This window comes from Poecilia reticulata, chromosome 21, assembly GCF_904066995.2.
Source record: "Poecilia reticulata chromosome 21, P_reticulata-male-v2, whole genome shotgun sequence".
Lineage (NCBI taxonomy): Eukaryota > Metazoa > Chordata > Actinopteri > Cyprinodontiformes > Poeciliidae > Poecilia > Poecilia reticulata.
This window is the reverse complement of record NC_088850.1, coordinates 13,019,697-13,278,384: the sequence shown is the minus strand read 5'-3', so window position 1 is coordinate 13,278,384 and position 258,688 is coordinate 13,019,697. Positions and strand designations below refer to the sequence as shown.

General features: G+C 38.7%; 9 protein-coding genes and 5 long non-coding RNA genes across 24 annotated transcripts; 6 read left to right on the top strand and 8 right to left on the bottom strand.

Annotated features, from left to right (window-relative positions):
* Positions 1-9,742: 9,742 nt before the first annotated feature.
* fndc4a (fibronectin type III domain containing 4a) lies at positions 9,743-29,308 on the top strand. The gene is made up of 6 exons (XM_008397914.3): positions 9,743-10,581; positions 17,313-17,428; positions 18,790-18,994; positions 25,531-25,620; positions 27,866-27,999; positions 28,340-29,308. Exons 1-6 carry the CDS (start codon positions 10,506-10,508, stop codon positions 28,379-28,381), a joined length of 663 nt encoding a protein of 220 aa, XP_008396136.1. The 5' UTR covers positions 9,743-10,505; the 3' UTR covers positions 28,382-29,308.
* LOC103457622 (uncharacterized) lies at positions 22,080-27,867 on the bottom strand. The gene is made up of 2 exons (XR_532456.2): positions 25,505-27,867; positions 22,080-22,996 (listed from the first exon to the last, which is right to left on the bottom strand). It is a non-coding gene; the product is annotated as an uncharacterized LOC103457622 (long non-coding RNA).
* Positions 29,309-35,731: 6,423 nt separating the features above from the next.
* LOC103457621 (low density lipoprotein receptor adapter protein 1) lies at positions 35,732-75,436 on the bottom strand. The gene is made up of 10 exons (XM_008397912.3): positions 75,013-75,436; positions 54,078-54,220; positions 51,051-51,163; positions 44,109-44,223; positions 43,277-43,349; positions 43,031-43,117; positions 42,076-42,233; positions 41,208-41,242; positions 40,091-40,119; positions 35,732-38,664 (listed from the first exon to the last, which is right to left on the bottom strand). Exons 1-10 carry the CDS (start codon positions 75,419-75,421, stop codon positions 38,618-38,620), a joined length of 1,209 nt encoding a protein of 402 aa, XP_008396134.2. The 5' UTR covers positions 75,422-75,436; the 3' UTR covers positions 35,732-38,617.
* Positions 75,437-76,791: 1,355 nt separating this feature from the next.
* LOC103457620 (E3 ubiquitin-protein ligase RNF19A) lies at positions 76,792-103,745 on the bottom strand. 3 transcript variants are annotated; one of them, XM_008397909.3, is made up of 10 exons: positions 103,555-103,745; positions 97,402-97,955; positions 95,944-96,434; positions 92,942-93,147; positions 92,027-92,174; positions 81,216-81,378; positions 80,836-80,950; positions 78,832-78,963; positions 78,404-78,674; positions 76,792-78,313 (listed from the first exon to the last, which is right to left on the bottom strand). In XM_008397909.3, exons 2-10 carry the CDS (start codon positions 97,552-97,554, stop codon positions 78,046-78,048), a joined length of 1,947 nt encoding a protein of 648 aa, XP_008396131.1. In that variant the 5' UTR covers positions 97,555-97,955; positions 103,555-103,745; the 3' UTR covers positions 76,792-78,045. The 3 variants fall into 3 exon arrangements, with proteins under 3 accessions (XP_008396131.1, XP_008396132.1, XP_008396129.1); XM_008397910.3 differs by having other exon boundaries at positions 76,792-78,316; positions 78,404-78,653; positions 103,555-103,744; XM_008397907.3 differs by having other exon boundaries at positions 76,792-78,316; positions 103,555-103,743.
* Positions 103,746-107,047: 3,302 nt separating this feature from the next.
* On the top strand, positions 107,048-123,122 carry znf513a (zinc finger protein 513a). 2 transcript variants are annotated; one of them, XM_008397906.2, is made up of 5 exons: positions 107,164-107,286; positions 111,890-111,999; positions 113,593-113,724; positions 118,264-119,061; positions 119,788-123,122. In XM_008397906.2, exons 2-5 carry the CDS (start codon positions 111,960-111,962, stop codon positions 120,735-120,737), a joined length of 1,920 nt encoding a protein of 639 aa, XP_008396128.1. In that variant the 5' UTR covers positions 107,164-107,286; positions 111,890-111,959; the 3' UTR covers positions 120,738-123,122. The 2 variants fall into 2 exon arrangements, with proteins under 2 accessions (XP_008396125.1, XP_008396128.1); XM_008397903.3 differs by lacking the exon at positions 111,890-111,999 and having other exon boundaries at positions 107,048-107,286.
* Positions 123,123-125,999: 2,877 nt separating this feature from the next.
* snx17 (sorting nexin 17) lies at positions 126,000-148,596 on the bottom strand. The gene is made up of 15 exons (XM_008397902.2): positions 147,776-148,596; positions 143,389-143,463; positions 141,768-141,885; positions 139,740-139,804; positions 136,876-136,986; positions 136,072-136,162; positions 135,429-135,516; positions 133,136-133,205; positions 131,911-132,003; positions 131,513-131,716; positions 128,936-129,064; positions 128,494-128,571; positions 128,057-128,131; positions 127,923-127,964; positions 126,000-127,805 (listed from the first exon to the last, which is right to left on the bottom strand). Exons 1-15 carry the CDS (start codon positions 147,833-147,835, stop codon positions 127,686-127,688), a joined length of 1,419 nt encoding a protein of 472 aa, XP_008396124.1. The 5' UTR covers positions 147,836-148,596; the 3' UTR covers positions 126,000-127,685.
* An 898-nt stretch (positions 148,597-149,494) lies between these two features.
* atraid (all-trans retinoic acid-induced differentiation factor) lies at positions 149,495-153,615 on the top strand. 2 transcript variants are annotated; one of them, XM_081602241.1, is made up of 7 exons: positions 149,495-149,980; positions 150,122-150,255; positions 150,494-150,562; positions 151,085-151,174; positions 151,267-151,388; positions 151,496-151,596; positions 151,709-153,615. In XM_081602241.1, exons 1-7 carry the CDS (start codon positions 149,888-149,890, stop codon positions 151,811-151,813), a joined length of 714 nt encoding a protein of 237 aa, XP_081458367.1. In that variant the 5' UTR covers positions 149,495-149,887; the 3' UTR covers positions 151,814-153,615. The 2 variants fall into 2 exon arrangements, with proteins under 2 accessions (XP_081458367.1, XP_008396123.2); XM_008397901.3 differs by having other exon boundaries at positions 149,521-149,980; positions 151,103-151,174.
* Positions 153,616-154,931: 1,316 nt separating this feature from the next.
* On the bottom strand, positions 154,932-159,383 carry eif2b4 (eukaryotic translation initiation factor 2B, subunit 4 delta). Of its 3 annotated transcripts, none has more exons than XM_008397899.3 (14): positions 159,264-159,383; positions 158,780-158,817; positions 158,507-158,687; positions 158,199-158,408; positions 157,994-158,076; positions 157,748-157,774; positions 157,337-157,428; positions 157,107-157,221; positions 156,653-156,729; positions 156,436-156,538; positions 155,957-156,084; positions 155,559-155,736; positions 155,296-155,476; positions 154,932-155,217 (listed from the first exon to the last, which is right to left on the bottom strand). In XM_008397899.3, the coding sequence occupies exons 1-14, from the start codon at positions 159,283-159,285 to the stop codon at positions 155,018-155,020; spliced, it is 1,635 nt and encodes a 544-aa protein (XP_008396121.2). In that variant the 5' UTR covers positions 159,286-159,383; the 3' UTR covers positions 154,932-155,017. The 3 variants fall into 3 exon arrangements, with proteins under 3 accessions (XP_008396121.2, XP_017157839.2, XP_081458366.1); XM_017302350.2 differs by lacking the exon at positions 159,264-159,383 and adding an exon at positions 159,188-159,260; XM_081602240.1 differs by lacking the exons at positions 157,748-157,774; positions 159,264-159,383 and adding an exon at positions 159,188-159,260.
* A 1,142-nt stretch (positions 159,384-160,525) lies between these two features.
* LOC103457614 (uncharacterized) lies at positions 160,526-163,186 on the bottom strand. The gene is made up of 2 exons (XR_532455.3): positions 162,787-163,186; positions 160,526-161,235 (listed from the first exon to the last, which is right to left on the bottom strand). It is a non-coding gene; the product is annotated as an uncharacterized LOC103457614 (long non-coding RNA).
* A 6,928-nt stretch (positions 163,187-170,114) lies between these two features.
* nme6 (NME/NM23 nucleoside diphosphate kinase 6) lies at positions 170,115-172,579 on the top strand. Its single transcript, XM_008397897.3, has 6 exons — positions 170,115-170,397; positions 170,475-170,587; positions 171,547-171,649; positions 171,894-171,933; positions 172,022-172,182; positions 172,287-172,579. Exons 2-6 carry the CDS (start codon positions 170,495-170,497, stop codon positions 172,436-172,438), a joined length of 549 nt encoding a protein of 182 aa, XP_008396119.1. The 5' UTR covers positions 170,115-170,397; positions 170,475-170,494; the 3' UTR covers positions 172,439-172,579.
* An 8,186-nt stretch (positions 172,580-180,765) lies between these two features.
* On the bottom strand, positions 180,766-185,379 carry baalcb (BAALC binder of MAP3K1 and KLF4 b). 4 transcript variants are annotated; one of them, XM_008397893.3, is made up of 5 exons: positions 185,093-185,379; positions 183,824-184,008; positions 183,442-183,664; positions 181,580-181,779; positions 180,766-181,430 (listed from the first exon to the last, which is right to left on the bottom strand). In XM_008397893.3, the coding sequence occupies exons 3-5, from the start codon at positions 183,620-183,622 to the stop codon at positions 181,275-181,277; spliced, it is 537 nt and encodes a 178-aa protein (XP_008396115.1). In that variant the 5' UTR covers positions 183,623-183,664; positions 183,824-184,008; positions 185,093-185,379; the 3' UTR covers positions 180,766-181,274. The 4 variants fall into 4 exon arrangements, with proteins under 4 accessions (XP_008396115.1, XP_008396118.1, XP_008396114.1 ...); XM_008397896.3 differs by having other exon boundaries at positions 183,824-184,004; XM_008397892.3 differs by having other exon boundaries at positions 185,114-185,379.
* LOC103457611 (uncharacterized) lies at positions 185,196-239,805 on the top strand. 2 transcript variants are annotated; one of them, XR_014085529.1, is made up of 5 exons: positions 185,196-185,314; positions 195,071-195,218; positions 218,292-218,342; positions 233,700-233,777; positions 233,920-239,805. It is a non-coding gene; the product is annotated as an uncharacterized LOC103457611 (long non-coding RNA). The 2 variants fall into 2 exon arrangements; XR_014085528.1 differs by having other exon boundaries at positions 233,700-239,805.
* LOC145549680 (uncharacterized) lies at positions 198,255-199,607 on the bottom strand. The gene is made up of 2 exons (XR_014085527.1): positions 199,440-199,607; positions 198,255-198,638 (listed from the first exon to the last, which is right to left on the bottom strand). It is a non-coding gene; the product is annotated as an uncharacterized LOC145549680 (long non-coding RNA).
* LOC145549679 (uncharacterized) lies at positions 225,526-227,914 on the top strand. Its single transcript, XR_014085526.1, has 2 exons — positions 225,526-226,038; positions 227,547-227,914. It is a non-coding gene; the product is annotated as an uncharacterized LOC145549679 (long non-coding RNA).
* Positions 239,806-258,688: the final 18,883 nt, after the last annotated feature.

Here is a 258,688-nt window from a genome sequence, read left to right as displayed (position 1 = left end):
TAGAGTCTGGGTTCGCAGCACAGAATGCTCTGTTTCTTTTTTGTCTTTAGCAGCAAGCTTTTTTCACTGGACATCATGGACCTACACGGGATAGAAGGACTTAGTAAAAGCACTTGAGTTTAGGAGGAAGCTTGTCCAGAGAAAAGATGAGAATTTCAGTTTTCTTTTCATTTACTTGTTGAAAGTTTCCAGCCGTTTTAAAGGGAACTTACAATGCAAAAGTCACTTTTTGCAAAATTTGTTCAGATGGTTTGCACTGCAAGACGTCTGCTGGAAAACAAAAGTGTTTTGCTGCTGACTTACCATACTTAAGGGTTGTGCAGGACGCTGTACTTCTTCTTCTTTGAAGTCTGACAGGATCAAAGATACCTCTGTCCAATTGTAAATCTGTTTGTAGCCATTTTCACGTGCAGAAAGTCCGGGTGTAAACGTTGAGTTGGTGGGGGCGTGGCCTTCAGCAACTTATTTGCATTTAAAGTGACAGGAGGCTCTAAATCAGCTTATTCTGACAGGAGCTCAAAACGGAGAACTAAGCAGGTGAAATATCATAATTTAAGAATTATTTTTGTTCAAAAATTGTAATCAATATGTTCTGTGTAGCCCGTAGACCCAACTAAGCTTAAATTTAGTAATCTATAAATTTCTGTTTTCCTGGGTGGTAAAAAATATTAAATTTTGTCTAGTTTTCAAATTTGGAAAGATGACAGAACATGAGCTCAAGTGAGGGAAGTGGTATTGATTATTTTATGCTTTTAATTTCCTGAAAGCATATTGGTTGCATATTTTACAATTTGTAAGTTGTAATTTTCTGCTGTGGGTTGAGAAATGGACGAGGATGGGCAGACTGGGATATTATGCATGATTTACTACTGATCCTTAGGGGATGTAATCACTGTATTCATTATTTCTGAAACCTAAAACCAGACTTGATCTGCTGTCAGTAGTGCTTGATGTAGTGTGATAAGGACTTTCACTATCCCTCTGTTTTACTTCTCAACTGAAATGAGCTGCAGGACTTATAGTGGTGGCATGAAATTTAATTAAAGCACATATTTTTTATTTATTTCTCATCTGTTTATAACCAATGGAAAATAATCCACTATATTATTATTATTATTATTATTATTATTATTATTATTATTATTATTATTAGCAGGCATAATCAGTTTTTCTCTGAGGAACAGCGAACAGAAAAATGTTCAAGCTTTGCAGGAACGCTGCCAGAAATAAGGTGGATAAGATACAATTATTATACTTCACTGTGTCTGTCTGTGTCATAGTTTGTTTGATTTGATTGATTTTATTTTGAACTAAACTCAATTTAACTGAAATAAACAAAACCAGTTGATTTAACATTCCATGTCAAAGAATAACAAAATGTGAACGTCTCTGAATCAGAGGAGGGAACTGAGTGAAAGTCCGTATTTCATGCAGTTTCGTCAGGCCGATGTGATTCGGTGCTTGTCCTCATTAAATAAACATGAATCTTTCAAAGTCGATACTTCTTTAAATATGACTTCATATTTAACTTTAATGGATAGTTGCTGATGCTGGAAATAAGTAATTCAGGCGGACAGGGAAACACTGAGGTCAGTTTTATTATTAAACATTTTAAGTTTCAGCGTAAAATAATTTTGAGTACAACACATGCACACTATAAAGGGACATGTCGGGTTAATTGAGGACCAGAGTTGGGAACCACTGGTTTAACAGGGTACTTTAACAAAAACATGAACTTACTGTCATGTATGAAGGATTTCACTCTATTTGCATAAAATATGTAAGTTTATATTAGGGTATAATTTACTATGTTTAGAATGGTAATTTTGTCTACATAGATGTGACATAAAGCAGCATAGGGCATCAGTTCACAAGCAAATAACCCAACTCAATGTCCTGCCACACTTCTGGCTTGAAAAACTTGGTTAATAGGCTTTAGCCGCACTAAATGGCTGCAGAGGAGGTCATGCAATCATTTGAATTAGATGTGGAATAGAGACACATCTAAATCAAATAGGAAAGGGGGCCATGGGAACCACCGTGTTAAACCACGGTAACTCTGAACTTTGGTTCTTTTCTAACATGACACAAAAAGCAAAAGATGAATCCGGTTCAAAGTTTTTCAGTCACGTTTGACAAAGAAGCAAGAGAAATGGAACTCTGTGCACAAATGAAAAAAAGAAAACAAATCAGAACAAAATGAGAAACAACTTAATAATGAAAGATTATACTTTTCATTCCTCTGACATCTACAGAAGAAAATGGCTCAACTTTCAAAGTTGCTGTCAAGCTTGATTTCAGAGACGAACACCATTCAGTGTTAGCTAGAGGTAGACAGCGGTCATGGCAAATCTAGCTCACATCTTTTTTCTTTCTTTTTATTTTCAAATCTGCCTGTGTCAGGCGCATCAAGAGCAAATAAACATCCAGCAGTCATCTAAAACCTCGAATGGTTAAGGGTAGCAATAATTTCTCGACCAATACGCAGCTGAGTGATTACGCTGATAGACATGTGACCTGATTTTACCAAGTTTATAATGACACTTCCTTTGTGGCATAAAACGTAAAGCTTATATATATATATATATATATATATATATATATATATAATTCCCTTCTCACCCTCCGCGGGTGGTCTGTTTCATCCTCTGAGCTCGGGTCCTCTACCAGAGGCCTGGGAGCTTGAGGGTTCTGCGCAGTATCTTGGCTATATATATATATATATATATATATATATATATATATATATATATATATATATATATATATATATATTAGAGATGTGCCAATCAGGTTTTTTCCTGCCGATCACCGATACGGATCACATTTTTTTTTTTTTATCATAAACACTACTGGTTACATTATGTGGAAAAAGGAACCATGAATTTACCTTAACTTAGACAAAAACCTGTTTTTAATAACTTTTTCCAAGAAGAAAACTAAACAAAACAGGCATTCTGCAAATTGTACTGCTATCAATAATACTATCTTTAACAGACTGATAACATATGAAGGCTCTGAAGAGGCTAAATAATGCAAAGAGCCAAAATAAAACCTCTCAACATTGCCAAAGAAATTCAAGTATAAAACTTAACATTCAAAGGCAAATACAGGTTCCATTACAATAAACAATCCTGAGTTACTGAATGAAAACTTACTGATAGCATGGCGGCTAGCTGGTAACTGTTAGTTCTGAGTGGCTGTTTCTGACTGAGCGGAGTAATTATGCAGAACAGGGAGGAGATCGATTATTTTTTAGAGATTATCTCTATCATGTTAGGACAGCGAAAGTTTTAATACGTATGTAAAATGTATTTTTTAAGTTAGATGCTGCAGCTTTAAGCAGAGGTTCGGTGTGAGAGTCACTACCAGGTGGAGCAGAAGCGGTGCTTCGTCTGTGAAATATTACTACCTGTAGCGCGTAGCAGCGGTTCAACACCGAGAGCAGAACCAGTGTCTTAGACTTAAATAAGTCTTCGCAGCTCGAAGAGTTAAATAATTTTGCGGGTTATTTGTTTTTCTTTCTGACCGCCATGCTAATCCGGGTGAGTGTTTGTAGCTTTGCACTGCTTTACCTGCTATTTGATCCTCCGTATGTCTTTTTGACTGAAGTGAGCCTCGATGAAGCCAAACTCCATCAAGTATGGCATTGTTTTTGTGCCATATTAGATCCGTCGTGTTGATGCATTTTGACCTGCTTCAATTTTCCGCCGCAACACGCAAACTTCCCCATTCACTCAGTGCGTTATAGTTCAACATCGCTTAGGATTTGTTGCTGCGCGTTTGCGTAGTGTGAAGGAAAGAGGAGTTCAGCTGCACAGGCAGGCTGCGAAATGAGATGCAGGTGATCAGTATCGACAACAAGAGTCAATGATCACCGATCATGTACTTTTTCATGAAAAACGGCCCAATTATGATCAGTGGCCGATCGATCAGCACACCTCTATTAAATACAGTTAGTGTGTGCAGTTTAGTGAGATTTAGTGAACAGCCAGCGACTCAGGAACAGCCAGCTGTTCAGAACCAGCCAGCCGTTCAGGACCAGCCAGCGACTCAGGACCAGCCAGCCATTCAGAACCAGCCAGCCGTTCAAGACCAGCCAGCCATTAAGGACCAGCCAGCGACTCAAGAACAACCAGCGGCTCACGATCAGCCAGTCATTCAGGAACAGCCAGTCATTCAGGAACAGCCAGCCACTCAGGAACAGCCAGCGACTCAGGAACAGCCAACCATTCAGGAACAGCCAGCCATTCAGGACTAGCGTGCAACTCAGGACGAGCCAGATCCTGAGGAACAGCCAGCGACTTAAGACGAACCAGCCATTCAGAACCAGCCAGACATTCAGGAACAGCCAGCGACTTAAGACGAACCAGTCATTCAGAACCAGCCAGACATTCAGGAACACCCAGCCATTCAGGACAAGCCAGCGACTCAGGAACAGCCAGCGACTCAGGAACAGCCAGTGACTCAGGACGAGCCAGCCATTCAGAACCAGTCAGCCATTCAGGAACAGCCAGCCATTCAGGAACAGCCAGCCATTCAAGACAAGCCTGCAACTCAGGATGAGCCAGATCCTGAGGAACAGCCAGCGACTCAGGAACAGCCAGCGACTCAGGTCAAGACAGCCATTCAGAACCAGCCAGACATTCAGGAACACCCAGCCATTCAGGACGAGCCTGCGACTCAGGAACAGCAAGCAACTCAGGAACAGCCAGCGACTCAGGACAAGCCAGCCATTCAGAACCAGCCTTACATTCAGGAACACCCAGCCATTCAGGACATGCCAGCAACTCAGGAACAGCCAGCGACTCAGGAACAGCCAGTGACTCAGGACGAGCCAGCCATTCAGAACCAGCCAGCCATTCAGGAACAGCCAGCCATTCAGGACGAGCCTGCGACTCAGGATGAGCCAGCGACTCAGGAACAGCAAGCGACTCAGGAACAGCCAGCGACTCAGGACAAGCCAGCCATTCAGAACCAGCCAGCCATTCAGGAACACCCAGCCATTCAGGACGTGCCAGCAACTCAGGAACAGCCAGTGACTCAGGACGAGCAAGCCATTCAGAACCAGCCAGCCATTCAGGAACAGCCAGCCATTCAGGAACAGCCAGCGACTTAAGACGAGCCAGCCATTCAGAACCAGCCAGATATTCAGGAACAGCCAGCCATTCAGGACGAGCCTGCGACTCAGGAACAGCAAGCAACTCAGGAACAGCCAGCGACTCAGGACAAGCCAGCCATTCAGAACCAGCCATACATTCAGGAACACCCAGCCATTCAGGACATGCCAGCAACTCAGGAACAGCCAGCGACTCAGGAACAGCCAGTGACTCAGGACGAGCCAGCCATTCAGAACCAGCCAGCCATTCAGGAACAGCCAGCCATTCAGGACGAGCCTGCGACTCAGGATGAGCCAGCGACTCAGGAACAGCAAGCGACTCAGGAACAGCCAGCGACTCAGGACAAGCCAGCCATTCAGAACCAGCCAGCCATTCAGGAACAGCCAGCCATTCAGGACGAGCCTGCAACTCAGGACGAGCCAGATCCTGAGGAACAGCCAGCGACTCAGGAACAGCCAGCCATTCAGGACGAGCCAGCGACTCAGGAACAACCAGCAACTTAAGACGAGCCAGCTATTCAGAACCAGCCAGACATTCAGGAACACCCAGCCATTCAGGACGAGCCTGCGACTCAGGACGAGCCAGATCCTGAGGAACAGCCAGCGACATAAGACGAGCCAGCCATTCAGGAACAGCCAGACATTCAGGAACAGCCAGCCATTCAGAATGAGCCTGTGACTCAGGATGAGCCAGTGACTCAGGAACAGCAAGCAACTCAGGAACAGCCAGCGACTCAGGACAAGCCAGCCATTCAGAACCAGCCAGACATTCAGGAACAGCCAGCCATTCAGGACGAGCCTGCAACTCAGGACGAGCCAGATCCTGAGGAACAGCCAGCCATTAAGGAACAGCCAGCCATTCAGGACGAGCCTGCAACTCAGGACGAGCCAGATCCTGAGGAACAGCCAGCCATTCAGGAACAGCCAGCCATTCAGGACGAGCCTGCGACTCAGGATGAGCCAGCGACTCAGGAACAGCAAGCGACTCAGGAACAGCCAGCGACTCAGGACAAGCCAGCCATTTAGAACCAGCCAGACATTCAGGAACAGCCAGCCATTCAGGACAAGCCTGCGACTCAGGACGAGCCAGTGATTCAGGAACAGCCAGCAACTCAAGACGAGCCAGCCATTCAGAACCAGCCAGGCATTCAGGAACAGCCAGCCATTCAGGACGAGCCTGCGACTCAGGACGAGCCAGCGACTCAGGAACAGCCAGCAACTCAGGAACAGCCAGCGACAAAGGACGAGCCAGCCATTCAGAACCAGCCAGATATTCAGGAACAGCCAGCCATTCAGGACGAGCCTGCGACTCAGGAACAGCAAGCAACTCAGGAACAGCCAGCGACTCAGGACAAGCCAGCCATTCAGAACCAGCCATACATTCAGGAACACCCAGCCATTCAGGACATGCCAGCAACTCAGGAACAGCCAGCGACTCAGGAACAGCCAGTGACTCAGGACGAGCCAGCCATTCAGAACCAGCCAGCCATTCAGGAACAGCCAGCCATTCAGGACGAGCCTGCGACTCAGGATGAGCCAGCGACTCAGGAACAGCAAGCGACTCAGGAACAGCCAGCGACTCAGGACAAGCCAGCCATTCAGAACCAGCCAGCCATTCAGGAACAGCCAGCCATTCAGGACGAGCCTGCAACTCAGGACGAGCCAGATCCTGAGGAACAGCCAGCGACTCAGGAACAGCCAGCCATTCAGGACGAGCCAGCGACTCAGGAACAACCAGCAACTTAAGACGAGCCAGCTATTCAGAACCAGCCAGACATTCAGGAACACCCAGCCATTCAGGACGAGCCTGCGACTCAGGACGAGCCAGATCCTGAGGAACAGCCAGCGACATAAGACGAGCCAGCCATTCAGGAACAGCCAGACATTCAGGAACAGCCAGCCATTCAGAATGAGCCTGTGACTCAGGATGAGCCAGTGACTCAGGAACAGCAAGCAACTCAGGAACAGCCAGCGACTCAGGACAAGCCAGCCATTCAGAACCAGCCAGACATTCAGGAACAGCCAGCCATTCAGGACGAGCCTGCAACTCAGGACGAGCCAGATCCTGAGGAACAGCCAGCCATTAAGGAACAGCCAGCCATTCAGGACGAGCCTGCAACTCAGGACGAGCCAGATCCTGAGGAACAGCCAGCCATTCAGGAACAGCCAGCCATTCAGGACGAGCCTGCGACTCAGGATGAGCCAGCGACTCAGGAACAGCAAGCGACTCAGGAACAGCCAGCGACTCAGGACAAGCCAGCCATTTAGAACCAGCCAGACATTCAGGAACAGCCAGCCATTCAGGACAAGCCTGCGACTCAGGACGAGCCAGTGATTCAGGAACAGCCAGCAACTCAAGACGAGCCAGCCATTCAGAACCAGCCAGGCATTCAGGAACAGCCAGCCATTCAGGACGAGCCTGCGACTCAGGACGAGCCAGCGACTCAGGAACAGCCAGCAACTCAGGAACAGCCAGCGACAAAGGACGAGCCAGCCATTCAGAACCAGCCAGCCATTCAGAACCAGCCAGCCATTCAGGAACAGCCAGTGACTCAAGAAAAACCAGTAAGATCAAGGCAGCAGTTTTCCAGACTAACCAGAGGAATTATACAAGCCACGGTGGGACCCAGTACCTCAGTGTTCCCGACTGGTACATAGTCTTTAAAGTGATATATGCCCAGTTACCTACTTTTCTCAGAACTGAACCTCGTCCCTGGTTGCTGTCCTCTCCTGGTTCTCTTATCTTCGACTTAAGCAGAGCATTTTTCTGCCACAAAATCATGTTCTGCCTGTTTAACATCTCGAGATCTTCACTACAAAAGGCATTCAGGCTCCAGAGAACGTTCAGTTCTTCACGAAGATTTTCCTGCTCTCCAGATTTCTCATCCATGATCCTCTGTGCCGTCTTCAAATCTGCCAGAATCTCCTTGAGTTTTCTTTTGAGAGATTGTTGAGCGGTTTCTAAAAGACGCCCCTCATCTCTCGTATTTTCATATTCGCGCTCCATGTTATCAAGTTCTACACAAACCGACTCGTACTCCGCACGGAGTTCTCTGTTTCGACTTGCTGCCATATCATATTTTACTTGCAGGTTTCTTTCCCAGCAAGCATTTTCACTCGACCTGGAGCGCTCGAGCTTACATCGAAGACATTCCACAATATGTTTTAATTCGCTATTTTCCTTCTCCAGTCTGTCCATGCTGTCATCAACTAATGTTTCTTTAAAAATGCTGGCAAGTTCACCCATCACATCTTCCTCTCTACCTTCGCCTCTAGACATTTTTTTGGTTTGTTGCTCTAAAGTCCAAGGATGTGAAATTGATTTTTGGTCTTCTGACATGTAAATCAAATGACTTGCTCTGTGGAACTTGGTATTAAAGGGTGATGTATCACAGTCATCAGTGATGTCATAGTGCATGAGTGACATCACTGGTTCATCAAAGCCACCAAAAGCCTGTTGTGTGTGGGTGTGTGTAGGAGTGTATTCTGTATTTGATGCATTGTGGGAACCATTTTCCTGGCACATACTACATTGTGGGAACTCACTGCTCCCAAAGAAGAAATGCTGTTTTGGGGTTAGGGGTAAGGTTTCGGTCCAAGGTGTGAATTAAGTTTTGTTTGGGGTTAGGTTGTAGAAATGAATGGAAGTCAATGGAAAGTCTCCACAAAGACAGCGAAACAAACGTGTGTGTGTGTGTGTGTGTGTGTGTGTGTGTGTGTGTGTGTGTGTGTGTGTGTGTGTGTGTGTGTGTGTGTGTGTGTGTGTGTGTGTATCCTGTTGTGAAATTTGTGGAGATGTTTAAAGCATCTGGAAACACTGTAATATGACCAAAACACTGTAATATGACTGGCCACCTAAACTGACTACACGTGGGTATGAATGCATTAGGAAGATGCTGTATGTCTGTAATTCACATATTAAATACTAGAGATGTGCCAATCAGGATTTTTCCTGCCGATTCCGATCACATAATTACTTTTTTTTTTTTCATCATAATCACTACTGGCTACATTATATGGAAAAAGAAACCATAAATTCACCTAGACAAAAACTTTTTAAGTTAAAAAGTTAAGAGATGCGGGTGATCGGTATCGGCAACAAGAGCCAATGATCGCCGATCACCAATCATGCACTTTTTCACGGAAATCGGCCGATTATGATTGGTGACCGATCGATCGGCACACCTCATATATATATATATATATATATATATATATATATATATATATATATATATATATAACACGCAGGGATTTGATAGCCATTTCTTTAGACGAGCAATTTGCTTTCAAACGATGCTCCCACGAGGCAATGCACTCAGCTTATCAGTATGATTCATCTTCCTGATTACATGGCGTGTCTTAGGGCCCTGCGCAGTGCACGAAGGGTGAGAGGCGCATCGACCTGCTGCTGCTTGTGCACAAGGAGAATAATGTTATTTTTATTTTTAACCCTTGGGTTTAGTAAATGTAGAAGTGCATTGCTTGTGTTTAAACTGGATACAGTTTTAATTCAGTGAGAATTTGTTCTACGTTAGTTGTCTAGCAACATGTCAATGTACGTAGTGCTGTTAAATGTCGTCTCCCCACATTGCGCAATAGTAAAAAAAAAAAAAAAAAAAAAAAAAAAGCAGCCGGACATGTGCAACGCGGCCGCAGTGGCAGCGGCAAGCGAATCGATGCGAACAATCTCCGCTTGTAACACGTGGATGATAAATCGGTGCGTCCTGCGTGTGCGCTGGAGTTGGGTACCTGTGACGTTACTGGGCTTGTTAGGGTTCAACAGAAAAAGTACCGCAGAAGGACCAATGCCGTGAATGAACACGTTCAGACGCGAAGAGACAGAGACGGTGAGAGGAAAGGAGGGTGGACGTTCTGCAAACTTATAGGCGCTGTCCGTGGTTCTGGATCACGCCTCTCAATCTGCGAGCCAGGTCCATTTTTCCTCTTGTCCATCTGTTGTTTTTTTTTTTTTTTTGTTTGTTTTTTTTTTTGCTCGCACCTGTGCGCACCGATGATCGATGACCTCAAGGATGATGGAGCTCCGCAGTCTCTGCCGCCGGATTTAGACGAACGAACCCTCCCACGTTGTTCACTGTTTGAGATCATGGAAGAAGGAGCCGCTGGACTGTTAAAGGCTGAGTGAGAGAGGAGGGGGGGAAAAAAATGTTTCTGAAGGCATCGTGCGTTACGTTGTTTCACAGGTTATCCACCGACTGACCAGCTCCAGCCAGATTCACCCGGGGACCGTTCAGACCCCCTGAGGAATTTCAACACCTTTACGTGTTTAAAAACAAAATGAACACTTGATGTTTTGTTGCACTTTAAAGATAGGTGCTTCATCCTCTTTTGTTATCTAAGAAGAGCAACCACCTCTTACCGAGGCATGGGTCGTCTGACTGTTTTGGTCAACTCGGTGCTCCTGTTGCTTTTTGGCAGCGACATCTTCTTGGTAGGAGCTAGTAAGTATTACAAACCCTCTGCGTTTGCGTGCACCTTATTATATAAAAATACAACCCCGTCATAATTGTAAGTTATGACTTATATGTCAAAGATGAGGTTTTGTACTCCTTATTGGCACCTGAATATCGGAAACATTCTGCAAAAATCCTTGTCTTTGTATTGGTTACTTTAAATAAAACTAACATGAATTCAAGCTTTATTTCATGTTGCATTAAAATGAGTAGATATCTTTGAACAAAATCACTTGTGACACAATTAGTGAGGTTTCTGCTTTGTCTTAAATGATCTCTTTTACCATTTCACTCTGCTCATGCTGACAGAGAGAAGGGCGTTTGACCTCTTTGCACAATCTCACAGTCCAAAGGCTTCCCATATGCTCTCATCTTTTCAACTCAGCGCCATAAATTTTCTACGCAATTTCCATCTGGACAATGAGGTGGCCATGAAAGAATATTTGTTTTGTGCCTTACAAGTAATTTATGTGTTCTAGACAGTTATTTTACTGAAAGCCCCAAGCATGACCCTCATCTTCCCAGTTGAAAAACCAGATAAAACCAGATAATTATCTAAATTGTCCTGATATTTCAAACAGATTCAACACGTCACAAATTCTCCACCAAGTTCAACAATGATGTGGTTTCCCACATACTCATCTGCTGTTTCGGAACAAACCTAAAATGTTTCTTTTAGGTTTGAACTTAGTATATTTTATATATGAAGCATGATGCCCACCTTTAAGTTGTTCAAGTATATAGCATAAATGTTATGATAAAAATAACACAAATGTCTGTCCTTCTGTTGCATCAAATTAAACATTTAAGCAACTGCATAAAAACTATTCAGTCATTTTTCTTTGGACAATATTAAAGGCAACATATTGGACTAAAAATACACACATGCACACATAAAGCTAATTTTGAGAAGCCTGTTTACATGAAAGATTAGAAATGCCACACAAACAAGAGCAGGAGAGGGGGAAAAAAATCCCAAACCTTATCTATTTGGTTGTTCATTTGGAAAGTTTAGAATGACAAACTGCACATTTTCACCTTTTCTCAGCTATCTCTGAATTGTATTTTTGAGCTGTTTCCTGTGACTACGTTTGCATGCCCACAACAGCATATTTGCCTTTGTATACCTCCGTCTACCTTTATGTCATCCTTCTTTGCCTCTCGGTGGAACCGTGTGCAACCTATGAAAGAATCAGCCTTGGCACGTCACTGTTTCTGTGCGGGGGTGTTTGCTGTCATCCTTTAAAAAAAAACAAAATTTTTTCTAATATTCTGCTCTGACACATGAGGTTAGAAACATCTCTGATCAGTTTCCTACGCTGCTGTCAAGAGCAGGGAAAGCAGCTCTTTAAATCGCAAACATGACATTCAGAAGCGTATTCACTTAGCGTTCAAAGGTAAGCTTTGAAAGCAAATCAATTGAATTTTTACATACATGTCCAGAAACTTATGGATTCATAGTGACATGTTATGCATGATGAGATCTGGATTAATTAAAAATATTTAGTTAAAAGCAACAGAGAAAGAAAAAAAATGACGGGGAGGTTTTAGAGAGCTTATGTAATTATCTGGAAAGTTTTTTAAAAAATTACATAATTACTGCAAAATTTTTTACCATGCTTTTCAGCCATCGTCACATAATCACTGACATGCTAAAGATCTTTAAAATTGCATTATGTAAAACTACATGTCGATTACACATACATACAAAACTGAAAACGATTGCAAATAATGAATCAAAATCTAGAATTCACATTTTCTACAACAGATGCCAGCGAGCAATAAATATTTTCAATGTGCATTCAAACAAAACTCTTCAGTTGCACACGAGTCCCAGGCAGAGCCTCAGGCCTGATACAAACGTTATTTAAAATGTATTGCATTTATCGGATAGCCAGGCTCAAATCAAATTGGCAATCTGTTGTTCCTAAACCTGCCGACACGTTCTTGACAAATATAGCGGCACTGGATGCGAGCCGAATCAATTCAAATGAAAGGCAGCGTTTGTTGACATTGCCATCATTTTATTTCCCATCGCACGAGATACATTTTAAACACTTGTAAACACATGTTGTGGCTGATGGTCGCAATGAGGTTACAGAACCCCGATTGTACGAAACCTGCTCATAAATCTGCGACGCTACTGCAAGCTGCATGCTCCACGTTGCCGTTCCAGGCTGAGTGAGATGTTGACTTTCAGCTGAGGAAGCTGAAAGAGTTGGATTGGGGAGAAAATGCACACAGACAAGCACTTAAATCCAGCTGGTTGTACTGCTGTTTTGACAGCGTCTGGATCGGAGAGGAGAAAGTTTGGCTCCTCAAACATAAATGACAGTAAGCACACCTATTCCTGTCAGGATTATAAACACAGCAAAAAATAAATAAATAAAATCTTAGCAATTAGTAATGCCATATAGAGAAAATATAACCACCTATTGCTTAATGTTGCTTCGGTTTCTTCTCCCTGGACTAGAGTAAAGCTATTTACAAAACGATCCCATTAGTTCACCTTGTTTCGCATACAAAGTCTGGAAGTGCAAAGGATTTAGAGAAGCAGCGTTCAAAGGTAACACTTGGGGAGGCATCGCTGCGGATGAGATTAAACCAGCGTGATATTACCTGAGCCCGACTGCCAGGTGATTTGCAGCAGCAGGGCTTGCGAGCAGCTGCGAGGCAACCTCCAGCAGAGGAGAGTGGAACATTTTGACTTTCCACCACAGAATATGGGAAATCAGTTAACACACGAGCTACCTTATAATACTGGAAAAGGATTGCTTTTTAAACAGCCCTTTAAACCATCTCAGAAGTAATTGGAATCAGATTTGTTTTATGCACTGACATAAGGTCCTTCTGCAACATGAGTTATGCAACTGTGAGAGTTTTATTGTGTTGTTACTGAACTCATTTTTCAGATGGTCCCTTTATGGGCACTGAATAACGAGCAGAGTATTAATTCATGTCAGATTTGGTTTTCAGTTTGAAGCAGGAGCAGTTTCACCCTGTTCAAAAACATGTTAGATTTAAGCTTTTTCCAGACGCTTACAGTTAAAAGTTTTAAAGTTAAACACTTTTCTTTGCCTATTAAAGTCATTGTGTTGGTTTGCAGGGGTGCCAACGATTGGCACCACTGGCTAAGATGAATTTAAAATGCTTACATTTTTGTTTTGAAGACTTAATGGCCCCAAAATTCCCCTCCCTCCATGCATGTGTGCATTCTGGCTTGATTGCCCCAAGTCTAGTTTTTTTTTTTTTTTTTAAATAATTGATTATGTAGAGCTTGGAGTAATTTAAAGCCTTTCTTGTAGAGTACCAGTGATTGTGATAGAAGCAACTATTTTGTGACGTTTTCAACAATTATTAAAGGTTTTTATATTAAAAGGTTGGAATCTTCATTACATTTCAGATTGAGAAGATGCTATTTGATATTTGCATACATCTTTACTCAGGCTATTAATGCTTTTAATGACTAGTATTAATTTGAAATTTCTTAATACTTCTCCATCCAGTGTATCTGGTTTGGCTACATGACTAAATTAAAGTCCTCCAACTTAAAACAGATGTAGCACACAAACACACATTTTGGTTGTTGTAAAACTCGATACACATAGGCCGATTTTAGACATGTACTCTTGTTTTTCCTGTTGTGAAGAGTGGTAAATTAAAATGTGAATTTTACACCACCTTATATTCATATCCCTGTGGAAGAGGAAATCATGGATTATTAATAGTTTAAAGTTCCTAGAATTCTTTACAAAAAGTGCTATTAATTTTATTTTATTATTTTAGTGTTAGTTCATTTTATTGGAAATGTTTTGGGTGCCAATAGTTATCCACTGGACTTGTACATTTTCCACAGATTTTAAAATATCAATTTACTTTTATTAAATACAACATGATCTGCGGGGTTTTTAATATTTTTACCCCATTGTCTCAGTCGTCCATCATCGAAAATCTGCCAAAGCTGTCCCTTTGCTATAAATGAAAGCTTCCATTATCTGACCATAAAAAACACATCCTGTCAGTCTCGATGTGAACGTATATGCAGTCGATAAACTAACAGTCCACTGTGCTTTGCAAGCAAACGTAGAGGTCAGAAATATAAGATGACACAGCTTTATATTTTACTCCAACAAATTCCTCCCGGGCTCCCTTCCACGGGGCTCTGCGGCCGTCCAAAGATCCAGCAGCACTTTCACAATTTCTCCATGTGCACTCTAGTTAATGCACTGGGCTTTCGCTATACGCTGTGATTCATCCTGGCAGCGCTCCCACATCCCTGGTGGGTCGTACCATTTATTTCGCACCGACACAGACCGTGTCCTCTGTGACATATTGCTCTTTAATTTCAGATCTTACATAACGCGGTGTGCGTTGAGGGGCTTAGTCGGTGCCAGAAAAACATCAGGATCCCGCTAACATAGGTGTCTACCGTGACAAGTTTCTCTGCTCCAAGATTAAATGGGATGGAGTGAAGTGGAGGAAACTGTTGACACGCAGACCGAAAATTCATGAAATGTTTTGGCTTTATAAACCTCTTTACAAACAATTTACGCTTTGAAAAATACTATGAATGCATCCAAGTGTGCCAACAAACCTTAAATTTGTAGAAGAATTCTTGCGTATTTGCTCTGGAACAAACTAATATGAGAAACGGTGAGGTTATAGGAAAGGCGTTAAGTCTTCACCTTTATTTTACTGAGCAATTACTTCCTTCATCACCACCGAATGACCAGCAGGCAATGCATCACGGATAGTAGCTGCGTTTGCACGCATGTCTGGCTGACTGCAACTCTCATTATCTAAAGGACAGCGACCTAAAAGATAAATGAACGTATCTTCCTCTTAATAAATGTTACACCTGTTCCTGCTGAGGGCTCGCTTTAAGACAAGTACTGATGGCAATTAGGGAGTGATGGTGTTTGTTTGTTCACAAAAGAAAAAAAAACAACAAAAAAACAGCAGCATTACCAAAGAAAGGAAGGTGCTCATAGCGTTTAGCTGGAACACCGCATGAAAAATGTAACCACCTATGAGGAAGAAAGTTGACGTACTGCTTCACATTCAGAACTCGTTATTGTTCCTGTAGTTCTCTTCGCAGTCTGTCTTGATGAGCAGAACTCTAGCATGTAAATATGCCGCCATATTTGCAGGTCTGCCTCATTAGAAGCAAAAGAAAATGTGATCATAAAAGTAAACTGGCGCCTCAAAGACTCAAATCCCGACAGTTCTCCTTCTTTTACATGATCAAAAGCTTTTGCACTCAATTGAATATTTTGTACATTACACATCTGTGATGCATAGCATAACATACTGATGATTTTTATTTCTTTATTAACCATTTATTGCTGTTGCTGCCATAGATTCACTAAATTAACTGTTTTCTGTCTGGATTTAGTTGCTAAACAAATGTGTTCATAGATTCCACTACAATTCAGTGAAAAATAAATAAATAAATATATATATATATATATATAATAATTATTTCTGCATTTGTGTCCAATGCCCTTGAGTAGATTATAATAAAAATATTAAACCTTGGCCATGACTCTAACACCACTGTGCCTCATAGATGGCATTACGTTTTTGGGTAGCAATGCTGCTTGCAGGTAATTCAAAAATACAACTAATTTCCAAACTTTTATTTTAAGTTACCCATACGTTTACTACAGCTGTGGGCAACATGTTGTATTTAGCAAAAGTGCGGTCTTTGTCCCCGGATCCCTGGCACTAACAGCCTGGTATTACACTGTGAGGGAAATATATTTAGATCCGTAGAAGACACTGTGGCCTGACCTGACCTGAGTAGATTCAAATTAGCATCGATTCCGTCTTGTGGCCTGAATACCATGATTATTTCCAAGGTAAAATCGACAAAAGCACAACAACCAAAAAGAGAAATAGGATGAATAGTTTTATTGCCAAGTTATTTTTTTTTACCTTTTATTCACACAATTGCCTGGACAAAATATTCTCTGTTCACAAAAAGTGACAACATTTAAAATGCATCTACCATTCGATTCAATATGGTCATTCATATTTGGCTTCTTGTCATTTCTTTCCATTTGTAGCATTTCCACAGGCCTAAGCCTCTAAATAGCATTCCCCAGCTTAATTTGACAGCTCACAAACTTGATAAGACACACAGTGAACACAAAAGCCCTGACGGAAACCTCTGGTGGTTACAGCCAATCCCATCTTTCCTGTCCATCTGACCTGTGCGATCGCTCAGAGACAACGTTGCTGCACAGACTCCTCTGTTAAAACTGTCACCCCTTTTACCTTTGGCTCTTTTCTTCCCAGGCTTTTGTTCCCCTCTTTGCAGCATGCATGTTTGCTGCCAACCAAACTGTGACAGATGACGACAAAGTGATAAAGGGGAAAGGAAAAATCATCCTCTATGAGGCATACAGACTTGACGTAAACCGTTAGTTGTGAGCCAGGTTAAAACTGAAGGCTAAACAGATATTTGCTTAATTTATCAATGACTTCTGTAGTTCTTTCACACATTTTAGCACACTCAGATTGGAATGCCCCAAGTGCCTGAAACACACTTTCAGAAATAGATGTACCTCCTCAATTCAGTGTAGCTTCTTAGATTTGATGGCTAAGGTAATGTCTACTGATGTTTCTAGATTATTTTAAGTGATAGATCTACGTCTTTGCATTGTTTCTAACTGTTTACCATTAAGATTCTTTCTTCCTGTCCTGTTTTCCTGCAGACCGGCCCCCTGCCCCGGTCAACGTGTCCGTCATGCACTTACGAGCCGACTCAGCAACCGTGTCCTGGGAGGTTCCAGAGGGGGATATAATCATAGGATTCTCCATATCTCAACAGGTGATGACTCCAATTTAATTATTAACCAGATTCTCCTTAAAAACTATATATTGATAACCCTTAAACCTTTTCACTTTTTTGTCATGTCACTTCATTGTATTTAATTGGGATTTTATGTGATAGACCAAAAACAGATTTGTACATCATTGTGAAATAAAATAAAAATGGTTTTTAAATTATTTTTTATGAATAAATATCTGAAAGGAGCGTTATTGTATTCAGCCCCATCTCCTCTGATACCCCCAAATAAACTTCAGTGCAACCAACTATCATCAGAAGTCACCAACCTTGTGCAATTTCTCTTCAGTATAAATTAGAGCTTGTTTAGAGCACATTAGGAAAGTTAAATACATATAATATTATATATGATATTGGTAAATGTCAAATGAAGAAATTGATTATTTATTGACATGGCTACAGTTAGAGCAATATTTAGTCTAGACGCTTATAGACTGCATGAAAAAAACCAATTTGGAATCAATGTAATGCTGCATGGAAAATCTTTAATCTAAGAAGAATACCTCCGAGTCAGATGAGTTATTTCATATATACGTTTATGCCTTGAATGCACATACATCTGTAAAACTGACAAGCTTAATTTTTTAAAAGATGAACGCATTTTAAAATCTTAAAAATAAGAAAACTGATTACTCTCGCCACTGACTGATGCAATCCAACATGACTTCCTGCAACCGTGAATACGTGCCATGCAACTCAGAACATAATGCAGTAATTTGAGTTAACTTTCCATTGAAGTGACCGAAAAGCCTCTCTCCTCTGGGGTTTTTTTTTTATATAATTTTTTTGGCAGCAGGGTCTGAACACCTCTCATAATTGCCTTAAGCATACGTAAGAGTTTAAGCATTGCATTCTTCTTTTTTTTTTTTACACGTGCACATTTTCTCAACACCACACATCCTGCCCAAAGGCAAGAACAGAAGCTTGACTAGCAGAAAAAGTTTAATATTCTTAAAAGCTTTTTCTCATGAAATGCATGCAATCTTATTCCTAATTTTTGCCTCTCACAGTGAAATAGTTTGCATGTTGTTCTCCAAACTATTTTTAATTGGACAGTTTTGTTGCAGATCGGTGTGCACTCTGAGAAAGGTCTGTGATTGTTCCCATGCCTTTGCAGTGTGACACTTTATTGATTCTAACATTATCTCATCAAATTTAATGAAGCGAAGCGATGACACTTCCAAGAGAAGACAATGGCCTCTCCGAGAGACTCGTTTTGCGGGGCTGTGTGTGGTCACCCTCATCACCTAATTTTCCTCATTATCGATCATCGTTGGAATTGCACAATAGCTTCATCTATTTGGCTGCCCTCTACATTTTTTTTTTTTTTTTTTTACTTTCAGAGACAGGATGGACACATGCAGCGATTCATTCGAGAGGTCAACACCACCAGTCGTTCTTGTGTTCTTTGGGACCTGGAGGAGGAGACGGACTACATCATCCAAGTCCAGTCCATTGGGCTTTATGGGGAAAGCCAAGCCAGCAAGAAAGTCCATTTTCGCACGCTCAAGAAAACTGACCGGTTCTCTTCTAACAGCTCTAACCAAGGTATGCTGCTTAAGCATCCTGTAGTTCTGTAGACAATAAACTCACTACGTTGATCTCTTCATTTTTATGTCAGTTTTTTATGTGTTTGTATTTAGAAAGTGTTCACTGGGCTTAGAGTGGAACCAAAGTCAAATTCCTGCTTTGAGTGGGCAAACGTGATGAATAAAACTGATTCTGATTCTGCTGTAAATATTTAACTAACTAACTGACTGAATAGTTAATTTATGCTTAGATATATGCCAACACTGGTTAATGGAGAACCTCTGATCAAATTAAACAGGAAGTTCTTAAATGTTTGAAGGAACTGGCACAGCCTGTAGCTATGCTAGCTTAATAACAAGAGTGTAAGATGTTGGAAGAAAGTTTGATTAATTTTGTTCTGAAACAAAGTGACATCTCGCAATGGACATGCTGTTATTCATCCTTAATAATCCACTGTCCCTGAACAGAGAACCCAAAGCACGCATGACATTGTTATGACAACCAGGTATTTATGTTTTCAGAGAAGATAGTTAATGATTCATTCAAATGATCTTCTAGAGCGTCAAACTCTTAGACTTGTGTTTTTAGTGCACCAGTCTGTCACATCAATGCATTCCAGGCTTTTATAGAAGCAGCTGAAATGAGTTTCCTCTGCATGGGAGCTGGGCTTAGCGTCAAGAGATTGAGTGTGAGTGAGGACTGCTGAGAACACAGGTGCAGCATGACACTCCAATTCCTCCGAATCATAAGGATTCAGCAGAGGTTCAGGTGTCGGATCTCCTCATGGAGACTTTCTGGGTGCTTCCCACCCAGAAAGTGGGAAGCAGCACTATTTGGCTGCCCTCTATTCCATGTTCAGCCAAACCCACTATTTGGCTGAACATGGAAAGGACAAGCTTTCCATGTTCCTGCTAAAAAAAAAATGAAAGAAAAAAAAGCATCCTCATAAAGTGCCGACTCAGCTTTCACAAGGTGCATTTCTGCTCGACGAAGGCAAACATTTTCTTGCGATGCAAAAGCGAGCTGTTGCTTTTCTATCTTAGAGTGAGATTCTTAAACTTTTTTGATGTTTGCATCAAAAACAGAAAGAGCTAAACCAGATATTCCAGAAATTGTGAGCTGAGCTGCTGCCTGACACCTCCTGCCTATTTCACCATGAATCCCAACTCACAGACAGACGCGGCCCATTGCCAACACATCTCCCACTGTTGTGCTGAAGTCTCTTTTTTTGTTTTCCTCAGCTGAATCCTTTTAAAGCAAGCTGACATTGAAAATGAGACAAAGTGAAGGCAAGTGTTGTCGAGTGTAACTACATGAAGGCTTCCTGTCAGAACCTCACAGTGGGATCTGGGGTGGTGATGAAGGGAGAATGCTTTCCTCTCAGACACTGATACATTATTGACAGACTCTTCAGGCACGGCAAGCTGCTCTGAATTTATGCAACGTTACATAACACCGTGGTGATTCTCTACAGACTCCAAAACATTTTAAATTCAGTAGACGGGCTCAGCTCACGAAACGGTGGAAAGAAGAAGACCGTGACCAATGGAGAGTATATTATGCAGCTTTCTTTTTTTTCAGCTTGGAGTAAAAAAAAAAAAAAAAAAAAAAAAAAAGATTATTTAAACCCCTGAGCATTAACTCAGGCATGACTATATGATGAGCCAAATGTATTCAATCTCGAAATAATGAAGCCTCGACTTGACACTTGTTTGTGAGCAGGTCTGACACACTCAGCTGATTTTTCCTAATGATATCACACACACAGGTTGGAGGTTGTGAAAACTGGAAACGCTGATTCAAGGGAATCATAAATGTTCCACTTTAGCTGACTCAGAATCGGTTTAATTTGTTAAGCAAGCAAGACTGTCCACGGAGGGAAAAAAAAAAGTAACAAAAAGCAGCTAATCGGAAGAGCCTGTGCACTATAAATCAAGATAACAAGGGCGGTGATGTACCGAGTTACAATGCAACAAATCCATTGCATTGCTTTTTTTGTTCACGTTTATTTGAGTTCCAATAATTTTATACAATTACACTACAATAAACATATCTCAATAAACTGCTGCGCATACACAGGTTTACTGCCAGTGCCGTAAACCTGTGTAGCCATCAAGCAGAGAGCTTTATAGTGAAGCATTAATCAAGGTTTGTAGCCTCTCCGGGTCTTCCAACTGGGTCAGAAAAACAGCCTGTTCAGTAAAATGAGATAAAATTTTTTAGGAGCTTGTTTTGGCATCTTAAAGCAATCGCTGTCTGCGTTTCATAAATCCAACGCCAGCAGTGCTGACTCCGTCCTCACACCCCATGTTTAAAGTCCAGTGACATCGTTTTTAATTATGCAGCTTTTCTGAAGTTAGCAACTCAATGTTTTTCCATCACGCTTTTTGATTACGTTTAATGCTGTTTTTGTTTGCCGTTTACTTTGGAATAAACTCTCGTAATCGTATTACAGTTTTGTGTTTTAAATACTTGAGTAGTTTCTAAAGATATAGTGTTAGGGTTCTGAATCCTACATAAGACACTGTTATTTGTTTTTTTTTGTGTGTGGGTGAAAGAAAATAAGTAAGAGTAAATACAGTATATCTCTAAATCAATCTTTGTTCTAAAAATTGACCCATGTTCACCAATAGCATTTATAGAATGCTGCCCCTAACTATTATGTAAAGTGATTACTTATTCAGAATCAAAATATTTTATAAAAGCCAGAAGATTGAGAATGTTAGTTACTCTGGCTAAAACATATTCTGTTTAATTACACAGGAGAAAGAGTTCCAAAGATACAATTTTAAATAAATATAATAAATAAAAAATGTAACGTTGGATGAGGCCTCTCAGTAATGAGTGGTTGGGACATTGCGCAGTGCATTTGCACAAGTCCATTTCACACTGCTATGACCAGGAGGTTATGTAATAATGGGTGTGTGAGACACATTCAATATAAAGACTCAAGAGGCCATGTTATCATGGTTCTTCTGTACTAGTACCAAATAAAATAAGGAGATTTTTGACTTTTTTTTAATGCTTTGAAGATTATTAGTTTCAAGTAATTTTATTTGTTGGGGGTCTTTTAGTCGTTTCCTTTGGTTATTATTTTAAAAGCCTTTTTGATCAAGCTCACTCTGACATGAGAGAGCAGATCAGAGCTCCTTTGTTATGGTTAAGTGCTTCCTACTAAAGCCATATCGATTTCTGCTACACACAGTCGAGAGTTAGGAATATGATCCTCAGCAATTAATGAAGTTCTTTAAAATAACATGAATGAATACTAAGCATAGACAAACCTTAACAGAATCTGTGTAATAAATAAATAAATAAATAAATAAATAAATAAATAAAAATTATATATAGTATGTTTTCTGTGTTGATATGAGTTATCAAATTTCTGCACCTTCTTTGAAATAAAATATCAGCCTTGAGCCAGTTTGGGTGAATTTCTATAAATGGGTAAATTAGCATTGTTAGCATGAACTGAGGATCGATAGCAGGTGTAAAAATGTTTTATTGGTGTAATAAAAATCGCCCCCAAAAGATAGCCCTATTAACTCCTGAAAAATCTACTTTACAGCTTAAATTAAAAGATAATTTTTTTGACATGGTTCTTTGAGCACAGACTAACCAAGGAGGTGGTCCCCATAGGCATAATTACTGTGCAGTACTTCAAAGAGATGCTCAGCCGCCTCCTGCGAGGCAGCAGTTTCACTTAGACTCATCAAAAGCACTGACACAGAGACTTGCTTCACTTAGTCAGATATATGTGGAATTTTCCAACCATATACAATATTTTATATACTGATGAGCCTGTGGATAAGTGTAAAACAGGGATAGGCTACAAAAATAACATCCAAAACTCTCAGCATCACATGAGGCACTGTTTAGAGTATTGCACAAACACAAACCTATGAAGACATGGCTGTAAACCTGAACCAACAGGTGAAATGAGGAGCATGAAAGATGCAGCCAAGAGCCCTACGGTATCTCTGGAAGAAGTGCAGAGGTCATCCGCTCAGGTGGTGGGATCTGTTGGCAGAAAATCTATTAGTTTTCACAAATTTGGCCTTACTAGAGGCATTTCACAAAACGGCTTTGTTGAAATCAAATCTGGTTTTTAGTTTGCCACAAGCCATGCAGGCAACACAGCAAACATGTGGAAGAAGGTTCAGATGAAATGAGTCCAAATTTGAGCTTCTTGGTCTATTTGCAAAATGCCACAAAGCAAAAAAGTGACATTGAACAAATATAAATATAAAACATGGTGGTGTGGAGAGATTGATATTCTTCATCAGGGCTAGGCAACATGGGGAACTTTGCTGAAGCAAAACCTGTTAGAGGTTGACTGGAGAAGAGACTCATCCAGTTGGACAACAATCTTGTACAAATATCCAGAGATAAAAAAATGCTTTGAATCACTGTGCAGACCTTAAGTCAACCTTGAACACTTGAAAATCTATTTCAACCTATGCTCTCCCCCAGCTTGCAAAAAACCAAAAGGACAACAGCTTTTGTCTCTAGATGTTCAAAGCTGGCAGAGCAATTTCCCCCAAACATTTGCAACTATAATTGCAGGATAAGATGCTCTACAACGCAATAAGTTGAGGAAACTTTTTGCATCGTTTTATTTTGACAATTACGCAGCACTTTGGATTTCGGTGTTGATGTAGCACCGAAATCCAAATAATCAGTAGAAACATAGTTGTGACTCCTGTATTAAATCCGTAGTGGGTTGCTGCACATCTTCCCGTCACAGTTCTGAGCTACAATCGGCATTGTGGGATTACGGGCGAGCAGAAGGAATTTCAAGTAATCATCTCAGCACAGACTGTTCTGTGTATCAAAGGCTCAGAAGTCCTCTTGTTCTGCGTTAGCAAAGAATCACACAACAATACGAGAGTGGTGCAAACAGCACTGCAATGTTATTTAGGTCATCCAGAAATGTGCTTTCTGTGTCTGTTGAATAAAACCTGCTGCCTCTCAAATCCACGTCTATCTTTATGATGTATGAAACAAATCTAAAACAACATCACTGCTCTAATGAAGGGAAAAGAGCAAACGTGTGCAAAATTAAACCATTTCTTTTAAGTGAGTCAGAACCTCTTTAGAGTTTTGTAGTCTTCCGGTAATCAATGGAGAGTCCCTTTTAAAAACCAGCACAAGATAAGCGATAGAAAAACATGAGCGACTGTCAGGACGTCGGGGGATGTGATGGAATAACCGATCCAGCGGAGCTTTAGAGGCTCCAGAGACTAAAAGGCCGTGCTGCTAATGTCTCAGTGTGGGCTTTTGGTAAAAATGCACACACTTCTTCCCATGCTGGAAAGATGGAAATTAATTAGAAAGAACCAATTGCTGAGTGGGTTCAGGTAGCTTGAGGACATGTGGGAGTAATAAACTGGATAACAGCTCTCTGAGAAAGCCATCAAGCAGCGACCTCAGTCCTGACCTGGCATTTTAAAGTAATGTTCCTTCTGACTTCTATGCAGAGCTTAATGCACAACATCTACATGGGGAGAAAAAAAAACCTGTAAATTGTTCCGTAAAAAAGATTCAAAAAATACTATTAATATTACATATATACATATTAAAAAAACACATTAAAAAAAGGGTCAAACATTTGATCATTTTTTGACAAATGAAGAACAGACTAAGAGACAAGCAGGAAAGCCAACTCTTTTATTCTTGCACTTCTTAGTTTACCATTAATAAATCTTCACTTAGCTTTTTTAATCCCCTTCCCAAATGTTGAAACTTGTTGAACAGCTTGTTGGATAATTGACTATAAGCTTCTTATTTGCAAAGACCTTCGATTTAATTTCCTTCAGCAGGACAAAGTTGTCAAATGGCTTCATTGAAAACACTCCTACCTCATTGGTTCCCGCTGTCAGGGTAATTTAGTCAGTCTGCTCTTAGAGATTATAAGGGAGACTAAAAAGACATTCCAACATATGCATTCATCTTGTTTATCTAGATTAATCTAGATTACACATGACAATATGTTTGCAAGCTATCATAATACTTTGTACTCCTTTTTTTGGTGAACTCTGGCTCCCTTCCTCTGTCCACTTACAAAGCCATCCCATAATATATCTAAAGAGATTTGGAGTCACAACTGAGCACTCACTGAAGCTACTATAATGTGAAAAGAGCTGACAGACCGTCACTTTTGGGGCAGCTCCCTGACAAGTTGATTCACTAAAGGAGCCAATTAGGAAGAGTGGTGCGCTGGAACACGTCCATCCAGCCACGTTAGGAGACAGGACAAGGTCTAGTTGATACAGTTGGAGTAGGATTAATTTTGTAGACTGGTTTGTTGTTCTTTCACTGAAAGCTAATGCTAATAACAGTGATGAGCCACAGAAAAAGATAAAAGCTTTTCACAATCAACGCAGACACAGTGTGCGTAAATCGAAAATTGTGTCAAGATATTTCATTTTACTCGGCTGGATTCTTAAACACTCAAGGATCAAATTGTCAGAATCGGTATTCATGGACTCAAAACTTGCAGTGGGTTCATAAATGTGTCATATTTACCTTCTGAACTGTGTGCTTTATCCTAGATGATCCCACAGTGCAGGGCCTGGACAAGTCTCGGCATCTTCAAACAGGGGAGATGATCATCATTGTTGTCGTCTTGGTCATGTGGGCAGGTACGTTTGTGAAAATGTGACAAGTGTAAGTTTTAGATTTGAAAAAAAAAAAAAAAGTAGGAATAAAACATGTATAGTAGTTTCTTGTGTTTGTATTTTACTGGTTGAAAGTAAAAGAAAAAAAGATGCATATTGAGTCATTTGGAAAATAATTTATTTCAGAATTGTGATCTTTCAAGGACCCCGTCAGTAAAGTTATTATCTAATGAAATCAAAAGCACCAGTTTATTTCTATTAGTACAATTTACACAATTTCTACTTCAGAATTATTACAATTATGATAACAAACTTACCCAAAATGTATTGACAGTATGTGGGATGTCCATTATCAAAAATAATGAAGGTTTCTGTCTTATGGCTACATCATCATTCTGACAGAGTAATTAATAAAGAAGCCAGTGGAAAAAGATCAGTGGGATCCCCAGAGAGTCCATCTAAACATAAAATAACAAAAACAGAAAACAGACAGCCAGGAAAATAAAAGATTTTTTTACTTTACACCGCTTCACAATAGTGACTCATCTTTCTCTTTCGGAGTCTCCATCCATCTCAGGGTTTCCACGACTGGTTAGAAGTGCGCCGATTAATGATCGTGCTGAGGCACAATAACACATTATACATCTGTCAGACTGCTCGAGTGAAATGTTAGAAAACCCTAATGAGAGAAAACAAGCCGACACAGAGGCTTTAAAGAGTGAGAAAACGGGGCTGTTTTACATTTGAAGATGATCCTCACAATCACCACAATGTTGAATTTGGTTTGATTTGATAAAACTGTGTACTTTTAGCACAGTTTGTCTGAATTGTAAAAAATAAAATTAAAAATAAGCTAATTATAAAGCATGAGAATTGTTCTCATCTTTGATATGAGAGTTTTAATAAATAACTATTTTTTATCATTTGACAAGTCTTGCATAGCATTTACAATTAATGACCTTGCTTCAATGTTCATGTTACTTCTGCAAAATGCACTTGTGAAATTAATATTTTTTTCTGCAGAACTTTGCATTGTTATGTATGAACAGTGGTGTATAACAAGAACAAGAAATATATAGATACGAAGGAGTTTACCCATCATACGGTCACTTAAACAATATTCTTAATGAATTACTTCTTAAATTATACTTTTTTTTTTTCAAATTCCAAGACCAAAATCTTCTTTTAATTTCAAACTAACTTTCATTCGTAGCTTATGGCTCAAATTCACCCCATAAACATTTAACCTCAACACAGAACTGAACTGACTATCTCTGCCTCAGCACAGTTCATGTTAATAGAAAAAAAAAAGACACATTCAGGGCTGCACAGGGGAGCAGTTGGTAGAGCTGTTGCCTTGCAGCAAGAAAGTTCTGGGTTCGATTCCCGTCACCGGTCTTTCTGCATGTTCTCCCTGCTTCTTGGGATTTCTCCGGGTACTCCGGTTTCCTCCCACAGTTCAAAAACATGACTGTCAGGTTAATTGGCTTCTCCAAATTGCCCCTAGGTGTGAGTGTGTGTGTGTGTGTGTGTGTGTGTGTGTGTGTGTGTGTGTGTGTGTGTGTGTGTGTGTGTGTGTGTGTGCATGGTTGTTTGTCCTGTTTGTCTCTGTGTTCCCCTGCGACAGACTGGCGACCTGCCCAGGGTGACCCCGCCTCTCACCCGGAACGCTAGCTGGAGATAGGCACCAGCACCTCCCGACCCCACTAAGGGACAAGGGTGTAAAGAAAATGGATGGACATTCAGGGCTCACACATTAATCTTATGTAATGTAACCATGACGTACATCAATGCGGTGAGCATTATCGACAACATCAACGTCTCTTTGCTAATTAGTCAGCAGCTGCACCACTGTAAAAGGCATTGATATTAATGTCAGGCCAATGAAAGAGTGTCATGAAGATGTCATTACCAGACATCTCCTTATTCATTTCTGAAAATGTGGCGGCAGCACCCTTGTAGAAATTCCCTGCCTCAGTGTTTTCAGGAAGTTAACTCTGAATTCACAATACTGTTCAGACAGGAAGCACAGCTGCATCGAAAAGGCTGCTAAACACACAAAAAAAGCAAGCCGCATCATCTTTCCATCTTTAAAAATGAAAGCGCAGCTATCAAAACTCCCCGGGGAGCCAAGTTCCATTATCCACAAGGCATTTTAGTGCGCAGGGGTGCAGGAAGTGTGAATGACAGTGGCTTCCTTGTGACTGAGTTCCTGTTTGTTGTGTGAGTGCATTTTTTCAACGTGTGGCCTTCTCTGTCCTCTTGGCAGCTGTTATAGCCCTGTTCTGCCGGCAGTATGACATCATAAAGGACAACGATTCCAGCAACAATAAGGAAAAGGTCAAGCCGTTGTCGGAGAGGAGCACGCCGGAGCACCACAGCGGAGGACTACTAAGAAGCAAGGTGAACATGAAGAAGTGTTATAGCTTAGAGTTTTTGGCAAATTGAATTTAAAACTATGACTTTAAAACATTACCTCCAGTATCTCTGTTGGACTTGCCGTATGTAAAAGTTACTGTGTGGATTTTTCCACCCGTCACTGTGGCGTCCTCCATGATTCATGTAGGAGGGAAGACATCTAGAGTTCAGGGAGCCCTGGTACAAATAAGCAATAATGTACTTTTAGCCATGTTTGCAAAGGAGGACAGTCACACACCACATTACAATACATGAAATTTAACAGCAAATTCTACTTACATTCCCATATTTACACTACCAATGTTTTCTTTCTTGCCTTTTGCAGTTTCATCCCTCTGTGCCATCTATAAACATCATTGAAGTCTGATGAGAAGATGTCCAAACTTGAACTATTGCGTCTTCAACTGCTAATGGTTTTTGTTTTTATTGTTTCTCTCCAAGTTGGGAAAAAAAAAACATTCAGAGAAAAGCAGAAATGATGCGAGTTACTTAAAAAGCATTGATTGATGAAAGAGTTAACAGAAGACTGATATGCATTAGTGCTTGTTTCGGGGAGAAAGGGGAGAAAACACATACTCTTGTGTTCTGACACAGGAACTCCTTGCAATTGCTGAAAAACTATTCCCCCGCAGATTCGTAGGACTTGATTTAATGTTAATTCACGGTGCAGAAAACACTGATGTCTTTGCTGGGTGCTTGCTTTAAAGCTGCAATATGAAACAGTAATTTATCATCTCTGGGAGGCGTATCTTTGTGACGCTAAACACGCGGCGTATTTTTGATATTGGCATGTGCAGTTATTATACTCTGTTCACCTCTTCTAGACAAGTGCGAGTAGTGTTCATATGCTGCCTGAACATTATACTGCTATGTGATTACTGTGAGTAGGATCTGAATAGGATCGAAGAAAGTTTGTGTGAAAAACTTCTCTCCGAAAATAACGTCAATATAAAATTTTTTCTTTTTTTTTGGTCCCAACTAAACTGCCAATTTTTGGATAACACTGTGTTTTCATATTTCACATATAAGAAATAAAGTTGCATGCAGGGCGTGTAGAGAACCATTCAAACTTAGAAACTCAAAATGGAGTAATGAATGCATTTACATGTGCCAAGAAGCTTTCTTGCATATTTAGTTAGTCTGCTTTTAGAGAAGGTTGCTACATCTAAACATGCAGTGCATATTTATTGTAATTTCCTGAACTTTTTTTTTTTCTGACATGTATAATAAAACTTGTTTGGAAATGTCTCATTAATAAAATAAAGCTGATATAATAAAGGTAATTGAACTGGAAGCTACAAAGTACTTCAATTGTTTGCAAAAATACTTGTACATTAAATATATTCAAGGTTGTTAATTGCTAGCGAGGGTTTAAGAGAATTGCATTTTAGTAAGAAAGTTCCTGTGAAGACTCATATGAATATGCTCTTTAATAGATCAGTCCTTAGTTGGAAAATAAATCTGAATTACAAGTAAAATTGTGAGTAAATGTTCTTATATTGAAGGACAAAATGCCAGACTGCTTTAAATCAGACGTCCTACACTTCTTAACATACAACATTTTCGTCCTATCCTGCACCACCATTCATTGTTTTAATGGATAATTTTGAGACAAAAACAGAGTTTCATGATGATACTTAAAAAAAAAAAAAAAAAGATTTGACAGCACTGGTTGTTATTCACAAAAATCAGACAAAAGACGGAGATGCTACTCCATTCATAGCACTGCAGATTTTAGCAAATGTCTAAAAATACTTTAACTTGAGCGACACCACTTAGGGACGGTTCACTACAGGCCAATATTTTAAGCAAAAGACCAAAGCAGTCAAAACATAGAAGCAACTTCAAAGTCTTTCTTAAAAGACTATTTGAATTCTAGCGAGTTTGGTGTATTTAAAGGCAGGACCAATAAGTCCTTTGCCACCCAATCAAGTAACTTATTAGGTGTCATTCTGATCATGATACAATTGAACTCAACTTTGCAATTTTTCTTAAGTATCAAGTTATTGACCAGAGATTGGATATGGATACTATGCACATCACTGCATAGCCAAGGTATTTCTCCAAGGCTCCTAAAAGAAGATTTTGCAGAAGAAGTTAAAGGTCCAAAAAGCCTCTTTGTTTTTCTTGTTTGAGCTACAGAAAATGTTCTAGCCATCTAGTTTTTAAGTCTTGACAGTTAAGAAAGATATTGAGCTTAGGAACGTAATGGCGTAAAAATACGTAAAACTGAATGTAATATGCGTAGCAGTGATAAATGTATTTAAATACGATCCAAATCTGCAACAAAAAGCACAAGGGCCCCAATACAGAACTGTGAGGTAAATCATAAAAGAGCAGAAGACCGTCAGTTTGAATCGCTTGCAGAAAATAATCATGCACATATATAAACTTTTTCAAAAGTGATTCCAATACCTTCACCCAATTCCTCAGTCTATTGACGGTGATCCGATGGTCAGAGTCAACACAGGCAGGAGAGGAAATTCTGCCTGCATCATTCAACTAATGCATCTAATTCCTCATAGGCAAAGATGATTCAATCTTTGCTTATTTACTTTTCTGTAAAAAAAATAAAATAAATCCCTCAAGTCATTGCCAGCCAACACCAGTTAATTAACTCACCAACAGGTGTTACATTTATCCTCCAGGAGCCAGGACTGTCTGCTGCAGCTCCAAACAAGACAAATTCACCGAAGCATTTTATTCAGCCTTTTAAACTGGAACGTTCCTGATCCGAAATGTAATTACAGTGAAGTACCTTAAAAATAGAAAGAGATTACATTACAATATAAATTACTAGGTGTCCAGCTAACTCTGTCGCAGTGCAGTGCGAGCGGCCAACTTCCATTAGTTCAGATGATTTATAGCTCAGATGAGTCTCGATTACATTGTGATTCAGAGATTAAAGTATGAAGTGTTTCTATATATAAATGCACTTCACTTTCTTTTAATAGGATTTGGACCAGTGCATATTTTCCTCTGTTGCAGAATTGTCCCCTTGTCTTCAGATCGGGCAGTTTTTTTTTCTAAAAACCTGTGAGCGAATGGGATATGTGTTTTACACTTTTACCAATACCCTTTAAAACTGAAAACAAACTGAAATCCAAAGTAATATTTTTTCAGACTATTAAATTAGATTTTTCACTAGTAAAAGATGGGACGTAACCTCTGAATTTCCATACTGGCTCACCTTTAATACTTAAACTCTTCACTGGGAGGCTCTTTAGTAAAGACTATGTATGAAGAAGAGCTATTGTTTTGTAAACACTGACGTGTCTGACACAATGTTCTCGGTAGTTAACACTTTAGTACATCTGACCTCTAAAAGTCAGGAACAATAGGTTGTCGGAGTCAAATAGTACAACCATTATCAGCACAGTATTAATTCATTAGGGCATTTGGAACACCTTATCAGTCTTTAATTAGCCGTTTCAAAATGTGTTGGATAGCCTATTATCCAACCAATTACATGCTCATGAATACTAAACGAGCTGTTCATCTGCAGATTGTGATATGGAGGGTATCGCAGATTTTGGTCGAGACTAAAATACTCTTAGTTTAGTGAATAATTATAAGTGCTGTGGTATCTTTGCGTTTTTAGGAAGAAATGCCATCTTGTTGAGATTTTGCGTTTTTCTCTCCATGATATCTGCGCTAACAAATGATGGCTTCGAATCATTGATCAAGAAGCAAAACCGTGAGAAACGATTCAGGAAGAATTTATTTAATGCCACTTGTCATCAATTATTGCTTATTCATCATGTTACAAAGTAATTTTTATAAATTATATTTTTTTTAACTTTAACAAATATGCAGCTGCAGGCTGCTTTCATGTCGTGCAGGTGGCATCTCGGTTGTCAAGTCAAAGAAGTGCAAAGTGGGCTGAGAGTATCTGAAGTAAGGAGAAGTTTGCATATTCATTTAAATCGGTTTTGATCAAAAGAAATAGAGGCCGCATTCAGTGCAAACTGTTGAATGGTTCCAACCAGAAGTAATAACCCCGCAGTTATTTATGCAGCACAGAATATAATTGAAAGGTTGCAGCGAGTCTCAAGAGGGGTTCTCTGAAAATACGAAAGTATTTTAAGCTTAAAGCTGGATAGCCTTCTTTGAAGGCGAGCCAAACGCTCCGCAGAGGCTTTGGTCTTCAACAGTTAGTGGTTTTGGAAAGAAGCTGGCATATTTATTTTTTATGGCGTTCGGCTTGAACTTTTAATTCTCCATTATACTCCGCCCTGGTAAATTAAAGTAGACGGCAAGTCATATTATACGTTATAAATTTACTGATTGTTCTGCATTTACTTCCACATTTTGGAAGCATTTATAGCGAGTGTCAGAAATCACAGTTTTAGCACTGAAAGAAGAGAAACTTTGATTAGCTTTTTTGAAATTGACTTTCTGATACAGCTGTGTGTGTATTTCCTGTTTCTACAGCATTTCATATGAATCGCTAGGAGCTTATTTATATGTGGCAAATTACACTTCCACATGTCTGCATACCTCTCATAGCTATCAGTCATAGCAATCACTACAGAAACATTCAGAATCAGCAAAAGCAGAGAAAGAAAAAAAAAACATTTAACTAATTATGAGCTAGAATCAGAGGGGAAAGTTTCAGAAAAGTTTTTGGAACCTAAATTACTTGAGCTGCACTAATCAAATCAGAAACATAATGCTCATTCTGAGTAGTCCTCTCACCCTAATGTGTTTATTCACAAAGAAAACATGCGTTCCAAACTGAGGACATGTATTGCACATTTCTGCATTTCTCTGTCGTCACAGCTGTTATTCAGTTCACTTTACCTCAGAGCTCCTGGCCGATTAGAACCAACTTCACAGCCAATAGTTAAAGATCAAAATGTTCTAATGAGTATGTTTTTTGTTTTTTTTTTGTTGGCACTTTTCTCAGGCAATTATGCTCATGAGCCCCAGTTTCAATTTGCTGATCAGAATGCACCTGTTTATCATCATCATCATCATCATCATCATCATCAGCTCTTCTGTTCATATTCCAACAGGTTCTCTTTGTTTACTGGACCATTGTGTTGCCTCTTCTCCTGTTTCCTTACCCATCTGCTACTATCTGTCAATAATTGTGCTTTAGCTAAAAACAAATAATTCTTAATGTGCTCAAGGTGGAGTATCCACCGCTGAATAAATCACCTCACATAAAAAGGGATTTTGCTAAATAGTTAAGGGGGGAATTTTACCTCAGCAATGTTGTTTTGCAAAGCTGAAGTGCCACTTTATGCTGCTGGCACTATAAATAGCCATCACTGGATGGATATGTGTTATCTAATATTTGATTCAGCAGGGAGCTGAATGAAAAGTCTTATTGATTTGACTTTCAGTCGGAAAGCCAATCGGCGACACGTCCTTGCTTTTGATTGCCCACACAGAGCTGTAAAAATATTTGAGAGCAAAACAGCATGGGCTGAAGTGCAGGTCTGAATTGACATTTTTGCCCGGGTTATTGGGAGGGGGAAATAAAGAGAAACATTTCCAGTTAAACATGTGATATTTTGTTTGTCTGCACATTCAGCAGCTCAGGGCTAAAAATTTGTCTATGACTACCACACATAAAGTACTGAAAAATAAAGCATAAACATATATTTGGCCTTTTCTGATATATCTACTTTTTCTTGTTTTTTGGGGTTTTTTTAGAAAGTAAGAAACAATAGAATATTTGTACAAAGTTATTTACTGTGAATAAATATGTAGCAAAGCATAGGTTTCCAAATTCTGTACACGTTTTACACAGATTACACAATATTTTTGCAGTCTACACACAAACTGCTTTTATTGTAACATCACAACATTGTTTAAAACAACTCTAGTTGCATAGATTGAAAATGGGTAAGCACCTTTTTTTTTTATCATTTTGGTTTTTTATATTAAATAAAAACAATCCTGCAAACTTGTTCGGGGAAATAAAATCTTAGCTCAAACGAAAGAAAACGGGTTTCATTATTACAACCTTCAAAAGTCTCCTGGACTCAAATCCTCATGGGCTGTTTTGTATTCAGGGCACCTCCTGGTTCAGTTTGGAGTGTTATATACCTCAAAAGTCCCCCAGTCTTCCCACCTCCTCCTTCACATGAAACAGAGCTGTGCCAAAGGACCGGTTGCATTCAAGCTACACAGCAAGTCTGCCTATATTGATGTGTTGCATGAACTCCACTGGCAATGTGAAATTCACTTTATTAGATTAGTACAGATCCATAATCCATCCAATAGCTTCTTTGTTTCTAAATGTTCCTGCAAAATGATCTAATATTGGTTGTGTTACAAAATTTGGTTATATCAAAATGTTATATTCCTCTCAAACTCAATTAAAAAGGGACTGAGTGGTTGAAAACGAGTCCATTATGGACTCGTTTTCAACACAGAATGCGCTGCGTTACTTTGCTGGATCCTAGTTCTGACTCACTGATAAAAACCTGTCATATTTTGCTCTCAAAAGTCATCACACCACTGTTAAAATACCGGATTTTTGTATTGTAGAAAAAGATGTACACATTAAATGTTTTACTTTATTATCACATACATCTTGTGTAATTTAACTCCAAAACATCCAAATTAAAGATGGAAATACATAAATAACTTAGAAAACTGGCTGGATGGTTGCATACGTTTGCATTCCCTTAAAAGTAAAACTAACCCTAAACTTTACCTAAGATATACCATAAAATACGAAAGGATCCCACAGCATGATGCTGCTACCACCATGTTTCACCAAAGTGTGTTGTGTTAATTTTAAAGATTTTGGAATTGTGGCTCAGAAATTAAGCCAGATTTGGTTTCATCAGGCCACAGCACATTCACCCAACGTGTTTAAGAAATGTTTACCTCTCAGTGGACGTTCCATGAAGTTCCATCATCTTACTTCTTAGTCCATACATGCAACAATTACAGCTGACCATCGTCACTTACAGAAACACAACCTGGACTAATCTGAAAGTCCTGAAGGTGCTTCAGTGTTGCTGTTTTTTTTTTTTTTTTACATTTTGACTTTTCATAAATTTTGAGGAACTTATCAATTTCTGTAATGTCATGGTTACCCAGTCCGTCCATTGTCCATCCAACTTGTCCTTCTCAATTTTTGTTAAGTTTAATGAGATTCAATACAATCGAGGTAAGACGTCAACCTATGAAGACTAAATGTTGAAATTGTATATAAATTTGATCAAATTAGAATTGTGTATTTATGCAATCAAGTAGTTGCATCTATATTGCTACTTATATTTTCATCAGACATATTTGCTTTCAGTTGTGTATTTGATGTTTAAATTATTCATCTTAATTTCAGATTTTGCATCGCAAAACTATGGATTTACACTTTTGAGATCAACTGGCCTTTTGACATCAATAAAATCTTGCACACACCAAGACATCAGTCCAGCGACTAGCCAATAGTGACCAAATGCAGTAAACACTGGCAGGTGTTTGAGCAAGTAATAAATACATACAATTGTACATTTTGACATTGCGTGTCCTTGAACTTCACAGTTCAAATTTCATGTACCAACGCTCTGGATGATGTATCGGTATCTGAAATACGCAGTTTTCTTTCGAGAGGCAGTCAAGCTCGTATTTCTGTCAGTCAGGAATATAACAATGCAATTAAGCTCCATGGCGTAACCTGATAAGCCATCCAATTATTCTGCAGCGGGTGTCATGACAACAACACAAGAAACCCCCCCCGCCCCCCCCCGCCCGCCCCTGCGTCACAATTATTCTCATTCTCAGCCAGGGTGCCATGAATACAGAGAGAAGAGACCTCTTCAGTAACACTCCGGGACAAAATAATACCCTTCTTACAATGAGCGTCATCTAAGAAACGAATAAAAATAAAGTGCTCAGTCTAAATCTGTAATGAGATTTCGGGCAAATCGTTTCCACTCACGGGGACAGATCCTGGGGATGAACTGTGTTTTCTAGAGTTACACAAAAAGGTTTGAAAAGGCATACATGAGTTTAACCTGCGACTACTGATGTGCATGTGACTGAGTAAAAGCAGATTCCTGCAGCTGTAAAGGTATCATACGTTAAAATTTGTACAAACCACACATATACATCTCAGGAATGATAAATAGCTTTAAAAAAAAAAAAAGAAAAAACTTGCATAAAACCCTGATTCTACACCATTTACAGCAATACAATATGCTCACCACAATGAAAAATACAACATTAGGAAATAGGTACCTTTACTCAAAGACGTAGGAGGTGAAATTACAGTTTTACTGCAGCATCATCACTTTTCTTTAACACTGACACCATCTTTATGTACAGTGACGGCTGAATAAATGAGATGATGATAAATGTGGGCGATTAAAAAGCACACCAGTGAAACAGCTGAAAGTAATGTTGCTGTAATGCCAACCTGTTCCTGCCAGAGAGAGGAGCCGCTGCTGGATTTAATGATGAGTTGGTGAAATAAGACATTAAAAGTAAAAAATATATAAATAAATGTAAGTAGATTGCTTTAATGTTTTAAGCCTGATTCAAGCCTCAATTCATTAATTATATATGTTAACTATTAGAACTATTAAAAATTAATTATGCTTGAAACTATGCGTGTGCCTCTTGTGCACATCATTATTTATAAATACTGACGAGAAGTTGGGAATTTCAGTTAGTATAACATTATATTTATAATTTAAGCCATAAATATAAGTTAACAAGACAAATAAGCTTGATTGTGTAGAGAATTAATTTATTCATATTCCCTTTTTTATACAAGTGAGTCCCATTGAAAGATGAGGTTTCATTTTCAAAACAGTCCCAGGTAAGCTGTTATAAAATAGAGTGATAAAGTAAATTAGTTGAAAAAAAAATGTTCAAATGTTATAGAATACTAATTTGTAAATGACTTAAAAAAAACAGGCAGATTAAAGCAACATAACAATCAGCTGACCCAGGTGCAGTAAGTTTAAAAGCAATGTTCCTGAGAGAACATTTTAAAAACATGTAGAGGTTTTTGGAGTTTTTAAAAACCACTTGAAAAATGTTTAGAGAACAACAATGAAGTTAAACTTGACAGTGACAGATTCTGCTGCAAAATGTTCCAGACAGATGGAGCCAAACACGACAATGTCTCTTTCCAAAGCTCTTTATGTGCCGAACCAACATGGCAGGTAGTAAAAACCTTTATTTTGAAGATCATAATAATTAATGAGACACATTTCCCTTTCCTTTTTGTTTAAAGATCGTATTCTGGCACAGTCCCAGTTGTTTTTATTACTGGGAAATTTTTATCTAATGACCATCCATAATGTACATTTTCTATCGCCCAACTTTATGATCTGGTGACAATGGAGGCAATTGGGATACATCAACTTGATGGGCATTTTTATGTTTTGTAATTGCATTTTCCTGCTTAAAGTAACCACTAAGGGATGGATAGTCATAAAGTCGTGGTTATCAACAATGCTGGAACTTTTAAACCAAAACTCATTAGGTCCTAAAGAGTCAAAAGTGTGGCAAAAACATAATCACCATACCATTGTACCACGACCAAAAGCCAAAAACAAGGCAAGATGGAACCATGCTTCATGATGTCACACCAAATTCTGACCCCACCATCTGAACATTAGGCCGTCATCACGTTTTGATGAGCCTTTACTGAAGCAGGAGTGAACTCCTGGTTTTCCATCTTGCGTCCTGCTCTAATATTTGTCATGTTGTGGATTCAGAGATTGTATCCCACACACTTTGGTTGTAACAACTGAGCTACTGCTTCTCTTTTTATGTCCTCAAATCAGTCTGCCAATTCTCCTCCGGCTTCAGACATCAACAATACCTTTTTTTTTGTCCACTCAACCAAATATTTTCACTTTTTGGACTGTTGTTTGGCTCCGCAAGAAAAGTCCCAAGTTGTCTTCGCCACATAGTTGCCTAAGTGTTTGACTTGCTTCCAGGTTCCTGGTTGATTTGCCATATATTTAAACTTCCATTTAGTACTTGATGCGATTTGTTGATATAGTCAGAACAGTAACAATGGATGGTTTGAAGGTTTGAATCTGGCACGGTGAGAAAAACATGATCTAGGCGACACTTGTACAGTGTAATTTATTCCGTATTAGGCCAGCATCTGATGATTCAAACATTGGATTCCTTTCAGAGAAGTTGGCAGCCAAAAAAAAGATTAAAGGGCTTTCCCATTTCCACAAGCAAGTGAGTAAAAACACATTTCTGGATTGTGATGAATAGACTTTTTAGGCAGCTTTTACTGTGATCAGAATTTCACTGTGTAGATACTTTGTTCTTTCTTGACATTTATGCACTGTTCACTGAGTGAGTCATATTTCACTGGGTAGTTTGTACGAATCTGAATGCAAGTCATGATGTACTGCTTATAGCAAGCAGACTGCAAGATGGAGATCCTTTTATAATGTCAGCTCATTTTGGCTCCTCTGCACAAAAATATCACTGCGTCCCTGACTGGGACTGTGTAGAATATGTTGTTTGTTTTCTGCCCGTCTTGGGCACCAGTGTGTGCTTTCTGTTAAGTTTCTATGACGGGCAGCTATTGCCAGCTGGTGCTATTGAAAATAATTGTTGCCGAACGGCAGCAGATTCTCTGCAGAGACCTCCCAGGGACTCAGAGCTGCATTGTCAGAGACGGGTTCGGAGTGGGGCTCGGCCAGTCTGTCAGAGAGAAGACGGGGAAAAGAAAGAAGAGAAAACGTTGCTGTAAGAAGTCGGAAACGTGAAACTTTAATTCAGAAAAAGGAGATCAGAGGATTCTCAAAGGATAACAATCTGAGAGCAGTGGGAAGATAAAATGCGGTTAAGGCCGTACAGGAGATGTCCATTTGAATGATTGAAATGACAGTAAATGGGCAGAAATCAACCTGAGAGGCTTCTCTGACAGACAGGCAGAAAATATTAAATTTCTCTCACATTGTCAGTTGTCACAATGGGAAAGTTTTAAACTGACTGAACTTATATACTTCTTTTCCATCCGTAGTGACCACTCACGATGCTTTTCACTACACACACATTCGCCCGTTCCCTCTCAAACTCACATGTTTAAGCACCAACATGCAGATCGGTAGGCCACTTGTGGTCAAGTGCCTTGCTCAGGGGCTCATCGACATGCAATAGGAGGAAGCTGGAATCAAAACTACAACTCCCGGCTGTAAAACGTTTCCTCTTTTCTTTCAGCTTTTAAATTTACTCTCATAGTATTCTCTTTTTTTAGAAGGCCAACAAATAAGGCTGATGAGGACATTTGTCTTGCTGAAAACTAACATTAATTACAAAAAAAATTTTAGTGGGTTTAATGATGCACGCCATTAAATGCATCATTTGAAACAGTAATGATTTGAGATGTTAATGAATCTCTCTTTTAAAAGTCCAATTTATCCCACATGGTAATTAACAATGTTTTCTAAAACTGTAATTTTATTAAGCTATTTTAAATACATCCATGTCTAAAAACAAAAATCTTATATTTTACGTTAGACCAGGTGCCTTCAAATCCAGTCCCTGAGTTCTGGCATCCTGCAACTTTTAGATGTCTTTCTGCATAAACACACCTGAGTCAAATAATCAGGTCATTAGCAGAACCCGACTGATTAGATGTGTAAATATTTATAACGTTGGGCATAATTGGAATCTACATTGTAGACTGTAATACACAATTCACATGCTGGATGAGTCAATTATGAGTAGGACTTAAGTAATGACGCCTTCCAACTCCTTTTTCCACTGAATATAAATAGAAGGTTTTTTTTGTTTGTTTAATGTTCCTATTTTTTATTTTCTTATTTTTTTTCCTTCATGACATTTGTTTCATTTCAAGTTATATCTTTATATGACCATAATTTACATACTATGTGTATATATTTCTTATTTATTGTCTTTTTCCGTTTTTTTTTTTTTTCTTTCTGTTCTTAGCCAAACCTTGAAAATACTTCCATCATATTTCAGATTTTTCCTGGCTAACCCAGGAGGTGTAGGGATCATTTTTGTTACATATTTTGCTCACTGATGCACAGAGAGAATAATTACAAAGACATTATAGTCAATATACACACAAAGTATTCAGTACAGGATCATCATCCCTTACCAGTGTCTGCTTCTTCTACCTCCATGTTGCTGCATGCCAAAAAAGAGACAAAACAAATCATAGCAATCTGAGCCGGAGGTAACTGATAACTCAGGTGATCAAAAGTGATTTCATAAAGAGGAAGAAAAGATAATACTCAGTAAACATGAACACGTGTTGCTTTTATTCCAGCAACAATATATTCAAGACTCAGACGAAGCATAAATTACTGTCTTTAAAAGATAACTCGCAACATTTCAATAAGTTTTAATTATAGACGCAAGTCTCCGCTGAGCCAGCAGCTATATGAGGTCGACATTCATTTAAAAACTCCCAAACCCAAACTGAATTGTTTAATTAAACCTACGAGAGCAGAATCCGAAGTCATTAATTGTGGGATCCACTTGCCTTAGCTGTAAGCACAGAGGCTCCACCTGAATGACTTTCAGAATATTATGCCAAGAGGTGTTTTACACAGGACTGATTCTCGACCTGCGTGGACACTGATCATTAAAATTACTTTTGAGCATCATCAAATGCAGCAGAAGCTGGAAACTACAAAACTTTGGGAAACCGTAAGTGTTTGTGCTGCTGCTTTCATGCAATTAATAATATTTTACCACTGTCATAGTAAAATTACATGTTCAGACTCTATAACCGGTGGTGGGCACTAGCAAGTCTAACAGGTGATGAGATCCAAATTTTACCAACCTAAACTAGATTAATCAAAAATCACTTCATATGAAAACATTTTCCCAGTGTAGTTTGTCCCATATTGATATCATTGTGCCATCTTTTCTTTAAAAGAAATGTTCATATTACTTAATTTATTAAACCTATGCTTATTTCTATGCGTCTTAAAGGCAAACTCATTAATCTTATCTAATCAGCGCCTGCAGCATTAAACAGAAATAAAACGACATCTCAATGTGATTCAGGTTTTTAGTCTTTCAGAAGAGATGTTTGAACCATGTTGAGGTTTTTATTTGCTGCAACTCGTCAGTGTCCTTTGACGCTTTCCCATAAATGACAGATTTAGGTGTTGGACTTTTTGTTGGAATGTCTAAATATCTTGTTAATCCTACAAATGAACAGATTTAACAGCTGCAAAATCTGCAGTCGTAAAAGGAAACGTTACCTCGAGAAAACATCATCGAATCCGTCCTCCACATCCTGTTGAGGCACAACAATGTAGATCAATACAGACATAAAGTCCTGAAAGTCATAATTCAGCATCTCCACTAAGTCAGCTTTTTCCTCAGACCATTTGTTGTTCAAAAGACACATCTACTTATTTCTAAGCAAAGGTTGCAGAAATCAAACTCCAGAATTTGTCTTTCCTTTAGTTTCGTATCTTTAGGCACCATTTCTGCACCCAAATCATTATTCGCACACATCAGTCTGAAAATACAATATGAGGCGGATGTGGAAGAAGGGTAAACATACAAAAGCAGCATAGATAATAAACTAACATTCATCCATACTAGGTAAAAATGTTCCAAGAGGAAGCGCAGATATTTTTAATAAACACAGCGACATCTAGTGTTAAACATTTGCAACTGAATGAAGAAATTAAATCCCCTCTACATCCAAAGGCCAAGATTGCAGTTTTCTCTGCTTTAATCTCCACTTTTACCGATTTCCAGCACACGTTCCCTACAGTAAAATGTACAGCCGTGCTTAGGATAATTAAAACTTTGGCTCAGATAAAACAATCAGCAGTTTTCTCAAGTCAGAAACTTGAATACAAAACAGATGACATCTAAACACCAACTCCAAGCCCAAACCTACATTTGCTTCAGAGGGTATGATTTTGCTATGCAGACTGGAAAATCCTATTCAAATTGTTAGACATGTAAACAAACATTTTGGATAACTACTATAAGTCTTTGGGATTCAATCGTAACAGTAAAACACGTTTCCTTGTGTTCTGACAGTGAAAAAAAAAAAAAGTTTCAGGCATCGCTTGTTGCTTCACTTTTAGGGGAGTTAAGCTGGTTACCTACCCACGAGTCATGTTTAATCGGACGTCTCCGGGTGGGGTTACTGCGAGGCGACGGCGAGCTAAGAGAAGCGGAGAAGAAGGGCCTCCGGGGGTTCTCCTCCATCGCGGTGGGCTTATGCACCGATGAATGCGACGGGGACTGCAGGTGCGAATGGGAGGCTGACGGAGATCCAGAGAGGACAGTTAGAATCAGACGAGGGAATAAATGGACAGAAAACATCCAGGCAAAACTGAGAAGAGAAGTCAGACTTTGAATCGGTGCTGTGAAAACATTTACTCCCATGCTGATTTCTTCAGTTTTTGTTGTTAAATGTTTCACATCATCACATAAATTTTAACATTCAGGCTTGAGCTAAAAAAAAAAAGAAAAAAAAAAAAAAGAACAATTTAGTGGTAAAGATTTTTCGACCCTCTGAGGAGCCAAGAACATTTTGACCTATAAATGTCAAGGCCAGCACAAATTTAGAAACTGCTGCTAGCCTTTAAGACTAATGGTTATTCATAATTAGGGGGATTTGTTTTTCCGAATGTGAGGAGTGACAGTTAAATTTGTGTAGGTCGGCAGGTACATATTCACAGGCCTCATTATGGTAGCCACATAATAAACTGTAAAGGTCAGTGAAGGAAGTATAACTCACTGCAAAGAAGCAAGAAATCTTCCAATATGTGGAAATGTCTGGATATCTTTTTTTACTACTGCTGCCTTCGGCTCAAATAGCAAGAGAGTAGGAAGGTCTCTGTGCAAACTGGTTACTTGTTATCCAAGGAACCAGCTTACCCAAGTTAAAGTTCCAATAAAAAGTTTCTCAAATGATAAGAAGTAATGTGTCCTTGCAACAGGAATCTCCTAAACCTTCTGATAGTATCTTGTCTCTGACTGTTACTGCAGAGCCCAATTTGTTGCGCAGGAACACATGTAAGGGGACGCATAAAAAAAAATAAATAAATTATCTCACCTGTCGGAACACACTGCATCTCTGTCGTTACCATCTGTCCATCATTGGCTGCGCAGGAGCAGCAGCTCCTTGCCTTCTTGCTTTTGTCTGCGCACAGAAAGGCTATTCTCAGAATCCTAAAACGGAGAGCTACAATTTTATCATAATTTTATTTGAAATGTCCCAAAGACCAAGCAGGGTTTTTTTTTTATTTAAATAATGTTTAAGCATAACAATTAGGATGCATTTACATCGACACTGACTTACCTTCCTGAGCAATTTCCCAAAGATCTAATGCTACTTTAAATGCCTGAGCTACTGTTAAGGTCACAGCCTGAGCCTGGAGGAGAGAGAGAAAGGCAGGAAAGCAATGAAAAACGGCGGGTGTTCCTTCTCTTTGACATTAGTAGAAAACAATTCTTGGCTATTGAAAAGAAACAGATGCATTTGTTGTGGATTTAAAGGATACAACAGCAGCCCTAGGACAAGAATCCGAGCATATTAAGTTGTGATACGTTTCTGTAACAGATGTTACTATAAATACATTTGACAACCAGATGGAACTGTCCAGTTGGAAGATAATTTGGCAGCAGAGGCTTTGCAAAGGATTTGGAAGGAGCTGGCATCAAAGTCTGGAGTTATCAGCCACATGAAAGTCTGTTTAAGTGGTGAGGAGGCATAGAAGATGTTCCATAGATGTATTAGGCAGCATATTTCTAACTTGATCAAATGTGAAAGCGGTCACAATTTGGGTTTGTATGAGGCTGGGTAGTAGAGCATAAAAATGCAAAAAATAAATAAATAAAACCATCTATAAAAAAGTTACATTTTTACTGCAATGAAAAAAATATTTAACATAAGATGTTTTGAATAAATGAGCCAATATTGACTATAAAAACTCATCAAAATTCAAAATGCCATTAACAGGACTGCCACAAGATGGCGCCACACAACAACCAGAGTCCTGTTCCTTCGTTCTTGAGGGTCTTCATCAAAAACTAAATCTCCAGACTAAGATTAAAATCCAGTAGCCTGCTGGTGAAAACCATCTACATAACTGTTGGCATATACACGTGGTTGGAGGATTTTGCACACTTACAACTTTTCTTTTTTGGCAGAGGAATGCATGACACTCGAGAGTCTCGTTGAACTGGCTTTGGGAAATGTAAGCGAAGACCTTGTCCTGAGTTTTATCTGCGGTGCAGTATGAGATTCTGGAAGACAGGACAGGAAAATGAAAGAGGAAAAATATGTGACCTAATCTTTAAATGTTCTGTCTTTAACAGATAATCAGCCCAAATATGTAAATTAATCACAGATCAACCCAACAATGAGCAAACTGATCCCTAAAAAAAAGGCGTTTCTACGCAAAAGGAAATCTTCAATGTTAACCAACAACAGCAATACACATGTGCTTTTAAAATTATTTTATAAGTAATATCAGGACATTTAAATAACCAACTGAATAATTAACTGTGCAAAAGTGACGTTACTGAAAATCACATTTTTATTTGCCTGTTTTTATTTGAAATTTGTTCCCACCAAGAAATTGCAGTTTAAATTAGTTTTAATTATACAGATTTTTTTTAATGCAAGTTACATTTCTATTCTAGATACTGAATACCCATTTCTACTGGGTTGGATAATAACAGCAGTTTCTCCGTCAGATGTCATATAAAAGTGTTTATTACATGCTTTTCGAACACAAATTATTGAATAAAAAAATTTATATAGTAAAGATAGAATGAGGTTGTAGTGTGAGAAAATTAATGTATTAAAAACTTAGCATGACAAGCAATGTAGTCCAACCTATTATTAATCTTATTAACCACAAAATAAGTTTCTCAAATGAAGAATATAAACTTTGGTTCAACTGTCCCGAAGTTTCAGTCCCAAACAAAAATGGTCTCTGGTGTCACCGCCTCCACACTGGAAAAAACAAATATGTCAACCTGTTTTACTCTATTTGGAATCTAACAGAGTTTTTACATTTAAGTTGATTGTCACAAATTATTGGAAAGGAATCAAAATAAATTTCATTCAGCCGTTTTAACCTCATACTGAAGCATCTGTGGCTTCACTTAGACAAATGACCGCCAAATTTGCTGTGTCAGATTTTAATCAGAAGCAGTATTGATCTTGAGTCACCATATGTTTCTATATAAGGGAATCAGGACATGCAGCATGCTTCATGCCTGCTCCTTTAAACAGCTGCGAACATGAGCCGCAGCCAGCGATGCTCCTGACCTTTGTCACCAAGCAGCCTTTTCTTGAAAGCAGCACAAGGACAAGGAGGTGTTCTTCCTTCTCTCTCAAAGTCTGATCTGGAACCCAAATGTCTAATCTTACATCAATCAAGTCAGCGAGCAGGATCTGTAAGAGCATCACTGCTGACGGCTGACACCGGATGACTGTCTGATCTGTCGTCATTACAGTAACTTGTAAACTGTGTGCAAGATGGATATCTGGATGGCCGGCACTCATTTGCAGCCGAACTTCAAAGAAGAGAGGGAGGGCAGAAAAAAAGCAACAAAAAAAAAACGAAGTAATTTTAAGATCAACTAACGAGCATGAAATCAGCAGTGCTCGCATCACTCCCTCTTATTTTGTTTGCCGGCTTGCAACACTGCTGCATGACCCACATTGCAATGCCCAGGACACACGGCTCTCCCCACGCTCTAACTTATATTTGGGCTGTAATTGCGTAAAAAATGCATAGAGAAAATACTGAGAGGTTTGACCTATTTAAGGCTGAAAAATAAGCCTGATAGCAGCAACTGCTGCGACTGCTCAACAGAAATGTGACTATTATAATAGTTAAACATTAACCTGTGCTCTGTTAAATTGCTATTAGGATTTTTTTTTTTTTTTTTTTGGGTTCACCCAATCGGGGAATGCAGCCGAGGGGCAGACAAGGCAACATGCGCAACATTTTATTATAAGTTTATTGTTCTATGAACAGTTAAAACAGAATGATGTAATAACCCAGCCTTAATAGAGAGAGAAGACAAATATGTACATGTTGATTCAAATTTTGTGTTTGGAAGAAATTACTTGCTAAAAATGATTAACAATCAAATTATTAAGAATATTGTATCCAATATGAGTACTCGTGAACTATCAGTAATATTTATGGTACGATGTTTTAGCTTTCAAGCTGTCCGAAAATAAATACGCAAAGTCTATTTCATATCTGCTACTCATTTGATCTTGGTGTTTTATGACTAAAGTTCTCTTAAGAATATTTTTTGACCTATTTTAGCATTTAATTACCTAAACTATGTTATACTCATCTATATATAAATGTATATATTTTTATATCTTTCCACTTCCTGTTTGAAACTATTAAAAATTAGCTTCTATTATACATTTTGATGACAGAAGCTCAGGTGTTGTGTCAAACCAGGCAAATAATATCAGACCAGAATAAATCATGTTGCTTAATTTTATTGCTAGTTCAAGAATATACTAACAAAAAACAAACAAATCTACTGCATGTTCAACTAATTGGCATGCAATAAGGGAATGTGCCTACAATAAAATTAAGCTCTTTTTTATTGCTTTAGTTTTTTTATATGAACGTAAAAACTAATAATAGTAATAGAAGGTGGTAGAAATAGGAAGTAGGTTAAATGTTTTTTTTTAATATGCCGCTTTGCCAGAATGATGTTCTAACACAAAAATATGTTCTAATTTACTCATGGTTTAGAAAAGTTAGTTACAACAGCACAGAAAGCGCTTATTTTTTTTTTTTACACTCCTATTATAATATAAACACAAACCTTGTGCCTTTTTTGGTAGAGTTGGCAGGCTTTTTCTGTTCCTCTGTGGATATTATCAACAGGCTTGAGCAGGTTGACACTGTAAACCGCGCACATACATGCCTGTCAGGCTAACTGCTCCGAGCTCAGATCAAAAAGTGTTTGAGTGGTTGTTGCAGATTTTTTCCTTTTAAAAACACAGTTTTGAAGGGAAGCACTTGTAACGCAGTGAAGGCGACAAAACATATTTGCTGTTCCTGTGCCTTGATTTCTTAAGCTGCCGTGGCGTGGCTTCTTATCTTACCACGCATGTTGGTGCATCTAAAATAGTATTTTACCTGGATCTAAGCATGAAGGGAAAAAAAAAAGGTGATTTTGTCAAACATTATGCCGTTCCATTTGCAGCAATGGGATGCATGGCAAAAGAAATGCAGCCTGTTCAAATGCACTTTTCCAAAACGATTTAGCTGTCTTTTCTGATCATCTAAATGTATTCTTGAAATGGAGGTGGAACAATTCAAAGTGCTTATATTTTATAGTGTTGTCCAAGCTTAGTCACACAATCCTCTCTTAAGTATCTGACCATCATGGCCAATTTGGAATGTAAACAATATTTGCTTAAACATGCATATTTTTATGCCCCTGAAATGCAAGACAGACTCATAATTGTCTTTTCATACTGAATAAAAACTTGAGCATCTTGGATACAAGTTGATATGTATCAACTTGTATCTTTTATCTTTTGCTTTTGTTCCTGGTGTTACACAGATTTCATTGTGTGTGGCAAGCATCATAAGTTTGATAACTTGTGAATGTGCAAAACATTAATCCTTACCGGAACATCTAATCCCATCCGGCAGACAAATCAGTCATCAGAAACAGCTTACATAAATACACATTTAGGATCCTTTCGTAAAAATAATAAGTAACTGGCACTGTTGTGACAACATAAAAAGCATCAGTGTCCTTCAGCTTGAAATAACAATCTAAAATAAATAAATAAATAATTGTCAGCATCACACTGGGTCTGAACAACAGAAGCCGAGCCGTCAGTCTGCATCATATCTCTGACAGGCCCCTCTGGACCGCAAGCCTTTGATCTTTTCTCAGTGTAGAGCACCGGTGTGTGTGAGGCAGAAAGTGAATATCATTGAAAATATTAAAATATTTACAGAACAAAGCCTCAATAGAAAACCAGACATCAAAGCCAAAAACATCCACCCAAAACACCTGCTGCGAACGCAGAAATTAACTACTTCTCTTCTAGCTTCAAGTCAACGTGGAAACATTTTTTTAGACAATTGTAAAAAGACAACAGTCTACGAAACAAAAGCAAAATAATAATAATAGTTTCTGAGAATGTTCCTAAGCACTGTCGTATCCTGTAGCTCCAGTGCAGATATCTGACAGACAATGAGTCAGAGCAATGTGCATCATTAAAAGGTGGGCTGTCAATCAGCATTTCAGCTGGGTTGCGTTTTTCTTTTTTTCCCTGAGGCCCGCCCGTTTCACTGATTGATATGCTGGTTGGTCACTGAGCGCTCTCATGGGAATATGAATGATTAACACACAACCAGATGGAGGCTGCAAACACCCTCACAATGTTCCTCTCACTGGGAGGATCAGTGTCGGCTTTTAGATGAAGGATGTTTTTATTTGAAGCAGGACCACTGAGGACTGTATTAGCTTTCAATATCTGGATGTAGATCAGGCTCCTCACAGTAAATAAAAGCCTCACAAAGTGGTCAATACTCAGAATCAAACCAGGCAGTCTTTAGCTGATCCAGCAGGCTGCCGCATTGATCAAACTCCCACATCTCCACTTGGGAAAAAAGGAGATCAAATCTTTGCAAGCTCTGGTAATATTTATCACTGCTTCCATTTCACAGAGCAAAAGGTGTCTTTTCTTTTACACCCATTTAACTTCAGACATTTTAAAAATATGTATTTTCATCCCAATATTAAAACCCTTCACACAACAATAATGATACAAATTATTATTTCTTGTATATTATCATTTATATATATATATATATATATATATATATATATATATATATATATATATATATATATATATATATATATATATATATACACACACACTTGTTCACAATTGCTGCTATTTTAACCTAGGTTTAATGACACAGTTGTGCATCTGTTCTTATCGTTGCTGACGATAAGCAAAGTTTTATGGTTTCGTGCCTGTTTCGTCATATGCTCGACTAAATAGCCGGTTACCTCAGTTACAGTCCACAGGGGTTCCCGAGGTTCCCCTGCGATTATCAGAGTGCAGATCAGATTTTAATGACTGAGCAGACTGCATGTGCGACACCGCATGTGCAACGACAGAACTTGTTTAAAAGACGGCACAGAGACACATTAAAGATAAAGATCCACTGTGACATGTGTTTCAAATCAACGAATAAAAGGTTAATATCAGAGAAAGATTAGTTTTTAAATGAGGCTCAACCAGGATATAAAGTGCACTGCTAGTACATGCCGTCAAGAACAAATACAAAGGTTGCAACATTTAACAAATGTATTTAAGGGACACTAAGTGGGGATGTGTGCAGTGGATGGAGGTGTGTTGGGTGTGGGGGTCTTGTTTCCAGTGCAGTGCACAACGCATTGACGTCTGTTTTCTACTCTACTGCTAAGCCGCTCCCCGCAAGGGAAACAGCTCAAATTACAGAAAATATCAAACACAACAAATACAAATATACCAAATGTTTAAGTTGTCTACTCACAGGTACAAATATAACAGTGCTATCTAGAAACTAAACACACACACACAGCTTGTGTATCCAAGTCTTTCCCTTTCGAGTTGCTATGCACTGTAAACAGTCTTGATTTGATCCTCTCTTATCTCTACACTCGCCCCTTTCACCCTCCGCTGGCTGTCTTCCCACGAGCGGTTTATGTGCAAAAAATAAAGATACAAGGCGGAGGAGTAAGGGGGGCTTTCAGGGCGATGGGGGTGGGGTTTCATAAATGAGGATAAATCCATCCTCTGTAGGCCAAGGCGTTGTGTGTGTGTGTGTGTGTGTGTGGCCCGTTTCCTTGTTTCAGAGTGTGGGCAAAGACTACGTGTCACGTTCAAATTGAGCAATATGCTATCTGTTTGCTTGCGTTCGGAACCATTATGATATAAGAAAATTGGAAAAAGGGAGATAAGGAGCCAAGCCATTACACCTGGACAAGGTTCTGGTACACCTGATATGGTCGATCTGAAAAGGATTTAGAGCGATACGCATATACACACCGACTGTATCCATTTACATGCACACACATTATCTGTCTTCATCTCAAAGTGGTTTAGCTGAGAACGACTCGAGGCCAGGCTAAACGGGCAGAGCACCAATCAGTGAGAATTCAGTTAAACAGAGTCCAAATATACTTTGCGTCAATCTTGTTTTCAAATGTTGCTTTGTTCAGGTCTTGGGTAAACTTCATCTTACTCTACACACATTTAGAAGAAACTGAACCTGAATTTGAAATGATTCAAACCTTGGGAACCATTTCTGTAATGAATATAGTAGTAACTCTGAAGCAAAAGAAAATATATGAAGTTTTACATTTTTATGAATGAAACTAACAACTGTGGCATGCACTTGTATCTACCTCGTCTTTCTAAGTACGTTTGCCAGGTTTTGTTATCTAGAGATCAGCGTCTTCTGTCCTCTGTTCTTTGCAAAAATTGTTCATATTCAGTCAGCCTGGACGGAAAATCTCAGATCTTCAACAGGATTTAGGTCAATGTTTTAACTAAATATGGATATGCTGTCACATAAATAAAATCCAGCATAGCTCTGGTTGTATGACATGGTTGATATCTACAGGAAGGCATATCTCTGCCCCACTTTAAAGTATTTCACAACTTCTGATAGTTTTGTTCTTTCTTTTAGGTTTGCCATGTATTTAGTTTACTTCATTTCAACATCAATTTTCACAGGTTTTCCTGCCCCACTTAATAAATTTAGCCCCTCAGAATGATGCTGCTACCACATTGATCTATTAAGGGTGTGATACACAGTGTATACAGATTCCTTCTCAGTCAAAAAGTAAAATTTCAAAAATTACATTTAATTATCTTTCTACTTCACAGTTATGTACTTATTTTTATTACCAAGACCCTATAAAACCTGGAGAACATACATTAAAGTCTGCAGTTGAAAAATGGCAGATGGTGAAAACACTTAAAGTGAGAACGCATTTCTAAAGCCCTTTAACTATTTGTTAATCTGCTTTGTCATGTTTATTCTGTGACTGAAATGTACCTGTATATAGAGACATTCTCTATTAGATCTGCAGTCTCTGTGTCTGTGATGACAATGCCCTTTGGAGACACTGTCAGGGTTACTTTCCGAAACTTCTTGGCACCGGCTCTGGCCTGTGGGTGTGAGAGACAACACAACACACACAAAGATCAGAATGGGAAACCCCGACTTCGATTACACAAAGAACAAATCTGTCAGACTGACTGAAATCAAAAGTGATCAGAACTTGAGAATAAACACAGACAAACGCCAAATTGTGACGATTTGCTTCTGAGCAAAGGCCAGCAAGCGACTCGCTGCGCTCCAGAAACATGCAGTGGAATTTATAAAAGGCGACAGAATGGGGGGAGGAATGGTGCAATGTGAAGCCCAGAGTGAGCTCTCCAGGTCGGGCTGGCAGCCACCGACTCCCCCTGCTGCTCTGCACCATCTGGGCTTTCAGCAAAATCAGTGGTAGTGCTGAGCTTGTAGACTCAGAGAGCGCCTGTTGACACAGACAGTGACCAACCTCTTTACCGCACAATTAAAACACAAACAAGAGCAGTTTAGAGCCTCACTTAAACAATGACAGCTGCAGAGTCACAGGAAGGACTGAGGAGGAAAACAGCTATGAGAAACCAAAAAAAGAAAATGGAACAAGAAATAAGGAGGAAAATAACATTTTAATCAACCGGTTTTAAATCTATCAACCATGTGAGGGGTTTGTGTAGTGGTATCTTTACTCGAGCAGAAACTAGGTCTCCTCAAGGACAATTAATAGTGTCATGGCAAGCTGAAAGGGATCAAAAATCTCTTGAGATGATACATTGAAGAGCAGTTTCTGTTTAAGCCTTTATAATTTTAATTATATATATATATATATATATAATCAAAACGAGGGTAGGGCTGCATTAGCTGACTGTGCTGCTGGAGCTCGTTCATGTAGAAACATGGACAATTTCTGCTGCCGCGTTACAAGTGTCATGCCACCAGGCAAAAACCAATCTGTCAGCCCGAGATATGCCAAGTTCAGACTCTTTCTGTACGTTTGGTCCCGCCGCCTTGTCTCATCACGTCTGAATGAAGCGCGGAGCAAATGGAAACGTCCCAAATGTTTTCTGCTCTCCAGCTCAGGTGGACCGGTTTCCAAGGGAACGGACAAAGACAAAACCGACTTTTTTTTTTTTTTTGTTTTGGTGCAAAATCATCTGAATTTTAATCCTGCCATTAGGTTTGATGCAGGCTCTACTTGAGAAGCAGAGGAGGTGTGATTAGACTGCCTGAGCAGAGCTGTCCGTTCTGAAAAAAATAAATAAATAAAACCTTTGACAAAATAGCAGCAATTTATTCTAGGCGATATGAAATGAATATTGTGGTCGGGATTGTGTCTATGGTCATAAAGGAATTGGCAGGTGGAAATATGAATACAATTTAAATGCTTGTTCGCATAAAACGTGCAGGTGGCTGAAACCTTTAGATGTTTTGAAGGGGTTTAAATTCAGTAGAGTGCTTGTGATTTTGAAAGCAGTTCTTTGAAAACTGATAGCATTTTGAATTGGTAAAGGAAAGCATGGATGGGAATCTAAAGCCGTTTCCTGTTGGTAATGCGTCAGATTTTTTGACTCGTTCCAAATTAGAATCTGAAGTGTTGAATCCGACGTTCCTTCCATTTTTTATTTGAGGGTACCACAATATTAGGTGTTGTTTGCATGTTATTTCCGGGCTTACTCTACAGTAGACATGGACATCATGTGGCTTAAAGGCCAGTAGCAATGCATGGACCATCTGTGTCCGCCCCCTCTGTGACCTCAAATAAAATAATTAAAAATGAATCCTAAGAAAAACGGCAATCTATTCATGAATCCTGTGATGGGAAATAAAATATTGTGAATGTTAAAACTTCCAGCAAAATAATGCTTCTGCAATACACCATTTTGTATTGCAGAAGCATTATTCTGCAATACAAAATGCAGAATAATGCATTTTGTATTATTCTGCAATAATACAAAATGCATTTTGTATTACTGCATTTGCAGTTTGCCTTGAGGGAACAGCAAGTAGATACCTGGATCCATGCATCTACTGGATCTATGTATCTGGATCCATGTATCTACTGGATCCAGTAGATACATGAATACATGTATCTACTGGATACATGTAGTATCTACTGGATCTACATGTATCCAGTAGATACATGGATACATGTATCTACTGGATACATGGATCCAGTAGATAGAATCCATGTATTTTATTTGGCTTGTTTAAACGAATAGAATCCATCAACTAAGCTGATGAATTATTTTATACCCGTGACAAATGAATACCTAAGTAGCCTTAAAACAGGGACAAAATACCACAGCATTTGTTACAAATTATATCTTGAATTCAACTGAATAGTTAGAATTTCTCAATGTTCATATGAAGCCTATATCAACTCTGGTTCAAGTTAAATCTCATTGATGAGCTTCAGCACTGAAAAGAGGATTGGAGAGTGCTGTGGGCATAGCCACCATGGCTGTGAGCTAATCTTTCATGGTAGTGTGATTATGTCCATGCACTGAGATTTTGTATTTTATTTAACTTTTACATCTGCTTCTTATCTTGTATTGTTGCCCCACAGATGATACAGTTAAGCCCATAGCATAAAATTATCAAACTACAGTGATAAGAAATCGCCCTGGAGCATCGCAATGAGCAGCACACATTTTAAATGTAACCATTATCCTTATTTTTTTTAAGTCCATTATAATCCTCATGTACTGCCCTACCTCTGTTAGTGCTGCATTTTTTGTGTTACTTTTAATATTCAAATTAGGTTACACAGAGGAGCCTTTGGTTCTTGTAAATTCCTGCTATATCAAACTGCTAAAGCCACAATCTGCTTTGCCTGATTTGACTAGTGTCCCAGTTCTATGGCTTAATCCAGAGTCCCAGCTCCAAAACATTCCTACTTTAAAAGTCATTGAAATTTGAGTTACATGAGAAACTGAGTCTAAAAAAAATAAAGCAGTGCAGTCATTAGTTTTCATGTTTGAAATTCAAACTCACCGTTGCAACAATTCTTCGAATAGCAGCTGACGCCATTTCCTCTCCTTTTGGTTGTCCCACCAGAGTCATACCAAGGTACTTCACATTGAACACCATCCCCTCCAGCAGGGTCTCCTTTGTGTCCGTCCAGTTTTCTGGCAACTCTGATTGGACAAAATGACAGATCACCCGGAAATTAATCAGTCTTCTTGCAGAGCTTCGTAAGGGTTTTGATTGTAACCAAATAATGAAAGACGGTTAAGAAAATGTTGTCATCCATCTACAGTCAGACGTGTATTCATATCTTACAATACATAGGATTACATTGCATTTTTTTAAAACACAGAAAAGTCCAGTGGAAATGTATTTATCGAGTGCACACGATAATCAAACTACTCTCAAGGAGTTTATAAATAATCTATAATTATGCTATTAGATGGGCATAATTGTCTGATGAACCTGTCTAATATATTAGACAATTTTTTAACAATTCCTTTCAATTTAAGTGACTCTTTCAATCCCTTGCATTGAAACAATTTATCCCCCACCTCACAAAGCACTCCAATTTCCATTATTGGTTTAGTTAGTGTGTACAGCTGCATTTTAAACAAGTTTAGGAACTATTTATTACTTGTTTACAAAGTTAGTCTTTTTAATCAAAGTCCTGGACAATGGAATAGCATTATGACAAAACGGTTAATCAACAGGCCACTTCCAGACAGGAGACAGACCAAGCTATGTAGCATGTAGCCGTTTAAAATACAACAGGTCGAGGCTTTCAGTTAAGAACTTTTGTTTTTCTTTCCATATCTATGAATTCATTTTCATAGCACCCAAGAAAAAGAGGGAAAAGTGGCCTCACCACTATAACGCTGGACACAGTGTCCAGCGTTATAGTGGAGGATGTTGGCATCAAATTCTCCATGTGGTTTGAGCCATCTGTCACTGGCAGACCCCATGCAGCTGTGAAGGCGACTAAAATCCTCGCTGTGCTCCTTCCAAATTCACTGAATTATTAACCATTCTTCAATCACACTGCGGAGGCTGGTTCAGAAGCAGGGGGCACATTTGGTGGTAATAAATGCAAATGCTCTGGGAACATAGTGGACGGCAGAAGCACCACAGATCATTTGGCTGCAGTGGGCGATAGGATAACAATGACTTTCAGTGTAGTACATGTTCCGTTTTAGCTCTTGGGGTGAATTTGTTTTGATACCTAATTAACCCACAAGGGAGAAACTGTCTCATCTCAGTAGGTAATAGGTCACACACACACACAGCAGCTATAAAAACAAAAGTGCGGATGCCATTTCCAGTGAACATGTCAGCTGATGAAGGCAAAACAGTAATCCATGTTCTACAAACGCACAGGGTGGCCATTCCTTGGATTGCCTTTATTCCTGAATTGTTCGTCTTGAATTTACAGGGTTTGTGCATTTTCTATGAACAATATAACATAATCTAAAGTTTGCTGTGAGAATTAATATATTTATTCAGATTTTAGCAACATTAAATAAAATTACATTTGTTTCTAAAAAAAAAAAATAAGAGTTCAACTATTTTGGCCCCTAAGAAATATCTCTGAATTGAATAAAAACCATAATGTAGAAGCTAAAATGACCTCCACTTATCTATTTTTATTAAAACAATGCCATTTTAAAACCACACCAGTAAATCTATAAGTTGTTTGATTTGCAGCTGACTGCAGCTTGTCTACTCGAAAAATTTGCTCGACTAATTGACTAATTTCAGCGTCAGTTTGTTATAATTCTACATCAAAGTGTATAATATTCTGCCAAATAAATATTTAAACTATATGAAATAAACATAATTAGGACATGTTACAGATTTTTGTTTTAAATTCCTATGCAAATATCACAAATCAATGAAATCTTATTTTTAACTGAGGGCCATCATACCATGGGAATCTCATATAGCCCTAGGCCATCCCATCTGTGCAAGTGTTGTGACTTGCCAAAAAAAAAAAAGTCAATTTCAGACAGTCAAACTTTAATTTTCCCATTAAAACTTTCAGGCCTTTGGTCACATCCAAACTTCAACCCCAGGTCAAAACATTTACGGCACTGCAAGTTTTATCAAAACATCACAGCACTACAGGCTTAAGTGCTACAGTTCATGTTGTATCTTCACTAGGAAACACCCATGAATTATTTAAGAGCTTTATGTTGATGCTGCAGGGTTTCCAATATATCACAAGCACCTCCCCATTACCCCCACCCAAAGGAGAGCGCTTAAATTTTTAATACATTCAGTGCAAGTGGGACTGGGAGTGATAAGAGTGACAGGAAAAAAAAAGGGGTGGCTAATTGGATTTTTACATGTTGAAGAAAATCCTAAAGGAGAAATATATTTGTGCTATTTGAACAGTTAGAGGGAAAGCATGCGTCGACTTGACCTGAGTGCAAGTCTGTTGAAGCTTGTGCTCATCAAGATGATTCAATTTAGAGATTAGGGAGGAGTCGATGCCTTAGTGGAGCACTCATGACATTTCTGCGTTTAATAAAGTGGAGCCTGGAAATAATTTAATACCAAGCATATGGCAGCTAAGGTTTTATGTGTATACACACACACACACGCACACACACACACACACACACACAAAACAAAAAAGAAAACACTGTATTGTTATGACACACTGCATAAAATCAATGCGCAACAACAGAGCAGGGCAAACCGATGACATTTTACCGCATGGAAACCCCAAGCGCAATCACGCAAAAGTTACAAATCCACTTGTGTGTGTGAAAAGACGTCGCGCTGAATGAACCGAGGCGTGTGCAGCGCAGCGTTGGGGAACTGTTGCTCCATAATAAGGGGCCATGTGCTCTGCACGCCTTCAGCTACATGCAGCTGTTTCATTGAGTGCCACGCTCGTAATTTAATTTGCTCTGAGAAGTCAAAATTGTACCCGGGTGAATTCTCCTTTGGCTCGACACCTATGCTGCCGGTTAATTAATAACGCAAACAGAAGCACGCAGACAAATACACACAGGAATAACAACGCAAGAGGGGGGGAAAAAAAGCATCTGCGCAGGCAAGCAGTCCTCAAGTGATGAGCTTGAAATTTGTTTGAGTGAGCTGGTGCTCTAGGGTCAAAATAATAACACTATTTCCCCACAAGTCATTAAGGAGGACAGTACTTAATAGGAGAAATGAACACGACTCTACAGTATTAGTGAAGAAGAAGTCGGCTGACTTTGAGGACCCCAGTGACACCCCCATTCTCTTCATCCTCCTTGATGCAATCTCTGCCTCGCCGTTTCACTCGTCTGCTTGAAGTTTGAATCTGGGACGCCACCTTGACGGGGAAAATAGGCCGCACATTCAGGGAAGGTGGCGGGCTGGGATGGCACGGGCGTCTGGGAGGGGCGCGTTGGGGCTTTGTGGATGAAACTGGTTTCCTGAGTTTGCCTTGAGGGAACAGCCAAGTAAAGTGTTTCTGTTCAAGCTCTTACTTTTTTCACTGCTTGCTTAAATCCGTCCCCTATATTACCTTTTGGATCCTTGCTTCCTCCGACTTTCACTGCAAGCAAAGTATGAAAGAAAACCCCATGCTTTCATGTAGTTTTTGAGAGAATAGCTAAGTAGAACCACTCCAGGGTGCTGGTTGCCTCTCAGTCAATCCAGAATCAGTCAAGAGTGAGTAAATTTTCATGTATATGTACACACACACAAGTATTCGGTTTTATCATCATTTGTTATTCTCGTTCAATAGAACACCAAAATCATTGTCATTTATTCAAAGCCTCTTAAGACTTCAGTATCCTGATCCTTTCTGGGATGCCTTTTTTTTTTTTTTTTTTAGAATATTTGATAAAGATCTAAATTATTACCAGAAATAAGCTTAGTAAATCAAAATTTCCTTTTCCTTATCTTGAACATTTTGAAGACCCTCCAAGTCTCTAAAGATAAGATGTTTACATACCATGCTTTCATTTACGGGATAGTTGTCACAAGCTTTGTCAGAATGAGACGTTGCTCTAATTGACACAGTCACCCAAGCCATCTTTTTATTAATTTTAAAAAACACTATTATTAGAATTCCATTAGAATTTATGGATTAATTTTGGCTCTTTAAATGAGCAGGTTGTATATTTTGTTTTTATCCAAAAATTTCTTGATACGACTTGGACTGATTGGTCTTCAAACTGCCCAGGTATTCATTCAATTTGTTTTGAATTAGTTCTAATTTAATAAACTGAATAAATATTGCACAGAAAATGCCTAGGATGATGCAGCCTGTGTAAATAAAGTCAAAGAAACAGATTATGTTGCCAGGCAACCCAGGGCTCCATTGCTGAGAGGCCAGCAGTAACTAGGAGGTGGAACCTGAAAACTGCCTGACTGAACAACTTGGCTCGGCATCAAGAGAAGAGAACAAGCCACAGAAAGATGAAGCAGTGTCCCACAATCCAAAACATTTAGTCAAACAGCAGCAAACCTTTTTTTGTTGTGGTAATTAATCACCATCTCTCCAATTTTTGGGGGAAGCATAAGAAGTTTATACACCAATGGCACCAGACTAGCACTTTATGCAGAGGATAAAGTGCAGAGTTTTTGTAGAGGACATTTAGTTTAAAATATTTCACTCTTTTTTTTATTTTCATTATATCAGCCCAGTTTGAAATCATCCCAGCTTTATTTAAGTCATGGATTCGTCGATCTTCTGTAAGTTACATTGTTGATTTTATAGAAATTTGTTCAATAGCACAAAATAACCTTTGGTATCGTCATTGTTGTAGTATCTGGATGATACATTTTACATTTTTTAAGACCTACTTTCTAAAATCAGGACACTTTCTTCAAGCCGTTGACATAAAATGCTTTTTGTACCTATAAAAGCTATTTTGACTGAAAAGACAATATTGAAAAAAGGTCCAGTTTTAATTCGTCATAAAATTTAAAAATGGCACCAGAACACAATTTAATTTCCCAATATTGTGACATCTTGCAAGTAGTTCAAGATGGTAAAAAGACTAAAAATTCAGAGTGAAAATAAAAAGTACATAAGAAATGGGTGAAATACCTTTCACTTCCCAGACACTACAATGTAAAAACACACAAACAAGTGATACGATTACAACAAAGCAAAAGAGAAATCCAGTTTTTTCTTCTTGACATCCATTTTTACTCTTCATTCATTAAATTTCAATGCAGAAAGCTATTTTATTTTCAGTGACGGCGATCAAAAGGTTTAAAGGAGCAGCATAATTCAATCAAAAATTCCCTGGAGCTCCTCCAATAAATGAGAACACATATGTCTCATTCAACTTAATTTCATTTTCAGCATAACTCTCATTGAAGGCTTTCACTTCCATCTGCATATCCATTGTTCATCATAATGATCCTGGGAATTCTTTTGAATGAGCAAATTGGGCCAATGCAAATTAGGATCTTTTAAAGACTGACGTTAAATATAAAAGAGGCAGGGGAAAGTGATATGCTTGGGTTTTGTATCAAGTCAGACAAGTCAGGGAAAAGCGGCAGATAACAGTAAATTCAGCTTTGAATGTTTCACTCTCAACTGTTTAGCCTCAAAACATAGCGTGCCATCCATTCTCAGACTGGTACCAACAGTATTTCCTTTAATTCAAATTTGCACTTTCATGAAGATATTTTTTAAGACAGAAGAGACTTTTTTTTTTTTTTTAAACCGAAAGATATTTTTATTTTTCCCAAACTATATCTTGAATATAAATTACATTCCTCTGCATCTATTATGCAAAACACAACCCTCAACTCTCAAACCGTCCTCTGGAAGCCTCTGTGAATCATTAATTAGAAACTGATGTTTACACATCCAGCAGTAAAAGAGCTTTATTTTCCCCCACTTCAGGTTGGAGAAGAGTCCAGAGTGAAATTGGATTAGAACGGCAGGTTATTTTACTGCCCTGCGTTATTATGGGCATCAAATTAAAAGCCAACACAGACATGCAGGGTCTGGTCCTGGATAATTTCCTGCATTTCTATACATAGCTGGTATCCCAGTGTGAAAATTGGGCTAATATTTACTCTGCTGGCGCTAACAGTTGGTGTGTGGCTAGCGTTGGAAGGTGGAGGATACCGAGACAGATTAGCAGACAGTGATTTTATCTTATGTTGGCGTTTAATCCAATCCACAGAGCTCCGATTCCCAGATACAGGATTGTTCATGACAATTACAGTGTCACCACTCTCCACTGTTACCCCAGGGTGTTCATATCCTTCAGTTCAATTTTCTGTTTTTAAGCAGCGGAGCTTGTGCATCGCAAACAGAACTGAGTAAAAAAAAATAATAATAATAAATTATAAATATAAAAGCATTAACCAGAAATTGCAAAGCTATTAAAACTTATTTAATAACTGCACAAAGATATTTCACTGTAAATCTGGGGATGATAGCAGATGGTAGAAACAAATCAGTAAGGGTCCACATGTTATTTCAAAGTAGGGGAGCAAATGTACATTTTTAGTTACCCATTTTTTGGCCCAAAGAAGCTTGATCATTCGCTGCAATGAGAAATGTGTTAGCAATGTTAGCAATTTCTTCTTATTACGATAAACTATTAGAAGTAATTGCTAAAGTTTACCCATACGCTCCCTCAGGTCTGAGTTAGTTCGATTGAGCATGCACCGAGTGCCACAATCGGATTTGGAAATGAACGAGTCATAAACTTTGGGAATCTAGTTTTGTGGCATTTATCTGATGCTCCCTTGTTGCTTCGGTGTTTTCCGTCAACCATTCCTCCCATTTCCAGTTCCTCAACTTTACTCGTCTTCCCTCACCCCTGCTCCCATTTCCTAATCAACCATCTGCTACTTGTTCAGTAATCAACCCTTAAATGTCTCAGTTTGTCAGATCCTACTGTTGTCTTCTAACTTGAAAGACTCAGAGCTCATCACCCAGCATGAACTCTTAAAATAGTAGCAGAAACATAAAAGCTGGCCAACAATTATAAGGACTTGATTACTAAAGTGACAAAAATCAGTTTTCCAGTGATTATTAAAAACGGTATACAAGACCATTTTTTAAATAAAGTTATACAAACGGACTTCCCCCCCCCCCGCCCCCCTTATTGATACTCAATTTTTATTGTTTTACCTTTTGAGAAATCCATCTCTCATTTTCTACCAGGTTGGTTGAATGAAAATAAATCATAATCTACCAGGGTTGCGAATATTTTGGTGGTAATCCAAAAATAAGAAGGAATTTACTTGTACTTTTCCAAGTATTTATTGTGCATTTTTATATATTTTTGATGTTACAATCCTTATGGAGTAAAACTTATAATGCTTGATTAGTTGGGGTGTCTAAATCGGGTAGTCAGGCAACACATGGCTCTGGTCCATATAACAGTAATGTATTAGACCGCCTGCATTAATCACTGGGTGATTGCTTTAATGTCAGACATCAGACTTGCCAAACTGAAGAGTAAAAAAATCCAGTGTCACAATGTTGCAATGTAGCACAACTCCTAAAAGTAATTCACAAACTGAAAAGCAGTCATTAATAAAAACATAATGCATTGCGGTGCTCAGCTACAAGGGCTAATGTTGTTTGTTAAATGCAGGTGCTATTTAAAAAGACAGAGTAGCCCCATTAAGACGGTGGCTATTATCTGCTTTTATATGAACGAATAAATAAAAAACATCACAGCAAGGAGGAGCGAGCAAGAAGAGCGTTTGTCACACGGGATGTTTACAGCCTTCAGACAGCAGAGATCAATAAATACAGCAGCGATTTGCCCTGTAACCGTCCTTTAAAAGTACCTTAAATCAATTTTATAGATCTACGCTCTAAAACTTCGACTTGAATGAACACAGCAACGTGAGCTCATACGGAAAAGCATTTTTTATGCCGTTTCAGTCTTTATTAAAAATCGGCACCGACATGGTATAAAAATAAAGTATGATGGGATGACATCCATGTTATTTGGGGCCTGACAGTTTGCTAGGGAAAGAGTCTCCAGACCTAAAGTAAATAAATGTAGTCATGACATTTCCAAACAGCAGGGTGCTGCATTAGGCCATTGTTCAAAGTTAGCAAGTCATAAACCAAGTATTCAAAACAGTGTGGTAGTCTTTTTGCTGACAGATGTTTTCCTCAGCAGTCTCCAACAACATTTTCATCAACTATGAACAGCTCTCTAAAGAGACATCTGTTCATGCAACAATATTTGACAGTTATGATTTTGCTTCCCTCCCCCCATTCAAATAAAAGCTTATAAAACAATTTCTGGAAAACAAGGAATTACTTTGGGAATTGGGAACTTCCCCATCCATTATTAAAGAAAAAGAAAAAAAAGTCACCTTTGAGAGCTGCAAATTGCAGTCGAGACCAAATATCTCTGCAACACTTTAATATGTGAGGCTATCCCAGAGGAGCCTTTCCTAATGCAATAAAGCACTTCCGACCCATCCAGCTGTGTGATGGATGGTTGTGGTACACAGCCAGATAACTCACCTTCTCGGGTGTCCCGTCTCTGGAGTACAAAGGTATCGGGATAATCAAAGTAAGTGCTTCAGCTATCGATCAGGAAATTAAAAAAATGAGGTCCATATATTGGATCAAAAAAAAATTCAATCATTAAAAAATGCTGAATTAACACAAAAATAAGAAACAGAGGAGTAACATGTTACTCAGAAGGAAAAAGGAAAACTTGGTTTGGTTAGTTTTAGAACTTGAAGTGACCAAAAGAAAATCTGACATCTTTTTTATTTTTTATTGTCTTTTGGACGATAGAAACAGCTCCCCTGCTCACCTGGTAAAGATGTGCAAAACTCTTCAATAAAATTTCACACCAATTATTCTTTTGATTACAGCATCTAGTTTGGAATCATTTATTTAACATGGAGGGAATGAAATCCCACTTTATAAGAAACTGCTGTTGTTGTTTTTAAAGCAACTACGTTGCTGGCACCCCTTTGATTCCCATTTCAGCCTTTTATTAAAAAGTTTTTGTAATACATATGATGTGGCATGATGACCATTTTATTTAAGTAAGGGCATCTTCATGCCTCCCAGCCTGTTCTGTCTCTTATAGCACAGTAGAACTTTTTTCTAAGGGAAAACAGGTATGAATCAAGAACCGGTGATGAAGTAATTCTGTTAAAAGAAACAAAACGTTTAGTATGGAGACATCCTGGACAACCGAGGTTTTGGCTCGTCTTCAAAAGCTGGAAGAAATTTAATAAGCTCAGGAAGATGAAGCGCAACAGAACGATCCTTTGAGACTTCAAGCAGTCGTACCAAGCATGTCGTCAATGTGCAACTGGCAAAGCTTTACAAAGATATTATATACGAAGTAACAAATTGAATGGTGAACTTTATTACTGCCTTTCTCCTCAAGAAGTAATAATTTGCTCAGTCATGTAAAATAGGTTTTATTGAGATGCATTGCTGTTTTTAAGCCAGTTTTAAAGTTCATGTAGGATTATTATACAATGCATTTTACCCATTACTGTTTATTTAATGACGTTTCTCCTTAAATTGAGCACAATTTCTATGTATCCTGAAAAAGTAACCTGTACTGAATTCCTGGTGTGACACCACTTAGCATGTTTTACCATTCAGCTGCCGAATACTCACTGAACAGAATTTGCCAGATCATAATTTTATAATCCGGTCACAGTTTAGCATCTACATGGTCCGAGTACTGGTAAGATGGATTTTGTGTTTTCCTAAAATCATTAGTCACATCATACATTTGACAGTCTTCTGCTCTCAAAATAAGCTGCAGCTTCACTCTTGTTTTGGAACTGAACTGGTTAAAAAAAATCCCTTCCACTGTTGGATCATGTGAAAAGACGGCTACAGATTGAGGTGCTTTGGTTCCGTTGTTGGAAAGAGCGTCAAAGACCGAGTCACTGTTCACTTGCTGAACTCTCTCCTATCTACCCTCATTGATGTGCATGTGCAGCAGCAGCAACTGGAACTGTGACAAACAAGGATGAGGACCCATGTTTATCTTGCCACCATGCACAGTAAAGCGGATACTAGATAAAAATAAATAAATTAATTAAATCTTCAAAGTTCTCTGCTGGAGACCTGCAGCAATTTTTCAGTTTAAGATTATGCTACCGTCATGAAAGATTCATTTATTTTAAAAAGTTTTGACACATCTTTCACCACGGGTGTCAGTAATTGTAGAGGGTGCTGCAAATGAAACATTCAGGAGAGAGGGAATAATTCATCCTTAACATCATTCATTTATTCAACCATTTCTCCTTTTCATCAAAGACTGTGAATACACTCAAATGACTGGCAAGAGAAAAAGTGAAAAGTGAAAGAAATAAACAGTCAGCCATCAGTGGTGTAAAAGCAAAACATTTCTAACATCTTGCTAACATAAGGGACATAAATTAATTAATTAATTAATTAGTTTATTTATTTTTTTATTTATTTATTTCAAATAGACAAAATGTAAAAACGAAAAAAGACTCAAACAAATTATCATGCCCAGTATGAAATTCTTGGGACAGTTTCCTGAAGATCTGGAATTGAAGTCTATAGGTTCTTTTTGTCGTATTTGCATTAAAGATGTTGTTTAATGCATGCAATTTTATATTATCTGTTCGAAAAGAAGCAGGTAGAAGATATAGCTCATGATTTCTTGCCCCTCTACTACTTAACCTACAAACATTTAAATCCAAATACCAGATAAACTTAAATTACGTCCACATTGTATGACACTTAAATCTCACATTCTCATCCTTAAATGTGCAATTACTTATACATTTTTAATATCAATAACATTTTTGGTCTTTGAGACACCCACTGAATAAGCTCCTTTTTAAAGAGTTTTTTTTAAGCTAGTTTATATTTGTACTTTTTTTTTTAACTCACCATTCAATCCATTCCATAAATCTACTCCACACACTGATAAACAAAACCCCCCCACAAGATGCCACCCTGGGTGGTTGTCCATGTAACTAATATCAGAAGCTGCCACTGGGGAACTGCATCATGTTGTTAGAGTACAGCAAGATTAATGCAAAAAAAAAAAGAAGCATGAAAATAAATCAATAAATATTAAGATGTTCAGCTTGTTTCATTAAAAAGAAACAAATGAACAGCTAATTAATTTATCTCAGCTGGGTTCTCATCCAGCAGCGCTTTCCAAAGCACAAAAAACATTTCTCGACAGCACCGAGCTACACGGGTGCTCCACCGTCAGCTTGATGGGATGAGGCTATTTTTAGGCGTAGGTGTGTTTGCTCTTAGTGCTGATCTCAGAAAAGGGACATCGTGTCTCTGCAATGGTGTGGGGAGTTGAATTTTTTAAAAGCGCAAAAATAGAAACGGGATTTGTCTCTGTGGGACAGGAGGGCTGAGCCGATAGGCAAACACTCGCCTGAACAAAACATATTTGCAGTGTTTAAAATTTCTCTCCCACACACAAGACATCCACAGCGCAGCAGAAAAATCCTCATTAAGGCTCTTGCACCAGAGTTACACCCTAACCTTGAGCCACATGTTGCCCTGGACTTTCAGCAGACAGAGCCTTCATCTGTAGGGGATTCAGCGCCTGGACGCACAGGAAGCTGGGCTGTGTTTGTGTTGCTGCAGCTGACTGAACCTGCACCCCTCCTACGATAGGATCTATGTTTCTCTCCATTACATAATTCACTTCACTTCAGGCCAGGGAAACGGTGCTAAAAACAGTCCAGGGAGAGACTGCGGGAAAACCGCGTAATGATGACGTTGGTGGAACCCAGCGGCGATTACTTAAAGTTTAATTATGCTGGCAGATGGGTTAACAGACAGGAGGACATATTTTTACCCTTGGAAGTTTTGGAGAGATTTTGCAGATGCTTTTCAACCAGGACCCACAAGACAGTGTTATACATCGTCCACGACACAATTCTCAACAGCCGGAGAATGAAAATCAATATGAAATATGATGTGGAGCGTGGTTTAGTAATATGAAGCCGTGCTTTTAAAAATCAATATTCTACAGCAGGACAGTGGGAATAAACGCACCCAGAAGATCTGATGCAGACATAGGACAGTGCACGGAAATAAAATGAAACATCAGGATGAAGAAAAATGCTATTTGAAACTGAAAGCATGACAATATTAAGTGGACCTTGAAATAAATTTATAGCTGACCGATTATTTTAAGCTCATGCTTTATGCAGCCCAGACGGCTGCACTTTGCAAAAGTTATAAAAGTTTCTTGATGAACAGATCTTTTTCTAATCTTTTAAAAAGAGTGCCTGCTCAAAAGCTCCCGCATTTTTAGACTCTCTTTAAAACACTGTCTGCTCTTTAAAACAATTTCTGGTTAATAAGCTCAACTAATTCTGATTGAAGAATAAGGGAAGAAAAAAGCCTCTAAATTATTACATAGATCTTCAGCAAATACGTTTCTATTTCTTTGAATCTACACAAATATTAAAGATGACTCAGGTTGAAGTCATCGCAGAGAGACTTTTCCATTTCTTTAAGATATTCCTGTCAGATATTATTCATCTAATAAAGATGGTATGACAGACTTTACAAAAACCTAGACTGCAACTGATCGAGACTACTTTCAAAGATTAGAAGAATGAATGCTTGGAAGATATAAGAAAGAAAAAATACAGTAGCTAATACTAACCGACCATGACAATGTGGATGTTATTTTACCTCGATTAAAGAGCCATTTCAATCCTTTTAAGAAGCAGCTAAGGTTCAAAATGTCCTTTAAATGCTTTTTGGGAACTGTCCAATCTTTGCAGAACTTCTTAGAGTTTGAAAAGTTATTATTTCATAATATTTGTGTGCTTCTATTTTTCGTGTGGAATGATTCAGTCTACTTTTGATCAGTCTAAGTATTTTAGATTATGAACTCCAGATTTCTGACTTCAGTTTGGAAAATAATTGAAAACCAAAGACATCATTAAACAAATTTCAGATCATGAGAGCATTTAGTTCTTATAGGCAAAACATCTTAGCATTTTGTATTCTGCAGCTGGAAAATTAACTTGAGAATTAAAATGTTGTTTTAATTTACTAGAACAACAACAACAAAAAAAAACATAAAAATATCCAAGTCCCAAAAAGGCAACCCAGGATGCAGCTTCGCCGTATATGCTGATACTCATCCTGTACCTAATCTAAACACTGCCTAGTTGAGGTTTTAGGAAACATTTGTTCTAACCATCTTTGCAAAATGGTAACATGCACACACTTTGATTTTTCAGATATCTTGTAATCCTCTCAGTGTCTTAAAATTAACAATGTTCTTTTTTTTTCCCAAGCAAGATGTTCTGAACCACAATATCTAACATTATCCGTAACCTAAGAGATAGAATCAAAGTTATTCTTGGGAGCAGATCAGATTTTAAGGCAACGGATTTGACTGAAGTGAGCTTTGATTGAACTCGGAGGGAAAAAGGGAAGAAGACACTTCAAAATAACCCCAGAAACAAAGGAATAAAAAAAAATAGTGCTTCCCATTTAACGTACCTTCTCCTGAAGCAGTTTTGCATCTGATGCAAAGAAGATTGTTTAAAACCAAAGCCTTTAGCATTTCTTTCTCAGAAGAGAAAGAGCTGCAAAAATAAACTGAGTGAGGCAGCAGAAATGCCTGAACTCTGGATATTGATCAGTTGCTGAACACAACAAATCTGGCACTTTAAAAACAGAACAGACTCAACCGCTTCATCCCTCATCTTATAAAAGAGGCACGCAGAGCTGCTCCCAGTGGACAGAAAGTCATGACTCCTGCGTGGCGACCACTTTGTTTTTCTCAATTTGAAGCATATTGTTTGAAACAGGCGGCACAACGCTTGCTTCTGTGAGCATCCATCAGTTGACTTTACTAGCAGATATTTGTAACAACATTCATTTTTGACATATGCGTTTTGATCTCAACCTTCTATTAACATAAGTAAAGAAAGATTTACCAGAATAAATTGAATCCAGTTTAGCTCTTTCGCATTATGCAACAAAGAAGTTTAAATAATCCGTGTCAACTGCTATCACAGAGATGCAAATGTGCAGACTGCCAGACCAATGAACTGATGCATGCATTCACTGGAAAATGCAACCTAGAAATGCACATTTACATCTGGCATCAAAAAAAAAGAAGAAAGAAAACACAAACTTATTTAAAAAGCAGCACAACACGGACATTAGCTTTGAAATATACACAAACATTAATGCTGACCTTTTTCCTGAAAGCAAATAAGCAAAGGTTTGGTACAATACTGCAGTAACAATAGTTGTGGAGGGAGAAGCATGTTTAAGTCCAGAAGTTTTCATGTTGCGGGTTTGTCTCCAAAACTGCAGGACATTCTAACCCCCCATACTTTGCATAACTACGTGTTAAACAGTTAATTCTGCCATTCTAGCACCTCTCTAATTTTGGGAAAATATTAAAAACATACTCAAGTCAGAAGGTCTGTTCAATAAACAAAGCTTGCTCCATAGTCAACACTAAAAAACTCAATAAAAATTTTCACCCAAAAACCAGCTCTGGTTCAAAATGTACGTTTTTGTGAATCGTTTCTTCTAAGTGCTTCGTAAAGACACATTTTGATGGTCAGACCAGAATTGAGCCATTTGGCCACAATGACAAGAAGTCTCTACGGAGGAGCTAAGAGAAGTCATCAAACTTTGACCACAACTATATCAACTAACAAGACTGGAAAAGCATTGAACTTAATTTTATCAATTGCAATTATATATTCTGCAAGAAGCTTATCGATACCTGCAAAAAGCATGACGTTTTGCAATGATCCTCTTGTTACACACTATGCAGTTTCTTTAGCAGTGTGCCGTCATCTCTCTGCATGGGTACATTTGAGCCATTAAGACACATATTTGGTCTCCAAGATGCACTAAGTGAAGCAAAAATGTCAAAAGTTGCATCACTGCGAGCCTTTGCCCTCCAGTTGTTCTCAGTGGTTTCTGTGATCCATAACGTTTGAGCCTCAAGTCGTAGGGCAGCTCATGCAGGAAATGTTTGGATATCAAAAGAAGAGTACGAATGGATGAACAAACAGTGACACTCCTACAGCTTCACTACACTTGAAAAGGACATTAGTCACACACACAGTTGTTGAAGCTTCAACAAAAGCAAAAAAAAAAAAAAAAAAAAAAAAAAGGGCTTTAGAAACTGTCATGTTTCATTTTGTATCGAACCCAAGTGGAATAATAAGTCTTGCAAAAATGAGACAAAAAGAAAAGCTATGCAGAGCTGTCAGTGGAGAGATTTTGCTTTTGACGATAATCTAACTAATAAGATTGTTGGGGTGAGAGGAGAGATTTGTCTCATGGGTAACAGAGCTCCTCCGAAGTGGAAAAAGTTAAAAGGTCAAAGTCCTGCAGTGTGTCACAAGACTGTATTATTGTCCATTAAGCAGGAAAAATGTTCATTGTTTTTTTTTATTAGTATTAATTATTATTTATTATTATTATTATTATTATAAGTTTAAAAATACACTAGTTGGTTAGTGTAACAAACTAAAGATATGAATCAAATAGAGGAGGGGAAAAAGCCAAAAGACCCAAAGAGCTTTCTAAATCATCCTGCTGATATGCAAAGTCTTCTAATGACTTTAATTCATCAGGTCAAAGCAAGTCATTAATACCAGACAATATTGATAACTTCTGATCACTGTAATAAGGAAGACAAGTTTCATTTTTTAAAGTCTCCTACTTGAAAGCTCATTAGCAACTCTTGATCATCTAATATGGCGACAGAACATTATTAGAGATACTGATGAGCAAGTCAGCATGAATAATGTAGACAAGAGAGAAAAACCTACGGAATTAAATCAGCATGGGCCATGCCAAAGAAGGTCAGCAAAGGTAAATGAATATGATTTATGAAATGATCCAATAGAAACAACTTATGTGTCATGTAGCATCTGAAATCATAAACAAACAAAGAAAGCTTATAAGAAGTTGATATGAAAGCAAGAGACACCTCAGACTGAAATGTTGTGCTTTAGAGTACGATGTTCAAATTACCTGGGACCTAATTTGCATTGATATTATGCTGGAAAAAGGGAGTACTAGGAACAAACGTCATTTATTTTGTTACCCATACAAGAATGGCTAGGGAATACAAAGTAGCCCTCATCATATTCCATGTTAAAGGGAAAGTTTGGGTTTTCTAAGAGATTCCTTACCTGGAGTATCATTGCTTTGAGTTTATAGACTAGCAGCTAGTCAAGACCACATTTTAGATGGTTATAGAAACATAAAACAAACCAAACTGGAAAAGTACATATTTTTCTCATGAAATGCTGTGAAAACTAACAGTAGTGAATATGAACTCCAGTCTTCAGGAGTTGGTGCTTGAGGTCCAGCATGCAGCTGATTCAAATTCATTAAGACCTGCAGAGGCTTGACAAAAGTGTAAGAAAGTTTGGGATTGTGCATCTGGGTGTCAATTGTGCAAAGGTGGTATGTTCCAGTACCTTTTCACCTCCCAAGTACTAGATGGGTATTTGAAAGAAATCTCCCAAAGTCTTCAGCATTTATAGACGACATTTTAGTTACATTTCGCAACTTCAGTAAGCAAGCTGAGGCTATGCGTGTAAAAAGCAACAAGTGGTGAAGTTTGGGTGTCGTCAATAGGTATTCCTCTTTTAATTTAATATTTTAGCCACAAACTGATCTGTCTTCAATTTAAGGACAGAGGCAAAACTTAAAATGTAGCATTTTGGGTCTCACTAGAAAACTGGACACTGTGCAGCTAGTCACAGTTAATAATGATCATAAAATGTCTGTTCTTGGATAATAAACATTTTTTTGTGTTACCGGCTGATGTTGGAATATTTTCCCTGAGCTAAAAGGCATAATTTGTAAAAAAAAAAAATATATATATATATATTTCACTAGGTCAGAGTTCAAATTTTTCCCCTAATCCAACCACACTCAGTCAGCACTTAGCAGATTTTACCAAGTATTACTGATGATGCCTTTTAAGTTCTCTTCGTCTTCCGTCAAAGAATTTCCAGTGCACATTTGTTAGCATTTTTTTGACAGCTGTTTTTGCTCTATAATTACTTCCTATGCCATAGTTAGAGGAACCATGAAGACTCCAGTGCACACATCATGTCACAATGACATGAGCCTCGTTGACTCAGTGGTTCTTCAGACTTAATGAGCTATTGAGAGATAATTGCTCCTTCAGGGCAGCCGTAGTCGACACCAGTGACTCCAGCATGTCATTCAGTCAAACCACTGATGGTTCCAGTCCCACTGCAGGCTCTATTTAATGTCAGAGATCACAAACAGTCAAATATAATCCCTGGTCGATCCACTTACTTCAACTCGTTCTTTTTTCCTAAGCTACAAAGCACAGCAAGAAATTTTTTTTTTTTTAAAAAGCATACTCTGAGTTTTTATACATGCGTTATGGGTCAGAGCGAACGAAACATAATATACTTTGACAACTACAAGACTATTTACAAAAAAACAACACTAAACCTGAAGGACAAAGTCTTATTGGATTAAACCCAAAAGCGAGCGCATTTTGGATTGATGTTGACAGCGCAGGGACACGCTTTAGTTGCCGAGGGCACCCGATGTCTGAGACTCGGAAAAGGCCCTCAATGCTGTAGCATAAAGTGATCCAAGGGATGGTTGGACTCGCAAGTACAAGCCGTGTCCTTGTCCACCCCGACTTGGGTTTTGACCTCAGCAGACAACAGACGGCAGCAAAGGGCCGTGACGCAGTCATGCGCCGAGCGTTTCGAGTTTTTCTGAAGAAAATAAGCCAGGAATGTGAAAGTTGTCTGAAATTGTTGGCAAGGAAGAAGAAGAAAAATTATTTCCTTTTTGTGCATTTGTGCACACAAATTTCTTTTATTATTATCCATTTAATCATTCTACACCTGGAAACGAATGTTTCATATTCACGATTAAAAGTAAAAACAAATATGGAGTACATATAACTTCCGACAAGAGTTGTTTTTCTTTTTTTTTTTCCTTGGTAAATTGCAGGACATAAATATTTGACCAATTTCTAAACTTTAATCCACCTACTGGATGGGACTGCGCCTGACAGATGCACCGTTACCTTATTTGCATTCTGACAGCCAGCTTTGACACATCGCTGCAAGCTGGCACACAAACTCCTGTCCTCTCAGTAAATTGCCTGCTAAGTAGCTTCGGGACGTCAGCAGTCACCCGTGTTGTCTGTGAACGAAGTGTTCATGTTTTTCCAGCCTGGTTCCTCCAGTGGTTCACAGATACAAACTGCCTCTGCTGTCAGGTGCTGAAATCCAGCTGGCTTTTGCTCTGACCCTGTCAATCTATTTTTTTTACTTCAATGTCTCTGGCAAAAAAAAACAACAATAAAACAAAAGCACAATTCAGATCGTTCTGCTGACAATGTGACACACTGGCTTTTTCATGATGGGAAGTTGATGCCTCGCCTGCGAGCTTTTGTCATCACGCAGCAAACATTGTTTTCCTACCGCTTTGGAAGCGGGGCGGAGGGGCGCTTCGATTCAAAATGCATCCAGAATTTTCAGATGACTCAGTACAAACCGTAAATAAATGAGAAAACTTTTTGTTTTGTTCAGAATTGAATAATTCATGTAGTATTTTTTTTTTTTTTTTTACAAAGCCATAAGACGCCAAGGACGTCTTTGTGGATTTGAAATTAATTAGTTGTGTTTAATGACAGCTGACATGGGCAGCGGATTAGTCATAAAGCAGCATGCTAGCATTTAGAGGCTTACAGGCAGTGCGGCTGCAGGAAGGAAGCTTTAGAGATCACATTTGACACAGTGGTGAGATAGCAGGACTGCAGGCGGTGAAACAATCTGTCAGCAAAGGTGGGATGAGGTTTGTTTCAAGGACTCTTCACTCAGGCACTCGCTACTTCCTCTTATTTGTCAGCCAACCCGAATCCACCTGAGATGCAGAACGTTTTGTTTTTTCCAGCCCCCTTCCAGCAGTCAGATGTTTTGTTTTTTTGTTTTTTTGATCTCACTATGAGCATAAAGCAAATGCAGGTGCATGATAATTAGCATTTCTACCCAGAAGGCTGCAGAAATCCGTATCCTCTCAAATGTACCTCCCATGTTCATTAAATAACATTGACATGGACTTTTACTACCCACTTCTACTTGAACCCTTTTCATACCAACTCAAAAGTAGGAATGCAAGAAAAGGCTAAACAGCATTATACAATATTTTTCTTAAATATTGAGCTAAAAATAAAAGACATCCATATTTTCATCACTCCTTTCTTTCTCCTGCACTTATGTCAATTCCAAACACTTTCTAATACCTTTATCATCTGGGTCACTCCCATTTAAGTAATTTAGGGGAATCTCCTGCAATGAAGCTGAAAATATTACTGGCACGCAAAATGTACATTTCCGATACTTTCTAATATGTCAGCTAGCAACTGTCGCATTTCCTTTGAGCCATTAATAGTTTTCACCCTAATATTGTCATGAAAATATTTTTGCCATGTAATGTTGAGGTTTAATTCAACACACAAGACAAAATAAGAAATGCAAGCTCGACGGACACGATAAAAAAATTTTAAAAAAGCAACATGTTGAATGCAAAAACCACTGTGAGCCATGAATGAGGTGCATTCAATGTAATTCAGAAGTCTGACTTATTGCTAAGGCATTTTAAAACTAATCACCCTTGATGAAGAGTGGGAAATTAAGATTTAATTTTACTTTGCAGCCAAGTACGAAGTGGAGAAAAAAAAACTTTAAAGTAATGATATATAGAACTGTAGCTACTGTGTTAGTTTTACTTAATACTTCCTGGTTAAAGAATAACTAAAATATCATACTTATTTCATGCAACTTATTATATAAATGCTAAATATTAGAAAGTGAAAGTAAAATTACTGGCAAAGACCTTATTTGGGTTGAAATCCTCCAAAGCATCATTACTTTGTGCAAAATAATAATTTTGCTCATTAAAAGTTGGAAAGCTAACCATCTCCTATTGGTCTTTGCCTCAAATAAACAAATGAAACTATTTAGATTTCTACACATGCTAATGACTGGCTGTTTCTTTTTGCTTGCTACTGTGTGGCATCATAAAACATTCAAAACAGAAGTTTACATTCACAATAATAACTTATGATTCTTTATTGGACAGGATTAATTTGCATTTGTAATAACAGAAAAAGACCAAGGAACTTTGTGAAGATCCAAGAAGAATAATTGTAGATCCACACAAGTTGGAAAAGTATTTGGAGTCTTAGAAAGCCCCAGAACAGAGACCTTTTAGCCTAATTGAAACGAGCAGCTGCTCACCTGCCAGTTCCACCAGGACAAGACCAAATGGCTTCTGGGGAAAAGTTTTATTTTCTCCACAAGATTGAGGAAAAAGATTAAGACATTTAGCCACGGTGACAAAAAGTATATTAGAAGGAATCAAAGTATCGCTTCAATAGCCGTCAAGCACGCGGATGTGTGACTGTCCACTTGACACAGACAATTAATCTCAGCAGCTGGATGATTGTATTTGGTCACAACTGGATCCTTCAGTACAGTAATAATCCCAAAAACACACCAAAACTGGTTTTGGAGGATAAAACATGCTAACATTAAGCCCTGGTCTAACTAAGTGGTTTCCATGGTAAACAGCTAAATGGTTTTAAAGTAACTTTGAATTTGTAAGTTCAAAGTTCACAAATGTCCAGTTGTGTCCAATCATGTTTTCAGGAAATTAAATAAAAAAACAAATACTGATCACTTTACTTAAAACACTCTGAGGCCAGTTTCATTGGTCAGCTGTGTCGCTGTCATCTTGTCTCATTCTAGTTAATGTCGTGGTCGCTTTTCTGTAGGAAGCAAGAAATTCATTGCCAAATAAAACAACACAATAATGCAAACACATCTTTACAACAATAAAGGACAGCAGTCCACATCCTCGTGCTTTCTCTCTCTCTCTCTCTCTTTCTGTGTGACAGACATTTCCTTCATTATATATTTGCAATATGTCCAAACACATTATAGTCTCACTCACTTTCATGCTTCGAAGCTCCCCAGGTGTGTCGCGGGACGCCGGGGCTCTTAATGATCGCTCTGCCGGCAGATTTCAGGGCATCCATCCCGAGGTGTGTCCGCTCTCCGGCAGGTGGATTTCCCTCTGTCTCCGCACCACAGGGAGCTAAACGCGGCAGGCTGCGCTCCACTCGACGGCTAAACTCACCAAAGCGGAAAAGGACGAGGGAAGGGAGAAAGAGGCTTCGGGACACAGAAGCGGTTCTCTGTTCTCTTCCCGGTGAAATGTGCAGCTGAGGGGAAAGAAACCCACGAATCCACTGCACCGTTTCCAAACTTGAGGGCGTGTCCTCAACCTTCAGGAGCCACAGAGCTCCTGAAGGCTCCTCATTAGACGGATTGGCCCTCCGTCTAATGAGGAATGAGGGCATGATTACGTTTGAAATGTTTTTTTTTATATATATATAACTTTATGTTTGGAAATAAGTTTTGTACCATCGGATTTTGTTGTTGTTTTTAGTTTGGTGTTTATTTTGTGATGTGTGTTCAGAATTGTTTCATGTATTGGCTGGTTTTAGACATTTGAAACAGTATTTTGTTTTCGTTATCCAGATTAGTGAATATTAATATACACATTACACTAAACGTAAAGTTTGTTCTTTTTTTGTGGCTAATCCGTTCGATGTTTCTAGTTGTTTTGTTTTGGCGCCATCTAGTGACGGTAATATTTTTCTGCATTATGAACAAAAATATTTCCTATTAGACTTTATAGGTTTTATTATTTTAAAATCATTTTATTTCCACGGAAAATGTAGAAATAAACTTTACGTTTCAGTAAACTGCGTTAACCGCTTGCAACGATAAAAACGTCCAACTGGCAGTTATCCAGCAAACTAACTGAAAAGAAAAAAGAAATTCAGTTTACTCTTACTTTACAGTTTAAAAAATTAAAATACTGGGGAAATGATTAGTTGAAAATAAGTGTTTATGTTTGGAAATTAAAAGCTAAAAGAGCCTTTTTTTCTTTGATGCTATTTTTATGAAATGCCTTAGAAATGCCCCAAAACAGAAAATGTTAGATTTTTTTCTGAAAAGTATTTAAAAGCAAAAAAACAAAAAAAAAACAGACAGAAATAAGGATGCAATCATTAAAATAGTTGCACCTACTGTTCTAATGACTGGATTCTTGTTGTCCACCATCAGCTCAAATTATTTATTGACAGGTAAATCCTTTTATCTACATTTAAATCACACATAAGCCGGTTCACTTAGATGTAATAGTCAGATGCTCAGGCTTCGTACATTGGCATTTCAGCATTGGTGCTTTTCTAATGTGTTTTAATATTTAAAAATTAAAGTGAGAAAATTGTGCAACATTTCTCCCTGAACAGGTCTCCACTCTATTTCACAGAAACTCAAATGTACACCCTACACCTAAAAGTGATCCGTTTCCCCAACACACGTTTTAAATGGGGGAGATGAGAGCAGGATGATTGTAAAAGTCACATTTGTGTGGGAAAAACAAACAAGCTCCACACAAAAAAGATGCAGACATAAATCCAAACCCAAGACCTTCTTTCTGTGAGGTCAAAGTGCTAACAACTGCACCACCGTGCTGTTCTCATTTCAGCCATATGACGCCAAATTCCCACTATGTTTTAAATAAATGTTAACCAGGATTGCCAGTCATCAAAACCTGCCACCTGGTTGGTGTGTAAAAGACCCAATAAGGAAACACAAAGCAGCCCAACTCCACCAAAGAAACATAAAAAAACATTGTAAGAAACACACACATACAGCATTTATCCTTCAAGGTGAGATCTTTATTCGGTTTCTGTCGACAACCCCGAAGAGGCTTTTATGTCAAGACCACTTTCAGAATTATTTCACACCCTGGAAGTTAAGCAGTGCATTTAAGTCAGGTGGTCCTCACAAATCATCTGGAGGGGATGGTTCCAGTTTCGACATGCCGCTGTTGTAGTTCTGGTGACCTCTGAGGGTGACTGGAGTATATTGTTTTCGGCAGCGCACTACTGCAGCTATGCTAACTGGTGCGTATCAGAGAATCTGTGTAAGTTATTGTGGAAACGCTGCCGCTTCTACAGCCACGAAGCTGCAAAAAGTTAAGACTGTGGTGTTTCTGCTGCGTGGCTTTGCATTAAAGTGAGCATTTTTAAAGACTACAAACACGTCTCTCTCTCCCTCTCGCTGTCTTCTAAAGCTTGAACTTCTCAAAGGCTTACCGCGGCACTAAAAGAATGCAAAATGTCAATGCGCTCAGCTGCTTCCCTGGAAGACGGTGGATGTCTTAGAGTTGTGAGTCCTGGTTTTTGTGGCATCCCGTGTTCTGCACTAACGTCGCAGAACATGTCCGATTCCAGTAATGAACTGTAAGCACAGAGAGTGTTTCAATAATTGCAGCATGCATCTGTTAAAGGCCGTCCATTTCATCTGTGAGCCGTGTCTTAACTGCGACCGAGGACTTGATCGGATTGAAAAAAAGTTCTTCCTTTCCTGCAACATGGCTTGTCAAACATATAAATTAGATTTCTGAGACAATAGCTGTCGGATTCCCCCCCTCTTGTAAAATAAATCATGCCATTCGTGGTATAATTAGTTGTAAAGGGCGAGGAAGTAGTGAGGTAAGGTCTAAAAGTGAACAGCCAAATAAAGTGAGGACTTTAAGAAAAGGTTTTAAAATAGTGAATGAAAGGTAGTTTGTTTATAGTAAGGATAAAAAAGGGAAAAAAACAGTCTGAACTCTGAACTAAGTCAGCTGTCATGCGTTCCTTGTCTTCTTTATAGTTCGTAGCACTACTTCCTATGTCACAGTCTCATGCTTATATAAACTTGAACACATTCATCTTTTAAATTTGCTCTGTTTGAACCCACAACTTCCTCGGGGGGCGTGGAGCGTGAAGGCATCTGGTGGGAGGGACGGCTTTAAAAAGCAGGAGATGGCCCCGGCTGTGGATTCTTAGTTCATCCAAACACGGGTCAGCTCACAGATTTGTCTGTTTTCATTAAACCTTCTTACATCTCCATGTGAGGGACCTCATACATCGACTGCTTCAATAACTTGGAAGGACGTCTCTTCGATTCCTCGTGCTTTCCTTCCGAGTTTTTCTCGTCTGTGAAGGTCCTCTCCGTGTCCTGCTGCTTCCCGCCTTTCGTCCAGTCCTGAGGCACAAGGATAATCTTGGGAGTGTCCCACAGACTCAGCCGACAGGCTTCGGCTTGACAGCATGCTACTTAAGCTGGACTGGCGGCCTCCTCTTGGATGGGTTTCAATTTCTACGCACACTTCGATATTTGTTCCTTCCCTGCTGTAAATCCATATTTTAAAAAAGTAAAATAAAAAATTTTTAGTTTGCAGATGCATTGAAAAATACCAGAAGATGCTCAATACTTACCTAAAAGTAGGCAATTGTGTTTCATCTAGTCTGCTGTCAGGCACACTTGCGACCTCGCAGTCAGACTGGCTGTCCTGCTGGGTGTATCCATGGCGTTTTGTGGCTTCATCCAATCCCACATATCTATCTAAGTCTGGGAGTAGAGTGCTCGTACTCGGTAGGACGCCCACTTCCTGTACACTGACTCTGACTTCCTGGACACTGGTGTCACTGAGGGCTGGGTTGTTCTGGCCCGTCCAGTGATCAGTGACTACATGAGAGAATAGAAGATCTATAAGAGAAGTTGAAACTAAATCAGGTGGGGCAGGAATTAGGAATTATGTGCTACTTTGTGTTGGTCTTCCACATAAAATTCTAGCAGAATTTACTCTTTTTTTTTTTTTACAATTCATGAATATACTATGCACTATGAAACATTGTGCACTCACAGCTTGCCAAGTCCTCCAGCTGTATCTTGTTGGTTTCAGGAGGGTCAGTCTGGGGTCGGCACCAGCCGTTCCTACAGAGCGACATGGGAACGACCCCATAGACATACGTCAGCATTAGCGGCACTCCCACACCTGAAAGACAACAAAGTAGGCGCCATTGAATTTGTGAAGCATTATCAAAGTAGGTTTATCAATCAAGTCAGAAAATCTGAACATCGTGCAACACATTGGCAGCATGGTTTTCCCATTTACGCTTCCTAAATTCCCACACTTTTTCATAATGGATAACTTGTTTGATTCTGTATGTTTTGTCCAGTGTTTTCCAAATAATTCTAATAAAAAGTAATTTTGTGGTTTACTCATACAAAAAGCAGGTCTCTGCATATCTACCAAGTGATTTTACAGAAGAGACAGTTCTGTCTTGCTTGTGTCATCGAGGTTATTCTGTATAAATAAGAAGTGAAATAAAGTAGTTTTTGTTTACAGAATCATAATTTTATAAAATGTAGAAGTGTAAAACAGGTTTATTTTTTTATTCTAGAGCAAACCAGCTTCCATCAAGGACAACGTGACAATGCAAAGTAAGATAAATTGGAAGTTAACATTCTTCAGGATAAATTGATTTTAGATTTGATAATAAACTTTGACTTGAACATTGCCTAGTGTAAGATGAAAAAAAAAGCGTAATATCTTTTTTTTTTATTGTTTTGATCATTTTCAACAATTAAAACAGCTACACAAAACTAACACAAGAGGGAGCCATTCCTTTCTAATCCTAAACTGGAAGCTTAAAGGAGATTTATTTTTTTGTTTCTTTATCCTTTATGCAGTTTTATGAAACTGCAGCTAATAGATTACCAGAAAATACTAACACAGCTTTGACACAGCAATAAAAGACGGGTGGAACGCCAGGCGAATCACACCGTAAATGTCAAATTACTTTTTGCATGTTTGATTTGTGCCCACTTGTTTTCAGAACCTTCAACAAAGTGCTTTCAGCAGGGGCCCCCCAATGCGATGATCAGCAACTTCACCATGCTGCCTGATTATGCAACTCAGTGCCGTGTGCGATAGGAATTTGGGAACACAAAGCTGAGCTCCAAATAAACAAAGGGACATCATTAACGCAGCCAGAACACTGGGTCGCTATTGACTCAGCAAGAGTGTGAGAGCAGGGTAGGAGAACAAACGAGCCAACCAAACAATCCAGAGACAGAGAGAGGAGAGAAAGAAGTGAACGTGTTGGATTTTAAGTGCGTCTCAGTCACAAAGTAAAAACAACAACACATTTTGTGAGCAAAATAAAAGTTGATCAGCAGCAACAACCCAAAATGCAAGAGGTGTTAATGGAAAAACATAAGGAGTCAGAAGCTGGGATGCAGAAAGAGGATCAGAAGTAGGAGTAGAAAGCTGGTGCAGCTTCATTTTTTTTTTAAGTATGTGTTGCAATGGAAGATCACTCATTGTAATGCAAAGACTATTATGAAGATATGAAAATAATTTAAACATCAGCTTGTGAGAATTTATACAGCTCACATAGTCGTAGTCATGTGATTTATTTGTGATTGCAAATAAATCCAGGTATGAACCACTTTATTATGCTGTTGATTTTGAAGTTGGGGTATGGATTAAAAATGGTTTAGTTTACATCGACCCCACCTCTCGCCCGGAACGTTAGCTGGAGATAGGCACCAGCACCCCTCCTGACCCTACTAAGGGACAAGGGTGTATAGAAAATGGATGGATGGATGGATGGATGGATGGATGGATGGATGGATGGATGGATGGATGGATGGATGGATGGTTTACATCGACTACATTCTGATGATGACTACTGTTTAATTTATAGTTGATGTGGAAAAACCAAACAAACAGAAAAAATAGTATTTTGTTTAAGCTTATCAGATTTAGGGTTTAATACAGTATTTTTTAACAGAATATACAACTGGCCCATTTCAATAACACCAAAAAATGTAATACTTATCTTTAAGCATTTTTACTTACCCACTGTGACAGCTGCTATGACCGGCGACACAAACACGGACATCATCACCCCACTTGCCACAGTTAAGTAGTGCTTACTTCCTGAGATATTGTTTTTCTTGCAACGACCATGGACCTGGAAGGCAATAAATTAGAAACAAATTGCCTCATGGAAATTTAATTTGTTCCTTCTTGTTGTTCTCCATCTGGGCAACCACTTATCCAAATCCACTAACAAACTCCAGCAGAATACAAAAGAGGACAAACGGAAAAGCAGTCTGAGCTTGTCTTCAACTACCACTGTTATGTAGTAAGTGTATGATAAGTTGTTAAGCAACTGCTTAAATTCTTATTTTTCCAAAATAGCCTCTCAACAAATAGCCTTTGCCATTATTGCTTACCTTACGGCCCATGTAGATTGGTATACCCACTATGATGACTGGGATGGCGATGCCTGCTATAAGGGAGATGACCACAGGTGCTCCGAGCAACATGCCCACCTGCCATAGCACTTTTCGAGTTTGAGACCATGGCTTCTTCCCCCAAAATGTACATCCTGAGGGACTGAAACACACAAGACACACACAATTCAGCTCAATTCAAACATATTCTATTAATCCCCAAGGGAAATGAAATGTTGTAACTCAAGCCATCTAAGATCTTTTATTATCGATGGCAACTGCAGTGTATCTCCTGTAGAGGTCTGTCCTTCAGCAGATCTGAAGGAGCCTCTGACTGAGGACACTCTTGTTGTATTACTCTCTTGTGATCAGGATGTTCAGACCTTCCGATTATGTTCTTCTTGTTATGAAGCATCCCTGTTTGCTCAATCCTATCTAGAGGCTCCAGAGTAGTTCCCAGAAAAATCAGTGACCCTTAATCTGTCAAATAGTGAATGGTAAAGGTCCTGCGTTTGTACAGCGCTTTATCAGGTCCGAAGACTTCAGAGCACTCTAATAGTCACATCAGCAGTGACCTATTGATGCCAATGTGAACCTCTCAGCTGGCAAATCTATGGTCCAGAAATAAACAATGAATATATTAAAAACTGTTAAGATTAGCCCAGAAAGTGCAGCGTTTCACAATATTTTGAATCACAGTCACCATTACAATATTGGTGTGTGCAATATGGCAATCGTAAGGGACAGCTTGGACATAACATGGTAGGACGCTCTTGTTAAAGTGTTTAGACATTCACGCATTGGATATCAATAATATATATGGCCAGTTTGATGGTTTCTAACTGCCTTTACTGCTCACAAAGCATCCAAAACTGTAGAGACTTAGATGCTGGCATTCATGAAGAGTGGTGCAATGACAAAGAAATGCAGGTGGCAGCAAAATGGAGGTTAACCATAATTAGTATAACCATCCCAATCTGCAGAAATTTGCAGATTTTTTTGTTTCCTTATATCCCGCAGCCCTACAAAGGTCAACAAAATCCCTAGACTGTTTTTGCTGTTGTTTTTTTCCCCCAATATATTAGTTTTGTTCAACAATAAATAAAAAAAAAAACATACATTCACAAAACTATGTTGATTAGTTCATTTTCCATAAAATAGACAACCAGGATGTGCACAATCATACGGACACGTATTAAATCAATCAATTTACTGAAAATATCACAAACACGCCCTATTGAAGTTTTATTCTTGCGAAAACAAGTACAATAAATCACAGCAAATAACAAATTAATAATATCTTAGACGGCATGTCTCATTCTTTTCAATACTCCATTACTCATTCACTGTGTTTATATAGCCATTAATCATTTTTTATATCTATTTGTCTTCCAGAATTATCAACGGTGGGAGCAAATCTCAACATGTGATATAACTTTTGGTTAAAGTGTTTTTATTAGAGAAAAGACTAGGTTATTTTTAACACAGTTCTTTTGAAGGTGAGATCCCAACACTGGCCTAAATCGTGCTAATGCCTAATATCCAGCTTTAGTTTTGTGCTCTAATCATACATGGAGAAATTGTTAACTGACTAATCCTTTTCTGCGTAATTAAAGCAATAATTGGCTTGGAGGTTCAGGGGTGGCAACATAAAGGGCACAAACTGCACCTCAGGGCTATTTCTTGCAGTGTCTAATTGTTTCTCAGCAGCAAAAGTCACTTTGGGGAATTATAGTGAGCTATTATTATTGTTCTCTGTTGCACTGAACTAGCAGATTCACTGTGCGGTCCTTAAGACTGCACCCTTCAGCAAAACATTTACTGTAATTTGTTGCACACTCGAACAAAAGTGGTGTCGAGACATGCGGTGGTTGTAAATTTCTTTTACTTCCTTTTTCTGAACATACAAACACGTTCATCGATCCGTGCGTTACACTATAACGGTTACATTCGCCATCTTTTTCTTCTTCTTCTTCGAAACTTGGGACCCTTCTGACCCGAGGCTGCCCTAAGCGCCTGTTAGAAACTGATCACTGTCCAAACTTGTTTCACTCTCAGTCCGAATAGCTACCAACATACACGTGAATATTCCGCTAAACATGGACAATGAAACAGTGCTTTTTAATAAAACAAAACATTCATAAGAACAGATAATAGACTCATATTTTACTGGAAGAGGGGGGGTTCCTTGATCCAAAGTCCTCAGCAACTGATCCCCCACACTCTCCCCCTCAAAATAAATGTCGTCCCGACATAATGACATTTCTGGAGAACTGAGTCTTCAGCCGGTATGGAGTCAGGTTTGGAAGACAGTCTCTTGTTACACTTTCCTGTATGATACAGTTTTTAACATGGCATCTATCCCCTCTTCATGTCATGTTGAAGCAATAGACATTACTGGCCAGGTAATATCTGTAAAGTCACTCTGCCATCTCTGCAGGTTGTGTGTATCAGACTGTAAAGTTTGACTTTCAGTTCCTGCCCCATAACCCTTCATTTAGACCCACTTATGCTATTATGTGCTAAACATATGTATCAGTCTAAATCAACTTAACATAGCGGTCCAAATTCCAAATGTGCACTAATCAGCTATCAATATGCTTAAAGCTTATGATTCTAATCCCCTCTGTCCTGTGTAGTTACCTAACCTGAACATATAACTGAACAATGTGACCTAACCACAATATGAACTTAACATTACTTGTGCCTAACCATAAATGTTGGTTGACCTAGCTTGTTGTATGCGAGTGTTTTGGGTGGATGTCGTTGTCTAGAAGGATACTGTCTTGAAACAGGTTCCAGCCCTCTCTCGTCTGCTTCATCAGATGACACTGCCTCGGCGGAGTCTTGCTCGTCTGCTTCATCAGATGACGCTGCTTCCACAGGATCTTGTCCCTCTGCTTTATCAGATGTGTGCTCCTCTGCCGCCATTTCTTCTTCCTCTCTGTCCACTTCTCCTTCCCACTCCACCTCTGGTTCTGCACCCGCTTGAGCATCCTCTGCACCTCTCCTCAGCTGATCTTCAACTTGTTCCAGTTGTACTTTTGGGTGGGTGATGAACCTCCAGTTGTCTTCATCATCAGAGCTGCTGTCACCATTCTTGTCAACACATTCTTTCTGCTTCCTTCTGTTTCTACTCTGCTGTTGACTTTTCTTGTCCACCATGTTTTTCATATCTTTCTCTGTTTCAGCTGTCAGAAAATCACAAGGCAATAGTAAGTTTCGGTGCAAAACTCTGACCTTCCCTGTGCCTTTCTCTGGATGTACTGCATAAACAGGACTGTCCTTGTGTTTCCTTTCAGTGACTACATAGACCTTGTCTTCCCAGTATGACCTGAGTTTTCCTGGTCCTCCTCGCTCCTTGAAATTTCGCACTAAGACCCTAGATCCTGGCTGCAGTTCCACTCCATGAATTTTCCGGTCGTACTCCATCTTTGCTCTGTTCCGCTCCTTATGTGCTGTCTCAGACGCCAACTTGTAAGCTTCTTGCATCCTTTTTCTCCACTTACTGGCATAATCACTGTGGGAGGTGCTCTGATCAGTTGGAGTTAACCCAAACATCATGTCCACTGGCAGCCGAGGACTCCTGCCATAAAGAAGATAGTAAGGTGCATATCCTGTTGCTTTGCTACGCGTACAATTATACGCATGCACCACTTTGGGCAGGGAACTCTTCCAATCTGACTTTTCTTTCTCTGTCAGGTTTCTGAGCATTGAAAGAAGAGTTCGATTAAATCTTTCTGCTTGCCCGTTTCCAGCTGCATGGTAGGGAGTTGTACGGGAGCCTTGGATGCCACAATACTTTTCCAGCTTAGAAAACAACTTGTTTTCAAATTCTTTGCCCTGATCATGATGAAGTTTAGCTGGAAATCCAAACTTCATGGCAAAGTCTCCGAAGATCTTTTCTGCAGCAGTTTTTGCTGACTTGTTTGTGCATGCATACGCTTGAGCAAAGCGTGTGAAGTGGTCTATGACAACAAGGATGTATTCATATCCTCCTTTACAACGCTCCAAATGAAGGAAGTCAATGGAGACCATCTCGAATGGGTGAGTGGTAACAATATTGACCAGTGGTGCTCTTGTTATCCTGTTTGGATGCTTCCGCTTCAGGCAACTACAAACCTTTGTCACATAGTGTTCCACATCCCCTTTCATATATGGCCAGTAAAATCGGTCACGGATTAAGTTCAATGTTCTCTCCACACCAAGGTGTCCCATTTCCTCATGCAGTTCTTTATATATAAGCTGGTGAAACACCTTGGGCAGCACCAGTTGAACTCGACTGGAGGACTTCCTAAGAAGGATGCCATCTTTATTGACACACAGTTTGTTTCTTTCTCTAGCGAATACAGAGATGCCATCACGCCAATTTCTTTTGGCATGCCGGGGCCATTGTTTTCTCATCACAAACTCACGCACCTTTCCAATAATCGAATCCTCTTCCTGTGCTTTTCTGAGGTCCTCTGGTGATATTTTGGCCACTGTTGGTGTTATGTGTTCCTGTTCTTCATCATTGCAGGCTGACATTATGACTGCAGGACACAACCATGGCTCTTGATCATGAGATGTTAACTGGACAGACTGTGTGACAGAGGAAATTACCTCTGGCTCCATCTCCTGGACGCATGTCCGCATGTACTCCTCCATGTCCAGGGGCATCCTTGACAGTCCGTCTGCGTCCCCATTCACTTTTCCCGGTCGATACTTGATGGAGAAGTTAAAGTCTGCTAATTCGGCTATCCAACGGTGTGTGGTGGCATTTAGCTTGGCTGATGTTAAAACATAGGTTAACGGGTTATTGTCCGTATAGACGACAAAAGAGGGTGCATAATAAAGGTACTCTCTGAATCTTTCACAGATCGCCCACTTCATTGCTAAGAACTCTAACTTCCCAGAATGGAGGTGGTAGTTCTTTTCTGGTGAAGTTAGTGTTCTTGACCCATAACCTATGACCACAAGTTTGCCTTGTTGTCTCTGGTACAACACTGCACCGAGGCCTTCTTGAGAAGCATCACAGTGCAATACAAATGGTTTCTCAAAGTCGGGGTAACCTAATAGTGGAGGAGACAGCAAATACTCCAACAACTGGCAGAGAACATCCTTATGATGCTTTGTCCATTCGATTGGATGGCTTGAGGGAAGCTGGTCTGAGCTTTTGTGCCTTCCCTTGTTTGTTTTTGACCCTCCTCCTTTCACTACCTTTCCAGTTTTCTTTTCTGTGCACAACAGGCTGTACAGGGGCTTAGCAGTGCATGAGAAGTTGGGAATATATGGACGATAGTATGATAGGAAGCCCAACATTTTCCTCAAATCACCCACCGTTTTTGGTATGCGGTCCTTGAGTGCCTGTACTGGTGCAATCTCAGCAGGATCCATGCAGTAGCCATCCTTGGACACAATCTTTCCCAGAAACTTCACCTTGTCTTTGAAGATTTCACATTTTCTTGGCGTTAATTTCACTCCATGAGTCTGATAACGACGCAGCACCTCTCTCATGTCGCGTAGATGATTCTCAAATGACTGGCTGTGGACCAGGTTGTCATCCAAATATGGCTGAGATGTTTCATCCCTAACACCTGCGAGGCACTCCTCCATACTGCGCTGGAACTCTGCTGGAGCTGAGGACAGGCCAAAGGGAATCCTGATCCACTCATATAACCCCCAAGGTGTTATGAATGCGGTCAGTGGTCTGCTACTCTCCTCCAGGAAACCCTGATGGTATGCCTTGCCCTGGTCCAAGACAGAGAACCATGCACTTCCACTCAGGTTATTAAGCATATCCTGCACTCGAGGGATGGGATGACGATCCGGAATGGATTTCCGGTTCAGGTCACGATAATCCACGCACAAGCGGAGGCTTCCATCTTTCTTGCGTACACAAACTATGGGCGATGAATATGGAGATCTGGACTTTTGAATCCAACCTCTGTTCAGCAAGTCTTCCAGATATTCCTTCACCTCCTTAAGGAGCGGTTTGGGGACAGATGTATAAGTCCGTCTTACTGGTGTTGTGTCGTTCAGCCTGATTTTTAGCTGCAGGGATGGGATGCACCCCACATCATGCTCATCCTTAGAAAATGCATTACACTCCTCCTGAAGCATCCTCTTTACATCTTCTTGCTGCTCAGGAGTCAGGTGGTCAATGGGCACTGGCGGGTCCCACAGATCATGTTTGGATGCCTCAGGCTCTCCGTGTTCTCCATGTGGTTCATCAGAAGCTGGACAGTTGCGGTCGCTGGCAGGTGAGATTATCTCCGTTTTCTTTTCACTTGCACCGACAGGTCTGGCTTCTACTGGATAAACTGCTTTAATCTGCTGCAAGTATCCCACTACAGTGCGGGGTATCAGCGTAATATCTGAATGACTGTCGTTTGTGACTGGGATTGATACTGCTGACCGGTTTCCTGTTTTCAGGCAGACCACTGTTTTTAAGATGTTCAAACCCTCAGGCCATTTTGGGACCACCTCCGGCTCAAACAGTACTTCCTGTCTTTTTGAGAGAGGACCCATCCTCACACTACACTTCACCTCTTTGGTCTGACCCGCAGGAATCACTGTTTTTAGACGTCCAATTTTCACCATTGCTTCCTCATTATTTTGGTGAGCTGTTTTTACTAGGTGAATTAACACATCTGCCTTTTTGCAGTCAAATGAGAAAGCCTCTTTTACTGCTATGGACGTGACACCAGGGTGGTGCTCCATGCCATTCTTTACTAAATGTTCAATGACATTGTATCCAATGATTGGTGGCTCAGCCACTCCAGGCTCATTAGAGACGAGTACGGGCACCAGCAGTTCTGAATTCAGACCTCCCTTTGATCCTAGTTTGAATTTTACTTCCACCCAACCTGCAAAGGGAATGGGGGTCTGATTTGCTGCTTTCCCAACCAAAGTCTCTCCCTCCTCTAGGAGCTCACCTGTGCTGCGTAACTTGACGTGGGGAAGCTGGGATCTCCTCAGGCTTTCATTTATGATGGTGACCTGTGAGCCGGTATCCCACAACGCCTTGGTTGGAACATCCTCGAAGAAACAGTCCACCATACACTTATTTCCTATTAGAGCTCTCAGCTTGGTGTGATGATGTATGGAGAGGTGACTGGCATAAGTGGAACCTACGATTTTTTTTGCTTTCTCATCCATTTCCACTTGCGCCTCCAGCTGTCTAATCCGTTCACAGAGCCGCTCATACATCTTTTCCTCAGCTTCTCCTTGCAGCACAGTGTGTTGTTGTGAGTGTGTGGAGGTCTGCATGTTCACATTCATGCCATCAGGTTTCACTGTCAACCTTTTTGGTCCCCTGCAACCCCTAGAGAAGTGTCCCAGTTGTCCACACTTAAAACAATGTTCACATTGATCACTTCTGTTGTGCTCTTCACATCCTTTGCATCCCCTTTTAACATTCCTTTTTGCTGGGTGAGTAGATTGAGAGCTGGTCATGCTTTTCTTAATTTCAGCTATTTCTTCTCGGAGCAGCCTTACTGTTTCACATAGCTCTGACTCCCTTGAACTGATGGGTGCTGATGTTTTACGGTTTTTTTGCTTCACCACTTCAGCTGACTGTTCTTGGATTGCCAAACTGGCATTAGATGCAGCCTGGTTTTGCTGTCTGAACTGCATTTCTGTTTGTAGCTCGTTGACTTTTGGAATTTTTGTGTTGTAGCTTTTCCTCTGTTTGGACTGTCGTTCTGAATCCACACTTGCAGCCTCATTCATCTTTTCAATAAGAGTCTCATCTGTCACCGCTTGATCATCAAGGTAAAGCTTCAGCTGAAACTTTATGTTGTCACTCAACAATCCAGTACTGACTGACCTCAGGAATTTCCTCTGAATGAAGTCGGCACTGTACTGCTCATCTGCATCTACTTCTCTTGAAGCGAGCAGCAGCCTCTCTTTCAGTTCAATTGCCCTGAAAAGGAAGTTTTGGGGGGATTCCCGACTGTCCTGGGTGACATTTATCAGTCTTTGGTAGATATCCATGGAACTATCCTCTTTAAAATGTCCCTTTAGAATTGCTTTCAGCTGGGGTAGAGTCAGATCACGTTTAATTTCAAGCATGTCACGAATGCTCAAACCGGGGCTGATTGATTTGATTACAGCTTCTATAATTTCAACATCACTATGTCCTTTACTCAGGCCTTTCTCAATCTGATGCATTAAGTTCGTGTATGAGAGCCTGTCTTTCTGACCTTTCTCCCCTATCTGACCACATATTTTAAATTCCCTCCGTATGGTCACTTCTGGAAGCCTATTTGCTGTGGTTGGCATCACATTTTCACCCACTGTTCTCTGAGGCTTACCCTTTATATGTTCATTTAGCCTCCGTACTTCCTCCTGCAACGCTTGGTTGTTAAGGTGGAGCTGTGAGTATTTTTCGGCCAAGTCCATTTGTTCCGTTACAGCCTTGGTGCTTTGTGGTGTGTTGCACGTTGCCTCCTCCTCAGCAGAAACTTCTGAATTTTGTGATATCTGTTGAATTGATTTTAACATTCTCTGCAGATAGCACCGCACCACCTCCTCCTCTTCATCATTAACCGTAGCATCAATGGACTCTGTTATTAATCGTATTAACGCTCGCCTCGTTACAGAATGTCCACTTTGTATTTTAGCTTCTGCACAGACCTCTTTGAGCTGATCCAACTGCAAGAGCCATAGCTGTTGAGAAACGGTCTCTGCCAACTCCTCCATGTCGGTCGCGCGCGGTGTCAGCGTGCTCCCGCCGCTACTTGCTCCAGTTAGCATCCCTCCACGAGAGTCCCGCGACGAAGCGTTAATAAATCTCGGTGGAACCTCCAATATTTTGTTGCACACTCGAACAAAAGTGGTGTCGAGACATGCGGTGGTTGTAAATTTCTTTTACTTCCTTTTTTCTGAACATACAAACACGTTCATCGATCCGTGCGTTACACTCTAACGGTTACATTCGCCATCTTTCTTCTTCCTCTTCGAAACTTAGGACCCTTCAGACCCGAGGCTGCCCTAAGCGCCTGTTAGAAACTGATCACTGTCCAAACTTGTTTCACTCTCAGTCCGAATAGCTTCCAACATACACGTGAATATTCCGCTAAACATGGACAATGAAACAGTGCTTTTTAATAAAACAAAACATTCATAAGAACAGATAATAGACTCATATTTTACTGGAAGAGGGGGGGGGGTTCCTTGATCCAAAGTCCTCAGCAACTGATCCCCCACAAATTGCAATGCAAGAGACAAACAAGTAAGGAGGAGAAGGACAAGGGCAAGAGGATATCTGGAAGTGTTTCACGTCTAAAAGAGCTGACACATGCAGCCACCCTAAGTCAAAGAATTGAACACCGATGAAAAGATTACACAGCACCCACACATGTTTTCTCAGTAACGCTAAAATCGACCCCACCACAACGGAAATATGGTGGTGCATTAAGCAGGCTGAGTGATGGGAAGCTAGCAGCAGCTTCTTTCCAGGACTGAAAAATCAATGGAAAATTCAGTTTAAACCAATGCACCTTTTCTTTTTTTTTTTTTTGAAACAATGTTGCTGACAGGCTTAATTTTTCAGCATAAACTGGATGTTTCCAAACACATCTGTTTGTTGTGATGATGATGATGGTCTACATAAATTATTCTTCAAGAAAAGAATACAATCACATCATGTTCTGCTAGAGTTTGAGTTGCACTTAACAAGCGAAGGAGAGAGATTCTATAATTACTAGAAGGGATGTTTTTGATGAATAAGTGGACTACTATACGAAACAAATTCAATAGCCTCATAATGTTGCTGTGACAGAAACTGTGAGGTATTTAATGTAATTACTCTTCCCAATGTTATAGTAGAGTACCTTACAATGGCAAATTGATACAGTCTGAAAGCCCTGTCCCTATAATGCACACTACATAGCACTGAAGAGCTTCATTTAATGCAGCACTTGTAGTAAATCAAAGGATTTGTACAATGTGAAACATTATAAAAGAGCGGAAGCCATATTTCAGCTATGAACTTCACTGAGCTCTCTCCGTGCATTAGATCATCTTAAACAGATTCAAACATAGTGTAAATTAGTCAGATAATAATTGTTTCGGATGGTTTGGGAGAAAATTGGGAAATAAATAAAACATAACGTTGGATTATATCTGTCAAAAAAAAAAAAGTGGATGCAGCATTGCCCATGAAGACTCGCAAATGTGTGAAGCTACCATCAAAGCAGATAAAACGTAGCAGTGATAAAAGCAGCCATCGGGTCGGTGTATTTTCCTGGGACATTTCCATTAAATTGATTCTGCCTGGTGTACTTTGCAAAAGAACTCAGACCCCTTGAACTTGTACATGTTTTTGATGCGCTACAACCACAAATCTTAATGCATTTTATGTGGATTTTATGTGACAGACCGACAGAAAGCAGTGCATAACTAAGAAAGATAAATCCAGTACAGGTATTGTACAAATGACCTTAGTGCAACCACCTGGCTTCAGATGTCCTCTAAAAAAACATAGTGAGTCAATATAGAGTTCATCTGAACACCAGAGCAAAATGAGGTCTTCTATCCACTTGGTGGGCGGGGGGGAGTTTTTAACATTTCAACTGATCAGATATTCTGTATATGCACAGTAAATTATGGACAGGTAACACAAATTCTTACATTTGTTTCTCGGACTGCAGAAGCTGGTGCAACTCTCAAGCGCTGTTAGGAATGGTGTGATGTAAATATCCTCACCAGAGGGGGGGATGTGTTAAAGACCCGTTGAAATCAGCTGCACACGTGATAATTTGTTGCTGCGCTAGACCTACGATGTGCTGCATGTGGTTCCCCGTACTGAGACGACGCGGAAATACCTGAGGTAGTGCACATCAGTGATCTCCTGCATACACAGCCAGCAGAACTGACAGGCACACACAGTGCAGTTCATGCGGTTACAGCTGCCATCATTAGTCTTCATGATGTAGGCGCCACAGCGAGGACATGCCTTTATCTCCTCTGCATCTGTAACAGAATAAATGCGGACAACAAGAACTTGACACGGCTACTTTCTGACCGCAAACAGATTCACTTTGTATCTTAATCTATCAATGAAGCAACTAGCAAATTTAAGAAAAAGCCATTTATGTAATTGCCTGTGCTACAGTGCGTATTTATTTTGCAGCGGAAACAAGCCTGTTAATTAAAGTGCCGTTCAACTTTATGACACTACAAGTGTATAACATTTAGAAATAAATTATATTTTACAAGCTGTTTGTTATCTATTTATATCAAGCAGGTTAAAAAAAATGTGCCCCTTTTTTAATATAAATATTTTTTAATATAAATATTCTTTAATGGTTTCCAGAGAGATTTTCAATCACCCCACATTACTGGAATAGGTTTTTATTTATTTACTTTAAGGTTTTTTGAATAGTGATGCATCAAAAACTTCTGTCTTGGTTTTACTGAATTTTAGAGCTGACACATATGAGGATGACGTACGACTTTTATATTACTGTGACACCACCTGAACGTAATCTACCACAGTAGGTGCCAAATAAGTGTGTCTAAACAAGTTGGTCCATGGGTCTGATTTTGTTTTCAATCTAAAGTCAGAAATGTGGAAAAAGAACCACAGTGATTTTTTTTGGGGGGGGGTCAGCATTTGAAGCTTTTCACTCATCATTGCCAGAGCAACCGATAATTGAAGAGGGCACATCCTAACTTTAAATTCTTACCACCCTTTCCAAACCAAGGACTCAACAGTCAAAATCTGCTTCCAAGCTTACCTCCTCCAGGTTCTTCATTGAAGACATACATTGCAGAGGCATCATTTCCACCTGAAGCGTGGCGGGCACGCTGACGCCGCGCCTGGTCGCACGTCTGGTTGGGGTGCCACAGCTGTCGACAGTGGTAGCAGAACTCCGTGTCGCATCCCTCACGGCCGCAACTCAGCTTGGGACACTCTGCGCAGCCGTAAGCTATGACCGCGTAGCTGTAATTCAGAAAAGGGACGCAATTTAATGCCAGCTCTACGTGTCTCATTTTGTTGCCCTAACGTTGTTGATGTTAAGCTCAAAGGCTCAAAGAAGTTGTGGAGGAATTTGATGTTTTATGAGAAGATAAGTAAGAGTGTTTAAAAGAGTATGTGATCATGGATCAAATGCTGGGGAATGTGAGCAATTTGAAAGCCAAACGTTTTTTTTTTGTTTTTTTTTTATCCTGCTGGCATTTTCAGCTCTGTGATGTTTTCCAGTTTGACTGGATCAAACAGTTGGAGGCCACACACACACAAAAGAGGATAATTGCACTCCTGCAATAATCCTACTTTGGTATCAAACTCAGTCTGAATGGATTTTAAGTCTTAGCTGCATGCATAAAATGTATCCAGATATCACCGTCATCAAACAAACCAGCAGTTTCTGGATTACCTGGATCTAAGAGCAATCTTTTATGCGTTGCCATGCAAGCTGACGCCGCTTGCATGGTTGAATAAAGTGAAAATCAATCAACTAGCTCATGCTCTAAATGAAATCAGTATATTTAAGAAAACACAGAATTCATCTAAATTAAGCATAACACACCTTGTAATAGCAGTTGTACCTTACATGCCATGGCACCTATAAATTAAGAAATCCATCTGAGAATGTTAATCAATCAATTTATTATTTTTATTTATTTATTTATTTATTTATTTTAGTTGGTCATATTTTCAATATATGGGGCATTTTAACATCTGAAAAACACAGATTCAAGTGGAGATGGTTTCATAGCAACTCAAGGGACAGATGCAGTTAATTTCCAGGGAAGTACATGAAATATAATCTTGATCTGTAGCAACATTAATTGCATATTGTCTCCTTAAGCTACAAAAAACAGTTTGAACAAAGCTGACGGTGAACAGCTGTATAAGAGTCTGTGAGGTAGTTGAGGATTTGCATATCTTAAAAGATGCAAAGAGTTTTTACAAAAATGAAGGTTTAGTTCATAGGAAAAAAATATATAGATATATATGTCTATGTTTTGATACATTTGTAATTTCTGTGAGGTGGTAATCACAAAACCCACCAAAGCAGTACCAGGCTTTCAACAAAAAAAATCTGCACAAACAAAAAATAAAATGCTAAAACATGGATCGTAGGTCATAAAATTAACTTAAAATTGAACTATAAATCACTATTCTTTAAAAAGACTGCTTTATATTTATATCATTCTTAACAGTTAGTGAGTTAGTCAGATAGTATTTTTCCTTTTCTGATTATTTCTGGCATCATGGTTTCTTCTGGTATTTAAAAAATGTTCTGTATGTATATGTATGGTTTTCCAGAGATCTATTCAGCAGAATGTTCAGCCTACATATCCATTGATTATTACACAAGTAACTGATTTTCCTAGATGTGTACTTATATAAATAATTAAATGCTTATCTTTTCGTTCTTAGATGTCTATTATTCTGTCAAACAATGTGAATATATTCACTTTATGCAATACCGAAATTGCCTGTTTCACTTTTTCTTTAGGCATTCTTTAAATAGCAGCCTGTCAATGTGACACATATTTTCCTATAGCATGGGCTGCCTCAAGCTGTCATTATGTGTGGAAACCCCACTGTGCAGATCCATTGTTTGTAACTGAAAGATTTATAGACCTTCAGGCGGATTAACCCCAAAAATGATGAAACGTATACAGTGGTATGAATAAAAACCAAAAATATTTTTTAATGTTCAGCGGGAAACATTGGAGGACCTGGAGAATGCTGGGAACCTAATTTGTAAAAAAAAAAAAAAAAAAAATTCTTAATAAAATGGGGGTGCTTTGAAACAAAATATAAACACATTGTGAGAGGCTAATAAACAGTGATATATTGTAACCAGTGTTTTTGTATAAAAATGCATTTTCGGCTGTGTCTTGTGTGTAGTTTACTGCATCACATACTTCAGGCTCATTGATTATTTTTCCCCATTCATTCATTCATCAAAGCCAGGCGCTGAGGCCTGTGGTAGTCCTGAGCCCCAAGTGCTTCTGTGCTTCTGTGCTTCTGACTCCTGGGTATGGACCTATCTTGTTACCCATCTATTCTTATTAAGGCTGCACAGCAATAGATCAGTGTCAGTGGTTCCTTCAAACAGCTGCAAAGATAAGAGTTAAATCAGATCAACTAGTGATGCGCTCTGTTAAATATGTCCTCATTGAGGTAAAAAAAAAAAATAAAAGTCCAATCAACAATTCCTCTCTGCATGAAGTTTTCGCTGAGCTTCATGCCTCCTATGGGAGCCAGGGTAGAATATTTATATAAGTTTGATCAGAGTTGTTAAAAAATTCTTACAGTTTTTTGTTTTAGGTTCTCCACATGCACTATTTTTGAGCTTTATGAGTTAATCAGGACAAGAAAATTATAGCAAATCACATTCATAAACAAACTCCTACTTCTTTTCCATTTCCGAATTCTACATACAGAAATATATGAAGAAGAAAAAATTGATTGCTGAGTTTCAGCTGTTTAATCAATGAATTATGAAAAAACAGAATGATGTGGTTGGCTTCCAGTCCAGGTGTGGCAAAGGTCAATGCCATTTTTTGTTTTTGTTTTGTTTGATTAGATGTACTTTAAAATGTTTTTGTGTGTTTTGCTCCTTTTAGGTTTTTATTTTAGGGTTCTCTTGTACTGTAAAACTAGACTCTCATCAAATCCAATACTTAAATTCTGTATGTAAATATAGTTGCACATGGTGTGCACTTGGTTGCTTTTCAGAGATTATTGATGTGATGATCGTCAGGCCTCTGCTCTCACCTGCAGTCAGGTGCCGGGCACCAGCGCGTATCTGGGTCAGCGGCCAAAAAGCGCCTCAACTGGAACTCCTCGAATCTCTCCAGCAGTGCCCGGTCATCCAGGATGGCGCGGACATCCAGCGGCGCCAGAGCTTCAGGGCACTGCGGGCACGCGATGCTCACCCTGCTCTCGGATATCTCGATGCGGAGGTACTGGCGGAGGCAGTCGGAGCACGCCCGATGCGAACAGGAGCTGAGGCGCGGGAAGTGGAAGCGCGGCTGGCTGAGCAGGCACAGCGGACACTCCTCCAGGTGTTCATCCAGCAGCTGCTCCTGGCTGGACGAGGACAGGGAGAGGACGCCGGTGGAGCCGCTGCTGGCCCCGCCCCCACACGCCTCTGTGGCGGTGCTGGCCTTTCCCGCCTCTGCTGCAGCTTGCAAACTTGATTCTTCTGCTCCCTCTGCTAAAGAAGCTCCTGATTTTCCAGCATCTACTGCCGTGAGGCTGATGTCCTGAGAAAAGGATAAAGAATTTTACCTACAAATCTAACCACGCGTTCCAAAGGCAGTGTACTTATTGTTTGTGCTGTTACTGAATGCATGTTCGATTTACTGTTCCTTGGCAACATCATTTCTAGAAATTTCCAACTAATTACTAGTCTAGGGATCTGTTTTGGCAGTTGCCCTTGGACACTATCCATGGTAAGCACCAGAAAATGGATGAGGTCACTGAGGGGCCAGATAATAAAACAAACATCCTAATTGGTTTGCGAATTACCTGGATGAGAATTAAATAAACCTGATAATAAATCCAAAGATTTGAGCTCTAGACTTGGTATTTAAACATCTTCCCCACAGTGATTTGCAGAATTACTCTTATACTTTGCACTTTTTCAAATGTTGTCAACATAAATTGCACGTTTTATGTGTTAGATGAACACATAGGATAGCATAATTGTGAAATGGAAGGACATTTTTTTTAACTGAAAACCTAAATTAGAAGAAGAATACCTATTCTTCTTTACAAAAACACATTAGTCGCACTGGATGGAGACTTCCTTGAATGTTCAGGTTTTGCCACACATTCTCAATTGTATTCAGATCTGGACTTTGACTCGGCCATTCTACCACAAGAATATGTGCTGATCTAAACCATTTTGTTGTACTCCTCTAGACTCCAATGGATTTTCAATCAGGATGTCCACCCTCTTTCCCATTGCTTCTAACCAAACTCCCTGTCCCTGCTGAAGAATGGCATCCAAACACTATTTCCTGTAGATGGCAACTAAAAACATAACTTCTTATTTATTCTTTTTCTTTTTCAATAACTGTTTCTTCTTTCTTCTTTCATCCAGGCCTCCAAAGTGATTTTTTTTTTTTAATCTGAAGAAGATGCATTGAACAAAAAGCAAAAATGTGTTCCCGGCTTAAATAAATATTTATAAACGCCGCAGACATTTTTCAGATGCTCCAGCCTCACCTGCTCTGGGTGCGTGCTCGGAGTCAGAGTTATAGACACCTCTTCTTTCGGCCAGGGCTCCGCAGACCTCTCAGGCTTCGGCTCCGATTTGGGCTTGCGGCTGAAAAAGTTGAGGAAGCTCAAAGGCCCGGTCTGTTGCTTGGGCCTCTTCATGTTTCGGGCCTTGAGCGGGAGCGGCAGCAGCTGAGGATAGCAGACCTACAACCATGAGCAGGGTGCGGGACGGGAAAGCGGCAGCGCGCCTTTTGTTTAATCTGCGTGTGGGCAGATGAGCAGTGAGAGCTCTCACGGATCAGAGTCTTGGAGCTGGACAGCTATTTTGCTATTTGAGCAAAGAGGAGCGGGGGAGATGGAGAGCGAGAGACTGAAGAGGAGGTAATCCCTGCCTGAGGGGAACATTGCTAATTTGGTGCTTTTTCAGAGGGCTGATCATGTGGTTTATGTTTCCTCCTCTGCGCTTCCTCCTGAACTGAAATTCACATGGTTAAAATTAGCCCTCAACTGTCCACCACCTCGAGCTGAGGTCTCCTTTGGAGCATCGACAGTCCTTTTCCCTGCAGAAAGAAAAATACAAGTAGCATGAAAACAAATCTGAAGTGAGAGCATCATCTGCACAGCACATCACATTTCAGTATCACTGAGTTAATTTAGAATTAAAGAACATTTCTTAGGTTTATGCAACTTCATACTCATTTTTTATTGCTCAAGTCCTTTTTTAAGACTTTCTCAGTCTGTACTGCAAGTTGTTTATGTATGTCAATTTATACTACTGAAACTAATGGGCAACGGTAGTGCAAACCCCCCATCACACTCTGAAACATTGCGAAATGATGATGATCTAAACCACAATATGAAACAAAAGTCATCCAGAAGAGCGCCTAAGAAACACAAAGGCAAACGATGAAAAGCCAGATAGCTTGTCTGCCAAAACATAAACTGCACATTGTGAAGCCGGACTAAACTAGTCATTACTGACCAGAACAAATCCGAAGGCTGTAAATCAGAGGAGCTTTCCACAAAGATGTTACATCTGCTCTGCAGACGAATGGGCTGGAAGTGGATCCAGGGGACGCTCAACACGATGTGTTTGCTTCACAAAACCATCCCAGAAGGTCTCCGTGGAAAAAAAATGTGACCGCGGTGATAGTTTTCTTCTCACCAAAACTCTAAATCTCTTGGTCTCGGGTGACTGATTATAAGGAATATAGCAAGGTCACGGTTCCCAAGTTTCTGTCACATCAATTCTGCTCTTTAAAAGACGCTTTAACGAGATGCCAGAGAAACTGCAGGAATAATCAGAATTTTCCTCCGCAGCATGGAGAACAGATTGCCGTAGAGCTCCATGTTGTTGTTGTTGGTCAACAAAATAAAGGAAGGATACAACCCTTTTTCTTTAGAGCTGCAGACAGTCTTATGTAAACAAGCCGAGGCCTAACCAGCCAACAAATAACCCGTGGGATAACAATAGAGAAAAATACCAGAAAAGTCTGCAATTCAAGCTGAAGTACTTTGTTTTTGGGATCACCGCACTATGATCTACCCATCATTATGTCTCAAGACTTGCGAAATAAGGTCACGGCCAATGAGACACACGTAGCAGACGGACGAGAGCTCAGACCAGCTGACAGAGAGCACTGAGAGACGACAGAGCAGAGACAAGGCAGCAGAGCTGGCCAAGAAAGCTCGCTCTCTCCATCAGGCAGCAGTGAGCTTTTATAATCAGGCCCAAAGAGCAAAGAGAGAATGATGTGATTCACAAAACTCCGGACCAATTAAAATGGCTGTCGCCATGGCACCGCGTTGGACCGGACAATGGAATAAGCCACGAAATCTGAGATAATTAAAGGTTATCACCTATTTCAAGGTCTATTATGTCATGTTGTGTGATTCCGTAATTGAGGTGAAGTACAAATCTTGGATCTTCAAGGAAAAAATGTTTACATCAAAACTTTTTGGAAAGCTGTTGCTTTAGGTGTTCTGATGTTTTACCGCGATACTGAATGCGACTGAGATTAGACATGTATTTCCGTAGCAGTGCTGTGGATAAGCTAAAAAATCACCATAAACAGCAGGCTCTTCCTGGAGAAGCGCATCATTGTACATATAATTTTGAGTTGCTCCCTTAAAGTTGGCACCATAAACAGATGGTTAAGTGCCGATATTTTAGATGCATGTTTTTCCGACATCTGGAAATACTATCTGACCAATGACCACACAGCAACGAACACATGATGAACCAGGAAGAGCACTGAGTGTAGTTCTGTTAACACATTGTGACTTAAGTTTCTGGGTCTATATTATTGAAATTATTGTCATTTTAATCTTCCAAATATTTGATCAGAAATGTTTTCTGTTGTATCTATGTGCCCTTCTCAGCAAAGCTGTGTCAGACGCATTTTGCACTTGCAAGAAGCAAGAGAGTAATTTACTTAATGGTATGCAAACGAGCAGATTTGAACTATAGTTATTTGAGAAATGTCTGATACTGATACAAAATGTGCCAACATGAGCTGGAAATCAGATCTTTTCAAATACTTAATCAATTTGAACTTTTACTAAGAACTGTAACTGTATGTTGTAAATTTTAGTCATCATCTCTCAAGATCACATCACTATATTCAGGAAATTTGGGAACTGTCACAGAATATATATATATATATATATATATATATATATATATATATAGAAGATCCTGAACCTAAAATCATTGTATTTTAGGTTCAGGTATAAACTCTAGCAATGTCCCATGTCACTGCTGACATGATCATCTTCCAGGTATCGGTGCGATTTCTCAAAGTGTTATTAACCAGATGACGGGGCAGAACAAGCAAGCTGTTATAAGATTTATCTATTTATTTTGAACAGACAATAAAAAATGTAAAAACAAAAATCCCTGCCTTCTGTGAGCCATTCCTCAGACAGCTGAGGGAAGCAGCATTAACAGCAGAAACAGGGATGCAGCTCAGACAGAGGAGCAGAGCCCAACTGTGGATAAATGGTTTTCCTTTACCTTGAATGGTTAGGAGCCATTCCTACATCTGTTTAGACAATCACACTTAGCGCTCTGCAAGCAAGTCTCTGTGCTTCAGTGCAAATGTGTTCCAGGTTTTAAAATCTAATTCTTTTTCCTAAGGTTTTTGTTTGGGGGGGGGGGGGGGGGGTCACTCACCACATTCCTTCATCTCTTATAATCTCAGAACATCTGTGGCACAAAAACTTTTATAGTTAATGTTTTCCGAAACATAATAGTACGTTAGTTGTGCCTAAACCTAGAATATTTTGAACATAAATCAAACGTGTTGGGGCCCGGAACCGTGTTGAGTTACTCTCATGGAGGGAGACGCAGTCATAATGGGTTTTCCTGCTCCAGATGTTCTTCTAGCCCCAACACTTTTAGAAGTTTTTATGTTCCTCTCATTAATGTTACTATCAGCAGGAATTGCAGTATTAGTGGGGAGGGAGAAGAAGAAGAAAAACAAAACAAAACAAAAATTTTAAAAAGCATTGATTGGCACACTTGCTTCACATTTCTCTCAGCAGCTGTGACTGGGAGGGTTGGCAGAGAAAATAAGGTCCAAAAACGTCGAAGCCAAAACTCTTTTTGCTTTTCCATATTTACTGTTTCCATCGTATGCTGAAAAATATGTTTTAAAAGTGCTACATCAAATGTACTCGCTGATAAAGTAAATTATCAGCAAGTAAATTACTTTACTTACTGATTCAAAGAATTATCAGTTTTTGAAATGTATTTCAAAAACGTTCTTTAAAAAGTCATTCTGAGCCAATTTTCTGGGGTAAAATTCCCCTTTTACGGAAACATTTTCTTTACCTGTTCCTGATGTTGCTCGGACTAAAGGCTTTGCTAGCCAAAGTTAAGAGACATATGAATAGAAAAGAGGGAAAAGAAAGAAACATAACTCCTGGTAAACACACTGATTAAGATTCAAATTAATCTAGGCTCATAATGCATTCACATATCAAGATTTCTGCAGGTTTTGACTGCATCGTAATGACCAGTTCAGTTTGTAAATCGGTGGAATTTTAGTGTATTTTACTAGCCTCTTCTTTCTGCCATCTCTAGTTGATTTCTGTCGAACAAACCTGACTCAGAGACACCTAATCATCCTAATCATCGACAGTCTATGTTTTGAGCTGCCTTTGCTCATTTCGGCAGCTAACTTCATAGTTTACTTACTCTTCATTAAGACAGGCTAAATTGATAAATGCGACAATGTAACTTATATTTTACTTTAAACTAATAAAAGAAAAATGACTAGACACAAGAAGCATAAAAACTAGAGTAACTCAGAAAAGAACTAAAACTTTGGAACTAACTTCCTTTGGAGACCAGACAAATACTTCTTTTTTTTTATCTGCTTTTGTTTAATTTTGCTTTGTGAACTTTTATTTCATTTCCTGCGTGTTGAAGCACTTTGCGATTTTTATCTTGAAAGGTGCTCTATATAAAAAAAAAAAGTTTTACTTTTTCACATCATTACACAACATAAAAGAGCAGCTTGTAGTCATACTGTATTCTTGGATATGATTCAGTATGTCGTTTCGGAACAGGCAGCACAGACTCGGACATGATTCATCAGAAAACATTACAGGCAAAAACAGAAAGAAAAAAAAAACGAAAGAGCAAATGTTTTCATATGTAAAGAAAAAAATCGGACAATTTCATACAAAAGCAACTTTCTTTTAACACAAGAGAGACAATGCCTTTGGGGAAGTGGAAGAAATGAACGTTCCATTAAAATCACCTGATTGACATCTAATGCAGCTGCAAGTCACTCATTAAGTAAAGACTAAAGGACTAAAAAAAAAAAACTCCAAAGATTCTAAAGAGTAAAAACGAAGCATTGTTTAAAAAGAACTCCACTGTTTTATTTGTCTTGTTCCTCAAACCTGTTCTAATTGTTAAGCTTCTCATACTTTTACTACTTATAAGAATTGGATGGTAGAAGCAAAAGAACACAGACTAACTTAAAACAATATATTGAAGTGCAAGAGGGTGAAAACACCTGCATCTGTGTAAGCAGGATGCCATTTCAGGTCATGCATAATGTAAAATGCTTACAGCAAAATTCTCATAGGGGCTTGTGGAAATAAGGTTTCTAAATTGCACAACTCTGAATACTAAATGCACAGAACATATGTTATTGCGAGTGCTGAAAAAGGACAATGACAGATGGGATTGTTACACAATCTGAATTCTGCCCCGAAGCTGCTCGTCCTCCTCAGAAATCCCTGCCACCCCTTCAAAGGGAAAAGAAACAGTTTTCTGGCTTTTCTCTTGACCTCCTCTCTTTACAGCAGCTTTTTTTTCTTTTCTTTTCTTTCGTCCATTTTGACACCTGTTAATGACGAAGTTGCTTTTGAATCTGAGGGCCATGTTTGCAGCCTCAGAAGAGGGAAACCCGTTGGCATTTAAAAATATCTGTGCGCTGGACAGATGCCCACAGCAGCAATGCGGGTTTTAGAAGCATGAGAATGACCTCAGCCTACACACACACACACACACACACACACACACACACACACACACACACACACACACTGATGCTTCCAGAGGAATTCCTGACCAAAACACACAACTCCACTCTGAAAGCCTGTAGTTATATGTTGCTTTGGAAGCTATTAAGTAACCATTTCCAAGAAATTATGTTGAAATACTGCCTATTATTAATGTGTTTTGAATTATGAAAATGTACAAAAAGGGCGGCAGTCCTTCCAAACTTTTTGATATATTTAATTATACAATTTATGTCCAAAATTCTCTTTAACCAGGCCTATGTGAGCAGAAGGCTATACAGGACGTGCAGCTTTAGATACAATGAGTTATAATAGCACACCGACAAAAATCAGCCCTTCAGAGCCTCCTCGCGTATTTCAAAGTTATTGTCCTGTTTTATAAAAAAAAATTTTTTGAATGATTTACGAAGGGGTTTGTCCAGCGCATCAGCGTGCTGTTGCAGGGAGTGGCATGTTTAACAGGCGATGCACAGTCGCATTCACCTCTACCTCCATTGCAACCCACATGGACTCGGCAGAAAACAACAACAAACCCGTCCGATTGCGCATCCTAATGATATCCTCCGCAGCGGATCAAACTTAAATCATTTCCATTGCGTAAAAATGGCGTTTTCTTACCTTTTTTATTTTTTTATTTTTTTATCTCCCCCCCTATGCAGCGCGTCTTTCTCTTATGCAGCGTACACGATCCACAACTGGCTCCTCCCCATCCAGGAGCGAACAGTAGCACAGATACCGTCTCCTCCTCTTTGCTGCCGCACAAAGAGCGGATCATGGGATGGACAAAGCTGCAGAGTGGAGGGGGTAAGGGGACGGGGGGGGGGGGCGGGTACGGTGGTCAGCCCGAGAAGGAGAGGGTGTCTTCGAGCCAGTCTAGCGGTGGCAACCCCGGTGGCTTTTGCACACTGCAGTGACAGCAGCCTGAAAAGTGACGCAGAATCCCAGGATCCCCTATTTATAATTCCCACACCGGCCCCATAACAAAACGCTCTGAACCCCACAGACTGCTGTATGCCTGCTGTTCCAAAAATAGCAACCGCATTGCTGAAGTTTTGACACCCCTTGAGCCTTTTCACATTTTTTGTTTTATTACTGCCAACTTTTCAAATGTTATCTTAGGCTAACACAGCACAGCACAGTTCTGAAGTGGAAGAAAAAAATATGGTTTTATTACAAATAAATAGATATATTAAAATGTAAAAAAAACAAAGACATATTCGATGTGTTACTTATCCTACAGAGTCAGAAGCATAAGCAAAGTAAGCTACTGCTTAGGGCCCACAGGCTACAGCAGAGGGACCTCAAGATGACTTCTCATTTTACAGAATGACCTCAAACTCTTCCTCTATGTTTCACACATCAAAATAGCATTACATGGGCTCTTCTAAGCTGGTTTGTGTGGTTATGCTTGTCAGTTAAGTTCCCCTTACCAGTAAGGGGATGTTAATGACGCTGAGAATTTTAAGAAACACAGACTCTTTACAAATTCTGATAAACCTTCACCCCTGCTATCCTTCAGTTGTTCAAACCAGACCAAATTTAGTCAGTACTTGATCATTTTGCAGTTGACGATGTGTTCAAAGTTCTTGCAGTGTTCTACACTCCCCCCCCCCCCCCCCCCCCCCCCACTTTCAAGTCTCGCTGATAAGCTCTTGTTCAGTTTTTTTTATCTGTAGTGTTTGTCTCTGACCTACCACAGATAACAGGAGTTGTTGCAATGCTATCTATAATAAGAGCATTTTAGTACAAACAGCAAAGTAGCAATGTTACAAATACACTCCAAGTCATAAGACTTACAAGATGTTTGTATTAAATTATTTTGTATTGAACAATTTTCAAAGAAGTTAAAAATAAAAAAAGGTCTAGTGTGTTGTTCTTGAGATAGTTTGTTAATTAATATAATTACCAAACTAATTTCAAGGTGACTTAATCCAGACATAATTTAATTTGAGAATTGATTTACTTATTTTGAAAATTATAAACAAACACTTACAAAAGTGATTTTACAGATCTATTTTTACAGTAATTTTTTCCAAGTGTAAAGCCATCTTTGCAAGACCTTTGACCTTCACTGCATAACTTTAAGACATTGATATGCTGCACTTTAGTAGGTTTAAATAGAATTAAATCTATAATATGTTTATATTTTTGAGGTTTGCCTACCCGATGTGTGCTATATATTATATCATTCACAAATTCCCCTAATCTCATTTGACCAAAATATTAACATTAGTAAACAGATGTTGGGGGAAAGCCGTCGGGAATGTTTTTAGTATCGGAAACAAAATGTTGGTGCACAATAGTCAAGATTCATGCCGCCAGGAAAATCAAAACATCCGGTTTGAACCACAAACCTTCAAAATAAAAGACGTAACCATAGCGAACATAACAAATGTGAGGACGAAGCACTTGCCAGGTAAGAACAAAATCTAACTTTTTGAGCTACAAGGCTACGTGTTAAAGAGAAAGTGAGAAAAGTGAGAATTAATGAGAAAATGTGCGGAGTTGCATCCTGAATAATTACCAGTATACGGCTATTATTATTCTATTGGCCATTCTTTGGCCAAATAGAATGGCTATAGTCATTCTGTTTGACTATAGCCAGAAGTCAAATAGAATGACTGAGGTAAAAGCATAATCATGTTAGAATGACCTAGTCAAAGTTCAGACTAAAGTCCAATTCGACTTAAATATTAACGTTTCTATAAGACCTGGTCCTTGTTTTACAAATAAAGTGTACAAATATTAGTCTGCAGTTGTGTAAAGTTGGTAGGGAATTATCAAGACGAGAAGATTGAGAGTTGTAATTGCAGTTAAAAGTAGATTTCTAAAGCTTTTGACTCAGGGAGGATGAGTACCACGTTCTACAAATGTTTAGTATAGAACATTTTAAAAATCACATATTAAACACATATTCTACATCACCCCCAAAGTAAAACATTATGGTAGCTGCATTATGCCGTAAAGATGCTCAACTTCAACAGGAACACATAGAAATATTATTGAAATTGCTAATTGTAATATGACAAAATATGAAAAAGTTTGAGACAAATAAATGCACATAAAATGCACTCTAAATTTGATGATGGGTAATATGGATTAAGGGTGTTAAATGTATATAAGTAGAATTATGAGATTTTTGTCTGGACTAATGTATTACTCTAATAGATTTACCATCTTATTTTTCACGTTGGCAGAAGGTACGAAAATTACTATTTCAGTTCTTAACCTATTTCAGGTTAAGAACTGAAGAATAAACTATATATATATATATATATATATATATATATATATATATATATATATATATATATATATATATATATATATATATATATATATATATATATATAGTTTATATATATATATATATATATATGTCTATATATATATATAGGTATATATAGGTATATATATATATATATATATGCACTGCTCAAAAAAAATAAAGGGAACACTTTAACATTTAAGTGAACACTGAAGGGTTCCCTTTATTATAAAAAAATTCCCTTCTCACCCTCCGTGGGTGGTCTGTTTCATCCTCTGAGCTCAGGTCCTCTACCAGAGGCCTGGGAGCTTGAGGGTTCTGCGCAGTATCTTGGCTGTGCCTAGAACTGCACATTTCTGGACTGAGATGTCTGATGTTGTTCCTGGGATCTGTTTAAGCCACTGCTCCAGTTTGGGGGTGACTGCCCCGAGGGCCCCAATGACCACAGGCACCACTGTGGTCTTCACCTTCCAGGTCTTTTCCAGTTCCTCCCTGAGGCCCTGGTATTTCTCCAATATATATATATATATATATATATATATATATATATATATATATATATATATATATATATATATATATATATATATATATATATATATATATATATACCCTTTTTTCAGCTGTTATGTTTTAGCTTTGTTCATTGTAACGTGGTATATATATATATATATATATATATATATATATATAGGTAAGTTTTGGGCAAATTAGGATAATAGTTTTCTACCGTTTCCCCCAAATATACCGAGGGAAATCACCACCAAAGCATTTAAACAGCATCTAAAATACAAAGTACCAGAAAGTTAGTGTTGAGTAAAAGAAAGCTGACTTGCTTTTACTCTGAAAGGCAAAACCCGGAAGTACTGTCGTAGTTGTTGTTACCGTTGGCTTACAGGCGAGTCAGAAAATCAATTAAGTTATGAAAAATACCATTAATTGCCTTTCTTTGTCACCGCAGCCCATGAAGACATGGCGGATCTACAGATGTCGGGTGTTTGAGGAAATATTCTTCTCGTCTAATGAACAATTTACCGCAGATAAAAACCTTTCCCCTCGACTGGAATATTTACGGTATCTAGGTAAGTTAGCTTGATAGCTAACCAGTGAAGTTGACATTAGCTATTTGGCTAACTATGTGTTTCTGCTGCTGAAATATTCACTAAAGATGGTTCTTGTTACTCATTACTGCACAACAACGAGGACACTTTTAATTTTAGCTTCTCATTGGACTGCTTAACAGCGGACACTGAAACGTTGCTGACATTTTTTCATGTTTGCATTGTGCAATTGTGTCCTGCAGTAAATAAAGGCATTTCAGCTTTGTTTTACTGCCTAGTACAAGATTTGTTCATGCTGTATTACAATTCCAGAGCGAATCTGTTAGCCATTTTTGTTGAAGCATCTTAATGGCTTTTGTTTACGCTCTGCACATGCTCTACATGGAAATGAGAATGCGCCCTGCGGTGGTTTATACCCTTTTTTCAGCTGTTATGTTTTAGCTTTGTTCATTGTAACGTGGTAACACAAACTACGGGGGGGGGGGGAAACTACTCTGATATTAAATTGCCTTCCCAAATTTAGACTATGTGATCATTAAATTGCACTGATCCGAGATTCTTGAGACCAGGCAAGAAAGACGATGATGTTTATTGTTCTCGACATACACATATATATTTATATATTATAAAGTCAAAATTGTTCCGTTGAGGTCATTCTTATGGCTAGAAATATCACTTTGTTTACGTTTTAAAAACGGAACTCCAAGTCAGTTTTAGTTGGTGAAGTTTATAAATTAATGGTCCTGAGATGAATTTTAAAAAAAACAAAACTTTATTTTCTCAGGTTCCAATGTAAATGCAAATCTATCCATCCATTAAAGGGCAATGTGAAATGACCAATTACTGTTACAGATTATAGATTATAGAGGCAATTGTTGGGTTGTACTGGGTGTAGTATGAGCAAAATGGACTTGAAAGCATCTTGTGATTTTTTTTAAGCATTTATTATAAATAAGATTAAAAAAGTAGTTCTTACAATAGCTTGTATGGCTGGGGCAAGAACAAAAATCAACAATCAGGAACATCAGGACACCAAATAAATGTAATAGTGCAGTTTATTTGTTCACCACATGTAAAACAGCAGACTGTATTTAATTATAGTTTTAAATATATAGTTTGATTCCTGCTCTCACGGAGTCAAAAGTGGAATATATATAATATATTTATTTATATACATTTTTTTCTATAAGGTCAGGAAACCTTAAAGACTTTATTGTTGTTCCCTTAAATATCATGATGAACTGTGTGATAGTTCCTCATTCCTGCCTGGTGGAAGCTAATCCTCTTCCCCGATCTGAAGTCTTAAGCAGGTTTTCTTCCAGAATCTCTCTGTTCAATTCCATATATCTTCACATCAGCTTTGCTCCCCTCCACCCCCCTCCCCTCCCCCAGAGCCCCATTCCTAAAGATATTTATGTCCACAGCATGACGTTGCTCCCACCGTATCTCGCAGTAAGGGACGTTGTGCTCATGGTCGTATATGCAGTGTGAGTTTTCTTCGGCACATAGTGGTTTGCATGCTGGCCACATCAGCAAGGAGGCTTTCTGAGCAGAAAACTTCCTTCTAGATTTTTGCTGTCTCTCCCCCTACCCCCTCGACTTTCATCTTGATACTTTTCCACAAAAGGGTGGAAAAGTGGCCAGATTTGTGGAGTGCATGAAAGTCCTGCAGACAGCTACTCTCTGACTTGAGCTGAAGATCTCTGCAGCTCCTCCAGAGACACCATGGGCCTCTTGTCAGATTAATGCTCTGCTTACCCGGGTGCCAGTTTGATTAGACTGCTATGTCTTGGTAGATTTACAGTTGTGCCATTTCTTTTTTTTTTTTTTTTTTGACCTGTCTGGTGTGTGTCTTTGTCTTCATGACGCTGCTTGTTCGCTAAAATTATCAAGCAAACAGTGGAGGCCTTCAAAAAATAGCTTATACTAAGAAAAAAATATACATAGTTGGACTTAATTTTCTGATTAAGTGACTTCTAAAGGCATTTTTATTTGTACAGAAAAAAAACTTTGAAACTTGTTAAGTTATGCGCTTAACTAGAAGTGTTGGTCTATCCCTTTTCGATGAATCAGAGATTGTCGTATCATGACAACATGAGAGAATGTTTGGGGGTACGGATACTTATTGAAGGCACTGTACGTACAGTACAGCCCATTCAGTTTTGAGCAGTGGTGGAGAAAGTACTCAAAAAATTTACTTAAGTAAAAGTACAAATACACAGACAAAAATGTACTTAAGTAAAAGTCAAAGTACCACATTAACATTTTACTTAAGTAAAAGTAAAAAAGTCCTGGCTTTTAAAAATACTTAAGTATTAAAAGTAAAAGTACTTGCTGAATGCATCACCTAATCGCTAATATCATTAAGTGTACCAATCATATTTAATTTCAATACATCAGAAATGTGCCATTTTAATGAACAATACCACAGATAAAGCATGTTTTTGTTGTGTTTACTCTGTAACATAGTTTCGACTTAGATATGTGATTCTATGCATCATAATTTCAGGGATGGAAACATCTCGTCTCCTGTCCTAACATAACATGAACTTCACTTTTTTTGCCACACATTTATTTTGGAAGAAATCCAACTGGCAGAGGAGGACATGGAACCAAGGAGCCTCGTAGCAGAGTTGTAGTCTGGACCACTGAACCCAAGACCAAATCAAAACCAGCACCCCGCGCTACATGACAATAAAATTAAGTGCACCTATCAAAATTGCTTCTCAAATTGATCTGAAAGATCCACATTCCCATAAAAACACCTAGATATTAAATACTTAGAGCTGAAATAAATTTAACCAGTGACAATTCAAACTCTTCTTCATTCTGTTTTGCTTTCATCTCTGTGCCACAATACACAGAGGTCTCCTGCCATCCCTAAAAAAATAACACCCTGGGCGGTTGCCCATATTGCCAATGTCAGAAATAATAATTGTCTGCACCATTAAACATAGCAATTAACAACGCTCAACTATGAACACTGTCCAAGGCCCAATAAGCAAGAAGTAACCAAGCAGGAGGAGCCCCGTGACTGTTCTCATCCTCCCTCCTGCTGCAACGTCTTCCACCATGACAGGTGACGAAAACAAAGAGCAATGAGCATGCTCTGCGTTCTTACGTTCTTGTTTTATTTATTCGCCAATTAAATATAAAGATATTTTAATGAAATAAAATAGCTACTGCAGTGTACGCAGAGCATTACAAGAACAAAGAACGGCTCTCAATGAGGCTTCAGCACTATAGGACTTGGTCAAGATTCGTCCAGAAGAATCGGATCGTTCCTGAATGTCATATTACTATATTGCACTTTGGTCACAGCGTTGTCCCATATATGCAACACCTCAGTCAACACCTCCACACAGTAATTCAGTGCATGAGTGGCAACCTTTTTTCATCGCAGATGCAACATGTGTCTCAGTACAGCTAGCTTTGCTAGCATCACGTCCACAGATCTTACCTTTCTTTAAGCTTTCCTTCCAAGTGAAGTTAAAAATTGGACGAAGTCCCACCATCTGTGAAAGCGAAGCGCTGCTGATTTTACATGTCGCCATATCTTATGATTTATGCAGCGCTATTATATTACTGACGCTCAGAGGAAACCACTGCGCATGTCTGGAGCTCCGCGTGCGAGTAAAGGGGGAGCCGATGGGTGACAACAGACACTAAGTCACGTTATTGATCGGATTTTACGGCGCCACCTTAAATCCCTGAACTTCACATTTTAACGGAAAAAAAGCAACGCGACTTGGATGTAACGAGTAACGCGACAGTTTTGTAGAAATGTAGTGAAGTAGAAAGTACAGATACTTACTGTAAAATGTAGTGGAGTAAAAGTAAAGTCCCCATTATTAAATCTACTTAAGTAAAGTACAGATACATGAAAATTGTACTTAAGTACAGTAACGAACTTCCCACCACTGGTTTTGAGACATGAGATGGCTTTTGTTTGTGTAGCTCTGGGTAATAATGTGTGCGGTGTGCAGCCATTGTGATCTGTTTTTTTTTTTTTTTTTTTATTGAACTCACCACATCGGAAGAATCTGGCTCGTTTTGGAGGATTTTTAAAAACAGTTGTTTGGAATTTTTTAAGTTCTGGACACAGTTTTTTTTTCCACGTTTCACTTAAATTGTTACTCCCTAAAGGAAAACCATATTCCCTACTGGTAGCTCCCTCGTTTGTCAGGATAATCTGCCCAGTAGGGCTACACAGTATGTCACAAACTTATTGTTATTGCTGTGTTAATACACATCTCAGGCATAAGAGATGTGCATTAACATCTGGACTGTCTGGACTGTAATAATCGTTAGCTAATTATGCAAGCACCACGCCTTCCTGCTCTCCAGGACTGCAGCGTAATTGAGAGCATTTGATCACGCAGAATAAAAAGTCTAAGTTTGCTTGTGAGTGGCTTGACCTTCAAAGCCTATTAAAGACATTGACTAGGCCTTTAAATTGTTAAAGATTTCAGTCCGGTCAAGCGTCTGTCATCTATGAAACCTGCTGCAAATGTGTGGGTGCCTGACAGGACCTTTAGAGAGGAGCTCGGATGTTGGGTGCATGCGCACAATGATGTGGCTGATTGGGGGAATTGGATACTTTCAAAATATTTTATCCGAACAGATGACAATGAGCTGATGGTTGTGGAAGTCTGGAAGAAGACGCTGGACAGAAGAGAGAGGCTGACCGGAAGATGCCAAGAAAAAAACAGCAGAATCCACAGCCAGTCAAGTGTAGGTGCTCTATGGATCTTCTTAAAGTTGACTGTTATTGTTGTTTTTACATAAGTCCTGAACAACAGAACCATCATTTGAAGCGGTTTCTGTTCTCGGTCCATGTCTTCACATCAAATTGACTCGAAGATCAGCTGTTCAGTTACCGCTGGGCTGTTCGCAAACTTATTTAAAACCGACTTCAGGAAGGATTTTAGAAGATGTAAGATTTTTCTGTTTTCATTCTGTGTTTTATCATTTTTGCAGTTTGATGTGAAATTAAAATATGACTATAAAGCTATATTTTGAAGATGTACCCGATGTATTTGATACATTCTTCATAAACGGTGACTCTGACATAATGAGGTTTTTTTTTTTTTAGATTAAGGACTTTTGTGTAGTCTTCATACTCTTTGTACTGCGTTTTTACCATTAGGAGAGAACTTGGTATTCCCATACGTGATTTTGTAAAGTAAAAACAATATTTGCAGTTAATCCCAACTCCCTGGTCATTTCTTGTGCTCCCTTTTCTTCAGCTCACCCAAAAGTTTGCCATTGGATTTAGTGCAGGGGACTTACTTTTTATGTCCAGTGAACCGTTTCTGTTTAGTTTGGGGAGTTTTCTGGATCATTATCTTGCTGAAAGGTCCATTGAAAACTGTTCTTTGATTTCCTGGCAGAGGCAAATGCACACCAATGCTCTCAGGACCTTTCGAAAAGAAATCGGCCCAGAAGCAGGGGAGTCGGCGCAGAAATACAGCCTGTACAAATTTTGAAAGTATCTTCTTTTAGCCCCACCTATGGATCTGTTTTACTGTTGAACCTTGGAAATTTGATGTGTTTACCTGGCTTTAGTTGTTTTGATAAATCTCATAGTCTAATCCCTCTACAGGTTTAGTTAAGTTTTTCAGTTGCAAAAGTCTGGTAGCGTGACGTCAGTCTTTCCAAAATCTGTAAAGACTGAAAGTCATGTAGTGTGTCCCAAGCTTTAGTCTCATCTAAGTCTCAGTAGCATTTAGCAAATTACAAATATTTACATTTTGGATGGTTAAAAATACGCTTTTTCTCCAGGAAGAAATGGGCAAATGAAACCATTTCTTGTCGTGAGAAGATTTAACACTCATCTGCCTTTCTTGAAAGAGAGTCGTCTCTTCTCTTTCCTATTTTGAAGAGTGGCAAACAGAATTCAGTGTAACATGTCACATTTAGACCCTTCGGAGGGGAAAAGAAAATCACAGATTATTTAAACGTTTCTCATCAACTTAAAAAAAAAAGTAAAGTAAAAATGGAAAATTTCTTCAAAACATTACAATTTTACTAGTATTTTACAGTATGTAATTGCCAGTAATTTTGTTGACTTAAATTAGAGGTGTCATTTGTATGGAAGAGTCAGTTTTACTTCATGAAACTTTAATGAAATCTTTATAAAGTAAAATTTTAAGGTGTCATCTGGTGTAGTTACGATAAAAGAGCAACATTCGGCCGCTGTTAACAGTTTTTGTTTACCTTAGTGTCTTTGGAGAAAACGCCAAAGGCTTTATGTGGACTGTTTCAAATATTTCGAACCATTAAATGTATGATTTATTTATTTAATTTTTTTTTTTCTGACCACAGTGGATTCTGAAGATGGTGTAGCTGCTGACGCTCCTGGAAACCTTCCCTTAGACACAGACTTCCTTCTAGAACAAGACCTTGTGTTTGGTGATGCAGATCACGACAGAATTCTAGGCTTGGAAAAGTTTGCAGGTTTGTGGGTTTTTTCTTTCTTTATTTTTAGAAACTGAGTTTGTGTCAATGTTTTTAAATTCACAAACTGGTGAAAAACACAGTAAATCTGAGTCTGGTTTTATGTCGTATTTAAACATAAAACCAGAGTTTCGACAATGTCTGGAATATTTCGAGTTTGAATTGATTGTTTTTACGGTGCTGGTAAGTTTGAAAAAACAACTATAGACAAATATTTGTATGTCCAGGCTTTATCTTGAAATATTAAAACGCGACATATTTCTAGAGGAAATCTGGTTTAGCTTCACTCTTTCCATTGCAGTCATTTGGTATTGAAGACATCTCCACCTCCTGTAAGTTTTTAGCTGCTGCGTTTTAGATTCCCAGTTGCAAAATTTCATATCTGATGTCTGACAAGTCATAAAAAACTTGAATGCGAGGTATTAAAATGATGAGATAGGCTACAACCTGCTAATGATGCTGAAGATGACTTCTGATTTAGAGCTAATTTTTTTAAATTATAATGTTCAAAATTAAACTGGATGCGTTGTATTGGATGAAAGTTATTGATTAAGTTGACTGGTAAATGATTGGCTAACAATCAATTGATAAGCTGCCATTTCTTAAAAAGTTTTCTTGTGTCTGAAGAGAAAACTGTCTTTCCATAACCGAAAGGGAAAAAATATTCCATATTTCTCCGAAAGGTGAAAAAAAGTTTGTTTTAATGATTTCTCAGCCTTTGGACAACTAATTAATTGGCTTGTAATTAGAAGTTCCAACGTTTATCGAAATTTAGTAAGGAGATCAATACATCCTATTAATGTCAGGGGGAAAAAATATTGTGATATGAAGTAGAGGTGTGCCGATCGATCGGCCACCGATCATAATTGGCCGATTTCTGTGAAAAAGTGTATGATCGGTGATTGCCGATAACGGTCTCTTGTTGCCGATCACACAAACCGATCACCTGCATCTCATTTCGCAGCCTGCCTGTGCAGCTGGTCTCCTCTTTCCTTCACACTGCGCAAACACGCAGCAACAAATCCTAAGCGATGTGGAACTATAACGCACTGAGTGAATGGGGAAGTTTGCGTGTTGCAGCAGAAAATTGAAGCAGGTCAAAATGCATCAACACAACGAAGCTAATATGGCATAAAAACAATGCCATACTTGACAGAGTTTGGCTACATCGAGGCTCACTGCAGTAAAAAAGACATATGGAGGATCAAATGGCAGGTAAAGCAGCGCACAGCTACAAACACTCACCCGGATTAGCATGACGGTCAGAAAGCTAAACAAATAACCTGCAAAATTATTTAAGTCTTCGAGCTGCGATGTAAGACGCTGGTTCTGCTCTCGCTGTTGAACCACTGCTACGCGCTACAGGTAGTAATATTTCACAGACGGAGCGCCGCTTCTGCTCCACCTGGTAGTGACTCTCACACCGAACCTCTGCTTAAAGCTGCAGCATCTAACCTAAAAAAAATAAATTTTACATACGTATTAAAACTTTCGCTGTCCTAAACATGAGACGGATAATCTCTGAAAAAATAATTGATCTCCTCCCTGCTTTGCATAATTACTCTGCTCAGTCAGAAACAGCCGCTCAGAACTAGCAGTAATCAGCTAGCCGCCATGCTATCAGGAAGTTTTCATTCAGTAACTCTGGATTGTTTATTGTAATGGAACCGGTTTTTGCCTTTGAATGTTAAGTTTTATACTTGAATTTTTTGGCAATGTTGAGAGGTTTTATTTTGGCTCTTTGCATTATTTAGCCTCTTCATAGCCTTCATATGTTATCAGTCTGTTAAAGATAGTTTTACTGATAGCAGTACTATTTGCACAATGCCTGTTTTGTTTTTTTCTTGGAAAGTTATTAAAAACAAGTTTTTGTCTAAATTAAGGTGAATTCATGGTTCCTTTTTCTACATAATGTAACCGGTAGTGCTTATGATTAACAAAAAAAAATTATTATTTTGTGATCGGTATCGGTGATCGGTATCGGTGATCGGCCCTCATGGGTGATCGGAATCGGCAGGAAAAAACCTGATCGGCACATCTCTAATATGAAGTGTTACTTTAATCTTTTGTGGTTTGAAACCCAGTTGTAAGAACAAAAGACGGCGGGTCACGGATTTCTTTCAAAGCCTTTCCACTTTTTGTTCTCTTGAACTTCGGATTTTGTTTTGTCTCGTCTCACAAGCCGAAAGGAAGACACACGACCTCAGTGTTTTTATTAATTTGTTAGTCTGGTTGTTTTTTTTTGTTTTTTGTTTTGTTTTTTTTTTTCAATTTTTTTATTCTTTCCACCTACATCGCTGCAGTTTCTGGCGATGGTGTGTAACAGGCAGCACACATTTCGCTGTGTGGTTGTTTGTCAGACCGAGTGAACTGAAAAACGAGAAAGCGAAAGAAGGAGCTGAGACGCGAACGTTATATAAGGGTCATAAAGACGGGACCATTACCATCAAGGACATCATCATAAGAAGGCATTTATTCATCATGTGCTGCCTCTGCTCACGCTACTCTACCTCCATTATCGTTTCCCCATCATCATCATCATCATCATCATCATCATCATCATCATCATCATCATCTTCTGCCCTCATCATCATCATCATCTTCTGCCCTCATCATCATTATCATCATCATCATCAGAAGCAGCCAGCAGCCTCACCATTGCAGTCATCATCATTATCATTAGGCCTGGTAATCATCCATGAGGGGTTTCCATGGGCCGGGATAAAAGGCTGGCTCCAGATCTCCCCTTCCTCACTTTGTGCTTCAGCATCTGGAGAGGAAGGTGGTCTCGGTCCTGCTCGTTCGGCCCTCGAGAGCTCGGCATGTCAAAGCATTGAATCTTTTTGCTCCACCGTCTGGGAGAAATAGATTTTCCTACCTCTAAAAATACACTCGGCTTAGTCTGTGAGTATCATTTCATTCACTAAAAGGATTTTGCTGTGAAGTGAGGCTTTGTCTGCCTGAAAGTTTTTGTTTTTTTTCTTTGCTATAAGTTATCACTTAAGGGAGTGAGTTTTTAATGTTAAAAAATGTCTTTACATTTACTTTTCCACCTCTTCTCTTTAATGTTTTTTTAAAATCTGTTTTCTAAACTCAACATTGTCTGTGTAGCTGTGTGTGGCACAGTGCCAACCCCGCCCTGAATGCCTCCACTGTGCACACTGAAGTTTGAAATGAATTCTGTGCTCAGGTTTTAATTTGTGCTGAGCTTGTTTGAACATGTGCATAGGAATGATCATAGCTAAGTCGTAAAACGGTTGAAGTGACATGAACATATTGAACGCTCACCGTAACGTAGTGGAAAAGGAAGAGCTGGCTCGTTTCACTCTATGCATCCACAGTGTTTGGTTAATGCACCGTCTGATTACTAAGAGTATTCCTGTTCATTAGATTTTTCCTACTTTTGTCATGTTAGAACCATAAATGTATGTATGTAATATACTGGGGCTTTAAATAATAGACCAACAAAAAATACTGCATAATTGTGAAGTGGAGAGAAAAAGGAGCAACGCTTTTCAAAATGATCTAAAATTAAAAATCTGAAAATTTTTGGTTTGCCTTGTGTTTGCCCCCTTTACTCTGCTAGCCCTGTAGAAGTTCAGTGCAAACAATTGGTAAACAAGTAATTTATTTTTGGTATTAATGGAGCTTTTCAATTAAGACATTCAAATCCAAAAACATTTCATCCCAAGGGGAAATTAAATCTCATAACTCATATCATCCAAGTTTGCTTAAAGAGTCGTTGTGGTAGAACTGCACACCCAGCTTTAGCAGGAGAAGCAGCCAGAAGGACTGGGCTGTCACCGGGGGAACTGCAGCGATTTGCAGCTCATGTGTTGAAAGACCAACTGTTAACCTCCATTAACATTCCACAGACCTTTAAAGAAGAGAAGTAAGAAGTCAGCAGAGGTTGAAAGAAATTAAGACGTAGTCATGTTTGTAGTTTTCCACGAGCCGTAAAGTGACAGAAAGTGTTCTTGTTGTACCTGTGGGAAAAGGAATTTTATTTTTAGTGTATCAAAGCAAATTGATTAAAAACGTTGCACTCTATCTAGGTTAATATTTGTTGGGGGTAAAAATTAAAACCTTCTTTTGAATTGTGTGCCACCTTGTGTTGATCGATCACAGAAAATCTCAGTAAAAAACAGCAGAAGTTTACGGCTCAATAGGAGAAATTCAAAGTGTATAAACACTTCCTTAGGATACGGTAGATAGAATCATAACAAATGTAGTTTTGTTTTGTCGGTTGAACTGGGAGCCACTTTTATGGAGCACTTATGCAAACAGCAGTGACCCATAGAAAATACTTTATTAATAAAGAATGTAAATGGAATAAAAAAAAAAAAAAAGGGACTTTAACTGCATTGTTTGTTCATTTCAAACTTCAACATAAAAATATGTTTTTTGCAAGTTTGTTAAAACTGCTACCATATCTGATTTGATTGTTTGTTTGTTTTTTTTAAGCTGTGCACATTTGTAAGAGTTGTTTTCACTTTGTGGGCCTTCAGGATGAAATGTGTTTGTTTTTTTGTTTTATAGAAGTAGCTGCTGAGATCGGTTTCTCCGTGTGTCCTCTGGGTGATGAGGAGAGCTCTTCCTACAACCAGCTCAGTATGGAAAGTGAAACGGACAACTCGCGCAGCACAGCCGACAACAGGAGGGAATGCCAGAGCCGAGGGACTCAATCCGAGCCAATGTTTCCTCCTTACCTGTCCTGTAGGGGCTGCGGACAGCTCCGCGACGAACCTCTCGGCCCGGGCATGGACCTGGTTGGGCCTTACTGCCTTAGGTGTTGCAAAGCCTCCAGGGAGGCGAAAAGCTCAGACTTCTGCTCTCCTTTCGGGAGCGGCGGCGGGATTCGCTCCGGTTTGCAGATTCGTGCGAATTCCCAGCCTGATTGCGAGGGCTTGGGGAACAGGGTGGGTGACGAGGAAGAACTGTCCGCCGAGGACAGACAGCTCAAGCAGTACTCGTGCGACCGCTGTGGCTTCTCCTCTCGCTATGCCAACCACGTGAAGCGCCACATGAAGACGCACAACGGGGAGAAGCCCTTCAACTGCCCTCTGTGCACTTACGCCTCAGCCCAGCTGGTGAACCTGCAGAGACACTTGCGCATCCACACTGGGGAAAAACCCTACAAATGTGAGATGTGCGCTTTCGCCTGCAGTTCCCTTGGAAACCTCAAGAGGCACCAGCGCATGCATGTTCCTAATTTGCCCCAGATGCACTCTGCAGGGGTGGGACAGGACGCCCCACCTCAACCTGTGTGTGGCCACAACAGCCTGAAGAGACCTGGGAGTGAGCAAAGACCCAATGAGGAAGTGTCTGGTGCTTCAGGTAAGACTTCCTGTAATTTTAACTATTGGACAACACAAAAAAATCAACTTAATTGAAGTTGATTGTAACATAATTGTAATTAACTTTTATGAAAATATGTTTTTTTTTCAAGTTCGTTAAAACTGCTACCGTATCTGATCTGATTGGATGAAAAAAATCAAACTCCTATGCCTTCACCCCGTGGTCCTACTGCAATCTGTAGCAATACACCGCTTGGTCAGAAGCAACCAATCAGAGCCAGAATGAAGCATCTTAATGCTGTCAGTCAACCGTGTGTACGCGCAGAAACAACTTAATGTTACAGGATGTTAAAGATTAATGTTTACTCGCTGTCATCAGCGGCCATGCTAGCTAGTTAACAGCAGGCTCTAATGTGGGGGAGGAGCTGTAGAGCTTCTGGCTCTGATTGGCTGTTTCTGACTGGAACCGGTGTGTTTCTGTAAATGGACCACCAGGAGGAGCCAGAGAAGCTTGACTTAAAAAAAAAAAAAATATATATATATATATATATATATATATATATATTTCACAGATTACCTTTCTCATGTTATACTGTCAGTTTTAAAAATGTAGAAAACTTTTTTTTTTATAAAAGTTAAATAATGCAGCTTTAAATGGATATAAATGTTTTGCAAGGCACTTTCAATTGTTACTATAACTGTCTTGAAATATATTTCATATGACTTAATAACTCACTCTGTAACGTTTTTTTTTTTGTCCCCAAAGTCTCTGAGGTTGCAAGGCCAACCTCTAACCTGAGTTTGGGGGCCCAGAACAGTGACTACCTGTCGGTCTTTGATAACTTGAAGGGAGCAGTTCCTCCCCCCATCCCTGCCTCCAACCCAGCTCCTGGCCACCAGCCTCCCTCTCTGATGGAGATGACCGGCAGCGGTAGCAGCAGGACTACTCGAGGGGCCGTGGCGGAAGGCGCAGCGCTCCCGACTCCACTTTTCCCTTTTACCTGCCGGCTATGCGGGATCGTCCTGGAGGACGAGGACGGCACCTCAGCCCAGATTTGTGCCAAGTGTACCCTTGAAATGCTGACCAAGGACTCCTCGTCGTCTCCGAACAGCCCCGGTGAGCGCAGTGACAAGGTCTACACCTGCGCCGCCTGCCCCTTCCTCACCCACTACCCCAACCACTTGGCGCGCCACATGAAGACTCACAGCGGCGAGAAGCCGTACAAGTGCCCCCAGTGCGACTACGCCTCGGCGCACTTCGACAACCTCAAGCGCCACCACAGGGTGCACACGGGAGAAAAGCCCTACAAGTGCCATCTGTGCGACTACGCCTGTGGGAACCTGGCCAACCTCAAGCGGCACCAGCGCGTCCACTCGGGCGCCAAGCCCTTCCAGTGCCCCATGTGCAGCTACAGCTGCAACCAGAGCATGAACCTGAAGCGGCACATGCTGCGGCACACCGGCGAGAAGCCGTACAAGTGTCAGGAGTGTGGCTACACCACCGGCCACTGGGACAACTACAAAAGACACCAGAAAAAACACGGCGTGGCCACTGACGGCTGGGTGAAAGTTCCCATGATCGGCACCGACGTGGAGGAGGACAGGAGGAAAGTGATGGGAGGCGGCATTCAGACTCACAGAAAAGAAGTCGGAGCCGATATGCAGTACATGCCGCGGGAGGCGGGGGCTGGCTGTACACTCAAGCTGCAAACTTAAGGTTGCATAATTCCTAACGCAGCAAAACTAAGCTACCAGCAACTTGTTTTGATTGTTTCCACTGAGCCTTTTTATGGTTTTAACGTGCGTCTATCTCTCAGAGTCGCGTCGGATTTCTTCCATGGCTGCTAATTGTTCAGTAAGTGGAATCTGGCAGAGATAGGAATTCGTTTTTTAAAATTTTTTTGATGCCTTTTTGGTTTGAGTGTTTATTTTCTACACTGTTTTTTTTTCTTTCGTGTCAGGGTAGAAAAGGGAACTCTTTGGAAGTCCTCTGTCTCACTGTGTAATCAGATACGGATATTTCACCCTCACGCTACACGCATGTTGTCATTTGAACGATGACACGATAAAATATTGCCTTCTTTGTGGGACTCCTTCCCTTTATCTGCTCGAGCTGCCCTGACAAGTCATTAAAACATTTTTAATGCACAAGTTAGTTATTTTTGGTTCATTTTAAACGCAAATGAAATCAAATTGGTACTGAGTCAGTTTGGTTCTTTCCTTCTAAATGACATTTTTACTCTCAAGTGTGACAATTTTGTACTGACTCAGAACCGGACAATGCGGCTTTTAAGCAGATGGGTTCTGGAGACGACTTTATTGTGCTTTTTCTTTTGTTTTTTTTGTGTTTTTTTTGTTTTACTCAAGTTCAATCTCCGTTGGTGATATGCCTTCAAATTGCCGTATGTAATGCTATCAAAGTGCTATTTAATAGTACAGATATTGTGTTTGTCTTTATGAATGTGCCAGTAATTTAAACAATGCTGCCCTCACTCAAATAGGCTACTTTTATTTACTTCATTTTTTTTTCTTCTTTCTGCCAAAATCTCCTATGCTTCGTCTGTAAAAGGAAAGAAATGTGTTAAGACTTAATTTAGCACCATAAATGCATGTGGAGCATGTTGATGGGGCGTCTTCGGCTTCCAGTCATTGGTCTAAATCTACTACGAACAATTTTTATCCCGTGCTTATTGAAGCTCAATAATTCTGACATCTATAGAGCTCCGTGTTCCTCTGAGTATAAGTAGATTAGCTCTCGAATAAATAAAGTTAGACTTGCTGTTCTGTTACTTTAGGTGCGCACATTTCAGATTCCAGCCTTTAGGATTGTTGTAACAGGGCATTTCCTCCTATATATATATAAATATATAAAACAAAAAAAACTTTATCGCTCGGTGTCGTTTATATCGATTTTTTTTTTTGTTACTGCTGATGAAAAAGTGCCAACTTGAAACAAAATTAAAGCAATAAATTAAAGACTTAAAACGTGTATAGCTAATTGTGGAATCGATCAGAGTTTGTTCACACAATACTCGGCGTACTTCTTTCATTCATTTCAGACGCTTTCCGTTTTTGCTTTAAATCGTCCACACGCTGCTTTCTGGTATTATATTCTCCTGCTCTTCCTTTCGTGCTCACTTGCAGTCACTTTCGACGGTATAGTTTCGGCGCTCCGCACCGTTTAGATTTTACTCATTGTTTGCAGAGCTCAGCGGTGAAACCGGGTCATTAGCATCGACACGGAGCCAATAAGCAGAAAAAAGACAGACTACAGTTGTGCTGCAGGCAATAATTGATCTCACATCCAGATTGATATGTTCTTATTTTATCCAATGGTTTCCCTGTGAAATAGTTCATTATCTTCGAGAAAGCATGCTAACCAGATCACCAAGCCGCCTCAACCGGCTCCATAGAGACCACTTAGAGATATCTATGTGGTGGAGCCTACCAAAAAGTAAAAAAATATAAATAAAATAAAAAAATCCAGAGAAGGGGAGACAACCACTAGCATATATATAACCGATAAAAAGCACAGTGTATTGCCAGGTGAAGCATTGATTTAAATACTTTACATGCAGCCTAGAGATTAGTTTTATTTGCAATATTTCAGGTTCATTTCTTCTCCTAACATATCAGTAATTTTTTTACAGCTTAGCAACACATGTCATTGACGACAGTCTTTCAACGGAAGACCTCTGCTTTAATTTGCTATTTACTGTGAGATTTCTATTTTCTTTCAACCTGAAAAGAGATTAATCAAATAGAAAGCATGTGAACACGTGATAGTTTTATTTCTCCAATGTGGCTGTAATGCACATCTCAGACGTGCATTTTCTTTTTTTTTTTTTCTTTGACTGTGCCGTGTCATTTAGCTGCCATGTTTGGAAAATAAGAACTGTGATTTAATGTTAAGTGTTTGTGAATGACTATTTTATGCAAGGGAGACATTTTCCAGGTTGCAAAGCCGACATGTCACAATGAGCCCACGGATTTATATTTCCCGCAGGTGGGCCGTTTCTGTTTTTACGACGTCATTAATGCCTTAAATGAGGAGTTTGAAATAAATACCTGGAATACGCATCGTTGGATGTAAAACATCGAGCTAATTGTCTGTGTTGTTGTCTTTGTTTTGCATGAAGCGTAGCATTTGCTCACACAATCGAATGTGTCTGTTTTGCTCATCACAACTATAACTTGTTTCAGCTTTTATGGGCTAAATAATCTCAATAATACAATCTGCATGTCTGAAGAGACACATCTGAGGCAAGGGGTATATTTTATTTTCAAAATAAAAATTCTAATGTTGAAAACTCTACTCTCCATGTGAGTGGTTAAATGGTGGTTAATTGCCACAGTTTGTAACTTTTTTATAAACGATGTGTATATATTATTTACATATTTATTAAAACTGTTGCCATGTTGTGACAGCGAAACGTGACAAAAAAAAAATAACCTGAAAAAAGTCAAGTTCCTCAGTCAATGCACCGTTCCCAGTCAGAAATAACCTGTCAGAGCCACATTTGTGTGCTTTGGAGTTTCTGTGCCGATTAATTTTTTTGTGAAGCGATAAAAGCTGGGAGCTCTTGAATTGCTACAAAATAAAGCTGTATTCCTTCAGCCCACTGGCTGCAATGTTGACACCTTGAGATGTCAAGAGACCTAAATTCTGAACATCATGGAATGGAGTCCATCCCAGTTTTCCCATGTCTGGCATATAACCATTTATTTTAGCTTTTAAATTGGTTGTATTGATCCTGTGTCCAGACAGAGGGATAATCAGTAGAATCATGATCTGTTTGTTCTGAAGATCCTGCAGCTTCCACTTCTCTTCCTAACATGGAGCCTCCTCACCCTGACTCTCATACTGAAGGGAGGAACCACAGAGCTCTGTTAGGTTAAAAGCTCATCTTCTGAAGTTGGGATATTTTTCCTCCAACAGGTTCCAGAGAATCACCTCAAATCAGATGTTGGACTGGATTTTATTTCAATGTCATTTGTGAATGTCAGCTTCTCATTTTCAACAGTGGTGCTATAAAGGTTGAAAAAGGTTATCATTTTGGAGAAAATCTCAACATCAATATTTCCACTAAATAAGAGGCAAAAAAAAGTTTTTGTTTGATAAAGGAAAAGTCTCTCAAACTCTGAGCTCGACAGCACCAACCTATTTTTTTTTATATTGGACAATTCATTTAATTTCACACAATTATCGCGGTAGAAGACATCTGTTTGTTAAATACTTAATGAAGCATATTTACCGTGTTTGATGGTTGTTGTGAATGACGTTACTCACAAAGAACGAGGTAATGAGTCCAAGTTTGTCGTTTATTGAATGTTCAGAAACTACAGCGGCTGTGATGCGCCACAGCAAAGATAAAAAAAAAAAAAAAAAAAAAAAAAAGGTAAAACAACCCGAACAGGTGGTCAAGTCTAAACCACTCGCGCCCTTTTACTCTCCGTCTCTCTCTGTCATTTAAACACACCCGTTGCCATGGCAACTGAAGGCGCTTCCCCAAGCCGACCAGAGATTAGTTAAAAACATAACATTCAGTCCGTTACGATATTAGGTTTGCAGGCTTGATATTTATTTTAATATTATATTTAATATGATATTTAATTAAGCGCTTCCCTGAACACAGCGGTGGCTGATTAGTTCATTTTAAACTCCTGTTCTGCTGGTTATTTTGGTAATGGAACCGAAACGCACAGAATTGCGGAGCACCTTGTAGAAACAATAATCACTGAGATTATTATTGTTGTTGGGTCATTAATTTGAACACGTTTTGTTGATTTTTTTTGTTGTTGTTGTTCTTTAATAAAGTTACGAACATTTTTGATAAGGAGTCCTTATCAAATAGGACTCCTTATCAAAGGAGTCCTATTTGATAAGGACTCCTTTGATAAGGAGTCCTATTGGGCTCCTTAGTCTGAGACGTCCCAGCCTCCTGTGACGTCTCGGACGTGCTGGTCTCAGCCTCCTGGCGGCGTTCAGTTTGTCACCTAATGCCGAGATCGACTCAAAACCTTCCGCGATCGACGTGTTGCAGCCCTGCTCTAGTGAAGCATTAAGAGTTCAGAAACAATATAAAATGGGAAAAAAAGTTACTTATTAACTGAGTAAGTCGCGTTTTAGATTGTTCTTTAAAAACTAATCAGTCATGGCTGATTAGTGGGTGAACTCACGGCTGCACAGTGAACCCTTTGATTCTTTACAGCAGACAGCCGCTCCCCTCTCTTGCTGGTATTGCGTACCCTAAATCTTTTAGGGGTACGCAGGACCCTGCCGTACCCCCAGTGGCGCAAAAAGTGGGTATGCAGGGTATGCAACGCATAGGGGCGCAGCACCAGAGGGGGCGCCAAAACCCCGTCTGGAGGGGGCGGTGCGGCGATGATGTTTTCCCATACACTTCAGCGCGCCTTCTAATCTATGTTTTCGCATCCACCTGAATAATGTGCAATTGCGCCACTGCGTACCCCCTTACTTTCACCCCTGCCAGCATGTACAATAATGCTAATGTACACGCTGCTGGATGTGCTAATGGCAGAGAAACAACTTGCCATTACAGAAATACTGTTTACCCGCCATTATCAGTGGCCATGCTAATTAGCTGGCGCAATCACTGCTGACTTGTGTGGGAACCTATATGAAGGCTAGCAGAGAGCAACGGGGCGAGTGATTGACAGCACTAAAACCCTCCTCTGATTGGTTGTTTCTAACAGAGCGGTGTGTCTGCAGATGGCAGTAGGACCATAGGGATTAGGCAGAGGAGCTTGATTATTTTTCTTCCATTTTATCTTTCCCATTATTTTATTGCAACATAGAGTTTTAATACGTTTAAAAAAAGTCATTAAAGTTACATACTGCAGTTTTAAGTATAAACCAAAAAGGTGAAATCTAAAATAAATTTTTCAACGAACTGGTTTCTTTCCGCTGGTTTTGGCATGACTGCCGGGTAAAAACAATGTAAAACGAGTCACATGGTCAGTGAATCTTTTGAGTTTATTTTAGCATTTGAACATCTGATGATCATGAGTTTTGACATTTATGTTGAAATGACGCTGATGGAATAAAAAAAAAAAAAAAAAAAAACACTAAGATTTGGCACATACACATTTACCAACAATCAGGATCTTGCAGCGCTCTGAAGTGACGGGAAAAGGAGAAAATTAAAAAAAATAATAAAAAAATGACCTCCGTTGTTGATATTGACCTATCTATAAAAAGCAGAGGGGAGTAAAAAGAATCAAAGCAGCCGAAGGATGAAAACATTTACATCATTTGTCGTTCCAGTTACCAGTAAGAATAAAGCTGTTGATCCGTGGCACTGATTTACATTTAATGGCCTCATAACTCACCGAGACAACAGCGGCGATATGATACTTTGTTGTTTTTTTTAAACAGTGAGATATGTTCAATCTGTTGCCTACTCTGTAGAAACTTTGTTCATTACAGCAACTGTGATTACATTAGCCACTGCGAAGCACCATTCTTTTTAATTAAAAACATTCAACATGATTGAAACAACCAACAAATCACAATAATTCAAAGAACATTCCCCTCAGGATCATTTGTCAGAACAGAACAAGACAGAAAAAAATCACGATAAATTTGTAAACACTTGATTTAAACCAAGACGTGACCCCAACATCACGTAAACATGATCAACGTTGGTCCATGTAGACTTTGTTTCATACAGCTTAGATTATATTTAAGCTATTTGATTACAATAAGCAATGATACAGATATTAGTACATGTTCAGAATGCTTACTTGCAAGTACAGAATATAAAAAGTGACATTATCTTTTTTTTTTATTTTTGTGCAAAATGCTTTAGTAAACTATAATTTGGCATTAATGAGAAACCTTCAAAAACCTGCAAAAAAAAAAAAAAAAAGGATTTTCATGTTTTTACCGTCACGCTTGAGCCTCAGCTCAACTGTTTTTAATACTGTGCAAAAATGATGGGCAAGCAGCTCCACCAATTTGATTAACCTTCCATCAACTTCTGCAAGATTCTAGTTGTTTGAAATGTTTGCTCTCAACCTACGGCGAGTGACAAGTTAAGGCATCGGACTGCTTCTGAAGGCAGGAGAAGTGACGCCTCTTCTAACTGGACTTTTTTTTTTTTTTCTTCATAATTTGGCACAAGAGTAGCAGGAAACATTTTAGAAGCATGGTTTTAAAAGCCAAACACCGATCTATATGGCAAACCAGCTGGTCTAAATTTTCTGTGGTAGTGAGATATATTTTAACACATTTGCGAGCACTATTTTTTTCTTTTCCCCCCCACACCCCCGTTCTGAGATATAATCACTAGTGGCAGGTCTGCACATTACACACACAAACAAACATTTGGCTCTGGTCGGACATGGAACATGCAGCCCACTTGAAAGGTTTTCCTCGTGTAAAAATCGATACGACTTAAAAAGTCTTAATGGAATGATTATAACTAAAACTAATCGGGGCGAGCCTTTTAGAGTCTAAAAGAGCAAATGGCGGCGGAAGAGTAAATGGGAGCTTTAAGGCAGCAAGTTCTCCGGGAAGAAGCTACAATCTTGCAGACGTGGACCGCCTCGTGTGGATCGCTCGGCTCAGTTCAGCTCGTGATCTTTGTTGCTTTAGTCGCTACTGGTGAAGTGAAGAATGGAAGCGGGGCAATTTGCGCGTTACAGGTCATCATCGCCGATTCCCTCGAAAGCGTAGTTGCCGTGAAAGTCGTCGCCGCTGATGTCGTTTGCAGAGTTGGACGCGCTGATCCCTCTGAGAGACACCGAATTCAGCTTGGTCTGGAAAAAAAAAAAAAAAAGTACAAATGAATTAGAGAGAGTGGTTGAAACTGGAAGGAAAAAAAAATAAAAAAATCAAACCTTCTATAGTTTGATGAAGGACAGAGTAATACTCACCGACAGCTTGACAATTTGTTCTCGGCTCGGATCAGGGGAGTCCTGCGACCCCAAAAAAATAAGTTAAAGTGAAAAAAATATTATACCTGGCATTTATATCATCAAAACAATCAGCCTGCTGTTCCATTACTCACCAGTAGAGGGGGAGATTTCACAGCTTGCTGACTGTCAGACCGATGGATGGAGCCATTGTGTCGCCTTCTCAGCATCTGGAAAGAGAAAAAAAATATATATTCATAATAAAGGAAAATGTATTTAATATGTATTTAATGTATTTTTAAAAATGTATTTAAATTACCAATTAAAATGTTTGATGCTTAAATAATCATACAAAATAATTTAGAGTCATCAACTGAAAAAAAAAGGTTAAGTAAATGATTCAATGCTAAATAATTAAGGTTTACAGTGAAAAGGTTTTCAAAACCCAAAAGAAAATACTATATTCCCGCATGTGACGAGTGTTTAAACTTTTAATTGTGTTCAAACCAAACAGTTTAATGAAAAAAAATCCAAATCCTTTTTGCACAACAGAGGACGTGAAACGTATCTATACATTTATGTTAACGCAGACCTTCTTTATACTGCCACCCGACTTCTTCACCATCAACTCATCCACCATAGACTGAAGGCAAGTGCTCATCATGATTGCCTGAAATCACAAGCACAAAGCCAATTTTTGTTAACAGAACAAATATAAAAAAGTACAGCAGTGGGAGTCATGACTCAGCCTTAATATATGTAATTACAGGAACTCGAGGCTAACATGCCAAAGTAATAGCGTTTGTGCGCTGAAGAAATCCTTCAGCTTCTCACACAGACTTGGACAATTTCTTTATGCGAGAGCCGAGAACACAAACGTTGCTACAAGAGATCTGTCCTGCCGACAGCCATCACCGTCTACAATAACTCTTTGAAGTATCTGAATTATTATGAGTTAGAACATCATTTAATTTCCCTTTGGGATCAACAAAATATTTTTTGAATTTGAATTGAGCCGACCAGGCTCCGTCTACCTGCTGGCTGGTGATGGTGACCCACTGGAGGCGATCCTTGCTCATCAGATACTCAAAGGCGAGCTCCAGCTTCACCTCACATTTTGTCGAGTTGCAGGGATTAGTCGTACCATTTGATATAGGGACTTGCTGCAGTTTAAAAAAAAAAAAAAAAAAAAAATAGAGAAGAAAACAACAGAACACCAGAATCTTATTTTGGGTTTATTTGTTAAAAATACAATCCAGAACACGAGCACAACCTGGAATGCAGGAGCTACTCTCGAGACACCTCGTCCACATGTTTTCATCTCCATCGTCATTTTTCCAAAATGAAATTGAAACTGGGTTTTTCTAAAGATCCTTGAAATCAACGCTTCAAGAAGCCGAGCTCCTCGCTAAGAGCATTTCCTCTGAGGAATGCTAATCAGACTCACGAAAAACACAACACCCAGAAGGAAAAGCAAATGCACCAACACGCCCGGCTGTTTATATGTAACCTGACATTCAGCTATCGAAAGTGGCTGCAGTGCTGCACTAAATGAGATGCCTGAGATATTTTGCTGGACAGGAAAGGGCTCATTAAAATGACTTTGACCTCTCAGAGTGAGCGGAGGAATTAATCACCCTGCTGGGCAGCGTCGGGACTCTCCGTCTGTAATCAACCAGGCCAAGAGGCTTTTTAATTTTATGTGCTGCCGTGTGTGGAGATCTGTGAGCAAATTTGGTACAAAATCTCAATATCATTTCTGATATGCAACTGCTTGCATGTTAATGCAGTGCAAAAGTGAACCATCCCTATTTGAATACAGTGCTGCATCTGCAAGTGTTTACTGGATTAACAGTGGCTATTTTGGTCAGAGCAACAGAAAGGTAGAAATTTCGACGATTTTATTTGCTCAGTATTTGTCATCACAGATTTTTTTTTTAACTACAACTATGACCGAAACCCCTGAAATGGAGCAGTGACCAGAATTGGTTGATTGTCAGTTAGAAACTCAGATATTTGAGAACTTTTTTTTGGTCACAGAAAGCACAATATCAAGGCGCTAACAAGTAGCAACAACAACAACACTCTTTGGTGTGGAGGTCATTACTGAGTGAAGACCCAAAGTTAGCCATTTTTAGTACCAGAGAGGTGGATGTAAATGAGGTAAGAGGAAGCATACAGATCTAAGAAGCTATTTAAAAATGAAATGAATAGTTTCCACAGAGGAATGTCTGCTGATCACTCAGCCTGTTACTTCTGTTAGTGTGACGCTTTACAGCAAAGCTGCTCCATTTTATTTTTTAGCTTTTAACCCCCATCAAAGAAATGCTGGCAATCTTTTGGAAATCTAGATCAAGGTAAGAATCTACATCCTCTAAAAGTCCTCAAGTTCTATTAAAGTCAGTGCCTAAAAACAATTATTTCCCCAATTTTTCTATTTGAAATAATCTGAACAATTAAAGCTCCTGCTCCTAACACCCGTTGAGTTGGTTATTGACTCAGAATCATCCAGTTGGTTATTGCCAATTAACTGGTGGACCTATCAAATTGGGTCCTTTGATAACTTTACATGCACCAATTTTAGGTGATTGTTGGTACAACACCTCAAAAACAACAAAAAAGTATTTTCAATTCCATCTGAATGAAAACATTCAGCTTGTCCTCCGTTCTCCTCTCTTTAGAGACAGTCATTCAGAGTTTCGTCTATAATCCGCAGTGTTTGTGTCTCGCTCGTTCATCTCTACTTCTGCGTACAGACAAAACGTCAGAAAACTCTGTACAAGACCCCTATTTAGATCCAGATTCTGCCTGCAGCCCACCATTTGAGGAGTTCTGCTACAGGGAATACACACAGACTACTGTTCCCAGTTAGTAATCCTAATTAATTGTGCCTACTGCTAAATAAGACACAGTTTAGGATGTCTGTAATCAGTGAGTCTGTGTTTAACGAGTAAAAACCCTCTTTTAAAGCGACTGCTCTCTTTTAAACACGGTGCGATGCTGCCTCTGCGTATAATGTCAATACTGACGCCTCAAAGCAGGGAGCCGAGAAAGACATTTTCCGTACCGTATCTAGAAGTATCAATCCGTTTATATACAGATATTTAGACCAGAAGGGATTCCTCAAATGTTTTAGACATAACAAAATCAGGTGGTTTGGGGAATAAACTAACCACTTCATAACTCTTCATGAATGAGAAATTGCTTCCATGGAGAATTTTTGACTGCGCGGAAAGTCAATATTTAACAGGATGCAGGTGTGCACATGTTTTTCTTCAAAGATGAAGAAAAGATTTCATGACTAGGGAGGATTTATCTGCAGACTCGAACCTCTGGTGGGCCTCAAAACCAGACAGGTCAGGTTGCATTTTGCGGAAAAAAAAAGGGAAAGAAGAACAAGAAGGAAGAAAAAAAGACGGGAGGCTGAAAAGAAAAGATAGTTACGATTTGGCTGTGCTTGCCTAAATGACAAAACTTCAATATTAAAAAAAAGTAAAAATGAACTAATTATTCATGAAATTTGGCACTTTAGAGAAATAGCAGCTGCTAAATGTAAAATAAAGAAAACACACAGAAATTCTCAGTGGGTTTCACAAACAGGTTCCACTTACAGACGACGTGACTCGCCAGCACCTCATGCGCGTGACCTTGAAGCTTCCCTCCTTCATCTGCTCATTGGGCAGCTTGACGTGGAAATTGAGCTCATTGTTGCCAGCGCTGACAATGACTTGGCAGCCCTTCTCAGGAAAGTCTGTGATGCATGGGTCAAACTTTAAGTAGCCGTAATATTTCAGGGTCTGGCCAAGGTGGATGAACTTAAAAAACACACACAAAAAAAGAAAATTGAAACAATTACAGGCAAAAATGGGAAAACCTGGGTGAAATGCAAGCCAGCATCCACCAGAGGCAGTTTTGTCCTCAACAAATTTACATTTCGACGACGTTTTTGAGTCTCGGCTGGACTCAGGTGACAGTTCAGTGAAAAATAATTTTAAAGAGAAGCCCTTACTTCCTTCTTGGAGCCTTTCTCTTGCAGTGATTTTAGCTGCCTGTGCTGGTCTTTGTTGACGAGAATCCAGCCTCGCTCGATGTCAGACAATGTCTGGTGAAGCAAGAGGAGGAAGATAAAAGTCCTCTGAACAGAATAAATCAGATTGGCCTTAATATCACACTGGAAGAATTGAAAACTGAACTGTTCAGGTGGGGGAAATCTCCACAAAAGATGAACAAATTTTTACATACAAAAGAAAACTTTGTAAACTTGATTTCTTTCTTAAAATTGTAAATCAGCACAAGAGTTTATTACAATACATAAAGGTATTCTGGACTAAACAGGTCAAAACAAAAACAAATATTTCAAGGTGCTACACAGACAAAAATAAGCTGACATCAAGTTTGGCAAATGAAGGGACACAGCAGATGAAGAAAAGCAGTTTTCCACCCAAGGACAAAGCTGTTTCATCTGTTTTTTTTTTTTTGTTTTGTTTTTTCCCCTCCATTTGGTTCTGGGAGCTGGCAGGCACGCAGTAGATTAAAAAGCAACAGATGCTAAATGGAAACAAAAACAGGTCTTATCTAGGTTTTTTTTCTGTGTGCCACAATCAAACATTTGCATGATAAAGTTTCACACTTTTCCAGACTGACATTTCTTAAATTATTGATGTTCCCCTCCCCCCAAGAAACATCTACCAATGTTGATTATTGCAGAACATGCAAAAACCAACAGACTGCAGAGAAGTAGCTAAACAGACTGAAAGATGGACAGATTGTGTAGATGGATGAAAGCAACATTTTAAAAAAACACCTCAAGTTTTATACGAGTTTGTAGTTTAGAGCTCACAAGGTTTTCACCATTTTCTATGAGCCAAGATCTAGTCACAAAACTTTACGGCGTTTGAGTAACAGTGCATCTGCTTCCCTCAGCCATTAAAACAAAAGCACCTTTGAGTGAAGCGATAAACTCAAGCTCTAACGTGATTGATGAAGGAAAAAAATACAGACATGGTAACTGTGCGTTTTTTAATACATCACCAACAAAGAAGAACACTTATTTTGTCAGGAAAGGACAAAGCCTGGAAAGAACTTATTTTTTTCCCCCCTATGACATTATGCTCTTTTTTTATATTTATCCAGACATCTTTTCCAGGCACTGGTGAAGCCCTGTGTTTTGAAAACAAAGCTTGGAAAAGGGCAAAAAATAATAGCATATTCAGAAAACTTATGAAGGTTCTCACCTGGGCATAAAGCAAATTCAATCCAACTCTGTTGTCCATTACATCACCATCATACGCCATATCCCAGTAGCTGATGACAGACATTTTTAAAAGAATAACAGTTTACCATACAGAAAATCTCAAATCATCACCAACAATTACAGCTCATATTTTTAAGGGGAAAAAAAAGAAAAGTGCTTCAAAGGGGTTTAAGCAGATTGAGATACTTACAAATTAATACTTGGAAGAAAAAGACACAAACTCTGTTTGAAGACAGATCAAATGTTGATGCAAATAGATATGATATGCAAAAATAAAAATGAACCGATTATAGATTTGATGTTTTGCTTCGAAATCGTCAAAATCACTTCTCTGTGACAGATAAATGTCACGCATTTGATTAGTCATTTTTGTAGCTTATCAAAATTTGCCTTCCTTCTGACATTTTTTGGCAATCGTAAAAAAAATTTATATTTAAAAGGGGCCTGGAGGAAAGGGGGAAAAAAAAAATCATACTTAAGTTGATCATATGAAAGAAGCAAAGATGAACAAAGATGTGACGACATCAGAAATTTAAGAGAGAAAGAAAGAAGAGCAAAACAGAGTGAAAAGGAAGAGAGAGAGTAAAGAGCTGCTGTGGTTTTAGTTGCTATTAATTCTTTATTTTTGCAACCAATAAAAGCAGTAACACGACAAACATAAAAACTGTTTTGTAGGCAAATCCTTTTCATTTTTTATTATTTAGCAAAGAGAACTTTCAGATCTGTTTTAACCTCAGCCTAGCCTGTAATCTCATACGGGGGGGTCTGTTTATCCTCCTCCTCAACTTGTTAGTTCTACATTCATTCTTCCCTCACTGAAACTAGGTCAGCAGGACTGAGACTTTACTTCAGGGAAAAAGAAAGTAAACATCCTGTGTACCTCCAGAGTCGGCAGGAGGCCTGGTAACCACAGAATAAACTCCCAAGGAAGTTAAAATAATACGTTGTGTTGACAAAAGGAGAAGTCAGACTTTGGACTGTACAGAGAAATGTGGATTTGTTCCAACCCAGGGATGTTTGCTCATGTTTTTGTACTTTTATAATATGCAGCACAAGGCATAGCGACTAAATATATTCAGAGTGGTTGAAGAGTTTCCAGTATGCTAAAGAAAAAACAAAATGGAGAACCGCTTGTATTTTAAGTTGCCCAATTAATCCTGTAGTTATCAAATGACTCCATGCCAAGCACTTTGTACGAGTTTATTTTTTTATTTATTCATTTATTTATTTTTTACATCTGTACGCCGTTTCTGATTTTCATCAAATAGTGCCGTACAATTCTGGGCAAATTTGTTCTTCAGTCCGTCCAAAATAATGTTCCAGAGGAGTTTTTTTTATTTTTTTTTATTGTGCCTTTGGAAACCTAATCATTTTGATTTTAAGAAGAGAGAGTCTTTCTACTGGCTACCCTTCGTATGAACTATCCTGTTTATTCTTTATTGTCATGAATTTGAACTCTGGTCGCATTAGAGTTTAAGGTTAACTCATTAAATTTTAGAGCATGTCGGAAACAGTCTGATTTCATGGTAAAATATACTTGCACTTCCATTTTTAAGTAATGATTCACATGGTTGAAAAATGAACATCGCCTAACCTCCACGCCCAAGATGACACGTTTCCTCTGCTCCACAGTTGTGAGACACTCTGCCAGACCAAGTGTCCAAAAATTTCCATTTGGACACTTAAAATGTAATAATTTTAAATTGAATTATTAAATGATTCCAAATGCAATTCATAGTGAACATATATAGGGTGGCGTGCATCTCTAGATATCACTACCTCCCATTCTGTACAGAAGAATGTGAATGTTTTCATGCAGGTTTAAGCCTCATTTGTGGTAAAAAGTGTCAACTCAACAGGAAAGAGCTACAAAATTAGGTCAAGCGTTCATGACAGACTTTGTTGGAGTAACTGCATATTGAACTGAAAGAGGAAGCCTGTGACTTGGAACAAAAGGTCATCTCATGTCACTTTGTTATCTTTGCTTCTTTTAGGTCTACCATGAAAAGCACTCTCTTTCCACCACTGATAAATATGGTGGTACAGAAAACAAGTCTCTTCAAATTATCTGTCGCTTTGAGAACGACTAGAATGACAGATTTGCAGCTTGAACTCTCTGGTTCGACACAGATCTGAGTTTACCAATAACAATTTAAAATAACACCAAGAAAGAAACGATATCCTACTTAATTACAGGATTAGACAATCAACTTGGAGCACAGAGTTTTTCTGAATCACATGATGAAACTCATAAGGAGAACAGGTGCTTTTACCTCTTCCGTAAGATTATGTGATAATCGGAGCTCTGCAGGCTGGTAATCGATACATAAGGCAACTCAAAGTCCTGAAGCTTCCGGACAACTAAGGAAAACACAGGGAAACAGAAACAGTGAGGGACGAAGGCATCTCAAGTCTCAAGGACAAGAATAATGATGGCACCCATAAACAACCAGGGATGGTGGGAAACCATCTGGACTGTTCCCAGCTGGGGAAAACCTGCAAGAACTCAAATGTGTGTCCATTCTGCTGCTGTAATGCTGTGTTTATCCCCACAGGAAGGTGGGGCAGATCCATTTCTCCCTGTTCCACCAAGTTTCACCAGTTAATAATAAAATCTCCAGCATTTCAAATCAGATTTTAGTTTAGGATGTTAGGTCAATTAAAGCGTTTTTAAAGGAAGACACCTACAGAAACTAATCCTGGTGTATACTGATGCTGGATAATAAAAAAAATACAAAAAAACAAAGAGATATTTCTTAAATATTTACAGCCAAAACCAAGCAGATAAAATTAGCACCAGAAATATTTCATTTTAAACATAAGGTAACTTTAAACAAATTTCCAGGAGCGTCACTATCTTTTAATCAAGGATAAGGCAAAATAAAGTATAAATAGGATAGTTAAAATGTAACTCACATGTCAAGTTTCCTTCCACCCCTTCTCGGACCAAGAAGAGACTAAAATATCCCACGAGGTCGTCTGGAAGGTCGAGCTTTACTGCAGCAGCCTGATGAAACATTGAACAGGTGAAACAGGTAATTTAGATTACAAACCATTTCATATCGTTCGTAAGTGAAATTTAAAAAAAAGTCACCCGAGAGTATTTTGCCTGACATGCACAACTTTGTTCTATGAGTCAGTCATGTAAGCAGAGGTTAACTGTGGTTAAGCTTTTATTTAAAAAAACAAATAATCAGAGGCCAAAATCCACAAACTATTCAGAGGTGAAACAGAAATGACTTATGTTGTGCTAATGTGTGTTTTTAAGATCTGAGTTGAAGAAGATTTAATAAAGAAAGGATAATAAGAAAATCATGTGCTGTAGACTTCAATACAATAAGAATGCTTACATTTTTACGTAATAAGTGTGTTTGTGTTTTTTATCATGGATTTTGGTTTGTTTGCCGTCTTGACTCTTTTGGTTCATCGATGAATTTTAGTGATTTTGGCTCAGGCACATCATTGATTCATGTTTAAAGCGCACTGAGAGTCTACAGCATATTCTCTGAAAAAAAGGCTGAATGCATGTAAAAGATCTGACACGAAGAGGTCAAATTCCTGCAGATGAGGACACGTGAACAGAGGTGAAGCAGAATAAAACTGTTATCATCCCCAGATGACGCTTAGTTCATCAAGACGCCTGCCCCCTTTTCCTTTCAAATCCTTCCAGACACAGATGGCAGCATAAGGAGAGCGCATTAAATTACGTTCTCCGCTTACATCGAGAACGTCCTCCGTCTGATCTGAAGTCAGGATGTTGACCGTAACCTTCTGACCGTTAGACAGGCAGATGTCTAGAGCCGCGTCTTCTGTGGGAATCTGCTGCGTCTCCTGTGGGAGCGACACAAAACAATCCAGGCGTTAATTCAGCTCCATGGGTTGGCTGTGTGTTTACATTCCAGTCTTTCACAAGTAAAACCACACTGAGCCAAATACATGAAACGCACTGCGGGCTGATAAACAGCCATTAGAGTTGGAAAGTAAAAACTTTCACTTCCCGGCAAAACTACAGTTCTCCTCATCTACTACAGTTGATTTCTGTGTTTATTAGGAACAAGAAGTTAAAAGGCTCTGGGACATAAAAATATTCTACATCCTTCAGCACCACTTGTTAAAAAAAATTTGGTGAATGCATGTTGTATATATTTGAGTCTGTATGTGAACTATTAAAGACTCACAACAACCCTGAACTTGTGTACATATTGATATCATTTGAAAACGTCATCTAGGGTTAAAACTATTAATCAATTGTTGAAATAATCGTCAAGTAATTTAGGAATTAGTTGAGTCTGAATATTAAGTATTCAAACTCAAAAAAGCCACCGGGTGAAATAACTAGAGGTGTGCCGATCGATTGGTCACCGATCATAATCGGCCAATTTTCGTGAAAAAGTGCATGATCGGTGATCATTGGCTCTTGTTGCCGATACCGATCACCTGCATCTCATTTCGCAGCCTGCCTGTGCAGCTGGTCTCCTCTTTCCTTCACACTGTGCAAACGCGCAGCAGCAAATCCTAAGCGATGTGGAACAATAACGCACTGAGTGAATGGGGAAGTTTGCGTGTTGCGGCGGAAAATTGAAGCACGTCAAAATGCATCAACACAACGAAGCTAATACGACATAAAGACAATGCCATACTTGACGGAGTTTGGCTACATCGAGGCTCACTGCAGTAAAAAGACATACGGAGGATCAGATAGCAGGTAAAGCAGCGCACAGCTACAAACACTCACCCGGATAAGGATGACGGTCAGAAAGCTGAACAAATAACCCGCAAAATTATTTAAGTCTTCGAGCTACAAAGTAAGACGCTGGTTCTGCTCTCGCTGTTGAATCGCTGCTACGCGCTACAGGTAGTAATATTTTACAGACGGAGCGCCGCTTCTGCTCCACCTGGTAGTGACTCACACACCAAACCTCTGTTTAAAGCTGCAGCATCTAACCTAAAAAAAATACATTTTACATACGTATTAAAACTTTCGCTGTCCTAACATGAGACGGATAATCTCTAAAAAAAATTATCGATCTCCTCCTTGTTCTGCATAATTACTCCGCTCGGTCAGAAACAGCCACTCAGAACTAGCAGTAATCAGCTAGCCGCCATGCTACCAGGAAGTTTTCATTCAGTAACTCTGGATTGTTTATTGTAATGGAACCGGTTTTTGCCTTTGAATGTTAAGTTTTATACTTGAATTTTTTTGGCAATGTTGAGAGGTTTTATTTTGGCTCTTTGCATTATTTAGCCTCTTCATAGCCTTCATATGTTGTCAGTCTGTTAAAGATGGTATTACCGAGTACAATTTGCACAATGCCCGTTTTGTTTAAAAAAAAATAAATAATAACTTTAATATGTTCTACACAGAACTCCTCAAATGAGTTTTAGCTTCACCTCGGTCAAATTCTGAAGAAATAAAATCTCATATTAGGCACCTTTTGCTATCCATTTATTAAATCGGTTAATCAAAATAAATAAATAAATAAATAACAGATCAGCCCTACACTGTGTTGATGTTCAGAAAAGGGAAAAAGGCTGAGCTTTTTACATGTTATTAGAAGAATATATTTTTAGCTGCAGATGCATAATTTGCTGCAAATAATAAAGATTTAACTAAAGGAATGCTGCTGTTGCATTTTAGGCAGGACATTTTTTTTTTTTTATCCAATTAATCAATTGTCAATATAAATTGAAAAAGTAATCAATTACTTAAATAATCACTGGTTTCAGTGCTGAAATCATCAAAGTGCAGAGCTGAAGATGGGCTACGTGTTGGAGAAATCAATAAAACATTAACACACATGATGGGACTATGCAAGCTTCTGACTGTCCCTGAAGTAGATATTCAAGACGACAGCTCCTGCTTCTTCAGCCCTCAGGCGGTCTCTCATCACCTCCTCTCAATTATCTCTCATCTTGCCTTATCCCTCTGCGGGGAATCTCAGCCCCCCCTCCACCAAAACTGCAGATGAAACACCTACAGTGGGAGGTCAATCATCTCGTATTCTGCACCTACAGCCCTCTGTCTGACTGGCGATGTGCTCAAACGTTTACTAGCGTGGTGATATAAGAGAAAAGGAGGCCAGACTGGGTGTACGTGGCTTTGGACGAATGAATTTACCCACAAAGGTGAATCACAGTCTTGCAAATACGTGTCACCCTGGGTGTGCAGCCGTATAACCTTTCATTTGAAATCTGTTTATGCTCTTACGGCCTCAATTTCTTCAGCTCATTTTCAGCGGCTGCACAAAAAGTTTTTTGGCAGATGTCGTCGAGGATGAATCATCAGATTCACCCTTTTCTATTTGGCTAAGACACACTAGCTCAAAAGGATCCAGCTCCCCCACGTTAAACAACTATGGTGACATATTTGCCAAAAGGCAGCTCTCGCAACGAGTTCCAGCCGCATGCGAGGCACACGTCATCTGACACATCTTACCCACAGGTTACATCTCGAGAAGGTGCAACAAGAGAACAAGAGACATAATAGTTTCTGCTACTTGAGACAAAAACAAAGGGAAAAAAAACAATATCCATTACTGTTGAGGCAAAATGATGTGTAGTGACAAAAACAAGAAAACACCAACCTGCTGTGCTTTCCTCAAGAAGCTGTTAAAAAGCTCACTGGCTCCCAGCAAAGGATGTTGTCGAACTGCAAAAAGACGACAGAAGACAAAACTCTGATTGCAATTAAAGACTAAACTCTTTATTCGGCTTGAGTGATTTCTGTCAGCAACAGAGAAACATGTTTGATTATTCAAGTAATTAGTCAAGTGTGTTTTCAGAATGTTGTCAAAACATGTTTAGGTGGGGCGACTTCCTCTTTTATTCTTACATCATGATTACACTCCTTGTACCAGGCAACTTTGTGCTTTTGCAAGATCTCTGTCAATCATTATTGGACATTGGAAAGAAAAAAATAAAATAGATTTTTTTTATGCTCCATTCCTAAAATAAAAGATTTTAGTTGCATAAACACTCAAGTATTTACTTGCCAAGCTTCTACAATAGCGAGTGTGAGCGCGACGGCCCATTAGCCATTATCCTTCAACAAATTAGTCGAAACATTTGGCCAAATGCGAAAGTTTGGAGCCCTCTGAGTCAGTCAGAAGAGGTTGTGTTTACTGCAGCCAAGTTTCCATAACTATGTAAAAAGCCATGATGTAACCAAGTGGACTTGTGGCCAAGAACACCCTGCGTGTGTGCGCGTGTGTGTGTGTGCATGTGTGCTCCCAGACTATGAGCAAACACACATTGGAACAACGCTTCGTTGTTCTGCTGTAACTGCTGGTGCTTGAGGATTAAAGTCGCTGCTTTGCACTGCTGCCAGTTCTGCATCTGTATATAAAGCAAGTTCACCTCAACCTGTTTAAAGAATCTGGATAATATGCCTGGAATCACACAAATATTTAATTTGGGCTTTGAAGAGAGTCCTTAAACATATCATAGGGAATGTTTATAGAAACAAAATAAACTTGTTGTAATGAACATTTGAAATATTTTTAATAATCAGAGGGATGAAAATAAATAAAGGCAGTTTTGGATCACAGATAATCACTCAAGGAATTAACTTGGTACTTTTTTAAAATTTCACAATAAATGAGTGTCTCCATTTTTTTTTTTTTTACTCTGACCACATGTGGCGTAGTCTGTCTGCATGTCTGTCTGTCCAAGCATTTCAAATTACTTGGTACTGAGATCAGTTTGTTCATAACTGAACTGTCAACAGTAAAACCAGCTCTTATGGTAAAATATGAACTTTCACAATAACAACAGGAATAATTTAAGTTGTGTTGTGTGAATAGTTGGAAAAGCTCTAGCATTAAAGCACGGAAAAATGACACCACATTTCATCAGCACTACACTTACAACAATATTTATGGTGCTGTGCTTTCCATTTTTACTGGCCGCAACAGATATTTTGTGAAAATAAAGAGTTTTAATGTGATACTTCAAGGCTTGTTGACTAGGTTACAAAGTTACTATTGTGTTCCGACAAGTCTCCTAAAATAAGCTCTACAATGTGTCACTAAATATATCCGATTAACACATTTCAGTGTGCGGAAATGATTTACAGAAACTGTTCTTCTTCATTATAAATTTAGCTTTAAAACGCCACAAACTTCTTTGACTTGCGTTTTAGCTGCTTGTTGCAGTTTGACCCTCGAAGCGGTCCAGGGATTTCTGAGCAAAGTGCACAGCAGCTCACATGACAAAGACAGAGGAAGCTGGAGCAACTAGTACAGACTAGTCCTTTAAAAATGTTCTTGTACAAGATGAAAAAAAAAAAAATTAAGAAATGTACACAAAAGTAGGTTCAGATTCTTAAAAATGGACTGTTCAATACATAGTCTCACGGTCTGCTTCAGATTACGCAAAATATGTTATTGAACTGGTATCAGGGGTCGACTTTAGTCAGAGATCAGTCACTTAAAAATCCAATAAACACTGACTCAATCCCTCACATGATTGGATCAGAACATTCACAGCAGAGAAACGGAGGTTGCGGTGCAACCAAAATCCAAACAGTAGTAGCATTTTTTTCAGTCCCCACATTTATATTTAACCTAAAATAAAACTTCTTTTCAGTCAGAAATCATGACAGAATAACTTACCAGCCTGCATATATTTCTCTAGCTGCTCTCGCCTCTGCTCCACCTCAGCAGGGGTCAGAGTGAAGATCTTCTTTGGGGGGAAGGTAGGTACCACATTGCTGCCATATTCCTTTTTTATCTGGGGGGTGCAAATCAGAAGTGGTTCAGCTCAGACAGGTCTTAGAAACTGCAGCCTACATAAATGGGCCTTTTACGAATAAACACGACTATTTAGAGAAATTCTGTCTGAATCTTAGGGAAGCCAGGTGGTGACAGAGGCGGTTTCTTCAGTTAAAATGATTCAAATTCATTGCTATAAACAGATAGATTCAGGCGATTTGAGATGAATCACAGGTTTATTTTAAGATTTTTTTATTCTTTTTTTTTTTTTTCTCAATAAATAGCTGAGTTTCCGTGCATACCACGCAAACTCACATCTGGATTCCCGAACGCCTGGCGATTCCAAGTTTACTTGGCCTTCCAGCGTCTTGCCTCATTTTCCATTTTCTATCATCTGAAAGCTGTTGCTTTAAAGAGTTCCAAGTCCTAAACTAAAACCTTGCAAATGCAGAATCGCACACCAGATGCGGTCTAATTCCAGCCTGTGCTTTTCCTCGGGCAAAAGCTGTACATCCCAATTATCCTTTGGACTTAAGTGACATGTTTTAAGACTGTAAAAGCACCCAGGTCCTGACTCCCACACATACAGCAGCATGGTGACAGAGGACCACGGTGAGTGAGTGCAAAAGGAAGGATGGAAATTTATATCTCAATATTGCCTTGTGCTATTTTCAGCTTGACAGAGGCAGCACAGGTTGAACGTACAGTTAAGCTCTTATATCGGCAGAGAAAAATCTCATGAATACCAACCCAAAAAAATCTGACCTGCAAAATACGAGCTCATTTAGCATCTCTGGAGCTGAATTTGACTGGTTTTCACTGGTTTCCATCTAAATATTTGCACCAAATATTTAGACAGAGAGAAAACTTAGTCAGCCAATAAATATTCAGAACTGCTTAACAGTGACGTTAAAGTATGCAGCCTGTATTCGCTTCAGTGTTTTCGGGGTCATGCATTCAACATTAGAAACCCTTTGGGGTTGATGCTCAGGGAAGATTTGAGCCCGTCTCTTCCACACCCTGTTACCAGGCAACAGCAACCCTCAAACAGGAGGACACAGATTGGAGGATAAAGATTATAAAGTTTAGGCTTCTTGCCGATTCATTAAATGTTTAGAAATACAAGACTTTGGCTACACATGAGTTGATTTTAACAACCAGACTAATTTCTTACAGGCTTTTCTCTCCTGAAGACAATTTGCAGCCAGAAAGACGTTTTCCTGCATAATAATTTCTAACTAATCCACTCAGGAAAAAAGGAAAAAAAAACAGCCCCCCCCCCCAAGATTAGGTTCCATTTCTCAGCAGGTGACATGTAACTAAGGCCAAGCACATTCCTTCCACATCCCCTCCGTAATTCAGCCATTGAACAGGCTGAGGGAAAAAAAAGCACAAAGCTTTAAACCAGATTTAGAGCGAGAATACAGCATAAAGAAGCAGGAAAGGTCACAGAGTGTGATGGTATTTACGCTGCCTATGTGCCACCCAGGAGGAGGATGCGTTGTGACAGCAGGAGCCTCACCTGTTCATGGAGACCGAGGAGTTGGCTGTAGCGTACCCGACAGTGCAGTACGCCGTTGACGTGGATGTTGTAGGCCTGCAGGTGGAAGTGCAGATCCAAAATGAAAAGATTCAAACAGAAGAGAGGTTGTGTGAATGATCTCCTAAAAAGCTTTCTAAAAAAAAAAAGATGGAATTGTAAATGAAGCATAATTATTATTATTATTTTTAATGAAACCGTCCAAATCTTCCATCATGAAGCTAAAATGTTTCTTCAAACGAGATGCCAGAGATAATGTCCTGCTCCGGATTCATGGAGCTCAGGCAATTATTCCCTCAAGGTTATCTTACTGAAAAAATCTCATACAGGTCTGCGTCTACTGCATGTTTTTTTTTTTTTGGCAAAGCGCTGACAAATGTTTCTGCCAAGGAAAACAACATGGTAATCAAGTCACAACTAGCAAGAATGTTTTCCGGAACTAGATTACATCCTACCCCTTAATTTCACTTCTCTTTAACATCTGACTATATTTACAGAAATGCCCTTTACAAAGTTCTAAAAAAAAAAAACAACTTTTGTTTTCATTTTTTTATATTTAAAATGTTTTCTTTGACAGCAAAGTGTAACCAAAGTTAAATGTATTGTTTGGGTGGACAAACTGAGTTGTCACCCCTGTTTTTTATTGGACCAACAAGTCAAGTTAAGCACAAAAAGATTTCAAAATGTTAAACAAGAGAGAAGCACATTTCTTTCTGTCTTCCAATAAGCAGGTGTAGCAACGGAAATACTAAATTATTTGCTTTGGCAGAAGTCCTCACTGAAACCCCTTCCGCAAATCCAACTCCCGGAAAAGATGATCGCTCTCAAAAAGCAAAACAATTCTTAGAAATATCAGCCGCGCCCACAGAGGTTACACCAACTCTAACTGCAAACTGAGGATTTAACCTCTTTGGATGTGAAGAGGCTAACTCTTTCCTTTCCTGTTGTATCTTAATATCAGTGACTTAATAAATGCAGCTTCTTAATGAGGTGGTGCAGGTAAATTTGCATTCAGTTATTTTTTTTATTTTACGTTAAAAAATTGAATCCACTGAAAGCCAAGGATACAAACCAATACTTGTTTCCAACTACAGACCTAGCCGCTTAGGAATTTGAAGGGGTTTAAAAAAAACAAACAAAAAAAACAAATGGACACAGTATCAAGGCAGGAAGGAAGAATGACCCTGCATTTTTTGTGTACAATAAGCACTTTGGGTAGATTCAATAGTCTGCATGTTTTTCCTTGCACAGAAAACCCAATTTTGTTTTTTTAACTCATCTGTAAGCTTGACTTTCTGACTTTAGGCCAAAGAGATCTTCACCTTATAATCCTCCTCGGATTTATTAAAAGCTGCTGAGGCTTCAGAAATAAATGCTTTGAAAAACCTGGAAAATTAAAAAATAATAATTTTTAAAAAACTGCGTGAGCAACATTAAAATAGTTTTAAAAGATTTACATTAAATGATTCAAAATTTCATTGAGCGAAGATGACACATAGATTAAATTTCTCCCCATTATTTGGATTTCTCTGCAACTGAAAAACTGTTTTTTTGCAAATCCAAACCTGAATCCCAATGCAGATTGTGTGAATACTCCGTGACTCATTTTGCCTGTGGCAGCTTTAAATGAACAATGCTGTCAACGCACCATACAGTAGCACTTAAGTTTACTTTTTACACATCCTCATACGTTTTAGGACACTAGCTGTAAAAACCACATAAACAAAGAAAACAAAGGGCACCAGAAAAAAAAAAAACAGGAAGTGTGAACAAGTGGTCAGTACTTGAAGAGAAGCAGACATAAAAATAAAGTGTGCCTTCTTAGTCTACAAAGCTTAGTGCAAGGTCTGCATATTTTGTACCCAACTAGTTCCAATGTGCACAGCACATCTTTCTTTTAATATTACAATCAAGCAAAGTCCTTTCCTGAAGGCTGGGCTAGTCACAAGAAGGCCACAATGACAGTTGCAGGACCGTCAGCGGGAGCTGAACTGCAAATTTTTCCACTGCTGGGCAAGCAGAAATTGTACTGAGTAAGGTAAATACAATACAGGAATGACAACACAAAAGGTTCAAAGTGGAAATATGCAACAGTTTCTATTTGGCGAACAAAATTCCAAGGACAAATGCTTGACATTAGATTGAATCCTTTGAAAATATATATATATATAAATTACTTCTTGTCTTCAGCTACCACAAAGGAAGTGATTGTCAATATGAATAAGCTCACTGAAAAAATCTCGTCTTCTCTCTGGATCACATGGAGTCAAGATGAGAGAGGTCTGAAGCTGCAGGTGTTTGACACTTGAACCAGCCAGCATAAGGCCATGTGAACAGCAGTCAAGTGCCGCAGCCGACATTTTTAAACCACCTGGAAAGCATAAATGCGTCTGAGAAACCACGCCTCGTGAAAGCTATTCAGCCTCATCACACGGAATACTGTGAAAGGTTTCTGAATGAATACTGCCGAGATGTCTTTGAAAAGGCCCAGAAGCTGCCTGACATTAGCAGCACTGTTCACTTAGGAAAATGTTGGACCCACGCAGTGGGAGCAGATTCAGAAGTCAGTGTCAAAACAATATGACTCCCTGCATTGCTTAACCACAATGGACTTTTACAGTGCTTTCAAAAGAAAAGCTAATTCTTTCAAATAGTTTTAGAAAAATAACCACGAAGATCTTTTCTTTTAAAAAAAAGAAAAAAAAAAAAGAACCACACCGTTCTTGTTGAGTTATTTAGACTCCTTTGATTTGGCAAATCTATTAGGAGGCTAAATGAAAGCAATGCTGGCTGCGTTTTCTACTAAATCAGGATTTTGACACCATGGTGGCAAACCCCAAATCTTCTCAAAGAACGGATGCTCTGTTGTGGGTAATGAAAGAAACCAGAGGCAGCAAAACGCAACTATTTTTAGGTTGTTTAACAGGATAAAATCATGTTACTTATACCTAGTGTTACCACCAGCGAGTCTGAGGTTGCCACTTTCCCCCCCTTCCGAAATCATTGGATTTGTGAGGTCATATCTGGCTGTGCTGTCTTATCAAAAGCAGCTTTTATTTGCTAATGCAGGTTGGAGTTAGCGTAAAAACCCTTGATCGTTATCGGGCTTAATTCTAGTTAGAACTTGTTTGGCACAACAAAACCTTTTTAAATTACCCAAATATAAGGTCTCCCCTCCCCCCCCCAATAACTTGTCAGTTAATATCTTCAAGTACTTACATGGCAAAAATCCATTAACTGACTTTGGGGTCGGCATTTATCATTTACTGGGATAAATTTCATGTCATTATAAGAATTTTTATTTGATTCATCATTGTCATAATTTCAAATTAATGTTTTCTTTTAAAAAATAAATAAATAAAAAAAACTGTCCATCTCATCAGGATTGTTATTTTTACAATTTTCTCCACTGCTTGTTAAATGAGTGTATTAATTAATGCAAGAATATTAAACACAGTTACTACTGTGTGCTATTAGGACCACCATAACATTAAACATCCATAAAATGGCCAAAATTACACATTGGCAAATATCATTAGGAGCACATGATAAGAGCATATGTAAACACCCTTTGAAAAAGGTGTGTCTCATTTAAACTGCATACATTTAATTTGGGGTGCTCCTGAGTGTTGAAGTAAGAGGGAAGAGAGATTTCTGATGCCTTCAAAAAAGCAAGCTTTACTGGTTTATTGGATTACTAATAGATTTAAAAAGGTATTTTGGTACAAAACAAGTCTACAAGTGAAGAAAATCCAAAACAATATCCAAGCAAAATTACATAAAGCGGACTGTAACATGCTACCGGCAGTCTCCAAAACCCCCAAAATGTCAATAATGGAGCAACTACACTCTTGCTACTGTTGATATCAGCATCCATTCCTTAAAGAAGAAATGGAAAGAGTTGAATTTCGCTGAAATGTTGAAGGATGACTTTAAATGAAAATCCCTAAAATCCCCCACAGCTCAAAGAGTCTAGTAAATGACAAGAAACGTCTCACTTAAATAATTTCAACCAAAGATGGAAAGATTAGCTATTGGGTATAGGGTGTCCAAACGTTTTGGTTAGATAGAAAACACTTTTTTATACATCTTGATTTACCATCATTTGCTTGATAAGTAAATTGTTATAATCAAGTCATAATCAGTGATGGATTTGTGAACATTCAATAGAGGGTGTTCAAATTTTTTTGAAGACTCTATAAATAATGCCTATAATATGTTGAAGGCAACAAAGAAGTTCAAGGAAGCAAAAAAATAAATATATGTTCCGTAAAGGTTAAAAGGTTTGGTGCACCGTTAGCCGAGCTGTACCCAGCTGAAGCAAGCATTAACAGCATAGTTGGCAAAGCAGGAAAAGTTAAATACTCACCACATAGCTTGAACCATTCTCACCCGAACGAACCTCCGTTTCGGGTATGGAAAAATGCATTTTAGCTCCAAACACACCCTGCAGTCAGTAGATAAGTCCTTAAACGCCTCCACTGGAGGCTGGGGTGGTAAGCAAGGCACCACAGCTTCCCAACAAAGTCTACTGCGGTGACTCTCTGAAGCCTAAGAAGGAGGAGGCGGAGGCGGCTCCGACACAGTCCGTTCGCCGGTTCGGAGGTCCAGAGACGGCGGTACCAAACTAGGGACGAAAGCCTAGCATTTTACTGAGCGGACAGCTGCTCATGAATGCTCTAAACTTCTCCCACGTCAGTGTTAAACTTTTCTGTCTGCTGTTCACACAGCAGCCATGTTTGCAAGTGTTGGGTAATTACACCTTTACTGTGCGCATAAAAATGTCTCTTTCATCGCTACACGTTGTTGGTTAAGAAAAATAAAACCACCCACTTTTAAGAATTGAGCTTGAAGGCATTCGGGTATTTCGGTTCATTGGCACAAGCAGATGAAGTTTCTGGAGAAAAGGTGCAGTTGGTTCCTGCAGTCCCTCAAGCGTCGCACACACAGCGGTTGGTGAACCTTCCCAAATGTGCGACAGTACCGTTGGTTTTGACTCTCGTGGCTTTCAGAGCTCCTCCGTCTGCTAAATAAAATCTACAATGTTAATATACCGGAGAAATGTAGCAAGGGCCGCTGAAAACGCAGATGTGATGGCTCTACAACCTAGCCACTCCGTCCACAGTCAAGGTATCCACTGATGGCCCATCAAGAGGCATTGCAACAATCTTTCTGGGCTAAACCATCCCACCCTGGTTTATAGGGGGGTTGCACGAGCGCCCAGATAGTACGTTAAAGTCGCCGCCATATTGTGAGTGACAGCTCTGTTCCACGTATAAAAAGGCATCCAACAGTACAGTTCTGTTTCAGTAGTATGACTGTTCTGCCTATTTTGTCGCTGTCCAAGATCTTATTTTCCATATTATATACTATCTAAATAACTGGAAAAAAAAAAAAAAAGAAATACAACACAAATGATGATAGTACATTAGTTGTTCTGACAACTCATCTTCTGGACATGCATCTTAGAAGTTCTTCCTGGAATCTGCTTTGGCTACTCTACAAGTTTAGTGGCCACTTAATACTGGCATAGATTTTTGCTAATGATGCTATTAGTGAATCATCATCAGCCTTCCAACACTTTTGAATGTTTTAACACATTCTAACACAACAGTGCTAATATGGACAGACCCTGGTTAATGTGCACAAAATGAAATGATCCTATAGCAATACCTACAAAAGAAAGAGAACGTGGCAGCCTTGTGGCTATGCATTTTTCTAACACACTGTTATATGTTTGCACTCATATGTTTTGCAGATGTAGTTCATATTTATTTCTCAATGACAACCATGAGTAGTACTAAAATTAATGTATATTTTTGTGTATAAAATTATTGATTAACATTTGACGAAGTGTATGACGATCTACGTGATGATTCTATGTCGCTGATTAAATAAAATCATATGGTAATGACAGCGTATACGTATCTGACAGATATAGCCGTGAGTTCGTGCTTAGCGTATGACGATCTGACAGAACACCTGTTACACCGGACTATTTGTTAGTTAACTTTTTGTTTGTGGCGTTTATAGAACAAAAAAATAAAGTGTGCATGGCTGTGTAATTGTGTAAGATTTATCAGTAAATATTTTATTTATGTTTTAAGACGAAACATTTTAACATAGAAATTTTGAAATTGTTTATACTCAAACAGAAGACTATTTATATATCATAAATATTTAATTGTCTATGGCAGGAGTGCCCAAAGTCGGTCCTCGAGGACAGGCATCCTGCATGTTTTAGTTCCCTCCCTAGTGGTAGTAACAACCTCCTCAGCACGTCAGTGTTCTCCTTAGACCTTCTAATGAGCCATCATTTGATGCAGGTGTGCTAAACCAGAGAGAGAACTAAAACACGCAGGATGCCGGTGTTCTGTCACACACCGGCATCCTTATCGGTCCTCATCCGCATGCGTAATTACGACGATAAATTGCCAGCTTCCTGACACGTGACCACGTCATGTGACTTCAGTCAATAAAAATGAAAGCACTACTCAGCAGGTGTGAAGCTGTAGCTCTTGTTTTTATCCTTAAGTTGTATTTTAACGCGAGTTATCAGCTGACTGGACTGGAGGTAAGACTGGTGTGTTCACCACTGGAATAATGTCGCAGCAAATCCTAATAAACCGGCTTGTTTTGGTTGGTGTATAGGGGTTGTTATTGTCAGTTTGTTGTTTACTACTTTTTTGTCTGATAACGTAATTTCAAATCACAGGTATGTTCACGCTGTGGTGGTACTGTCCAAAACAACACCTACGTGGGTAATTTCTGCTCTTCATCCGCTGGACGGCTTGACAAGAGGTGCTGTTTAGCAAATGATAACTCGAGCGACCCTGAACGCATCACCGGGTATGACAGAAATATACTGCCCTCGAAGTGAATGTTGCAAACTGTGTTTTCTTTTTTGGCCTTAAACGCACCCAACCTAGTACAAAATAATACAAACTAAAAATAAAGGGGTAAAGAAGACAACTTTTTTTTTATGTAGAATTTCATAATTCACCTGACATTATCAATGCGTATGTAAGGAAAGCGTGGAAATTTAGAGTGAAGTTTTAGTAAAGTATATTTTGTTTTGATTTATCAGGTTGGATTTATCAAATTGTTCACTGACTCAAGTGGAAAACCTTTCAGGAGCATCCACAGTGGTGGTGATGTAAGTACACTGCTGTATGGAGAAAAAAAACATTCATACCCCTTAATTTTTTCACACTGTGGACACGTTTCAACATCTAACTTTTATGTGTTTTATTGTTGTTGTTTTTTTGTTTTTTACATGAGGTAAAATAAAAATATTTGTAGAGGCAACGTTTGCAGCAGTTAGATGTTTTATAGCCCCTCCAATAGCTACAAAGGCATTGTCAAATGCCTTTGTAGAAATTAAGTTAAGCTTGATCAGACTGGTTGTTGAGAACTTTGAAAAAATGCAATCATTAAAATTAGACATGTATTTTTATTTTTTTTTTTTCTTGCACGTCAACATTTTGGAGCACTTTATGCTGTTGTGCTAAATAAAAGAAGTGTGAAGTTGTTCTGCACCAATTCTTGTAAATAATTATACATTGCTAAGCAGAAATGTACATATGTGTTGACATTTTTCACATCTAATGTAAAAATTTCACTTATTCTAGGGTAGAACCAATGTTTTATTCTTAACATTTCTTTTTTTGTTCTTAAGTTTTGCTTTTCTTTCCAGAGATCTCTCACTGAACCCCATTACCAACATCAGTGATGAGGTCTTCCAAGGATTTCTTGACCTAAACTTCTTGTAAGTGTCTTTGAAACGATCATTTTATCTGTCTAAAGTGGTTCTGATATTTTTAAAGTCTTTTTCTTCAACAAATATCAATGTGTCTTCAGGATTTTACCAGAGGACATAGCTTGTCCAGGTGGGAATGCTTCATGGCAACGGATGGAAGTCAAACAAGGGGACCAGCTTTGTAAGGACCAGAAAAACGTGTGCAACCAGACAGGACAAATGTGTAGGTCAACGTTCAGCAGATATTTGTTACACAACATGTCTGAGACGCCTAAAAAAAATATGTTTTGCAATGTGTGATGTTTGTATGCATTTATTGGGAATCTATAGCTATGAATTGTCCAGAAAACTCCCTTTGCGGCCCCTTTGGTCCTGGCTCCTTTGAGTGTCGCTGTGCTGAAAATTACCATGGATACAAGTGTCTTCGGCAGGTGGGTACTTGGAGACTATTTATTTTTTATTTTTTTTGAGTTCTTGTACTATTACTAAATTAACATAAGCACAAAAGCCTTTTAAACAACATATTTTTAAACTTGCTTACAGGCAGAATTCCCAGTTCTGAAGGTTTTCGGCCCTCTTGCAGCATCCACAGTTGTCATCTCCTTCCTGTTGTGGATTACCCAGAGACGCAAAGCCAAATCACTCTGAGCGTGAGCTGCTTTTTAATCTGAGGAGAAACTGACTCCTGAAAGGGATAATAATGCTGACAAAGCCCAGTGTGGCACCACACTCTGGTGTGAATATTTTACAAATGTTACTGTATTTTATTTTGGGAAGAGAAAAAAAATGACATTTTTATTATAATTAATGTGATATAATTTTTAGAAAAAAACACACATTTTAAATATGACCTAATTTTTTGACGATTACCACTGGTGTTGCTTTTTTTATTTTTAAGTAGACTTGCAGAGTACTTAAGACTCTGCATTTTTTTTTAAGTCATCTACTTAAAAAATACAGATAACGGTGAACACTGAATTCTGTCAAACGAGTGCTAAATGTGTGTGAGTTTACACCAGAAATAATGTTTTGCATGTTTAGAAAAAAAGTTGTGCAACAGCTCATTGCATGCTGACTGTGTGGTTTACTATTTTTTGGGGAGGTTAGCAGTTAAGCCAAGAAGGGGCTGGTAGAGGGCAGCGGGTTAGCTGTCTTAAATTTAAACCAAAACTGCAAGTTTAGTTGCACTTTAATGATGATTTTAACCTCTTCAATTCAAAAGTGTTGGTGTTTAAATGTACTCAGGATGAAAAATTTGAAGTTGTAGTAAATATTTCCCTTTGTGTCCTGCCTTGGCAGCTTGGACCAACCGGTTGGTGGGTCTGGCTGCCCAGCAGTGTCATAGCAGATTTGTTCTACAAACTTTGGAGATTTAATATTCCTGCTGTTGTATAATTGCCTTTTTTTTTCTTTTTTTTTGGCTAACTGACAACTATTCAAGGGTCCAACATGGTCAGACAGAAGTCAAACTGTCGATGCGCGGTCACAAGATTGCAGGATGTTTGTTTTTGTAAACACAGTTCAAAGTCCACAAGATTTTGAACAGAGTTCCTGTGAAACCCTTCCTGCTGCAGAATAGGTCATGGTGTTTTGTCATATGTGTGGCTTACAGCAGTGAAGTAAACACAGAGGTCATAGCAAAGAGGAACGACTATTACGATTTCAGAGGTGGAGGAAACGATTGACTAGCTGCAATGTCTCAATTTTAGCTATTGGAAGCCAAAAAAAGAACAAAAGGCCTCAGTGGGACATTTGCTATCTGCAATGTACCAGAACCAAAGTTTAGTGTTGTGTGTACTTCCTCACAGCCTGGGACAATTCCTCTTTAAAGCTATCCATTTTGCCCGCTGGCTAAAAAAACGGCTTCTGAAAGTTGAGTAGTTGAGGATTGTCACAAGCAAACACGCCCAATTCAGACTTCTCACACAATAGTTTTGCACACAGAGAGGGGTGAAAAGTTCACCAGGGAGGTTGTGACGAGATGGGATGGACAACATGAGACTGAGAACAAAATGACTGCGACAATGACGACCGATTTCGGCACTTTGACTCAATCATGTAGGGCCCTTAACCATTTTTCATGGGAGTTTTTCAGAGTCTTGTCTTGAAATGCACTCCATGATCTGGATGTCTTTTCTATTGTATCTCTCTTTATCTTGTTTAAAGTTCAGGGTTTTAATAGATTTTACAATAGTGTTTTATTTTCCTTTTTTTTTTTTTTTTTTGAGATATTTTACTGCTTCAATGTTAGATCATGTCAGATGTTTCCACTTTGTACTGATGTACAAAATGAAATATTACCCAGGTTTTCAAGATTTTTCTGGATAATAATGAAATTAAGTTTCTAGAAAGCATCAAAAGTTTGATAGTCAAGATCTTTAAAGCTTCTGCACTTTTCCTTTGCGAAATGGTGCTACATTGTGCTGAAAATAAACTAATTTTGCTCTCGATCAATGTTTTGACACTACTTTTTATAAATGGAAGAAGCAGTGGGCTAACTTATGGGTTGAAGAATGGCAAGTTAAGAGTCTGGATGGGTCACTGTTGGCCTCACATAAGACTCATTGCAGCATTTGCCTTTGTAGAAGTGTTTTTTTTTTTTTTGGTATCCCAGCCAGGGAAAATATTTTTTCCCTGGCTGGGATACCAAAAGCAGAGGACTTCACCAGAAGTCCTCTGCTGTCAAATTCTGCAACAACTTGTAGGATGTTGGTCTTTGTTTTTCTTGAAACAACTTCTTTGCAGCACTGCATCCCACCAGGCCATCAATCTGCCTCACTCAGAAACGTGCATGCTCAGAGGTGGGTAGTAGCTAATTACAATAACTTTGTGGAAGAAAACTACTTGAGTAAAATTTCTGCAGTCTACCCAGTCTAAGGCCATTTTCTATCCGCTGAGCCTGCTGTGACATGGAAGTAGTTTACCTTCTACTAGCAGTAATGCAAACATACTGCAAGTATAAATTTTAGTTTTTTATTAAAAGTATTTGGTAAAATTTCTTCTATGCAAATGTATATTCTTTTAATTTTGTCCTTTAAAACGGCAGTATTTGTGCATATCGTTGCATGTGAAATGATCTTTTCAGTTATTCCGATCTGGTATTTGAGCAGCCTTCTATATTAAATGTCACTCTTGCATATTTCCCTGAACTGCTACTTTTCCTTTGAGTTGAAGTAATGTACTGTAACTCCTCGAGTACAATTTTTATTTTATTTTTTTCCCCCACCCACATGTGCATGCTTCACTCTTAAATGAGATCTGCACTGGTGGCAAGTTAATCTTAGTTGGTTCTCTTTAGGGGTCAGTACCCAGTACTTGCTGGACTTTTTCTAGACCTAAATATTTCTTTGCATCAAGTTCTTGATTTGATAATGGTTTCTACGCACCAATCTGCCCATTGGATATAAAGCAATGATTGCGCAAATAAAGTTCATTGTCGGTAAAAAAGCAATTGAAAGCACCACTCCTTTGCAATCAGGAATCATGACCACCATGTAGGAATAATGTGCTTCTTCCAAGCGCCTGAGGATCATGTGTTAACTGAGGATAAACTACCTTTGTATTTGTTTAAAAGACCTGGTCTTTAAAATAAACCACATTTATGGAGCAATAACATTCCTTTCAGAGGCCCGAGTTTCAGTTTCAAATACAAAACCGTTAATGGTTAGCTTTTCACACCCATAGATGACCTCCCTCGTGTGATTTATTAATATCTAACAAATCTTTTTAAAAGACCCACAAAAAAAAAAAACACAAAGGAAACTCATTTAAAAGTTTTGCCATTTCAGATATACATTTATTGCATGCTAAAAGCACGACCTTGCGCGTCACACAAGCCGATATGGAGGGCGCTCACTGATCAACGTTTTTGACCCGCAGCACCACGGGTACCGAAGTGCACGGGATCATTCCCAGTTCCGTGATGACCAGATCCACGAAGTCAGGAGGCGTCACATCATAGACAAGGTTCAGCAGACCCAGGGAGGGCTCCTGCTGCCAGTTCTCCAGCTGGGTATGCCCGTTGCGCGTCACGATGAGGTCGTCAGGGTCATCTGAAAAGGACCAATGAAGATCAGTTGACAAACATCGCCATGTGGATGGGAGTTGGGAAACGGAATGAATTTACATACCCAGTTCATTGGATACAAATGAGTCCGTCTGCACCCTCTCACAGAACTTGTAGGTCTCGCAACAAACCAGCACAGGCACGTTAAAGGCTTTGGCCACCAGAGCTATTTGTGAAGTTCCCACTCGAGACATGACGTAACCATTGGCCAAGAGGGCGTGAGCTCCGAGGAACACCTTCGAGACCTAAGACAAAAATTTTAAAAATGCTTATAGCTAAACTTTTTAGCAACGCTCTGATCAACAGATGATGCCAATTTCTGATTACCTCTGGAAGAATGTAAGACACAGCTGAGATAAGGACATATGTGCAACTAATGCCTCTCTGTACCAGACGCCTCAGAGCCTCCCGGCCCTCAAGCCGAGGCCTGCTGTCTACAACTATGACGCGAAACTTCCTGTTTTTCTCCAAGGCCTCACAGAGGATGTGGTTGACCAGAGAAGAGCTGACAGAAACAGATATAAAAATTTAGGCTTTGTGACGTCAGAGTTAAATATGGAAGGAAAGGGAGACGGGGAAGGTGAAAAAGGAAGAGAATGTGTCTAAAAATAAAAAAAAGGGGAAAATCCATTATTGCTCTTTATTTAATACAACAAATCACTGCTTAGTAACAAGAAATATACAACGTAGCGTTAATAGAACTTGCCCAGATTCCTGAGCCTTACCATCCATAAATGAGGATGACGTCTCCATCACTGATCTTTTCTATGGAGGACTCTGCTATAGCTGTAGCAGCAAGAATGATCTTATCTTTGATGTAACACTCGATGCATTTGAGCAGTTTGTGTTTTGCCTAAAACAGAAAAGAATGCTTCATTGCGAGTCAAAATGACATTTATGTTAGTTGGACCAAACAGCTTTCCATTCCCTTAGCAGGAGCATTTATTGTGACAGATTCATTGGTTATAGTGAAAATCACATCTTTAATTTTTGCAACCCAAGTCTCTGTCAGCGGTTAAAGAAGCTCTAATGTGGACGTAAGAACCTTGTATTAAGGCTAAAGAGGGAAAAAAAATAGAAAGGAAACAGTGGGTTTAGTAGTGATGTGGCTGTGATATGCAAAATTTTGAAAAACTTCAATATGCTTGCAAGAACTTCAGTGGAGGGGCCTTTTAAAAACAAACAAAAAACTCAAAACACAAACCTCTTCTTCCTTGCATTGACTGGGGATATTGGAGATTTCTTTTTTGACATATTTGATGGCGTTGCCCATGCTGGCTGACAGAGGGCGACACTGGTTCAAAAAACTGGAAGAAAACAAAAGGCAAATACTACATTTTAAACAACAAAAATATACAAATGTACAAATAGTTCAGGTTGGGCAAAAGGTTACAAAGATACTCATTACTAATTTTTAATACCTAATATAAGGTTTCAGTCTGTTGACCAAGTCTCTAGACAGCTCCTCATTTGGAGGTGTAGTGTAGTCCCTTATTACCTGCAGAAGAAAAAAAAAGTTTCAAAATCAAGCTTATTTTAAATTTGTTCACAGCAAATTGTAGAAATTTCCATTGAATTTTGAGCTCATGGAATGGCATAGCTCTACTACTCTGCCTCAGTTATACAACCCACAATCCTGTGCAACATCGCTATGACTGACACATGCCCAAGCAAATACCACATGGCAAAACCATTCCCAAAACACAAACTGCAACACGATGGAAATAAACATTGATTGTTAACATAATCAAACAGCCTCGTTTTATTTAAGCGACCGATACGTTAAATAGGAAGACTAACATCAGTAAATACCACTATTAAAGAGGATACACTGTGCATCCCTAGGTAGAAGTCTAGTAGTTTTTGGATCAGCACCTGTTTGAAGGCATGCAGCAGGGCAACAGAGCGAGCATTGGACCCAGCCACAATACCCTGGGAGTACTGGAGGCCCAGTCGCACAATAGCAGGATGAATCACCGTTGAAGGAATGCTGCAAACAGTACAAACACAAATGCTGAAGGTGGTTGGAGCAGATTAGGAACAGTTTTTGAGAGCAAAACTAAAACTTTTCATCGCGAAGATAAACAAGTAACTGCTGAGCTCACCTGAGTTGCTGTGTTAGCGGAGCTTTGCGACTGTACTGGTGCAGATGAGAAAACAAGCTGACTTTGTAGCCATAGTCTAAGCGCAGTGGGATCTGAAACCAAGAGATCAAAAAAAAAAAGAAATTACTCCTAAAATTAAACTTACAGACACTAAAAATGCCAAAAGAAACACACGATTTTTCTATTGCTCTCCAAACACAATTACACATGCCAAACTGATTTTGCAGGAAAATGTGTTGGATTATAACCAAAGTACTGAGAAGCAAGAAACTCAGAGCTTTAAGCGAGCAGCAACACAGCAACACGGCAAAACAAAAGAAATGTAAATATAAACAGCCACAAAGACTACAAAAATATGTTAATTGTCAACAGCAAACATTTTAAAAAGAGTCTAAACTCGACGGCTTATACCTTTTTAGCAGAATTTTGCCCTGGTGTCTGGAAAACAATGTTAATACCATGACATGCAGTTCTAACTTTCAGTGACTGTTTTAGACCTACATTTTGTCTGGTGATAGTCACAAGTTGCAATGCATCTTATCCAGATTTCGAGTTTGTGGTTGGAACATAATTGAGAAAATCTCAAGGGGTATGAATACTTTCACAAGGCGCTGCTCTTCAATTTTTAAACAAGTTTATAACATGAATCAATTGTACCTGTTGCCTTTCCAGCTTCTTGGCCAATTTCTTTAACACGTCTGGATTATCCACTTGAATGTGTTCTGGCAGCCTTTTTACCACTGAAAACATAGATCTTTTTTAACTCATGTTGCCATGATACTTAAGTTATAGCTGTTTCATCACTTTGACTGAAGCGATAAATAGTGGTAACACTTTTGAGGCTGTGGCTATGAAATGCTACCTGGTTGCAGCTCATTCGTGGCTGCTTTCGATTTGCTCACAGCACCTTGCGGTCCCGGATCTCCTTTCTTGCTCTGTTTGCTGGCCCTCTCGGCCTCTTGCCGAGCTCTCCGTTCGGCTTTCAGTTCAGCTTTACTCTTAGCAGGCTTATCTGCTGGGGTGGGAGCCTCTGGGGCAGGCACGGAAACTGGAGCAGGCACTGCTGAAGGGGCTTGAATAAGCAGACGCACATTGTAGAATAAAAGATTAACTACAGCGACCACTTAGGGCTCATGGTTCACAGACAAACATCCCAGAAGTCATTTTTACCTTTCTGAGCTGTAGATTGCGTTGAAGGCTGTGGTGGTGAAGCAGCTGAACTGTCACCCCTAGTTTCTTTGCCACTCTCCTGTATAACCTTGTCATCCTTTTTCTCTTTGCTTTTCTTCTGTTGTTTCTTCTCCTTCCTCAGCCGCTGCTTCTCCTCTTTGGTCAGCTCTTTGCCTTCACTCTGTTTGAACATTTAAAGATGATCATGTCACGGCTGCTACTCACTCACGCCAGACTGTAGTAACAGGTTGTAAGTGGCCAAAATAAACTGACCTTTGCACGTTCAATGTCACCTTTCTTCTCATATCCATCTGCAAGAATAGTGAAGATTGTAACATCATGGAGATTCGTGACGCTAGAATGAGCCAGATGAGCCTCTTTCAAGCCATATGATGCACTTATAATAGTTTGATTTCATAACTTTGCAGTGAGCTAACGTCAGCTACAAAAGAGATTCTCGTACATAATATCGACACCGTATCGACAGCTAAAAATTCAAAAACATAGTAATGATAACCAAGAAGATACAACTCCAAAAATGATGCAACATCGCTACGTCTGATGTTAAACTACACTGTCCATGCTAACGTTAGCAGGACTCACATCTGAAATAATAAACCCGTTAGAACAGAGGAAACTTAACCTCCTCGAAACTAGAACAATAGCTGCGTTTTTACTCACGTAACAAATGGTTTAAAGAAAGGAAAACAGCTGCAAAGTGATAAAAAGCGCAGCTGTTACACATTCCCAAACTCACCTGTCACTCCACTGTCAGCCATCTTTACGATACGGCTTCACTTCCTCTGCTGCTGCAGCAACATCTGTGTTCTGCCCACAGCGCCATCTTCTGGAGGCAAAAGTGTTCAACTGTAATTTCACAGTAATGTCTTGTTTGCTTATTTTCATTAATTGCGTCACTCACATTACTTTACAAATTTGCTCTGCAGTTCGATTAAAAGTAAGCCTCGGTCACAAATTTCATGACAAAACCCAAAAGTAAAGACATTTTCCATATAAAAGACACAAAGAAAAAGAAACCAATTTTAATAAGTAAGAAAAAGAAAAAGTAAATGAGAAGCAAGAAAATATCAGAAAAAATAAAAAGAGAGAAAAAAAATCTGTTGCTATTTTCCGTCAATCTCACATCTACATAAAGCATTCACCCAAATCCCTGGAGTTATAGCAGATCGTACATCGTAAGTGTCCCTTCTTGCAATCAATTTAATTTCCTGGATTAAAACCTAAATAAAAAACAAGTGTCTGTTGATGCTTGTACAGGTCCATGTTGAAATTACACATCAGAATCAACTTTATTACTCATGATTGTGTTCATAAATAAGAAACTTTATTTCAATTTTCAAGCACTCACATAACATAAATATATGAACTTTATAGAAAACAAAATAAGACTAAATGAAGACATATGTGCATGCAATTTTGATTTTATAAAAAAGAAAAAGCGAAGGACTATTGTGCATTTAGCTAAAAGTAGAATTTCACAGTTTTGGTTTTAATGAGTCCTGGCATCGTTTTCTCAAACTGGCTCAAACAAAATCTTACTCTAAAATAACCAGCAGATGTATTTTTTTAATTAAATGATTTCACTTTGGAAGAGTTTGTTTGATAAATACATGCCATGAATGATGGCTACTAAATGATGCTGCAGTTAAGGAGGTCCTGAATTCAATTCTCGCTCTGCATGAGGGTGTTTATATATAGAATATATATATATATATTCTTCTTTCTCTTGGCAGTCTTAGAAAATCAAGTGGTCACTCTAAATTTTCCGTAGCTGAGTTTGTGTATGTTTTTTTATCTTTAGAGTAAAATATTATACACCTGCAGGAATACTCAGAGTGCTTCTTCATTCTGTTGAATATAAATTTTTGTCAACTTAAACATTTGATGTGATGTAAGTATTCACTCCTTTGGGGCATCATACACATAGTTACATTAATAAGAAATTAACAAAACAATCACAATAAAAAAAAACTAAAAAAAAAAAACTAATGCGATGACTGAGTTTAATTGAATTTATTTGAATTTATTGCCAGAATGTTACAACTTATGGACAGTTTATTTCAACATATACCACAAATTGGATTGGCTTGATGCGCATAATAAACACAAATCATGCGTGTTCTCCGTGATACAGTTGTATCCTATACAGTTATAGCTTCAAAGTAAGTGATTGAAGATTTCCTGTTTCAGCAACATAAGGGTATGTACAGCAGATAACGGAAAACTTTTTTTTTTTGTATTTTCTATTTAGAGAGGTGTGATTAGAACATAAAAATCCCATATTTGATTATTTTAAGACAAGAATAAAGAAAAATGCAGATGTCAGGAAAGTACATTGTTAGTGACCCTTTATTTGATTTGTAAGCACAAACTCCTATACTTAAACAGCTAAAACGAAGCAGCAAAAATAAATCTGAATAGCCTGTAACACAAAAACGTCACATTTATTCAGACTACCACGTCCACAATGAGCTGTGACAGTGTCTCTGATTCCCTGCCGACAGAATTCACGACGCAGTAGCTGGTTGAAGGGGACCAAACCTCACTGAAACACCTGACTTGGTTCCGTTTGACCAGCCACAGCAAGGCGTGTTGCTTCGACTGCAAGAGGCAGAGGAAGAGAGATGCGGGAAAACAGTCAAACACAGAGAAAGAGGGAGCGAAAGGAGGAAAGAGAAATGAGAGCAGGAGGTCCTCTTCAGGGTTACCTGATGAAACACAGAGCAGAATAAGGTTATTAACAATCCAAGCGAATTACAACATGGAGCGTCACTGTGTTACCGAGCAGACAGTTCCTATTTTGAGGTTTGGGAACCCTGACAGCTGGTGACATCTCCTTTCCTACCTCCAAACCCAGCCCTGCTGGGGCGAACTTTCAACCTCAGTGACAGCTCCACATCTCTGCCCTTCCTCCCTCCCTCCAATCGTCCTTTTATAACTTGTGTGGTTGCTATAATGGGTGACAGCTGCGGCTGGTCAATCCTCCTCGACTGTCAGCAGTTGGGGCAGGGCAGGAATTTTTTCAAGTTGTGTCCCTGAGACCCCTTATCAGTGGGCAAAGGGAGTAATGCAAGCCTGGGCTGAAGGAGAGGGTAGCAGGCTTTTCACCTGTTGCCCTCCCCACACGCACGCAGGCTCTTAACCCTTGTGCGTGCGAGGGCTGAGGCAAACGTAGAGGACTGTGGCAAAAGATACAAGTTTTACGTGTGTGGGGTCGGTTGGATCCCACTTCTGGACACAAGGGTTAAGCGGCGATGAGAGAAATCCGGACTACAAATGAAAACGATGTTCAGTAGGAAAGAAAATCAGAGCTTCTTCTGCTTTCCGATGCTCAGGTCCCCCTTGAAACCACACACTTCCTTACATTCCATAAGTGGTGTATTAATATGGGGATATAAGGAAGCATGTCTTCACAAGGGGAAACAACTGGATTCAACGCTCCTCGGGACACAAAGACACCCTTTCATACACGCAGAGGAAGAGCGGAGGCAACAACTGGCTAAGTAATGGTTAACTGTGACAGAGGGAGAGGAATGGCAGCACAGGAATATTTGAAAAGCGAAACTCATCTCTGGAGAGGGGAAAAATTTCATCCTGAGACAGACTGCGAAGTGTCCAAAAAAATTGAGAAAACACGTATGGTTTTAAGACAATTGTCACGTACGAATGGGCTTGCATTAGAAATTGATTATAGCATCAGACTATGTTGCAACAAACACAGTAAATGTAAAAAAAACAAAATAACAAAAAAAATTGTTTGAATACATTTTAATAAAGTTATCTGTTTTGCCTCAACTTTCTGTTTCCCACTGTCGATTAAGTTGACCCGAGAAAGAGGTCAAACACACCAACTCTCCTTCAGAATAACCTGGTGGCCTAAATCTAACCCCACGTTGTTTACTGTCCTCTTGAACTAAGGAAAGTTAGCTTCTGTAATTAGAGTTTGAATGTTGCTCTGAGACACATGTCAAGGTACCAACTTTTTCTGACTCCTTCCTGTGTCACACCTTGGTGTCCCCCCTCAGGTGCCTGTCGGAGGTGACAAGCTCTGCCGTGGTGTGTCGCTGCCTTAGTAAAGCTGAGAGAAAACATCTAACAGCTGGTCTCACACCTGATTTTTGTCCCATATTTTTCTTTAAAAGAAACAAATATTACCCCAAAAACAATCAAAACGACTCCTTGATCAATTTCAGATTACTTTGACTAAAAAACAGTACAACTTTTATTAAACCAAAACAACGTTTTAAACTGTGACCAACCTTTGGTCAGGTCCCTGAAGCCTCCATTTGCCTTCTATCCACTCAACTCATCTGTCCGCTTCAGCTCTCTTTGCGATCATCCGCTCTCCTCGGTATCTGGCCCGGTGGATTGTGCCCGCAGCAGGCCATGCAGACCGGCCTTTTCTATCCCTACCAGGAGCGGGCCCCCTCCAATGCGACTTCCCACCTGTTGGTGTCCTTTAGGGAGCCCGGGGCCTCTCCTGCGCCTCCTGTCTGGCCCAATCAGGGCCCTGACAGGGAGGGGAGCGAGCTCTGTGAAGTCACACCTTTCAGCTGTTCACACTGGGCTTGAGACACCCAACACCCCTCTGCCGTTCCTCTGTTCAGCCAACCTCCCCCTCCACCCCACACTCCCTCCAGCTCACAGCCCGCCTTACCCTGCCTCTATTTTACAGAGGATGTCAATGACTCCTTTTTTTAAAAAAACGAGGGCGGAGAAACAAGGAAGCAACTGCAAGAGGGGCAGGTTTCAGCGGGTTTCTGGGGGGTACTTTCAGAGTCACAGCTGAAGACAAGGTTGTAGTTTCATCTGGGCTCCAGTAAGGCAGAAGAAAGAGCCACGTGTCTTGTTGTAAGAGGTACGGAAGAGGCTTTATGTGAGGAGGCAATTATGGTTTTGGGTTAGCGATGCTACAAGATACGCACGTCATATACAGTAATATGTAAGACTTTAAAGTTTGGTTGGTCTTGTGGCACCGAATAAAATCAATAAATGCTTCTGAGGCCTAACAGCGACACAAATCTAGAAGTTTAGTTGTATTACAATCACAAATGTTAATGTGTTTTTGTGTTTTGGGGGATTTTATAAAAATGAACCCAAATTCAATTAGTAAAGAGAAGCTCGCTGAACACCAATTTACCATCTTGGGACAAATTCTCAATTGATTTTAGGCATTTTGAATAGAATAGAATAGAATAGAATAGAATAGAATAGAATAGAAATATTCTTTATTGCTCCTCACTGGAGAAATTCAGTTGTTATTTGTGTGTGAACCTACATCAGGTCTGTGAACCTAGATTGTGGTATAGGTTCACACAAAGATAAAAAATGTTAAACATATATTAAAACAATACATAAATCTTCAAGATTGATTACTAAACATTTAGGACAAGATTACAACATAAAATGCCTTGAAATGATCAGAAATCCAAGGGATATGCAGTTGTCTGGAATAATTTTTCTTTTTAAAGAACATACGCTGCATGTGTATGTGTGTATTAAAAGAAAACAATTGACTGTTTGCAATAGAAAAACGGTACAGAAAAACAGATGTGCAACACCAGTAAAATTTACCACTGCATTTCCTGCAGCTGGGTCACTCTGATGAAGATGCTCTGAGCCAAACCATTACATTGTAGCTCTGGTGGGTATCTGGGATTGTTGTCCTGCTGAAATGTCAACACATTCGCCCCAGTTTTGCTCCTGGATCGCCTGTTAGCTCCATTCATCTTACAGACAATTCTGACTAGCTTCCCCGCCGAATAATATGATGTCCACAGCATGCTGCTGCCATAACAACGCTTCATTTTAGTAGTGGTGTTTTCAGGTGATGTGTAAAATTTTCCTCTGAACAAGTAGCTTTGCTGTGTAGATCAGAAAATTTAATTCAACACCTTCTGTTCTGTCTCCCTGACATGTCATCATAGGCAACATTTAAATGTGATTTCTTGTAGCTTTACAAAAACAATGGCGTTTTTCTTGATACTCCGCAATTATCTTCTTGATTTCTTGGCTGATTTCCATTTAAAGCAGCGTTTTCCAGGTGTGACATTAAACACATCCACAGGTGAGCTTCCACTTAACTCAAATGTATCAGTTAACCTTTGAGAGGTTTCCAAAACCTTTCACATCATCATCTGGGCTTTCCCAAAAATTTTTTAAAGAGACAGTAATCATGTATGCATTTTTCCTGCTTTGAAAATGCCCTAAAGATATCTCTTCAAAAACGCTCTCTTTAAAGTTTCTGGCCTTTAGAAAATACAGATAATTTTGATAATTGTCATTAACCTGAAACAAGAGAAGTTTGGTAAGATTTATCTGCAGACAGTGAGACAATAAATAAACAATATTTGTGCCATTCTCAGTGCATAAAAGCATCATTTTGAAAGTGTATCTATTTTAGTTACTTAGTTCACTAAAGGAAACACATCATATAGCTTAATAATAATACATCTATAATTAATTCATCTATAATTAATCTACAGAGATTAATTATAATCTATATGAGTGGAAAATCATATTTCTTGTGATTTTTCCACTCAGTTAATGAAACATGACATTTAAGATTAGAATATTACTTTAAACCTTTTTAATCTAAATGTGGGCTTAATGAACATTTTGTTTAATATCTCCTTAAGGGTTGATATTTTCAAAAGACACTACTACTCTGACAAACAAGTCTCATCTGAAGGCATATTATAAGTTAATTAATCAGAATATCTATCTATCTATCTATCTATCTATCTATCTATCTATCTATCTATCTATCTATCTATCTATATATATATATATATATATATATATATATATATATATATATATATATATATATATATATATATACACTGCTCAAAAAAATAAAGGGAACACTTAAACAACACAATATAACTCCCAGTAAATCAAACTTCTGTGAAATCAAACTGTCCACTTAGGAAGCAACACTGATTGACAATCAATTTCACCTGCTGTTGTGCAAATGGAATAGACAACAGATGGAAATTATTGGCAATTATATTTCATTCATTCAGATCTAGGATGTGTTATTTGAGTGTTCCCTTTATTTTTTGAGCAGTATATATAAAATATATGTCAGTAGAAAACCAGAAATGACAAAAGAATTATGAGAAAAGTGAAAATATCATTCTTGTGCATCAGCTTAGAAGCATCTGTACGATCGTACGATGATAACCAAGCCTGTAGAGGCAAACGGGCTGAGTGTAGGGGTTCATTTTCCTCTGCAGCAAGCACAAGCCACTCCACTAAGGTCAACACCTGTGTTCTAAAATCAGCAGCAGGGTTGGGTGCGACAGGAACCCGGACCTCATTCACAGAAAGCTCGGGCTCAGCGAGGGGGGCTTATATTGAAACCCAATGCTCTTGCTATTTTCAAGGCACTCGCTGTCCACAAATAGAAGCTTCACCTCATCTTTGTAGCTCCCGGTTATTTTCTTTTTATGCCACAGGATGTTGTCTAATTCTGACAGTTGTTCGATATTTCCGTGGCACAGGGCCAGGGAAACATCCACAAATGCAACATATCCACCGATGCCAACTGTGTGCAGAGTCCTCACCGCTTTTATTATCTGGGTGCTGGGAATATCAGATGGCTTCTGTTGTTGAGTGGTATCGGCAAAGACAGTCCTCTTGTTGATCTTATTGGGGACAGCTGATTGGTTTTAATGTGGGCTCACTGGCCTTGTATTTAAGCATCTGTTTCCCCTCATCACGCGTTATCCATCATGCTAAAGAGCTCACCTTAAACTATACTATTCTTTTCTTTTTTCCATCTATACTCCCAGATGTATTATTTATTGAACTCTAGTGATCATTTCCCCACGAAACAATTAAACCAACTTGGGACACAGACATTACAGTCCTTCATTCTCACTTCAAATTGGGCAGAGGGGTTATTTTTAACCTGTGCTCGCATACTGGGGCCCCCATTTGCTAATCACTTTGTTCCCCTTCTGTCATGCCCGTCTGCCGCTCTGCCAACGTCCCATCGCTTCTGGGGAGGTCACAACAAACTCTTCTTGGCATGAGGAAATAATGTCCCAGAGGACGGCAGGTAGGAGTGAAACTCATTGGTAATGGAGCGGTTTGTTCATTTACACTGGTATAAATAAACTGGCAGCTGACACCATGCATGGTTGGGATTAACCCTGTTTTCTAACAGGAAACTCCACATGTAGGAGAAAGGAATCATTTGAATAAGAGAATAACGTGGCACGAATGGAGCGTGTCCAGAGGTAAGAAGAAAAACGAGGGTTTAGTAGAGTTTCGCTGGATAAAAACACGTCAGAGTGTAATGAAGAACCAAAAGCAAAAGCGAGACGGCCGATCCTGATGAAGATAAAACAGCAATTGTTGCTGACTCATTATGTGGTTTGCCATTAATGCCACTCTCTTGTCCTTCCCTTGGCGCACCAGTTGCCCGGCTTGAGGTTGACACAGCTGTCGAATGCAGAGCAGTCCCGCGTGGCGAGGCAGAAAGGTCAAAGGTCAGCAGCATTTATGCGGATAGAAAGAACAGGTGACGGAGAGGTGAAGAACGTTTACGTCACAAGACTCATGCAGGGGGGACAAAGAGAAATTGTTGTAAGGTTTAATGCGAGAGATACAGGGCGGAACATAGAGAGACCGCTGAAAACTATACTCAAGTAAAAGTAGCTTTACTTTAACATATTTTTACCCAAGTAGTAAGCAGCCTCCAAACAGTTCTTAAGTGAGAGTATAGCAATATTTTTTGTAAAAATGCTACTGAAGTACTGAGTAACTATTTGATCATAATACCTGATTTACTTTGTGGAAACAATGTTACCAGACAGACATGTATAATGCTTTGTGCCAATTCTGGTATTTTAGAGAATAAAACAGAAAATAGTCAATGTTGTCATAATAAAATAACAAGTTAAGGCATAAGAAACAAATGTCCAACTACATGGGACTAAGTGGTGTTTTCAATGAGGTAGCCTGACCAAGATTTACCCAGTCACTAAAACCTCTGAAAGTGTTAAAACAGGAAACACATTCCTGACTTTTCTCACTGACTCAACAGCTAAAAAGGCTTCAAAGGCCTCCGACCGTCACACCAAGGCCAATGACATCCTTAATGACTCTGCTGTAAAGGTCACGGGGTGGCAGGTGAACTCCAGCGGTGTACAATACCATTTACAGGTTGCACTAGATCAAAAGTCATCATAATCAGTATCAGTACATTGCACAACATAGCAAATTTAAAATTTATAAAACAAAAATATTTTTGGATCATAACTTAATTTTATTTATGTGTCTGTCATATCAGGGTCCATTATATTATTGTAGTGTAAATGTACACTCATTTTTTATTTGATACATTGGTTTAATTGTTGTTGATGCAAATAATGAATCAGTCAGCCACATAGCACAAATTCAATACAATTAGGAATCTAAATGTCAACATTTAGGAAGTTCAACGTCAAAAATGGTCAGACAGAGATTGTAAGTGGTTTAAAGTCTGGGATTTTTATGCAAAACCATCTCCTAAATTTGCACCTGATGGTCCAAAAAAAAAGAGAACATATGCAGTAAGCAGCAGTTATGAAGCAAAAAATAATTCCTTGTTGATGACAAAGGTCAGAGAGAAACGTGTACACAAACTTGCATAAATACTTACGTCTGTAAATTAGCCAACTACATTTTTTATTTTACCTTTCCAGACGTTTTTACATTATCAGTTTCTGTGGATCTTGTTGAAAGAATGAACAAAAAGTTAACATCCAAGTGCCGGTGGGGGTTGTGACTCAGACAGTTGCCCCAACACCCATTAAACAGGAACGACAACTGCAAGAGCCAGCAGCAGCACCAGTAGCAGCAGCAGCAGCAGTGACACAGAGGTAAAACAGAGATGAGCTTTATTGTGGTCAGACAGCAGCACATGAGTTGAATCAACGGATGATGTGTGAAACACGAGTCAGCTGGAGCCACCAGTGGACTCTCTTTTCAGATGAGCTAGCGTCCCAACAAGGAAGTAGCTTTTCATTAATAGTATCTTGTCAGTTTAGTTCAAATTACTATGTTTTTAAACATCTGTTTCCTTTCTCTGTTTGAAATTGTTCTTCTTTAACGTATGCAAAAAAAAAAGTAAATAAAAAAAGTTTTGAAAATATAGATTAGGGCCGTAGCACAAATAACACAAATAGAACCACGTGTAATAGCTTTAGGTCAGTTGTGTCTATGCTACCCCAAACTGTCAAGTTGAAAGAATTAGTAAGAACATCCATCAGTCCGTCCATAGTCCATACCTGTTTATCCATGCAGGGTTGCAGTGGATGACTGGTGCCTTTCTCCAGCAGCCATTTGACGAGAAAATAAATGCTTTTTTTTTGTAATCAAAAATGCAAAGCTGGCTTTATTGTTCAACAAAAAAAAAATACTAACAATAAATATTACTAAAAAGATTTTAAAAAATTTAGAAAGGGGATCTGGAAATCATCATCATCATTGGTATTCATTGAATCATATTCATAATTGTTACTCAGTATTCTTTTTAATAAAACTAAGATTGACATATTAAACTAACAAGAGCTTTTAATACTTTCAATCATATTTACAAAAAAGTGAACTCTTTCACCCCACAGTCTTCTCTATTAGCCTTGTGGTGGTGGCAGCTGTGGATTCACCCCAAAGTCACATGACACATGACACGGGCAGGTGGGAGAAACCTATGCTGGACACAACTCCCCACCCTCCCCATCTCTTCTTTTGGCACACACATAAACACTGCACACTCTCTGCTTTTCAGGGTGTGGCCATTTTGCATTTCTAGAATGTGTCTGTAACTCACACTGTCTGATTTACCACAGACAAAAATCTCTGCAGCTCTAGTTCCTGCTTGTTGTTAATGTGTCTCAGTGGTCCCCTTAAGACTTTCAGCTGCTTAAATGCTAAAAAAGACATTTATTTTTGACAAAAAAAAATAAAAAAAATGACAGAAAGAGCAGCAGACAACTTTGTACCACATCAGACATTTGACTCATGAAAATTAATTTATTTTGGCTGCAATTGTTTTATCAGGCTGGGCAAATACCAATTTCTCATCTAAATAAAAATGTAATTAAATCAGTTCATTAGTATTTCATTGTATAACAAATAGCATAAAACAACATAATAGTTTTCACAGGATAACTATAACATGAAAAATAACTACAATTAATGGATGATGAAAACACATCTAAAAATTATAAACAGAAAAATATAAATCATGTGCAATAAAATAAAGATTATAATCTTATCAGCAGTTCAATATTTTGATAGATGGTAACAGACAGCTGTAGCAGTATGTTAGTTCTGCTTTTTATGTTGCTGCATTTTTTGCAGCATAAATAATAATAATCTATATTATCATAATGTCTAATAGGAAGTTTACAATACTAGTGTTTATGTATGACTAATTCCTTTAAATTGTAGATTTTGTTTATATATTTTGTTATGTATATACATTTTTCATTTTATCTTTACTATGTTTTTTTCTTTATATCGAGTTGTTTTTACGTCATTGATAGACGTAAAGTCTGGCAATAAAGCTTTAGCGTTTTTTATTTTATTGTATGATACCGGAACACTTCTTTGCAGTGTTCCGTTTCAGGGGATCGTTTTTGTAAGCGGAACTGACAGGGATGGAGTTGCATTTAACATTTAGTCATATTTTAGTAGTAATTTGTTATGTAAAGGTTTTGTCATATGTACAGCTCGTAGTTGTGAATTAAGCCGACGACTTATGTTTATCGTTTTCTCTTATAACTGGAAAATTGCTCTGAGTAAACTGCGACAATGGCAGCCGTTAAAAACGTTAAAAGTTGATCGATTTTGATGGACAATCGACATAAAAGGTAGGTATCACCAAAAACTTTAAACATATGTTTTCGGAAATAACATCTTATTCTAGTAAATATATTATTTCCAATAGGCTTCCTGGTAACCGTGACCATGTTACAGGCTACTGGCCGCCTGTCCAAAGCGCTACAGCTCACCCTGGCGGTCATCAAGCCCGATGCTATAGCTCATCCTGTAATAGCAGAGGTAAGCTTTTATTTTTTCGCATTTTACTTTTAGCTCATTCCGAAACTGTTGTACCTTGTTTAAACAGGGTCTTAGCTGTCTTTCACCTGTAGTCCAGTTGGATTACAGTTTTTGAGGTGTGTCAAAATGAACGTGATGGTTCTTTTGTCAGTGTTTTACCTTCTCTGAAAATAGCTAAATGTCAAGGATAAGACTAGTGCCTTGGAAACAACACTATTCAGCCCACTGCATTTTTGGGGGGGTGAGGGGGGGCTAGATCAACAAGACAAAGTACACAATTCTACAGTGAGAAAGAAAACAATGCATGGCTTTCCAAAAAAGAAAAAAAAAAAAGGTGTCTACATATATCCAACCCCCTTACTCTGATACCCCTAAGTAAAATCATCAGCAGCCACTTCCCTTAATTGAGTCAATTTTTCAGGATAATGTCACCAAACATGCAACCAGAGCTACAATAAAATGGTTTAGAATCAAAGTATGTTTAGTATAGAACTGTCCTAGTCCAATCCCAAATCTGAATGCAGTTGAGAATCTGTTATGCTGAAAATGTTTTATTTTTTCTCTCTCTCAATCAAGTCTGATTGAGCTTGAGCTATTCTGGAAATTTAAATGAGAAAGTAATTTCCATCAGTAGGTGTGAAAGCAGCAACAACAAACCTTATAAGACTTGCAGCTGTAACTTCAGCAAAGAGAGGCTCTACCAAATGTTGACTCATACAGATCAATAGCACATTTTTGATGTTTTTCCTGTCACCTATTTGACATTAAAATTATATCACACTGGATTTGGTCTAGATTACGGTAATGTTTGTGACTATAATGTGAAAAAAGCTATAAGGTTTAACAGGAATGTATGCTTTTGCAAGGTGGCGTACGAACAGCAGCATGTGCTTACATTTATCCAAAACATTTAGCAATACAGGCAAAATTGAAATGTTTCTTGTATGATTTTCTTTCAGGCTATTCACCAGACAATTCTGGATAACAACTTTGCAATTGTCAGATGCAAAGACCTGGTGTGGAAAAGGCAGGATTCTGAGAGGTTTTACGTTGAACATTCAGGTGTGAACCGTATTTAACAATATTATGGCTTTACATAATAGAGTACATTTTTATTCTAGTTTCTCCATGCTATTACAAACAAATCAGCTTCTTATTCTAGTAGATACATCACATGGCCTATGTGCACCTATGTGAATCTTTCTATATTTGACAAATGTAGAAGATCCACTTTTGGGGTTTTACATTTCAAATTTAAATTGTTCATAAAAGATAAATGTATTTACATCCTATGTTTCATTCCCAGAGCGATTCTTCTATCAAAGACTTGTCGAATTCATGTCAAGGTAAGTCTACTCTTGTGAAAATAGTTTTTTATTTTTATTTTTATGGATCACCTAATGATTAGTAATGTATTTTTGAATTTACCCCCAGTGGTCCGATGAGAGCCTACATTTTAGCTCGAGAAGATGCCATACGTCACTGGAGGGACCTGATGGGACCAACCAAAGTCTTTCAAGCCAGATACACATCCCCTGCCTGCATCAGGGCTCGCTTTGGCCTCACAGACACCAGAAACACGACTCATGGCTCCGGTCAGAAATGTGAACTCATCACTCTGAATGATTCAAATATTACAAATGTTAGATTTTTTTTAATTATTATTATTAGTTTTTTGTAATTTTCTTTTGCTTTTCAGATTCTCCAGAGTCGGCTCAGAGAGAAATCAGTTTCTTCTTCCCAGATTTCAACGTGGAGCAGTGGCTTAAGAAGGAGGAGCCGTTGTTCAGATCAGGACGGATCCAATATGATCAACAAGATCAGATCCACAAACCTTTAACACCAAGCTGACCCTGGAGCAGTTCAGCCCTGCTCCACAGCTTAAACTTGATTGGATGAGATGACGGACTCTGTTTATAAGCCGCACATGAAGAGTATGCCTGATTTATGAAAGTGCCAAGTTGTTGTAATAAAAAGAAGAGGTTGCTAGGATCATGTCACTGGTAATTTTAAGTCAGCAGGGAGGGCCATTTAATAACAATTTTTTAAATGATTATTTTTTGCTTAAGTTGTAAAGATTATTTTAAGATACAACTTACTGACTTGTTGTTTTTACTTGATTTGCAGTACAAAAGATTCAAGGTTTGAATTATTTAACTTTGCACAAACCAAATAAACCACATTTTTATGACTTTGACCAGTGGCGCAACTACACATTATTCAGGTGGATGCAAAAACATAGATCGGCAACCCCCAAGGGAAGGAGCGTCAGGGAGAAGGAGCGACGCTCACTGGGATCCAGCAGGGCGGCGACAGGGAAGAGAGCCCCTCTCCGTAGAGAGGGAGTCCCGCCCCTCAAGGCCCTGCTGGGATCCAGCAGGGCGGCGACAGGGAAGAGAGTCCCTCTCCGTAGAGAGGGAGTCCCGCCCCTCAAGGCCCTGCTGGGATCCAGCAGGGCGGCGACAGGGAAGAGAGTTCCTCTCCGTCCCGCCCCTGAAGGCCCTGCTGGGATCCAGCAGGGCGGCGACAGGGAAGAGAGTCCCTCTCCGTAGAGAGGGAGTCCCGCCCCTCAAGGCCCTGCTGGGATCCAGCAGGGCGGCGACAGGGAAGAGAGTTCCTCTCCGTCCCGCCCCTGAAGGCCCTGTTGGGATCCAGCAGGGCGGCGACAGGGAAGAGAGTCCCTCTCCGTAGAGAGGGAGTCCCGCCCCTCAAGGCCCTGCTGGGATCCACCAGGGCGGCGACAGGGAAGAGAGTCCCTCTCCGTAGTGAGGGAGTCCTGCCCCTCAAGGCCCTGCTGGGATCCAGCAGGGTGGCGACAAGGAAGAGAGTCCTTCCTGTGGCTCCCCGTCGCCTCCTCCCTGACGCTCCTCGTCGCCTCCTCCCTGACGCTCCTCGTTGCCTCCTCCCAGCGGCTCCTCGTCGCCTCCTTCCTATGGCTCCTTGTCACCTCCTCCCTGACGCTCCTCGTCGCCTCCTCCCAGCGGCTCCTCGTCGCCTCCTTCCTGTGGCTCCTCGTCGCCTCCTTCCTGTGGCTCCTCGTCACCTCCTCCCTGACGCTCCTCGTCGCCTCCTCCCAGCGGCTCCTCGTCGCCTCCTTCCTGTGGCTCCTCGTCGCCTCCTTCCTGTGGCTCCTCGTCGCCTCCTTCCTGTGGCTCCTCGTCACCTCCTCCCTGACGCTCCTCGTTGCCTCCTCCCAGCGGCTCCTCGTCGCCTCCTCCCAGCGCATCCTCGTCGCCTCCTCCCTGAAGCTCCTCCTTGCCTCCTCCCTGCTGCTCCCTGATGCCTCCTCCCAGCGGCTCCTCGTCGCCTCCTCCCTGAAGCTCCTCGTCGCCTCCTCCCTGCGGCTCCTTGTCGCCTCCTCCCTGTGGCTCCTCGTCGCCTCCTCCCTGTTGCTCCTCGTCGCCTCCTTCCTGTTGCTCCTCGTCGCCTCCTTCCTGTGGCTCCTCGTCACCTCCTCCCTGACGCTCCTCGTCGCCTCCTCCCAGCGGCTCCTCGTCGCCTCCTCCCATCGCCTCCTCGTCGCCTCCTCCCTGACGCTCCTCGTTGCCTCCTTCCTGTGGCTGCTTGTCACCTCCTCCCAGCGGCTCCTCGTCACCTCCTTCCTGAAGCTCCTCGTCGCCTCCTCCCTGCCGCTCCTTGTCGCGTCCTCCCTGAAGCTCCTCGTTGCCTCCTCCCTGAAGCTCCTCGTCGCCTCCTCCCAGTTGCTATTTGTTGCTGACCTCCAAGGCTTGAGCTCTTGCCCCCATCCATTATAAATGTTGTAAGGTATTATTAGGCCCTTACAAGGATACTGTGTTCATTTAAGTTGAACACAGACACCCAAACAAATGTCCAGATGATGGGACTGCACCCAATTGGACATATTTTTTTTGTGGGGAAACTGGAGTACCCAGAGAAAACCCATACAGAGGCTACAGACAACAACACGCCCGTCCCGAGGTGAACTTCCATAGGACTGCAGAGGCTGAAATCAAATTAAATCCATGAAATCTGAAGACGCTTTCCAAAAGTTGATAAAAGGATAAATTCCTCAAATATCGGCTGGCGTAAATCCAGGAAGATGAGAATATTCTCTGTCTTATTCCACTTCTTCAGCAGGTCCTTGAAAATGGCTGTGCCCTGGCTGGTGATCTACTCTGATGAGGACTCCACCTTCAATTTCAGTCCACAGTTTCTCCGTGCTGCCGGACTCCGGAACGCGTCCTTCTGATTCAGCCTCAGTGGGAGTCATCTCTTCAGGGATTTCTGCTGGAGATTTTGCATTTGCACCAGAACCTGATGATGCTTCATCTCCTGCATAATCTCCACTGAAGAGTTCCTCAACCACAGATGCTTCAGATGACTCAGTTCCATCCAGAGCGGTCTCCTCTTGGCTGACTACAAGAGTCAAACAAAAGTCAGTCTCTTGCAAGAGGGAACCGCTCTGCGCACGTGGATGAACCACGTGTGGAGAAACTCTTGCAAGAGGCTGACTCTGAGGCTGTGAACTGAGATTGTTTCTGGGTCACCATCAGTGTATTCCCCCTGAACTTCAGCCCAAACTTTTTCTGAGAGCCGTTTAAAAATGGTATCAATGTCCTCAAGAGACAAATGAAAACCTGAAGGTTTAGTGGCCTGGGCAAGAAGGGCAGTGTATCAACAAAGACATTGAATCTTCTCATCTTCCTTTGTTTCCACTGAGGAAGCTGACTTCTCATTGTCCATCAGACTTTGAGATGCCAGATTAATCAGAGGAAGGCTCTGAAACTTCCACAATAGGAGACAAAGCAGTTGAAAAGTAAATGCGCTTTGGATACAGCCTGAACTCCTGTGCCCCCGGATGTTCTATGATAAAAAATCCCTCGTCAGGAGGGCTGTCTTCAAACAATAGCTCCGGTTCGAATTCATCCTCACCAATGTCCCAATCTGATACTTGTCCCGGAAGAACAAAGTCTGCCCCAAAAGTTTGCTTTGGTTTTAAAACCTGCATCTGCAAATCTTTGGAGAGACAGTATTCTGGATCGACAACATCAGATAGGTCATCTGGAGGAACGAAAGGCTCCACCGGAGAGGTTTCATCAAAACATGGCTCCTGTTCTGATTCCTCTCCCTTCAGGTCTTCAATTGACAGGAACCCTGGATGAACGAAGGCTGCCAAGTGGTGAGTTTTCTCTCTTGCTTTGGAGCATCTTTCAACTGCAGGTTCACAGTATGGCTCCAGTGTGATGTCAGATTGTCCTGCAGACTTTCTCTTTTCTTCCACCTCGCTGCCCAGGGTCAGCATCTTTTCGGTGGAAGAAGTTTGCAGTTTTTCTGGCATTGGAGGAACCTTTGCCGAATGTCTGCAAGAGAATTTGGTGAAGAATCCTCTGATCTTCCCTGGAAGTTCTTTGAGCGTTGAGAAGAAGGAAGTCCTCTTAACGCTCTTGGATTCTTCAGAAGCGTGCAGTCTGACGAAAAGGTCTTTTATTATTATTTTGGTTTCCGCAACCATATCATTCATCAGGAGACTTCTTGTAGGGTCATTGGAGTCTGAGGTGGAGCCAACTCTACCGACCACGTATTCTACAATTAATTTGTTTAAGTTCTCAGTGTGTTCTGAACTGAAGTCTCCATAGACCTTTGCGTCTCTTGCAAACGCTTCAGGCACCTTGTTCCCAACAATCGCCTCGATGGCTTCAGTGGAGCGTTTGTCCTTTGGGAGACAATCCAGAACGCTTGATGTAAAAAGCTCCAAGATCTCTCCCAAAATCTGGGTCAGAACTCTGGTGGTGCTGCGTGTTGGATCTCCAGTAGACAGACGCATCCACTCCATCCAGGTCAGGCTGACGAACAGGGGGTGGATCAAACCTCTCAGGGTGCTGACGGTGACAGTATCTAGAAAATTCATTTTGCTGTCCATAATATCTTTAAATGTATCCAGTTAGAGGAGAAACGTCCAGATTTCTGTCCAACAAAAAGTGATCCAGGCTCTGCGAAAACCGAGTGCAAAGTGGTTAGAGAAACAGAACAAGCAAATACATACCCTGACGTATGACGTCCTTTCATACGTCACAGGCATCAGACACGCCGCACAATACAGCCTTATGATGTCACAAACTGGGGATAAATCGCCGTGACGTCAAACTGCGCATGTGGACGATTCGTCCGTAAACGCGTTAAAACTGCTTTATAGAACCGGAGGCTTTATGAAGAAGTCCTGCAAAGATTGAGAAAGATTTATAATCTAAAAAGATAATTTTAAACAGGATCTAAACAGCCGAACCGATCTGAACAAAACCCCGGCGAACCGGTGAATGCCTTAATATGCATCCATTATGCCCGGTTTACAGGAGGAACGACGAATATTGTTCAATTAGGATTATTTTTGAGTAAGAAATTGAAAATGTGGAAATATGGTTAATAAATATGTACAATTAATTGGTTTCCGTCTTAATTTGAGCTAATATTTATTTTCTCTCTTTTCATCTTCGTTATAATAAAAATAAATTTCAGGACGAGAGGTTTTATTTCTTTAAAGGATGGAAGTAAAAACAAAAAACCCGATTTAGTCCAACAATGAAATGTTTACAGATTTTTTTTATCCCGAATTTAAAGCTGAAAACCTGCCAAAAAAGGTTTAAAATGTTTGACAAAAACGGAGATAAACTTGAATATTTTTAATTGTTTGTGTTCAACCAAGAAGTTTATCTGATTCTTTCTGTTCCATCTAAATAAAATTGTCTTGTAAATTATTTATACCCTTGTGATTAATCCGTTTAGAAATGTTAGTCAAAAGAAACTGACAATCAAGCTTCAATCAACACGGAGCTCGGATGACTTTTACTGAACATTTCTGTTCGGTTTTTATTGAGGAGAAAACGGCGAAGAAACGTCTGTTCGTTACCTAGCAACCAGAATCAATAGAAGCAAGACTGTGCCAAATACCGAACTAGATCCTGTTAAGCATTCTTTAAAAATAAAAGACTTCCTCTCTCCGACTAAAATTATGCCTCACGCTTAAATATGTTTCGCTTCAGCTTTTGTAATTATGTTAAATTCAATATTAATAATATAATCATCAGGTAAATTATGTTTAACATATAATTGTAAATCATCAACATCCGTGGTTTCTTAATAAGACCGTAAGGATGCAGTATGTAGCTTTCATTAAAAAGAAAAACAAAAAAACATTATTTGATGTTACCATAGACATAATAATACATTTTGCTGGAAGATAAATTGTTCCAGAAGTTATTGTGATGATATCGCTGTTTGGAGACCATTTTCAACTAATAATGGCATAATAATGCAAAAAACACATTGTCAGAAATCAATAAACTTTAACTTCTAACGTACCACTGGAACTGGAAGACTTTAAATTGAACACCTGGATTTGCTGGCGCTTCCTGATGAATCTGCTTTGTAGTCCCTCTTTTTTGTTATTTATTCAGTTTTGAGTTCTTGTACACCATTTTGTTTCTTTAATAAGATAAACCTTATTTAGATTTGTGCTTATTTACACTTCTCAAATAATTTATTAAATATTGATGATGCATTTTTGGTAAGAACTTGGACATGATGAATTTTGTTGCTGCATTCTTGCGCTCAGACTTGTAGTGTTGAGTGTTGAACTAAAGAAGCTGGCCTTACGTTTGGTGAACGGTGTTGTCCCAAGATAGGAGTTAAGATAAGGCTTGTCATCCTGTTCCTAAAATAAGAATTGGATTTCTGCGTGCAATTCAAATCTAGAAAAACTCAATTTTTAGACAGATATGGTCTTTACTTCCAACTCCTCTCGAGCTCAGGATTTTGATGTGGCTCTTCGGAGAAACATTTAATTATTATGTATGAGATAAAAATACACAGGTTTGTTTTTGTCATGTGGTTGAAACTTACTTGGCAGACATGTCTGCAGTTCTGCATGTCTCTCACTGCATTTTGAAACCTGCTGAACTTGTCCCGGAGAAGGAAATACCCACTTGTCAAAGATCTCTCAGTAACACACAAGATAAAAAAAAATGCTTTGCAAAAAAAAGTTATTTTTAATGTACTTTTAGATATTAAATCATTTCTTCACGAGTAAGTTTGCAAAATAACCTCTTAGGTTAACTCACACATTGAAGTGACATCCTCCTGTATATGCTGATAGCGTAGCATTCTCAGGAAACCAAATTGGGCAATACCACTCGTTGTAGGGCTGTAGTGATACAATAATCTCACGATACGATACATGATATTCTGCTCACGATACAATATATATTGCGATATTCAGCCAACGATACAATTCAATACACTTTTGTGATTTTCTGAAAGATTTTAGAGGGACAGTGTGATTTTGGTGACATTTTGTGACTGTTGTAGAGTTAGATTGAATTAATTTAACTGAAAACTGATTAAAAGCACCAACTACACAATACCTGGCTCTGGTTGGACATGGACACAGACTTAAAGACGACAGCTGGACAAAATGAATCAAAGAAGTGGTGAGAAAACCTGTTTCTTTTAATTGAAACAGTACAAACTGTAGCTTACATGCATTTGTAAAGTAAATATAGTGCACCAACCCTGCTTTGAATAGTTTGATACCTTTTTAACCTTGACACTTAACATCTGAAGGAATCACTCTTAGCCTGATGACCATTAGGTCATCAGGCTAGGTGACCGTTGGATGTTACGATACTTGCAGATGAATATCGATTTTTTTCTAGGAAAGAAAATATGAATATATATTGCAAAATTGATATTATTACACAGTCCTAACTTGTTGGTGGTGAACACTTGATAATCTTCCTCAGGTTCACTCAAGAATCCAATCCGATTCCGTAGGAAACGATGCGTCAGGTTCTCCAGTGAACAGACCCTGTTCTTCCTTATGTTCACTTAAAATCCAATCTAAATCCTCAGGAAACTACGCGCCTTCCTCTGGCTCAGTTAGGCTCTTCACAGTAAAAGTCATCGATAGTATGAAGTGGATAAATTGAAGTGGAATCCAGGGGATATGGAAAATCAAGAAGATTAAGCAATAGACGAAAACATAGTGCAGTTTCGTGTACCAGCTCCTTACTCTAATTAAAATACTATTCAGCATTGTCTCAGTTGTGAAAATGCAGACTTGAACTACACATCACTTTCATTTTCAACAGTTATCGCAGAAAACGAAACGTGACTGAAACAGTCACACCCACAGGTGAATCAGCCGTTTTGTGTTTAGCATTTAAATAAAATGCACATAGTACTGATACATGCATTTATGCAAACATTTATTTGCATGATGTTATAATACATCAAAATATATGAAACTTTACCTCTTTTACGTGAGTCATAGCTAGCAAAATTGTTTATATTTGCTAAATGCCAGAAGGATGCTTTATTTTTGACTTTGTTCTAATTCAATTCACTTGAATTTCCTTAGAAATTTGAATAATTGCCTTTTGATAATTAAGCCCTGGGTCAAACATTTTAAGCTTCTCCCAGTAATTCGCTAAAGTTTTAGCCCAGGATTCACAGCCTTCATCGTTTCACATTCACAACCATGAACTTTGGTGCTTTGGCAGGGATTTTATTTTATTTTTTTTATAATAGACCACATAAAGTTGCACAAAATAGTCAAGTAGAAGAAAAATAAAAACTTAGTTTACAAATTTGTTTTTACCATTTAAGACCTGAATAGTGTGCACTACGTTTGTATTTCCTAATTGAAAGATAGCTAAGGTGATACAACTCTGGGAGGGAGCTACAGAGACCCACAATTCAGGTAAGAGAATTTTTCCACTAGACAAGTTTGGCAAGAAAGATAAAAAAAAATAATCCTGTTTGTAGTTTGCTGCAGGTCTTAAGATAGAAGGTGTTCTAGTCAGAGGAGACTAAAATCGAGTTGTAGAAAAGGAACATTGCACACCACCTCATGGTGCAACAATGTCACGGCAGAATAATGTGGTGGGAAATGCTTTCTGTCAGCAGGAACAGGACAGCTGCTCAGCGTTGATGAGAAGATGGATGATAGATGAGCTAAATACAGGACAATGCTGGAAGAAGACCTGTTAGTGACAGCAGAAGACATGAGACGGGTGGAGGTTTACGCTCCATCAGGACAATGCAGCTAAAGATAAAACTAGAGAGAGATCAAACCTGCCCATGCCTTGGAATACCTCAAAATCCAGACCTCAATCATTTTATCGTAGCTGTACAGGATCAAATGAATGACAACAAACCAAAAGTCGGTTATTCTTATGTAAGAAAACCCCTTTTTTAAACTTTATTAAAGAGCAGAAGTCATCAGATAGAAAGTGAACACGAATGTGAAAAGCAACAGGATGCAGTAAGCTGGGTCATCATTATGCCCTATGGAGGACTATGAAATGTTTACACTTACTTAATGCTCAGCGACATCAACTAAGAGTTTTAAACATTTATTTTTTTTTCCAGAAACATCCCAAAAGTGATTTTCATCACTTTCTCTTCAGCAACTCAGTTCTGTAAAATCATTGAAATCTCCTGTACTTTCATGGTCCAAATGAATACTTTACACACACGTCGTTCTAAGATGTGAGATTGCGTGAAACACGTAAAAACTGCTCGCACAATTATCATCAAACTCTGAATTGAGTCTTGTGCGTCCATCAGACTATCAAAATATCTCCAAGGCATGTTTAGTGGATTTACGTGCAATTTCTTTTTACTATTACATCTTTGCAGGATTCCTTCCAGGGTCTTGCATTCAGGCTTTTCATGTGGTCACCTGCTTCAGAGTCTCCACTGGCTTCATGACCTCATAAGTCGTAAGCGATTTCTTGACTTTCCCGTTCTTGTCCACCTGGTGGATGCTCTGGGTCACGGTGATGGTCACTTGCTTGGTCGACATTCTGTTGTCCTGCCACTTTGTCTGGAAGATAAAGACTTATTAACGAACATGAAGAAGCATGCAGAGCGTTTTTAAACTGCTTTCAAAATTATTTAAACGCTTGAATAATTCCAATCAAATACCAGCGATAGCATTTTCTCGTGTTTTAAAACTTAACCAGCCGGCCTTACAATTTCTTCAGTGTGTAAAACACTTCTGCGCTGCACCGTGGTGCCTGATGAAGGCGACATCTTGTCCTGCTGCGGAGAGGCCAACGCGGAGGGTGGGCTGCTGGGCGTCACCTCGTTCAGACTGGCCTCTGACACGGCTGAGCAAACCTTCAGGTAGGCCTGAGCAGGAGGAGGGAGGCCATCTTCAAAGAAATCTGGAACTTTATAGAAGAAAATACACAAATGGGTCACTTGGCAACATTCAATGTTAAACAAAAGATTTGTTTCAAGTCGTTAAATAACTCACGCTCTCATAATACTTTGAGGTTGTAATGCGACACTGTTAACTTCAGGTGCTCTCTGTTACATCATAAATTGTTTATATTAAATTTAATGATTTATTTGAAATTAGGGGAGACAATTATTTCATGGCTCTGGAAATAACTAGAGACCAGCATCCTTTAACTTTACTTTTTCCATAGAGGCTCAGGAATGGGCAACAGGAATACATTTTTTAATGCTGCGGCATTGAACTCCTTTTAAAAGAATGTAAAGTAGGTTCATAGGTGTCAAGGAACCACACGGCAAAACATTTACACATAAGCGGCTTCAAGCAAAGCAAAACGACACTTAATGCAAGAATTTATGTAGCAGTTTCAAAATTAGGAACAGACTTCAAAGTCAGAGTTGGTTTCCTCTTTCTGCTAACCCGTAATACCAGCAAACACACACTCTCCTACCCAAACAAATGACCTTGGAAAGTTCCTTTAGGGGATAAATGATAGATAACCTTTATTTATCTGCTTTTTGGTAACATTCCACCTTCTCATGGCATGCTGCCCTGGGCAGGCTGCCATTACAAAAACTCACCCTGCTTGATACTCTTTGTTAAACTGTTTCCAAAACCTGCAAGTGTGGTTATTTAAAAAAAAAAAAAAAAAAGCATATAAAACCCAATAAGGAATAGTAACAACTGCACTGAGCTGGTGAATTAATTCTGACAAACTGATCATAGAAAAAAAATATCAAAGATTTATTTACTTCAGTTTATCAGCCATCTTACTTGTTTAGAACATTATATATTTCCCTCTTCAATTATCTTCTAAAAATATTCCTGAGCCTTATTAGCAACCACTATTAGATTGAACCTGCTTAATTTATGTCTAATTCATCTGTAATTATTTGCAATGTCACAGTGTGGGAGTGTTTTACACATGGGAAAAGTTGGTTGATATAAAAGTCATTTGCTTAACATTTTTTCACACTGAGTTTTTTTTTCCTATCTATCTATTTGAACAAAAGACCTAAAAAAGGACAGAAAGTTGCCTTTTGAGCTGCTTGGTGCAATGAATGTATAGCCTCGTCTTATAAGCAGCATGTGCTTGACCGCGGCCGATTGATTTTTGAAATTCTCTGCATGTTTTTCTGCGTCTTTGTTTTGAATCTGGAACTCATTTCGTCTTCACAGTTGCATCAAGGTTCCTTCATTCAACACCAGCTGCGTCGGTTGCCATGAGAGCAAAGTCCTGTCGGAGCACAGTGGCTTTTGATGCAGCCTAATTTCCTCTTTTATACTGATTCATCTTTCCTCGGCTTTAAAGAAAAAAAGGCTCACTCCTCAGTACAAAAGACAAGATGAAAAAAAAAAAAAAAAAAGAATAGCAGCACCAGGATCCTACATTGATGGATTTTAAAAGCTCAATGTGTGACTCCATCTGCAAAACCAATAAGGGGTTGGCAGTCTTCTTTGTCATATTCCAGAATATATTCAAAAGTGTAATAAAAGGGCCAACTACTTACAGTCCACTCTGGGAGCTTTTTCCCTCTCTGCATTCACTCCTTTAAGGTGAATAAATGAGTAGCTAGTCAGCCAGTCGTCTTACCGGGGCTGATAGTTTTCTCAGACGTAAAGCCGGCCTCAGAGTTTTCCGAAGGGATGCTCTGGATGGATGACAGGGGGATGTCGGTGTCCGTGCTCGTCAGCCAGGTCGACTCCGTCTCTTTGGTCCAGCTCTCCAGGTAGCGAGGCTCCAGAGCGTCGGTCCTGCTCCCCCCGCAGCCCATAGCTCGGCCTCTGCAGGGGCGCCTTCGCTTCCCTGCTTGACTCTTTTTAAACAGGAAATACAGTCAGATGCTAGAAATTTGTTTAATGGTTGGAAATTACTGTACATAATTGCTGCAAGTTAAACTTACAGGGAACAATAAGCATTTTTTTAAGGTATTAAACAGCACTTTATGTTCTTCTATTATACAGGCAGTACTTACAGGACAGCACACAGCTGTGCCACACAGTAAGAGCCCTCATACGCTTAGAGTATCTTCACTTTAAAGAGGTGAGCTGGAGGCAGAGTCAGTGCTATGTTCCTCCATGACTGTTTGGAAACAGCATCTTCTTTTGATGAAGCAGGCCAGGGTTCGGTCAATCAATCAATTAGCCATCATGTTTCTGCCTTAAAGAAAGAAATGTAAAAAAAAAAAAAAGAAGAGACAGGAAAACTGTTGCTGTTTTGTTTCATTATATTTCATTAATCTTTTCCGAGTTGGATGCCAAGAGGGTTTTCAACTAAATACAACTTGGCACCATAACTAGAGAACTTTGGGTTTGGTAGACTTTTTTTTCACCCCCATTGTATCAATGATTCTTGACAGTTACTTTTGTGCTGTTAAAAAGCGAGTTTACTTTTCAGCAACACAAAAGTGCTTAATTTGTACAAAAAAATAATAAATAAATAAATAAAACCACTTATTGGTTGAGCAGCAAAGTTGAACCAAACATACTCCAACTTGTCAACACTCACTAAAAGTGAGAGTGAAGAGAATGGAAACATCTGCAGTTCTGACATCAACCAACTAAACAAAACAAAACACTGTTTCATCAACTTGGGGCTGCTAAATCCCCCCCCCCTCCCCTCTTGATTGGGACAGACGCAATCATTATATTTAGTTTGCATGCTGGTTGAGTCAGAAGCCATCCCACAGTAGTGTGTGACCAAACTGGTAACCAGTCTGACACATGTTTCAATAACAGGATGAGCTGTTCGGGTCAGAGAGGGTCTAATAGCCTCATCACCTCTGCTGTTCAACACATAAATGCGTTCCATACATGTGGCTTTTAAAGAGAAATAAACTACTTTCCAGCAGTAGATTTACGTTCAAGAAGCACTGTTACGGTAAAAAATAAAAAATTACAGGTTGTGCCAAGTAAAGATCAATTGTAAAATGTCAGTCTACAGCACGATTTTAATGATTTGATCAATAAGAATATTGAAGTCCAACAAAACCAGGGGTCTCCTATATTAAGTAAGTAAGAGCCCACTATAAGTAAGTGGGCTCTTCACAGTCAGGCCTCCTGTGGATCATATGACTCAGTAAGTTAGCGCCCAGCGGGTTGTAGGCTATACCTATATAAGCGCACACGCACTGTTATCTCCAAAGGCCACGAGGAAACACACAGCGTTATAATGATCAGCAGCGAATATCCACGAGACGGGTGACAGAAACGCGACAGACACCAATGACAACAGAGAGGCTTACAATGACAACAGAGAGGCTTACAGACGGTGGAGGCTCCGTGTTTTTGACTCCCCTCGCCTCGTCACTGCAGCTGCAGCAAGAGCTCCAGCGTGTCGTCTCCCACTCCGGACTCTTAAGAGGATGTTAATACAGACACACCCCCTGCCGGTTAGCACACAGCTGGGTTGTCCGCATCACCTTCTTCCTCCATCTCCCTGAATTCCGCGAGTCCACGAACACTCGGTGAGTGGTAAATCGTTCGTCCAATGTCGTGAAGATGAGTGGGTATCTGTTGGACTTTAAATAAAAAAAAAATAAAACTGAATTACCTCAGCAGTTGCTAGGTAAACTTGACAATGGGGTTTCTATATAGTGACGCAGTTTGTGTTTGAACTACTGACAGCAATAAACACATTTGTGTCAACAAAGCACCTGTTATTATTGTGCTGACTGTTTAAAAAATTACAGTCAATGTTACCAATTCCGTGCAAATCTGTCGCAGGGGCCGGCCCAAGGCACAAGCAAACTAGTGGCTGTTTAGGGCCCCGTGGCCACTATAGGGGGGCCCCTTAATTGGCACAGCCTTTTTTTTTTTGTAATGATTTGTATGTGATTATATTAACAAAAACATATCAGATCAGTCTACTACCATTGCTAAACATTAGTTCTTGAAGAGTGAGAAATTATTTAGTAAGAAATAGCATGCCTGTATCTTAGTTTGCCTGAAGATTTAAACTTCAAAGGCCTCATTCAGCTTAGTACTTAAGTTAACATTGAGTTAACATTGAGTTTAAAAATATATCATCTTTAATTGTACTCCATTTTCCACCCTTATACCACTTTCCTTGAATTTACCATTGCAGTCTAATGTTTCTTGCTGTCATGTTTTTGTTGTGTAAAGCATTTTAAATTGCCCCCTTGCTGAAATGTGCTAGGCAAATTATCTTGATTTGACTTTGCGTATAATGACAGATCAGAATGTAATTTTTACATTTTATAAGATAAAACCTTAAGAGCTGCTCTTTTCTTGGAATGACACTGTTGGTCAAAAACCAGCAGGATGATCACTACCTCGACCAGCAGGGGGCACTCCTGGTCCATTTCTTATCCATTTTCTTAACCTATCAAACAGGAGCAGAAACTTGCCAACACATCTTTGTCTTGAAATTTATTTATGTTGGACAGAGTGGGTAAATTGCATATAATAATAATGTAAAAAATATATATTACACAACAATAGTGAGAGGACATAAACCTTGATGAGTTTGCCTGTTTTCTGCTGCACACACATCATCTGCATTAGGCTTCCTAAAAGTTAAAACTACCACTCAAGTTCTTCCATCATGTGGTAAAATTTACATCATCAAACAGCAGCTACTTTCTTTCTGGAAAAGTATATATTATTGATTGCTTGTGAAAATGTTCGCTTAGCAACATAGTTCACATTCATCACAGCTCTCTGCTGCAGTAACTATGATTTTTTTTATCAGCGTACCAGAGTAACAATAAACAGCATTTCTCTTCATGCTATGTAGATTTGCTTCTGCAAATCTGCATATTTTATTTCTGATGTAAGAAAAACTGACAGAAAACAGTAGAAGTTTATAGTGCTCTAAGATCAGTTCACTCTTAACTTACTTGTGTCGCCAAGTCCGAATGAAAAATATATGGGAGATGAGTACTGGTCTGGAAGTGACCACTTTGGATCTCCTGAAGTGGATTAAGATAGATTTGCACAAGACTTAAAGTAAAACTGAAAACACATTCTTGTTCAAACATAAAACCAAGGACTAGAACATAAAATGTCTTATTTTTGCAAACTTCTTTGTAAACACATTTACTTTTAATCTAACTTGGGGCACTAAGCAGAATATGTGACTTCCTGATCTACTCCCACACCTCATTCTCTAGTCACCTGGCAAATGAATTTCTTTTCCTGTGGACAGCCCAGTCAATATGAGGCAGGACGGCTTTGATTTGTATGTTCTGCCCTCATGTCTTATTGGACTGCTGGTCAATAGGCCTGTCTTCTCATTACCTTGGCGATTAATGTGGAAAATTGCCATACGTGTCACTGGGGTGAATCGCGGTTTATCATGCCTCAGGTACACACAGATGATACCACAGATTTACAATGAAAATTACTTTCTAATGGATGACGCAGCATTATTTTTATGATTCTGGGCCATGTAGGGTCAGAGTTCATCAGCCTTAAGATTGAAAAGATGAGAGAGGTCCAACTGTAGAGGCTGTAGCTGCAGGTTAAGGAGTAGATGAAAACTGCATCTTTATGTCTCTTATTTTAAATTATACGAGAGCGACTTAATGAACTCAAAGATCAGAAGTCGTGTTGGTGACCAAACCCTTTCCTGTTTGGGATACGGTGGGAGTGTGGGGTTATTCCTGACTATTGACTATTTAAAAAATATATATATAGGAGAGGTTTTATATAACCTAAATATTATGCATATATATATATATATATATATATAATTTTTGTTAGCATGAGGGCCTAGTTGGGACAATGGACCCAGGTGTGACCCCATGTCAGTGAATCTGTATCCCATTACATTTACTCATCTGTCTTCATACAGAGGATTTTAAACATGTTTGCTCACTCAAAATCAGACTTTCTAACACAAGATAAGGTTAACTATAATAAAACTATTCATTATTCTTTGCTTGCACTGCAAGTAATTTATTTGTAAACAACCAAGAGTTTTATGAAACACTGAAAGATGTTGAAACTACAGTAACCACACAGCTTTCAAAGCCCTCCTGTACTGTTGGTTAGGGCAAATTTATAAGCGGTGTGGGTCTGCAAAACATCTTCATTTTTAACGGATGTTCAAGGCTGACAGCAGATAATATGCGCTCACTATTGATTTGAAAAGTTTTTGCGAGAGCAGAGAAACTCATTTCTGGCAAATCCTGTCAGGCAGAGGACCGTCTGAGCCAATGTGCCGTAGTCAGCAGCCAAATCCGAACTTACCCTGGGAGACAGGCGCTGAGTTACAGTGGTGGGAAATTTAATCGAATGACAAGGACTTAGAAAGGAAAATGCTGATTTCAGTCACGTGCCGCGCCACCAAGCTGACAATTGAAAGTACCTCCACCCTGTTGCACAATTTTCCTCCGATACTTTGATTTGTTCCGGTTTGAAGTTATTTAAAAGACTGGGGAGTCACACTGAGATACTGTCTCCAGTTGTCACAATTCCATCAGCAAATTGTTGATCGTAGCCACAACAAACAGCTTATCCAGATAGAGCGCTGCCTGGAGCTTGCGTTCCAGTGACATCCATCACATCTCTGGATCTTTTTCTGGCAGCGACGTGCCTCCTCTCATTAGACTGGCAGTGTGTAATCTCTTCTCTCAAGCAAAGGAGCGCCAGAGATCTCCTCGAAGGCTGCGTTCTCTCAATCCATCTTGGTCCGGGCCAACGTGACATATTTTCATTAGTGTAAAGAGCTCTACAGGAATAGAGAGCTGCCCTATAAGTAAAGCAAGTGGGTTTCCAAAATCTGTGTTTACTTTGTCAGCGTAGTAATGAGATCAGTTTATCAGTCGTGCGACAAGTAGAGCAAATCAAGCACAAGGAGGACAGGAATATTTTAAAGTTCTAATACCTTTAGTCTTACTTCCTGCAGACTGAGAACTTTGTGATTACTTAGAACAAACTTTAATGTCTAGTTTGAATAATCAACATGTCCGCCGGCAGGCACATCTGGACAAGATCCTAATGGAAGCAGGGGAGAGAAACTGCAAACCACAGCATCCTTGAGTAAATCTTCCATCCTATTAAAGAGCGTTAATTCGAGAGTGTATAAATCCACATATTTCATCATATCTTAATGAAATAGCCTTTCATCTCATTTAATTACATTAAGTGTCCAGATTGTCTTGGAATATTAGCGTTGTGGGAAAAACCGACTGAAAAGTGATTAATATTGACACCATAACAAAATCATTCTGCGTGACTGATTTATGTAATTTCTCCCTCTCTCTCATTTACATCATCAGGGGACAAGCTAAAAATCGATCTTTCTTCACTTCTCTGGCTTCAATTGATATTTCCAGCTTTTATATTCTGGTGAAGACTTGCCTGTAAACGCAGCCTTTGCACTTTACGCACTCCATTCGTTTTATCTGGTGGAACACACAACTCTAATCCTATCAAAGGCAAAGAGTATCCCAGAAAGGCCCAGGGTGGGCAGTGGCTTATGAGGGAAAAGAGAAGGGCATTAGTATTTATGGGATTTCATGAGGGATACTGAAAGTTTTAGGAAAATTATCTTGGGGAAATGAGTAAAACCCATGCAAACACAACTCTTTGAGAGCTACAACAAAAGAGTTTTTGACCTAAAAGCGTAGTGGAGCCTGGGAGCATTTCAGAAAAGTAAATAGCATATTTTTTCCAGTTTGATTTAAACACTTTAATAGTGTTGTCACAGTAGATCATCTGTGTCCATCTCCCTCTATCCCATTAATTGTCCCATTTCACACCACCAATCAGCTTATCCCAACATTCTACTTACAAAGCCTTGCAAAAAGAAAATCTTTGAACCTTTAAAGAATTTTAGTACAACTACATGTTTCATGATACTGTATTGGGATTTTTTTAAATAGATGACAAAGTGTCAATACTTTGCTGAATCACCTCTTGACATATTAGCTTTTTAAGTAGAGCGACAGAAAGCTTTTTTCTATGTTTGGTTTCTGAGTCATGAATGTCATGTGTTGTATTAAGGACCAGACTGTGCCGTCAAATTTAATCTGCCTATATGATTAGATTGTATTTGTATGAATTGTAAGTAACTGTATATCTGTCCAACTGGAAAGGGAATTAGACCTGGTTTCTTGAAAGAGCCTTGTGAATCTGAGCAAAATGACTGAAGCAATCTGCATTGGAAATCATTTAGTCATCGCTATGGCTATATGTTCAAGGTGCTTGTCCTGTGGGTAGATGAACCTTTGCACTAGTTTCAAGTCTTTTGAATTCTCTAACACAAGAGTGGGCAATCTTAATCCTCCAGACCAACACGTCATTTATATAATTTAATTATCTCCTTAACTATTAAGGTCTGGAGGACACTGCAAACAATTGAGTCATATAGGAGTATCATAGCAACAGCAGTGTCCCATAAATAAAAGACCAATACTGTAGTATGAATCATCTTAAATTTAAATCGGCAACCCTCTGTCTTCCAACTTTCAAATTTTGAGCTCAATCAGAAGATTGCTGACACATCACTGACCTTTCAGTGGTAAGTAAATGGCAAGTCTAGATTCATTAGAGAAAACATCAATGGTGTTGGAAGGTTATGAACGCAATGAAAATGAGGTGCTGAAGCTTGGACAATGTGAACAAAGATTGGAGGTCTTCTCATGCTGAACCCTTGTATTTAATCAAAGAAAAAAATAAGTTGAATTCCCTCCTCTAAGGAGCTGCAATACTAGCAAAATGTCACAACAGAGCCTGTACTTTATTTTACTATGAAATGTCAGTTTCAAAGGCCAGAGAATGTTAAAATCAATAGGTATTTATATGAATATTAACAGCTGCTCTTTAGTAAACTTGTCTTTTGTTAGAACATGTTTTATAACAAAATAATGATTAAGCGTGCTAGATACCAACAGAGAAACATACATTTATGCAGTAAATGGGATCATTTCAAATTCTAGTTTGTCAATTTCTACTGCAGATGATTAAAATTAAAACTTTGACTTAATTACGTACTAAACATATAAAAGGTTTTGTGTTACATCCAGTGCCTTCCAAAAGTATTTACATCTGCGGCTTGTCAAACTAATAAATTTGCTCATCACAATCTCCCCTGTCACTGTTTCTGTTATAGCCAACCAGCATATCAACAGAGAGATTTTTACCATTGTTTGAATAGTGCCCAACCAGTGACTACAGTCATCAGGAGGTAATGAGCCAGAGAGATAATACGACTAATTATTCAACAAGTTATGCAGGGTCACTTGGGGATGCGATAAATCACTTAAAAAGTCAATAGAATCAATCAAAGACCTAAATTAGAGTCGTTTGTTCATATTTGTTTGAATATCTTCAAGTCGGAGGCAATTGGTTCTTTAAAATGTGATGGTGAATTCACGTCTTTTTGTGTAATCATTCATCCATCGCAGAAACCACACTGAGTATGGAGTAAAATAAACAGAGTTTACTAAAATGTAGCTAGATTACCTCAACCACTGGCAGTCAGTCTGGCACTGGTTTGGCGCCCTACTGGTTGCTTTTAACGCTGGGAGTTGATGATCTTATGAATTGCAGGAGATTAACCCACAGGAAGGGCAGAGGAAGGAGAAGAGAAGAAAACATTTCTAGCATAGCGACAGATGTGTTATGATTAAAATGTTATCGTCTTTGAGGAACGGTTAATGTGGGTCGGGAGGCAATGAAACTTAACATCAGCGGGATCAATCAAACACCTAATTTTGATCCATTTGAGTGTTATAGTTCACGAAGGATGCAATTATGTATCCCATTCCAGAAATGAGGAATACTGAGTAAAATAATCAGTATGGTTTAATAAAAGCTGAGAGGCACAATGAAAGCTTAATTGAACCCTTGACATTTCTGTATTACCAACTGATAGAACGCTTTTCATGACGTAAGCACAATAAAGAAGCTCCAGCTCTAAGCTTTTTCACGGTCCAGTGCTCCTAATTAAACCATGAATGGTGCCGCCAGGTTACAGTTCTGACTAATTGCTGACACACACGAGACTCTTCATGTGTGTCAAATCATCTTGGGCTGCTGCGTTCTCCAGTAAATTCTCAGATATGATCTTTGGATACGTAATCCGATCAAAGTGAGCCTCAAAAGTGTCTAAGCTTGTTCTTCCTTCTTCCCTCGCGTGTGGCTTCTCACCGGCAGCTCGCGGTCTCACAGAAAGCCAATATGCACCAAAGTGGATCCGCGTTAGTGGGGCTGAATTGTGCATGACAATAAGAAGGAGCAGGCGTTACAGCAGATGGGATTGTTTCATACACTACTGACTCGCTGTAATGCGAACCGGGGAAATATCCACGACTTGTAATCTGATAAATGCTTCTCTAAACTCAAACCGACAAGATAAGCAAGGACAACAATTGAACTGAATTCTGAAGATTGCTTGTAGTTTGTTGTTGTATTGCGCTTATTTGTCACAGGCCTCATCTGAAGCCTCCGTGCTCTAAACAATCCTTTCCCATCAATTTATGAAATAAAAGAAATCCCAAAACCAGTCCCTTTCCAGCCATTTACTTTGAACTTTGACATTTTGGTTCCAAAAGGGATTCTGGGACGAAGAGGTGAGAGCCAGAGATGTGTTTGTCAGGGATATCTCTGTGCCTGAGCTGATGCACTCTGTAATCAGGAAGCTGTCAGGGATGATTTAAGCTGCCAACTGGTCCACTGCTCTCATGCCTCTGACTGCGCAGTATTTCATAACTGCTGAACTCAACCACAGAGGTAAGGCATATACATATATATATATATATATAAATCCAGCTGGAGGGGAGAAATTCTATAATACTGATAAAATGATGGAGTTACAACAGAAAGCAATAGACAAAAACATTCAACACACCTTTAGGTGCTATGCAGAGTCTTCTTCAAACTGCCAAAACAGCTCAGACTTGTCAGCGGATTTGGATTTCCTAATGCTGCTGGACGCTTTGTTGACAGGATGAGCAACTGGCCAGTCAAGTGTTCCCTTCAGGACAGCGACAGTATTAAGAGAACATATTTTTACCTATTCCCATCACTGCAGTTGTGATCTTGAACTGTTACATCGCGTCTCCAGGTTGAGCCGATTCCCTTCACAGCCATCTGAACACATTAATCTGATTTGACACGAGTGTCAAGCTTCAGCTCCTATTGCCCCATTAGTAAAGTGACTTTGTCAGTCATCTTGGCAGCTCCGACTGCTGATTCATGTCTCTCTCCTTCTCCCCGAACAGAACAATGTTCACCTGCTGACAAAATCAAGTTTCACACACAGTTCAATGTCAATGACTACTCGCTTAAGGTTCATTTGATCTTAATAGTGGAGGTGAAACCAATAGTCTGAACCTGATGCTGACTGTTGGCTCTGGTCAAGAAGTTATCACTTATTATGAGCATGAATGTCATCTTGACAATGACATTCAAAGGAAAAACAAGACTTTGGTATAGAAGTTGTCATTTATTTGTATTTGACAAATTCAAAATTATACATAAATGCTAAAAGATGAAGACAGTACCCCAGCGTAACGTCCGACATAAAGTCGCACTGAAACTATAGGTTTCGTGTAACAACAAGACCAGGGCACAATTTTGCCAAAACGCTTGATCGCTTTTTAAAATCAGAAATGATTTCATTTAAATTGATTGGTTTCTTGGTTCACACCCAGCATTTAAGCAGACTTCATAGATTGATTAAATGGTTGAAGTCAGATCTACTCCAATTGATATTGTGAAACCAAACCGAATGACAATTCAAGAATATTTAACGAGAACAAAAAATAACACCACGAATCTAGCAGATGAAGTGCACCCTCATCCTCTGACCTCTGTTTTTTAGTCCAGTGATGTAACATCTCTCCTGCACGTTGCACTTCAGGCTGCACATGACTCGACAGTATTTAGGAGAGCATCAGATGCCGGGACACAATGAGGACATGTTGAGTACAGTGTGAACAGAAATTTGAGAGTGCTGCAAGCTCTGCAGTACGATGATGAGTGAGTTGGTAAAACTGATATCGGAATTAATCCAGTATTTTTATTTTGCCACTTCCCAGAAAAGAAAAGGCAAAACTATTAAAGTTGTTCAAATAATCGTTTTAGACACTGGAGGGGCAATTTCAAAATGTTTGTTTCATTTGTTGTAGCACTAAGATGGGATCATTATAATTAATTTACAAAGATGATAGAATTAAGTGTACAGAAATCACAATTTATGTACTTTACAATGCTTGCCTTTTAGATGATTTTTTTATGTGCATAGATTCTTTGGGAACAGAGACAATATAAAGTACAAATAAAGCACGAGATGAGAAAAGTATACTATGTAGACTACTATTTTAGGAATGTGACAATATAAAAGAATATTCATACTTTAGAGTTGTGCAATCTTAAATTGAATTGAATAATAGTGGGAAGGTTCGAAGACTGATGTTCAAACACTATTATGACTTAATCTGAGCTATGGGGTCAGAACTCAGAAACAAATCCTGTCTCTTAATGTGCAAAGCTGGTTCATGCATATCTGGAAAGACTTGCAGCTGAAACAAAAATAAAAAATAAAATAAAAACAAATCTATCATTCTTGATTTTAACTGATTTTTCAATACCTCAACATTGTGGACAGTATTTCTCCTGACCACTTGGGGGCAACAGTGTCTTATCTTGTTGTGCTGACTACAATACAGACGCAAAGTTTACGAGACAAACATATATGTTGCATGCTCAAAATAAATAAATGATATTTAATCCTCGTTTTGTCTTAGGCATAGATAAAACTGTATAGTATCAGCAGTATAATCTGAACATTTAAAGCAAAAGTTGTTGTATTTATCCTGTTGTTAGGCAGCACTCTTGTAAGAACCATAAAGAGAGTGGAAAAAGACAAGACTAAAGTGGGGTGACATGTCATTTTTCTTCCACCTGTCTGAGATCTTTGTTTACCTCAAAAAGTGTTGAAGCTTTGTCTGCTACCGAGATTGGTCACAGTTTGGACCCTTTTTCCATTTCAACTTTTTCTATTAGATCTATAAGTCATCTTGGAATCGGTTTACCTCAAAGAAAAAAAAAAAGCAACTTTATTGTCTTTGTTTCTTTTTGTGAGCCTAAGACAGATTTTGTATTTCAGTTAGTATGAGGTAAAATACAGTAGAGACAAAAATATTTCTCGCTGCGGTCCTCAAACCTTGCATTCATGTATTGAGGGGCCACAAATCCTCTGATAACAACCTTGGGCTTTTCCTAATAGCTGTGTCCTCCTCCTGCAGGTCAATCTATCCTACAGCTCAAAAAAAGGGCTCCAGGACTCTGATCTCACCTTCAACCCGTCTGATCCCAATCAGACAGAAAACTGGCAGGGTCTGCCCAAAGGAGTATAATCGAAGAAAACCTCACAGCACGATCAACCCAAAAAATGTACGACACACACTGAAAAATGTATCTAAATTCAACATTTTATGTCACTGATAATTTGTTTTTACAGTGTTTGATGTTTTGTTGACATCCATTTATTGATTTTCTCATGTAACTACTCTTATCCATTTCTCACTACTGATATTACAGATTAAAATACACATAAAAACACAATATAGTTTAGATTTAAATAATTGGACAATGACATCTGGCATGTGTCAGACCGTCTTCTGATTATTGACAGGACTATGATTATGGACTAAAAGACTAATACCTAACTTCAATTTACCATCCTGGAAGTTAATTAGTATAAAATAACAAGATTACTACAGCTGAAAGGATGTATTTTCCTCATATTGTCTTCAGTTTTTTTCTTTATGTCATCTGAAATTTAATATTTCAATCATCATATTATAATTGATAATTATTTACAACATTTCATGGTGAGTACAGTTTGTGTCATAGAATTACTGGAGTACCTTTGGTAGAAATCCCTATCAATGAAACATTTATTATACACTATTAACTAAAAATAGTCTTTCAAGCTCACGTGCAGAGAGAAATATCCACTTAAAATGTAGTAATAATAGATACTATGGATTGTCATGTTATTACTGTGACTTTATAGTTTTGCTCATATATTGTCATAATCTACAGGTGTTTTTGGTTCTTACATGTTTTTGCATTAGATTGTTTTTTTATATTATTGTCACTAAGGGTGTTCCATACCTGATTCAATGTCTTCACGTTACACTAAACACAAAGACAAGTAATTTCTTGTGCTCTGCTCTTGTGCATTTGGTTTGTATTCTTGTTAGTGTTACTATTTTGGCTCAGTAAGCTCCAGTTGTGCCCTCTTAAACTCACTCTGTGTTTATTGATCACCTTCTCTCAGTTCCCTCAGGTACTGCTCCTGCTGCTCTGCTGTTTTCTTATTGGTCACACCCATTTCTCATGCCACTCATAAACTCTCCCAGAGGTTGAGAGCCTGTTAGTTTCCACACCTCCTCACCAGATTCTTTCATCCACCCTTGTCTGTTCTTCATCGCCAGTTTCTCTTACTCCATCAGTTGCTTTACTGTTTTCAGGCTGTTATTTTTTCACTTCTCCCTTCCCAGTCCTTTGGCTTCTTGTGAATTTAGAGACACTACTAGTCTCATCTCTTGACTGCCCTCACGTCCAGCTGCACAACAAAACACAATACAAATATAGTCAAATATTTATGTTTTTAAACCAAATCTATAAATGAACCAACTACTGACTAAAAAATTAGCCAATCACGATTACGGCTACCTACTCAACCATCATTCGTCGCATTACTTCCTTATCTAAAAACTAGCTGAAGACAGTTTCCTCCTATTTATGAATGCATGCTGAGAAATATCACTGCATTTGTTAGCTGAACGTTGACTGAAGAACATTTCCTGCTGCAGTGGATCTCTGAGCCCTGGAATCAGTATGGCCAGCATGTTAAGCATCAGTGTGTCAAGAGGGAACCAGATGAGACTTAAAAAGAAGGAAGGTCAATTACAAAGGAACTACGTGCACACTAAAGCTGACTCTCGTCACTTCAGACTCTAGCTTCATTACTTTCTGAATCTGGGCCTGTGAGATGACTGGTCTGTTGTTTATTCAGTTCCCATAGAAAGAGATTTTCTCATTCCAGAAACTGAAAAGGAGTTGAATCAGGCACAGAGCGTGTTCAGATAACTTTAAATAGAATTGCAAAGGCACATAAAATAAAAATAGCAGGTGTTCAAAATAGGCTATCGTTCACTACTGAAGCTTTATTTCTTCTTTAGCAAGAATAAAGAAAGATGACCAACTGTTTTAATTACATTTGTGTAGAGGTGAAAAATAGCAAAGGGAGAAACCCCCTAAACTTACATCATGAATGAATTACTATTCCCAGCAAAAGATCCAAATCATTATCAAACTGTAACATCTCTGGTTGTATTGTAGTCCTGAGAAGGGTGATCTTCTTTTGTAGTGATCTGCAACTGACCAAACCCCTAATGGGAGTTTAGTTTCAAGTACTATGTGATTGCCATGGTGTAAAAAACAAAATACGTGGGATGGCAACATGACTCATTAGTGTGGAGAATGATTAATGAGAGTTAATGTGGTCAATTAACTCTGTATAATGCATCCTCCTTTTAGTTGAAATGCCAAGTGTGACATAGAGTACGGTAACATGGGAAAAAAAAAAGCTCTAGCTCATAAATTCTACAATTATCACCACAAACATGAAGTCACCCCCAAGATTTTAGAGCAATTAAGCACAGAAGAGGTTGTCAACAAAATCTGCTCCAGGAACACATTTTGTTCTTTAAAAAACAAACAAAAAAAAACCTTGTGTGTGGATTAAAAAGTCTGAGAATATGTATTTTAATTGGTGAGAAAATAAGATAAATGACATTACTCTTTTTCGCTGTTGAAGAACTGCAGTAGTGTTGTTTTAGATTCACTGCATGCATCTCAACAGCCATTAAAATATGTCTGCATGCTAACCAGGCATTTGGAAAGCGTCTCTGGAAACAGTTTTTTCTGCGTGTGCTACCATTATGCTTGTACTTCAGCTTTGGTCAGATTAAGCTAAAATGAACCTTCTCTGCAGCATTTGTGATGCTGTGGGGGAATTCCTGATCCCAAACCCAATCCAACACAAATCAGATTCTTCGTGAACGTCACATCACTGGTCTCTATATTTTAATCCAAATAAACTTGACAACAGAGGTGTCACCTGAAATGTTGTGAAATTGGTGAGGGGTTTGAATTGAACACACACACACACACACACACACACACACACACACCTATACTGGTTTTGGTGTACTAGCAGGACACTTTTTTCAAACCAGTTTTTTGCAACACTAAACGGACACCCCTTTCCACTTATGCTAGAAAGACGTAGTAAGTTGTCAAAAATCTTGTTAGAGCTACACAACATAGATCTCACTTAAAAATTTAGATACACACTTCAGAACTCAAAATACAAGAATGTGACCCAATGCTGTATTAAAAGGACAAACGATAATGAGGTGCTTGGCTCCGCCCATGACACCAACAGTAATTGTCAGGGCCAATTTTATTTATCAGGACCATGGCATACACATACAAAAAACATAAAATTTATGTGCATTAAGAAGTCCAAAAATGGAAATATGGACTATAACTAGTCCATATTTCTGTGGAGTGCATTTGTCATCCCATGAGATGTCTGAATCATCTACGGAATCAGGAGCATACTCCTCTTCTGATGATATCGCTTCACTTGAACTTTGTTCTGGACAGACCTGTTGATTAAAAACATATTTTGTATACATTGAAAGCGTTTCAGCAAGAATATTTCTACTAAAAGCTTACCAGTGATGTCCTCCTTTTATTTACAATAACACATTTTGTGCAGGGACTGGTTGCAAACTAGACAGAGAAAAGTAAGAATTGACAAAGGGAGGTAGCATAAGTATTTAAAAAGTCAGTGCTGCACTATGACTCAATTTCAACATACAGCACAACTAGACATGGAAGATCATATTCAAAAGATGAACCCAATTCCCATTCTCAAAAAATGACCTTTACATCACACACCACTCCATTTCAGAGGTGAAAACAGTCCTTCACATAAAACATTTTTCTAAACTTGACATTTCATCATGGATGATATCATGATCTCACACACAGTTAACCACTGTTAACCAAAAAAAGTGTAATCTTAAAATAAGAATTTGATCCTGACACTTGTGTAGGTATCAAAACCAATGAATTGTTATGATTAATTGTTTTGAATCGTAATAACCATGTGTTTGAACAGTACTTAGTATTCTCATGACTATTTTAGAAAATAAAAAGGTCATTGAGATAAAACTTATGTCAGGTGAGTTGCCAGAAAATAATTTGCATGCATCCAACTCAGCAGCCTGACAAGGCATCTCTATGGAGAGCTAAAATGAAGGGATACACACTGAATGATTGTTTCTAAAAATAAAACAATGTCCACCTAATGTATGAACCTATCCAGTTTATTACAGAGGATCCATGTGTCTGTGCTCATCTGAACTTAACTTTCATTCTTTTCTACATGTAATTTCAAAACTCAGTCCTCCAAATTTCTGCACCTTACATGATGAGTATTACACAAGACCAGTGTGTTTGAATAGTACTTAATATTATTTCAATGACTTTATATAAGAAACAAAGTTGGTTGTCGGAGACCAAAATTACCTCTGGAGGGTTGGTTGAACAGGATCCGCATACATACAAGTCACCAGCCTGACACAGTTCATCTTTGGAAATCTGAAATGTAAAGAACACTCACTAAATGTGAGTTTGTTGCCAATGTAGAGAACAGTCCTCCCTATTCCTGCACCTTACATTTTGAGTATTACACAGGACCCATGTGTATGTCCACTCCTAAATGTGACTTTCATTCTTCTGTACTTGTAATTTCAATACTCAGTCCTCCCTATTCCTGCACCTTATATTTTGAGTACTACACAGGACCCGTGTGTATGTGCGTTTCTAAATGTAATTTTCATTCTTTTCAACCTGTAATTTCAAAATTCAGGTTTCCAAATTTCTGCAACTTACATGATGAGTATTACATAAGACCAGTGTGTATGTGCACTCCTAAATGTGACTTTCATTTTTCTGTACTTGTAATTTCAATACTCAGTCCTCACTATTCCTGCACCTTATATTTTGAGTATTACACAGGACCTGTGTGTATGTGCGTTTCTAAATGTCCTTTTCATTCTTTTCTACCTGTAATTTCAAAATTCAGGTTTCCAAATTTCTGCAACTTACATGATGAGTATTACACAAGACCAGTGTGTATGTGCACTCCTAAATGTGACTTTCATTTATCTGTACTTGTAATTTCAATACTCAGTCCTCACTATTCCTGCACCTTATATTTTGAGTATTACACAGGACCTGTGTGTATGTGCGTTTCTTAATGTAATTTTCATTCTTTTCTACCTGTAATTTCAAAATTCAAGTTTCCAAATTTCTGCAACTTACATGATGAGTATTACACAAGACCAGTGTGTATGTGCACTCCTAAATGTGACTTTCATTTTTCTGTACTTGTAATTTCAATACTCAGTCCTCCCTATTCCTGCACCTTACATTTTGAGTATTACACAGGACCTGTGTGTATGTGCGCTTCTAAATGTAGCTTTCATTCTTTTGTACTTGTAATTTCAAACCTCAGTTCTCTCCTTTTATGCAGCTTACATATCAAGTGTTACGCAAGACTTGTGTGTTTGAACAGTACTTAACATCATATCAAAAACTGTATTTTAGAAAATAAGTTGGTCGTTGGAGACCAAAATTACCTCTGGATGGTTGATTGAACAGGACCCGCCTGAATCCATGTCACCAGCCTGACACGATTCATCTTTGGAAATCTGAAATATAAAGAACACTCACTGAATATGAGTTTGTTCCCAATTTAGAAAACAGTCCTCCCTATTCCTGCTCCTTACATTTTGAGTATTACACAGGACCTGTGTGTATGATTGCTTCTAAAACAGCTTTCATTCTTCTGTACTTGTAATTTCAAAACGTAGTCCTCCTTATTCCAGCACCTTACATTTTGAGTATTACACTGGACCTGTGTGTATGTGCGTTTCTAAATGTCATTTTCATTCTTTTCTACCTGTAATTTCAAAATTCAGGTTTCCAAATTTCTGCAACTTACATGATGAGTATTACACAAGACCAGTGTGTATGTGCACTCCTAAATGTGACTTTCATTCTTCTGTACTTGTAATTTAATACTCAGTCCTCCCTATTCCTGCACCTTATATTTTGAGTATTACACAGGACCTGTGTGTATGTGCGTTTCTTAATGTAATTTTCATTCTTTTCTACCTGTAATTTCAAAATTCAAGTTTCCAAATTTCTGCAACTTACATGATGAGTATTACACAAGACCAGTGTGTATGTGCACTCCTAAATGTGACTTTCATTTTTCTGTACTTGTAATTTCAATACTCAGTCCTCCCTATTCCTGCACCTTACATTTTGAGTATTACACAGGACCTGTGTGTATGTGCGCTTCTAAATGTAGCTTTCATTCCTTTGTACTTGTAATTTCAAACCTCAGTTCTCTCCTTTTATGCAGCTTACATATCAAGTGTTACGCAAGACTTGTGTGTTTGAACAGTACTTAACATCATATCAAAAACTGTATTTTAGAAAATAAGTTGGTCGTTGGAGACCAAAATTACCTCTGGATGGTTGATTGAACAGGACCCGCCTGAATCCACGTCACCAGCCTGACACGGTTCATCTTTGGAAATCTGAAATATAAAGAACACTCACTGAATATGAGTTTGTTCCCAATTTAGAAAACAGTCCTCCCTATTCCTGCTCCTTACATTTTGAGTATTACACAGGACCTGTGTGTATGATTGCTTCTAAAACAGCTTTCATTCTTCTGTACTTGTAATTTCAAAACGTAGTCCTCCTTATTCCAGCACCTTACATTTTGAGTATTACACTGGACCTGTGTGTATGTGCGCTTCTAAATGTAACTTTCATTCTTTTGTACATGTAATTTCAAAACTCAGTCCTCCCTTTTTACGCAGCTTACATATCAAGTATTTCACAAGACCTGTGTGTTTGAACCATACTTAACAGTCATCCCCAACCACAGGCCGCAGATCAGTACCAGTCCGTGAACCAATTGGTACCGGGCCGCACAAGAAAAATATTTTCGTGTTACATATTGTCTGAGTATGGAGGATCGTTTATTTTGAAAACCCTTTAACCGGATTCTCTCGGTTATGTCTTGCTCACTAACATTGAGCCCACAATGAGTAAGAAAGCGATATGTTTGTAAAGTTTCTTTGGAAAAGGGGAAAAGGACCAGAGACAGGAGAGTGGATTTATCCTGGACTTGTAGGTGACTCCCATGTTCCAAGCCCACTCTGCATAATATGTACCGGCTTACAAATGAGGCAATGGAGCTTCAAACTGCTTTGCCATTACACCCTCTGCATTGTGTGTCATCGTTTCCAAGGTGGGATCATCTCATTGCAGAGAAACAAGCTCAGGACTCCCATTAATTTGTCATTGTCGTAAGTTAAAATTTTCATGAAATATTTGTTTTTGTGGCATTTTCAAATCTTATATTGAAGGGATGTGTGAACGTTAGCATAGCGACTAGAGTCAGAGAGCATTATGGCAGTGATCGAGACGAGAAACGAGGAGTATAGCTTGTAAGTCTTAAGTGTGGTTCACACGGCAAGATTTTAGGATTGTCAGACGATTTTCCAAATTCTGTGACCACAGAGCTGATAAAAGTACAACAGGTTTGTGTGTCCAGCCACATAACAGGAGCAAATCTTGCCATGTGAGCAGGCTTTAGTACAAAATGATGTCACAACTACAATCTACCTACAATGCATATAGCTATTGTAAGCATCAAGCCTTGACTGAATGAATAGCCTTGTGTCACGTTAATTTAATGATGGATAGCTGAAAAGTTACCGGGTTTATCAACTGTGGTAGCAATTTTGCTCCAACTCCACTCGTCATCATTTCTGTGGATATTCTTTGTACGAAATGCTGAATAAACATTCATGCTGTTTCCACATATCTCCGATGTCCACCAGACTCATTTTGGGCATGTCAGCTCAGCTGTTTGGGATTCCCCTCCATGAGCTACGTCACAGCGCTTTCTGATTGGCTGCCTGTCAAATTGAACAGGTTGAGTTCTAGCTCCCAATCAAGGAAAACCCTACAAGCTGTGAGAATATGCCCGATTTTAGATCGGAGCAGTCCCAATGTTCCAACGACTGGATGCGATCAGTCTTAGCATGCCATAGATGGCAAGATGAACGGTTACGATTATCGCAAGCAACGTTCTAAGATTGTTGTAAGGGGAAATTCGGGGTAAAAAAAGAAGAACCCGAGCCACAGAAAAATGGCCAAGTCTTCACTGGTCCGCGGTGATAAAAAGGATGGGGACCACTGGTACTTAATATCATTTCAAAGACTTTATCTTAGAAAACAAGTTGGTCGATGGAGACCAAAATTACCTCTGCAAGGGTTGGTTGAACAGAATCCGCATGCATCCACGTCACCAGCCTGACACAGTTCATCTTTGGAAATCTGAAATGTAAAGAACACTCACTAAATGTGAGTTTGTTCCCAATGTAGAAAACAGTCCTCCCTATTCCTGCACCTTACATTTTGAGTATTACACAGGACCTGTGTGTATGTGTGCTCCTCAATGTAACTTTCATTCTTCTGTACCTGTAATTTCAAAACTCAGTCCTCCCTATTCCTGCACCTTACATTTTGAGTATTACACAGGACCTGTGTGTATGTGTGCTTCTAAATGTAATTTTCATTCTTCTATACTTGTAATTTCAAAACTCAGTCCTCCCTTTTAATCCAGCTAACATATTTAGTATTACACAACACCTATGTGTTTGAACAGTACTTAATATGATTTCAATTACTTTATTTTAGAGAATAAGTTGGTCGATGGAGACCAAAATTACCTCTGCAAGGGTTGGTTGAACAGAATCCGCATGCATCCACGTCACCAGCCTGACACAGTTCATCTTTAGAAATCTGAAATGTAAAGAACACTCACTATATGTGAGTTTGTTCCCAATGTAGAAAACAGTCCTCCCTATTCCTGCACCTTACATTTTGAGTATTACACAGGACCTGTGTGTATGTGTGCTCCTCAATGTGACTTTCATTCTTCTATACTTGTAATTTCAAAACTCAGTCCTCCCTATTCCTGCACCTTACATTTTGAGTATTACACAGGACCTGTGTGTATGTGCGCTTCTAAATGTAATTTTCATTCTTCTATATTTGTCATTCCAAAACTCAGTCCTCCTTTTTATGCAGCTAACATATCTAGTATTACACAACACATGTGTGTTTGAACAATATTTAATATCATTTCAATTACTTTATTTTAGAGAATAAGTTGGTCGTTGGAGACCAAAATTACCTCTGGAGGGTTGGTTGAACAGGATCCGCATGTCCACATCACCAGCCTGACGGTTCAACTTTGGAAATCTGAAATGAAGGGATGTACACTGAATTATTCCATAAATAAAGTCCACCAACTGTATGAGCAAAGCACCTTTAGCTGAACACACCTCTACCTGTAGGTACACATAATAAGTAGGATAAACTTTAAACAATGCAGATATATCAAATAGTAGCAAATGAAATGAACATTTTTCAAAATCAGTCAATTGATCTAATTGTATGTCTTTCTGTGGTTAAACATTTTTTGTCAACTGAATGCAACTCATTATTTTGTAATTGTAATTTCAAAACTCAGTCCTCATATATATATATATATATATATATATATATATATATATATATATATATATATATATAATATAAGCTTTTGTATTTTGAGCAGTTGCTTGTCTCCTTTGGAAAAAGAAAGGTATTCTGATTATAATGATCATCGAACATGATCTATGCTAATAATGTGTAGTATAAAAATAGTTTAAAAGTGAAAAAGCAAAACAAAGGAAAAAACAATCCTTTAATAAACACTGGAATCCTATGCATAATAAAGTCACAACTCACCTTTAAATGAATTGGGGTATTTTACATCAAATCCTTCTTTATCTTCACCTAAGGAGCAATAACAATTGGAATCATGTTTGCTCTCTGAGACCTCTTTGCTGACATCTTCTGCAAAGATCAGAGAATGTGTTGCTGAGTAACAACATGATACTGTACACCAGGGGTGTCAAACTCCAGGCCTCCTGGGCAAGTGTACTGCAACTTTTACATGTCTGACTGGTCTAAAACACCTTAAGTATATTACTGAAATAGCTTCTCAGTGCAGTCAAGTTGATGACCATCCCATCTGATCCAGCCATGTGACATCAGAAACACATCTAAATGTTGCTGGACACCAGCCCTCAAGACCTTGAGTTTGACATCCCTGCTGTACATAATATGATTTGGTGTTATTTTATGCGAAAATGATGTACTGAAGTACACAGTTCTACATAATTGACTTTCTATTGACAGGTTCTCAAAATCTTAAAAAAATTAAAACATCATCTTAATACTAATGATTACTATCTAGGATAATTTGTGCCTGTGAAACAATATCACTCACTGATGTACAGAAAATGACCAAATACAGTTTTATCTAATTCTGGAGTGAGCCACCTTCCCTTTAAACTCTGGTACACTGGCTAACATGGTTGGTAATTACTAGCTAAACTGCTGCAAATCAGATGCTTTGGTGTATCCAAGCATCAAGAAACCTACAACATTCTGCAAAATTACTAAACTATATGTACTTAAATGTCTTAAGAGATTCTGTATGAGTCTTACCTCTTTCTCCATGCAAAACAAATGAAACAAGTTAAATGAATACTAATGGCTTGCACCTGGACTTGTCGGATTGTACCAAGTTGATAGAGGAGGAGGGATACAACAAAAGGAGAATTCCATTTTGTTTCTGAAGCACACAGGTCTGATTTTTTTCCAGGAACAAGAAAAAACTATTTGAGTAATATTTTGTAACTTTCATTCAATATTTCAAAGTTAAATAGTTTATCATACATTTTTCTTTATTTAAGAGGCAACAGTTAGATGGTATCTCCCACCAGCAATGTTGTCACTTCTTTTAATCATTTCTGTTCAATCAATTAATCATGTTTATTTGTATAGCACATTTCAGCAGCAGGGCAGTTCCAAACACTATCATAAAAACAAACTGTTTTTATGATAAAGATCCAACATAAACTGTTGTCTAATGGCAGACACAACACCTGCAGAAAAAGGTTGGCTGATGTATTTGCCAATAGACAATTTAGACTACCTAGACACCAGGGGTCAACATGTATGCAGAGTAGCGACATTGAGATTACAACAAAATATACATTTTAAAAGTTTTGTGCTAACAGTAACATAAGTAATCATGATATTTTTTGCACTTTAAATATTTTTTAAATAAATGCTTTTTATTTTTATATTTGTAATTCTGTATTATTCCATGACTGGTTATCCCTTCTTTCAAATTCAAAAATACTTTATTGATCCTAAAAGGGAAATTAAATAAAAAAAAAAGCTTGGGTCCTCTACCACAAGCCTTGGAGCGTGAGTGGTCTTCACAGTATATTAGCAGTTCCCAAAGGTGTGCTTCTCTGTATCAAGAGGTCTGATGTATCTCCAGGTATTTGTTTGAGTCACTCTTCCAGTTTAGGGGTCATTACCCTGAGGGTTTCAGTGACCACAGGCACTACTGTTGACTTCAACTTCCACATTCTTTGTAACCACCTAAGACCCAAACTCTTGCATGGCATGCATTATTAATTCGTCTGATATTTGGGTTGATTGGGATCTAATGATTGCAAAAACAAAGAATTATCTTTTTACATGATATCTGGACATCATTTTTCTCAGAAAAATACTTATTCATTTTAAATCACCATGTTTAGCACCATGGTAAAGCTATACAGTTACTAACTTTTGTAAACTTACACAACAAAAGAAACACTGGACATCTTGAGTCTAACCTGTAATGTGTTATAATCTTCCACCACCACTAAGTCATAAAATAATGGCCTAACGTGTGGACACCAGACCCCATCAAGAGCAAAATTTAGTATTGTGGACTAGACAGTCCAAAATAAGTCATCCACTTATGTGGACAAATTTTTTCTCAGGTTCTAGGAGGATGATGGTTCTTTTTAGTCTTTGGTATTTCTCTAGTTTTTTTCTGTACCTTCTGTTCATTCAGGATAGCTACATCATAACAACTGCTTTGCTCTGCTGCTCAATGATCACCATGTTCAGTTGGTTTGCTTTTCCTGTTTTGTCTTCCTGTATATGGAAGGCCCACAGAATCTTAGCTTGTTCGTTTTCTACCACCTTGTGTGGCATTTCCCATTTTAAAGAGGTGTGTTCAAGGTTATATTCCCTTCAGATGTTTCTTCACACTATTCTGGGTACTTGGTTGTGGCGTTCCATGTATTCTTATCATGCTACCATCTTGCATCCTGGTGTTAGCTACTAGATTGTCTCAGGGGACTCATTGCATAGCATTCACTGAATATCTTGCTTGGTATTACAAATCTGGGTCGTTATTGCTCTGGTTCTAGGGACCTGCTTATGTGCCATCATGAATACTGCCTCTGTGCTGTGGTTCAGTCTAAGACTTTGTCAAATGGAGCTGTCAGTGCATACCTGTTGATTGTCTGGACCTTGTTTCTGTCATTGGACTTGCCTTACTATTTGTAAGTACAGTGGCTTGCAAAAGTATCCATAGCCCTTGAACTTTTCCATATTTTGTCACAACTGCAAATATATTTTCACAGAATTTTATGGAAAATAAAAGCTAAAAGTCCAGTATTCAGCCCCCGTCCCCTGAATGCAACCAATTGTCTTCAGAAGTTGACTGCTAATGGTAAAAAATTCAACTCCTCTATGACTGCCACAAAAGTTGGCTAAGAGAATATTGGGGAACAAACAGCATGAAGTCCAAGGAACACACCAGACAGGACAGGGATAAAGTTGTGGAGAAGCTTAAAGCAGGCTTAGGCCATTTCACAGAGTACTGTTCCATTAATCATCTGGAAATGGAAAGAGCAAATCACACAGCTGTGAACCTACCAAGAAAAGGTCATCCACCTAAACTTACAGGCTAAGCAAGAAGAGCACTGATCAGAGATACAGCCAAGAGGCTCATGGTGGATCTGGATGAAATGCAGAGATATCCACACCTCAGGTGGGGGAATCTGTCCACAGTATAACTATTAGTCATGCACTGCAAAAATGTGGTTTTATGGAAGAGTGGCAATAGAAAAGCAATGGTATAAAGAAAACTATAAGAAGTCCCTATAACTATGAGAAGTTGCAGTTTGCCAAAAGCTAAATTGGGATACAGCAAAAATGATAAGACAAGACCAAAATGAACTTTTTGGCAAAAATGCAAAGCACTATTTGTGGTGGAGAACAAACACTGCACATCAATCTGAACACACCTTCCCCACTGACAAACATGGTGGTGGCAGCATCTTGCTCTGAGGGTGCTTCTTTTCTTCAGGGACAGGGAAAATTGTTAGAGTTGATTGTAAGATGGACTAAGCCAAATACAGGGTAATCTTGGAAGAAAACCTGAACACACCTGAACCTGATGTCTGCAAAAGACTTGAGGCTGGGGCAGAGGTTCACCTTCCAGAAGGACAACTACCCTAAACATAAAGCCAGATCTACAATGGAATGGTTTAAATAAAAACATATTTATGTTTTAGAATGGCAAAGTCAAAGTCTAGACATAAACTCAGCAGAGATTCTTTGGCAAGATCTGAAAACTGCTGACAAGTCAATTTTATTTGTATAGCATATTTCAGCCACAAGGCCAAAGTGCTTTACATCAAAGAACTAAAAAGTAATAAAAATAACATACATTCACCATAAAAAGAAAAAGAAATTAAATTCAAAGTAAAATCAAAATTAAAATCATATACATAAAATATATTGATACATCTACCAATGATTAAGATTCAGAAACAACTGTAAATTGGTGTGGTTTTAGCCTTGATTTAAAGGAATTCAACTGTGTTGCAGTTTTCTGGAAGTTTATTCAAGATTTGTGGTACATTGAAGCTAAATTCTGCTTCAAAATGCTTGGTTCTGGGGATGCAGAGCAGACCAGAATCAACAAACTGTTAGCAGTGGAATAGTTTGGTGAAAAAATTGCTTTATTATGGTTTATATTTATTTTAATCCATGCACTTATTCCACATATTTATTATTCATAATATTTTAATTAAACAAAATTTGATCAAAATATATATTAATTTCTGTATATTTTTAGGTGCCACATACATTCCAAGGTTGGGTTTAGGCATCCAACTAACCTTTATAAAATATTCAGTCTTATAGCACAGAGTAATCATATTGCCATCTCATCCCCAGTGTAAGAGTTGGCAATTTACACACAATTCATGTGTGTAAACAGCGACACATGAATTAGAAAGACACTGTAGTAATTAGCAGGACCTTCCGGCAGACAACCAATCAGAATGAGAGGTTGTGTGAATATTCATGAGGTCCTGCTATTACACAAACCTGCCATAGGGGGCGCTGTGGTGATACACAGATTATACACAAAATCAGGTTTATGTGTATTAACCGGACATCTCGTTTTTTTGCATTTTTGGGGTTATTAGACCAATAGAAACCTTTCTACGCTTTTAGATTTTTGTCAAAATTAGCAGGACACCGCTCCTGTCCCGTTAATTCAAAATGTCCTGCTAGTGTTGTGTGTATTCTGACGAAATGTCCTGCTAAACCACATTTACCAACGCACACACACACACACACACACACACACACACACACACACACACACACACACACACACACACACACACACACAAAATCCCCCAAAACATAACTACCATTTAACTGACAAAAAGACATGAAACACAAAAAAACACTAATCAGATTTTATTGATAGGTATGTGCGTGATTGGTTGCAGATTTAACACAGCAGCGATACAAGCTGCTGTGAAATGGAGACGAGGTAATTACAGTTAACTTGAGTTCGGCTTCACTCTGTCCACACATGCAGTCCCTGAATATTTCAAAAAGAGGACAGAGAATAATTCATGATGCTGTATTGTGAAATAAGGCAGAATTATTGCGAGAACAAGCTGATTTGGTAACACTGTGAGAGGAATTTTGACACAAGTTAATTTCTCCAGGGGATAATAAATGCTTTATCTCTCCTTAAAGATCAGCAGAAACCTTCTGATGTCAGAGACATCGCTCTTACTAGTTAATGAGGCTGCTTTAGATGTCTTTGAAGATAAGTCACTCTAACACCTTTCCACTATTGATTGTAATCAGGATAAATAATGTGAGAGAGCTAACGGACCGTTTCTCTTGTTGCAAATGTCAAGCGATAAAAACAGATAACCAGCAGATAACCCTCATGCAGAGCAACGCAACCTGCCCGAAAAATATCCACTGCAAATATGAACTTCTCGTTATTCTTATTCACAGCCATAAGCAGGTGTTGTTTGCCACGAGAAATCGAGGCAAACGATGAACATGTGAAACAAGATACTCTATAAAGATAAAGCTGTTTAGTGTTCATGCAAGATGCTGTATGTGTTAAGCAACTACCACAAACCAAGTATTGACTCAAAGTGTTAAGCTGAACATCCCAGTTTGCAGATGCTTGCAAACTGGGAAGAAGACATGTGTGTTCTTTATTAATATATTAACTTGTCTGTACATTTGACCTTTCTCAGTCTCCTTCTAACTGGCAGTGCTGCTGAGCCTGTTTGGGCAAATACATCATCTTTGAATGTGCCATGAGAAAAGCAATTTAGTCACAGAAGATGGTCGCCTAAATTGTGTTACAGACCTTAAACTCCACACAGCCTTTTATGGCGGTTTAGGTTGGTGGGCTCAGGAAAGGAAAATACACCATGAAGACGTCCTCTCTTTATTAAATGTTTTAACGTAAATGACAGAATGAAATAAAACCAGAGGACGTTGATGCATGGCAGCTCGGATTTTCTTCCTTTGAGGCAGTTGCGGGACCGATAAAATATATTTTGTTCCTTTTTCACTTCCTGTTTACAGAAAATGTTTTGTCTGACCATACTTCATTTTGGACAGTGTCAGTTTATCTATATGACAGGTTTTCCTGTCATCAGTGTGTGTTAAAATTGTTTTTTTTATATATATATATATATTGTTGGCTCTAGTGGCCTTTATTTGAAAGTAGTTCAACAGGAAAGAAGGGGAAGACATGCAGCAAATGTCACCAGGCAGAGAATTGAACCTGCAACCACTGGCATGAGGAATAAGGCCTCAATATGTGGGTCATGCTTTGCCCCTGCACCACCACAGCACCCCTAAAATTGTTCTTTAATGCATTTATTTCAGAAGCGCCTTCAGAGAGGCAGCAAAAAACTGCCTCTATGATAGTCCAACATATGTCAGCCAGAGTTTGCGTCTTACTTTCCCACTGCAACTTAATGTTGTTTACCTATTCAGTTTATTTTCCTTTTGAATTGCCTTGTTATTGAAAATGTGCTATACAAATAAAATAGCCTTCCCTTAAAGGATTTTCTTAAAAAAAAAAAAACAAAGGCTATCTGTGTAAATACAGTGAATCTCACTAAACTATCTTTTTGAATTATGAAGGAATAAAAACAAAAACCAGAAATGCAACAGACATGTAAAACTGATTTATGATGTTTATCTTCATGTAGCTTACAGATCACCACATGCTTTATGGAACACATTCAATGTTGTAATAAATATTCTTACATATCTGCCTCCACTCTTTCTGCGCTCACCTTTAAATGATGGCGCTAATCAAAAGCACATCCTTCCTTCAGTCGAGTATTCCCTTCCTTACTCAAGATGGAAACTTTGGAAGGATGAGATTTATAAACCGATGAAAAGATATTTCATGCTGCCGGTGTTTGGAAAAATGAAGAGATTTGTCTTCCGAGCAGGAGAGCCGGACAGTCAGTCTGAAGATGCAAAACATCTCATGCTAACTAGTCAAATCACATTTTTCTGTATTTTCTTTAAACCATCACTGTGCTTGTTTGTGGTTTTTGACTGTTGCCATGGCCAAATTACTAACATTTTCTCCTGAGCCACACTTATTTTTATTTTTATTAAAGTTAAATAATGTTAAAACCATCAGAAAACCAATGTACCTGAAGAACATCATTTAAAGCGATATGGAGTTCTGCAGGTGTGCTCTATGTACTTCAACTAAAGCTGATGGAGGAGGAAAATCCTTACCATTGCTTGGACCATATAACAACATTTAAAAGTATATAAATTTCACATGTTTTTGAACCCAGATAAAGTTAGTGCTGAAAACAGAAGACAAAAGTGTCACTGACCTTTTCTGAGGACTCCAGTTTGATTTGCTGTTGAAGGAAAAGTCATTGTAGTTCTCAATTTAATCTTGGATAGCTTTGAACTTCAGACAAAAACCTCCTGAGGAGTATTTATTATAATTTATTAAATAAAAGCTCCCTTTCATATGGCCACACAAGGCACAGACGAAAACTGCGCAGCTTTTACCTGAGAGTTCAGGTTTCTCCGTTTCTTCTGCCAGACTTTGAAGAATAGAGCTTTTCTCAGTGTGGCTGTAGACACATTGTGTGGTTATCATTTCCCAAGCACAAAAGGCCAGAGGACATTTGGTGTTCAAGCTACACTAGCTCTCATATGTGAGCTGCTGGCCAAACACAAAGCCCTCAGAGGGAAACAGAAGATTTCAGAGCAGAAGATTTCTTTTTTTTTTCTTTTTATTTAGAGACTGCTCGCAAAATAACCCCCTACACAAAGGGACACAAGCCCTCAACGTTCATATAATTAGCTAGCTTTAGAAAACAATTTTTCCGTTGTGCAGCACTTACCTTGTCTAATTTGGCTGAGGAGGAAAATCTGTGCTATTAACAGATGCACATCATTCTTCATGCTTCATTAAGTTAAGTAATTCCTGTGCAGAGGTTACTTAGTCTCCAGCGGGTTGTGGGGAAGAAAAATGACGCACTAACTAGTTCACTTGGCTGTAACAGCAGTCAGGAAAACACAGAGCAGAGTTCCATTTGCCTTTTCAATCCCCAAGTCCGGGTTGTTGCCCTTTCTGCCAGCTGTCAGGATTTAAAGTGGAGACAGTCAGTAATAGTGACAGGCAAGGATGGCGAACAAGCGAACATAAAGAAGCCATATGAATATGTTTGACCTTGTGTGTGACTGATAATTTCCATGTTGAATGAAAAGTACATTTAGCTTCCAGCTACAGAAACATGCTCCTTTTATGCAGCGACCTCTACGATGATCAACGGCCTTGTTAAAACCTTTATAGAAATCCATCGGATATTACGGTAGTTAAATTTCACACCAATAATCATTGAAAAGGTGATTGTTTGCAGTGTGCAAAACCGAGCTCAATTTCACCTCCATAATTCGGTCAGAATAAATGCTTCAGCAGAAACTGGGAAAAATATTGTTGTGGTTGATTTGATTTTAATTGTTTTTTTGTTTTTGAGTTCCTGAACTAAGTTACTTTTATTTACATGGTGTGATTTGTCCATTTTTTTAAACCATACACCTTCATATCACTACTTGTCCTGTTACATATCAGAACAAGTAACAGGAAGCAGCCCTCCATGTAGGATTGAGGTGAAAAGTGAAATTGAAGAAGTTGCTTTCTTATCTTAAACTCATTCAAACCAGGACATTTGGGATTTAAACTCAGGTCTCCTAGGGGAAGTCTTATGCTTTTTTCTCACTTATAATAGATTCCAAAAACCCAACTCAATTATCCCTCATCTTAGAGACATTTAACTCAAAATTGTTCAATCTATGTTAAAAGTTTGTAACATTTGAATACATTTGAACACTTCTTGCCGCTTTACCGTTACTCCATGTGAGAAAAAAAAAGAGCAACGTAACGTATTCGTCAAGAGTCTTCATAGCTGATAATGCCTCTGCCCTCTTCCCACAACATATTTACGCTGTCCTTACAGAACAGGCTGGATGTAATGTACCTTTAAAGCACGGCCCATGGAGAAAAAAGGGTTTGGCTTGGTTTTAAAATTTGAAATGAACTTGAGTTTGCATAAATAAATTTAGCTCATTTGGCAGGCGCACTCATTGTGGTACAAGAGCCAAAATTGTCCGTTTTCCATAATGAACAAAAGCACCGGAGAACTGAGCTCCCTGTCCTCCTTTTGCCAAGACATGTTGGCACATTTGTTGCTTTTCTAATGGGGGTACTTAAATTAAATGCAGAGTCATTTCAGAGAGCTGGAGCTATTAATAGTCTCTGGAGGCTGTTGAAAGAAGAAAAAATGCATAACTTTGATTGCTTTGACAGGAAAGCAATAAATCAAATAAAGTCGTAAAGCCTCTGGCTCTAATTCAGGAGCAAACAAATATATATATATATTTTTTTTTCTGAAATGAATACACTTGTCTAATTTTCTGTACAGGATGTTTTTTTAATTATTTATTTTTTTTACTCTCCTATCCAAATATCAGGCCAATATAATTGCAATATCCAATTGTATTATAACACCAATATGACAAAATCGCTATCTGAACTTAAAATACGTCAAATTAATCAAATAAGTTTAATAGGTATAACAACAAAACTATGTGGCATTGGAAAACAAACAGGGATGTAGAAATGATGGTCAATATTAGTTATATAACGGGTGCTACAAAGATTAAATCATATAACTTAAGTTGTATTAATGAAAGCTGTCAATAAATCTGTCTCACCTCTCATAGGAATAAAACTGAAAACAAAAAAAGGTGATTGCATTGTTCAATTATTGCTGAATAAATTCTCCATTCTTACTTCAAAGAGAGGGAAATGTCTGTGTGCTCACGTCTCCTCCGCTGAAGAGCGCATGTACATTTTAATCAGTTCTGCTGTCTAAAGTTTGCTTTGAGCACTTTATAAACCTAAATGACTGAATGAAGGAAAAGAGAAATATTCATACTGTACTGCTGAACCATCGGTGGAAGTGAGCCCTGAGGACTGCTCTCTAGGTTCTCTGGTTTTCTGGCAGAATCCAAAAGTTTGAAAGTTTGGTTAGTTGGAAATGTTTAAAATTCCCTTTCAATATCATCAAGATTGCAAATGACTGTCTTGGTCAACAGTCTTTTACCCTTAGAAAGTCAAGAACAGTTGTACTTTTGGATGGTGTTGCAATGTATCCTAATCAAAAGGTTTTAATTCAAGGGTATGCAGATTTACGCAACCAGGTTACTGCAACTGTTTTTTTTTTTTAACTTACATTGTATGGAATATATGTGACATTATATTTTGAAATTTAAAAATATCTTCAATTTTAGACAAAAAAAAGGAGATTTTGAAATGGGTTGTTTCAAGTAAGACCTGATTCAAGCACGTTGTTTTTCAAAAGGCAAGGAAAGTTGCTGGGAAAAAAAAAGACAAGATTAAGTTCTATACAGGTCAGGCTACGTATCATACTTGAGAGATGAAGCTAACCTTGTACAATAGAGAATTAGCTCCACTCTGATATGGATGAAGATGGGTGTACAATAAAAGAATGTTAGCTCAAGAGAAACAAATCTTAGAAAATACAGTCAGAATACAGCTGCAATCTAACAAACCCAAATAGAAAAAATTAAATACATTTGTGACATTCCAATTAAATCCCTTTTTAAGGTAATCCAGATCTCCCCAGCTCTGATGTTAAGCCTTCGAGCTACCCGAGGTAACAAATAGAAACCTAGTTAATTCAAATTGAGCTGAACCGATAATGTGACCTTACATATAGAGATAACTTTCCCATCACTCAAGCAGCATGACTTCAAGTGAGGAATACATTGGTGGGCAATGTTGGCTGAAGTAATATAATGTGATATAATTTCCAGATAGAAAAGAGCATCACCAGAATATTAACATTTTACATAAAAGGATGTTTGCACCACAGTGCTAACTTTCAAATTAACCATTAAGTAGGCCAACTTCAGAGCCGGCTGCCTAAGTTTTCCTTTAGCTGAATAAAACATAACTTTTGGTCTAATTACACTAATAACACTGTGTCATGTAATGTTGAGCAATCAGAGTGATGCAATCCGAGGGAAATCACGGATATTGTGGCTCATCAGGTCTGCACTAAGAGTGAAATTACAGAGATGTTGGGAAAGTCCAAGACAGGTTGTTTTTGTGATATGATCGCATATAACCACACATTTTGGAGACATGATTGGGGTCTATATAAACAGAAAGTGTAATCAAGGCAAGGTTTACAAGTTTAAGTTATTACTGAAGCCTTCTTTAAATCCACAGCCAAGATTATTATCATTGCTTCGACCTCCAGTACCAATACCGCTATTGGCATTGGTTCCCTATAGGTGAGGCTGTAGGCAGTTTAAAGGAGTAAAGAATTGGCAAATCAGGATTCATCAGTGCTTTGAATAAAATGTTTTTTTTTTACTTTGCTTTGTCGATTTCCGTGGTAGGGGCTACAGCAGTGCCCTTTAAGTGACATCTTCTCGCAAAAACGACTTTGGTTTGATGGGACTTTGTGGCGTTTGACTGTTGTCACTGTGCATGCATTGAAGTTTTTTGTTTTTTTTTCCTGTTTGCTCTGCTTTCCTCCCAGAGTGAAAAACAAACACAATATGTTTATTGGCATCTCTAAGTTGCCCTTGGGTTTGAATGATGGTGTGTGGCTGTTTGCACTTCGATTCTCTGTTACCCTGTAATAAGCTGGCAACCTGTCCTTGGTCCTGCAAGGATTTAGCAGGTGTACGTTTGTACCTGCCTAGGCAACAATGCTGGGTTTTGCTGATGATTAATGTCATGTTTGATGATGTGTCTAGTGGAATATTGACAATAAAAGTGAAACAAAGGTGGTAAGAAAGATGGTGTGTGTTTTTCACTAATACAAACTGAATATTACGTTAAGATCGATGAAACAACCACATTTAAAGACACATTGTACTCTACAAGAACCGACAGGAAAAGGATCTCATATGACCTGGAAATCAACAAGTATTATCTTAACTCATTTACACGTAAGAATAACTACACTTACATTTTCTTAAAAAACTAAGAAAACGGTGTTGTGGATTCATTTTGAGTTCCAGTACCTACTTAAGACAAAGAAAGGATAGTAAAATAAATGCAAAAGCAAGGTTCTGTCTTCATGACTGGCCTTGATCCATCAGATTTGGAGGAGGTAGATCTTATTTAAATTTACCCGATAAGAGAAAACACAGCTTAGTTTCACTGTGTTTTTATATAAAATGAATGAAAAAATGACTTTCTTTTGTCGTATCCCATTTGCAATGTTTTTGTGTGCGATGTCCATGTGCAACCTGTGGCTATACAAACTTTAAGAAAAACTTATTAGTGTAATTTATTAATGTGAAGGCAATTTTTTTCTCCAACCCAACAAATCTTTCATAGATTTGTCGTGAATTTGACTAGGAGTGAAAATGCATCAGGATTCTAAGAATACAATTACACGGAGTGATAAATTATGTAAGCAGTTTATTAGTTGAAACATAATAGGGTCAGCAAGTGAAAACCAAGAATTAGGTTAGAGGTCAAAACTGATAGACAAAACCTTAATTCTGCGATGTACAGTTGTTCTTGTGCTGTACTTTCTATCTGTGTGTAGGCTTTACTGATACTTTGGTTTGGATAATTCCAGGGTTTTATTAACCACTTGGCTGCTACCTCAACAAAAAAAGAATAAAGACACTGGCTGTCCATCATTTTACTAAAACAGGCTCGTAATTAAGAAGAACTCATCTGTTCATTATTCACTTGTCAAAACAGAAGAAAGGAGGCTAGCCTGAAGTCACTGATACAATTTCTTACATAATATTTCAAGTTTTTGCCCTGCAGATTTCAGTAACCTCGCTCGATTTTTAAGACGAAATATGGGCCGAACAAAAAACAAAAAAAATACAAACCTAACAGATAAAGTCCAGGCAGTTTATTCGAAAGAACATGCACTCTGTCCAACTGATGAATTACAAAGTCTTATTTTCTACATCCATCCCCGCAACATCAGCAGCAAATGGAGATTTATCACTCCATAATCCCCATTGTGGAGATGGGGACTCAATTCAACCCTGCTGCTGATTTAACGGTTTGTCCACAAAGCTTTAACTCGCAGAAACAGCCGGGTTTTATTTCAGAGAAAAAGAATGACGTCTAATTCCCTTCAATTGCCCGGTGGGGACGACCTTAAGCTGCTTTGAAAGGACACCATCCTAAAGAGCCTCTTTGCTGAGGCTTATTTTCTGGTTTTGATCTATCTTGTGGTCACAGAGGTCCTCTATGACGGATTTTGCACATTGTTTGAGTTGACTGACCAAGCGCTCTGCCCTCTGTGTATTATATCGCGCAGCTCTCAATGTGAAGAGGAAGTCGTTTTTCTGTTTGACTTCTCTGAAATAAAGTTATATAAATTCCCATTTTGGCATATTTATTTCTCTGAGGTAAAAACAAACTAAAATGCTAAGCCAGGCTTTCTCCTCTCTCTCTCTCTCTCCTCTCTATAGCGCAGCAAGGAACAAGTTTTCCTCTCCCTAAGCAGCAGTGGTGGCAACAAGGTCTGTATGTCTTCCACGTGAATTGGAGCTGTGCTTCTCGTAGGGAACTCGAGCTTCCTCAATCCAGAACTACATCAAGATTTCTACACTGCCAGCAGACTTTATGTAGGCAAAAAAAAGGGCAACGGTTTTCCTGCAATACAATAGATGTCCCCTCACTTTACTTTAAATAAGTACTGCGGATTACCAGTGTGGTTAGATTCATGCCTTTAATAGTCAGTCTACACACTTTTGACATTTATATCTAATGTTCTCCCCAAGCTAATTCGGTCAATTCGGTCAACAAGTTTGTGTTTAATGCGCTTGCTTCATATATTTTTTGTTTAGATCGTTTCACTTGTTTTTATTACTTTTGCAAACCATGGTTGTATTTTATTTAATAATTGCAGTACCTGTTTTATATGTTGTTATTTTGCTTCAGTTCAGCCCAGTTTCCACTGCGTGGGGCCAAATCTTTGACATAGTAAATATTTTCTTGTTGTTTTTTGACCACATAATGCATCTACTCTCAAAGCTTGGTAACAGTTCCTGCTAACTAACTTTCTTTACCTCACATGTATTTACCTTTAATTGCTGTAAGCCCTTCATGCAAAAATAAAAATGCAAGCAACAATATTAGAGAAAAGTAGGTTAGCTTGAGGCTGCTCAAGTTATAAATTTCAGACTTATGCTTACAACCTGATTTCAAGCTGGAGTAACGTTCTAAAAGACTTATTTTTGGGGTCAGCTAAATATAGCAGATTATGCAGCATGCTCCTGACATTTGTCCTTTGCAAGGAAACATCTTGACAGAGATTTGGGGTATATCTACTTAAGTAGATTCTGTATCAGTGGCACATATGTGAAGTACATAGCATCTTCCTTGTCCAAGTGTCAGGACAATTGACATTTTCAGAAATGTGGCTAAAATGAATATCAGTTTATGGGTCATATTTTATTGGATGCATAAACTGATAATGCTTGAACATTATTCACTCAGAACAGAGCATGTATATGCAGTACACCATTAATACGGAAGCAAATGCATAGCAGTGTGCAACAGGGATTTAAATATAATGCATGTTTCTTCAAATCACAGAACATGGGAGAAACTACAGTTAGCTCTACCTCTGCAGGCCCATGTTGCATTATTCAATATAGTGGAAATTAACAATTTTGCATGAATTGATTATTCTTCATTGAACTGCAATCGATAGTCCATTTTCCTCTGTAAGCTAACATTATTTAACAAAAAAGTGAAAATTTTAAAAGAATAAAAAATAAACAAAGTAAGATAACGTTATGTATGTAGTTTATTTTCACACTTTAAAGTAATGTTTCTTTTCATTTTCAGTTTATATAGTCACAGCAGTACATAATTTAAAAGATTTTTAAAAAAATCTGATTTTTATGCATCCCCAGCAGCCTCTTTATGAAGCTTCTCCATTTTGATACAGAGGACAATTTTCACACTCTCAGCCATGATTTACTCCAAAAAATCTGGCTCATTTTCAACACTGAAGCAAATAAATTGCATTATATTTGTTTTTACAGCTCTGCTGGAGCTAATAAAAAAAAAAAAACAACCTCCCCCTTTCCTCCCCTGCAATTTAATTAAAGTATGTTCTGGACTTGTCAAGACTAATACTTCAAGTCTCTCATGGTGGCCTTAGTAATATTTAATCCCTGCTGTCTTTTCAAAACAAACACTGGAGATCTGACAGCCAGAGGTTCAGTAGGTTAAATGCTAATCGCTTTAGACTGCGACAGACTATGAATGGAAGATACCTCACAGGAGATTCAGCTTCTGTCATCCAGCACATTACTCGTTACTATTGTTTCATCCAATCCATTATTAGAAGCAGCATGTTGCTCTGGCAGAAGTGGACGGCACTTTCAAACTGCGTAATAATCAGAAGTGGTGCGAGTGAGCTTCCGTTTCTGAAGCACCTTCCATAATCAGCCATCATCTCCTGGAAGGAGAAAGGTGTGACCTCTTACTATCCCCAACTTCAAACTCTTTGCTTGATCACAAAAAGAGCACGCCGCAACAATCAGTGTCTGACGTGCCCACCTATTCCATCCTGGATTTATTTATATCCCCCCGCCCCCACCATGACAATGATTATGCATGGCCTAGAGGTAGACACGCTCTTATGATGAAAGTTGATGAGGTTTGTTATTTTACGTTGAGATGTGAAGCTTCCCGCCTGCAGGACCCGATCAAAGCCAAGGCCTGTAAGACCAATTAGAGTATCCAGTAAAAACACTGAGCGGAGATCAAAGAGGAAGCTTCCTTACACGACAGCCAAAGGGATAAAAAAATAAAATAACAGGATCCCATTAAGAGTATGAGCACATCCACTAAGAGATCCATTATTTGTATTGCTAGATGCTCCTGGTTAGGGGCAGGACTGCATTTTCCTTATGTTTTTTTTTTTTTTTTCTACAAAAATGTAAAATGGCTTTTTATTGTTAATATTTCTATACAATACGTTGTTGCACAGGGATAGGGAGCAACACACCCATCGCTGACAGCACTCTCTTTAAAAGATCCTGCAGATCCAGCCAAACAACTGTGCTATTGTTATTACACCACATTTAGTCCAGGCACACATCCGTTGATGGATAGAAAAAGGTTGTTGTACTGTGGGAGAGCACAATGGCGGATGAGACCAAAACACACACACACAAAAAAAGAGCAGAATGGATTAGGGTGAGATGTTCTGCCTTGAAGCAAACAAAACACACCAGTCAATTACATCAGGTGGGAACAAAAGAGAAATGGAAAAATGATCATATGGGACTCATTTTGTTCAGACCTTTTTGGCTTCTTCCCTCCCCCCATTTGTATGGAGTATAGAAGTTATGATACAGCACAGCGACTCTAAATTTGGAAAGGATTCTCTTTAGTTTGACAGTTAAGACCCAAATTATTCAGACCTCTGGTGGAATTAGATCGAGCAAGCTGGTTTCTGATTGAAAATGGCACAAGCAACTCCAAAAACACAAGACAATGTGCATGTCGTAAATTACTTGTCCATTTTCTTTTTTGTACATTTGAATAAAAAAAAAAAAATCAATGCCCAAAATTATTTGTCCCTTCTCAGTAATCAGTGGAAAAAGGTGTTGTTGGTTATTACACTAACCAAATTGTTCTGAAAAATGATGATAAGCTTTTCACAAGTCTTCACTGTTATCTTCGGTCCTCCCTAACCTTAAACAATGGGATTATGAATTTTTGACCTGAGTCAAAAGGTATTTATTTTTATTCATAAAAAAATTTTATGTTTGATGTGTGGCGACTTCCACTTATTTCAATCCTGTTTGGTGTGGCAAAGTTGTATGGAAAAAAATAAACATGGCAGTTAGAAAATAAGACACACAGATGGTAATTACTATAATAGCTGCGTCTCTCTCTGATGCAGCTCAGTGATGCTTTAAAACTAACATCTGGCTCCATCTTTAAGTTGTACACATGAGTGACAGAAAGAGAAAGTAAGACAGCCAAGACAGAGTATTTACAGAAATTGAGTACGGGTCAAAATCTACAATAAAAAAGTTCAAGTACAGAATTAACCGACCTCAGCAGAAAGCATTTGTCCTTCATCAGGGGCCTCATTTAAAAGAAAATTGACACAGCTAGAAGATTTTACCTATGGGAGACTCAAAGAAGGAAATTTAAACTTATTGGGCCTGACCTGATGTATTCTTTCACTATAAGGTGTGTTTTTATAAATCTGGATTTTTGACTTTGGGGCATATGTACAGTTTTAATGTAGATCCAACACAATGTTTTCTAAATGAGAACCCTGGTGTGTAATGTAGGAGGATACAGGGACTGCTGCAGAAACACAAGCACTGGATAAACAGATGCATTTGTTTTAGAAGAAAACGTTATGTTGTTATGTAGCCAAAATTAAAATGCACATTGTAATTCAGGTTTCCCTGGTGCAGTTCTGTTTATTCTGAAAAGAAAAAAAAAAGTTTTTATGAGTGAACTATTCTGTTATGTTGACATAACAATTGTATTTTTATGGTGATTTCTCTTTGAACTCAAAAGTTAGATTCTCAACATACAACAAGAACGCCCCTTGAGATCCAAACTCCTGCTGGCAAAGTTGGAACTCTGAGTGTTTTTCTTATTACCACCCCGACCAAACTTTCCTTAGCAGTAAGCAGTTAAAAACAAGTTAAAATGAAAAGACACCAATAGTGCCAGGAGAAGCTACATCTGGTGTGAAAGTCATATGCTGAAACAACGTTACCTTTGCATTTATTCTTTCAAAAGCCATGATTTAAGTCTCTTGTAGGAAAACATTGAGGTGCATCACAAGATAAGAGTAAGACCAGATTCTTGGCTTCTTGTCTATTCTGCTATCCGCTCAATCACAAAGCCTGCGTGACGTAAGGTTTGTCATCTATACCCACCCACTACAGTCCTCTGAGAATCTAAGGGGACGTCTGCTTTCAACCCAGATTGCAGCACATTATCGCCCCCCTAAGTGGCTGTGATTGTGGTGGGGTTATCAGGCTGAGCCATAACGTAACAATAAGGGAACTGTGTAAGCTCTAACAATCACTGACACAAAGGGGCGTGTCAGGGTAAGGTGCAGGCTGTATGCCTTTCTTCCCTGGAAGAAAATGACAGCATCGTGAAGATTTTTGTTTTCCTTTTCAGAAGGCTTTCTGTTCTAAAATTACAAATTTTTCAATTGCTTATGCAGAGAAGATTGAAGGTTTGCTCGCTTAAGAAGGCTAAAATAATCATCTCTGTATCATGTCTGTTTTGTTGGGGGAGTACTTAAGACATAAAATGGGAAACAATTTCACTAATCTTCAAATTGCAGCTACAAGTTTAAAGTAAACCCTTTTGCTACACTCGTGTAGATTATACAGTCACAGCTCTGAGGCATAATTTGTCATTTTTTTTTGTATACGGAGCGCAAACCAGATCCCTTTTTATTCAAACCTCTAATTAACTGAGCCGAATTACAAAGAATCACTTTTTTTTTTTTTTTTGATGAGCGCTTTGGTACTGAACAGATTAATTACTTCAGTGCCCTATATACATTCAGTGCTACATTTTTAGAGTATGTGCACTGTGACTCAACTTGTCTACCATTTAACGCCTTCATTTCAGTGTTTCCTCCTTCCATTGTTTCAAAATTAAACGCAAGACAGAAATATTTAGCAGCTCCAGTGAAACCAAAAATAGGCTCTGTGTATGTGACATCAAACAGTGAGTGAGAGTCTGCTTCAAATAATGGCCACTCCGTGCGAAGAGCTCTGGCAGAGCCCTCGACACGTCCAGACTGCTAGCACATCAACTGGCATGAAACGCGTCCGCCACACTTAACGCACCGCAGCCGCCGCAGTCAGGCCACTGCCAATCAGCCTGAGAGGTCAGAGGAGCCCATGAAATGTGAACCTGCTCAAGTTTCACCCATAGACAGTAATTAATAATGAGCTCCCAAAGGAAATGCATTCCTCAATCAGTTTGTGATGGACTCGTCGTCAAATGGCTGTGACCAATCATCCAAGGAGCATAATTACCATCGAGGGAAAACAAGCACTCGTTTTGCTCGGAACAGAACAGAAACTCCTGGAATTCAAAAGAGAAGCATCTGTTAGATCTGAAGTTTACACATTATTCTGTGTCTCATGATCTGAGAGGAGTCAGATTGTTTAAAGGTGGAGAGATTAATTAGGCCTTCAGGTAGCACTGACCAAGGGCGTAGGAACAAGTTTATCATTGGGGGGGGGGGACACATATCGGAAACCTGAAAGATCCGTAAATAGTTTGAGCAAAAATGTCAAACCATGGTGTCATCAACGTGTTACTCTAATCTGACCCCTTGTAACGAGTAATCTAACGTGTTACTATTTACAATCCAATAATCAGATTAAAATGACCCAAGTTAAGCATTTGTGATTATTTTTAGAAAACACATATTGTTGCTTTCTTCTTTTTCCTTGGGGAGATACGTTTCATATGTAACACCAGTGACACAAACATAAACGATGAAGGGAAAAGAGATGCACATTTTCTAGCTGATGGATGAATTTTTCATTGAGTGATCAAATTACTCTTTCAAAGTAACTATGTCATCCAAGGCAATAAACTAACTACGCTATATATGTGTGTAGACCTGTCACAATAACAAATTTTGATTTTTGATAAACAATATTATTGTTGTTTTTAGACCATTTTTAAGTAATAAATGTTAATGGGAAAATTATAATGCAAGAACACAATCTGAAAGATCAGTAAACGTAAAATTATAATGAACATTTAACACTGCAACTGGAAGGCATTTCAAATATCCAAAATAAATAAACAAAACGACAAATAAAATGAATTTTGAAGTCTTTGTAAATAAAATTGTCCTTCAAAAAAGGTTTAGCTGAGACCAAAGCACCAACCTGAAAGCTTTTATCAGTTTTTTTGTAGAAAGAAAGAGAAATAAAAAGAGAAGTGATAAATCATGCCAATGGAAATTATTGAACTTGTTTTAATTAATCATGAGCACGGAGCTCGGTTCATTGTGCGCGTGGAAGCGGACACGCAGTGCGGATCACGCGCGCCGCTCTCCCAGGCGGCTCCAATGTAAACCTTAACTATAAACCTTGGGGCTGGTACAGTTTATAATCAGTTAACTCACATTGTGATTAACATTAGCGTTGCTACCTGTAACTATCCTGGCTCCCTGACTGGGCTGAAAGTTTTGGCGGGTCTGAATCGCTGCCAACAAAAAACCCCGCTTCATCTCCAAGACGACGAACAAAATGTGGCCAGTTTTTGGTTTTTCCTTGCTCTTTTTTTTCCTTCCTTCTCACTTTGTCGCTCCACTCCATTTCAAAAGAGCAGTGCCACGAAGTTTTTATGTGTTTTGAACAATAACAATTTTTGTTGCTAAGAAATGAGTATGTTTACTGGTAACCAAGTGCCACTACGTTTTTATGTTTTTTGAACAATAACAATTTTTGTTGCAAATCTGTTGCTAAGAGATGGTTGTGTTTACTGGTAACCAAGTGCCACGAAGTTTTTATGTTTTTTGAACAATAACAACTTTTGTTGCAAATCTGTTGCTAAGAGATGGTTGTGTTTACTTGTAACCACGAGCCACGAAGTGAACTTCAGATTCTTCCTTTTGCGAAATTTGCCAACGGTAAATGTCTTGTATCTAATCAGGTAAGCGTTATTTCGAAAGAGCTTTTGTTTTATAAACTACTTGTTATTAATTTGGTTTTAAGATAAGCGGGTTTTTTCTGGTAACGAACTGTCACGAAGTCTAAATCGAGATTTTTACTTTTGAGTTGAATGTGTTAAATACATTTATGAACAATTACAAAAAAAACTATTCTGCAAAATTCACCAATTGCACAATTCTTGTTAGTGTAAAATAAGTGGTATTTCAAAAGAGCGGGAGAAACATTATATTTTTTTAATCAATAAGAATTTTTGTTGCTACGCTTTTAATCTGTTGCTTAGAGATGATCGCGTTTTCTGGTAACCTAGGTCCACAAAGTTCCATAAAGTAAACGTCTGAGCGAGAGCAGAAGAAATCCTATGTTTTTTGAACAATAACAATTTTTGTTGCTTATCTGTTGCTAAGAGATGGTTGTGTTTACTTGTAACCACGAGCCACGAAGTGAACTTCAGATTCTTACTTTTGCGAAATGTGCAAACGGTAAATGTCTTGTATCTAATCAGGTAAGCGTTATTTCGAAAGAGCTTTTGTTTTATAAACTACTTGTTATTAATTTGGTTTTAAGAGATAAGCGGGTTTTTTCTGGTAACGAACTGCCACGAAGTATAAATCGAGATTTTTACTTTTGTGTTGAATGTGTTAAATACATTTATGGAAAATTACAACAACAAAAAAAAAACTATTCTGCAAAATTCACCAACTGCACAATTCTTGTTAGTGTAAAATAAGTGGTATTTCAAAAGAGCGGGAGAAACATTATATTTTTTTATCAATAAGATTTTTTGTTGCTACGCTTTTAACCTGTTGCTTAGAGATGATCGCGTTTTCTGGTAACCAAGGTCCACAAAGTTCCATAAAGTAAACGTCTGAGCGAGAGCAGAAGAAATCCTATGTTTTTTGAACAATAACAATTTTTGTTGCTAATCTGTTGCTAAGAGATGAGTGTGTTTACTGGTAACTAAGTGCCACGAAGTGAACTTCAGATTCTTACTTTTGCAAGAGTAAAAATCAAAAAGCAGAGCACAAACATTTCTAATGTAACTATTGCCTACATTAAAAGTAGGCTTTTTCCTAAAATAAGCTTTTTAGCTACTTTGTTTATTTATTAACCATGTTTAGCACACTGAATGGAGGAAGTCAATGTAAGACAACATGCTAGTTATATCCCACATACCACTGGCTGCATTTAGGCTAATATTACCATTATTCGATATTGATATTGCATAATGTTTTGTGATACCAAGTATAGGCTACAGAACAAAGAGAAATATTTACAGAAAGAGATGTTCAAGCAGAATCATTGCAAAGGCAGAAATGAGAAAAAAAAACACCATTTATCTTAAACTCCTAGAACTGGCTTTAATTCTTGAGTTAAAGGAATTCTATTAAAAAACAGAAACACCTGCTTTTAAAGCAGACTTAAAATGTTCCTTTCTGTGAGCACCCTATGTATCATCTGATATTGTTTGGACAGGTTCAGATCTGATATCACTTGCCTTGTTAAATTTCCTGTTCCTAAGTTCTCTGACGAGGCCAAGAAATTTGATGAGTCAGATTTCTAATTTTTTAAATGTTATCAGAAAGGTAGAAAGTTTGCATATTATTTTCCTTACACTTTACAGTTATGCAGCACTTTGTGTTGATCTGAAGTAATCATCTTTGTTGTAAAATATCTTGGAATTTGTGGCTGCAGCATTGCAAATGCTAGAAATAGTTATGGAATGTAAGCACTTCTGCACATCATGGTGCTTGTTAGAGAGCCCTAAATATTGTATGTTTATGTTATTTCCCTCAGTTACTCAACATATACTGTTACAGAAACTCACAGTTTCAGTGTTGGGGTCACATTGTATTTGGGAAACGTTTGATAGTTGTGCACATAAGAAAAAAAGTAATGTAGTTTACTGCTAGGTGAAACGCTAGTTAAAATCAAACCTACTTGGAGATACTCAGACAATGTGTATATATATTTATTCATATTTATATAAATTCCCTTCTCACGCTTCCGCAGGTGGACTCTTTCATCCTCTGAGCTCGGGTCCTCTACCAGAGGCCTGGGAGCTTGAGGGTTCTGCGCAGTATCTTGGCTGTGCCTAGAACCTGACATTTCCGGACTGAGATGTCTGATGCTGTTCCTGGGATCTGTTTTAGCCACTGCTCCAGTTTGGGGGTGACTGCCCCGAGGGCCCCGATGACCACAGGCACTACCACAGGTCCCTGCGCTCCTCGGCCCTGTAGACGCAGGGTGAATCCTAGCAACCTGCGGCCTCTTTGCCGGGAGCACCGGATGCCACCTGATGGTGTAGACCCGCCGATTTCTGCCAGGATCAGTTTGGTAAATGCCAGGTCGCTGACAAATAAAACTTTCGTCATTAGGGATTTCTTTTCCTCTTATTGATTGGATGTTTTATTAACAGAATCATGGACAAGTGGTTTGGTGACTCCAGCATTTTTAATGAACTTGTACTGCGGAACTGCGGCTATTTTAATGCTCCAAGGATGTCGGGGTCCGGTGGAGGTATAGTGACTGTTTTTAAAAGCAGTTTTACTTGTAAACAGTTGCCTCTGGCCTCGTTTAGTAGCTTTGAGATCAGCCTATTTGAACTCGGCAGCTCTCACACTGTGCTGTGTGCGGCGGTCTATCGGCCACCGAAGTACAACAAAAACTTTATAAATGACTTTTCTGATTTCCTGGCTGATATTATGCCAAGGTATGACCGAGTTCTCATTGTTGGTGATTTTAATATTCATGTCTGTCGTCCTACTTCACCTATGGCTCAGTCATTTCTTAATGTTACCGATTCTTTTAATTTTGTGCAGTCTGACTGGTGCTATCCATGAGCATGGTCACAGTCTTGATCTGGTTTTATCTTATGGTCTACCAGTTTGTAATTTAGTGATTGGTGACTCATTATTTTCAGACCATATGCCTGTTTTATTTGAGATAACGCTGTCCTGTGCTAAAGCTAAAGCATGCGCTGCAGCTCGGTTCTATCGTGTTCTTAACCCTTCTACTGCTGGTCAGTTTTCTTCTGTTTTTAATCAATTTATTGGTGTATAAAGTGCTTCATAAATAAAGTTGGTATGGGATGGTATGGTACTGTGGTCTTCACCTTCCAGGCCTTTTCCAGTTCCTCTCTGAGGCCCTGGTATTTCTCCAGTTTCTCGTGCTCCTTTTTCCTGATGTTGTAGTCACTTGGTATTGCTACATCCACCACAACGGCTTTCCTCTGTTGTTTATCCACCACCACAATGTCCGGTTGGTTCGTCATTACCATTTTGTCTGTCTGGATCTGGAAGTCCCACAGGATCTTAGCTCAGTTATTCTCCACCACCTTTGGGGGTGTTCCCCACTTTGATCTTCCAGTCCATATTCTGCAGATGTTCCTGTACACTATGCCCGCTACTTGGTTATGTGTTCCATGTACGCTTTCCCTGCCAGCATCTTGCATCCTGCTGTTATGTGCTGGACTGTCTCAGGGGCCTCCTTGCACAACCTTCACCTTGGGTCTTGTCTGGTGTGGTAGATCTGAGCCTCTATTGCTCTGGTGTTTAGGGCCTGTTCCTGTGCAGCCAGGATGAGAGCCTCTGTGCTGTCATTGAGTCCAGCTTTTTCCAGCCATTGGTAGGATTTCCTGATATCAGCCACTTCAGTTATTTGTCAGTTGTGCATCCCATGTAGGGGCTTGTCCTCCCACCTCATACTCTGTTCCCCATTGTCTGAGACATTTATTGAGCACATCGTCTGTTGAGACCTTGTCCTGGGTGTATTTATGGATCTTGGATGTTTCATCCTGGACAGTGGCTCTCATACTCACTAGTCCTATGCCTCTTTCCTTGTGGCTAGTCTCAGGGTGCTGGATTTGGGGTGGGACCCTCCATGCATGGTTAGTAGCTTCAGAGTCTTAACATCCGTGGCGTTCATCTCCTCCTTTGGCCAGCTAATTATTTATTTATGTATTTATTTTTATTTCTAACAGACAGAGAAGACAATCAAGAAAGAAAAAAAATAAATAGAATGAAACTGACTACAGAAATAAGAGGTAAAACAAATTATTATGCCCAGGGGACGAGCAAATTTTATATTTTCTGTTTGAAAAGGAGCAGGTAGAAGATGTAATATCTTATAATGTCCTGCCCCTTTCATACTTATCAATTTATAATCAATTAACTGTCAAAACATAAACGAGACAACTTGTTTCCATTTTACATGACATTTAAAGATGTCCCATTATTTAAAGTATTTATAATCAATAGTATTTATAGACTTTAAAACAGTCATCTTATAGAACATATTTTGCAATAAGCTCCCTTTTAATCAGTTTTTTAAGCTGGTTTATATTTCTACTTTTTTGAGCTCATCATTCAATCCATTCTATACATTTACTCCACGCACCAATAAACAAAAACTCTGCATGGTTGTTCTAATACATTGTTTTTTAAAATGTCCATCACCTCTTAAATTATAACTTCCCTCTCTGTCACAAAATATTTTCCGTATATTAGGTGGAAGTTGCTGATTTCTGACCTTAAACATGAATTGTACAGTTTTGAATTGTACAACCCCACCCTAAAATCCCTAAAGTAAATTGTGGCACTGGGCTTTAACATAAAACAAAAAGTAATCCGAACAGTTGATGAGTAACAAAAATATAATTTATTTTACTAGTCTGCTAAAACAAGTACAGGACAAAAAAAAACACAGGGGAGCTTTAAGCTTCAGAGTCTCCAAGGCCAAAATAATAAACAAAACACCCCCTTACAACTATAAAATAAAACAGCCACTTTCTAAAGAGAACTAAAAGAAAATACAAAACCTAAACTCCCTTACCAACACAAAAACAGGAGAAAACAAGTTACAACAAAAATGGCAGAGAACCCCTACCAGCTTCCACCTTCTTGGATAATTTACAGAGTTGCTCACAGCAAACTTAAGTCGGTTCACACACACACACACACGCACGCACGCACGCACACACACACGCACGCACGCACACACACACACACACACACACACACACACACACACACACACACACACACACACACAGCTCTCAAGCAGAGTCACAGCTCATGGCCCAGGTCAAACAAAAGGAGAGAGATCTGGCATCTCCAGCTTGCTGCTTGTATATGGCGGCTGACGAGTCCCAACACACTTCACCTGCAGCAATCAGGCAGAGCTGAAACAAAAAACACAGAGCTCTCTCAAAAAAGAGAGCCTCTAGAGGTCAGGGACCGTAACACTGCAGGGTCCCTGATTACTGGTAAGGCGTAGCTGTTGATCGCACAAATCTTATTCTTGCCATTGAGCTGGCTTCTCAGGACTTGCCTTATTCGTTGGAGGTATGTGGCTGTGACTCCTTTCCTTGTGACCTCATTGAGGTTGCCATTTGATTGTGGTATTCCCAGGTACTTGTAACTGTCCTCAATGTCTGCTGTTGTTCCTTCTGGGAGTGAGACCCCTTCTGTGTGGACGACCTTCCCTCCATTCGACCACACTTCTCTAGTCCGAATGACATCCCAATGTCAGTGCTGTAGATCCTGGTGGTGTGTATTAGTGAGTCGATGTCTCGCTCGCTCTTGGCGTACAGCTTAATGTCATCCATGTAGAGGAGGGTTAGGGTAACATTAATGGTGGCCCCATTCTTGAGTCGGTATCCGTAGCCAGTCTTGTTGGTGATTTGGCTGAGGGGGTTCAGATGCAGAACAGCAGTGGACACTTGTGCAAGTGGTTTGTAGTTTGCATTATATATAAATAAAAAAATTAAATAAAAAAACAAAACTGCAACTGCAAACCAATTGTGCAAGTGGTTTGCAGTATATATTTTAAAAAATTAAATAAATAAATAAATAAATAAAAAACTGCCCTGCGACAGACTGGCGACCTGTCCAGGGTGTACCCCGCCTCTCGCCCAAACGTTAGCTGGAGATGGGCACCAGCACCCCTCCCAACCCCACGAATGTGACTCTCTTCAATATTGGGGGGGACATGTCTCCCCTGTCCCCCCCGCTTCCTACGCCTATGGCACTGACTATAGTTTTTTGGAAGAAAACAACCCTAACTTAATGTTTGCATATATGCAGCTCTGGAAAGAATTCAGAGACCACTGCACTGAACCCCATTGAAAACCTTATGGTTATTCCACCAAATATTGATTTCTGAACTCTTCCTGAGTTAAAACATTAGTATTGTTGTTTTTCAATGAATGTGAACTTGTTTCCTTGTCATTGTTCAAGGTCTGAAAGCGCTGCGTCTTTTTTATTTTGACCATTTCTCATTTCCTGCAAGTAAATTCTAAATTTTTGCTTGTAATTTTGGAGACATGTCAGTAGTTCATAGAATTAAAAAACAATGTTTTGCTTTACACAACCATATACCTATAATGGGTAACATCAGAGAACACATTTTGATTTGAAGACAAATTTTAATGAATTATTTCAGTGACATTTCCCTCATTTTTTTTCTACACACCATCCATTTCTTGTTTGCTTTGGGTATCCCACTGCTTTTTTTTGTAGAACTGGGTCTTTAAGTATTTATGTCTTCCTATAATTTCAATAAAATAATAAAAAAACGGTTTTACTAATAAATTATTTCTTTTCATGGCTCTGTAAGCTAAATGTAACAAATTATTCTGAATGAAAACTATCCGCCCAAGAAAATGTCTATGCAGCACTGCACTCAGCAATATAATCTAACTTTATCCCCAGTAACCCTTGCTTTCAAAAACCAGGCGAATACCAACACTTTTTCCACACTTTGATAATCTCAGAGGACAGGTGCCTCAGCTGTGCAATGGAAGTACTAAATTTAGGTAATCTATTCCTTATTCCACTTGTATCAAGCAATCCATAAAACAGTCACCTCCTATAAACACCTCGTCTATCAAAAAGACTGAGGGAAGTCAGGTTTACCACTCTCCGTATATCACTTTTTTTTTACAGCAGTATCTTAACACATTAAATTAACAGTGAAAAAAGATCACATGTATTGTTTGTTAAACACACTATACCCTCCCTGCAACAAAAAATTGTGTTTGCTAGAATAATCTAAGATGATGAGGCTAAATTTGTGAGGATTTATCACCAAGAAAACAATGTTAAAGTGAGCAAACCGGGAAGCAAATTATAACAAATGAGGAAGCAATATATCTGCAATTATCATAAATAAAGAGATACAGAGGTAATATAAAATATATCTTCAAAGACTGAATCTGTAAATTACATTTTGCATAGGGCCTCATCAGTTCTCATAAGTACAAATTTCATTGTGTTTTTTATATGTTCGTTTTCAGTAAACTCTTGCTTAAATGCATATTGAGCAACCTGATCAGATTACTGTTGTTTTCTCCACCAGCAGAATGTTGCGTGACTGTCACCGTCATTATTTATGGATTAGAAAGATTTGCTTTTGACTTCCAGGGCCATTTCTGTTCCACACCAGTAACGACTTTCCTCCGGGTTGCAATATATTTCACTTTAGGTAAACAGAGTTATTACCTACTTCAGGGTGTACTCTGGATCAAATTATTTATTGGCGAGAATATTAACAACTCTCAAGTGGCTTTGAGACATGAATAACTTCCTCCTTTGTCAACACACAATAAAGATAAACCTTGGAGCTAATAATGAGGGAAATAATGCCTTTGTCCCACTGGATCTACGTGGACTGAATTTAACTTTTATGTGTGGACATTTTGAAAAAAATCCAAATCTACATTTGTTTTTGCAGAACACGATCTCTTGTTTTCTACAAACACATTGTAATTTAGATCAAAGACAAAAACGATAGACATTACGACAAGAGAATTTCACTTTGGGAATTGTTCGACTCTTTTTGTTTGTTATACTCCAAGGCATCTTCTGTGCTTGTTCAGTAAAGCTTCATTAAATCCTGGAACCTTTTATTTTGCTCATCTTGCTACATAAGATACTGTTCATTGGTCCCAACTGTTTATTCAGTCATAAGTATTTTATGTGCATTTGTATTCAGTCATCCAGAATCAAATGGCTAGAAAATGATTGGGCCATTTATATGAATACATGCTGATTTAAACCATCCTGTAGCTTTAGATATTTGTTAGAGTCACCCACTGCATTAAGACTTTTTGTCCTGTGTTTTATTTCCTCTAAAACCGCAGCGTCAAACTCATTTTCATTTCAGGCCACATCAAGATCATGAATTCTTCAAAGGAGTCGATTGCACTGGATTTCATTAAGGATATCTGCAAAAGTTCAAAAGGTATGAATTCTTTTGCTGGTCATCATAACTTGTTTTTTTTTTTTTTTTCCCCCTAACAAGCAATTTAAATCTCTGAATATGTGTGTGTGTTTGTTTAAATTATTCTGCTTGGGACTTGACTTCCCTCCATCAGTACAATAAGAGAAGAGCTGGACAGAAAAATGAAACAAGGACAAAGCAAGGAGAGATGTGTACCTTCGGTTTGCCATTAAATTGGAATGTGAAGCAACGGCGTCGGAGCAAAAATTTAAACTATACGGTTCAGCTCTGCCTGTCATCCAATCCAGGACCTTGGTTGCTTGAGCGGCAGCCTCATTTGGCGATCCCCTTTTCAATTCAAGCACAGCCTGTGCTTTGAGAAGCAGCCAACTGGGTTGTCACTTTGAATATGTTTATTTATTGTCATCTCTAGAAGAGTGCAGGAACAGGAAGACAGCTGGTTTAAATTGACTGTGCGATACAAACACATTCAGAAACGGAGCAGGAACAAGGCATTGTTGAAGAATAGCGACGGCATGTTCTGGTGCGGGTGTATATGATTTATGTTTTGGTTAATTTTTATGCTTATATATTGCATTTCAAATTGCAGTCTGAACCCCAACAGTAGGAAACAGAGTTTGTGATTTAAACAATCCGTTCCTAGCCTCTGCATTCAGATAATATAGTATCATTATTCCGGCGCTGAAATAAAATATTTAGTGTTTTGTATTTAATTCAAGATTCACATGAATGAGTTCATTCAGGAACACATGAGTGGTAAAATGCAATTATCTGCACTGTAGATGTCTTTGCATTCAATGAATGCTTCTTGAAATTAAATAATGTTGAACATCCTTTCACAATAAAGTAATTGGGCTTCTTGCAGATATAAACAGATCAGATTTGACTGATAAAATTACTTTTAAGCACAGAACTTTTATCTTGAAAGTTCTATGTGACGTAAAGTCAAATAAATAGAGTCATCCTTACAATTGGAAACCCACCAGGTTTAATGATATAGAAGGAAACCTGTGAGACGTGTACATAGTGTATCAGTTGTTTTAGTCCAGGTACAGATTGTAAAAAGTCTTTTGTAAGTCTGTAAAATGTGTCCATCTACAGTGGGGTTAACGTTGGAAATAAGGCAGCATTTGTCATCTATCTTTCTGTTGTTGCTGCATCTTTTATTATGGAGCTGCTGTCAGAACCTCTGTGTGATTTAAAGTGCTGTTATGTATAAATCATGACTTTATATCTATGTAACTAGATTAAATCATATATCATCATTGATAAATGGTACACATTTTTGCAAGTTCATGGAAAAATCACTCACATTTATATTGATTATGATGAATTGAGTTTCTTTTGGTCAATATGTTATTCAGTGGAGCTTTAAAATAAATGACAATCATTACAGGACATGCTCAAGTATACGCGATTTATCCTTATGTTACCCGGTTGCCATTTTTTATCTGACTCATTTTAACGCACTATTATATTTAAGGGTAAAAAAAAGTTGGCCAAATATTAAAACCACTGAGTTTTGTCATTTATAAGATTAAGTGGGAAACAGAAATGTCAGAAACTACTTTTTTGCCTCTTGATGACTTGAAGTTAAAATTTACCTCAAAGAGATTTAGTACGACACTGCAGAATGCCAGTCGTATCACAAAAGTTTAATCTAAAATGTAACTTTTCTATATAATAAAAGCTGTTAATCAAAAAAGTGAAGCTGAACTGTGAAACTCGTGATTGATCGTACACAGAAGACTTTGCTTATTTCACACTGTCAACTCAACCCACTTAAACTTCAGGAAAGATTGCCATGTCAAATGACTCAGCATGGTGTCTCCCGCTTAAGTGTGTGCTTGTGTGTGTGTAAGGAGAATGAAATGCATAAAGAAATAGGGACGAAGCCAGCACATTTTGATGACAAAGGCCTCTCTCATTTGCTCTAGTTGCACACAGCCTGCTAAGTTACCGTACCTGGAGGCTGTTATTGATCACCTTCTGCAGTTACTGACTGGAAATGACAAGTCCAGAGTTGTTAGTGAGTTGAGACAAACTTGGAGAAACCACAGCAATGAATAACATGAGGTTCATTAAATATTTTACACCCCTACTTCTGCCAATAAAATGCTAATACTCCCCCTATATTTATTTGATCATTTTCGAACAAATGAGATGAACAAATGTATTAGCTAAATTCCTGACTATTTTTTTCAATTTCTGCTCTTTTTGTTGAAGTTTTAATGCTCAGTGCAGATCATGTCTTCATTATGTAATATTTAGTTAGATGTTTTTGTAATTATATTGATGGCACATTTTTTAATGTAAACTCTGAGCAGTCAGTTGGTAGTTTTCCCGTTTTTACTAACCTCCTTTTACTACCAGTTTTGTTTCAACTGATTTAAGCAAATAATATCATTAATAGCTTGGACAGAGAATGGCATTTAGTAATCATTTGTAATTGGTGCTTTATTAGATAAACATACAAAATCCAAGTTCACTTTCAGTGTTTTATAATACTTAACGGACTGAAAAGCATAAGAGAACCATAAATTGTAATGTTCTAATTCCGTTAATATGTGATCCAGAAACATTCTAAGGTCAAAATCTACTTTCTTCAGCAAAATTCAAGCTGTGAGGTAATAAAATGATTAGAAAATATATTCTAGAAGGCGTACTTTATTCTTATAATTATGTTTTAATGCAATTTACAGAACACGGAGCTTTCATCTGCCTATCTATCCATCATCAAAGCATTCAAGGGAAAGAGTACAAAGACTGTGGTTACTCAACTGAAGACAGCTTGACTCTGAAGCTCCTTGTACACCTGCTGCAGTGGGTGGTTTTTGATATGGGTCACATGGGCAGTTGCCCAGGGCGGGATTAGAAGCAGGAAGTGAGATCACCAGTATGAAGTGAATTTATGTCACTTTCTTTTATGCTCAGACCAAAGTTTCCTTTGATTTTATGCATGTACAGGCATCCAGCATGTTGAGTAGGTATCCTCTGCTGGCTGTGGGGGATAGAAAGTTCAGGCTCCGTTTGCTGTTAATCTCACTATCCTGACATCTGTCTAGTTTTTATTCAACCACTGGCAGTATTCATCAGAACCGCAGATTTTCATTTTTACTTACTGTTATTTATTTTTTTATGTTGCTTAAATGCTATTATTGACACAAAACAGTTAACCTATTATACCTAAGCTTTAAATAACTGTTTTTCCCCCTTAATTGTACTTTTTTTTTTTTTCTATTAAGTGTAATTCGTTTTCAACAGACTTTTAGAGAAAGATTTTGTGATCTGGAGTGTTGAGGAGAAATAAGCTTCGCACCAACAGATGATGACTGGCTCATGTCAGGGTTACAAGGTTGTTCATTTATCTTTGTAGACGTTGCCACCCTTTCAGGTCAAAGGTCATCAACTTGTTAACTGTGATCTTTCAAATACCGGCACGTCTTTGAGCAACAACTAAAGACAGACAACATGTGTCTGCATTCTTTTCTCCACATTGTAGAGATGATCTCTATTGCTTCAACCCGCCGACCAATTATTCCTGTTCCATAGAATTCACAAGAAAGTAGCATTAGCAAAATGCATCAATGAATATTATTCCAAATGCAACAAAGACATGGCAGGAAGGGCTGCAGTCTGGACTTTTTCCTGTTTTATAGTGAAATAAAATGCGATGACAGCCTGGTCTTAACTCGCAGCCCTCGGCTGTAGAGTGATAAGCAACACCTGGGTTGACTGCTGACGAGACGAAAGGCTGAAGCCCGACCTTGTGGCTCCGCAGACTCTTCGGTTCATGTGACCCTGGCTTTACTGATGCGACGGGTTATTTGCGTGCAGACCGCGATGTTCCCAGGACAACCCATGACACCCGTGATGGTTGATGTTGCAAAGCAATGACCTCTGAATCTCACAATGCTGCTCCTGCGTAATAAAATACCTTCCTTAAAACGTGAAACGATCACTTTAAAGTGTTCGAAAGGAAATGTTCAGAGAGTTACAAATTGACCTCTGCCATTTTTTTTTTCTTTTTGTGGCAGTCACACTGTATCACAGCACAGTCATTGATTGTCCTGTAATATACAACTCTTCTGGTTAAGCCATTGATTACTGTCTCAGCAGAAATGTGGGTGCAGGATAAAAAATGGTGTCATCAACATATTAATTACTTCATCCTAAATGACCCTTCTCCTTTTGGGAGCATTAAGTCACATTATAGTTAGTCCTCACTCACATTGCTGACACTAACGGCAAACAGCAGCTGCTCTTGGGTTAATTATTGTTTCGTCTTTTATAAGTTTTACACTAACAGGTTTGATGAAGATGGGGATTACACCTCACATTCATCCTAGTTGAACATTTTTACTTTTAGTCAGAATACAGCCAAAAACATCAATGTATTTCATAGTTTTATGTGCGAAATCAACAGTTTCAGCTCCCTTGGTAGCATAACAAACAAAAAGACAGCAAAGCATCCGATCACTTGTAAGAAATGCTAAGAGCTGCAGCATTTTGCACATCTATTTAATCTGAGGCATTTTTGATGTTTTGTAATTACCTCACAGACTGACCATATGTGATGGGGGGGAAAAAAAACAAAACTGCTGACCAGCATAAAACCTGTCTGGCACCTGTGGCGATTAAAAAGAACTGTAATTATTTTCTGGTTGACCTCCAACTTACCGAAGCTGTCTGCATGTCTGATAGAGGTTGTTTTGAAATTTAACAGATTCCTCTAGTCTATGTGGCAGTAATAAACGTAACAAGGAGGCTGGCTGAATAATTTAATAAGTACTTCTGCGCCAAGTGATGAGGAAGGGCAGACTGTACATCAATCGTGTCCGTGCCTGAAACTGAAAATGTGTTTAGGTCCAACTTCAAGATGTCCGACAGATAAAAGTTGGGAGCATTCATATCAGGTATGGCCATGCGTATAAATAATTTGGAGGTGTGAGAAATAATTGACATGTCAGTGATGAGCTAGTACCTCATCCTCTTCCACTCCTCTGAAGTTAAGAGATTTACAATGCAGTGAGACGGACGTGTACAGATTTGCCGTCCTGCACTTATTCTACAGGCAATGCCAGCTCTCTACATGCAAAACAAATAATGTAAATATCCATTACAGTGACAAGGAAAATTAAAATATGCTTCAGAAAAATAGAATTTGAATTCATGTCTGGTTTTCTGTTTTAAAAATGTTGCTGTTGGCACACTTTGGATTTAAAACCTCACTTTTTTTTTTTTTTTTGCAGGTTGTGTGGCACCAGTGGGGAGTATTTATTAGTGGCAGGACAGGAAAAAAGGGTAGAGAGAGAAAGGGATGACAAACAGTAAATGGCCCTGGGCCAGGAATAAAACGTGGGACAGGTGCATTGAGGAATATAGGTTCTGCAAATAGTGCGCCTGTTTTACTAATAAGCCATGTACCCCCTCACCCAGTCCCAAAGCTCGATTCTTTGACCTCTTCACCAATAAAGCTAACAGATGTTTTAATTATATGAGCATAAAGTGTCCTTTTTTCTTTTGAGTTGATGAGTACTTTTTGGCAGAGAAAAACGTGTTGACTCTCTGTCCTTGTTTAAAAGACAAAACAAATTAGCTATAAACTAACAATGTCAGACAGATGCATTCATCCTGCCAGTTTGTACTCTGTCAAAAGTTTTTAACCTTGAAGTTCAGCAAAACACAACAATACATAAACTAATGCTTTAACTCTCGACCATGTGGCACACACTGCTATAAATACTTTGAGCTTAATTTTTAGTCTGTGTAGTTTTCTGAGGACAGAGTTGTAAATGGGCACTTGTGATCATCGTATCAGTCTGTTGCATTTATGGAAGATAAATTAAAATGTGAATGTTTGAGCATGGTGTGGTCTGTGGAAGAAGGAGGAGAAATCAAAGGAAAAGACAAATAATAAAAAGGGAAGGGAAAAAGAAACACGACAAAGAAACACTTGTAAGAGTCGAATTGTAAAAAGGACGGAGAAAAAGGGAAAAGAACAAAAAAGCAGGACAAGGAAGAAAAGGCAGCACAGTTTCTTAACAAAAGCATTCAGCCCTCTACTTTTCCCTTTCCACTCCTGAATCATGTCGGTCAGACCCAATCAACTGAAAGTCACTGATGTGACCCGGTGAAATGTCACTCAGCCATATGTCTCCGTGAAGCAAAGTCCCATCTATTCTTGACCAAAGCTGTTAGCTTGTCCCGTTTATTGTTCAGCAATCTAATGTCAGAAAAATTAAGCTTTTATCTCCTCTTCCCTGTCACACTCTGTTGTGTGGACCAAGTTCCTCCTTTGCTGATTTCTTTGCTTCCCCTCAGCTGATTTCTGTGGAGATACTCGCTGGAGTGAGTATTCTCAGAATGCCGACTTGAGTCTGAAAACACTGCAGGGTTGTTAAAAAGTTAAAGAAATTAAGGAAAATAGCAATTTAAAAAGGACTCAAACTTGAATCTGTAATTGGCAAATGAAAATTGACTTTGAATGCAACTTTGATAACATCTTTTAAAACAAAGATGTTTGAAAGTGTATTTCTTACCTCCCAGATAAACCATATTTGCCTTGCAATTAAAGAAGCAATGAGATTCGATAATAGTTTTTTTTTTTCCAGATTAGGGTTTCTTAATTGATCAAGAAAAATTATGACATAAAAACCCACCACTAACGACACAATTAACAATGTAATTAAAATAATCAAGAATTAATTGTATTATTAATTGCATTAATGTCTAGTTTCTAATGATTTAATCAATTAAAAATAAGCACATTAACAACATTCTGCTCTCTTAACTACTTACAACAGCTAACAGGACAGTTTTTTCTTTGCTATAATATAGACTGATTAATCTGCCAGTTTTAATTCTTACAGTTTTGAGTACCAACAACTAATGTTAAATTTAGAGAAAGATTTTTTGAAGGGAAAGAAGGAAGTAAAAACGTGTTTTATCGAGCGACTTTATCCGTCATTTTCTTGCATCAGAAACATCAGTAGAAAAGAAAAATATTATGCATCCCTTGTGGATCAGATTCAACGTTTTTCCTTCCTCGGATTCACATTTGTCTTTGCTCTGGAGTTTGATCACCTAAAGCCCTCTCTTGGTTGCAGGGATAATCCACTTTTACTACAACAGTGGTTTTGTCTGTCTGGAAGATTATTCCAAGCTCGGATGACTGTCGGTGCCGGTTCAGTTCTTTGGAAATTTCAAGTGCTTCCATACATGGGATTGAGAAAACTTGGACGATAAGGAAGATGCCTGCAACTTTGGAGATGCCTGCACCTTTCACATTAAAACTTTCCAACATGCAGTCATTGTATAAAGACACATTTCTACATTCACAATTTCCCACAATAACCCATATTTAAATTTATATTACATTCCACTTATAATCAATCAAGAAATTGTGATTAATTATCTGTAAAATTGTGCCACAGTCAGTGTTTTCAGAATTGGAGCTGAATGTAGCTTACAATCATTCCAAGAAAGATTAGAAAGCCTTAACCTCTTCAAAGCTCGTTAAACTTTTAGATATAGATTTCACTCTCTAGATTTGTGTCTATGTCCCTTTTCGTTTGTTTTCTGGTGGGAGAGTGGACATTGCCTTTTAATAGTATATAAAACTGCAGATACAAAACATTTTAATTTTTGTCTATTCCTGAAGTATCTTCATTGGAGCTAGTCTGTTTTGGGGTTTTAGAATTTGGCAAATCTAAACCGGGAGTAGAAGAAGAAGAAAGCAACATTTCCTAAATAGCAGAACTTCCTACTATAAGTCATAAATGTCTTAAAGCAATTGACTGAATTATAAATATCAAGAGCAGCCATGTGCAAAGTGATGGGAAAACTCAGATTGTCAATCATGTCAGCTGAGAAAAATGTGTTCACATCAAACTTAAAGATGTTGGAGATAGCTTTTTTTTTTTTTTTTTTACTTTGCACTGTTTATGACTTAGCAGTAAATGAAATAGGTGGTGGCTGGAGTAATTGATATGTCACATATGAGATAGGACCTCATCCTCTTTCTCTCTCTCTCCAAGCTAAGAAATTTATAGTGCAGTCATGCAGGAATATTTGAGAGGTCTGCCATCGTCTGCCATCCGGTGTTGGCTCTACTCCGACCAATGATAATATGCTCCAAAGAGGATATAACACAGAAAAACGTAATGCAACCACAATGTTGCCGGTTTGACATGAGCGAATTGTAATTTTAGTTAAAAAGCTTCTCTGAAGATGTGGGTTTAAAAGCAACCAATCACGCCACCTCTGCAGTATCTTCAAGCCTTTCAGTTATTACAGGTTTTCAGAAATGTTTGTCCTCTTTAATTACAGTCGTTTTAATTAGATGGGCTTTTTTTTTTTTGCTTGGTGAGCAGGTTTCTGCTGACATAATGCCCTTGTTTGAAATGCAAAACAAATTCATTAACAGTATAGCAGGATGCATGTGAGCGAACAAGAATTCTGCACTCTGTTAAGTAAAAAGTCAATGTGATGAAAGCCTTTTTTAACCTTCAGATCTGACAAACATGGCATTAAGAATAATCGGAAAACTCCTCAGTCTCCACAGCAGTCATAAAGTCAAATGCGGGAATGTCATCTAGCCATACGACTGGAAAATACGGCCCTTTTTTAACTAACTTTATACTGTAATAAATGCATCCTAAGGAGACATAAAAGAGAAGACCATCATAAGAAGTTAATGTCTCCTTATTAAGCCAAATTATTTGAATGTTTTTAATACTTGACATTTAATTAAAAATATAAATTATACACAACAGCCTTGATTTCAGCAACAGCAGCAAGGCTTCTATGCAAAAAAAAAAAAAAACTTACTGTGTAAGTCATATGATGAACACAGGCAGGTGGGACCACCTTTTGGCAGCTTGGTGGGCTGAAAGTGAGTGACAGAGTTGAGTAATGAACATAGAGAAATAACTGTTGCTGTTCAACTAGCTGAAATGTCTTGGGCTATTTTCAAACCCTTTAAAGTCTTTCACTGTGCCGTCAGAAATGTTAAATGGAATTTATTTAAAACCATTCATAATAGAATTAATTTTTGTAGAAAATGTACCCCAAAGTCGTACTGTACACTTATCTTAGAGCTAAACTAACCACAAGACCTCTGGAGAAATAAGTTTGGCAAATATGAGACTAAGTAGAGATCTTGTCAGTGATGACCATCATCATGTGTGGCAAAAACTGAAGACCACACATGATGGCCTTCATCATGTGTGGCCTCCTTAGTTGGAGCAACTAAGAATTGCTCCTTAGTTGATGGAGCAATTCAGCTTTTGCTTTAGAAAGACGGCCTCAATCACCACTGCTGTTCCCCTGTTTCACAGAGCATCTTAATGTTTCAGTGGAATATGCAATGTTACATATGCTGCATATGTGATTAAATAGTCAGTTAAAAATTTGAGTCATAACAATAATTGAATTCAGATGAACTTGGCTAAAACTGTACTATAAGAAAGAAAAAAAAAATAAAATAATATATATATATATATATATATATATATATATATATATATATATATATATATTTCTTTTTAGTATCCTTGACCTTACCAGGCATATATGTCTACTTTTGTCTTAACGTATTACATTTCTCTTCCTGGGTCCTAAATATGGGGAAATGAACCTCTGGCCTCGAAACACAGTTTGCAATATGCCAAAATGAGATACTGCTCTAAAATGGCACATTTTCATTTTGGCTCCGTATCATAATAACATTTAACTTCTTATTTTTCTCCTGAGTGGTCATTATTTACATGGAAACTGGATTAGTAATGGAAAAGACCCCCTGCTAATAGGAAACTGTTCTTGCCATTTTCCATCTCACTGCTCGGGGTCAGTTTAGATTGGCTAAGTTTATGACAACCATCAACTATATAATTTCTTGGATATTTCTAATTTGCACTGACATTACTAAAAAACGTATTGTTTTCACACTTCATTTGACCTGACCAATAGTCTAAAACATATTTCAAGTTCTATCCAACTTTCCTGCCTCAGGCATTTTGTTGATAGATTATTTCACTGTTTTACAGCCACACAATTAACTCAGTTTTTACATCTATAAGATACGAAGTTACAGATGAGTAAAAAGCCAGTCAATAGAATGTTTAATTTTACTGTAGCATCATTCATACGTTCTAAAAACTTGTGCTGACAAAGCAAAGCTTGTATTGATGTTTGAATAAAACAAGCTACATAAATAATACATATTTCAGAATTGAAATTGGATTCCTGTTCATGGTTAAGATGATTAAGCTTCAGCTTCGTTTTTGCATCTCACCTGATTCCAACCATGACTTCTTTATGTACAAACAGAAAATACAAGGAGACCGGATAATGGTGCCACATGCATTAGAGAAGGCGTAGCTTTTCTGTGCTTGCATTTCTGATGTTATGTGCTTTGTGTATGTAGGCTCATTAATGGAGAAAACTGGCAAACATATTTTTCTATAATGTGCCGCTACTGCTGTTTAAAGTGAGAACATGTAGTCCCTAGAGAGTGTAATTATAGCACATGCTTCAAAATTTTAAGACTTTGGAACAATTTTGAAGCATTTACATTTCTGGTGGCTCATTATCAAGTTTTAAGCAAAACTTCAAACTGTAAAAAAGTTGGCAAATTATTTGAGAAAAACTGATGTATAAGCAAACTATAAAAAATCAGTGCACAGATTCACCTTTCGCAACATTTACTTAAATAGTGTGGCTGAAGCTAGAGTAGGTTGGAGTATTTCCATAAACATTCAATCTGATTAACACTTTTTAGAAACTTCTATGCTACATTTTCTGGCTGAAACTTTCTTATGTGTACAGTTTCCTTTGGTTTTGGATGCTGCACAACTGAAATAAAATTATTTTATTTTCTTTAACTTGGAGCATCTAATTAACATCTCAAAAGTTGAAGCATTGCCTCAAATACATCTTTAAATCCGGGATGAGTTGGGAAAGAGGTGTCACAGATCCAGAGCAGGAACATTTTCAAACCATTTCCTCCATCATAATGGGAAATGTGAGATATTTGGAAACAAATTGGATGAAATCCAAGCCCTAACAAGGACCTGTCCAGAGTATCGAGAATGCAGCATTGTGTTTCACTGAGACGTGACAGCAGGATCATATTCTTGACTCGTATGTCTGTGAAAATGCTTTCAGATTTGTACTTCTTTTTACGATTTACAAGATCTGTAAAATATCTGTATTAGGACCTGCATCACAATGCATATAGTTCCCCTTTCCAAGCTTAGAGAATTGTGACAGTAGTGCCAAACATTAAAAAGTTTCTGATAAAAAAAAAAAAAAAAAAAAGGGAGTTTTATCTTTTGGGCTGTCGCTTCAAACAATCGTGGCATGCTGCTGCCGATGTTGTGACCTTGTGTGAAACTTTCCAACACTTCTGCTCCAGTGTACGCCTGCACTGCCCAGTGGTCTGAGTTTATCTCTCGTTTGCAGCAGCACACACACAAAGTGGCGGTGAAGCCTCCAGTCTGGCTATTGTGCGATGACCCCAGTCAGACGGCCCTCAGTGCGCTAAGCAATCAAATCAATACGGCTTACATCGCTTCACATTTTTCCAAATGCCAGTGTTCTTCCCACTGGGATTCCCGTGTGAGGGTACATGCAGGTGTGATCACGTTTGATCTGTTCAGAAAGCTCTGATAGTGTCAGTATAGTATTTTTTATTTTTTTTTTCAAACTTGGGAATGCTTTTGGTTGTACTTTTCTCGGGAGTAGTCTGCAAAATAAAGTATTCCTGGAAGTTGCAGTCTGTCAGTCGTAAAAGTGAAAAGAGGTTTCTGTGGGGGGACTTCAGCTCCTCGTCTAATCAACGCCGGCTCATTTCAGCCAGACTGACAGCTGAACAGACCTTGCCAATGTGCTGTTTCACTACAGACAGATAACGCAAAGTGGCATCTTCGGCTCACAGGGCACAGGAGAAATGTGAAATTACCCACACCACCTGCCCATGGTCTTTGCCACGCTTGCTTTCAAGATAATGAATTCCTGCAGGCGGACCGAAGGAAGCACCACTTCACTACGCCGCACAGCTGCAGCACTCCAGCAGCAGCAGACGGTTTTCTGAACAGGCTCATTTGGCATTGGTAGAGGGGAAAAAGGGAATCGTTTTTGCCACAGTTCTTAAGAGCAACCTTATCAAAAGAAATACAAAATTAAAAGGAAAAACATTAAAGAAATTATTTGGAAAAATGTTGTATGAAGGCACTGAATCTTCTTTTATTGTGACAATCCACACTAATCTTTCTTTGCCAGAGTAAACTAAGTGGCAAACAGGGTTTTTATTTTTTTTTATTTTTGTTAAACCGATTTCATGAATAATAAGCCACACAAATCCCAAACACAGCTACCCAATGACTTTAAATTCAGCCGCAAAATCAGGAAAAATATTGCAATAGTGTATTTCTTTGAAGTGATTTAACATAAAAACATAATTTTGTCTTTTACATTGTATTACTATAAAAGTAAACCTTCCTTTATCTGGACAGGTATATTTCCAACTTATCTCTATGTTTCTGTCTGCCCTTCAACTATGCACCATCTGGAGATCAGTAAACATCACTTAAATGTAAATAACCATCAATTAAACACAATTCAACTTTAACCACACTCAGTCTCCCTTGGATCCAGGCCTCCCCAGAGTTTTAACCACTCCTCCTCCAACAAACAATCTTTCTCTTCATCCACTTTGGTTTTATCTGAACACCTGCAATGTACCTCTTCTCTCCTTCAGACGAGTCCCCAAACAACAAACTGAGCATATGGTTCCGACAGCCGTATCTGTTTAATATTCAAACCTTTTCAATAAATTGTAGTTCGCTTCAACAGCCTGGTTCCTGTTCGGTTCGCCCACCGGAGTCTATATTCAAACATATAGACTCCGGTTGGTTTGGTTGCACCAAACCAACCGTTCCTGTTGGTTTGGTGCAAGCAGCCCGCTGACTTACCACTCAGTAGGAGTGTCTCAGTGTTTCTGGATGTCACTGCCTGTACTCTGTGAAAACCGATTACATGCTGAGCCCAAAGAGAACTGCAGTGAAATGTCCAGCACTGCCTCAGTTTCTTACTCTATGTCTGAAGCCCTTTAATGCATGTAAAACAAAGATTATGCAGCCTTTGAAACTTGTTTTGTTGTGGAAAGTGCCTGCATGTGTGTTTAAGCACTTTGAAATGTCTTGCTGCTGAAATGTGCTATGCAAATAAAATTTTATTTGATTTTTAACCTTTAGGATTGTCAGGAATCATCTGTGTTGATGATGAACAGCGAAGATATTGAAACCGTCAGTCACAAGCAAGAGTCCTGGGCTGGAGCCGCTGTTATTTGAGTTCTGTGGTTCTAAACAAAAGAAAACATTTATCACTACTGCAATGTCTTTTCCAGGTTAGTAGATGGTTAAGAAATTATTAATTACAGACAAACTAATCAGTTTTGATGTATTGTAAGTCTGAGTTGAACTAATATCTGTAATTTCATAAAGGTCGAAATGCTGAAAACCATAAATGTCCACATAACAGGATATTAAACAGAACTATTCTGTTTGTTTTAGAAGAAATTTACTTTGACACAGTTTTAAGCTTTTTAAATACAGATTTTAGTCATAAATGTGTGTGAGCCAGTTCAGTTCTAGCTTGATAAATCTTTGATAATGAGGTATTTTACACGTGCCATCTTGCTAGTTTCTTTTTTAAATTATTGTCACATCTGGCATAATATTACCAAAATATGCTACAAGCTGATCAATGAGCCAGTTCTGATAATTAGCTTAATAATCGGCTAACACAGAGAGAGGAGAAACCAGCGACTCTCACATTAATACTTAGGGCTAATTTCAAATCAGCGGTTAGCCTATCTCACCTTTGCACTGTGGCTCTGTAGTGTCACTCTGCTGAGTGGGATCTGCAGCACCCAGATAAAACACACACAGACATAGAGAAACTAGACAAAGTCCAAACAGAAAAATCACAGTCAATGTGCAGGTGGGAATCCGGGAGGCTTTACTTATGAGTTTAAAAATTCTTGACTTTTCTTCACCCGCAAAATATTTAGGACGCAGTTATTGAGCAGCAAGACTTCTGATTGTTTTGAATATTCAGAAAAAAAAGATCTAGTTTGTGCCGTTTGTCTAGTTCCAGTGATTGTATTTCAACTTCTATAAAAATCATTACTAAATTCAAGAATAGGTGTATGGACAAAACGTAGCATGGGAACTGTAAAAAGTTACTCCATCTACTTACTTAAATCAAATTATATTTAAGATGAGTTAATGCAGCAAATTGCATTTCGTATGTCAAAGCCTTTCAGTACTCCTTGTTGCTGTAATCACTTTAATAGCAGGGAGGGTCTCGGGCACTGAGTGTCCATCTGGAGCCATTAGTGGCTGTAATTTACCACTGGGGGGAATGTAAAGAAAAAGCTCTTAACAATTATCAAAACGTTACTCGTGAAGTCTTAGCAGACCAATAAATACAACATAAGAGAGAGCAGAGACTGAAAGATTGATTTCCTGTTTATTTTCAATTACATCTGAGATTTGAGTGATGTGGGCTCATTACATCATTCTGCCATTAAAACTGAGACAGGAAGCAGAAAGCATTGATCCAAAAGCTAAAATCGCAGCCAGCAAATGGGATGAAATTTTGGCAAAGGGATTCGTTCTGTCCACCAGCTGTCCACCAGCACTGACTCATTGTGGGAGCTCAATCATAGGTGCCTGCAGTCAACATGAAATCCGAGACGCAGAGACGGACAGCTGTGTTTGACCCTGACTAAAGCCGTGGCATCAGCCCGTTTTGTAACGAAGCACAGTAATGTGAGAGGAACAAGACAGCATTGTCCTAAGCAAGGCCCTTGGCTTTGGTCCATCACAAAACAGTAATGAATAAGAGCAAAGGGGGGAAAAAATGTTCTGAAACTAAAAATATTATTTTTATTTTATCCCCTTCACATAGTTTTTTTTTCTTTTTCTTTGCAACAAATTCAAAAAGGAAAATATATAGAAACAGATGGATTAGATCAGGAAATTAAGACGCCGTAACTAAAACTTTTTTTGTCCATTTTTGATAGAGATTGAAAAATGTAGAAAAAAAAAACTATCCATGAAAAGGTAAAATCTAAAAGTCAGAGGCAGGGTTTACTGGGATCTCATGTGATCATAGGTATTACAGTGTGTCACGTGCTCAGATGAATATTAGAAATTAAATATACCATAAAACAAGTTAAGTCTCCAAAGTTGGTCTTGCATCTTAACAGAAGAACCATTACCTTTATAAAGAGTTATTTTCTGGCAAAGAAGGCTCAAATAGGAGAGTACAAATGGTTATTTGTGTTCGTAGATGTTTAATGTTCAACCTCTGGTTATTCATATTTTGTTAATGACAGAATTTTGCTGTTGGCCCTCAGAAATTATCACAGCCTCCAGTGGATGGCGTAGCTACATCAAGTCACGACATCGCAATTAGAATAAATATCTCTGCTTGAAGCACAACTGGAATGCAATTTTCACAAAGCCAAATACAAATGTTTGTGGTTTCAACTTGAAAATCTTCACATTGAAATGAAAAGAATGACATTTATGTTCTTTACAGTGGTAGTTTTAAGATTTTTTTTTTGTCTGTTTTAATGTTTGAGAGAATATCAGGACAGATATGCCTGTGTGCAACAACGCAATGGCTAAAGGCTTGCACTGTCTACACTGCCGACAGGGAACTAGTTGATTGCTACACCAGTGCTGGAACCGTCAGTTCATATAAAATCGGTTTACAGGCAGAGGAAGTAAAAGTGTAGCAGAAACAGTGGAGCAATCTGTGGTAAGAGAGAAAAATGAATGTGTCTCCTTATGTTAAGTAACTCCCCAATTCAAATAACTTTCCACAAACACACAAGGCTAATTTGACTTTTCAATTGAATAAAAATAAGATTGCTCCGTGTTAAATGAGACTGTTAAGCTTTAATATTGGGGTTGCTGTTCTATGCAAAGAAAGTCTCATGAAGAGATTTCATAGTTGAAATCAATTTGACTGAATCAAATCGATATAAAATGCAGCCACAGCGAAATTCACACACTTGTTTTTCTTTTCATTGTTGGCTTGATGGAAAAATAATCTTCTGGTATTTTTGTATTGAATTGTCTTTTGTAGAAGAAAAAAAAAAGAAAAACAAAATAAGTAAATCAAATCTTTGCAAAAAAATATTCGCACCTCTTGAAATTATTCACATTGGTTGGTTTTGACAGAATAGGGATGATTTACCGTTTGAAATAAGAATCATCTTTTATTTTTTTAATTCAGATAAAAAAAAAACACAAACAGCTCTAAACGCCAATGGAGAACAGGCGTCTCAATAAAATGCATCACATAAATTTTATGCAATGCTGCAGAACACAGCCAGGGTTCATGTGCTAATCCGGTCACAGTGCAAATCCAACAGTGCAAATCGTAAAATCTGTGTCAGTTCTGATTGCGAGGTTGTCAAGGTGCGCATGGTTAAAGGTAAAAGAACAGGGCAGCCAAAGGAAATAAGGAGAAGGAACCCAAAACATAGGAAATTCCAGACCCAGCATGCAGTTGCATATTAGCACTATAAGAGTTCAACAGCAGGCCATTCACAGCAAGCGGTTTACAGTTCTAGTGAGGCCACGCTTCACGTCTTAGCTGGACTCAGATGGTGCAAGAGTGTGAGGGAAAACCCAGCTCTCTGTGAGCAGCACGATTTCCTGACCACTACACACAGCAAAGCCAGCTTTTCGTCAGCCGACTCTAACGTTTTAAAATCAATTTTGGACTCGCTCACAACTTATACGGCGAAATATTATTCTTCCACATTAGTCCCCTGCGAGTTTGAATGCGATGGGTGAAAATCCCATTATTAAGGTAGATATGACGAGAGCCTGAAGGACAGCCTGATTTCTTCAGAGGGCTGTCTTGAATGCATTTAGCCGGTGTGATCCGAATGCCAATGGCACATGCGGTTTGAACAGGACGTCTGTTTGAAAATACATGGGGAAAAAAAAAAGAAACAGATGACGGAAGACTTGAATTTTGAGTGATTTCTTTTTTCTTCTCTTCACCTTTTTATCAGCCAGTCTGTACTTTGAATGTTACTTTTGAAGTTTAAAGGAAAGAAATGTGTTTTTTTTTTTCTCTTGCAAACATCGGGTCAAAATATACTGAACTAGAAGAGCAAAAGAAATACCACTTTTTTTGTCAGAATCCATAGAAGAACCCCTCCTCCCCCGACACGCCTGGAGTCTCGGTATTCAATTTCATACCTCGGACCGACTGGATGTATGTGACCCCGGCCACCGCCATTTTCTACATGACTTTTTTGGGGCTGTTTGGTATTGATTAAGAGTTTCTACCAGAATGAGGGCACAGCTGGTGTCTTGATTCTCACCCTCACCTTCCCCATTACACATGATGGTACCGAGACGCAGCTAAGATTACTTCTCACAGTGGTTTCAAAAACACTTGCTTCTAAAAGTTAGAAGCATATAGCCTGAATTGTCCCTGCAGGCTTTCTGTCTTTTATAAGTCATTGGATTTTCAAAGTGACTCCGAAACGAGAAATCACATAGCAAAGATTATGCTTACATTGACTAATTAAAGACAAATGTTTAGAGAAAACAAGACATGGTGTTCCATTCAAATTGTATATTAAATTGAACATTTATATTGTCTTTGATCCTTACAGTTCCTTTTAGCATCATCATCATGACTTTACATACAAAGTGCAAACATCATGCCTAATCTCACAATCCTTGTTTGAATTAAATTTGATGTCAAGTCAAGTCAAAGTTTATTTTAAAAGCCCATTTAAAACAACCTCGGCCGACCAAAGTGATTCACAGCAATCACAACATTCCAGGTAAATAACATAAAACAGAAAATAAAATGAAGTTTGTGAAAAGCAATAAGACAATAAAAAATAAAATGGCAGAAAGTACCAAAAACTAATAAAAAGATGACGTGATACGGTAAGTAATAACTGATGTGGTGAATTTAAACAAAGAAAGCACTTACAAGTCTTTAATTTCTTTCAGTAAAACCATAAAATACTTTTTATATGTATCATCAAATTCTGGGGTCACTTTATTTCACCCATCTTTCCGGTGGGTGACAACATAGCATAAAGAGGACGGCATCGAGCAGTGGCTTCCATTATATAGTCATCTCCTCTGTCCTCCAGGAAGCATACAAACTGACTAATTATGTTTGCCTGATTAAATTTTGGCCCGCCTTCTTGCCACTTATCTTCTATTTATCCTGGGATAGTTAATTACATTACACATGAGTAAAGTGAGCTGGGATGTTAAGGAACACTGCCTTTGATGCAGTGTGTGCAGACACTAGCATGTCAATTGGTCCAAATCAGTGTCAGGTCTGATTGATCAGCGTTCTCTGTGTCCGTAGGCTTGCTCATTTCCTGCTCTTTTGACTTGTTTAACGAGGTCTGGAGGGAGGTCTGGGCTTCCTTTTACAGGGATGGCATTTATTGTGAAACACATATCAAAGGCGGTCTGGTTAGAGTGGCATGTTTTTTTATTTTCACTCAGCTGAGCTGCAGAACCTCTGCAACAAGGAGGATATCAGTTTCCACTTAATCGCCTTTAAGTTGTCAGAATCTTTAAAAGTCAATAGTACTGTTGGACACTTCCACCTTTATTGATTTTCCTCATAAATATAAAATTAAAATGTTTTTATGGTGTAATGGCATACAACAGTTGCATGCAAAAGGTAATGAATGACATTGTGATTTTTACTGGGATTGGTAAAAAGCAAATCTGCGTAAAATACAATCCATCCTGTAAGCCTGTGTGGTTATTTGAGAACGCTCTGGCGACATGATCCCATTCTGAAAACGTCCAACACTAACTCTGATCTTTTGGCTCCGTCAATAAAAAAGATTCCTTCATAAAGCTGTCAAAAAGGAGCGACAGGAGGATATGAAAATATAGTTAGAGCGCATTACGCAATATCATCTAACATACCAGCATAAATGTTGTATTAGGAGAAATCCTTGGAGGCATGCGACCTGGAACGATGTGGAGTGAGTGAGTGCATAGGTAGAATGCAACATGTATTAATATTAGTCACTACCAGAAATACTTTTGACAGCTAAATATCAACAAACAAATGCAATGATGTCTCACCTCTGCCAAGTTTACATTATCCATTTGTGAATAATAACTGCTTTTGGAAATTATTTATATAACTAGGAATTTATATCAAAATGACCAAGCATCAGGAAGATTATCAGGAAAATAATCGTCAAATAGTTCAGATCTCTATAAATACCTGACTGATAAGACTTAAGAGTTTAAAATAAAAGAAGAAAGTCTTCCCCATGGTTGTGTTGTAGCCTACTGACCCAGAAAGAGAGACGGTTTGAAGGTTTTAAGGTTCAGGGAACTTGTACAGGTGTTTTGAGTTAATTTGATGATCAGGGTGTGACAATGTGTACTAATGTGACTCATGTTGTCACAATTAGAGAGTGACTCATGGTCACACCCTAATGGGATTATGAGTCTCAACAATTATTCTAATTTTCTGAGACCCAAAATTTTGGATTTGAATGATCTATAAGCAATTTTCATGGAAATTACAAGAAAAAAAAGGCTTGTAATATATAACTCTGTGTGTGATAACATATGAGTTTCACTAGATGATTGGCAAGAAATAGTGCACTTTTATGCAGAATTCAAATTTTTTGAGATGAACAACTAATTTTCCATTTTGTTTCAAAAAACATTTTATTTTCATTATTTAAAATGTTCATTGTGAATGCAGTTTAGTCATCAAAACAAATTTATCATGGCCATTTTTTTTTTTAGCATACGCTAAGATTTAGCCATGTCATTCAAGCATGTTCATGTGATTTATGCTGTTGTTTAAATGACGTTTCACCAGCAGCTCTTTATAGGTGCTAGTTGTTTAAGGTCACCTTCTTGAGTCAGAGTGTTCTACAACCCACTCTTAAAATTTCACATGACACCTCCGGTGGAAGATTTATTAATTACAACACAGACTTTGACATGTTATAAATTTTAGAGCTCAATATTATCACAATTCCCTGCCTGTTAGTCACAAAGCTGTGCAATCTGTGCAAGTTGAAGGAAAACATGGGACAAATGGGCAAAGCAGCCTGGTTCTGGGCACTGAGAAAAGCCTAAACTGTGTTTGGGTCCTAGAGCGGATTTGCAGAGTTTATCAGCCCGAGCGCAGCGCGGCATTCATTGCTCGCACACATTGCTGCGGATAAGAAGGTTGGAAGATGACGGAGTCCTTGCCTTGGTCAAGAACAGCCCTGAGGATGCACAAGGTGCTCGTCAATTAGAAAAAAAGCTCACACGTTCTCTTGATTGATATTCTCACAGTCACAGTTTGACTTGCGGTGTATTTATTGAACACTCCAGTGTATTGTTTTGATTTGAAAGTCAAAGTTTATCAGGAAACTCAAACACAGGAAAGAACTAAAGGCAAAATGATTCAGAGTTGAAAGTAACTCTCTTAACGCATTAATATTGACTTAACGCATTAATATCAACAATTATTTGGTGTTGTGGGCTCTTCTTGCTTCTTTTTAAAAAAACAGATACTGATACTAAACATTAGACCTTTAATTTGAACCTTCTCCTCTAACATATTTTTTTAATGTATAGATCAGTGTATCACAACTTTTTTGGGGCCAGCGCCCCCCTAGCCCTTATCCAGGTCCCTCACCGTCCCCCACCAAAGAATTTGCAGGCTACTTTGCATTGACCATTATTTTATTATTAATATTACTATCATTATTGTAGATGTTTTGATTTTTATGCTTGTTTCTGTATTTATCATCAAAAATAATTTCCCAGAGAACAAAAAAGCCATGGGAATAAAAATTATTTTCACAGGCGACTACAAAAAATGCAATGAAGATTCAAGTTAAAATTTGTAGGCCTAACAGCAGCCAATCAGAGTGGAAAAAATATTCTTAGTTGTTAAATATTTTCTAGTTGTTAAATATTACACAAAATGAGCAGTTTAAACTTTGATCTATTTGCAAAACGTCTGAGCTCTGCAACATTAAAACATGGATAGAACTGTAACTACATTAATCATAACTCTTCTTCTCTTCAGTGTTTGTCGGTTTCTGATGGTGCAGCTCTGTGCTGCCTTCAGGAGAATGGGACATCAGAGCATCATCCATAAAACCTCACCCACATGGCATTTATTGTGCAAACCAGAGCTTTCAGTGGAAAAACTAAAGTTTCAGATCCTTTTAATGCCATAAAAATATGAGACAGAAACATGGATTATATCTTTATATAGGCCTGTCTATTTATTCATAGATTAATAGTTTTACTTGACAGAAATTACAAAGAACAAATCTGGTTCTTAATCAAATCCTAATGAGTCAAATTCAAAGTGTCATGGAGTCATCAGCCTCATGACATTAACACTGACATGAAAAACAATATTGAAGAAATAAATATATCAAATCTAATTAAAAACATAAATAAGTGATCAGTTCTTTACTGTTATGGTTTGTAAGATATATTTATTCTCAGTACTAGATATGGTCTCAGCAAACCCATGATATTTCAAATATATTATTTTACCTTTTATCTGGAAATAGTCTGTTTATTCTTGCCATACAGTCCTCTGTATTAATTATTGCTCGAAAGGTCTTGCCATACAAGTTTATTCCTCTGTATTTACTTTAGTTTCTTATTTTATTCTTGCATTTTGTTCTTCATTCATTTCCATTTAGTTTCATTTGATTAGTTTTATCCTCTCTTGGTTTATTGCTATGTTCACTTTAGTTTCTTTCTTGTTGCTAGACTTTATCGTTTATTGACCATCAGTCATCTTCACTCATCACCTGCTGCGACGCTTCACATCATGTGTTGATTTTTTCACTGTTCAGCGTCGGATTTTCTGTTTTTATACCATAATTCACATCTAGTTCATCGCTCCGTTGTATGTCCCGCTTCTCCTGTTTCAGAGTTTTGCGCAATGTGCACGTCTTTTTTTTTTTTTTTGTAAGCTCCTAAGGTGCAGAGTTTATGTCAGGACATAAATTGACATAAACCTTTTAAAACAATGGAAACAATTTCTGCATTCTGATTATTGAAATTTAAAAGTGCTGTGTTGTTCTATCACCCCCGTTTCATACCGGACCATTTACAGCACCGGTGTTACAGCTATAAAATGAACGCTCTCTATCGAGGTATCACCCTTGGAGGGATTTCTTAATTTCTTTATTTAAATGGGTTCATTTTTTTCAGAGGGATACACAGTGAAGGTATCGTGATTTTAGCTACCAGTAGCAGGAGAACGGAGCTGCGCCAAGAAGCTAACAGAAGCTAACAGAAGCTAACAGACACTGAATAGAAGAAGAAGAAGAGCTGCCATCAATACATTTGCAGCCAAGCGTGGTTTAATGTTACACAATACAGTTTTACCAAGTTGCTCAAAGTCTAAACTGGCATTGTTGTGCATTTAAGGTGTAAAGTTTACCTTCGACCAAACGCCCCCTAAGGGCATCCCAGCCATCCTCTGAACGCCCCCTGGGGGGCGGTACCGCCCACGTTAAGAACCGCTAGTATAGATAATGGACTATGCTGTCATTTTCCCTTTCACTGCCAATATGTATCACTTATCACAAGTTAAAATGATGTTTGAGTGACTTCAAAAAAATACATGTTGCAGTGAAGATAAACACTCAATCTCTTCCATGTGTTGCCCTCATTATGTCTTGGGTAAAAAGAATCTTGGACCTGGTACATGGAGGTCTACAGATGGCTGAGGACATTTAACAGTCTGACGTTTGACAAAGAACATCTGGTCTCCTGCAGAGTGAGGATAACTACTGTGGTGTGTTTTATTATTTATTTTTGACGTTTCGCAAACAATGACATAAAATGTATGTGACGTTCAACAGAAAGAAAGACATGTCAGGGTAATGTGTAGTTTATGTCTAATGAAGCTGAGTTTATGTCACATGCTGTATTTATATTTAAAAAAAAATCTGGCCTAAGATTCAGGGCCAGTTTGTATTACCAAAGTTATTTCTATTTTCTCTAAAGAAGGAGAGAGGCTATCATTTCCAACTATCTTCAGATTGTACCATTTTATTAGTAGAATTGCCTTTTTAATTAGTTGACTTTGGTCAAGCATTTTGGGGATCCTTCCCCAAGCCTCTCTGTAAGGCTCGCTGGAATTCAGCCAAATCCCCAGCTGATGTCTGGAGATGCCATTTCCCTGTGACACCATCTGTTTTGTGAAGTGCAACAGTCCCTCCTGCATAAAAATACCCACACAACCCTCAACTTTACGGTTAGGATAGTGTTCCCAGGCTTGCTAGTCTCCTTCTTTGTCCTCCAAATGTAATATTGTCAGATAACATTCTCAAGGTCCATGAGTTTATTTGTTAACTGGAATCTTTGGGAATAATGGCTTCTTACTCACTGAGTGGCCCCACTGCCCAAGTCAATACAATAATATCAGGCAGCATCTTCACTAGGTCTTATGCTTTCATTTGTGGGGTTGATGCATACATTTCATGCATTACAAATGCAAACAGTTATGATATCTAGACATGCCGTTTATATTTGCATAATTATTATTTGACCACATCAACTCAGCATGTTCATTTGATTTGAAATTGTAAATTTCTCTTAATTTTTTTTCATAAAGTTACGCAAAGATAAAACCATAATATTCCAGAAGCTTAGGAAGCCATGATACTAAAATGTATAGGTTTTCCCGAATTATTTAAAGGTATAGTAACCTCAATGGAAGTAATTTTTTCTAAGTTCTCCAACAGAAGAGACCATGAAGTCTAACGCTAATCCATTTCCTATCCTATTTCACAAAATTAATCAGCGGAAAATTATACATTAAAACTCTTTACCTACATTGAACATAACTTCATGTAGTTTTTTTCTATAGACAGCAGGTTGCAAAAATATCTAGTTTTGAAGTACAAGGTGGATCTCTTCCACAAAAGAACACAAGTTCCCCTAATCATAAAAAAAAACAAAAAATATATATATATTTTTATAAGCTGCCAACACAAAACTGTTCTACGTACCTGCCTCCGTTTCAGCTGCATGGCTGCTTGGTGTGGATGCCTGGTATCTGTCAACCTGCGTCTGCTACAGAAGCAGCTGAGAGGCGCAGGGTTTCTACTCTCCTCACCGCTAAAACATTTTTTGCAATTCCAGTTGAAAAAACCAACAAACTCACACACAAATGTATACATGCATGCGTATGAACACATACATGTTCACACTTGATCACCCATATATAATCCAAAAGGCTGACAATCATGAAAACACATTCATATTTTATTAACGCAAACCTTTTTGTAGGGCAAAGTTGCCCTGGGAAATGTGCAAATTCCCAAGGCATTCTGCCTCTCAAGTCATCCTCACCTTAAATTTCTAACACATGCTGGTATATCTACCATAAAACTGCTACAGAAATTCAAGTATTGAATGCTGGTTTAATGGAATAATTGATTATGCACATCGATCTTCATGTGTTTCAGAGGCACAGCAGCAAATCTTTCCCATGCTGTTAAAAGTAGCTGCTACATTTTGTGTTATTTCAGTGAAATGATAAGTGAATAGCTGCACAGATGGGAATTCACCGAAAGGCAATCTACCTATGTGATAGAATCAATTTGGAAAAAAGAAACAAAGATGGAAAAAAGTTAATGGAACCATTTTATTGCAGAGGAGCAAACCAACATAAAACGTCTTCTAAACTGATAAGCTTTCCTGCCTTTCTTGTAGGATGAGCTTATAACCACTCTTCTGAGATTAATCATGTTTTTACACCAAATCCCGTTCCTCTTGGTCACTTCCCAGAGCTCACTATCAAAGCTGAAATGAGGT

Excerpts from the sequence above, each read along its gene's own strand:
- znf513a (XM_008397903.3), top strand. The coding sequence starts at position 107,127 with ATGAAAAATACCATTAATTGCCTTTCTTTGTCACCGCAGCCCATGAAG. Across the intron at positions 113,725-118,263 it reads AGGCTTGGAAAAGTTTGCAG|AAGTAGCTGCTGAGATCGGT; the intron begins GTTTGTGGGTTT and ends TTTGTTTTATAG. Across the intron at positions 119,062-119,787 it reads GGAAGTGTCTGGTGCTTCAG|TCTCTGAGGTTGCAAGGCCA; the intron begins GTAAGACTTCCT and ends TTGTCCCCAAAG.
- atraid (XM_081602241.1), top strand. The coding sequence starts at position 149,888 with ATGAAAGCACTACTCAGCAGGTGTGAAGCTGTAGCTCTTGTTTTTATC. Across the intron at positions 151,175-151,266 it reads TTTCTTGACCTAAACTTCTT|GATTTTACCAGAGGACATAG; the intron begins GTAAGTGTCTTT and ends ATGTGTCTTCAG. Across the intron at positions 151,389-151,495 it reads CAACCAGACAGGACAAATGT|CTATGAATTGTCCAGAAAAC; the intron begins GTAGGTCAACGT and ends GGGAATCTATAG.
- fndc4a (XM_008397914.3), top strand. The coding sequence starts at position 10,506 with ATGGGTCGTCTGACTGTTTTGGTCAACTCGGTGCTCCTGTTGCTTTTT. Across the intron at positions 17,429-18,789 it reads GATTCTCCATATCTCAACAG|AGACAGGATGGACACATGCA; the intron begins GTGATGACTCCA and ends TTTTACTTTCAG. Across the intron at positions 25,621-27,865 it reads CGTCTTGGTCATGTGGGCAG|CTGTTATAGCCCTGTTCTGC; the intron begins GTACGTTTGTGA and ends TCCTCTTGGCAG.
- baalcb (XM_008397893.3), bottom strand. The coding sequence starts at position 183,622 with ATGGGCTGCGGGGGGAGCAGGACCGACGCTCTGGAGCCTCGCTACCTG. Across the intron at positions 181,780-183,441 it reads TGAGAAAACTATCAGCCCCG|TTCCAGATTTCTTTGAAGAT; the intron begins GTAAGACGACTG and ends TCTTCTATAAAG. Across the intron at positions 181,431-181,579 it reads TTTTACACACTGAAGAAATT|ACAAAGTGGCAGGACAACAG; the intron begins GTAAGGCCGGCT and ends TTTATCTTCCAG.
- LOC103457621 (XM_008397912.3), bottom strand. The coding sequence starts at position 75,421 with ATGCCCTCATTCCTCATTAGACGGAGGGCCAATCCGTCTAATGAGGAG. Across the intron at positions 41,243-42,075 it reads CGATTAAACATGACTCGTGG|GATGTGGAGGACGGATTCGA; the intron begins GTAGGTAACCAG and ends GTGCCTCAACAG. Across the intron at positions 40,120-41,207 it reads TTCGATGATGTTTTCTCGAG|CAACATGGAGGTAGAAGAAG; the intron begins GTAACGTTTCCT and ends TTTGGCATGCAG.
- eif2b4 (XM_017302350.2), bottom strand. The coding sequence starts at position 159,251 with ATGTGTAACAGCTGCGCTTTTTATCACTTTGCAGCTGTTTTCCTTTCT. Across the intron at positions 158,409-158,506 it reads GCAATCTACAGCTCAGAAAG|CCCCTTCAGCAGTGCCTGCT; the intron begins GTAAAAATGACT and ends TGCTTATTCAAG. Across the intron at positions 156,539-156,652 it reads AGACTGAAACCTTATATTAG|TTTTTTGAACCAGTGTCGCC; the intron begins GTATTAAAAATT and ends GTTTTCTTCCAG.
- nme6 (XM_008397897.3), top strand. The coding sequence starts at position 170,495 with ATGTTACAGGCTACTGGCCGCCTGTCCAAAGCGCTACAGCTCACCCTG. Across the intron at positions 171,650-171,893 it reads GTTTTACGTTGAACATTCAG|AGCGATTCTTCTATCAAAGA; the intron begins GTGTGAACCGTA and ends TTTCATTCCCAG. Across the intron at positions 172,183-172,286 it reads AAACACGACTCATGGCTCCG|ATTCTCCAGAGTCGGCTCAG; the intron begins GTCAGAAATGTG and ends TTTGCTTTTCAG.
- snx17 (XM_008397902.2), bottom strand. The coding sequence starts at position 147,835 with ATGCATTTTTCCATACCCGAAACGGAGGTTCGTTCGGGTGAGAATGGT. Across the intron at positions 135,517-136,071 it reads GGTGGAAGGAAACTTGACAT|TTGTCCGGAAGCTTCAGGAC; the intron begins GTGAGTTACATT and ends TGTTTTCCTTAG. Across the intron at positions 127,965-128,056 it reads TGAAATCTCCCCCTCTACTG|GACTCCCCTGATCCGAGCCG; the intron begins GTGAGTAATGGA and ends TTGGGGTCGCAG.
- LOC103457620 (XM_008397907.3), bottom strand. The coding sequence starts at position 97,554 with ATGAAGAGGCCCAAGCAACAGACCGGGCCTTTGAGCTTCCTCAACTTT. Across the intron at positions 78,964-80,835 it reads CATAGCAGCTGTCACAGTGG|GTGTGGGAGTGCCGCTAATG; the intron begins GTAAGTAAAAAT and ends GTTGTCTTTCAG. Across the intron at positions 78,675-78,831 it reads GCTGGAGGACTTGGCAAGCT|ATCTTCTATTCTCTCATGTA; the intron begins GTGAGTGCACAA and ends CTTCTCTTATAG.